The following is a 250,643-nucleotide window of genomic DNA, read 5'->3' as shown; positions in this document are numbered from 1 at the left end:
AGCAACTTTTTCCTTCTTTTCCACGGTCTGCCCCGTCGGTTGCGTGATCCCAAGAAGAATCACGGCAGCCCCAATCTCTGTCTCTTTTTTCCCCGTGGGAAGAAGTCCAAAAGCTGCTGTTGTCCTCCTCCCCCTCGGCAGCCCTATTTTCTTTTCTTTTTCTTCTATTCCAAACCGACTTCCCCTTTTCCATTCTTGGCCCAACATTAAGTCAAACCAATTGCTAACTATTGGGCCCACCAAAGTCCAAGGGCAACTATTATTTGTTTGGTTTCAGTGAACATCATCAATTCCGTCAATTGAGTTGTGAATCGATACTCTGAATTGCAACTCCACTTGATTGATTCCAAACGGCCGAATATCAAACATCGTTTAATATTTCAATTTCGCATATTCTTCTATCAAATCCTCCAAATACCTATAATACACAAATTAAGCATTAAGCTCCGAATAATAATATAAATGAGACTTAACAAAGATAAATTAGGGACGCTAATGTGAACATTTACGCTCCTATCACACCCCCCAACTTATACTTTGCTAGTCCCGAGCAAAGAAAACAAAATGCAACTAAAAAGAAATAAATTAACCGATAGTTCTTTTAAACCCCCAGGCAGCCCCGGTAGGACGAGTGAAGTCTCGTGAGGATTTTCAGCAGTGATCATCCACAAAACACCGCGGATCCCTTTACTTAGAACTCAAAAGGGAACTGCAATGCAACTCTTTGATACGCCAATGCCAAGAATATAGCATATGCGAAAATAGTTCTAGAGGCTATCAAAACAAAGAAATAAATCATGGCACCAAACCTTAGCGTGTGTGAGCAATGACCTTAACCACAAGTGAACCACAACCAAGTACTCTCTCCGGACCGAGTCTCGACTTCAATTCTCACCGTGTTATGCACTCAACAAATGAAATCACTCAAAACAAGGTGCATATTACTCTCAATATGTGCGGGCAGACGTTATGTAAATGAAAGCAAATACTTCCGCACACGATGACACGAAAAGAAAGCTTTTTATAGTGGACACACGATCTCATGAACGGAATGCCAAGTATTGAAAATTCTCTCTATCCACCAATTTACAGCCCATTGCCCCTAAAATCAAATAGGATTTTTATTCGGTTATATTGTTGGGTAAGGAAAATTGCTTCAAAGGGTAGGATAAATCATAAGCAAGTGTCTGAGAATAAGCTAAAACAATATAGGGCAAGTGTAACAATGTGCACCCTCTTATCATTCTTTTCAACTCCGTCACATCTCTCTTATTTTTAACCCTTCACACAATTCCCCAGTGAAATTCACACGTTTCTTTTTTCAAATGAATGCAAGGGTGTCTTCCCCTTTTTCATTCAAGTTCTATTTTTTTTTCTTTATTTCTATTTTCTCAATTTTTTTATTTTTAGCTATGGGGAAGAATACACCACATTTCAAGCACAACTCTCTCAAATACACTTCTTCCATTCTCTTCAAAAATTAATCTTCACATGATTAGCTCGCCATTCTCAAGACACAATTTGGTTGGTAAAGCTTAACAAGAAAAAAGCTCATGCAAGAGGCTCAATGTGGCTCGCAAAGATAAGTATTTAAGAAAAAGAAACGAACCGGCTCAATCAGCAAAGATGGCCTATTATCATCTCCTAGGGGCAATACAACCATATAACTTTCCATTCCCAAAAGAAGATATAATAGGCATGCATTAAGTCCCAATACTTGACGACAAAGATAATGAGATCGACAACGATTAAGCTTCTTTCTCTTTCTTTTTTTTTTACGACAAACGAAGAGTTTATGTGACACCACTCCAAAGAAAGATAAGGCACTAAAGCTCACATGGGCATAAGTCTCCACTAATCTAGCCATTGAAAGCACTCAAGTCACAACTCACAAACAGTCAAGGTCCAACAAACGTGCAGTGCAAAGATGCTAAGAATTTATGCCAGAATAAATTTCTATCGCCAAGTTAGCAAAAAGAACTAACATGCAATATCATATTCAAGTAATGCCCAACAATTCTCAACACTAGCAACCAACAAGTAAACATTGCAATCTTCAAGTCTCAAGTAGAAAGGATCCAACAAGTATTTTTAATTTTCAATTTTTTTTTTATTAACAAGATAAAGAACAAAGTGATTCCTCCCCCCAACTTGAACTATTCAACGTCCGCATTGAAAGCATAAAAAAAATAAAAATAAATAAAGATCGGACATAAACAAAAAAGAGAGGAGAGATATCACCTCGGAAAGGAGGGCTAAGCAGAGTAAATTAGAGAGTGAGGGAGACCCCCCAACTTGGATTGAACAACCTGCAAAGTGTTAGCCTCCAAAATAACAAGAAAAATAACTGAAAGAAATAAACAAGATAAGAAATAAAATGAAAGATAAAAAATCATCCACTTTCTTCACGCGAAAGACACGGGTACTACTTTTCTCCCTATTTCTCAAGCGAGAAACGGGTGGCTATACCAGACCATCAAAAAAAAAAAAAAAATATGCACATGTAGCCAAACGTGGGTTCCGAACATTTATCATGCCAACAAGAGCTAAAACAATGAACATAGTACTCCATTCTACACCTTTTATTAAGAATTGAACTCGGCCATGCCACAAGATAAGATATTTTGAGTAGCACATTTGCCGAATTCGTTTTAAACATTTAAATACCACCAAGTGTACAGCCCAAACTAGATCAATTTTCAAAGCATTGACAAAGTCCACAAGATATGGATGATAAACTAAATTAAATTCATCAACACCAAGAAAATCAATCAGTTCCACATTCAAAAACTCTTGCGAAAGTGGAGACTCAGTAGCAAGGATGACACAATCTAGAGCCAAGAGTACTTGATTATTCAGTGCAACTATTGGCAATGACTCCTCAAAAGGCATATAGCATTCACTAATGACAAAGGACTCTATTTCCTCTTTTTCTCTCGCATCAGAATTGATATCCTCATGAAGCGGTTCTATTTCCTCTTTTACCCTCACCTCAGAATTGGTATCCTCAGGAAGTGGCTCTTTTTCCTCTTTTTTCCTCCCATCAGAATTGGTATCCTTAGAATTTTTAGTCAACTCACAAAATTGGAGCTTTTGGGTTAATTCATCTAAGAAATCCCAAGCCTCTTCAGGGTTTTTATTCAAGAATTCATCAGTGGACCTAAAATCCACCTGGCATGGTTTAGGATTTAAACTACGGCAAAAGATAACCAGAAGACTGCCAAGCTCACAATTATAACTCGACCAAGAGAATACGACAAATTTAAATCGCTCCCAACATTGTGACAAAGACTCATCATCATGTTGAGAGAAATCTGATAGTTCTTGTAAAAGCATATGAGTCTCATATGAGGGATTGAAATGATTGAAAAATTGTATTACAATCTCACCCCATGTCAATCTTGGACTCAAAAAAATAAACCAACTTTGAGCACGACCACGCAAAGATTTTGGGAATACATGTAAAAGAGCCATTTCATCACTAGCAAAAACTTTCTCAAGGTTACCAATATGCGAAAAAGGATTTTCTGAGGCCAAACCATAAAATATAGGAAGTGATACTGAACAATCAAATTGTTTTGTATAACCTCCATAGCACTTTGCAAAATCGGCCATTTTCTTTTCAACAATTTAAAAAAAATAAAGAACTAAAAAGAAAACAAATAAAAAATAACTACCCGAATTCTTAACACACGTAACCGTCCCCGGCAACGGCGCCAAAAATGCTTGACGATTTCCTAGTCCTAAATTAATGGGTTGCCCCAAGCGCAGGGCTGAAACCGATGCAGCACAATATCCGGTAAGTCCGGAGTCGAATCCACAAAGACGGTGATGTGTGCTGACTAAAAACTCGGGTTGTTATAATTAAAACTGGCTCTTAGGTAGCCACCCCTTGTCGGTTGATGCTGAGATTAATAAAAACTAAGAAATTGAATGTACTTTTTAAATAATTAAAGGAGGTACGGTCGTGGGGTTCATATCACTCGCAGCCAGTTTGGATTAATTTGCTCCACTCAATGTTCTTAAAAACGTTCAATTTTACATTGAAAAAGATACCCTGCAAGATGCGAAACCTTAGGGTCGCCGTTTACCCATGTGCAGCGAAGAATGAGTTTTGGATCCCATTCCCCCGTTCACATAGGCTCCGACAATGCCCAGGTTCGTCCACGGGAAGTATTTTTCAATCTAAAATTGTTTTCTTTATTATTTGAAATTAAGAGCAGTGTCCGAACTGGTCACGGTGTGCTAATCACCCCGCGACCCTACCTAAACGACTACTCACTAATCATCATGCATAAAATAAAAGAAATCCTAATTTGAATCATGCTTCTATAATTCCAGAATGAAAATCAAGCAAAAGATAACAACCAAATAAATTCCAACGAATAATTTTAATTAAGAACAGAAATTAAAACTAATTATCGAAGTGCAAAATCTTGAATGAATCCTTGAGAACTTGAAGAAAAAGAACTCTAAAGTAAACTGCGTAAATTAAAAGTTGCTGTATTAATATCCGAACCAGTGAACTCGGTTTCCTTCGTTGTACGGTTGCTGCTTCGCGCAGTCCTCTGTCCGTTTTCGTCCGTAGGAAATCTCTCCTTTTTTCCAAAAGGTGCCGAAGTCTCGTCCGTTTCTATCAAACCTAATGAAAATAATAATAATAATCCTCCTCTGCGGCAGCCGTTCTTTTCCCTTTTATAAAGTAACACGTACTGTAGCTGACCTCCCTTGTAAAAGCCTTGGCCCACCATTTAACTATTTGGTCCAATTAATAGTAAAATAAATTCAAGCCCAATTCATTATTTTCAGTGAACATTAATTCCGCCAACTTAACTTGCGAACCATTATTCCAATTGCAGTCCAGACCTTTCACTTGATTGAATTCGAACGGCCCAACGTCGAACACCATTTAATATTTCAACTTTGCAATATTTTGTATCAAACTCTCCAAATACCTACAATACAAAAATCAATCATTAAAACTCTAAATAAAAAAATAAATAGACTTAGCAATGGTAAATTAGGGGGCGCTAATGTGAGCATTTACGCGCCTATCAGGGCCCTATAGAGTCTTTGCATTACCACACCTTGCGTTGCCGGACCCTCAATTCAAATTCACAACTCACATAAATGTATAAGCATTAGCAATCCGAATACAATAAGGCAACACTTTCCAAGGCCACATTCTTTCATTCGTCGTCATTCAATGCATTTTAAACTCACAAACATGTCCTTTTGTACATCATTAAACGCATTTGGTCACGTTATCTCTCAAAGTCTATCACGATGCCCTACGTCACGTACCAATCCCACAACGACTCCCGACACACCGCCCGCTAGGTTCTAAACGAGAATCTATGTAACGAATACCAAATGAACCTAGGATGATCCATCTAAACGAGGTACGAAGATACGAGTTACCCTATTCTCTTCCGGACCATTAGGCAAAACCCCATCTACCAACTATGAACCCTATGACATACTTTACGGCCAAAGATACTCAATAATGCCTCCATTGTATGTTTCTCTACTCACCAATCATTACGTCATGTTATATCGCTTAACAAGTCTATATCGATCATTAAGACATACCACCACATCTACTTCAATCAACCAAAAGCGTAAAATAATAAACGAGTATCCTAACCATTTAATTCTACACTTTTCTAAGCTACGACGACGGCCTAAAGTGATCGATTGGTCATTGAATCTTTCGAGGTACGAATAATCAAGTTTGGAAGTCATTTGAAGCTATTCAAAAAGTGTTTGAAGTGTCCAGGGGTTCAAACGGGCACGAGAAGGAACAAATGAATCAAATCTGTCTAGAACAAAAGAGGGGTATTGATACCCCTGACTGAGGTATCAATACCTGGCTAGGGTCTTGTCTAGAGAATAGTGGGATATCGATACCCCTTTTGAGGGTATCAATACCACAGACTTTTTCTGTAGATTTTCAGCTTTTCAACAACGAAATTTCAACAATAAACAACAAACCAAGCACGATCAAGGCACATAATCAACCCATAAACACATAGAGAGAGTAAGAAATCCCTACCTCAAGCTTACAAGGCTGAAACCCAAGATCCACTAGCGAGCCCTAGCTTTAAAACTTGAAATCCTCCATGAATACTCCTCTCTGAACTCTATCCAACAAATCACGAGCTTGAAATCACGTCTAGAAGGTGGAACGGAGGTTGATAACCATGGGTTTTGAGTTTTGGGGTGAAGTTTTGTGTGATGGAGCAAGAGAGAGAGAGAGAGCCGAAGCAGAAAAAGAGAGTCGGCTGGGGAGAGAGAGAAATGAGGGAGATTTTTGATGTCCTACAACACATACACTCCTTTTATACTAGCACCCAACTCATTTACACTTACACTCCCTCAAACAACAATCCTATCATTTAAGCCCCAAATCAAATAAACTCACAATTTTCCCATTATTCGGTATTCTAGCATTTATAAAACCATTAAACCATTTTTGGAAAATACGGGTCTCTCTACATTCACTATGCCCGCACCATATCCCAACCGGCTACGAAAGCCGGCCAAGCCAAATCTGAACAGCGATATCTTTGAAGTTCTCAAGAAAGTGACGATTAACCTTCCTTTGCTCGATGCTATTAAACAGATTCCATCGTACGCCAAATTTTTGGAGGAGTTGTGCACTCACAAACGGCAACTCCAAGTGCAGAAGAAGGTGTTCTTGACCGAACAAGTGAGCTCACTCTTCCAGTCAACCCTTCCGCCCAAGTATAATGATCCGGGGTGTCCTACAATATCCATCACTATTGGGGGTAAGGTTGTTGAGAAAGCTCTTCTTGATTTGGGCGCAAGCGTGAATCTCCTGCCATTCTCAGTGTATAAACAGCTCGGGTTGAGGGAAATAAAGCCGACTGGGGTGACTTTACAATTGGCGGATCAGAGTATCCGAGTTCCCAAAGGGATGGTCGAGGACGTGCTTGTTCAAGTTGACCAATTCGTGTACCCGGTTGACTTTGTGGTTCTTGATACGTGCTCGGTACCAGCGGCTCAATCATCCGTTCCGATCATTCTCGGCCGGCCGTTTTTAGCAACATCCGATGCCGTCATTCATTGCCGAGATGGCCAACTTAACTTGAGTTTTGGCAACATGAAGATGCAAGTCAACATGTTCCATATTGGGAGCCAAATGGGAGATGATGAGGACGTTTGTGGAGTTAGCATGATTGATTCGTTTGTCCAAGATCATGTCAATGAGTTTATTTGCAAGGATGAGTTAGAACTCGCACTTACTTCCGCCGAGGCCGATTTTCTTGATGCCCCTGAAGTTGCGTATTTGTGTTCTTTGCTAGATGATGAGGAAGTGTGTGCTATTAATCCGTGGGTTCCAAAATTTGAGGAGCTACCTCCTATTGAGAAGTGAGCCGTTCCGTCTAGTGTGGAACCCCTGACACTCGAACTTAAATCACTACCGGATACACTTAAGTATGCCTATCTTGGCGAAGGCCAAACATACCTGGTGGTGATTTCCTCCGCCCTCTCTGAACCCCAAGAGTTTCAATTGCTAGCTAAGCTACGAAAGTATCCCAAAGCCATTGGGTGGTCTATAGCCGATATTAAAGGCATTGATGCCTCCTTTTGCTCCCACCACATCTATCTTAAGGATGATGCCAAGCCATCTCGCCAACCTCAACGGCGATTGAACCCCATCATGAAGGATGTCGTGCGAGCAGAGGTGCTTAAATTGTTAGACGTTGGCATAATTTACCCGATAGCGGATTCAAAATGGGTTAACCCGATTCAAGTGGTACCTAAGAAATTCGGGGTGACGGTAGTGAGGAATGACAAGGATGAGCTCATCCCAACGCGCGTTCAAACTGGTTGGTGGGTGTCCATCTATTACCAGAAGTTAAATGCCAGCACCAGGAAGGATCACTTCCCTCTTCCGTTCATAGATCAAATCTTAGAAAGGGTGGTCGGCCACAAATTTTATTATTTTTTGGACGGGTACTCTGGGTATAATCAGATTGAGGTGGCTTTGGAAGATCAAGACAAGACTACTTTCACGTACCCATTCGGGACCTTTGCGTATCGTCGTATGCCGTTCGGGCTTTGCAACGCCCCCGATACTTTCTCAAGGTGTATTACGGGCCTTTTCAGCGACATGGTAAAGAAAATTATGAAAGTATTCATGGACGACTTCTCTGTCTTCGGTGATTCATTTGAGGCTTGTCTCACCAATTTGGAGCTCGTGTTAGCCCGGTGTGAGGAAAAGAATCTAGTGCTCAATTGGGAGAAGTGCCACTTTATGGTGACCGAAGGCATTGTACTTGGCCACATTGTTTCTTCGAAAGGCATCGAAGTGGATCGGGAAAAAATTGACTTGATTGGGAATCTTCTGACTCCTAAGTGTTTAAAGGATATCCGATCTTTCTTGGGGCATGCCAGTTTCTATCGGCGTTTTATCAAAGATTTCAGTGCTATCGCCCGGCCATTGTGTCATTTGCTTGCCAAGGATGTGCCGTTTGAGTGGACGCCAGCTTGCGAGGCCGCCTTTGCGAAGTTAAAGTCATGTCTCACTTCTCCACCTATATATTGTGCGATCTCCGGATTGGGAATTGCCCTTCGAGCTAATGTGTGACGCTAGTGATTACGCTGTTGGAGCTGTTTTGGGCCAACAGAAGGGGAAAGAGCCGTATGTCATCTACTATGCAAGTAAGATGCTCAATGAGGCTCAAATGAACTATTCGACTACGGAGAAGGAGTTGCTTGCCATAGTCTTTGCGTTGGACAAGTTTCGGTCTTATCTAGTGGGGGCTCCGATCACTGTGTACACCGATCATTCCGCTCTTAAGTACCTTTTTACGAAGCAGGATGCCAAGGCGAGATTGATTCGGTGGATTTTACTCCTACAAGAGTTTGACCTCACTATTAAGGACAAGAAGGGTGTAGAGAATGTGGTGGCCGATCACTTATCTCGGCTAGAATTCGAAGATCATACATCGCACATTTCTATCGGTGATTCTTTTCCCGATGAGCAGTTATTTGGAATCTCCACGACTCCATGGTATGCGGATATTGTGAACTACTTGGTTACTGGCCTAATGCCTGCCCATTGGAATTTGCAAGAGCAGCGTCGATTTTTAGCGGAGGTGAAACGGTTTTCCTATGACGACCCATATTTGTTTATATTGCGCCGACCAACTTGTTCGCCGTTGTGTGCCTGATTCTGAGCAACAGAGTGTTATTAAAATTTGCCATACAGAGGCCTGTGGCGGCCATTTCTCATTCAAGAAGACCGCCGCGAAGATTTTGCAAAGCGGGTTCTACTAGCCACAGTTGTATAAGGATACTTTTGTTTTCTGCCGGGCGTGTGCACGCTGTCAACTTTTGGGGTGTGTGACGCGACGGAATGAGATGCCACTTGCGCCTATCTTGATTATTGAAGTGTTTGATTGCTGGGGTATCGACTTCATAGGGCCGTTTCCTACATCTTTTGGGTACCTCTACATCTTGTTGGCCGTTGACTATGTCTCCAAGTGGGTGGAAGCCATCCCCACTTGTACCAATGACGCCCAAGTTGTAGTGGAGTTTTTTCAGGAGTACATTTTATCACGGTTTGGGATGCCAAAGGCTATCATCAGTGATCAAGGATCTCACTTTTGTAACCGGTCCATGGCGGCCCTCATGCGGAAGTATACCATCATTCACAAAGTTTCAACGACATATCATCCTCAAATGAATGGCCAAGCGGAGCTGGCAAATCGGGAGATTTAAGCATATCTTCGAGAAGATGGTTAATCCTAGCCGTAAAGATTGGTCAACTCGATTGATCGATGCTTTGTGGGCTTACCGTACTGCGTACAAGACTATTTTGGGGATGTCACCATATCGGCTGGTCTACGAGAAAGCGTGCCACTTGCCGGTAGAGCTTGAGCATAAAGCATATTGGGCCATTAAGAAGCTGAATTTCAATATGGTCAAAGCCGATGCCTGCCGCAAGCTCCAATTGACGGAACTCGAGGAGTTGAGGTACAATGCTTACGACCATTCTAGCGGTTACAAATCTAAACTCAAAGCCAGGCATGATAATAAAATTGTGATTAAAAACTTTGAGCCCGGTCAAAAAGTGTTATTGTATAATTCTCGGTTGCATTTGCATCCCGGTAAGCTGCGCTCACGTTGGGCCGGACCTTATGTTGTCAAAACTGTTTTCCCTCACGGGGCGATAGAAGTAGAAAGCATGAGTAACGGTTCCTCTTTCAAAGTTAATGGTCAATGGCTTAAGCCTTTCCTTGGCGGCGTTGAAGCTGGCGAGCCCGATGAGGTTTTGGCCGATCCCGTTTACACGGATGGCCCATCGGTTTAGTTTGTGTTTACTTTACTTTGCACGGGGAGCAAAAGCGTAACCACTGAATTTAACTGTTTGTCGGACCCGGCCCCCGGGTAGGGGATACCCACCATTGACTTGGGTATTTGTACCTCCGCACGCCGCTACTAAAAAAAGGATTGTGTGCCCAGCTCCGGTTAGTAAGGGCAATGTTCGTTTCTTGTACATATTTCCGTGTTTTGATTGTTTTGGGATTTTCAAATTACGAGATTTCACCAATGCATCATCGTATCGAGCTTTCATTAGTCCTTCTTTGTAGTAGTTTGCCGTTAAAGATCCATGCTCACCAGATATGTCCCTATCGGAGGCAACTTAGGTCTTTGGGTGAGATTTGATATTCTCGTGCTTTGGCGCTAGGCTTTGTCTTGTCTCACTTTGTTTCGATCATAGGGAACGCTGGGCTTAATTGCTTGGTGAGGTCAAGCGATGAATTTTACTTTGGTCGTGATGTAACAAAATTGACGGTCTAGTATAGCCACCTGTGTCTTGTCTACCCGGTGAGACTCGGGAAGAAAAGTATGACTCGTGAGATTGCATGAAGATCGGGTGGTGTTCTTTGATGTGTTCCTTTTTATGTATTTATATTTGATGGTGCCCGGATTCCATGAGCCGGGTGGTTCTAATGTCATTTGGCTCTTAGTAGGTAGTTTGAGCTTCAGTCTTTTGCAAGGTGAACATGCTACCACACCAGCCTCGGTGGATTGGATCTAACGTCAGAGTGATTGAGGCATTAAGGAGCCCTAAGCATGGGTGCGATTACGTGTCACGGTTGTTAGTCCAATAAAGTTCTGGCCATGATCCTGTGTGACTAGCTATGGTTCCGTTGGAAGAGCCGAAGGAGTCGACCTTGAAAGCCGTTCGGATGACGAAAGGAGCCGAGGACGCAAAAACCTCCAACTTGGTCGAGGTATAAGGGGGTTGACATTCCCCCGTAGGAACGATCTTTTATTCCTTTTTCCTTACTGTTGTTCTCCATGCTATGAGGGCATAGCATATTTCAAGTTGGGGGGAGGGACATAAATCGGATATTTATGTTTTATTTTTTTGTTTAAATTTTTTTCATATTTTTCATTTTTGGTAGATCAATCCTTCCGTTATTACAAAGTTAGTGGAATGGAGCAACTTAGCATTTGGTCATTAGTTCGTTAATTGGCAAGAGTTCGTGTAAATATTTTGGTGAACTTGTACTGTCCAACTCATATGCATGCTGAAAGGGTGAGAAATTAGGTGTTGAGTGTGTTGTGAGCAGGTTTGACCCATATCTCGTTGTTTTTCACATTATATTCTTAGTTAGGTATTAGTCTCATATCATGCCTAAACATGTTCGTTATCTACTTTAAATCGTTTCGGAATCTATGGCATATTTAAGAAATGATACAAGGCCATCTTTGTTTGATTAAAACCACAAGAGAGTCCCATTGTCCTTTAAAATAAAGCCTAGTCACTGTCTCGCTCTTATCTATAGGAAACTGGATGTTCGAATGGATGGTTGGAAGTTGGTTTTGAGCTTTACTGGGCTGACTCCAGGTTTTACAGGCTCCGGGTGTATTTTTAAAGTGGTTTCCGGCGTCGGCATTGGCTATCGGGTGGCAAAGCTGAACTTCTGGAGATAAGCTCCCCGTATCGATACGGCCATAAGCTGTATCGATACGCGTTTGTTTCGTGGGGAGTCAGGTTATCTCGTATCGATAGGATTAAGGACCGTATCGATACGCGTGGGTTAAAATTGAAATCTGCAGTTGATACAAGGCCGATCACTTCATCTTCCCAAGCCTCATTCTCTCTCTTAACCTCCATAACCATCCAAGTTCCTGAAACCCTAGCCCTAAACCTCCCATGTTCTCCCTCTAATCTTTACCAAAACTCCATAATCTTCCACCAAACCTCCAAGCTTTCAAGGAATTCCAAAGGATTTCAAGGTTTGCAAGTCGAATCCTACTAGTACAAAGGTAAATCCACTTCCTCTCTCTATATACGCAAAATCTCCCATTTTTCTTTCTCTATGATAGCTTCAACCCTTGATTACTCACCATATATTGCCATGCATTATCATTTTGAACCATTTTACCATGCACTTTAACCCCTAATTCTGAAATTACCCGTGAAACCTTTCTGAGATTTTTGAAATTTTGATTGGATTGGGGATTGAAATAGCACTGCCGTGTTACCATTATTGTACTGAATTTTAGAGGCTGAACTTGTGTTGTACAACTCGGAGTTTTGTGGATTTTGACGGGCTGCCTATTTTTGTTGGAACTTTTGCGTTCCTGGCTGCATTTTGGGTTGTTTTCTGTAGTGTTTTGTTTCAAGGTTTGGGGTGTTGTTTTGCTTGGTAGGTTTTTAGTGCAATGGTGAGAACAAAGACTGTGGCTGCTAAGGGTAAGGGCAAAGTTCTGGCTTCTTCTTCGCAACAAGCGGAGGAGATAGTGTAGGAAATGGAGGAGGAGGAGGAAATGATCGCGAATCTGCAAAAATGGGGCCGGGCGAAAAGAAGGACGGCGGCTGAGATGCGAGCAGCAACTCAAAAGAAATGGGAAAAGGGAATTCGCAACCGGGGGTTCAAGAATGAGTGACATGCGGACGTCGACAACCTTGGCATTGAGAATCCGTTTGTTTGTCGCATCCGTGACCAAGGTTTGTCTTACTACCTTGCCCATAATCCTAGTTATAACAAAGAGCTTGTCATAGAATTTTACAAAAACATCAAGATTCCGCCCGAGGAGGATGAGAAGAAGGATGATGCTAAGGTAACATCGAAGATTGGAAAGATTCCTATTGAGGTGACTTTAGGGTTTATTGCACGGGTTTTGAATTACCGCCAACCACCTGCAAATGACGTGAACTATCCGGATGAGGAGTATGTGGCAGACGAGGCCATTGTTCAGGAATTGTACAAAAATCCTAGGGAGGCGAGTCTCCCTCATGTGCCAGAAAAGTTCAAGGATGTTTATCGGCTTGTCAATCAACTAGTGTACCACAATTTCAATCCGAGGGGGACCGAGAACAAGCTGGATAGTTACGAGGGGGGGATGATTCACGCGTTCATGAATCCAAATGTGGTGTGTGATTGGGCGAAGGTTATTTTTCAGGAGATGATCGATTTCAAAGCCAAGGCCCTAACCAATTCTAGGTTGCCTTTCCCATGTTTGGTGACCATTATTTATTTGGCTCAGAAGGTCCCCGCTTCAAAGTTTCCGAAGCGTGAGAAGCTCAATCCGAGGGATATTAATAGTTCCATACTCACGCGGAGTATCTCTCAGTCCCGACCAGCTACTGCTGCTGTCCCACGTGGGGGCGTACTTGACTACTTTGCCACTAAAGGGTGCAAAGTCAGCTACTTGGAATAAATTGCTTTTTTGCCAAGGGGTGGCCACTATGGGATGCCTGAAGAAAATTAAGAAGGAGACCCGAGCCAATGCAAGGAGGCAGTGGAAGATAGATCACAAGTTAGATTGGGTCCTGAGTCAAGGTGTGGGGCAAACCAATGAGCAGTATGTACCACCGCCCGAGGAGCCTGATGAGGATAGCGATGATTTTGCTGGGGAAGAACCTGTGTTTGTGGATGATGAGTAGGGTTGGTGGAGTAGTTTGAAATCCCTCTACTTGGTCGGGGTGCTTGGTAGTTGACAGCCCACCTCTTATCTTTTATTTCGTTGTTTTTAGTCTAGTTTAGTTTAACTCTGACTTAATAGTTTAGCAAGTTTTTGTTGAGGCCGGCATGTGGCCTATGACTTGGTAGTTGGAGTTGGAGGCGGCCAAGGGTAGTTGAACTAAGCTAGTATATGGCCGCCACCCCATTTTGCTAACCGTTCTTTGATTAAACCAAGGTCGACATATGCTATGAAGCCCTTAGTAGATCTTTAATATGCCTTGATTCCATTTCAATTTATTGCTTGATAGTTAGCATATTTAGTTTGTGGCATGTTTTCTTTCGGCAATCAATTTTTCAATCGTTTAGTTGTAAGTTCTGGATAATGGTGCTCTCCACTTAAAAGGCACGGTATTTTTGTTCCCCGTGCCTAATTCGAGCACCTTTCTTGTGGGATATGGTTGCTCTGAATGGAATTGGTTAAGTTATAGCTTCGTATCCGTCTTTTGTCTTTTGACGCTCATTTTGGATACTTGTTTATAACTTGCTCATGTTTAGTTGATCGCTCAATCTCCAGTTGCGAGTTGTTTTGGAATAATTCAGTTGTTTTAACTCTTGCCAACTAGTTGCAGTTTGAGTAGGTGCTAAGTAGTTTTGTCGGAAGGATTGTCAGCTTTTCTTTCTTTCCTTTAGTTTTGATTTTGTTGCTAGGGGCTAGCAACGCTCAAGTTAGGGGGTATGATAAGCACCTAAGATTGCTTGATCGTGGTGCTTAAGTCCGTTAGTTAGAAGTGTTTTTAGTTATTATTTGTCGCTTTTATTCAATATTGCTCGTAAGGTAGTTTGTTAAGTGTTTCAGGAAAAACGCCCTTAAAAGGCGTATTTTGATTGCAAAGCCAACCCCTAAGTTAGTTCAAGTATCATCGCCTGGTGGAACTTGTGCCAAAGTGACCAAAGAACGAAGGCGAGAAGAGTCGGGCAAGCCAGTCGTCGTCGGGTGTCAAGTTCTGGAGGCGAGCTTTCCTTTCTGAAGATAAGCTCTGCGTATCGATACGGATTAAGGGACGTATCGATACGCATTGGTTAATTGGGAAGGCAGAGAGTTCCGTATCGATACGGCCATAAATCGTATCGATACGGGCGCGTTACGGGGAAATTGGTCTCTTCAGCTTAGCAATGTGGTATTGATACTTTGCATAATCTGTATCGATACGGGGAGCTCTCGGCCAGATATTTTGTTACTTTTTGAACTTTTCATTTATGGAATACTTGCCTTTAATAGTATGTTTCTTAGATATTTGATGAGAGAGAAGCTCATTGTGTATAAATAGGGGCTTCATCTCTCTCTCTCTTGGTAGCTAGCACATTATTAACTTTAGTTTTTTCTCCATTAATGTTTTTTTAAGCTTTTCAAGAGTAATTTCCATAGAACTCAAGTAAGTTTGTTCTCGTTAGTTAATTTCTCGTTAATAAAGTTGCTCGTACGACTTGGATCCTTTATAATATCAAGTTTGTTTTCATTTTTATCGGTTAAAAATCATGTCTCGTTTTTATGCTTTCTTTTATGCTTTAACTATGTGTGAGTAGTCGATAGGCCAAGTCTCGGGGTAATCTTTCCCGAGTACTTAGGTGGTTACTTGGTTCTCAAGTCCTCGAGCTTAAAATCATGATTTTCGGAATAGAGCTTAACTTGCATCTTTGGTCTAAACAAAGGGTGTTAACTCCTTGGTAAGATGTTTAGCCAAGCGGTCTTGGCAAAAAGCTTACCGAGGGCTCGTGGCCTCCTATGTGTTCGACAAATATTAAAAACAAGTTGGTTCGTCTCCATTTAATCACATCTTTCATTAAACGAAGTCATTAAAGTTAAATTCTCCAGGCGTGAGCACGCAGTCGTGACTCTCGCCTGAGTTATAATCGAAAACCGGTAACGGCTTAAGTCAAGCGTTAGATGATCCCTAGACTTGCCTCTTTTAGTTTATTAAGCATTTTCCTAGTCTGTTGCCTTGGCAATTTTCACCGTTTCAAAGCATCACCAAGTTAAATGTCTTGAACGCTGCATTCTGCCATTTAAAACCTACAATCCGATTAAGCTATCTTGCGAATTCCCCGTGGTACGATCCCGGTCTTACCAATTTATTATGCTACCGACGACCTAGCTCTACGTTTGGAGTTTTTCTAAACCTTATTTGAAGGCGAGGTTTGAAGGCTAAGCATGTCCCGATTTGCTTGTCCCCCTTTTGACTTACACATGTCTCAAATTGACTGTCCAATTTCAAAATCAATGGCTCGGATTATGTAAATTTTCAAATCAAAGGATTAGATTTGATTTTCTTAATAAGTTGAAAACCCGAGATTTAATAAACAAATCGAGACGGAGGGAGAAATGCCAAAACTGTTTTTGTTTGTGCCAAAACTATAATGCATTGTCTAGTCACATGATTAGATTCTATTGTCTAGGCATAGGTTCCCGTTAATTTTGTTGCTTTCAAGGTTCGCTTCCATGGTCGAGAATGAAAGCTAGGAAAACTCCGAAAGAAGGGAAAAAATCTCATTTTGTCATCCTCTCCAACTACAGTATAGAACACCATCATCACAATCTACGTCATTTTTCTACCCTACTCTTAAGCAAATCATGGTTTCTAATTTGACTAGTAGTCTACACTAGTCGCCAATTGACATATCTTTATTAGGGAAGGACACAATAATCTCTCTACGATTGCTATAGAAATTGTACAGTGGCGAATGCATGTCGAATAGCCTATAGCATTACTCTTTTTAATAATTCAGATTTGCTAACTTATCCTACCTATAAGATACTTATTGGAATTTAAACTATTACTTATAGAGATGGATAGCTCAGATCGTGCACTTCACTTTGCACTAGAGGATTCCGTTTCCTTTAAAAACTAAACATCATAGTAAACCAATCGAATTTGAGTTCACATGTTGTTATGTGTCTTGAGCTTCGCAAAATTGATGAGATACGCGTGAAAACACATGGAATTAGGATTCGGTCTCTCTGCAGACAACTGCAGAGAAAGGTGTACAGTTCAATCTGGACCGTTCGATCGTATTGATAATTAATGGTTGCGATCACTTGAATTGCACCTCTGCGGTCTAGGTTTGGACTGTAGACAAGTCAGATCCTGGAGTTAACAGATACTTGAAACTCCAATACTAAGGAATGCACCTCTGCAATCTAGGTTTGGACTGCAGACAAGTCACCTCTGCAGACAAGTCAACTCCAATACTAAGGATTTTATTTTTGGAAGCTTCGGGGCAGTCTCCCTAGGTCCACTGTAATTGCCTATAAATAGGTCTACCATTGCATATCACTTTGCAACAAAATAAACACATTCATGCAAATGTCCATTCATATGTTCTTTGCTCCCCATCCGACTTGTTCCAAACAAAAATCCTCAGCAATGGTTGAAGGATATTCACAACAACCTTCCGAAAGGCGATCCGTCCATTACCAGCCAACTGCTTGGAATTCTGATTTCGTCAAGTCTTTAGAAAATCGCAATAATACAGTGAGTAATTAGTAGTACAATATTTCTCCACAATTTGAGTTTCACAATATCGCAAGTGAGTGAAACTCACTGTTTTAAAATGGTCCACTCTTAGAGTTTTAACAAGTTCAAATTACGCTAAGGTCCATAGTTTAATTAAGTAGTACGTATATTTGGCTTTCATCAGTTTCAATCTTACCGATGTGAACCTTACCTTTTTTTTTTTTTTTTGGTGTTTCAATGTAGTCCTTTTGCCATCTTTTGATAAAGTTCCATGCAGAAAGAGTGACATTTTCAAAGTTCAAAAATGGTATCCCAAATTGGTCAGGAGATGACTCGAGATGGAAATACGAGTGTGATGTTACAAGTGATCATAGAGATTAATTTGAATGATTTAAAGTGAAATTTTATTAAAATATAGGGATCAAAAGTGTAATTCAACATTTACCAATTTGGATGATTATAAGATTCACTGTGTTTGGTTCACAATTTTGGAGTGAAATTTTTGAGTTAAAATGTAAATACATGTGATTGAATGCCTTATCTCAAAGATAAGTAGGTCCCCCTTGAATTTTTTAAACCAGTAGTCCAACATAATATACATTAGAAGAAAAAAAGTAATCCGATAGTTAAATTGTTGGACCAAGAGTTAATTATTATTGTATACTCTTTATGCACAGTTCCCAAACAGTCATTTCAAAGAGACCCACCTTCACTTTTTTCAAACTAGTTCCAATTCAAAAATAACTCTCGGAAATAAAAGTTCAAAAAGTAGAACCAAACACAGTTAATAGTTTTTGCTTGTAATATTTGTTATAGGATGAAATACAGAAGCAGAGGGCAGAGAAACTGAAGGAGGATGTAAGGGATATGATCGCGGATACATATGCAAATTCATTGACAATACTCGAACTGATAGATGATATTCAACGTTTGGGATTGAGTTACCAAACGTGATGGAAGATCAAAAGATTGGTGTTCATGCTATTGCGCTATGCTTTAGGCTCTGTAGACAACATGGCTATGAGGTCTCCCAAGGTACTATTTTTCTTGTTACCTGAACCAATGTCTTGATTTTTTTTTCCAAGTAAAGCAAGATATTTCAGACCAGCTTAATCACACCATGGATGGCTCCCACAGTTGTTCCACAAGCTGAAGTCGAACTTGAGATATTAAAACGGAGCAAACCTTAAGATCCAAGCCTTCATGACCACCACGCTTACGTACTCTTTGGGATTACTTGAAGCAATTAATGTTGTTTTGAATAACACTTTTCCGAAATAATTTTTGAAAGCAAAAACACTTATTGTTCCTACAAATAGATAACATTTTGTGTGATGTTGTCCAGATGTGTTTAAGAGATTCAAGGACGAAAATGGATACTTCATGGAATCCCTAAGCAAGGACATCAACGGATTGCTAAGTTTGTATGAAGCTTCTTACTTTTCATTTGATGGAGAAAAACTGATGGAAGAGGCCAAAGTATTCACAACCAAACATCTGAAGGAAAAGATAGCGAACGAAGACCTTGTGGAACAAATAAATCATGCACTGGAAATGCCTTTGCAGCATAGGATGCTGAGGCTTGAAGCAAGGTGGTATATTGAAGCTTATGGTAAAAGTAAAGATGTAAATTATTTGCTACTTGAAATGGCTAAGTTGGAGTTCAACATGGTGCAATCTATGCTTCAAGGAGAGCTCAAAGACATGTCAAGGTAAATTCAAGTGTAGCCAAATTTAGCATCAACCTGCTAAAAAAAAATTCAATATGTAGTTTAGATTCACTTCAGGTGTCCCTACCACACCAAATTTAAATTTGGACCGTCCATTGATTTTTCGTGCACCTTTCACATTTTTTAAAATTGCATGTAATTTAATTTTGAATTTCAAATCCACTTCTATTAGAATTTCAAATCTTAATTCAAACTAATGCCACATGTTATAAATAAAAAAATGTTTTCACAACTATCGCAATTAGATGGCCCCAATATAAACTTTTGACCAATCTAGCTTCATATAAATTGTCCCCTGATGCTTCATTCGGATCTTAAACTTTCTAAGAAGAAAAGGTAGGGAATTTTCCCCTTGTAATCCGAGTTTGTGTTTCTTTTCTTTTCTTTTTTTAAATATATATAGGTGGTGGGAAGTTATAGGCTTGGGAAAAAGGTTGAGTTTTACCAGGGATAGATTGATGGAATGCTACTTTTGGAATGTGGGCATGATTTTTGAGCCCAAATTCAGTGATTGTCGGAAGAGTTTAACGAAATTGGCAGCACTTGTAACCACCATTGATGATGTCTATGACGTCTATGGATCATTGGATGAGCTTGAACTATTCACTGCTGCTGTTCAAAGGTATGCAAAAGATATGCTTCTTTTTTTTTTTTTCCCTAGAGGCCAATTTCTATAAAAATGATATACTGTCTTTAATGGTCGTTGCATTCGCAAATTCACAAGCAAATTCACCATTGTTGTGGCTAATTTTGATTGAGGCTTCTATATATATGGAGATTATGTTTGTAAGGAAGAGGGGCATATGGTAGTCCTTTTGGGAGGTGAAAGGGAGCGATACATTGTTATATTACAGATGGGATATAGAGGTTGTGGATACATTATTAGAAAGTTATAGAAAAAGCAAAACTTGAGAATTTGATAAGAAAAATTGAAGGCGAGGTAGAGACGAAAATGGGACATCTAAAAATAGAATAAAGGTAGAACGTACATTTAGAGACGTAGGGAGTATAAGTAATATTTTTGAAATGTCCATAGAGGTTGTGGCTTCCAAAGGTCCATTCATATTTGATCGCCATGAATGTGAGTTTGTTTAATTTTCTCCTAATGACAATTCAAAGTTTTGGTAATTGTTATATTACAGATGGGATATAGAGGCTGTGGAAACCCTTCCCGACTACATGAAGTTGTGCTTTCTAGCTCTCTACAACACTACCAATGAAATGGCTTATGACATTCTTAAACGAAAAGGAGTTAACATCATCCCACACTTAAAAAGAGCGGTATGTATACACGGAGTATATAATCTTAAAAAAAACTAGTATGTGGATGAAAACTCTCACACCATCCTCATAGAGAGCAATCGGAATCCTCTGTGAGGATTCTCTCTGTGAGGATGGTGTGCCAAACCAAATCAAGCATTGTGTCCCGACCAATCTAAATTTAGTAATTGCAGATTCCATAGATTTGTTTATTTTGTTATATATCACAGTGGGCAGATTTATGCAAAACATTCTTGAAGGAAGCAAAGTGGTGTTCAAACGGAGAGATTCCAACATTTAAGGCATATCTTGACAATGCATTGGTTTCATCATCGGGGGTGCTTATATCAGTTCATGTCTACTTCTTATTGACTGAAACTATTACAAAAGAGGCTCTGGAGTGCTTAGAGAACAAGTACCATCCTCTTGTGGAGTGTTCATCTCTCATTTTCCGTTTTTCCAATGATCTGGCCACATTCAAGGTATGCAATTTACGTTAAGATTTCGCTATTGGCATTGTACAAAATAAAAAACGCTATGAATCCAAGATCTACCGTCATGATTTTTACTAGGTGCCACTGGAAGTTCTTACAATTTACAATCTATATCAGTACGTACTTCATCATAATAACATATTCCTTATTTGTTTTTATGTCATAGGCTGAGTTGGACAGAGGTGAATCTGCAAATTCAATTCTCTGTTACATGCACGAAACTGGAGTTTCTGAACACGAAGCTCGAAAGTACATAAGCAGTTTGATCGAGGAAGCGTGGAAGAAGATGAACAAAGAACAAGTAGCAGCTGATTCTCCATTTGAGAAACCGTTTATTGAAACGTCTTTTAACCTTGCTCGGATCGCCCAATGCACTTACCAAAACGGAGATGGGCATGGAGCTCCGGATAACAAAGCAAAGAACCGGGTTCTATCTGTGATAATTGAACCCATTACACTCGTGCAGAGACTTCAACACCGGTCAAATTTGTTAGCTACTGCTTCTTAAGCTAATTAAAAAGAGAATAAAAGGTTGGAAAATTTGTGAGCTAGTGTTTCTTGAGGTAAAGAGAAGAATAAAAGGTTGGAATTTGTCTTTTTTATGTGTTATACGATAATGTAACTTACCGGTACAAGATACTGATCCTACAAATTGCATGTTTTCCACTTTAATTAAAAACTCCATTCTCCTATAGGAACACCTCAAAATTACCATACAAGTTAGGGAGGGAGAACCATCTAATGAGAAAATGCAACAGGAACACCTCAAAAGTCATCCCGCATCTAATCGGGTCCAAATAGCCACCGAGACATTAAATTTTAAGAAGTCAAGGTGAAGGAGCAATATTGTGTAGAAGAATTGACGGAAAATAGTATATGGTGGTTAATTTGTGAGGTCTCAAGGGCTTTGAATTAAAGACTTTTAAATTTTGAGAATTTCTTAGTTTTGGATAGTTGAATATACTGTTAATAGTTTCCTTAAGACTTCTAAATTTCGAGAATTTCTTAATTTTGGATAGTTGAATATATTGTTAATAGTTTCTTTCAAGTATAAGAAGATATGGACTCTTTTTTTTTTGTAATTTTTTTTTCTCGGCAAAGGAAATTTTAATAAGCTCGAAAGGGTACATCAAGGAATAACAAGAGAGACGCAAAGTGTTTCTCAATAAAAGGAGAAGAACAAACAAAAACAAACATCCAGCAAAAAGTGGGATGAGAAACACCTCAAAAGTAAACTAAAATCTCAGCTTATGAATTCCATGCAAGTATTTCTTAAAATCCTCCACCGTATATAACTTGAGGTCATGCTTGGTCTTCATCACCCTAGTTTTGATTTGATATTCCACCACATCCCAAACTCGAGTAGGTGTATTATTGATTAGGTGTATTATTTTTTTATTTGTATTGAGTGTTTTTATGTTTGCATATGCTACCTAATCAATGTGAGGGAGATCAGGTGTTACAAAAAACCGTGCATTAAAAATTTGAATCTTAGCAAGGAGCAAACCCTAACTCCGGGACCAAAATCACTGGCCATTGGCCAACCTGGGGTTTCCTATCATTGGACCAAAACCACCGGCCAATCTCAGAACTTTCCAGAAGATAATGGAGCCAAAAGTTTTCATACTCATCACATGCCTCTATGTCAGATTCCAGGGTCTGGTCTCCTTCCACTAGTTTAGTCTAGTCATAGGTTCCCGTTAATTTTGTTGCTTTCAAGGTTTGCTTCCACGGCCGAGAATGAAAGCTAGGAAACCTCCGAAAGAAGCCAAAAAAAATTTCATTTTGTCATCCTCTCTAGACTACCATACAGAAGTAGACCCTCATCGCAATCTAGGTTACGTTTCTACCCTACTTTTTAGCAAATCATGCTTTCTAAAGGGCGCTGCTATTCGTAGCTCTCTATTAACTTCCATAGCCCGTTAAAAAGTTTCAATTATATTCGACAGTTAGTTACCGAAATTGAGATATATTTTCAGTATCAAATTACCGAAATATAATATTTTTTTCAACAGATGTTTACCGAAAATGCATGTTCGGCAATTGTTTACCGAAAGTTGAACATATTTTCGACATGTAGTTACCGAAATATAATCTTGTTTTCAACAGCAATTTACCGAAATGTTATTTATGATTTTCAACAACTATTTACCGAAATGTAGTGGGCTACGGGAGAAAATAAAGGGCTGCGAATAGCGGCGCCCTTTCTAAATTGGCAACTATCAAACTCCTATTGACTAGTACTCCCTCCGTCCCTTTTTAAGTGTCCTGCTTCGTAACTCCAACTTATTAAAAAGACATCATCATTACACCTTTCACATCAACTTTTTCCTCCACTTTCCCTACTTACCCATCATCATTACACTTTTACCCACTAACTTTTCAAAATAAAATCTACTTTTAGGGACAAAATAGACAATACACCAACTTTTACCTCCCTAACTTTACAAAATGGACACTTATTAAGGGACAGCCCAAAATGAAATACTGGACACAAAAAAAGGGACGGAGGGAGTAGTAATTTACACTGGTGGCCAATTGACAGAGACACAATAATGTCTCTATAATTGCTATAGAAATTGTACAATGGCCAATGCATGTCGAATACCATAAAAGAATTAAGCGAAGTACTCCTTTAACATCAATTGACTTTTGGGAAGATGTTGGAACTTAATCGGACAACTTGTAGTATTAGAGTTGAGAGGTCAATGAGTTGGAACCGCGGAAGAAATATCAGCCTGAGAGATTGTTGGAAGCACAATATCGTTCTCCATGATCACTATAAAAAAAGACCAATTGATTTTATGAGAGATCAATCATTGAACTAATTATGTCATGACTTCTATCTACTCCGGTAGAGGAATTAAAACTTTCTGATATTCTTGTGGTTCGGGAGTTTTCGAACGTTTTTCCTGAAGATCTACTCAGAACACCAATAGATCGAGAAATTGAATTCACAATTGAGGTGGCTCCAGGGACTCAACCTGTATCGAAGGCTCAATAGAACCCGAATATTACAATATATTTTTTTCTAATGTTATTTTTTTTTGCTCGGCTTTTTTCTAATGTTATTAAGAATGGGTTATCATCAATTTTTCAACTATTTATCAAGGGCCTGATAACTACTTTTTATTGTATAACATGATTATTTGACACTCGTTTAATTTATTAGGGGCATTTTTTTTTATAGACAATAAAAGTTTTAATAAGAAACTTGACAATTTAGTAGGGGCATTTCCCATTAAGTAATCTATACTAATCTTTCTTTCATGGACTTTCTGCATTATTCATATCTACGATGTTTCAAAGAAAATATTTCAGTGCAATAACTACGCCAAGTGTTATTCTTATACAAGGCTTTACTTCTTCGGGTCCTTTAACAGAAATATATCAATCTGCCATATTAGTATTTGCTTTCCAATTCGAGTGGTTAATAATGTGAGTAAACAAAAGTTTGCACCGAGATATTTATTGTTTCTGAGGCATTGTCCAATAATACATTGATGGAAATCTGAGATCCAGTCCAGTTTTAGCAGACCATTTTTTCCCACCAGCCAAACTAGATATATGCATGGGGCCGAGCCTAGATTCATTTCGGTAGCTCTTCGAACCAGTGCGAGTGCGTAGGGATTGTAACGAAGCGTAAATAGGTGGGTTTGGGCAAATGTTAGTTCGTTATCGATCGATTATTGAGAACTAGTCTCCAAGTTTTGAGGTGCAGCTAGAGGGTCAAGCATTCATTCCCATCTATTGGTCCAGAGCCAGTTGACCAAGCTCAAATAGCAGCACCCAACATGTCTTTAGCGGGGGAATGATAAGAAGATGAAACAGCAGTCGCGGTTGAATCAATACCCTAACATAAATAGGAGTTTTAATTTGTTGCCTGAGCAACAAGTAGCAAGCGCATGTTGCGGTTCACCCCTAATTAACCATACACATAGGCAGATGTAAAGACGACTAGAGAATTGGTACGGGATACCCCCTCATGATTCAAACTAGTATTCATTTCAATAGCTCTTCGAACCGAAGTTACAAAGATTAAAAGGAAAGTATCACAACCAACAACCTACCTCTCAACTATGTTGGCATCCATGGCGCAGACAGTCATATGCCACCCGCTATCTAAGAGGAAAATTGGCGAGACACCAACCGAAGAACATACATCATAAACAAGAAAACATCCAAATCCCCAAAACAGACTGGGAATGTCAAAACTTGCCTAAACATATGACCAATGACTTCCAAAATAAACACTGGGATTAACTTGTTGCTGATCATAAAAAAAAAAATACGACAATTACTTGTTCTAAGTAGGAAGGTTTTCATAGCCACATCGAAGCAAATCTAATTCTTAGCGGGAAACATTGAGATGAATTTCATTTCTAAATCCCAACAACTCTCTTGCGGTCACAAATCCGAGATTTTAATTGGGGAGATCATAGCAGACGAGACCCGATCCCAGGTTTCTCTCCTTCACCCGGTAGTTCTATGTTCCATATCCGATTAATAGTCCACCCAGCTGAGGCTTTCAGGCATTTCATCTTTCTTGATTTTTTAAATGGGAAGCTCTTTGATCTTTCCTTCGAGTTCAAGTTTTTATTATTTTATAGAAGAATGGTGACAAAAAGAAGAGCATCAGCTTCAAAAATGACTTTATGCATTTCACGATTGTCAATTTGTTTCCTCGGATATCTATTCCAACATTTCCAGAAAATTAATTATAAGAACCATAGAGACAAAATTTAATTATGACCCTTTAGAAAAATAAGATATTCGCATCGGTTCAACCAAGGTTAGTTGAGTTGGTTTGCTTGTGTGTCTTCCCAGTAGTGGCTAGTGTTTGAGTCCCACGGGGAGCAAGTTTGGCGTTTAGAACTATAGATAGTCTCTAAACTTCCGTTGACTAACATATTAACACCCCGCTGATATATAAACTATGGCACAAAAATAAATATTAAAAATTGAAGTACTTAATTGTTTTAGTCATATAGTATTATCCTTCAGTTTCTCGAAATTGGAACACTTACCCGAGGAGTAGTTTGTTTAACCACAATTAAGAGTCCGGGAAATTTTTGTTATATCATTTTGACTTTAAGCAAAAAGTCGATTTAGTCCTTCACCTTTCAATTTGAACAAATGAATACTTCTATTTTTGATTTCGTTCCAATTTCATCCCATACTTGGATGGCATTATTTTTTGGACGGAAAATTCCCTTTTTCTGGCACATGAGCTAATGGGAGGGGTATATTGGCCCATTCCCTCTTCCCTTCAAGGTTAAAAAAAAAAAAAAACAGTTGGAAAAATTGAAAACAGATCTGGAAGGAGAAGAGAGAGAGAGAGAGAGAGAGAGAGAGAGAGAGAGAGAGGAGGAGGAGGGTGATTGGCGACCAGCGCCATCTCCACCCCCGGCAACGTGATAGGCGCGCGGAATTCATGAATTTAAGCGCCTAAGTAAGAGAAATTAGCGCGTTAGACGTGCTATTAATTCTCATTTTCCATTTAATACGTGCACATGGTTGGATTTTGTGTTTGAGCTTGATTTGCAGGAAATTGAGATGTTTTGGCGCTAATGAGAAGTATTCGGAAAGACCATGATGGAGTTAGAGCGCTAGGAAGGCTTTGGAGACTAAGTGTTGAAGTAGAACTCGAGAGGAAGTGATCAGAATCTCCGTGAGCTCTACAGGGGAATGAGTTCAGCGCTCAGAAGTGGCATAGCGTGTTGCACAAAGTGATCAGAGAGTTGGCTAGCGCTACACCCTTTTTGGTGTAGCGCTACCTAAAGGTTAAGAGAGAACAACGGCCAAAGCTAGGTCAACGGAGTCAACGCCTCAAACAAGTTCGCGAGCGCTATACCATTTTTTGTATAGCGCTACCGAGGGTGTTTATTGGCTATGGAACGGTGGCGTTTTGGGTCGTTGCGGGTCCGATTCCGATTTGTTTTAGGATTTTAATTGCAATTAAGGGATTAATATAAAAGCCCTCTTAACACTAGTAGCTAGGGCATAATGGAGATACGTACGTTTTATTTTTCTTGGCTTCTTAACTTTTGGCTGCTGTTTTCAGGGATTATTTTCAGATTCAAGTTTGATTCAAGTTCTTTAAGGTTTTCCAGTATTTAATTGGTGTTCTTCTCTGGTAATCGTATCTGTTACTTTTCCGTAAGTCTGCGGAATCGTGTTTTTATTTCTATTTCGATTGTTCGAAGCATGTTTAGATCTAGGGTTTTAATTATTACTGCGTTTAATAGAATCATGAGTGAGTAGTTCTGTAGAGTGCGGCCATGGGGCAAAGGCGTCTCATAGCTAGTTTAATCAATGTTTTACCTCGGGGTCGAATTAATTTAATCTTTAAGCAGTTTTAGAAGACGAAAACTCTTCTAACAAACAAAACCCAGGCATCGCCGGAATTCGAATGCGCACGGATACTGGTGACAGGTGGTGCGCATTTGTTAGGGATCCTTTTTCCTATTCTAAAATCAACAAAGTGAATAATTGTGGCCCGAGTAAATATTGGTTAGGCTAGTTGCGGACGCTGAGTTCCCACGGCTGTACTCTCCTTTTTAAATCTTTATTTCATTAATTTAGTTGGGTAATTTAGTTAGTTAATCAACCTGTTTAAACTAGGGGTGGCTACCTAAGAGCCAGGATAAAATAGAATTCAACACTTTTGAGTCAACACCGTCCGTCTGTCTCTGTGGTTCGACTCCGGTACTTCCGGATATTGTGCTACACCGGTCGAGGGTCCTACGCTTGGGACGCGTCTTTATTTTAATACACCCGGTCGGTCAAGCATTTTTGGCGCCGTTGCCAGGGACGGCGACATGTGTTCTAGAGTGTGAGTTTTCGTAATTTTTGTCTTTTAGTTGAGTCACCATAGGTAGAGAGAGGAAGGTGTCCTTTAAACAGGACCCTCTTTATTATCGCGACCCGACACATCGTTTAGTTCGAAAAGAACTGGAGTCGAGTCAGCCTGTGTTGTCTAGTTCTTCATCTTCTAGTTTAGAGTCAGACTCAGCTGAGTACCAGTCAGAATCTATTCCCATTAGTGGTCTTCATATAGAGTTACCTTTTGAGTCGGTTAGTGTCAGCAATCCGCTTTTTCAGTCAGAGTTAGAGTCAGTTCCAGAGTCAGTTTCGGAGTCAGAATCAGAGTCAGTCGAGATGGGAGATAGGCAATTAGTCAATCCGCCGTCCTTGAGACAGCACATGCATCCCGAGAGGACTACTCCTCTCGGACCCATTGTATTCCCTCAAGAGACACAAGAGGCACGCAATGCCTTTACAGTCAAACCTGGTGTCCTTAATAGTCTCCCTAGTTTCCACGGGAGGGAGTGCGATGATCCGTACGAGCATGTGCGGACATTCGAGGGATTAGTGCGCAACCTTGCGTCTAATACCCAATATGAGAATGCGTGCCTCAAGCTGATTGAGGCGACGTTGAAAGATGGCGCGCTTCTGTGGTTCCGAATGCAAAAGTCTCAATCCTTCACCACATGGGCACAAGTGCGTGACGCGTTTTATAGGAAGTACTTTTCTGAGGCTAAGACTAAAACTTTTAGGCGTCAAATCCAAGGTTTTAGGCAGGAGAGGGATGAGTCATTTCTCAAGGCATGGGAGCGTTTCAAGGAATTGCTCCTAAGGCTGCCACACCATGGCTTTGAGAGAATTCAGTTAATCGGTTTCTTTCATCTGGGTCTAAACGCTGAGTCAGTCCAGCACATAGAATATTCTTGCAAAGGGGATGATTTCTTGTCCAAAACAGCAGATGAGGCTTGGAATTTCTTAGATGACCTAGCTGATAGGCAGAGGGCTTTAGAACCATCCGATTTTAAGCGATCCGGACCTTCTGGGTCCAGCGTTGTCCCGGTTACCATTCGTGACCAGCGACTTCAGGCTCAGGTTGAGAAAATGGCTCAGAGATTAGAGGAGCTAGAGGTGAGGCAGGTTCGTCCAGTTCATGAGGTATCAATTGAGGAAGTTTGCGTGTGGTATGAATGTAAAGGGCACACCGCGACGGTTTGTCCTGGGTTTATTGCCGCCAAGGGGGCGAGTCAGTTTAATCAAGAAGAAGTCAATGCAGTTAGGACTTGGGATCCTTATTCTACCACGTATAATGCGGGATGGAGGGATCACCCCAATTTAGGGTGGTCAGACTCCAGACCCGTAGGCGGAGGCCAAGCTCAATCCTTTACGCCACCTCCGCCGCAGCAGTTTCAACAGGCCCAATCGTCCAAGCCCCCTCAGGGGCAAGTCATCCCATTTCACTTCCAGCCACAAGCTGGTAGAGGGGTAGGACCATCCACTCGTGGTCCTCCCCCAGGTTATTCACAGATGACCGCGCGTGATCATAAGTTAGATGATACTGTCAATTCCATGATGCAGTCACAGATGACATTTCAGACGGAAACGAAACAGCAAATTGGGGCCCTTACAACCCAAATGTCACAACTCACTACGGTTATCGGTCATCTGCAGCAGGAAAAGGGTAGGTTTCCGGCCCAGGGTAGTACAGCGGGTGCCCATTATTTGGGAAATTCTTCAGGTCCTAATGTTCAAAACCCGAATCAGGAGGAGGCTAAGTCAGTCACCATTCTCAGGAGCGGGAAGGAGATTGATAAGTCCATCCCATTAAAGCAGAAACCAGCTCCACCCCCGGAGCCGGTTGATGCACCAAGAGCAACTCCTGATATTGTTGATGTCCCTAGGAAGGAGGTAAAGGATGATGAGGAGTCACCTGAGGTGGTAGTGCCTGCAACTGTGGCCCCCATGACTCCAACGCCACCCGTTGCTCCATACCCAAATCGCTTGGTGGCGAAACCTAAGGTCAATGTGAACTTTCAAATGCTTGAATTATTCAAGAAAGTTCAATTTCCTATCTCTTTGATGGAAGCCATTGACGCAATTCCCCAGTTTGCTAAGGTCTTGAAGGATCTGTGCACGTCAAAGAGGAGAACCAAGAGTCAGGATAAAGTGCTTCTGACGGAGCAAGTGAGCTCCATTCTCCAGGCTGAGATCCTTACTAAGTGCAAGGACCCTGGTTGTCCCACCATCCCTATAGCTATCGCGGGCCAAAAATTCGATAAGGCTTTGTTGGATTTAGGAGCAAGTGTCAACTTGCTCCCCTATTCGGTATACTTAAAGCTTGGCCTAGGCGATTTGAGAGCCACACCGGTCACGCTACAATTGGCCGACCGGAGTGTGAGAGTTCCAAAGGGGGTGGTGGAAGATGTTTTAATTCAAGTGGGCGAGTTTCTTTTTCCTGTCGACTTTATTGTCCTAGATACTTGCCCAATACCGGAGGTCTTTGAGAAGACTCCTATCATCCTTGGCCGTCCTTTTCTAGCCACTTCCAGTGCTGTCATGAATTGTAAAACTGGACAAGTCCAATTGTCGTTTGGGGACTTGAAAATGGAGGTGAAAGTGTTTAATGCAGAGAGCCGAGTCAAGATTGATGAGGTGAGTTTGATCGACACGCTGGTGCAGGAGCATGTCGATAATATTTTATATAAGGATCTTCTAGAGATAGCCAAGGAGGCGTCATTCTTAAATTCTCCAGAATTAGGGAGTTTGATGGAGGTATTGGTCGATCCTGGGTGAAGTAGGTGAACTGGTTGAGGCGTTGGTCAATCCTGTTTATTCGGATGACCCTATTGTGTAGCCGTTGTGGCTACGTTCCGACGGGTAGCTTTTGCGTACCACTCTCTTCATTGAGAAGTGGACCCGGCCCCTAGTAATAGGGGTACCCATCATTGACTTGGGTCTTATAGCTTTCGCACGCCGCTATTAAAATAAGGATCGTGTGCCCAGCTCCGGTTAGTAAGGGCAATTTTGTGTTGGTAACATTGGATTCTACTAATTAAGTTATGTTGTTTTTGGGCAATCTATTTATATTTGTCTTTTATTTCTTAGTTCTTTATTTCTTGTCTTTTGTTTAGTTATTTTTCTTCTCTCATATCAAAAAGAAAAAAAAATTGAAAAGCGAAAAAAAATTGCATCATGGTCTTGTATAGCCACCCGTTTCTTGCCCACCGGCGAGGGATGGGGAGAAAAGTATGACACGTTGATCGCGTGAAGATTTGGTGGAGTATTTCTCTTTTTATTTTTGTTTTCGGAGCTCGGATACCACGAACCGGGCGGAACTAATGTTTTTTTTTGCAGAGTACGGTGATTGGCCCGGAGGCTGGGTGACAGGAAATTCCTCGAACATCGGCCGAGGTCATGGTGGTTGGCTGCCACCCGTAGGTCTATTTCTTCTCCCTTGTGCTTTCTTTTGATGTGTCTCCATGCTCTGGGGACATAGCTTGTTTCTAGTTGGGGGGAGGGTGTACCTTGTACATGTTTTGTTGCGTTGCTAGGGTAATTTTAGGGTAAATTTTTATTTTTATTTTTTATTTTTTATTTTTTTCAGGGGATACATTTGTTATGCTTGATTGTATTGTTAGGCGAGCATGTTAGAATTAGCCGAATTATTGCGCCTGTTTTAATTCAAGTTCATGCATATATTTGGCGCCTTTGTGAACATGTTAGTGCTGTCGTTACGTTGAGTAAGTGTCCCCACGTAGTTAATAGTGCATCCTGATAAACATTCCCATATTCTTTATTTTCTTTTTCTCGCATTTGCGGAAAATAGTAGGCTTTTGTTTCACAATTGAGTAGCTAGATGTTTTGCATGCATTTGTGAGAGTTGGTAACGTGCATAGGGGATGAGACAAGGCATTTTTGCATGATTAGACCACATATGTATCCCTTTGTCCAATCTTAAACCAGTCCGAGTCAGTTCTTGAGTCTAACCTAGGAAACCGGTGTGTGGGTTGGACTATAGTTTGGGGGGTCTAGCATTGTGCATCATGGGTGTCTTATTGCATTGGATTTGGAGCATCGTTGTCATCGGAAGTGAAAGTGAAGAAATCTTGATGGGTGTCATGTTTTGTAACCAAACCCAACCTTCAGGCCATAAAGCTAAGTCGAAAAAAAAAAAAGAAAAGAAAATGTGGAGTTGAGGCAAGTTGGGAGAAATCAGCACCTACTGGCACATCAGAATAAGTGATTGTTTGATCATGTTATAGGGCAGTCCTCGACTCTGTATCAACCGCCTCAGTTTCCAGATTTAGAGGTCAGCGACAACTTTGCCGAGAGCAGTTTGGATTGATTTTGGATTTCCATGATGCATGAAGCTAGGGTGGTGGTGTCATTTTATGTGTTTATTTCATGTTTTTCAGTGTCGGTGGATTATATTTGTTTTTCTAGTATTTGGGTCCGTAAAAATTTAGTTACGGATGTTTAAATCTCTTGTTGGACTTTGTTTGGTTGGCACCAATGGAAGCATGTTGGTAGCTAAGGGTAAGGTGGCGGCTAGTCTGGGTAGATGACCTTGCGCTACTATAGGCCGCCGCCTAATTTGTAGTTTCCCTTTCGTTCGGAACCATGGTCATTATAAGCCTAATTAAGTCCTTAGTGGACCTTGTGCACGTTGTTAAACTCTCGTTCATGCATGTTTTATGTTAATGTTGCTAATTTTGTGGAATCGTGACTGTATATATATTGTGCTTTTATTCTTTGTCAGCGTTGTCTTTGATTGGCGCGTGGTGGCCTTTGTTTCGGTCCCACGTAGTTCGCCAAGCACTTTTTGCATGGAATGTTTGAGTGTTCTGGTGAGCGAGTGTAGCATCGTTGCCTTCGTGGGGGCATTTATCTCTGCATGTGTTTCGGCACTAATTTTGTTCATCTTTTTGCCAAGGCATGCATGCTTTTGAGTTGCAGGTGAGTGAGGAGGCGAAAATTTTTCGACCCGCCTATTTCTTGTACAGCATACATAACCTTTGTATTCTCATTCGTGTCTTGTTAGTCTTTGTTTTGTAATTTTTCTTTTCGTTCGTTACTAGGGACTAGCAACGTTCAAGTTGGGGGATGTGATAGGCGCGCGGAATTCATGAATTTAAGCGCCTAAGTAAGAGAAATTAGCGCGTTAGACGTGCTATTAATTCTCATTTTCCATTTAATACGTGCACATGGTTGGATTTTGTGTTTGAGCTTGATTTGCAGGAAATTGAGATGTTTTGGCGCTAATGAGAAGTATTCGGAAAGACCATGATGGAGTTAGAGCGCTAGGAAGGCTTTGGAGACTAAGTGTTGAAGTAGAACTCGAGAGGAAGTGATCAGAATCTCCGTGAGCTCTACAGGGGAATGAGTTCAGCGCTCAGAAGTGGCATAGCGTGTTGCACAAAGTGATCAGAGAGTTGGCTAGCGCTACACCCGTTTTGGTGTAGCGCTACCTAAAGGTTAAGAGAGAACAACGGCCAAAGCTAGGTCAACGGAGTCAACGCCTCAAACAAGTTCGCGAGCGCTATACCATTTTTTGTATAGCGCTACCGAGGGTGTTTATTGGCTATGGAACGGTGGCGTTTTGGGTCGTTGCGGGTCCGATTCCGATTTGTTTTAGGATTTTAATTGCAATTAAGGGATTAATATAAAAGCCCTCTTAACACTAGTAGCTAGGGCATAATGGAGATACGTACGTTTTATTTTTCTTGGCTTCTTAACTTTTGGCTGCTGTTTTCAGGGATTATTTTCAGATTCAAGTTTGATTCAAGTTCTTTAAGGTTTTCCAGTATTTAATTGGTGTTCTTCTCTGGTAATCGTATCTGTTACTTTTCCGTAAGTCTGCGGAATCGTGTTTTTATTTCTATTTCGATTGTTCGAAGCATGTTTAGATCTAGGGTTTTAATTATTACTGCGTTTAATAGAATCATGAGTGAGTAGTTCTGTAGAGTGCGGCCACGGGGCAAAGGCGTCTCATAGCTAGTTTAATCAATGTTTTACCTCGGGGTCGAATTAATTTAATCTGTAAGCAGTTTTAGAAGACGAAAACTCTTCTAACAAACAAAACCCAGGCATCGCCGGAATTCGAATGCGCACGGATACTGGTGACAGGTGGTGCGCATTTGTTAGGGATCCTTTTTCCTATTCTAAAATCAACAAAGTGAATAATTGTGGCCCGAGTAAATATTGGTTAGGCTAGTTGCGGACGCTGAGTTCCCACGGCTGTACTCTCCTTTTTAAATCTTTATTTCATTAATTTAGTTGGGTAATTTAGTTAGTTAATCAACCTGTTTAAACTAGGGGTGGCTACCTAAGAGCCAGGATAAAATAGAATTCAACACTTTTGAGTCAACACCGTCCGTCTGTCTCTGTGGTTCGACTCCGGTACTTCCGGATATTGTGCTACACCGGTCGAGGGTCCTACGCTTGGGACGCGTCTTTATTTTAATACACCCGGTCGGTCAAGCACAACGCCACCAACGGAAGGAAAGCTTCTACTCCGGTCGTCTCCTTCAATGCCAACGAGCTCTACTCCTACAGGGTTTGACCGATCCCATCATGCCCGACTTCTCCCTCCACCAAAGGCTGACTTGTCTCCCCTCCTCCAGAGTTCGAGCAGCATTCTACTGGTTCACTACCTCACAACAACCCTTCTACATCTCTGATTTATACCACCCAACTCCATCTTCTCCCTCAATTTCTTGGCCTATCAATTTGTCAACCCCTTGCAATTTGAATATTGACAATTGGGGGCAATACTTACAAAATTAGGGATTTGGGATTTGAGAGTTCTTCATCAATTTTTCTTGTCGTGCAATTAGAACCAATGTCTACATTTTTCTTTTTCAAAATCTAATTTCTTTTACACCATCTGACTCATCCACTTGAGTTTAGAATTGAGTTTGGTTACATTGGGTTATATACACAGTTTTTCTCTAGTCTTTGTGGTTAATTTATTAGAAATAGGATTAAAAAAAGTTACAAATCAAGTTTGCCTTGGTAGAACTGTTTGCTCGATTGGGTTGGTGGTGGACCATCAGAAGTGAGAGTGATTTCGTGTGTAGGTACAAATTTTTGGCCGCCAGCGATAAAGAGAGGGCAGTTACAGTAGTGGGCGCATATCATCCTTCAACGAATCTGATAGAAATAAAACAATGATTTCGAACAACTCTTCGTAGGAACAAACAATATTGGACAATGGAATTTGGTGGTGTGGAGCACAAATATTGGTTGGGTATTGGTGGTACTGCAAAATCGGTTGAAAGGATAGAGCTTCTGGCAGAAGAAGGGGGTGGCCGAATATGGATGGAGGAGAGGGACACCAGGGAGGAAGGTGTGGGTGAGGGGAGGAGAGAGACTTGGGTTTTGAGGGAGGAGTGGAATGATAAATTTACCCCTAAACAATGGTCACGTGATGGGCACATGATGACTTTCCATCTGAAAAACTACTGATATCTAGGTATGGGATGACATTAGAACGAAATCGAAAATGGAAGTATTTATTTGTCTAAATTGAAAGGTGAAGGACCAAATTGAATTTTCGTTTAAAGTCTAAGGGAAATAAAAGAAAATTTCCCTAAGAGTCTAAAGCACAGCACGCGATTCTACAATTGGTTTTGTACTTTTTTTTATTGGCAAAAGAAAATTGGTTTTGTACTTTTGATGACGTGGCGGCAGGATATTGGGCAGGAGAAGCCCACTTTTCCTCCTTCGGTAGAGAGAATTTATTTTCCTTTACACATTGATCTAAGCTAGTTCCAGAATATCTTCTTAAAAAATAAGTATTTATTTCACATTTTCAAACTAAAAATAATGTAAATGAAAAATAATTTTATATTTTTTTTGTATCGTTTAAAAGATCTGAATGAAATCGTTCAAACAATATCCATATTGCATATTTATAGATTTTAGTAATCCCATTATTTTTTAGCTTGAAATTATCATTTTAAAAAAATAAGTATTTAATTTATGTTCTGGAACACTTTTAGTTCAACAGAAAACATCTTCATTACCAAACACCTTCGGTATCACCCAAGCCAAAAGGGGACACGGTATCCTCACATCCGAGGGCTAAGAGGATGCCACGTAGGTAGATGTTGACCAGTTAATGACTAAGTTGTATAAATGTTAAACTCGGGGACTTATTTGTAAAGTTAAACAGTTGGGAACTATTTTGGGTATTATTTATGTTAAGCGAGATTCTTGTAATTAAATAATTATTTATTTATGTTGAAAATTGAGAGCGTGACATAGGACACCTGAATGGTTAAGGTTGTCCAGCAGAGGCTAGAATTTTTGTTCCCAAGAAATGAATTTGAATTGTTTGAACGAGTCATGTGGTTACCTTAGTTGCTTTGAAAAAATTCAAACGGTATGAATTTTACTACTTAACCATATATAGTACGAGAATTATAGAAATCGGTCAGATAGATTCTTTAAGAATAGTGAAATCAATATAAGTGATAAACCATGTAACATGGTAATTCAAAAGTTAGGGTATAAGTTCTTTACCCGTAACTTAGAATGTTGTTGTTCTTACCGTTGTTAAACAACATAATGTTTTAGAATAACAAGTAAGTTGTGCTGTGACACCAATAAAGAAATTGTAGAACAATCAAGGAAGATAGCATTAAGAATATCTCAAAGGCACATGAGATTTGCTATTTGCATGATTATTTGATTTGCATACAAGAATGTGTTTTGATTCGATTTCATTTTCACAAGCCGCGTAAGGTGATAATTTTCTTGAATGTATTAATTCCATGAATGATGAGTTTAATCAATGGATTGCCATAAGGATACAAGAAAGTATGTTGTAAGGGGGTCTTCAAAACTACACTTGACTTAGAGGACATACAATATAGAATGATACAAAGTCAAACTTGTGGCCAAGGGTTACACTCAGAAAGGAGGCGTAATTTTATGGAGCCTTTTTCTCTTGTATCCGAAAAGAACTCGTAGAAAATTATTGTGGTGTTTGAAAGGTAACTCTTTATGAGTTAGAGTTACATTTGGACATGAAAATAACCTTATGAATGATAGTTTAGATAATGGAGTCTATATGAATCTGAAGGTTTCTCAACTAAACTAAAATAATACTTTACTGCAAATTTAAGAAGTCAACTTATGAACATGAACAAGCTCCTGCCATTGATTCCTTATGTTCGCTTATACCATAGGTTTCTTTGGAATTAAGAAAAAATGCTATTAATTAGTGTACAAATCCAAAGATTAGTGGGACTTGATTTTTATTTTTGATACGTATGTTGACTGTGTTTTGCTTGTTACAGGTATCTTTATTGTTTGCACTTAAAAGTTTTTATCATGAACTTTTAAACTAAAGATTATATGCGCACATTGAGAAAGTCTAATGATCTTGAGTTTATTAGCTACTCGGATTCAGATTTTGTTTGAAGCTTTGGTAGTAGAAAGTTTACATTTGATCGATTAATTGTTCCTATTATGTGAAGGAGCAAACAAAAGTTTTAAAGTAGTTATCATTACTTCATCCGTTATGATAGTTGAATTTGGCATGCTTTGAGGCCATAGTTCATGAATAGCAGTTGGGAAACTTATCTTAGGATTTGGGGCTGTCGACACCATTACCAAGTCTCTAAGAGTTTGTGATTCCGCAACTATTTTATTTTCTAAGAAAAATTTCAGAAACAAAAGTGTCACTAAAGGCATAAGCACACAGCTTATGATTGCAGATCCACTTATGAAGGGGTTAACGCAAGGATATATGCTAATAGAAAGAATCTAGTGTAACCCATAACAATTGTAACTTATGGACTACAATATGATCACATGACAATATTGTTTGACACTTTGAGAGATATCAATTACATGTTTATGATAATTTCCTATAATGTATAGTGTAGTACATGTATGTGAATGATTAATGATTACAGGAATTGTTTTTGACAAAAACATTATCTTTAGGCCTTATGAAAATGCTTCTCACTTAAAGACTATGTTAAATAGTTTACTAGTGATTGTGGTACATGGAAGGGACTACGTCATCGCGATGTAGAACCGTCATGACTCGCACTAATGGATTGTTTAATAATAGTATTATGATTGTGACCAAATTAAGAAGGAATTGATATGGACTTATGACGCGCCTTATGTTTACCTTATTAAACTCTGCTTAAGTTATCATATGGGCCAAGTGGGAGAATGAAAGACTAAATTTTAATTTAGACATTGTGGTGACCCACCTATTTTATATGGAACATATTGATTATGATCGAGTTTAATAGGATTCTTCATATCTTTATTTTATTCTATTGGTCAAATAGAGAAGCTGTTTTCTAAATAGACTCTATTTTGATGGGAAGTGAGTATAATGTTCATTAAGGAAACCAGTCATCTCTCTGCCTATAAAAAAGTGTCTAGGGTTCCATCAAATTAACGTGATACTAAACAGCTAGAAAGAAAGGCAAGAGAGAGAAACCCGCTTTCCACATAGGGCTTAATGCTCTAGTAAAATTATGGTCATTACAGTTACTTACCGGATCGCTTATGTTCCGCATTATTGGATCCGGGTACGCCATCCGTGTTTATTTAGTTTCCGCTCAATGTTTGTATTGTGATAATCATAGTAGTTCTAGATCCTAGTATAACGTAAGGTGTTAATTATCTAACCCCATTAAAGCATAAATCTACAGCACGGTCCATCAACCTCTTAACTGTATCTGCTTTCTTTTGGAGGTCTTTTTGTTCTTGAAAATAGCATAAGTATCTAATTGTGATACCTCCATTCCATGCAGACAAAACAATATAATATTTTCATCACCCCCTTCACAGGCCTTCACTTTCAAAGCCCATTGACTAGTCATTAGTTTAGGTCCCATTAATTTGTTGCTTTCAAGGTTACAAAGTTCGATTAATTGTTGGAACTTGGAATTATCCCATAAGACGTTCTTCCATGTGTGTACGTATTATTTTGTGAAACACGTTTGTGCATTTTGTCCAACTACAGTGGAGTGGCAGGCTAGTGATCTTTACCATGTACTCTCATGCATTTGCTGAAGTTCAAACCTTTAGTTGCCTTTAAAATGGGACAAGGCACAACTAAAAGGGTTATACTTTGGCTATATGTGCCAAGTTTGGATGAATAGTGTGGGATAAAGTCTAACACTCTATCCTGCACATGTTGGCTTTGATGAACAAAGAGGTACAAATTTGATAAGATGAGGCAATTTGACTTGGAGTATGTTGTTTACTTACCCACTTAAATTGAGTACTAGAATGGAGTATGTTGTTTCACGGACGTTCATTTTTGTTGAAGTGTTTGGAGGGTTCCAACCAATGTTTTAAAACCTGAAAACCGAACTGAACCAAAAAACGGATTAGGTGGACAGATCACTGATTTAACCGCCGGTCACTGGGAGTTGAACTGTGAAGTCATAATTAGGTATATTATTATAATTATATTAATAATTATGTATACCGAAAGAGATGCTATACCCAGTAGTTATTTTATATTTCTCCACGCAAGTGATGAGTCCCACATCGACAAGAAGGAGGAAAAGTAAACCTTTAGTTGCCTTTAAAACGGGACAAGGCACAACTCAAAGGGTTATACTTAATTTGGCTATTTGTGCCAAGTTTGGATGAATAATGTGGGATAAAGTCTAACACTCTATTCTGTACATGTGGCTTTGATGAACAAAGAGGCACAAAATTGATAAGAAGAGGCAATTTGACTTGGAAGTACAAATTGATAAGATGAGCCAATTTGACTTGGGTAATGGAGGCTCAACCAATTTGATTTGGGTAACGGAGACTCAATCACATGATTGAAGGGTCCCAATCTAAAATCAATTAGATTGAAGGGTACCAATATAAAAAAATTTCTGGACCGTATGAATCAAACTTGTTGTGTTCAATTCAAGGTTTGTTTGAGAAGATGCTTTCAAGTTTACGAAAGTGCCAAACAGCGAATGTTTGGAACTATCATTCCACAAGGATGTACGTACTTGCATGTTTTTTATGTGGCATTTGCTTGTGGAAAAAAATGTGTACAGCAAAATTCTCGTACGTGGCCGATAATGAAAGCTTGGAAACCTTTGAAAGAAGCGAAAAATATCTCATTTTTCTACCCTACTTTAATTTTTAGCAAATCATGGTTTTATAATGGGGAGTGATTTTGCCGCTCAATTTTTTGTTATTGTCACTTCCCTTTGTGTCTTTATTAGATGATTTGATTTGTGTGTGAAGGTGAGTGACATTAACAAAAAGAGGAGTGACAAAATCAATTCCTTTTATAATTTGACAACTACTCCTATCAGATTGAGTAGTAATTTATACTAGTGCACAATTGACATGCTTTTATTACGGGACACAATAACGTCTCAATGATTGCAATAGAAATTGTAGAGTGCATGGTCCGCGCATGTCGAATACCATAAAAAAACTTTGTCTTTATGATTAGTTTTCACACCTACATCTCAAATAATATACTCCTATTATTGTTTTTTTTTTTTTTTTAATGTTGCGGGGTATTCTTTGGCTAACTTGTGCATACCTTAGACTAATCCTTATAGTCCATTCCACAGTCTTTTCATACGCTTACGTGCATGAATGAGGTGATTGAAAAAGTTGCTAGTAAAAAAAATCGAACATGAGATTAGAGAGGCCGGTATTGGACAGAGACTATATGGTATTGCCAGAAATTTGGTGTGGGGGAGGTTGGTATTGCCGGAAATTTGGACAGAGACTTAGTAATCAACGGTCTGGATTGCATGGTGTTGTGCGTTATCGTGATCGTCCATCTGTCTCGACAGTTCGGAGTATTGATAGCCGAGATGGACGATCCGGTTATGCACATGTACCATCCCCCAGTGCGTTCTTAGCTAGTTTGACAACCACTCATTCAGTATTTTATAAAACCAGTGTAGTACGCAATTAGCTGTCTAAAAGTATTTTTAATGCACTAATGCTTTGGTGACTATGTTTGTGGGGTCCACTTCGGGTTTCATACAAACGATTCAAGTTATTCATTAAATGTAAAATATTTTTTAAAGGTCCTCGCGAAAAATCAACTCAATCCGATACCTATACGTGCTCGATTCAATTATCTAACTTTTCCGAAAATCCGAATGAAAAATTAGATGATTAAATCGAGAACCTATAAGAATCGGATTAAGCTGATTTTTCGTGGGGGCATTTGAAAAAATATTTTACATTTAATGAAGGGCTCGGATTGCTTGTGTGAGACCCGTAGTGAGCCTCACAACAAATCTGTGCATTTTTCCTTTGTGTGTAGCTTTACTGCGCAATGATCAGTCATGAAATCAGTTTTGCACTGGGGGGGGGGGGGGGGGGCAGTCTAACCATTGTACTTTGCCTATAAATTAATAGGGTTAGCATTACATTTCTCACACGAAAACCTGTGCACTGCAACAAATTAAACTTGCTGATGCAAAAATGTCTCTCCATCAGTTTTTCGTGCCAATCCGATCGATTCCTTCAACACTTGGCCTTCCACCGCATCTCACGCGAAAACCTGTGCACTCCAGTACTCGTACAAGATTGTACTGCCTCCAATCCTCAAAAATGGCTGATCAAGATTCACAACAAACTTTACAAAGGCGATCTGCGAATTATCAGCCAACTGCTTGGAATTCTGATTTTATCAAGTCCTTGAAAAATCACAATGTCGTGAGTATTTCTATTTCTTTCCCAGCTGAAAACAAACCAAATTAATTAACTGTCCATGGTTGAATAGGTATTTCGCTTTCATCAATTTCAATTTCACTGAACTGAAAGTGTTGTTTTTGAGTTCGAAATTTCAGCAAGAGATGACTTTGAGATGGAGATCGGCAGTGGCTGCTCTAGGAGTTATTTATAGGATGTTCATTTAGGGAAAAAAAAATTTCGTAAGGAATATTCGCATCTCACAACCCATTGACCCACCTTTGTAAGGTCCTTTTCTCTCTCTCCACATATTTCGATGACAATACTCTTCTTTCTCTCTCTCTCTCTCTCTCTCTCTCTCTCCCCTCTTATCCTCCGATCAAACCAGGCATTTTGGTTCAGTTCATTCCCAATTTCTCGGAATTCAGTTCCCTTCTGAATCTTCTATGTTGAGCACTAGAGCACAGAACACTGTACATCATGCCTCTCCTTATGCTTAACTTCTTTTCTTCAGATTAAAAAAAAAACTGCACAGATGCTAAGAGTAAGCATTGACGGAAAAATGGATTAAAAACAAAAGTTTGTAGGAAAAGGAACTTCTGGAAGGAAAAATAGGTTATGGTGATGAAATCCCAAATGACTTGAATTCTCCCTGTTCACTTAAAAGTATTCTGAATCACAATGGACGTGCTTTGGTTAACAAAAAGGGCAGTTATAAGTTTTGGAGAGAGAGAGAGAGAGAGATTGGGTTGCTTTACTCTGTTTCTTTGACATTTGAAGGGAAATAGATGTGTAGTTGCGCCAATGGCTTGTGAGACCTGGATTATCTATTTTGCCCCTGGCTCTTGAGTTGGGATCGCATGTGACTATCACGTGAGCCACTTTTCTGTCCAATTGCTGAGTTATGTTATGTATTGGATCACATAGGTAACGAGTGGAAGTTGAGGGGATAAAATCGCCAAATTAATAGTTTAGGGACGAAATAGAAAAAGGTTGCATAGTTTAGGGGATAAAAGGAAAAAAAAAACCTCAATTAATATCTTAATATATCATATAAAGTGTCATAAACTCAAGGGCTCCAACTTATAATCCACCTGGACTTTGTCAAAATCTTTTTTTTTCCTTTTATTTACTCCCTCCGTCTCAAATTGCGGGTCCGTCCCAAGTCTGCTATGTATTTATTTATTTTTATATTTGTGTTGCACTAACTTGGGTCTTTATTAATTTTGTAGCTTTGTTATGCAAATTGCTTATCACATTTTTTTATTGTGTATTGTCTTTTAACAGACATACATACATACATGTATACATGTATGTATGTACACGGCTGTTCAAGTCAGGACGATTGGATTTTAGTTAAGGTCCGAACTTTTGCTCTAAGCTGTTGGAATGTGTTTTCAATGCTCCGGATCTGTGAAAGGTTTATGACCGATCATAAACCTTTTGCAGATCCGAACCATTAAAAATACAATCCAACAGCTGAGATTGTGACACGTGACACTAATGCATTTAATTTAGCATAATTAGCTCAGTTGACCATCCTTGTGCAACATGAGAGGAAATATAGTCGATCATTGTAAAGTACTTTTGTGACACATGAAAATGCTATCAGTAAAATGATTTTTAAGGTTGCTTTAGTGACAAGATGCTGACTTTGTCACTAGAGGTCCCCGTTTCCATTAAAATCCAACAAGTCATATTAAACCAACGAAAAATGATAATGCTAAAATTGTTCCTATTTGTGCCCAAACTGTAGTGCATTGTATAGTCGTAGGTTTCGTACCCAGGAGATATGGAGCCTAAAGATTTCGTACTCATCACATGATTAGATTCCATTGTCTAGGCATAGGTTCCCGTTAATTTTAATTGTTGCTTTCAAGGTTTGCTTCCATGGTCGAGAATGAAAGCTAGGAAAACTCCGAAAGAAGCGAAAAAAAACATGGTTCCATTGTCTACTCATCTCATTTTGTCATCCTCTCCAACTACAGTAAAGAACACCGTCATCACAATCTATTGTCATTTTTCTATCCTACTTTTAAGCAAACCATGGTTTCTAATTTGACTAGTAACCTACACTAGTAGCCAATTGACATACCTTTATTAGGGGAGGACACAATAATGTCTCTACGATTGCTATAGAAATTGTACAGTGGCCGATGCATGTCGAATACCCTATTTACTAATTAAGTGAAGTCGTTAACATTAATTGATTTTTTGGGAGATGCTGGAACTTGTAGTATTAGAGTTGGGAGGTCATGAGTTCGAATCGTAAGGGCAATATCAGCCTGAGAGATTATTGAAAGCACAATATCATTCGCCGTAACAGTTGTGAAAAAAGACCAATGGATTTTATGAGATATCATTGAACTAATTATCACAAAGGCCTGATAGCTACTTTTTCTTCTATAATAGGATTATTTGTCACTCATTGAATTTATAGGGGCACTTCCCATTCAGTAATCTATTCTCCATGAAACACTAATCTTCCTTTCATGGACTTTTTATCATAAAGGGTCATAATTAAATTTATCTATAGGGCTCTCATAATTAAATTTATGCTTTTTATTTGGGATTCTATAGAGTAGAAACTTAATTATAAGAGCTATAGAGACAAAATTTAATTATGACCCTTTAGAATAATACAATAAAAAATAACATTTCCGCTCCGGTTCAACCAATCATAGTTGAGTTGGTTTGCTCATATGTCTCCCCAGTGGTGGCCAGTGTTCAAGCCCCACGGGGAGCAAATTTGAAGTTCAGGACTACGGATAGCCTCTGAATCCCTGTTGACTAACATACTAACACACTATTGGTGTATAAACTATGGTGCAAAAAAAATGAATTAAAAATTAGAGCACACTTAAATTTTTAGTCATATAATATTATCCTTTAGTTTCTCGAAATTGGAACACTTACCCGATGAGTAGTTGGTTTAACCTCAGTTAAGAGTCCAAAGCACAGCATATGATTCTACAATTGGTTTTGTACTTTTGATGACGTGGCAGCAAGAAATTGGGCAGGAGAAGCCCACTTTTCCTCCTCTGGTGGAGAGAATTTATTTTCCTTTACACATTGGATCTAAGGGCTCGTTCAAAAACATCTTCTTAAAAAATAAATTCTTATTTTACATTTTCAAACTCAAAAATAATGTAAATGTAAAATAATTTTTTGATTTATTTGCATTGTTCAAAAGATCTCAATGAGATCTTTAATTCAAACAAGATTCATATTGCATATTTTTATATTTCAGTAAACTTATTATTTTTGAGCATGAAATTGCCTTCTTAAAAAATAAGTACTTCATTTGCATTCTGAAACACACTTATGTTCAACAGAAAATATCTTATTTGGTTGGTAGTTTAGTTTAGTTTAGTTTAGTTTTGGTAGTTGATGGAGAGAGAAATAAAGTAATAATTGGAGAGAGAGGTAATGATTGGAAAGAAATAGAGAGATAAATGAAATAATTAGAGACATAGGGTAATGATTGGAGAAAGATATAGAGTAATGATTGAAAATAAAATTAAAACTAAAACTAAACTAGCAACCGAACACAGTGTTCATAATTGTATGGCTCCTGAAAGAGATTCAAACAATATTACGAAGAGTGCCGAAAACTGTAATTTTGGACACCTCTTTATGCTGTAGGCGGGGCTAACTTCCCTAGGTTCTTAGCTAGCATGACAACCACTCATTCAATTTTTTATAATACGGAATTAGCTGTCTAAAAGTGTTTTTAAAGCATTAATTATGTTTAGGCCATTTATTTGAGTACTACATTTTGAATATTATGTGATTTGTCACCACAGTATTTGTAGAATGTGTCCTATTTGTGAGGTGCAGAAGCACATTTTACTAATGCAATAGTACGACACCTCACATGATACTTAAAATGTGATACTATATATGGTCACTACAGCATTACTCTTTTTAATAATTCAAATTTAACTTATCCTACCTATAGGATACTTATTGGTATTTAAACTATTACTTATAGAGATGGACGACTCAGATTATGCACTACACTCAACACTAGAGGTTCCCGTTTCCTTTAAAAACTAAAACATCATATTAAACCCATCGAATTTGAGTTCACATATTGTTATGTGTCTTGAGCTTCACAAAATTGATGAGATTCGAGTGAAAAGCGCATGGAATTAGGATTCGGTCTCTCTGCAGTCAACTGCAGAGAAGGGTGTACGGTTCAATCTGGACCATTCGATCGTATTGACAATTAATGGTTGCCAACACTTGGATTGCACATATGCAGCTTAGGTTTGAACTGCAGACAAGCTAGATCCTGGAGTTAACACCAAGTGATGTTCAATCTGGGAAGTTATTCTCATTGTTTTACAGATGCTTAATTGTACGGTTGGACAATAGTAAGGATTTTATTTTTGGAAGCTTCGGGGCAGTCTCCCTGGGTCCACTGTAATTGCCTATAAATAGGTCTACCATTGCATATCACTTTGCAACAAAATAAACACATTCATGCGAATGTCCATTCATATGTTCTTTGCTCCACATCCGACTTGTTCGAAACAAAAATCTGTACATTGCGCTTACCTTCATTCCTCAGCAATGGTTGAAGGATATTCACAACAACCTTCCGAAAGGCAATCCGCCCATTACCAGCCAACTGCTTGGAATTCTAATTTCGTCAAGTCTTTGGAAAATCGCAATAATACAGTGAGTAATTAATTTGAGTTTCACAATATCATAAGTGAGTGAAACTCACTGTTTTAAAATGGTCCACTCTTAGAGTTTTAAGAAGTTCAAATTACACTAAGGTCCATAGTTTAATTAAGTAGTACGTATATTTGGCTTTCATCAATCAGTTTCAATCTTACCCGTGTGAACCTTGCTTCTTCTTTTCTTTTCTTTTCTTTTTTTTTTGTTTCATTGTAGTCCTCTTGCCATCTTTTGATAAAGTTCCATGCAGAAAGAGTAACATTTTAAAAATTCGAAAATGTCCGCCCAAATTGGTCAGGAGATGACTTGAGATGGAGATACGATAGTGATGTTACAAGTGATCGTAGAGTTTAATTTGAATGATTTAAAGTGAAATTTTAATGAAATATACAAAAAGTGTAATTCAGCATTTACCAATTTTGGATGATTATAATAGTTTTTGCTTGTAATATTTGTTATAGGATGAAATACAGAAGCAGAGGGCAGAGACATTGAAGGAGGATGTAAGGGCTATGATTGGGGATACATATGCAAATTCATTGACAATACTCGAACTGATAGATGATATTCAACGCTTGGGATTGAGCTATCACTTTGACAAGGATATCAAGAGAGCACTTGATAAAATTATACTATCGGTGAATGGAAATAATGTGATGAAAGATCAAAAGATTGGTGTTCATGCTATTGCGCTCTGCTTTAGGCTCTGTAGGCAACATGGCTATGAGGTCTCCCAAGGTACTATTTTTCTTGTTACCTGAAGCAATGTCTTGATTTTTTTTCCTAGTAAAGCAAGATATTTTAGACCAGCTTAATCTTACCATGGATGACTCCCATAGTTGTTGCACATGTTGAAGTCGAACTTGAGATATTAAAACGAAGCAAACCGTAAGACCCAAGCCTTCATGACCACCACGATTACTCTTTGGGATTCACTTGAAGCAATTAATGTTGTTTTGAATGACACTTTTCCAAAATAATTTTTGAAAGCAAAAACACTTATTGTTCCTGCAAATAGATAACATTTTGTGCGATGTTGTCTAGATGTGTTTAAGAGATTCAAGGACGAAAATGGAAACTTCATGGAATCCCTAAGCAAGGACACCAAGGGATTGCTAAGTTTGTATGAAGCTTCTTACTTTTCATTTGATGGAGAACAACTCATGGAAGAGGCCAAAGTATTCACAGCCAAACATCTGAAGGGAAAGATAGCGAACAAAGACCTCGTGGAACAAATAAATAATGCACTGGAAATGCCTTTGCAACATAGGATGCTGAGGCTTGAGGCAAGGTGGTATATTGAAGCTTATGGTAAAAGGAAAGATGCAAATTATTTGCTGCTTGAAATGGCTAAGTTGGAGTTCAACATGGTGCAATCTATGCTTCAAGGAGAGCTCAAAGACATGTCAAGGTAAATTCAAGTGTAGCCTAATTTAGCATCAAACCTGCAAAAAAAAATAAAAAATCAATATGTAGTTTAGATTCACTTCTGGTGTCCCTACCATACCAAATTTATATTTGGACCGTCCATTGAATTTTTGTGCGCTTTTCACATTTTTTAAAATTGCATTAATTTAATTTTGAATTTCAAATCTACTTCTATTAGAATTTCAAATCTTAATTCAAACTAATGCCACATGTTATATATATATATATATATAAAAATGTTTTCCCAACTATCGCAAATAGCAAGCCCCAATATAAACTTTTGACCACTCTAGCTTTATATAAATTGTCCCCTGATGCTTCATTCGGATCTTAAACTTTCAAGAAGAAAAGGTATGGAATTTTCCTCTTGTAATCCGATATTTATGTTTCTTTTCTTTTCTTTTTTTAAATATATATAGGTGGTGGGAAGATATAGACTTGGGAAAAAGGTTGAGTTTTACGAGGGACAGACTGATGGAATGCTACTTTTGGAATGTGGGTTTGATTTTTGAGCCCAAATTCAGTGATTGCCGGAAGAGTTTAACGAAATTGACGGTTTTCATAACCACCATTGATGATGTCTATGACGTTTATGGATCATTGGATGAGCTTGAACTATTCACAGCAGCTGTTCACAGGTTTGCGAAAAATATGCTTTAATTTCTATGAAAATGATATACTGTCTTTAATGGCCGTTGCACTTGCAAATTCGCAAGCGAAAGACCCACAGTTGTGGCTTATAACTGACAAAATAGTGTCAACTAATTTTAAAATAGTTTCTCCGTAATGCCATTTCAAAGTTTTTGTAATTGTTATATTACAGATGGGATATAGAGGCTGTGGAAACCCTTCCCGACTACATGAAGTTGTGCTTCCTAGCTCTCTACAACACCACCAATGAAATGGCTTATGACAGTCTTAAACGAAAAGGAGTTAACATCATCCCACACTTAAAAAGAGCGGTATGTATACATGGAGTATATTCTTAAAAAATACTAGTATCTGGATTGAAAACCCTCACACCATCCTCACAGAGAGTGATCGGGATTCTCTATGTGGATTATCTCTGTAAGGATGGTGTCCCAAACCAAATCGAGCCTTGTGTCCCGACCAATTAAAGTTAATAATTGTAGATTCCATATATAGATTTTTTATTTATTTTGAAATATATCACATCACAGTGGGCAGATATATGCAAAGCATTCTTGATGGAAGCAAAGTGGTGTTCAAACAAATCAGAGACTCCAACATTTAAGGCATATCTTGACAATGCGTTGATTTCGGTATCGGGGGTGCTTATGTTAGTCCATGTCTACTTCTTATTGACTGAAACTATTACAAAAGAGGCTCTGGAGTGCTTAGAGAAGAAGTACCATCCTCTTGTGGAGTGTTCATCTCTCATTTTTCGTTTTTCCAATGATTTGGCCACATCCAAGGTATGCAATTTATGTTAAGATTTCGGTATTCGCGTTGTACAAAATTAAACCTCTACGAATCCAAGGTCTACCATCATGATTTTTACTAGATGCCACTGGAAATTCTTAAAAAGGGAAAATTTCAAAATGACACCTGAACTTTGCATCAAATGTTACAGATATACCTGAATTTAAGTTTATTTTAATTAAATATCTGTACTAACAAAATTCTCAAATTTAGATCCCTACCGTTATACTCTATCCAAAAAATTACTGACGCGGCATCTCTTACCCGTTTAAGTGGCCCCATTGTACATTTTTCCAATAGGGAACTATGCACCTAAGCTAAACCCCTCACTTTACCTCACGTTTTGGAGGGAAAATGACCTTAACCTAATTGATTTCCCTCCATTTCTCTCTCTAGAAGTCTGGCTATTGTTCCACCATCTCTCTCACTTTAACCCTAGACCTGAAGCCCTTCCTCTTCCCTTATTTAACAGATGATGAAGAGAGCTAAGAGCCATTTGGCTTTAAAAGGCAAATAGTGACTTATTTTTTTGTCTATTCAAAAAAATTCGCATTTGTTAGTTTTGCGTCAAACATTTGTGACTTATTGATTCCTCTCGGCGAAAGGAATCGGAGAAGTAAAATTTTTGATCGAAACTCGTAATTTTTTTTAAAAAGACAAAAATAAGTAAAATATGTTGAGTTTCGATCAAACTTTTTTACTTTTTCGATTCTTCTCGTCTAAACGAATCAATAAGTCATATAAATTTCACGCAAAATAAACAAATGCAAAAAAATTGAATAAAGACGAAAAAATAAGTTACATAATGTTTCAATCCAAACCCACCCTGAGAGTTCTACCATGAAGACCCAGAGAAAACCCTAACTTTTTATTGTTTTTGCTCGAGACCACAAGGAAAAGATGAAGTAATGGGGAAGTGATGGGTTTCTCTTGGGTGCATCGTCCCCTGGCCTATTGGAAACATGTGCAATGGGGCAACATAGACGGGTTGGAGATGCCATGTCAGCAATTTTGGAGATGTCATGTCAGCAGTTTTTGGGATGGAGTAGTTGAAGTATAACCGCAGGGGTCTAAATTTGGGGATTTTGTTAGTACAGGTGTTTAATTGAAATAAACTTAAGTTCAGGTGTCTTTGTGACATTTAGTGCAAAGTTCAGGTGCCATTTTGAAATTTTTCTTAAAATTTACAAGCAATATCAGTATGCTCATACTTCATCATAATAACACATTCCTTATTTGTTTTTATGTCATAGGCTGAGTTGGAGAGAGGTGAATCTGCAAACTCAATCCTCTGTTACATGCACGAAATCGGAGTTTCTGAACAAGAAGCCCGAAAGCACATAAGCAGTTTGATCGAGGAAACGTGGAAGAAGATGAACAAAGAACGAGTAGCAGCTGATTCTCCATTTGAGAAACCGTTTATTGAAACGGCTTTTAACCTTGCTCGGATCGCCCAATGCACTTACCAATACGGAGATGGGCATGGAGCTCCGGATAACAAAGCAAAGAACCGGGTTTTATCAGTGATAATTGAACCCATTACACTTGTGCAGAGACTTCAACACCGGTCAAATTTGTTAGATACTGTTTCTTAAGCTAATTAAAGAAGAGAATAAAAGGTTGGAAAATTTGTTAGCTAGTGTTTCTTGAGGTAAAGAGAAGAATAAAAGGTTGGAATTTGTCTCTTTTATGTGTTATATGATGATGTAACTTACCAGTACAAGATACTGATCCTACAAATTGCATATTTTCCACTTTAAAAACTCCATTCTCCATTCATTACATAGGAACACCTCAAAATCACCATACAAGTTAGAGAGGGAGAACCATCTATTGAGAAAATGCAACAGGAACACCTCAAAACTCATCCCGCATTCAATCGGGTTCTAATAGTCACCGAGACATTAAATTTTCAGAAGTCAAAGGGGAAGGAGAGAGATTGTGTATAAGAATTCACAGGGAATAGTATATGGTGGTTAATTTGTGAGGTCTCCAGGCTTTGTATTGAGTGAGGGAGGTGTTACAAAAATCATGCATTAAAAATTCGAATCTTAGGAAGGAGCAAACCCTAACTCCCAGAGTCCCAGACAAAAACCACGGGCGAACCTGTGGTTTCCTATCATTGGATTTTGGTGGTTTAACAACGAAGGAGAGCTCATATGATCAGAACTTTCCAGAAGATAATGGAGCCAAAAGATTTCATACTCATCACATGCTTTTATGTCAGATTCCATTGTCTGGTCTCCTTCCACTAGTTTAGTCTAGTCATAGGTTCCCGTTAATTTTGTTGCTTTCAAGGTTTGCTTCCACGGCCGAGAATGAAAGCTAGGAAACCTCCGAAAGAAGCGAAAAAAATCTCATTTTGTCATCCTCTCTAGACTACCATACAGAAGTGAATGATGCTATGATGTCCCCGGTCATTTTAGGTACACCGTAATTTTTGATATAATTTTACCATTATGAGCATAATTAAAACTCATTACAAACATAACAGAACCCAAACAAGGCATAATCAAGGAATATCAAAAAAACCAACCAAAGCGTAACTAAACTCAACCAAGTCATAACAATACGTTATGCCTTGCTATAGTTTTGGTTATGCCTTGCTATGGTTCTGTTATGCTTGTAATGAATTTTGGTTATACTCATAATGATTTTGTTATGCCAAAAGTTACGGTGTCCCCAAAATGACCAGGTACACCGAAGTCATGCCCATATATATATATATATATATATATATATATATATATATATAGGTCCTCGAGAGAAATCAGCAAAAAAAATGACCGGGAAGGGCTTCATCAGAGCAGTTTTCATTGAACAGTTCAAAAAAACCTGCTCGGATGACGCCCTTCCTGGTCATTTTTTTTGCTGATTTCTTGCGGGGCCCCTTAAAATTACGTTCTGCACATATTGAACGGTTCGGATTTTCAAAATTTGATCGGGAAATGAAAGTCCATCATTTTAACAAAATGAGGGATCCCTCACTTGAAAATTCCTCTATATATATATATATATATATATATGTCACAGACAGAGTTGGAGAGATGTGAATCTGCAAACTCAATCATGTATTGCATGCACGAAACTGGACTTTCGGAACAAGAAGCCCGAAAGCACATAAGGAAATTGATTGACGAGGCATGGGAGAAGATGAACAAAGAACGCGTAGCAGTTGATTCTCCATTTGAAAAACCATTTATTGTAACAACTATTAACTTGCTCGAATGTCCAAATGCACTTACCAGGATGTTTATGGGCATGGAGCTCCGGATAATCAAGCAAAGAATCGGGTCTTATCGGTGATAATTGAACCCATTACTGTAACGACCTGCGCCAGCTAACCTGCTAACCATTCACCTAACTACGTGGCTCAAAAGATTAACCTCAAATTATATAGTAGCTGGTCGGCCTTACATTATATACCAGTCACTGCTTCCTCAAGTAGCCGATGTGGGATCTAACAATCTCCCCCACTTGGACCGCAACGTCCCCGTTGCGCCCCAAGCTCCATCACTTCCACCCACCAAGCGATGTAGAACAAGTCCCCGCTTAAGCACGACAAGCAAATGAAGCTTGTCTCATGTGGGACCCACCTAAGCACCTCAAGCTGCTCACTTGTCGGGCCCACCCAAACACGTCTTCTTGCGGGACCTGCCCTACTCTTCCGGTTGGTGCAAGCTCTGATACCACCTATAACGACCCGCACTAGCTAACCTGCTAACCATTTACCTAATCACGTGGCTCAAAAAATTAACCTCACACTACAACAAATTACACCATTCCCGACTAACGTTTTAGTCGCCAAATGTCCACTTTTTAGTTGCCAAAAGGTTTTCCCGACTAAATAATTTAGTCGGCAAACTAGTCGGAGAATGACAGTCGGCAAATGTAATTGCCGACTAAATTTGGTTTAGTCGGCTAATGTATGGTTTTAGCGACTAAAAAACTTGGTCGGGGTTTCTATTTTAGTCGGCAAAAGTTAACTTTTTGCCGACTAAATATTTAGTCGGCAATAATAATTATTGTGGCGTGAAATGTCATTACGAAAAAATCAGGGGACCAAAGTGGAAGAATTACATTTTCGTTTCTGAATTGTATTTGGCTTTCCCACCCATTTTCATTTGATGGAATATGGCGCTTCTAGGTCTCGAACCTGAGACGTCCACCTTCATCACACGCGCGACTGACCACTCTACCACTGCTGTACTTGGTTTACTTTTCAGTAATAAAAACATTTATACTATTTGGTTTCGTCTGTTTTGCCTTTATTTTTTCTTTGATAAGCTTTTAAATTTACTTTTTTTTTTATCTTTTCTTTAAATTTACTTTCTTAAAAAAAAAAAAAAAAACTCATTACTGCAGTTCATAATCTTTTTTAGAACTTACACACACTAAAAGAGAATTATTTCAATCACACATTCACAGACAGAACCTATTTCTTCAATGCACAAATTAGAACATTATCACCCAAACCCCACTTTGAGGTCTTTTTTTCCCCGGTTAAAACCATCTTATCTTTTGTTTTTATTAAATATGGTTTAAACGATAATTCTTACCGAGATTATAGTTGATTGTTTTTTATTAGACAATTGATTGCATGAAAATACTATTTATTCTAATGAGTTCATGTCTCAATAAAGGGTTTTTTTTTTCTTTCTATAAAGGGGTTTTCTAAACCTAATCGAGCCGCAAATTTATGAGAATGAATTATTCACCGAGTGTAGCAAAATGAATAGTCTCGATCGTAATATTTTTCTCGTGGTCGTGTGGCTTCTGTAACAATGAGTGCAACATAAGACTTAGTTGACTATCATCAAGTAAATAAAAAAAAGCATAGATTGTAAACATAACTGCCGAGTAATTTTTTGTAATACTCGATCTGAACCGTTAGGATTTCACGTATTACCAATTATAACATGGTCACCAAAATCAAAGACCATTCGATATCAGCGACCACATAATCAAAAACATATTTAATGTGTTCGGAGACGTTTAAGTGTTATAGTGCATTAACCAAGCCCCGCTTGAGGCCTTATTTGGCAATCCAAATCATCTATCTTTTACGTAATACAAATTAGATCATTTGTATCAAGAATGAAGTTAATCATTCGTACCAAGAATGAAGTTAACTCTATTTGGATAGACATTTGATCAAACAATAAAATTCTTTTTAATTAACAATTTGTGTGCCGATAAACAGCTTTCCTTAACCCAATCGAGCAAAAAATTTACCGAACTCTTATGATTAAGAAGGAAAAAAAATTGAACAGTTTCGATCGAGAAGGTTTCATCATGTGATCGATGTCGGAACAAATATTGATTTTCTTGAAATTTTGTTTAAAAGAGAGGAAAAATTGATATTCCCCAACCAAATGTAATTTTAGTCGGCAAATATTACTATTCCCTACTAAATTATTTAAATTAATTAGTTGGAAAATGTTTTTCATTTATTAATTTTTATAATTTGCAAAAAAATAGATATTCGCCGACTAAATGTAATTTTAGTAGGCAAATATTAATATTCACTACTAAATTATTTAGTCGGGAAATTTTTTTCGTTCTTTAATTTTTTAGATTTAGGAAAAAATTGATATTCGCCGACTAAATATAATGTTAGTCGGCAAATATTAATATTCCCTACTAAATGGTTTAGTCGGGAAATTGTTTTCATTTATTGGGTTTTAAATTCGGGGAGAAAATTGATATTCGCCGACTAAATTTATTTATGAGTCGGCAAACATTATTATTTCCCGACTAAATAATTTTAGTCGGCAATTGTTCAATAATTGGCGACTAAATTTAGTTTAGTCGGGAATTTTAGTCGGCAATTGTGTAATTTCTTGTAGTGTCAAGTTATACAGTAGCTGACCGGCCTTACATTATATACCATTCACTACTTCCTCAAGTAGCCGATGTGGGATCTAACAATTACACCTTGTTAGCCAATGGTTCTCAAGTTACTACTAGAAAAGAGAACATAAATTAAAGTTGGAAGTTTGCACCACCGTCGTGTGTGGCCCAAAGATAATTTATTGTAATAATCTAAATTATTCATTTTGTTTTATAAAATCAACGGCCTGGATTCTATCAATAATTTTTAATTTATTCGCCTAACCATTCCAATAATTGAAAAAGAAAATAAGAAAAAGTTGTAACACATGGAGTTTTCCTTTCTGTGACGCGGCTTTTATTTATTATTGGTATGTGGATCGTGTAGATTGTACTCGAATTAAATCAATATAATCTACTTTTGTTTAGTTCCTCAAAAAAATAGAAGAAAAAAAAAGAAGGGATCCTATCGGATTGGGAAAAAATTATAAAAAAAAAGGAACACAATTCTCAAAGCAAAAGTACTACTCCCTCCGTTTCTTTTTAAATGTCCCGCTTCGTAACTCCAACTTATTAAGAAAATATCATAATTACACCTTTCATATCAACTTTTACCTTCAATTTTCGTATTTATCCTCTATGGAGACATCATCATTACACTTTTATTTACTAACTTTTCAAAATAAAATCTGCTTTTAGGGGTAAAATGAAAAATGTACTAACTTTTCCTCACTAATTTTACAAAATGGACACTTATTAAGGGATAGCCCAAAATGGAATACTGGATTTTAAAAAGCGTACGGAGGAAGTGATATATGAGTAATAGAGTGCACGATTAGATAGGGAAGTGTACAACTACTCCATCCGTCCCATTTTATTTGGCCTTTTTTGATGTTTGTATCAGTTTTCAATCGGCTTATGTATTTTAATATGAATCACCAAAAATATAAAATATGAATTTTGTTTCATAGTTCTTGATTAGGTCTATAATACAAAGTTTTTGAAAATTATGAAAAATATTAATATAAACTGCAACATATAAGAGTTTAAAGAACGACATGAATAACGAAAAAGACCGAACAAAATGGGACGGAGAGAGTAATTTTCTTAATTGGCTCCTCTTTATAACAAGGTCATTCACTCGACGCTCGTGCCAAAATGAATTTGCTATAGTCATCCTTTAATTTTCTGCAAAGCACATAAATTGAAAATAATAATACTGTTATACCGATTTATTGTCAATCGTTACTATGATCTCAAATTCAGACAATTGAATTAAACCCTTCTCATTTTGTCATGCAGAGCACTTGCTGGAATGATTGAAAATAAAATAAGACTTTTTGTCATTTTTTTACAACAAAAGATGTCAAGTGGACTTGAATTTTGCCTAAAAGTCTACTAATTAAGTACTACTCCCTCCGTCCCTTTTTTATAGTCCTGTATTCCATTTTGGGTTGTCCCTTAATAAGTGTCCATTTTGTAAAGTTAGTGAGTAAAAGTTGGTGTATTGTCTATTTTATCCCTAAAAATAGATTTCTTTTTGAAAAGTAAGTGAGTAAAAGTGTAATGATGATGGGTAAGTAGGGAAAGTGGAGGAAAAAGTTGATGTGAAAGGTATAATGATGATGTTTTTTAAATAAGTTGAAATTACGAAGTAGGACACTTAAAAAGAGACGGAGGGAGTACCATTTACCACCTAGTTTTTCATCCCTGCATTTTCAATAATTTACTCCAATTATATTCTTTTTTGGTGGTGTAATTATGAAGATATTGAGCCAACAGACTCCATATTTGCTTGACGATTTCCTAGTCCTAAATTAATGAGTTGCCCCAAGCGTAGGGCGGAGACCGTCGTAGCACAATATTCGGTAAGTCTGGAGTCGAATCCACAGAGACGGTGATGTGTGCTGATTAGAAATTTGGGTTGTTAGAATTTAAACGGGCTCTTAGGTAGCCACCCCTTGTCGGTTGTTTGAGATTAACTAAAACCTAAAATTGATTGGTATTTTTCAAATAATAAAAAGAAAGGCACGGTCGTAGGGTTCATAACACTCGCAACTAGTCTGGATTAACCTGTTCCATTCGGTTTTCTTTCAAACGTTCAACTTTGGATTGAAAAAGATACCCCACAAGATGCGAGACCCTATGGTCGCTGTTCACTCATGCGCAGCGGAGAATGAGTTTTGGATCCCCATTCCCCCCTTCACATGGGCTCCGACAATGCCCGGGTTCGTCTGCGGGAAGTATTTTTCCAATCTAAAATTATCTTTTTCATTGTTTGAAAATAAGAGCAGTGTCCGGACCAGCCACGGTGTGCTAATCATCCCGCGACACTACCCATACGACTATTCACTAATCATTGCGCAAGAAACGAAAGAAACCCTAAATTGAAACATGCTTTCGAATACGAAATAAACAAAAGAAATAAATTAATGAACAAGTATCAACGAATAACTTTAATGAAAAACAAAAATTAATACGAATTATTGCAGTGCAAATAATTAAACAAAACTTCAAATAACATGAATGAAATAAAACTCAAAAGAAAACTGTACGATATTGGAACTTAAGAAGTCGGCTCGGCAGCTCCCGTTCCTTCTGCGTGCAAATCAGATTCCCTTTTTTCCTTTTTTTCCACGCCCAGGGAGCCGTCCCAAAAGCTGCCGAAAATAATGTTCCGAAGGAGTCCCCCGATGCGCGCAGCTCCCCTCCTTTTTATATCCTTCTGTAGCCATTTAAAAAATTACTAACCTTCGTGGGCCGTGGCTTAGGCCTAATTCCTTTCTCTTTTTATAATAGTGGCCCAGCCTTGTACCACTTGAAAAGCCCTTTTTCTTATTTTTCTTTTTCAGCCGTACTCCATATTAAGTCTGGCCCACCATTAAGTGATCTCATCTAATAAACATTAGGCCCAACCAATGCAATTGCAATTCATTTTCCCCAGTGATGCCCGTGGACTAACTCTTGACTCCATATAACCTTCCAATGGTCCGCTTCGAACACCATTTAATATTCTTAACTTTGTGCTTGTTTTATCAAATCTTTCAGATACCTACAATACAAGAATAAAAGCATAAAACTTCAAATAATAATATAAATGAGACTAAACAAAGATAAATTAGGGGGAACTAATGTGAACATTTACGCGCCTATCAATATTCATCACACCCGTCACTTTCAAAGACCATAGTTGACTAGTCTCCTTCCGTTAGTTTAGGTCCCATTAGTTTGGTGCTTTCAAGGTTACGTATTATTTTGTAAAACACGTTCGTGCAACGAATTTTCCATGAAAAAAAAGAAGAAGCGAAAAGAAAAATCTCATTCCATCATCTTCTCCAACTACAATGAAGTGACTAACCAGTAATCTATACCATGTACTCTCATGCATTTGACTGAAGTTCAAATCTTAGAAAGTATGTAATTAAATATATGATGATTTACGCAAAAAAAAATTGAACTATATGATATTCCGGTCTTTCTATACCTTGTGATTTGAACATTTTTTTTTAAATTTTTGGTTATGTGGAACTTAACCACTTATTTCCGCCAGTTTTAGTTAGACGCTCTTGGATTCCTACTATTATGGCACTTAAATTGAGTACCAGAATGGAGTTATGTACTTTCACGGAGTTCTCATTTTTTTTCTCGGCAAAAGGAATTTATTAATCTTTGAAAAAGAGATACAAAGATTAAATGGACCAAGGACAGCCACTCGTCATCCGAGACCCAGAGGAAAAAACCAAGAAGGCATGACGCCAACTAAAAGCAAATTAAGACCTATAAAAAAAACCATGCACCCAACCCGAACCTCCTAAACCAGCACCTCAAAACCAAAAAGCCTAAAACGAAAAAATGCAACCTCCAACACAAAAAACCCAACACAAACCGAAACACGAAACAAAGAACGCTGCTAAGAACCTCGAAAGCAAAATGCCGAACCCGAACCCCAACAAATTAATGGGACCTCACGGAGTTCATTTTTGTTGAAGTGTTTGGAGGGTTCCAAGATTTTTGGCATCCAATCTAGCTATCTGTTGAAGTTAATTTGGAGTATAAAACTCTACATGACGCAATTCTCAAAGCATAAGTACTAAATAAGATAGAATAGAGTGAAGGATTATATGGGGGAGAGTAAAACTATTTTTCTTTGTTTAGCTCCTCTTTATAACAAGTTCATCCGTTCAACGCTCGTGCCAAAATGATTTGCTATAGCCATCCTTCGACTTTCTACAAAGCACAAAGATTTAAAAAAGTAATGCTGTTGCAACGATTTGTTGTCATTTAAATTCAGATAATTGAGTTAAACCTTTCTCATTATTTCATGCAGAGCACTTGGCTTAAATGATATAGGACATTCGATAATGCCAAAGTTGATGCTAAATTTGAAATAAAATATGCCTTTTCGTCATTTTTTTACAACAAAAGATTTCAACAATTTTGCCCAAAAGTCTACTAAGTAGTACCATTTACCACCTAGTTTTTCATCCCTGCATTTCCAAAAATTTACTCCAATTATATATTTTTTGGTGGTGTAGTTATGAAGATATTGAGCAAACAGACTCCATATTCATCCTTGTCCTGAGTGGGGGGTGTGGGTGTCTTTTTTCGTGGGTGTGTGGGGGTGTATTCTTGTGGTTTTGCTACTATTTCGTTGGGTCCTTTTGGAGGTGGCGCCCCTGTTGGGCGTTGATCGGATTGATTTCTTGTCAGTCCTTGAAGCTTGAATAGCTTGCTCTTTTATTATTGTTTTTCTTTATTTGTATAATATCCTTTTTTGCCGTTAAAAAAAAAAAAAAAACTGACTCCATATTCATCACACCCTTCACAGGCCTTCACTTTCAACGCCCATTGACTAGTCTCCTTCCATTAGTTTAGGTCCCATTAATTTGTTTTTTCTTTTTTCTTTTTTTGACAAGGGTCCCATTAATTTGTTTCTTTCAAGGTTACGTATTATATTTTGAAACAGTGCAACGAATTTTCCATGGAAAAAAAAAAGCAAAAAGAAAAATCTCATTTCGTCACCTTCTCAAACTACAGTAAAGTGGCTAAGGTTACGTATTATTTTGTGAAACACGTTCGTGCAACGAATTTTTCATGGAAAAAAAAAGGCAAAAAAAAAAGAAGCGAAAAGAAAAATCTCATTCCGTCATCTTCTCCAACTACAATGAAGTGGCTGGCCAATGATCTATACCATGTAATCTCATGCATTTGACTGAAGTTCAAATCTTAGAGAGTACGTAATTAACTATATGATATTCCGATCTTTCTATACCTTGTGGTTTGAACTTTTTTGATTATTTTTGGTTATGTGGAACTTACCCACTTATTTCCGCCAGTTTTAGTTGTTTGACGCTCTTGGATTCCTACTATTATGGCACTTAAATTGAGTACCAAAATGGAGTTATGTACTTGCACGGAGTTCATTTTTGTTGAAGTGTGTGGAGGGTTCCAAGATTTTTGGCATCCAATCTAGCTATCTATTGAAGTTAATTTTGGGGTATAAAACTCTACATGACACAATTCTCAAAGCAAAAGTACTAATAAGATAGAATAGAGTGAAGGAAAAAATGCAGGGCCGGCTCATAAGTTTTAGAGGCCGGAAACGAACCTCTTGAATGAAGCCTTCCTATATCTTCCCTCCCCTTCAACTCCTCAAGCGTTTGTGTTTCTTTCTTCTTCTTTTTTGATCGGTTGCGCTGCTTTTCTTTTAGGAGTTCTTTTTTTCTAATTCCCTCTAACTATAAAAAATTTGATATTCCAACATAGATGACAGCGTAAGAGATAGGGCCTGATTGAGTACTTTGCAATCACCAAACTGAAAATATCTTCCAGGCTCCAGCCGTTTCTATTTTTTTTTTAACGCCTTAGTGTTACTAATGAGTAATTCCATCATTTGGACCTATTTTGTGACTCCTAAATTTCAATTGGGCCTATTTTGTGTAAAGGATGCTAGTTCAATTGGGCCTTCATAAAATTTTGAGGGCCCTCGTTTTTAACTTTTTTGGGGGGCCGGAAGCGCGGACTTCCCCAGCCTTGGCCATAAGCCGGCCCTGATTAAATGGGGGAGAGTAAAACTATTTTTCTTTGTTTAGCTCCTCTTTATAACAAGTTCATCCGCTCCACGCTCATGCCAAAATGAATTTGCTATAGCCATCCTTTGACTTTCTGCAAAGCAGAAAGATTTAAAATAGTTATGATGTTGCAACGATTTTTTGTCATTTTTACGATCTCAAATTTAGATAATTGAGTTAAACCTTTCTCATTTTTTCATGCAGAGCACTTGGCTTGAATGATATAGGACATTCGATAATGCCAAAGTTGATGCTAAATTTGAAATAAAATATGCCTTTTTGTCATTTTTTTACAACAAAAGATATCAACAATTTTGCCTAAAAGTCTACTAAGTAGTACCATTTACCACCTAGTTTTTCATCCCTGCATTTCCAAAAGTGTACTCCAATTATATTTTTTTTCATGGTGTAATTATGAAGATATTGAACCAACAGACTCCATATTCATCACACCCTTCACAGGCCTTCACTTTCAACGCCCATTGACTAGTCTCCTTCCATTAATTTGGGTCCCATTGATTTGTTGCTTTCAAGGTTACGTATTATTTAGACTCCGTATTCATCACACCCTTCACAGGCCTTCACTTTCAAAGCCCATTGACTAGTCTCCTTCCATTAGTTTAGGTCCCATTGATTTGTTGCTTTCAAGGTCACGTATTATTTTGTGAAACACGTTCGTGCAACGAATTTATCATGAAAAAAAATAAAAAATTCATTCCGTCATCTTCTCCAACTATAGTGGAGTGGCAGGCTAGTGATATATACCATGTACTGTCATGCATTTGACTGAAATTCAAAGCTTAGAGAGTACGTAACTATATGATCGATATTCCGGTCTTTCTATACCTTGTTGTTTGAACTTCTATGATTACTTTTGGACCACTATGTTAGTTGAATGTGCCTTATTTGTCATGTACAGGAGCATATTCTACAAATGCAATAGTGACACTTCTTCATATGGTACTCAAAATGTGATACTCAAACATGATTACTATAGCATTATTCTTTTTAATGGTTCGGGTTTTCTAACTTATCCTGTCTATAGGATACATTTCAGAATTTAAACAACTACTTACAGAGATGGACGGCTCAGATTGTCACTAGAGGTCTCCGTTTCCGTTAAAATTCAAAACATCATATTAAACCAATGAAAAATGATACTTCCTCCGTCCCGATTTGTTTGTCCTTTTTTTGACTTACACGTCTCAAATTGAATGTCCATGGTCGAGAATGAAAGCTAGGAAAACTCCGAAAGAAGCGAAAAAAAACATGGTTCCATTGTCTACTCATCTCATTTTGTTATCCTCTCCAACTATAGTAAAGAACACCGTCATCACAATCTACTGTCATTTTTCTATCCTACTTTTAAGCAAATCATGGTTTCTAAGTTGACTAGTAATCTACACTAGTAGCCAATTGACATACCTTTATTAGGGGAGGACACAATAATGTCTATACGATTGCTATAGAAATTGTATAGTGGCCGATGCATGTGGAATACCCTATTTACTAATTAAGTGAAGTCGTTAACATTAATTGATTTTTTTGGGAGATGCTGGAACTTGTAGTATTAGAGTTGGGAGGTCATGAGTTCGAACAGTAAGGACAATATCAATTTGAGAGATTATTGAAAGCACAATATCAATATTCTCCGTAACCGTTGTGAAAAAAGACCAATTGATTTTATGAGATATCATTGAACTAATTATCACAAAGGCCTGATAGCTACTTTTTCTTGTGTAACAGGATTCTTTGTCACTCATTGAATTTATAGGGGCATTTCCCATTCAATAATCTATTCTCCATGAAACACTAATCTTCCTTTCATGGACTTTTATTATAAAGGGTCATAGTTAAATTTTATCTTTAGGGCTCTCATAATTAAGTTTATGCTCTTTATTTGAGACCCTATAGAGTAGAAACTTAATTATAAGAGCTATAGAGACAAAATTTAATTATGACCCTTTAGAATAATATAATCAAAAAAATAAGATTTCCACTCCGGTTTAACCAATCATAGTTGAGTTGGTTTGCTCGTGTGTCTCCTTAATGGTGGCTAGTGTTCGAGCCCCACGGGGAGCAAGTTTGGGGTTCAGGACTATAGATAGCCTCTGAACCCCCGTTAATTTTTTGTCATATAGTATTATCTTTTAGTTTCTCGAAATTGGAACACTTACCCGAGGAGTAGTTGGTTTAACCCCAGTTAAGAGTCCAAAGCACAGCACGTGATTCTTCAATTGGTTTTGTACTTTTGATGACGTGGCGGCAGGAAATTGGGCAGGAGAAGCCCACTTTTCCTCCTCTATTGGAGAGAATTTATTTTCCTTTACACATTGATCTAAGGGCTAGTTCCAGAACATCTTTTTAAAAAATAGTAAGTATTTCTTTTCCATTTTCAAATCCAAAAATAATGTAAATGAAAATTAATTTTTTGATTTTTTTGCATCGATCAAAAGATCTCAATGAGATCTTTAATTCAAACAAGATTCATATAACATATTTTTAGATTTCAGTAAACTCATTATTTGTTAGCTTGAAATTGTCTTCTTAAAAAATAAATACTTAATTTGCGTTCTGAAACACACTTATGTTCAACAGAAAACATCTTCATAATTGTATAATGGCGGGAAAAGTCTTCAATACACACCCCTTTAAGGTGTGTACCATATGCACCTGTTATGTAGTTCATATTGTGCCACCTCATTAAAAATTACTTGTAGGACCAGTCATTCATAACATTTTATTTCGTATCATAACTTTTTAGTGTGTTTCAATGAGGGTGCATATGATACACACCCAAATAAAAAGTGTGTATTGTAGCACTTCCCTCCTGAAAGAGATTGATACAATATTACCAAGAGTACTGAAAATTGTTCTTTTGGACGTCGTTCGGCTAAATAAGCCACTTGGCTTTTTTTTTTTGTCCTTATTCAAATTTTTTTCGCATTTGTTAGTTTTTTGTCAATTTTTTGGGGATTATTGCTTCTTCATGACAAGAGGAATCTAAAAAGTAAAAAATTACGATCGAAATCCAATTTTTTTAATAAAGACGAATAAATTGGCTTATTGGCTTATTTTTGTCTTTATTCAAAAAAATTAGGTTTTGATCGTAATTTTTTACTTTTTAGATTCCTTTTGTCATGATGAAACAATAATTCCCAAAAAACAGACAAAAAACTAACAAATGCGAAAAAAATTTAAATAAGAACAAAAAAATAAGCCACTTGACTTATTTAGCCGAACGGCCTAGGTTCTTAGCTAGGTTGACAACCACTCATTCAATTTTTGATAAACCCGTGTATTACGGAATAAGCTGTCTAAAGGTGTTTTTAAAGCATTAATTATGTTTAGGTCACCATATCTGAGTACTACATTTTGAATATTATGTGATTTGTCACCACTGTATTCGTAGAATATGCTTTATTTGTAGGGTGTAGAAGCACATTCTACTAATGCAACAGTACGACACCTCACATGATACTCAAAATATGATACCTAGATATGGTCACTATAACATTACTCTTTTTAATAATTCAGATTTGCTAACTTATCCAACCTATAGGATACTTATTGGTATTTAAACTATTACTTATAGAGATGAACGGCTCAGATCATGCACTACACTCAGCACTAGAAGTTCCCATTTCCTTTAAAAACTAAAACATCATATTAAACCAATCGAATTTGAGTTCACATATTGTCATGTGTCTTGAGCTTCACAAAATTGATGAGATACGCGTGAGAAACACATGTAATTAGGATTCGGTCTCTCTGCAGTCAACTGCAGAGAAGGATGTACAGTTCAATCTGGACCGTTCGATCGTATTGACAATTAATGATTGCCATCACTCGGACTGCACATATGCAGTCTAGGTTTGGACGGCAGACAAGCCAGATCCTAGAGTTAACACGAAGTGATGTTCAATCTGGGAAGTTATTCTCATTGTTTTACATATGCTTAATTGTGCGGTTGGACACTACTAAGGATTTTATTTTTGGAAGCTTCAGGGCAGTCTCCCTAGGTCCACTGTAATTGCCTATAAATAGGTCTACCATTGCATATCACTTTGCAACAAAATAAACACATTCATGTGAATGTCCATTCATATGTTCTTTGCTCCACATCCGACTTGTTCGAAACAAAAATCTGTACATTGCGCTTACCTTCAATCCTCAGCAATGGTTGAAGGATATTCACAACAACCTTCCGAAAGGCGATCCGCCCATTACCAGCCAACTGCTTGGAATTCTGATTTCGTCAAGTCTTTGAAAAATCACAATAATACGGTGAGTAATTAATTACAATATTTCACCACGAGTTGAGCTTCACAATATCGTAAGTGAGTGAAACTCACTGTTTTAAAATGGTCCACTCTTAAGAAGTTCAAATTACGCTAAGGTCCATAGTTTAATTAAGTAGTATATTTGGCTTTCATCTGTTTCAATCATACCCATGTGAACCTTGCTTTTTTTTTTGTTTTTGATTCAATGTAGTCCTTTTGCCATCTTTTGATAAAGTTCCATGCAGAAAGAGTAACATTTTCAAAATTTGAAAATGTCCTCTCAAATTGGTCAGGAGATGACTTGAGATGGGGATGCGAGTGTGATGTTACAAGTGATCATAGAGTTTAATTTGAATGATTTAAAGTGAAATTTTATTGAAAAATAGGGACCAAAAGTGTAATTGAGCATTTACCAATTTTGGATGATTATAATAGTTTTTGCTTGTAATATTTGTTATAGGATGAAATACAGAAGCAGAGGGCCGAGAAACTGAAGGAGGATATAAGGGCTATGATTGGGGATACATATGCAAATTCATTGACAGTACTCGAACTGATAGATGATATTCAACGCTTGGGATTGAGCTATCACTTTGACAAGGATATCAAGAGAGCACTTGATAAAATTATACCATCGGTGAAAAGAAATAATGTGATGGAAGATCAAAAGATTGGTGTTCATGCTATTGCGCTCTGCTTTAGGCTCTGTAGACAACATGGCTATGAGGTCTCCCAAGGTACTATTTTTATTGTTACCTGAAGCAATGTCTTGATTTTTTTTCCCAATAAAGCAAAATACTCCATGGATGACTCCCAGCTTAATCACACCATGGATGACTCCCACAGTTGTTCCACATGCTAAAGTCGAACTTGAGATATTAAAACGCAGCAAACCTTAAGACCTTGTGGAACAAATAAATGTTGTTTTGAATAACACTTTTCTACAATAATTTTTGAAAGCAAAAACACTTACTGTTCCTGCAAATAGATAACATTTTGTGCGATGTTGTCCAGATGTGTTTAAGAGATTCAAGGACGAAAATGGAAACTTCATGGAATCTCTAAGCAAGGACACCAAGGGATTGCTAAGTTTGTATGAAGCTTCTTACTTTTCATTTGATGGAGAAAAACTTATGGAAGAGGCCAAAGTATTCACAACCAAACATCTGAAGGGAAAGATAGCGAATGAAGACCTTGTGGAACAAATAAATCATGCACTGGAAATGCCTTTGCAGCATAGGATGCTGAGGCTTGAGGCAAGGTGGTATATTGAAGCTTATAGTAAAAGTAAAGATGTAAATTATTTGCTACTTGAAATGGCTAAGTTGGAGTTCAACATGGTGCAATCTATCCTTCAAGGAGAGCTCAAAGACATGTCAAGGTAAATTCAAGTGTAGCCAAATTTAGCATCAAACCTGCAAAAAAAAAAATTCAATATGTAGTTTAGATTCACTTCAGGTGTCCCTACCACACCAAATTTAAATTTGCGTCCATTGATTTTTTGTGTGATTTTCACATTTTTTAAAATTGCATTTAATTTAATTTTGAATTTCAAATCCACTTATATGAGAATTTAAAATCTTAATTCAAACTAATGCCACATGTTATAAATAGATAAAAAAATGTTTTCACAACTATCGCATAAATTGCATTTAATTTAATTTTTTAAAAATGTTTTGACCAATCTAGAGCTTCACATAAATTGTCCCCTGATGCTCCATTTGGATCTTAAACTTTGAAGAAGAATAGGTAGGGAATTTTCCTCTTGTAATCCGATATTTATGTTTCTTTTCTTTTCTTTTTTTAAATATGTATAGGTGGTGGGAAAATATAGGCTTGGGAAAAAGGTTGAGTTTTACCAGGGACAGACTGATGGAATGCTACTTTTGGAATGTGGGCATGATTTTTGAGCCCAAATTCAGTGATTGCCGGAAGAGTTTAACAAAATTGGCAGCACTTGTAACCACCATTGATGATGTCTATGACGTTTACGGATCATTGGATGAGCTTGAACTATTCACAGCAGCTGTTCACAGGTTTGCGAAAAATATGCTTTAATTTCTATGAAAATGATATACTGTCTTTAATGGCCGTTGCACTTGCAAATTCGCAAGCGAAAGACCCACAGTTGTGGCTTTTAACTGACAAAATACTAGTGTCAAATAATTTTAAAATGTCCATAGAGGTTTGTGGCTTCCATTGGTCCATTAATATTTGTGAGTTTGTTTAATTTCCTCGTAATGACATTTCAAAGTTTTGGTAATTAATTGTTATATTACAGATGGGATATAGAGGCTGTGGAAACCCTCCCCGACTACATGAAGTTGTGCTTCCTAGCTCTCTACAACACTACCAATGAAATGGCTTACGACATTCTTAAACGAAAAGGAGTTAACATCATCCCACACTTAAAAAAAGCGGTATGTATACACGGAGTATATTCTTAAAAAATATTAGTATATGGATGAAAACCTTCACACCATCCTCACAGAGAGCGATCGGGATCCTCTATGAGGAATTTCTCTGTGAGAATGATGTGCCAAATGAAATCGAGCATTGTGTCCCGACCAATCTATATTTAATAATTGCAGATTCCATAGATTTGTTATTTAATTTGAAATATATATCACAGTGGGCAGATATATGCAAAACATTCTTGAAGGAAGCAAAGTGGTGTTCGAACAGGGAGACTCCAACATTTAAGGCATATCTTGACAATGCATTGGTTTCGGTATCGGGGGTGCTTATATCAGTCCATGTCTACTTTTTGTTAACTGAAACTATTACAAAAGAGGCTGTGGAGTGCTTAGAGAAGAAGTACCATCCTCTTGTGGAGTGTTCATCTCTCATTTTCCGTTTTTCCAACGATTTGGCCACATCCAAGGTATGCAATTTATGTTAAGATTTCACTATTGGCGTTGTACAAAATAAAAACCTCTACGAATCCAAGATCTACCATCATGATTTTTACTAGGTGCCACTGGATTTTCTTACAATTTACAATATCAGTACGTACTTCATCATAATAACATATTCCTTATTTGTTTTTATGTCATAGGCTGAGTTGGAGAGAGGTGAATCTGCAAACTCAATCCTCTGTTACATGTACGAAACTGGAGTTTCTGAACAAGAAGCCCGGAAGCACATAAGAAGTTTGATCGAGGAAGCGTGGAAGAAGATGAACAAAGAACGAGTAGCAGCTGATTCTCCATTTGAGAAACCGTTTATTGAAACGGCTTATAACCTTGCTCGGATCGCCCGATGCACTTACCAAAACGGAGATGGGCATGGAGCTCCGGATAACAAAGCAAAGAACCGGGTTTTATCTGTGATAATTGAACCCATTACACCTGTGCAGAGACTTCAACACCGGTCAAATTTGTTAGCTACTGTTTCTTAAGCTAATTAAAGAAGAGAATAAAAGGTTGGAAAATTTGTTAGCTAGTGTTTCTTGAGGTAAAGAGAAGAATAAAAAGTTGGAATTTGTCTCTTTTTATGTGTTATTGTTATACGATAATGTAACTTACCAGTACAAGATACTGATCCTACAAATTGCATATTTTCCACTTTAAAAACTCCATTCTCCTATAGGAACACCTCAAAATTACCATACAAGTTAGAGAGGGAGAACCATCAAATGAGAAAATGCAACAGGAACACCTCCAAACTCATCCCGCATCCAATCGGGTCCAAATAGTCACCAAGACATTAAATTTTAAGAAGTCAAGGGGAAGGAGCAAGATTGTGTAGAAGAATTTACGGAGAATAGTATATGGAGGTTAATTTGTCAGGTCTCATGGGCTTTGAATTAAAGACTTTAAAATTTTGAGAATTTTTTAGTTTTGGATAGTTGAATATATTGTTAATAGTTTCCTTTCAAGTATATGAAGATATGGACTTTTTTTGTATTTTTTTTTTTATGGGCAAACAAAATTTTACTAAGCTCGAAAGGTACATCGAGGAATAACAAGAAAGACGCAAAATGTTTCTCAATAAAAGGAGAAGAACAAACAAAAACATCCAGCAAAAGGCGGGATGAGAAACACTTCAAAAGTAAACTAAAATCTCAGCTTATGAATTACATCCAAGTATTCCTTAAAATCCTCCACGGTAATTAACTTGAGATCATGCTTGGTCTTCATCCACATAGGCATCCTAGTTTTGATTAGATCCACCAAATCCCAAACTCGAGTAGGTGTATTATTGATTAGGTGTATTATTTTTTTATTTGTATTGAGTGTTTTGCAAATGCTACCTAATCAACGTGAGGGAGGTGTTACAAAAAATCGTGCATTAAAAATTCGAATCTTAGAAAGGAACAAACCTCCCTGACCAAAACCACCGGCCAACCTGGAGTTTCCTATCATTGAATTTTGGTGGTGTAACAACGAAGGAGAGCTCATATGATCAGAACTTTCCAGAAGATAATGGAGCCAAAAGATTTCGTACTCATCACGTGCTTCTATTTCAGATTCCACTAGTTTAGTCTAGTCATAGATTCCCGTTAATTTTGTTGCTTTCAAGGTTTGCTTCCATGGCCGAGAATGAAAGCTAGGAAACCTCCGAAAGAAGCGAAAAAAAATCTCATTTTGTCATCCTCTCTAGACTACCAAACAGAAGTACGCCCTCATCGCAATCTAGGTTACGTTTCTACCCTACTTTTTAGCAAATCATGCTTTCTAAATTGAGAACTATCAAACTCCTATTGACTAGTAGTAATTTACACCGGTGACCAATTGACAGAGACACAATAATCTCTCTGTGATTTCTATAGAAATTGTAGGCCGATGCATGTCGAATACCATAAAAGATTAAGTGAAGTTGTACTACTTTAACATCAATTGATTTTTGGGAGATGTTGGAATTTAATCGGACAACTTGTAGTATTAGAGTTGAGAGGTCAATGAATTGGAACTGGTGGAGGCAATATCAGCCTGAGAGATTATTGGAAGTACAATATCGCTCTCCATGACCGCTGTAAAAAAAAGACCAATTGATTTTATGAGAAATCGGTAATTGAACTAATTATGTCACGACTTCTATCTACTCCGGCAGAGGAATTAAACACTACAAGAAAAATTACATTGGGTGATGAATAAAAATCGTCGCAAATTGTATGTTTTTCGTCACAAATAATATAGGTGACGAAAAAAAATTTGTCGACTAAAAGTTGTCGAGGATTCCTACTTGGTGACGAAATCTATTTTTCATCACCTATACTGCCTTTTGGTGACGAAAAATTTCGTCACGGAAAAATGACTTGGTGACGAAAATTTTCTTCGTCACCTATTGTGCTTTTTTTATGACAAAAAATTTTGTCACAAATTATTCCCTTTGGCTCGTCAAAGGTGACCCATCGGTGACGAAATTTTTCGTCGCGAAAGACGTTCTTATATGTGAAAAAAATCTCACTTTCTTGCTCCTGCGGGGTTTCGAACCCAAGTCTCCTAAGTTTTGCACGCAAGCTTTAACCAATTACACCACACAAACTTTTCAACATATGTTTGAAATATTTAATATATAACACATACATTGAACATTAAAATATATTTTGAACTGCATTTTGAACTATTAAACATTAAAATTAGCAATTTTAATAAACATGAAAGTCGTAACTCTTTATATTATTGTTCAAACCCAATTTAAATTATCTCAATCGGAGTTCTGAGCAAAGAGTTATGCCCGAAATATATTTGGTGACAAAGCGTAATTCATAAATTTCGTCACCAAAGGATAAATTTTTCGTCACTGAAAACGTAAAAAGAAGACGAAAATATTTTTCGTTGCCGAATTGGTTCATTTGGCGACAAAATATTTTTTCCGTCACCGAATAGTTATCTTTGGCGACAAAAAATAATTTCGTCTCCTTTTTTACTCTTTTGGCGACGAAAATTTTATTTCGTCGCCAAATAGGAGCCTTTGGTGACAAAAATATCTTTTTCGTCGCTAAATAGTTATAATTGGTGACAAAATAATTTCGTCAAGGAAGTTATCAAAACAGTGACGAATTTATTTTTTGTCGCCAAATATACTCATTTAGCGACGAAATTAAATTTTGTTGCCACTTTTTCGTCACTAAACATACTTTTTCTTGTAGTGAAAACTTTATGATATTCTTGTGGTTTGGGAGTTTTCGAACGCCTTCCTGAAGATCTACCTAGAACACCAATAGAACGAGAAATTGAATTCACAATTGAGGTGGCCCTTGGGACTCAACCTGCATCGAAGGCTCAATAGAACCCGAATATTACAATTTTTTTTCCTAATGTTATTAAGAATGGGTTATCATCAATTTTTCAACTAATTATCAAGGGCCTGATAACTACTTTTTATCGTATAACATAATTATTTGTCACTCGTTTAATTTATCAGGGCCATTTTTTTTTATAGACAATAAAAGTTTTAATAAGAAACTTGACAATTTAATAGGGGCATTTCCCATTGAGTAATCTATACTAATATTTCTTTCATGGACTTTGTCCATTATTCATATCTACGATATTTCAAAGAAAATATTTTAGTGCAATAACTACGTTAAGTGTTATTCTTATACAAAGCTTTACTTCTTCGGGTCCTTTAACAGAAATATATCAATCCGCCATATTATTATTTGCTTTCCAATTTGAGTGGTTAATAATGTCAGTAAACAAAAGTTTGCACCGATATATTTATTGTTTCTGAGGCATTGCCCAATAACGCATTGATGGACATCTGAGATCCAGTCTAGTTTTTGTTATGGGGCCCAATGTTAGGATGAAGCCCAAGTCCATGTTATGTATTACCCTAAGTATTTAAAGGGAAAGTGAAATGAAAAAAACGAGTAGCACCAGCTAACAAGCCTAACTAGAACTCGTCCTCCCAGCAGAGGTGTGGTTTTCACCCAGCATCAGTAGCAGGGGTACAGGTTGAATCCATTTCAATGTAGATGTGACTCTACCTTGGCTTGATAAGCCTAGTGATCTCGGTATAAATAGTGGACGAAGGGCTTGCCTACCTATCGACCGCCTAACCGACTGTATTGTTGTGAAATCACTATTAATTTATTTGCATCGAAAAAGCCCTTTGATATAAGAGGGAAAGATTGTGCCGCCCCTTTTTTCTTTTCGAGAGCCCTGCATCTCTCTTCTCCTGTTTTCCTTTGTTTTTGCCGAGAACAGTGACTGCCTTTGAGCAGTACATTACCTCCATATTTTCTCTTGGTTCTTCCACTAAAACTCAAGAATAGTTTAGGGAAAAGCCAACATACACACAGGCAGATGTAAAGACGACTAGAGAGGGTACGGGATACCCCCTCATGATTCAAACTAGTATTCGTTTCAGTAGTACTTCGAACCGAAGTTACGAAGATTAAAAGGAAACGGGAAAGGAGGCATCACAACCAACGATCTACTTCCCAACTATGTTGGCACTCAAGCCGAAGACAATCATATGCCACCCGCTACCTTAGAAAAAGTTGGCGAGACACCAACCGAAAAACATACATCATAAACAAGAAAACATCCAAATCCCCAAAACAGACTGGGAATGTCAAAACTTGCCTAAACATATGACCAATGACTTCCAAAATAAACACTGGGATTAACTTGTTGCTGATCATAAAAAAAAAAAACACGACAATTACTTGTTCTAAGTAGGAAGGTTTTCATAGCCACATCGAAGCAAATCTAATTCTTAGCGGGAAACATTGAGATGAATTTCATTTCTAAATCCCAGCAACAACTCTCTTTCGGTCACAAATCCGAGATTTTGATTGGGGAGATCATAGCAGACGAGACCCGATCCCAGATTTCTCTCCTTCACATGGTAGTTCTATGTTCCACCCAGCTAAGGCTTTCTGGCATTTCATCTTTCTTGATTTTCTAAATGGGAACCTCTCTGATCTATCCTTCGAGTTCAAGTTTTTATTTTATACAAGAATGGTGACAAAAAGAAGAGCATCAGCTCCAAAATGATTTTATGCATTTCACGATTGTCAATTTGTTTGATTACTCGGATATCTATTCCAACATTTCCAGAGGATTACATCAATTAAGGTTTGTTTGAAAGATGCAGTGTACGTCAAAGATTATCTCTTTAGATTCGTTAAATGGTCTGCAGACTTTTGATACATATCAATATTTTTGGTCTTCCGTTACTGATACTCTTTGATAAACTTTTGGACAGTGCTTAAGCATCAACAAAATCGATCATCGCAGATTCAGGGCCTATTGCATAAGTACTAATCAAATAAGAGCATTATGCAGGAAAAAGAGTATATTTTCGGATCTCTCTCCTTTAGAGATCTTCCAGACAAGATCTACGTATTACAAATGTTGATTTTTTTTGGTCCATTCGATGTAAATGCATCATGTAATTCTGATATCAAGTTGATCTGATTTTTTACAGGATTTCATAAAAATATATTTTAAAAATATGGATAGTTCAAATTATCTTTGAGGGACCCGAGATGGGCCCCACAAAATCCACGTGTACATCGAATGTTCGATCCATATGTACTCATAGCTTTACTCTTTGGTTTAATTGTGTTGTTAGGAAAATATATATTTTCTCAAATTCTCACATTTCTGTTTTATGTTGTTTTACATATCTCCAAAAAGCCGACTCAAAAAGTCTAGTTCTACCTGAAAATAAATTATCAAATTAAAATGTTCTTCACGTATTGTTGTAAAATTCACCTTCGATGGATTTTTATAAATCGAGTGTTTCTTTATGACATTGTATAGTTGCACATGCTCGATATTTGTCAAATTATAAGTGTCCTTTGCCAAAAAATTTTAAGATCGGGACAACTTTATATTATCCGGGTTTCTTTATCATTTATTCTTTTTACGCATGTTGTAGGATATGAATGTTCTTACTTTTTTTTATAGGCTTTTGTCTCCTACTAGCTAGGCCAAATACCTCTTAGTTCGAGGCGAACAAGCCTCTTTTGGAATGGATCAAAGTCAATTCCAAAGCCAAATATCCTTTCCCTTTGGACAAGAACCAGTCTTGGTGGAGCACAGTTTTTGTGGTATCTCTTTGGCAAATTTGAAAAAACCGGAACCTAAAATGTTTCCAAAACTCAGTTTCCTCCACATCTACGAGCACCAAGACTGTTTTGAATTATGTTAAGGATATTACGTTTGCTTGTCAGTCTCAAACTAGCAATGCGCCTCATTCAAAGCATTTAATTTTTTGGAGTTTTCCTTCTACAGGTAGTGTCAAGCTAAACACAGATGGTTGCTTCTACGAGTCCAACAACAAGGCGGGGATTGGAGGGACTTTTAGAGACCACAAGGGCAGCTGGATCTTTGGTTACTTTGGGAAAACCAATTGTTCTTCCAGTTTGGAGGTGGAAATATGGGCAATATACAAAGGCCTTTCCACCATGCTAGAGAAAGGGTAACTGAATGTCATTATTGAGTCGGACTCAAGTGTACCTGTGAAACTATGTAACTGATAGGCGCTTAAATGTTCACAATAGCGCCTCCTAATTTATCTTTGTTAAGTCCATTTATATTGTTATTTGAAGATTAGTAATGAGATTTTTGTTTTGTAGGTGTTTGAAAGCTTAAATTGTGAAAACCTATTAATTAATGAACTTGACCAGAATTGAGAGGATTGAATCATGAATTGGGCCTTGGAATTTACTGCTACTGTCCATCAATGTCCATGTGCTCTTAGACTTGAAATTAGTTTACAAAATACACATGTGTTGGTGGGTTCAATAGGAAAAAGGCACACTATGTATTAGTCTTGCCATGGTAGGCCAGAATAGAAAGAAAAGGCTTTTTCCAAATTTTACATGGCAAGGGTTTTAAACTATTATAAAAGGGGAAGAAAAAGGGGGCTGCTGAGAGGACTGTTTCCAACGGACGAAATAGATTCTGACGGACACCGAGACTTTTGTTCATATAGTTTTCCTTCTGAGTTTTGTTCCTTTCAAGTTATTTGAAATTTTGTTTAATTACTCGTACTGATGTAATTCGTTTTAATTTATGTTCTTAATTAAAGTTGTTCGTTGAGATTTTTGCAAAGGTCCACTATAGCACTTTCCAAACCCTTTAAGTCCACTTCTAAATTCTAAAAACCCTTAAGTCCATTAATCTATTAGTAATGATATAATAACCCCGCTTAGTCTAATATACCACTGCTTTCAAAAAAACAGTTTGCCCCGTTTTTCCTCCATTTCAAAAAGATTCATTTTTATCCCATTACAAAACCCATCCCCGCTCCCCCTCTCTCCCCCCCCCCCCTTTTCAAAACGAACCAGACTCTTCTGGAGAAACCCTAGGCGATTTGCTCCTCCACCTCACTAGATCGTCGTCGCCCTTCTTCGTCATTGGCGGCCCTTCTTCGTGGTCAGGCTTCTTCGTCGTCATCAGCCCTTCTTCGTCGTTGGCCTTCTTCGTCGTCGGCGTCAGTCGCGTTCGTTCACCAACGATACCAACGGTCTCACCCATCGCCATCACTTCCAGTCGCCGTCATCATCGCCACCCAACTTTCGTCACCATCGCATCCCGTCCTGCCTTCCTGATCTCACCTCGGCTTCGTTCCCACCGCCCTTTTCCACCGTCGACTTCGTTCTCACCGTTTCAACACAAACAAGTAAGTCAAGTTTAGTTTAGGGTTGAACATATAAGGTTATTTGTTACTGTTTGTGCAGATCTGGTTTGGTTAGGATATTCGATTAATTTGTGTGTTTAACTGACATATATGGTTATATATCCAAATTTTGTTCTCTACATGTTATAGAAGTCAGTCAATGAGGCCGCTGCGCGGACCAATTCAATATAGGTAATGAACAATGGAGTAGCGCTTTGATCGTTTAAGTGACACATATGGTTATATGTGAGTTTCTGTACTTTGTAAATTCAAAAATAGAGAACATATAAAGTTTAGTATTTGGGTTGTTTAACATATGTGATTATCTATCTATAGAATGACTAGAGTCGTTTGAAGTGAAGTTAGGTGCTTTATTAATGATTTCCTATTTCAAAAATGGTAGTCTAATTGCACTGAAACTGATTTTTTGCTGGCTTTGGAATGGTTTTTTGTACTTTTTAAGCTACTGTTGAGTAACATATATGGTTATATGTTCAGGTCTGTGCTCATACATAATACATATATATATATATATATATATATATATATATATATATATATGAGTTCAAATGTAAACATATAACATTGTAATGTTACATGTTATCGCGTAATATTATATGACGTTATATATTCTCATTTTGGTTGTTAATTTATATCATTTGTTTTGGTCGTCATTTTATTCTATGAATATATATGGTTATATATCCAATTATGTACCCGATATCATGTTATCATATGGTTACATGTGGACTGCTTTAATATGATTATATATATTTAGATCTATTAGACCGCTGCGCGGACCAATTCAATAAGATAAATATAGTAGTTTTATTAGTTTTCATGTATAAATGTATTAGTTTTATTTGTACATATAATCATATTTTAAGAAATATGGTCTGTTCTCTGTATATAAGACACATATGAGTATATATCCAATTATGTACCATGTATTATGCCATCATTCCTAATATATATGATTATATGTGATTTTTTCTGTTATAATGTATGATGAGACATATAACATTTAGATTTTCGTTTGACAGCCGATATCATGAAACATATATGGTAATATACGAATTCTTGAATCATTCTTTTAACATATAAAGCTATATGTTTCCATTTGTTTAACTTTTTTCTTAAATGTGCAGAAATGACGAATTCAAACGAAATAGGAGTATGGTTTCATGAAGTTCCTAATCCAATTTATTGCAAATTGGAGTATCACCACAATGACACAGTGATAATGGAGTTTAGAATGAACTCCAACCTCAGAAGAACCCTTCACATCAAATCTTTCTACCAAAGATACCTGATTGTGTTGAAGGGGCACATTAGGATTGTTGAGCCTGACAAGACAGCTAAGAACATTAGATTTAGAATTTTAATTTGGTTAAAGTGTTTTGGTGTAATTTCTTTATCGTGTTTTCATATTGCTAATCGGAAAACTCTAAATCTATTTTGTAGATCAATCAATCAAATTTATAACTATGTAGTTGAACAATAGCAGAATCTGAATCTATTTTTTATTTATTTTGAACACAGATGTTTTGATTGGCGGATGTAATCGTTTCAATGATTGTTACTAATTGTTAAAACTTGAACATGTATATGCATGAACATATAACCATATATGTTACCATAATCATATATAACCATAGACAATCTTATATGAATTGGTCCGCGCAGCGGCCTAACAGATCTGAACATATAATGTTAAAACTTGAACATGTATATGCATGAATATATAACCATATATGTTACCATAACCATATATAATCATAGACAATTTTATATGAATTGGTCCGCGCAGCGGCCTAATAGATCTGAACATATAATGTTAAAATTTGAACATGTATATGCATGATCATATAACCATATATGTTATTATAACCATAGACAACCTTATATGAATTGGTCCGCGCAGCGGCCTAACAGATTTGAACATATAATGTTATTTGTGCAGCGGCAGAGCAGGTGAGATCTAGAATGTAGAGAGAGAGAGAGAGAGAGAGAGAGAGAACGCGCTGTCAAAATGAAAAAAAAGCAGGCAAGGACATTTTTGTCTTGTATTAATTCCTTTTTGGCTTGACAAGGGCTCAGTTTGGCAACACAAAAAATGAAAAAGAATAAAAATATATTTTTTAGTCTAAACCAAACAAGACCCTTGTTTGAGTGGACCTAGTGGGTTACAAACTTGAGAGCTGGACTTGGTGGGTTACAAATATGCTATAGTGGACCTTAGACCAATTTTTTAATTCAATTAATTGTTATCACTTGTTTATTTTCTTTCTCCAGTATCATAAGCATGTTTCAAATTAGAGTTTCTTGTGTTTATTGTTCAATGATTAGTGAGTAGTCGTTTAGGTAAGGTCGCAGAATGATTAACACGCTGTGACCAATTCGAACACTGCTCATATTTTCAAACAATAAAGGAAAAGCAATTTTAGGTTAATAAAGAACATTCATTAGACGAATCCGGGCATTGTCGGAGCCCATGTGAACGGGAGAACGGGGGTCCAAAACTCATTCTTCGCTGCGCATGGGTGAACAGCGATCATAAGGATTCACATCTTTCGGGGTATCTTTCTGTCACTAAAATCGAATATTTTAGGAACACTGAATGGAGCAGGCTAATCCAGACTGGTTGCGAGTGCTATGAACCCTACGACCGTACTTTCTTTTTAATTATTTGAACAGAACAATTTCATTAGTTTAGTTAATCTTAGCATCAAATACAAGGGGTGACTACCTAAGAGCTCGTTTAAATTCTAATCACCCGAGTTTTTAGTCAGCACACATCATCGTCTCTGTGAATTTGACTCCGATCTTACCGGATATTGTGCTACGTCGGTCTCCGCCCTACGCTTGGGGCAATCTATTAATTTAGGACTAAGAAATCGTCAAGCAGTAACGAAGGCGCTCCTTTGGATGATGCACATCGCTATATAGTTGAGGAAGCAAGGAAACTTGCGGATAGGACTAATGCTACCATTTCTCATATTTTCCGAAAAGCTAACCAGGTTGCGGATTGCCTTACTCTTCTAGGGTCACAACAAGAAGATGAAGAATTGGGAGGGAGGGGGGCTGCTGTCCCCTTAGGGGCAGCAGGGGCTGCTGTCCCCGAATTCGGGGTCCACTCCGGTCTCGATCCGATGATCGGAAACGTTCACTTTGTAGAGATCGTCGAGTATAACAACTATGCAAAAAATCAGCTTAATTGGATATCATTAAGTACTTGATCGGAACCTTTTTATTTTAAAAAGAATGGATCCGAAACACTGGATTAAATCCACTGTAACCCATGGACTAAGAGTTTTATGGGCTCCGATCAGGTACTTAATGATATCCAATTAAGCTGATTTTTTGCATAGTTGTTCTACTCAACGAGCTCTACAAAGTGAACGATTCAGATTATCGGAGCGAGACCGGGGTGGGCCCCAAAATTGGGGCAGCAGCACGCTACTGTCCCCTCGGGGACAGCAGCCCCCAAGCGTCCGAAGAATTATTTGTCACTAAGGCTATTCCGTTTGCGGCGAGGGAATTTGTCCTTGCGGATACTATGGGGGTTGGCCATCTTAGAACCTAGTTAATTGGTTCTTGTTTAACCTATTTAGAATGGTTTGTAATAAAAAATGCCTCTTAATTAGTTTGGTGGAATTGCAATCCGATTTTAAGCTTTCAGCTTTTTTATGTTATTTAACAGAAAGGTACTGAAATATTTTAAATTTCAGTATTTTTAAATTTCTAAATAAATCTGTCAACGTATAGCTTGAAGCACTTTCCATTTTTCTTGTCTTTAAATCTGTTTAGCCACAATGAACCATAGATGCAGGAGAGCTAAAGCCTAATTAGCAAACAATAATACAAGAAGAAAATAGGGGATTGATTTTCATACTCCTCAAATTGTTAATCGCACTCGATGGTACTCTCCACATTATTAATTTTTGAAGAGCACAGTTAACAATTTTGAAAGTGCAAAAATCACTCGGCTGTAATTAATACTATATCTCATTACTCTGCCGTACGTCGCTCACTTTCTTTGATTCCCCCTCTCTATTGACTAGTATCTAGCCCTACCTCATAATGTCAGCGTTAAAGTTCCATTTTTGGCAAACACTTGCATTACCAATAAAAACAGCGGCGGAGTGTGGGTTTTTGTTTTTTTATTTTTTTTTTTGTAAAAAAATATCTTAGAAGTTTATGTATCATATTGCATGCAATAAGGAAAACATATTGAGGGCACCACCGCCAAATGGTGTCCCAATGCTGAATGCTCAATCTTCTCCAAAACATATTCACGTGAGATTCCAGACTAAATGTATGATTCTCGCATAAATATATGATGGAGAAGGATGTTGGAGCACCACCTGATCGACAATGTCTCCAAATCACTAAATAGTTAGTTACTCACAAGCAAAGCCTCCATTAACTGAACTTTTCGCCTCTAAACCACCACGGTTTTATGGAATTATATTTATGGATTACTATTTTATCACAAAATGCAAATTAAGCGGAGCTCTTTTTTATCTTCTTCCTTTCTTTTTTTTTTTCTTCTTCTTCAATCTATCAATAAGACCTCTCTCTTTTGCATTGAAGCTGATTCGTTCAGACCTAAATTTATCTACAAGATAATATTATTATAAATGTTTTTCTTCGTAGCTATTTTAAGACTATCAGATAGTTAAACACTTTTCAAATACGAATCTGTCTCGAAGAAATAGTGCAAAAAAAATGTTGAGTTTGTAAAAAAGAAATAGATAATTTTTTGTTGACCACAACAAAGTCACGTGTATAGATTGTGCCCCATTGCTGCAAATTTCTGGCTACGCCATTGAATAACGTACACAACATGTAATATCAACTCTTTTGGGACTACTATTAAATTCAACCATAAATGGTTTTTATGATGTTTTGGGACTTTTTTTTTCCATTTGTTTTAATCTTATCTACTCTATCCTAGGGACTTGGGAAGGGGGATGGGTGCTTACGGGAATCGAACCTACCCATGTGCATGGGACGCTGGGGGGCTGTTGTCCCCGAATTCGGGGTTCACTCCAGTCTCGCTTCGATGATCGGAAACGTTCACTTCGTAGAGCTCGTTGAGTAGAACAACTATGCGAAAAATCAGCTTAATTGGATATCATTAAGTGCCTGATCGGAACTTTTTTATCTTGAAAAGAATGGATCCGAAACACTAGATCAAATCCACTGTAACCCATGGACCGAGAGTTATATGGGTTCCAATTAGACACTTAATGATATCCAATTAAGCTGATTTTTTGCATAATTGTTCTACTCGACGAGCTCTACAAAATGAACGCTTCCGATCATCGGAGCGAGACCGGAGTGGGCTCGAATTCGAGGACAGCAGCGCGCTGCTGCCCCTAAGGCGACAGCAGCCCCCCAGCGTCCATGTGCATGGAAGAAGTATAAGAAAGGCACCAACTGCACTCCACTCCACTTGCGATTTTTTGGGACTTTCTTAAGGAAAAAAATGCACAAACCCTTGCATTGAGTCGGTAACCGTACACTGCAAACAGACCACACTTACTTTGTGATTTTTGAAAATGATTTTTGCTGCCCACTCTCTCAAAAATACACTTCAAAAGTCGTCTATCAGTTCTCCAACAATAGAAAAACTGAAAGAATAATTTGGAATGCACTTATAAAAAAGTACTGAAGTGAAAAAACCGTTAATAATATTCGGTCTGCGGGCTTTCGATACATATATCAATTTTTTTGGTCTTCCGTTATTGATACTCTTTGATAAACTTTTGGACATTGCTTAAGCATCAACAAAATCGATCATCGCAGATTCTGGGCCTATTGCATAACTAATCAAATAAGAGCATTATGCAGGAAAAAGAGTATATTTTCTGATCTCTCTCCTTTATAGATCTTCCAGACAAGATCTACGTATTACAAACGTTGATTGTTTTTGGTCCATTCGATGTATATCCATCATGTAATTCCGATATCAGATTCGTCTGATTTTTTACAAGGTTTTATAAAAAATATTTTAAAAATAATGGACGGCTCAAATTATCTTTGAGGAACCCGATATGGACCCCACAAAATCCATATGTACATCGTATGTGCATTCCATATGTACTCGTAGCTTTACTCTTTGGTTTAATTGTGTTGTAAGGAAAATATATATTTTCTCAAATTATCACATTTCTGTTTTATGTTGTTTTACATATCTCCAAAAAGCCGACTCAAAAAATCTAGTTCTACCTGAAAATAAATTATCAAATTAAAATGTTCTTCACGTATTATTGTCAAATTCAGCTTCGATAGATTTATAAGTCGAGTGTTTCTTTATAACATTGTATAGTTGCCCATGCTCGATATTTGTCAAATTATAAGCGTGCTTTGCCAAAAAAATTTAAGATCGGAACAACTTTATAGTATCCGGATTTCTTTGTCATTTATCCTGTTTACGAGCATTGTAGGATATGAATGTTCTTACTTTTTTTTATTTTTTGCTGGCAAACGAAACATATATATTAACTCGAAAGGGTACATCGAGGGGGCTCGAACGACGAATTCTAAACAAACTTACACATTCAAGCAGCAAAAATAGAAAATAAAACCACGCCCCTTACAATGACTTCCAACAGAAAATTGGAAGAAAAACAAACACCTCATACACCATTGCTAACACTCTTTACAGCTTCAACATTTTAATTCCATCCAAAAAAACCTTAAATTCCTCAACCCTATACACCTTAATGTTGAACTTTGCCTTTATCCACATAACAACTCTAGCTTTAATCTGCTCACCCACAACCCCCGCTCCCGATGTGGCGTTGTTGAAAACATAATCATTTCTCGCCAACCACAAACACCACAACGTCGCAAAGAGAGTAACTTCCCACAAATTTTTCTCCAAATTTCTAAATCTACTTTCTACCCACCACCCGAAATGAGCTTCCAGAGATGCGGGACACACCCAACTCAAATGCCACTAGTCTAGAATTTGTGACCAAACACACCACTACTCTGTGCCCTTTTTGTTCGCTGCATTTGGAATGTTCTTACTTTTTTGGTAGGCTTTTGTCTCCTACTAGCTAGGCCAAATGCCTCTTACTTTATATTATCCGGCGTTTTTATGTTATTTAACGGAAAAAGTACTGAAATATTTTTCATTCTTCGTATTTTTAAATTTCTAAATAAATAAATCTGTCAACGTATAGCCTGAAGCACTTTCTGTTTTTCTTGTCTTTAAATCTGTTTAGCCACAATGAACCATAGATGCAGGAGAGCTAAAGCTAGCCTAATTGGCTAACAATAATACAAGAAGTAAATAGGGAATTGATTTTTATACTTCCCAAATTGTTAACCACACTCGAAAGTACTCTCCAAAATTTTCACTTTTTGGGAGCGTGGTTAACAATTTGGAGAGTGCAAAAATCAATCACCGATAATGCTATATCTCATTACTCTGCCGTACGTCGCTCACTTCTTTGATTCCCCCTCTCTATTGAGTAGTATCTAGCGCTACCTCATAATGTCAGCGTTAAAGTTCCATTTTTGGCAAGCACTTGCATTACCAATTAATAAAAACAACGGCGGCGGAGGGCATGGTTTTTTTTTTTTTTTTTTGTTTTAAAAAAAATTTCTTAGAAGATTTAATGTATCATGCATATTGCATGCAATAAGAAAAAAATATTGAGGGCACCGCCAAATGATGTCCCAATGCTGAATGCTCGATCTTCTCCAAAACATATTCACGCGAGATTTAAGACTAAATGTATGATTCTCGCATAAATATGTGATGGAGAAGGATGTTGGAGCACCACTTGATCGACAATTGCTGCTGATATGAAGATAATCCATTTTGGTGCAATGGCTGTATTCTGTATTCTGGGGACCCTTCATCTGCTGACGAGCCAGTTTTGTTATCTCCAACTGGTTGGGTTAAAAGAAAAGTACTTGAGCTGCTGTTTTGGGCTGAGCTTAATGGGAAGTTTTCAACTTCTATTTAACACTTTCCTGATGTGTTTCTACTTCTGACATAACTTGTTGCTGCTGTTGATCTGCTCTTGTGTTAGTAGAAGCCTAATGCTACCACCATTTTGATTAGGATAATCCATTTTGATGCAAGGGCTGCAAACTGAGGATCTATTCATCTGCTGATTCCGCCAATTTGATTATCTCGAATTGGTTGGGTTGAAAGGAATCTTGCTTTGACATTTTGATCTGATCTTATTGGGAAGTTTTTCAACTTCTACTTATTGCTTTGTAAGCTTCACCGGGTACTCTTCTTGTAATCTAGTTGGGTTGATTTCATATCAATCCTCGGGTTTGAATAGCATATGATTGTTGTGGGGTAGGGTGCCAACTTCATTGGGATGTTACTCTCACATTGTGATGCTATCTTTTCTTGTCCTGTTTATCGATGTACTTCATTTCATTTTAATGAAATATATATTTTTCGCCGTCAAAAAAAAAAAGTCACCAAATCACAAAATAGTTAATTACTCACAAGCAAAGCCTCCATTAATTGAACTTTTCGCCTCTAAACCACCATGTTTTTATGGAATTATATTTATGGATTACTTTTTTATCACAAAATGCAAATCAAGCGGGGCTCTTTTTCATCTTCTTACTTCTTCTTTTTTTCTTCTTCTTCTTCAATCTATCAATAAGACCTCTCTCTTTTGTGTTGAAGGTGATTCATTTAGACCTAAATTTATCTTAAAGATAATATAATTATAAATTTTTTTCATCGTAGCTATTTTAAGACTATCCGATAGTTAAACACTTTTCAAATACGAATCTGTCTCGAAGAAATAGTGCAAAAAAAAATGTCGAGTTCGTAAAAACGAAACAGATAATTTTCTGTTGACCACAACAAATTCAAGTGTATAGATTGTGCCCCATTGCTGCGAATTTCTAGCTACGCCATTGAATAATGGTAACATGTACTTTCAACTCTTTTGGGACTACTATTAAATTCAACCATAAATGGTTTTTATGATTTTTTGGGACTTTTTTTTTTCCATTTGTTTTAACCTAATATACTCTATCCTAAAGACTTGGGAAGGGGGATGGGTGCTTACGGAAATCGAACCTACCCATGTGCATTAAAGGAGTATAAGAAATGCACCAACTGCACTCTACTCCACTTGCGATTTTTTGGGACTTTCTTAAGAAAAAAAATGCACAAACCCTAGTGCAAGCACTTGCATTGAGTCGGTAACCGTACACTGCAAACAGACCACACTTACTTTGTGATTTTTGAAAATGATTTTTCAGTCCACTCTCTCAAAAATACACTTCAAAAGTCATCTATCAGTGCTCCAACAGTAGAAAAACTGAAAGAACAATTTAGAATGCACTTATAAAAAAGTACTGAAGTGCAAAAACCGTTCCCTACTTCTAGTAGGAGTATTTTGTTTTTTTTTTTGTGGTAATTTAGGAGTATTTTGTTTAACCAATAAGGATAGTTTTTTTTTTTTGGTCATTCGTTAAACTTAATCTATTCTATTCTAGAGGACTTGGGAGGAAAATATAAGTGCTTATGGAAATCGAACCATATCAATGTACATGGAAGTATAAGAAAGACACCAACTGCACTCCACTCCACTTGTACAATATAATGATAGTTCAATGGTCATGATTCGTATACACTTCTAAGCCAGGGTCATGGACCAATCTTTTAGGGGGTGATAATTTGCACCGAAAAACCGAACTGATCGACTGAACCGATCAATTTTAGTAGATTCGGTCTGTTTAAATATGAGTTCGGTACGGTTCGATTTTCATATTTTAAAGTTTTTTCGGTTCAGTTCGGTTCAGTTTGTACAAAATTATCACCAAAATGCACCGAACTGAACTGAACATAATTACGTGGGTATTTTTAGCCCTTTAATCTTAGCCGTTCATCTAGTCATATATACCTAACCCTAATATTTTCCTCTCCAATCTCCATGCCACATCTCAGTTCTTCCATTCTCGTTCTGATATCTCCTCCAAGCAGCCATGGAAGTTGGAATCTCCATACCTATCTCTCTCTCTCTCTCTCTCCCCGCTCCCCCTTCCTCTTTCTTCGTCCCTCTCCCAATTTTCTCTCTCTCATCGAATCTCTCTCAGTCACCTCCTCTCTCTCGTCGTCTCCCTCTCTTTCTCCCCATTTCTTTTCCTCAATAACCAGATCGACAATCAAACTCGTTTGAAGGCCTCACATGCAGTAAATGAAGCTCGTCTGCTACATAGATTAGGGAATTCTGAAATTTCTCTATAGAATATTTTCCCTTTATAATTTTTGTTGATAAAACCAAACCGAACGGTTTTGCATAAGTTTTGATCAGTGTCGGTTTGGGATAAGAGGAAACCAATAGTTTCAGTTCAGTGAAAAATATGGAAAAAAATCGCCCGAATCGAACCGAACCGATATCATCCCTTGAGTCTTTGTAAAAGAATATTCGGTTGTCTTTCATTATTACAAGATTTCTTTCATGACCTGTACCACATCCAAGATTATTGACCTTGCCACGATGTTGTCAATTTTGTACCATACCAGATATAAAATGATACACATAAGTAGGTATTTCGTATCACTCTAAATACCGGCATGTACCGGTTGATACCGGGCGTACCGGTCTATACCAAACGATACTAGACTTGTACCGGAATCTCGACCGAGACAAAGAAAATTGTGTATTTTTTCTTTAGCATAAAAAATGTTTGAATTTTAAGATAATTCAACAAAATTTGGAGTCTATAATATGTTAATCATCTTAATTTGTTATTAGAACTATTTTTAACATATATCAAAGTGCTATAATTTAATTTATACCTCTACTTTTAGTTTTTTGAGGGTATTTTTGTACATACATTAAAACTATAATTACTCCATCCATCCCATATTCTTGGTCCTGTTTCACTTTTTTGTGTCACTCAAATAATTGTCTATATCTCACAAACAGACAGAATCTATATTGTCCCCAATCATTGAGGGTACGGGCGGGGGAGGATTGGAGACAAACTTAACCTTTGATAATATGCACAAAGTAGTTGCTCTCATAAGACTACTGAAATAGTGGCCCCCCTATACTTGTTTTGCTGCGGAACCATGCCCACTAATCAAAGCCAAATAGCATCAAAGAGGGCAGGCTTAGAGACCGAATTTAATTTATGTGCACATTACCATACAAAACATTGTCTATATTTCATAATCTATAATTTTTTAACAATTTTGAAAACTTTGTTTAGTAAAATTATTTTGGATCTATCAAACAAAATTCATATTGGATATTAAAAATATTATAAATTAAAAGATATAGCCAATTTTTTTAGAGCTCACAAATAGTAAACAGGACCAAAAATATGGGACGGAGGAAGTATAAAATATATGTTACGGTCAATTCAAAATGGTACCGAGATATACACTAATACCAATATGTACCGTTTTAATAGAAAAAACGGTACACTTGCCGGTACCAAATCGATACCTTTTGTGATTGTTGGACTTCATTGTCCGATATACAAAAAGCCTCGCGTCTCACAAGGTTTACTGGAAAACTTATCGATCGGAATTTTTGAAATCAATGGTCGAGATTCACTTGATTGTTTGCGTTGCACGTACCCAAGTAAAATCTTGATCATCAATTACAAAATCCCGTTCAAAAAAAAAAATTACAAAATCAGTTTAGCATTAATTGGGGGCATGCAGCAAGGGATCGTACTCTGCCTATAAATTAATAGGGTCAGCATTGCATATCACTCGATCTGCAACAAATTAAACTTATTTTGGTGCAAAAATGTCACTCCATCTGTTCTTCGTGCCAATCCGATCGATTCCTTCATCAAAACTTGGCCTTCCGCCGCAACTCACACTAAAATCCATATGCTGCGCTCGTACAAGATTGTACTGCCTCCAATCCTCAGAAATGGTTGATCAAGATTCACAGCAGACTTCCAAGAGACGATCTGCGAATTATCAGCCAACTGCTTGGGATTCTGATTTCATCAAGTCCTTGAAAAATCACGATGTCGTGAGTATTACGAAACACGAGGTTTAAATTTAGAAAAATCAAACTTCAAATTTTATCCTTGACACGAACTCGGTTTGGATTAACGTGTCGGCTTAACGGCGAGGTTGGGCTCCGGTTGTTTGTAAGCGGTAGCTACCAATGTAGTTAGGGTTTTGTGCGATGGTTTGGGTGGGCTGATCCAGGCTTGGGTTGGGTCTTGGTTGTTTGGGCTATATTTGATTAATTTGGGTTTGGGTTGAGCTTAATATTTTTTCTTTTATGGACCCTCATAGACCTTTAGGTATTTTGGGCTTTGCCCTTGTGGTGTATTTTCCAACTATTTGTTAGATCCCTTTCTCTTTTTCCCGTTTTTAATAAATTTCATTTTTGCCGATAAAAAAAAAATTGGAAGAAACCAAACAACAAATTGAATAAAGCAGCGTGTCAAGCAATAATGTCCAAGGGCTCTGAGAAACATCATTTATTATAGTTTGTCATATGCTACTTTGATTTTTATCTAAAGTCGACAAATGTTCTCATCATAGTCTATCTTTCCAATTTTTTTAGTATGCACGTTCGCCACCACTAAGGTAAAATTATAGCTTCGTCTTTGTGTCCATAGTTGAGTAGGTATTTCGCTTTCGTCATTTTCAATTTTACCCTTGTGAACCTTTGCTCTGTCTGTTTCTATTTCAACAATATAGTACTCCTAGTATTTTTGTCATAGTCTGATATAGAAAGAATTAATAACAATTCGAACAGTCGAAATTGTGCTCCCAAAAATTTGTCAACCGAACTGCAAGCGTTGTTGTTGCATTTGACATTCCAACAAGAGATGACTTTGAGATGGAGATGGGCAATGGCGGCTCTAAGATTTATTTATAGGGCGTTCATTCAGGAAAAAAAAAAAAACTTATTAGTTCTTAAGGAGTATTCTCTTCATCTTTTTTAGCAATCAATCACTTCTGCACATGAGAATAGGAAAGAGCAAACGAAAAGAGAAGCTTGGGACATTTTGGCTAAGACAGAGCCCTAGAAAGGAGAAATTTTTCGGTGCCGGGTGGGAATATCCCACGTGGTACCCACTCGGCACATCCGGACCGTCCAATACATTTTTGGATGGCTCGGATTGAAATCCTCTCTCTCTCCTCTCACCCCAACTCTTTCTCTCTCTAAATCCGAGCCATTCAAAAATGCAATGGACAGCTCGGATGTGCTAAGCGGAGACCACGTGGTACCCACCCGGCACTGAAAAATTTCCCACTAGGAGAAATAGAGAGAACGCATGGCTAGGAAGAGAAAAGAGGTGTATGTGGTGCTTGAATGTACATAGGGTGTCCAAAGGTTCAGAGTTAGATTTACAGCTCAATGCCCATTACATGTGTACTAAAAAATCTTGAAAGGTTAGGGTGTTCAACTGAACACTGTTAGATGTATGTAGCACTGTCCTTAGAGATAGGAATGTGGTGTTAAATACAAATTACCAAGTTTAAAGTGAAAATTTCTTGAAATGTAGGTACCAATATACTGCCCATATCCCATAAAATTTGTCCGGTCCACAAAACGGGGGTAAAAAAATAATGCATTTCTTCTAAAAAAAAATCCATACTTTTTTAATAAACTAAAAGAACTCAGTGATATATAATAAATTGTTCAAATTTTTTTGAAACTTTCTCGCAAAAAATTATACTTTTTTTAAGTCCTCCTTGCGAACGGGACAAACTTTACAAGACATAGGGAGTAGTAATTTGCCATCTATAAGTTTTGCTCTCTCTCTATTTTTTTTGGATCAGCCCCATGTAAAAATTTTGCTGATTATAACGGTTTTTACTTGTAATATTTGTTGTAGGATGAAATACAAAGGCACAGGGCAAAGAAACTGAAGGGGGAGATAAAGGCTATGATTGGGGATACAGATGTAAATTCATTGATAATACTTGAGCTAATAGATGATATCCAACGGTTGGGACTGAGCCATCACTTTGAAAAGGATATCAAGAGAGCACTAGATAGAATATTTCTATCTGTAATTGGAAATGGAACTAATCTGAGGGCAGATCAGCAGATTGGTGTTCATGCCACTGCTCTCTGCTTTAGGCTCTGTAGACAACATGGTTATGAGGCCTCTCAAGGTTCTCTTTTATCCTTCTCATTTATTATTTTAAAGATGAAGGGGTGATTCACGTTGGGGGTGACTGGCAACCAGCGCATAAAAAATTCAATTAGGTCTTTATGATATGATTTTGATTATGAAGGCTAACACATACCACGATGCCTGTGACAATTGAGTTTAACGGACAAAATAGTTTCATATAGCCAACCCCAATTGATTGAAACTTAAAACTCGATCTGGTTGAATTTTATTTTTAAAATACAAAAATTGTCTTCATTTTCATTGACAGTACACAGTTTTGAGAGTTTCGGAAAATCGTCTTTATGTTCTTCTTTTTTTCTAAAAAATCACGTAATATTTTTAAAATCGTCTCAAGCATGTGTCAGAAAACTATTGGCGTAATTCTTTTATTCTTTGTGAAATGAGAGCACAAATTAGGTTCTTTCCATATTCCGGCTTTGAGGTTTACTTTTTAGAGACACGAAACTTCACTCCAATTAACACTTTTCATAAACCAAATCTAATAAAGTCTTGGAAAAAATTTCCAATTTTTTTTTACAACTTATCGTTTGAAAAACACTCTGATCTCATAATCATTTGATTGAAAAATGAGTAGCATACAAGAAGGATATTTTGAAAAAAGATTCAAAATATTATGAGGAACGAGTAGCATACAAGAACTCCTTTGAAATAGATATATTAGTCGACCTTATGATAGGGCACAGTGGTAATAAAAGATAGCTCATTTTCATTATTTTGTTGCGCAAAATAACATAAAAGATTGTTAAAAAGCCAAAAATACTACCCTTCCCCTTCACAAGGAGATAGAAAGCAAGGACAAAACTAAATAGAAACAAGATAGAAGAAGATATGGGTAATGTAAATACTCCAGATAGGATTTGCCGATCAAAAATAATAAAAAATAGATAGGATTTGTGAGATGTTGTGCAGATGTGTTTCAGAGATTCAAGGACAAAAATGGAAACTTCATGGAATCCCTATGCAAGGACACCAAGGGATTGCTCAGTTTGTATGAAGCTTCTTATCTTTCTTTTGAGGGAGAAAACCTTATGGAAGAGGCCAAAGAATTCACAAACAAACATCTGAAGGGCATAAAGAGAAAGATAGTGGACAAAGACCTTGTGGAACAAATAGATCATGCACTAGAAATGCCTTTGCATCACAGGGTGTTGAGGCTTGAGGCTAGGTGGTATGTAGAGGCTTATGGTAAAAGAAAGGATGCAAATCATTTGCTGCTTGAAATGGCTAAGTTGGATTTGAACATGGTGCAGTCATTACTCCAAGGAGAGCTCAAAGACATGTCAAGGTAATTATTAAATGAGTCCCCCTCAAATGCAGTCACGCTCGAATATCACGTTATATTTTAGATTTCAAAAACGAAAGTTTAAGGAAATCGAATATTAAGTGAGAAGGTTCCAGTATTAATTAAGTGACATTAATCGAGTATTAATCGATCATTAGATCGACATCCAATCACAAGTACTGCATGTTGTCAAGTAATTAGCCTCCATTATTATCTTATTTTTCAGGTGGTGGGAAGATATAGGCTTAGTGAAAAAGTTGAGTTTTACAAGGGATAGACTGATGGAATGCTTCTTTTGGAGCGTGGGAATTGTTTTCGAACCTCAATTAAGTGATTGCCGAAAGAGTGCAACGAAATTGGCATCACTTATAAACACTATTGATGATGTCTACGACGTCTACGGAAACTTGGATGAACTACAACTCTTCACAGTGGCTGTCGACAGGTTTGTGAAAAAACCTTGCGACATTTGGCTATGTGGTTCATTTTATGTTTCTTAATTTGTTTTGAAAGTCCAATGCTTCATCAAATTAATGTTGTCTTACATGGTCCTTGCATTGCAAATTTGCAAGCAAAAGACCAATAGTTGTGGCTTTGATGTTTTGATAATTGTAATTGTTATTTTGTAGATGGGATATAAAGGCTGTGGAAACCCTTCCGGACTACATGAAGTTGTGCTTCCTAGCTCTCTACAACACTACAAATGAAATGGCTTATGACATTCTTAAACAAAAAGGAGTGAACATCATTCCATACTTAAAAAGAGCGGTATGTATAATGTACGGCGTTTGTTTTTTTTAAATTCAAAATTGTAGAAGAAAAATAGGAAAATGTGAAGTTTCAATTCCGGCAGTAAGTCTCATACTTGTCACTATGTCGGTTACCTCATTCACTGGACTTTGGTAATTTTAATTCATCGTACAAACTAGAGGCCCTATAATATATATTCCCTCCGTCCCCATTTAACAGTCTTTTTTTGAGAGTTCGTGCTATTTTTTAATTTCTTATATATATCTCGTAATGTAAAATACATGTTCTATCTCTGTACCACAGTGGGTAGATTTATGTAAAGCATTCTTGGTGGAAGCAAAGTGGTGTTTTAACAACGAGACTCCAAAATTTAAGACATACCTGGAGAATGCACTGGTTTCGATATCAGGGATGCTTATATCAATTCTTGCCTACTTTTTATTAACCGAAACTATTACAAAAGAGGCTTTGGAGTGCTTATTAGATCAGGAGTCATACCATCCTCTCATGGAATGTCTATCCCTCATTTTTCGACTTTCCAATGATTTGGGCACATCCAAGGTATGCTAGCTATTTACACTCCATTAATTCCTACATCGTTCTGCTACAGTTTATTTCTCAAAAATATTGAAATCGGAAAGGCTGAATGCCTAACTATATTACAACACGGCAAAATTCGACCAATGAAGTATGTACATCGATGCAAAATAATGCTCCCATGCAAAAGGAAGAGCAAGTCCTCCACGCCGAACAATGCCCTCGTGAGCACAACATGCAATATATAGTTTGGTACTGTTTTCCTCCTCCTCCTCTTCTCTCTGTTTTTTTTTTTTTTTTTTTAAATTTTTTTTTGTTACAAAGCGTAAAATATTTGTTTGATGAAGTTCTAAAAACACTTCTGTAGGAAAAACTTCTGAAAATAGCCAAGGTACAACTTTTAAGAAGAGAGAAATGTTACTATACACACCCTTTATTTGGATGTGTATTATATGCACCCCTAAAATATTATGATTCATAAAGAAAATGCTACAAATTATATTGCTAAAAAGTTACGATTTTAATATAAAAGTTACAAATCCTAAATGTTACGAATTGTATGACTAAAAAGTTGCCATTTTTTAGTACAAAAGTTACGAGATGCACTAAAATGTTATAAATCACAATGAACATGTCACGAAGCATATTGCTGAAAGGTTATGAGTTCTGGAACAAAAATTACGAAACACACTAAAATGTTATGAATGAACTATACAATAGATGCATATTGTACACACTTTTAAGGAGTGTATATTGTAGACTTTGCTACCAATTAAATCATTGCTTCCCACTGTGCCTTGCATTTCAGAGTGTCCCGCCGATCGTATGGTAGCACCGGTCAGTTGTCCTAAGCGCAAGGCTTATGTAATCGGTTGCACAATAACTCGATAAGTTCGACATCAATCCACAGGGAATAGTTTTTCAGGATGAATTTCCCTTTTTTATTTGGGCTAAATGTGTTTTAGCTTTAGGTAGCAAACCTTTCGGTGTTGGATTTTGGTGATTTTCAACAATGACTTTCTGACTCAACTAAAACTACGAATTTGTTTGTATTCTATAACTTGGGTAGCTCCCGTATTCTCACGAATTAGTCCGTTGAGTCACACAAGAAATCATATGTTCAAAAGGAAAATATTATGTTTGCCAAGGTGATTGTCGGCACATGATTAAAGACTTAACAATTTTGAGTTTTAGAATTAATTGAAAGTTACGAACCCAGATATCAAGTGTGAGAATCATTGGACTACTTAGGTCATAGAGATATTCACGATAAGTAGAGCCTACAATGACTACCCCTCGAATGACGAATGACTCGTCAAGGAAAGGCTATTCACCCACTACAACACGAAAGGCCTATTGCGAGGAAATATGGCGAGGAAAATAGATTTCGTCGCTAAAAGTACACAATCTGCGAGGAAATTCAATTTCGTCGCCAAAAAGTTACATTTAGCGAGGAAATTAAATTTCCTCGCCAAATGTAACCCTTTTGCGAGGAAATCTGTTTTCCTTGCTAAATGTAACCTTTTGGCGAGAAAATATTTTGTCACCTTTTTTAGGACTCATTAAATTTTTTATATGTAAGTCATTATTAATTATGTTCATGTATCTTTAATATCACGATGGTAAGGGATAATCAACTACATAGTTCAATATCATTAGCAAATTTATTAAAATAAAAAAGTGAAATGGAAAAAAATAGTTTCCTCGCCAATCGCATTGAATTGATGAAATAAAAAATATGTTTCTCACGAATTATATGAATTCACTTTTCCCCAACTGAAATTAATTGTTAACAACGTCAGTATGCTCAAATTGTACTAAAATTTATTGTTTGAATACAAACATTTTTAAGGACATGCTAAAAAAAAGTTCATCCCATAGTTATTGTCAACCAATCAGTGCAAATGATCAGTTGATCAAGAAAAGAGGTCCTCTCACAAGCGACACACTATTGCTCGCTCTTCAACTAAATCCAAGTACAAGGCTATTGCGAATGTGGCCGCCAAATTAACTTGGGTTTAGTCACTCTTCTTCGAACTTGGTCTTTATATCTCTGCCACTCCATTACTGTGGTGTGATAATATTGGTGCAACATATCTTACAGCCAATGCCGTCTTCCATGCCCGCACAAAGCATGTTGAAATTGATTATCATTTTGTGCGTGACAAAGTCGCTCGGGGTGATTTAACTATTCAATATATTAGCACCAAGGATCAAATTGCCGATATTTTACAGAAGGACTTGCGTCTTCCCGCATTCGGACACTGCGTTTCAATCTGAAGGTCATGCCTCGACCATCAGCTTGCGGGGGGATGTCAACCAATCAGTGCAAATCAGTTGATCAAGAAAACAAGTCCTGATAATGTTAACCAATATTTCAGTGGTTATATTTTATCATTTGCAATATCTTTTGTAAAGCTTATCACTTGTAACCGTATTTGTATATAAATACCCAAAAAATAGAACACTCTTGGTAACAGAGTGCATTCATTAATTCTATCGTATTGTTCTTTTGACTGTTATAAACCCAAAAAAAGAACTGGACATAGGGATTATAAGTTTGTGGATGAATGATATGCTTTTCAGAAAAAGAATGCATGGGATGTATAGATTGCTTTTCATAGAGATATAACTGATTATTAATTCATACAAAAAAAATTAATGAAAAACTAATCAAAAGATAAAGTACTTAATAATTGCGAAATGTATTTTCAAAATATCACTAATCTATTTTCAAAATAAGTAAGGTTAACCCCATTTAAAAAGAAACATAACAAATTATTACTATTGTAATATTGTAGTTGAGTTAAAATTGTTATGGACGCATATACACAGTAAGAACAGATTAACCCACCAAAAAAAATATCGTATTTGCAGAAATTTAAAGTGCTAGCTCAAACTAATTTAGGCACTACAAAAGGTTACTAAACTTAGAGAGAATTAAAACGAAGTTAAAATAAACAAATTTAGAAAGGTATAAAGATTTATTAAAGATATATAACAAAATATTAAATTATAAAAAAATTCAATAAAAGTGAATAATGTTAATGATTTAAAAAATAAGTTTAAAGAAACACTACGAAGAGACTAAAATTAGAGAGAAATGTTTAAAAAAACAAATTTAGAGAGGTGAAAGGATGTACAAAAGGTTTATATATAAAAAAGGCAAAGGTTTGAACTGGAAAGGAAGTTGGTGTGATGGATGGAGTGAATGCCTCCATACGGGAGGCCACGGTTCGAATTCGCGCAGAAGCAAACGAGCAGGAGAACCATCTTTTTTTAGTTTCAAGAGTTTTAGCGAGGAAAAATTTCCTCGCCTAAACTATATAATTGGCGAGGAAAAAATTAGTTTAGCGAGGAAAAATTTCCTCGCCTATTTTGTAAACATTGCATTAGTCTACTGAGGAAAAGCTATAGCGAGGAAAAAATTCCTCGCTAATTGTGTCAGAATAAGCGAGGAAATTTTTTTCCTCGCAAATTCTTTTTGCGACAAGCCTTTTGCGAGGAAAACGGGCGACGAAAAATTTCCTCGCAAATACATTTTGCGAGGAAATCAGCTGTTTGGCGAGGAAACTAAATCCTCGCTACAAGCCTTTCGTGTTGTAGTGACCATAGGCCGAGCCTATATCATCAATTATTCAAGAACAAATTTAATTCGTATGAAATAAATTAAAAGCAATAAGAAGATTGTGTGTTTTAAAAAAAAAAATTTGTTTCTCAAAATACACAAAAAAAAAAAGAAAGAAAAGAAATAGAGACAGAGAATGGAAACAATGAAAGCGAAAACAATATAGTTATCGATTTTAGTAATCCATAAGTTTGACACCCTCGTTTTTTTTTTTTTTTTTTTGTGCCACAGGCTGAGTTGGAGAGAGGTGAATCCACGAACTCAATCCTGTGTTTCATGCACGAAACCGGGCTTTCAGAAAAAGAAGCCCGAAAACACATAAGGAAATTGATTGACGAGACATGGAAGAAGATGAACAAAGAACGAGTGGCAGTTGATTCTCCATTTGAGAAACCATTTATTGAAACAGCTATTAACCTTGCTCGAATGTCCCAATGCAGTTACCAGAACGGAGATGGGCTTGGAGCTCCGGATAATAAAGCAAAGAACTGGGTCTTATCGGTGATAGTTGAACCCATTACTACGTCTTGTTAGCCAATGGTTCTCACTTCTCAAATTAAAAATTAAAGAGCACAGATATTAAAGTTGGAAGTTTGCTTCTTAATTTGGAGACTTCTATACAACAAATGTGTTTTCTTCACTTGATAAATTAATGAAGTTTTCACTTTGGACAAGATTAGTTTGAGGTGCGCGCAAGCTGACTCGAAAAATCATGCATTATCAAAAAAAAAAAGATTAAGGAAGAGATAGGTTGATTTTTATTATACTATTAAAATACGGAGTAAATAGAAGAGCAACGCTGCGAAACACAAAAATTGTTTTATCATTGCACGTGTATCATCGGGGAAGTATGAACAAATATATCATTTGAGGCACATTATTTTCGAAAACAGTAAAGAAATAGGTACCGACGGTCGGGGAAGGAAATCGTACCGACCGTCTGCGTCGGGCCGTCTTCGGCCACCGAAAAACCGATCCGAGCCGTCCAAAAAATCTATAGAAAAAAAAACCGAGGGGCCCAACGCGGGAATCAACGGTATCACGAAAAAAGGGATGCTCGAATCAAGCACCCTATACACGAAAAAAGGGGTGCTCAGATCACGCACCCTACACACCTCGGATGCCGTTGATTCCCGCGTTGGGCCCCTCGGTTTTTTTTTACGTGTGTATATACATGAAAAATGGGTGCTTGGATCAAGCACCCTACATACCTCGGATGTCATTGATTCCTGCGTTAGGCCCCTCGGTTTTTTTTTTTAGAATTGTTGGACGGCTCAAATCGGCCGTCCCGTGGCCGGAGACGGCCCGGCCGAGCCGGTCGGTACGATTTCCCTCCCCGGCCGGTAGGTACGATTTCCCTCCCCGGCCGGTCGGTACTCATAGCAGTACTCTTTCGAAAAGGGTACTTTGAAATGGTGAGCCAATCATAATTTTTGTAATATGTCAAAAATTAATAGAGTAAATTTCTCTTGCCAAAACGAAAAAAAAAATTAGGAAGTTATATGAAATTAAGAAACGAATAATATATGGCAGGTTTTCAAATAACATAATTGCGGATCTGGATCCTCTACAAGGATTCTTCCATGTGAGGATCGTGTGAGGATTTTCATGGGATGCAGACCGTCCATCTCGACAATCAATAGTCTACATGTGTTTATATGTTTGACTGGTAAAATTTTATTATTACGGGTCAAAAATACAAATACAAATATAAATACATCCGAACCATTGACTGTCGAGATGAATGGTCTGAATGAAAACCCTCGTACAATCCTCAGATCTCATAGTAGTAGATAAGATTTGTTAGTACAACTGTACAAGCTCTTCACTGTGTCAACATGGAATTACTGTATTGTTCTTGAAATTGGAGGGTTACGCGTATAGAGTAGGGCAAATCCTTGGCTTTATATTTTGCTGCAAGGATGGTGAGAAAATGAGCCCAAAGGGATCGCCAATCTCGAAAACGCCCACCTTATCTTGGGCTATTTCAGGTTCAGTTTCGGCCATGCCAATATATATGGGCTCAATCTTCCAAACGTAACACAATTTCGACACAGTTAAGGTTCTCGACAAGTTCTACAAAATGAATTATTTAGAATGTTGATATGAACCCTACATGGACCCACAAAACTAACAACTGTGTATTTTTTTTTTAAACAGCAAAAATAAATTTCATTAACTCACAACACGAAGAACAGAGATAATAAGGGTTTGGGTACACTGGCCTGACCACCCAATGTGTATTTAACTCATAACAACTGTGTATTTAGGTGGGGTTTCACTAAATAAAAAGTGAACTTTGGCCTTATTTAAAAAAAATCACGTTTGTTAATTTTGCTCCATCTTTTGTAGATTATTAATTTGTCTTGATAAGAGAAATGAAAAAATCCAATTATGTTTACTTCTACCCAAATATTTTAAAAAATATTCACTTTTATGAATTATTAATTCGTCTTGATGAGAAATTTTTTTCAAAAAGTCCTAAAAGTTAAAGGAACTCAACCAAAAGATCCGATAAACCTCTCTGTGGTCTCGGAATTCTAGGATGTTGGATTTTTTTTCGCTCTTCCCTATAAAGTAAATATACTCGCATTGGTTGAAAAAAGAACGAGAAAGGCAAGAGGATGTTCTTCGTAACTCCATTATCAATTTCGGTCGATGATAATAGATGTATAAGAGAAAATATAGTTGTTTATAGAGTCAATCGCGACGGGTTGGATATTAATAAAACTAAATTTCGTTAAAATTTGGACCATCCACAGCACTTTTAGACGGTCACGATCGGTTTCAAGGAGTTGGTCAAGTAGTCTTGACCTGAGATTTAGGTGTTTTCTTCATCCTAAGGTCTAAGGTTCGATTCTCATTGTCAACAAAATTTGGGGCCATCTCATCCCCACGCGTTAAATGGTCTGCGGACTACGTATTAATTTTTTTGGTCTTCCGTTACTGATATATACTCTTTGATAAACTTTTGGACAGTGCTTAAGCATCAACAACATTGATCATCGCAGATTCAGGGCCTATTGCATAAGTACTAATCAAATAAGAGCATTATGCAAGAAAAAGAGTATATTTTATGATCTCTCTCCTTTAGAGATCTTCCATACAAGATCTACGTATTACAAACGTTGATTTTTTTTGGTCCATTCGATGTACATGCCACATGTAATTTTGATATCAGGTTGATCTGATTTTTTACAAGGTTTCATAAAAAAAATATTTTAAAAATAATGGACAGTTCAAATTATCTTTGAGGAACTCGAGGTGGGCCCCACAAAATCCATATGTACATCGTATGTACATTCCATATGTACTCATAGCTTTACTCTTTGGTTTAATGGTGTTGTTAGGAAAATATATATTTTCTCAAATTCTCATATTTCTATTTTTTGTTGTTTTACATATCTCCCAAAAGCTGACTCAAAAAGTCTAGTTCTACCTGAAAATAAATTATCAAATTAAAATGTTCTTCACTTATTATTGTCAAATTCAGCTTCGATGGATTTATAAGTCGAGTGTTTCTTTAAAACATTGTATATATAGTTGCACATGCTCGATATTTGTCAAATTATAAGCGTCCTTTGCCGAAATTTTTTAAGATCAGGACAATTTTATATTATCCGGATTTCATTGTCATTTATCCAGTTTACGCGCGTTAAGTTGTAGGATATGAATGTTATTACTTTTTTGGTAGGCTTTTGTCTCCTACTAGCTAGGCCAAATGCCTCTTAGTTCGAGGCGAACAAGCCTCTTTTGGAATGGATCAAAGTCAATTCCAAAGCCAAATATCCTTTTCCTGTGGACAAGAACCAGTCTTGGTGGGGCACAGTTTTTGTGGTATCACTTTGGCAAATTTGAAAAAACCAGAACCTAAAATGTTTCCAAAACTCGATTTCCTCCACATATATGAGCACCAAGACTGTTTTGAATTATGTTAAAGATGTCACGTTTGCTTGTCAGTCTCAAATTAGCAATGCGCCTCATTCAAAGGATTTAATTTTTTGGAGTTTTCCCTCTACAGGTGGTGTCAAGCTAAACACAGATGGTTGCTTCTATGAATCCAACAACAAGGTGGGGATTGGAGGGACTTTTAGAGACCACAAGGGCAGCTGGATGTTTGGTTACTTTGGGAAAGCCAATTGTTCTTCCAGTTTGGAGGTGGAAATATGGGCAATATACAAAGGCCTTTCCATCATGCTAGAGAAAGGATTGCTAAATGTCATTATTGAGTCGGACTCAAATGTTGTGAAACTAGGTAACGAAGGCGCCCCTTTGGACGATGCGCATCGCTATATGGTTGAGGAAGCAAGGAAACCTGTGGGCAGGACTAATGCTACCATTTCTCATATTTTCCGACAAGCTAACCAGGTTGCAGATTGCCTTGCTCATCTAGGGTCACAACAAGAAGATGAAGATTTGTTTGTCAATAAGGCTATTCCGTTTGCAGCGAGGGAATTTGTCCTTGTGGATGCCATGGGAGTTGGCTATCTTATAACCTAGTTGGTTCTTGTTTATCCTATTTAGAATGGTTTGTAATAAAAAAAAAAATGCCTCTTAATTAGTTTGGCAGAATTGCAATCTGATTTTGTGCTTCCGGCATTTTTATGTTACTAGTAAATAGCACGTGCGTTGCACGTGGCGTTCTTCCCATTAAACGGTTTTCTACTTTGGAAAAACCCTAATTTAGTGCCTACAGGGTTTTTGAATTAGATCAACAGAAGCAAGTGGTGATTGTGGTTTCATCCAATGTTATAGACAAGAAGAGCGTTGACGAAAGGTACATTGTCTACTTGAATGATTCCCAAACCAGCACATCAAAACCATATTAGTAGCGGAAGAACATTTTGATACAAGAGTATTCAAGTTCATGTTGAATGCAACAAAACCCATGAATGTCCCAATTGCAATCAGCAAGTTAACAGAAGTAATCATCCAGGCATAAAGCAACTTCAAAATCCAATGAAAAAAAAAGCCTTTCTTCCTTTAATTGCTTAGATTTATAGGCACCTAAAGATGTCAACAAGAACTTCATGGTGAGCACCATGAATGCCAAAGCTTCTCTCCTACAAAAAATATATCAAGAACCACAGAACCAAATGAGTACACAACATTGACCTCCCATTTTTACATGCACCCTGATTTAGGTTACTCAAAGCATTTTTTTCCTGCAAAAAGAGTAAAGGAACAAAGGAACCTCCATTTTCTTATCTCGAATCTGTGGGGTCAAACTGGTATGCCTTCAATTCTAACCACATTGCATTGTTTTACTCCACATTGCATTTGAATAGTCTTCAAAACATAGTGCAAAGCAAATTGAAGCAATTGTTCATCATGCAAAACAAAGGGAAAAAATGAAACATAACATATCCAGAGAATTGAGTGTCATTCCATTACCCTACATATCTCAATGTCTAGGTTCATTGTGCTGCTAATAATACTTTTAAGTAATTGGATCTTGCACCGATACCAAAGCAAAAAATCAAAATGAATAATCATGTAAGAGAAACATGTTAAACCGATGAGAATTATTCATCAATGGATGGAGGTGAGGAACCAAAAAAATGAACACTGCTATTGACTGCTATTAATTGCGAAAAATATCATTACTGCTGCAGTTCCTCACATGCACACTGTTGTGTATTACATTGCATTTTCCTTTTATTAAGCAACACAAATGAATATGCAAAGTAGTATAAAAGAGTACAGGAGAAAGAAAAAGGCATGAAATGAACAACCATATTTAGAGTTTTCAACTCAAGTAATAGTTAGCTCAAAATCTTACGGGAAAAGAGAAGTACTAATAAGCCATTGCAAAGAAAACTGAATCATGCATAGCCCTATTTGAATAATATATACGTACCTCTTCCAACAAACAAAAGCCCGATCAATGAGGCTTTGCCAGTAAACCAATATAGCTTCAAAGAAATAAATTAGGACCCAATCAGAACTAACTATAAGAAGATACTCAAAGTAGAACCAATAAGCCACTGTACTTGTTTATATCAGCTAACTATCTTTCACCAATTTGATTCCTCTACAGTGACCAAAAGTTCTGAACCACATAATTAGAGATACTTCCAAAAATCCTACCCGAGAATCAAGAAAATAAAATACGAAACTTGCAACGATAAAATATTCTTTGATTTTGAAATTTCATTGGTTTGATCCAAGGAAATAGCCTAGATTGATAACTTACATAGTAGTTTCAAGTACATATTGATGCACCCTCATACCGTGAGCCACAAAATAAGCTGTTGACCAGATAATTGAATTATGCATAATCCTATCGGAACAAAACATGTGCCTCCTCTGACCAAGAAAAGTCTAATGATGCTTTTCCAGTAAACCCAATGAAGCTTCAAAAAATTAAACTATGACTGCATCAGAATTAAGTATGGATAGAAATAGAAATCTGAAGTAGAACAAATACGTAAATGTGCTTGTTTAGATCATATAACAATATTTCTCGAGTCTGATTTCTTCGAAGCGACAAACAATTCTGCACCACACATTGATCGATCCTACAGAATCTTACCCGACAATTAAAACAAATACATGGCGAAACTTGTGCGGCTGCAACATTCTTCAATTTTGAACATTGCAGGTATTTCTCCAAAGAAATTGGCCTAGATTGATAACTTCCATAATAGTTTGAAATTGGTAATGGTCCCTAATGCCGTAGACCAGAAGGCCATTACATTACCATGCCTGTGTAAAATAGAAATCAAGCATCAATACACTAAGAGATACCACACATTGGATATTGGTAAACTTGACAAAAGTTTTTGGTTCCCCATCCATTGATTAGGAAGAAATAGGAGCAGAATCCATTAACATCCTACTCAACAGTTTCAACTTATGGCCTTACCACAAAGATATCCATACTTTACGGTAACTTGTGGTCTAATCCTCATATAGGCAATACATCGAACATCTAACTTGTAGTAGTACGTCCATGAATCATAGAAGTGCCTCTGTAGAAGAAGATTCCTCGATCATTTCGATAAATTGATACTTTACTATCATCTGATATAGTTCGTATCCTACCTGATATTTTGGGGTCAAAATTGCCGAGAATACACAAATGGGAAAACGCAAAAGAGAGCCAATGAGTGTTGGTTATTGGTGATGCCAAGAGAGATGTCAGTCAGGGGCACACTTCCACACCCTCACCGGAATAAGATTGATTGTCGAAGGCTGGTGTTACGGTACATCTTCGGCGGATGTTTTGTGAAGGAAAATTTGACGACAACGTTCCATGGTCTCATGTTCTGGGCAGTTAGAGAGAGGGAGTGAAGTTACCAGGAGAATAGAAGTAGAAGAAGAAATAATGTGTATCGCGTGGAAGCTGAAGCTGCAGCATGAAGAGATTCTGGGTGGTGGGCAAAGACGGACATTGAGATTCTGGTTGTCGGAGGGATCTTCAATTGAATTGAGTCTAGAGGCGTTGCCGTGAGAGACGTGGGCACCGCTTCAATTTAATTTAAAGGTCTGGCAGATGAGAGTTGCCGTTGGTTTGTTTTTGGAAAAGTGCGTCATTAGGAAACAACACAAAGTAAAAATGGTGCAGAGAGCTTTCAAGTGGCGTTAATTTTCATTTGGGGTGGTCAGTTATTTCAAGTTTTTTGAAGGGGCATTTTTGAAAGGCAAAAAGTAGAAAACACCTTCGTGCTTTTAAAAGTAGTAGTATAGTATAGATGACAACAATTAGAGTCAATATTGTTCAAATCTCATTTCTAGAATCATACATTTTGTTAACATCTCATTGCAGAATGCATGCGAGAACCACAAACAGAACAACAAACCTTTTTTGTTGATGTATTGTTAACGCTCATACATCATTAGGGTAGACATATATTCCAAGAACTATGTTAAAAAACAGTGCGCTTGGTAATTTATTGCTTAGACATTTCGTGAACATCTGGTGAACAAACTATGGACAGCGAAAATTCACCGATTAACTCAGCAATAAACCAATGGTAAACTTTAAATAAGAGGGAGAGCAAATAACATGAATAAGATATATTGTTGCGAATCTACTCAAAATTAAACCACAGGTAAATTAAGAGACAACAATACCGACAATCTGTGTGCTGTGTTACGAGAAGTTGGAATTTGTTGGTCAACCAGCCGGTCGTGCCACGCACTTGACAATGAGGTGACTTGTTGCCGGAAAATGCAGAGGAGGGGTGGGAGATGGAATAGTTGCTAAGTGGAATGCCCTTGGTCTAAACGGATTATTCAATTCAACTCTGAGTCCCATCGAGAGGAACACGATGCTCACGGGAGAAGAGGTTTTGCTATCGAAAAAGATGCGTTCCAGAAGGGCAACGGAATGTGGCAGTTGCAACTAAAACTGCAGTTGCTATTAGTTTTTTTTGTTTGTCTGTTTTTTTGGGGTTGCGGCGGTTGCCGAATAGTTAAGGTTTTACTTTGGCAAAAGACACGTGCTCTTCTTGGGACAAGGAGATGCATCTGTTCCGGAAAGAGGCGGTCCTTTGGTGTCCCTTCGCTTGTGTGGGAAATTGAGAGATGGGTGGCTTTAGATACATTTGTGATTTGTTAGACATAGCAGGGGCATTTTTGGAAACAAAAGTGTGGGAAACGCATGGGTTGCTTCCGACAATTTTAAAGTGTTCTGCACTTTTAAAATGGGAGTAGATGAACAAGGGTATTATTGGAAATAAAAAAAGTAGAAAACACCTTCGTACTTTTAAAAGAAGTAGTATAGATTTAACGGAAAGAGTACTGAAATATTTTTCATTGTTCGTATTTTTAAATTTCTAAAAATCTGTCAACGTATAGCCTGAAGCACTTTCCATTTTTCTTGTCTTTAAATCTGTTTAGCCACAATGAACCATAGATGCTGGAGAGCTAAAGCCTAATTAGCTAACAATAATACACGAAGTAAATAGGGGGATATATTTTCATAGTCTCCAAATTGTTAACCACATTCGAAGGTACTTCCCAAATTATTAATTTTTGGAGAGCGCGATTAACAATTTGGAGAGTGCGAAAATCACTCGCCAATAATTAATACTATGTCTCATTACTCTGCCATACGTCGCTCACTTCTTTGATTCCCCCTCTCTATTGAGTAGTATCTAGACCTACCTCATAATGTCAGCATTAAAGTTCCATTTTTGGCAAGCACTTGCATTACCAATAAAAACAGCGGCGGAGTGTGTGGGTTTTTTTTTTTTTTTTTTGTAAAAAAACTATCTTAGAAGTTTTAATGTATCATATTGCATGCAATAAGAAAAAAATATTGAGGGCACGACCGCCAAATAGTGTCCCAATACTGAATGCTCTCCTCCAAAACATATTCACGTGAGATTCAAGACTAAGTGTATGATTCTCGCATAAATATGTGATGGAGAAGGATGTTGAAGCACCACTTGACGACGTCACCAAATTACTAAATAGTTAATTACTCACAAGCAAAGCCTCCATTAACTGAACTTTTCGCCTCTAAACCACCACATTTTTATGGAATTATATTTATGGATTACTATTTTATCACAAAATGCATATCAAGAGGGGCTCTTTTTTATCTTTTTCCTTCTTTTCTTTTCTTCTTCAATCTATCAATAAGACCTCTCTCTTTTGCATTGAAGCTGATTCGTTCAGACCTAAATTAATCTGCAAGATAATATAATTATAAATGTTTTTCATCTTAGCAATTTTAAGATTATCCAATAGTTAAACACTTTTCAAATACGAATTTGTCTCAAAGAAATAGTGCAAAAGAAAATGTCAAGTTCGTAAAAAAGAAATAGATAATTTTCTGTTGACCACAACAGAGTCAAGCATATAGATTGTGCCCCCATTGCTGTGAATTTCTGGCTACGCCATTGACTAACGTACACAGCCTGTACTATCAACTCTTTTGGGACTATTATAAAATTCAACCATAAATGGTTTTTATGATTTTTTGGGACCTTTTTTTTTTTTCATTTGTTTAACCTAATCTACTATATCCTAGGGACTTGGGAAAAGAGATGGGTGCTTATGGGAATCGAACTTACCCATGTGCATGCGATGAGTATAAGTGAAGCACCAACTCCACTCCACTTCACTGGTGATTTTTTGGGACTTTCTTAAGAAAGAAAAAATGCACAAACCCTCCTCGGGGGGGGGGGGGGGGGGGGGATAGGAGTTTTTCTGATTTAAAAATTAATATAGATGAACGGGTTGATTATCTCGATTAATGCAAATCAAAAATCAAGTAGTGCAGTAGAATAAGAATTGAGATAGGATACGCACGATTTACGTGGAAAAACTTAAGGTCCTAAATAACCCTAAGCCAAAACCACGGCCTAACACCACTGATATATTCTATTAATCAAAAAGAAGTACAGATTGCGAAATAGTAAAAACCTTACCCAAGCCTTTACCTATTCTTGCCAATCTCCGATGCTCCCCGAGCTTCTTCAAGATCCAATAGATGCACCACGGACTTCACGCCCGATCTCTGGATTCAACCGGCTCCGAATCAATCTCCAAAAGATTCGGCCACAGCAGCAAACGGCACCAAAAAATCACAAGACGGAATGATGTACGATGTGTAACGTGATCTCGACAAACCCCAAAATCGTTCAAAGACTTGCAAGATGCTGAACGTAACAAAAACAAGGGTTGCTGCCAAAAACTACACTCAGCTCGGAAGAAAACGAACGTGGGCTTCAAGAACTTTTAATCCCCGTTTTCACCGATAAAACCAAAGAACTCGTGTAACCCTTTATTTCCTTTTTATAAGCAAAAACTCTCTTCTGTAAAGAGTGGTCATCCACTGCTTTTATACTAGAATATTTTCCCTTCAATGAAAATCTTTTACTGCTCATAAATGGAAAGAAACTTTGCTGACTTTAAAGAAAATTGATTTAGGAACATATATATATGGAAAACAAATTTTTCGGAGAGATAAACGTGCAGAATTAAAATTCCTAATCTTGGAAAAATTATGAATGATGTGTTGTGTAATGCCTTTACCTCTCACGCAATTGGAGCGATTTTGCAACGGTCAACTTGGTGCAGATAATATAATGGGAGGAGCATTGAGCGAGAAACTACCCCCTAATTAACCTATCCATTACAATCAAATAGAATTGATATAATAAAGACACCAATAGAGGTTTTGAACAACCCCGGAAAGTGCAAAAATATCTAACAGCTAGTTCATAAAAAATTTGGTTAGATCTTCGACATGATTTTTGATTATGAATTGGAGCCTATCACATACCACAATGCCTGCTATAGCTGAGTTTAATGAAGAAAACAGATTTATATAAACAATCCCAATTGATTGAAACTTAAAGTTCGATCTGGTTGAGTTTTAATTTTAAAATATGAATAAAGTCTTTATTTTAACCGTGGAGTACTTACACAAGTTTGAGAATTTCAGAAAATCGTCTTTATGTTTTTTTTCTCTAAAAAAGCACATATTATTTTCAAATCGTCTCAAGCACGTGTCAAAAAACTATTAGGGAATTAATTTTTTGTAAAATGAGAGCACAAATTAGGTTCTTTCCGGATTCCGTCTTTAAGGTTTACTTTTTTAGAGACGCAAAATTTCACCCCAGTCAATTAGCACTTTTCAAGAATTTAATCTGACTAAGTCGCTTTGAAAAAAATTCCAATTTTTTTAATTATAAATTATCTTTTAAAAAAACTCTAATCTCGTAATCATTTGATTGAAGAATGAGTAGCATACAAGAACTGCATTTTGAAATAGATTCATCAGTTGACTCCCTTGTGGAAGGGCGCAGTGGTAATAAAAGATTGTCCTTTTTTCACATTTTGTTGCGTAAAACAACATAAGAAGATTGTTAAAAAGAAAAAATACTACCGTTCCCCTTCACAAGGAGATAGAAAGCAAGGACAAAATTAAACAGAAACAATATATGGGTAATGTAAATACTCCAGATAGGATTTGCTGATAAAAATAATTATAAACAGATAGGATTTGTGTGATGTTGTGCAGATGTGTTTCAAAGATTCAAGGACAAAAGTGAAAACTTCATGGAATCCCTATGCAAGGACACCAAGGGATTGCTGAGTCTGTATGAAGCTTCTTATCTTTCTTTTGAGGGAGAAAACCTTATGGAAGAGGACAAAGTATTCACAAACGAACATCTGAAGGGCATAAAGGGAAAGATAGTGGACACCTAGTGGAACAAATAAATCATGCACTGGAAATGCCTTTGCACCATAGGATGTTTAAGAGTCCTACTATTTGCACCGACGGTTTTCGTAGGGAAACCATACCGACGGCCACCGGACGGCCGATCCGAGCCGTCCAAAAATTTTTAAAAAAAAAAAACGAGGGGGCTCACGCGTGAATCAACAGCATCCGAGGTGTGTAAGATGCTTAATCCGAGCACCCTTTTTTCGTGCATATATGTATATTTACAGAAACCGTCGGTGCAGATATGATTTCCGGATGTTTAAGCTTGAGGCTAGGTGGTATATAGAGGCTTATGGTAAAAGAAAGGATGCAAATCATTTGCTGCTTGAAATGGCTAAGTTGGATTTCAACATGGTGCAATCATTACTCCAACGAGAGCTCAAAGACATTTTAGACTTCAAGTACGAAAGTTTAAGGAAATCGAATATTAAGTGAGACAGGTTTCAGTATTAATTATGTGACATTAATCAAGTATTAATCGGTAAATTGCTAATTCCCCCCCACGACACAACCCCCGGCCCCACCTCCCTTTTCCCATTATACCCCCGCCTCTCTCTCTCTCTCTCTCTCTCTCTCTTTTCTTTCTTTCTTTTTTTACCGTTTGTTTCTTCTTCTTCTTTTTTCTTTTCTTTTCAGTTTCGGTTTTTTTTTTCGTTTTTTTTCAATTTCGTTTTTTTTTCATTTTATTTCCTTTTCTTTCTTTTCAGTTTGAATTTTTTTCTCTCTTTAATAATAGGTTCAAGTCTAATTCTAGGCTTTGTAAAGTAATTGAGAGAAAAAAAAGTGTTTCAATTGATCATGTTTATCCGACTGTTTTATTTTTATTTTTTTGTCCTTTATAGATTAAAAAATATATAGTTACCAAAATAAGTGTTTCAATTTTCAATCCGTTTGAACAGGTGCAAAGTTGTTATTTTTCTGATCATTTCATCCTAAATGGTCCTAATAAATTTTTAGTCCAAGGCCTTTCAATGGACACCCTAAGAGAGTTTTGAAACTAAATAATGAGTCTTAGGATATTTGTTGAAAGGCTTTAAACCAAAAAATTCATTATGACCATTTAAAATAAAATAATAAAAAAAACGATCATTGCTCTAATTTAACTGAATTGAAAATTAAAGCACTTAATTAATTCTTCAATTATATTTTTAAATATACAAAGGGTGTATTTATAGAAATTAAATAAATGAGGTATAAGTAAATAAAAAATTAAATTAAAAAGTAGGGGGACCCGGGGGCTCTGCTGCCCTCATTGGCACAGTAGCCCTTATGAAGCCCCTAAAACGTTTCCGTTTTAGTTATAAAAAAAATAGAAACCAGCCATTTGCAATCCTATGGAGTAGAGACGTGATTTGAAGCAACATACTACTGAATTAGTTAAGAGGATTTATGCTAAATAATGATTAACAAATTTATTAAATTGTACTATAGTTAAAAAAAAGTAATCCTAAATATAACATTTGTATTTTGGATTAGTATGTCGTTTGCAAAATACATTTCGTAATTAGTTCCCGAACACTAATTGTAATCTTAATGAATTTTTTGCTTTATGTCTTTTCAACGAGCACCCTAAGACTCATTATTTAGTTTTAGGACTCTCTTAGGGTTAGGGTGTTCATTGAAAGGCCTTGGAGCCAAAAATTTATTACGACCATTTAGGATGAAATGATCAGAAAAATAGCATCTTTGCACTGGTTCAAATGGATTGAAAATTGAAACATTTATTTTCGTAACTATATTTTTTAATCTATAAAGAACAAAAAAAGAAAAATAAAACAGTCATATAAACATGATCAATTAAAACACTTTTTTTTCTCAATTACTTTACAAAGCCTAGAATTAGACTCAATCTATTATTAAAGAGAAAAAAAATTCAAACTAGAAAGAAAGAAAATAAAAAAAAATGAAAAAAAAAATTAAACTGGAAAGAAAAGGAAAAAAAAAAGAAAGAAAGAAGAAACTGGAAAGAAGGAAGGAGAGAAAGAAAGAAAGGAAGAAAAGGAAGAGAGAGAGAGAGAGAGAGAGAGAGAGGGGGTGGGGTTAATTTCGGGAAAGGGAGGTGGGGCCGGGGGGGGGGGGGGGGGTGATGGGGAGGGAGGGAGTAGCAGCTCTCTATTAATCGATCATTAGTTCGACATCCAATCACAAGTGTTGTGAAGTAATCATCCTCCATTATTATCTTATTTTTCAGGTGGTGGGAGGATATAGGCTTGGTGAAAAAGTTGAGTTTTGTAAGGGACAAACTGATGGAATGCTTCTTTTGGAGTGTGGGAATGGTTTTTGAACCTAAATTCAGTGACTGCCGAAAGAGTTCAACGAAATTGATATCACTTATAAACACCATTGATGATATCTACGATGTCTATGGATACTTGGATGAACTACAACTCTTCACAGCGGCTGTTGTAAACTACAACTCATTTTATGTTTCTTTGTTTTGAAGTTTTGATAATTTGTAATTTTGTAGATGGGATATAAAGGCTGTGGAAACCCTTCTGGACTACATGAAGTTGTGCTTCCTAGCTCTCTACAACACTACCAATGAAATGGCTTATGACATTCTTAAACAAAAGCGGTATGTATACACTCACCCCAAAAAAAAAGAGCGGTCTATGTAATATACACGTAGTGTAAAATGCATGTTTTATATGTGATTTTGAAAATATTGTGTAATATAACTAATAGATTTCTATCAAACAATATCCATATTAATTATATATAAAATTTATTATGTACCGATTTGAAAATGTAACTCATATTTTATCTGGTTAGAAGAATAGAACGAGAATATTTCGATTCACTTTTTGTGTGCCTCTCCATGTGGCAAGTGGCTCGGGCCCATTATACGTAGGAGGTTATTACATATAATGGGTGCACTGAAATGAATCAGTGACAAATCTTATATATTGTTTTAAAGATAACACTTTTTTTTTCAATGGCAAAGCAAAAAAAATTTATTAATGAAAAAGGATTTCAAAACAAGCTATTGTTGGCAAAAAGCCAACAAAGACAATATCCAATGGGCCTAGCCTAAATCACCAAAAGAGTCTATATAGGTAAAGATATAACATAATGGCCCAAAAATAACTCGTAACCCAAATACAACAATAAAGTCCAAATCGAGACCCAACCCAAATCCTAAAAAGCAAGACCGGCCATAGACAACATAGGCCTTGACAAAAGCCCCAAGAACCAGCCCATAAACAACATAGGCCAGCTCGGACACAGCAGAGGCCAGCCCATAGAATACATAGGCTAGCCCAACAAACCCAAGCCCAAACACCTAAACCAAACCCTAAACCTCCCACAGGCAAAGCAATAAGGTTTAGCAATTGTAGTTTCTATAAATTTGCAATGGCTTATTTAATAATTAGCTCTATCTGCACCACAGTCGGTAGATTTATGTAAAGCATTCTTGGTGGAAGCAAAGTGGTGTTCTAACAAAGAGACTCCAAAATTTAAGGCATACCTAGAGAATGCACTGATTTCGGTATCAGGGATGCTTAGTTCAGGCCTACTTCTTGTTGACCGAAACTATTACTAAAGAGGCTCTGAAGTGCTTATTAGATCAGAAGGAGTTGTACCATCCTCTCATGGAATGTCCATCCCTCATTTTTCGACTTTCCAATGATTTGGCCACATCCAAGGTATGCTAGCTATTTACACTCCATTAATTCCTGCAACACAGCAAGCGAAATTCGACCACAAGGCTCAAATCATGGGTTTACACCATCTATAACCTAGGTAGCTCCCATATTCTGATCACGAATTAGTCAGTTCAGCCACACGGGAAATTATATGCTCAAAAGGAAAATATTTCAATGAAAAGACGTTTTTAATCTTAACGGCGTTTGGTACGTATCATTTTTGTTTCTCCAAAACACACACGCACAAAATTAGAGATAGAGGTGAATCACAAGTTTGACACGCTCAATTTTATTTTTATTTTTTATTTTTGTCATAGGCTATAAGTTGGAGAGAGGTGAATCCGCGAACTCAATCATGTGTTGCATGCACAAAACCGGGCTTTCAGAACAAGAAGCCCGAAAGCACATAAGAAAATTGATTGATGAGGCATGGGAGAAGATGAACAAAGAACGAATAGCAGTTGATTCTCCATTTGAAAAAACATTTATTGAAAGTTTGAAACAGCTATTAACATTGCTCGAATGTCCGAATGCACTTGCCAGAACAGAGATGGGCATGGAGCTCCGGATAATCAAGCAAAGAACCGCGTCTTATTGGTGATAATTGAACCCATTACGCATAATTGTTAGCCAATGGTTCTCAAGTTACTACTAAAAAAGAGAACAGAAATTAAAGTTGGAAGTTTGCACCACCGTCGTGTGTGGCCCCAAAGATAATTTATTGTAATTGTTGGCCGGGTTCGGAGTGCCCCATGAATTTGGTTACACAATGCCACTCCCTGCAGCCGCTCTAAAAACAAACTATGCGGGTGCAATATCGAATACCATAAAAGACTTAATTGAAACCCTTCCTACCACTAATTAGTTTTAGGAGAGATGGTGGAAAAGCGGTCCGACAGTAATAATCTAAATCATTCATTTTTGGTTTATAAAATCGACGGTCTGGATTCTGTAATTAGTTTTTAATTTATTTGCCTAATTAACCATTCCAATAATTGAAAAAGAAAATAAGAAAAGGTTGGGACAAGTTAAAAGCATCCTCATCAGCCTCAGCAAAATTTTAGACCAAATTTAACCTCAAATTCACTTCATCAAGGCTTTTATTTATCAAATGAAGAAAACATACTTCCGTAACGAAGTTAATCTCTTGCTTCAACGTCCGCATCACCAAATAACTTTTGACACCTATGACACATGAAGTTTAATTTCATGCTTGTAACACATGAAGTTTTTCCTTTTGTGATGCGGCTTTTATTTATGAGAATAAATTCTTTACACCGCCGGTGTAAACATTTGTTTCCTCCAAATCAATTGTATTGCGACACGTGTCAAAATATTGATCTCAATTAATAAAACGTGGCGACGTGACGCAATGCAATTGATTTGGAGAAAACAAATATTTACACCGACGGTGTAAAGAATTTATTCTCTTTATTTATTATTGTCATGTGGACCGTGTAGATTGTACTCAAATTATATCAATATAATCTACTTATGTTGAGTTCCTCAAAAAAAAAAAATATAGAAAAAAAATGTGATCCTATCAAATTGAAAAAAAATCTAAAATAAAGGAACGCTACCAAGATTTTTGGCAACCAATTTAGCTATCTATTGAAGTTAATTTTGGTGTACATGGCGCAATTCTCAAAGCAATTGTACTAATATATAATAGAGTGCACGATTAGATAGAGAAGTGCACAACTACTCCAACTTTCCCATTTTGATTGGTCTTTTTTGATCGTGTAAGCTTTCAATTACTTATATCTTTTAATATGAATCACCAAAAATATAAAATATGAATTTTGTTTCATAGTCTTGATTAGGTTTATAATACAAAATTTTTAAAATCATGAAAAATATTAATATAAATTGGGACATATAAGAGTTTAAAGAACGACACGAATAACGAAAAAGACAGAACAAAATGAGACGGAGAGAGTATTTTTCTTTATTTGGCTCCTCTTTATAACAAGTTCATCCGCTCGACGCTCGTGCCAAAATGAATTTGGTATAGTCATCCTTTAACTTTCTTCAAAGCACAAAGATTGAAAATAGTAATGCTGTTATACTGATTTATTGTCAATTGTTATTATGATCTCAAATTCAGACCATTGAATTAAACTCTTCTCATTTTGTCATGTAGAGCACTTGGCTTGAATGATATAGGATATTTGATAAAGCCAAAATTGATGCTAAATTTGAAATAAAATATGACTTTTTGTCATTTTTTGACAACAAAAGATATCAACAAGTGGACTTGAATTTTGCCTAAATGTCTACAAATTAAGTACCATTTACCACCTAGTTTTTCATCCCTGCATTTCCAATAATTTACTCCAATTATATTCTTTTTTGGTGGTGTAATTATGAAGATATTGAGCCAACAGACTCCATATTCATAGGGCCGGCTCATAAATTTTGGAGGCCGGAAGCAAACCTTTTGAATACTCCCCTATATTTTTTATATAAAAGTGTTCTACAAAGAGTCATAAAAAAAACCAATACAAAAGATTTACCATACCTCAAAATCCATAATTTGAAAATTATTTTTCTCGCACTTTTTGCTGCAAACGCACTGATTAAGTCTCCATAGTCAAGCTTCTTCACCAACTCCTTCTCGATAGACAACATAGTTAAACCATTTAATCTTTCTTGAGACATGGTTGACCGAAGATAATTTTTTATCAATTTCAACTTTGAAAAGCTTCTTTCCCCCGATGCAACTGTAACTGGTATAGTCAACAATATTCTGTACGCAATCCATGCATTTGGGAAACAACCATCCAATGTCTTCAAGTAATTCAACACATCAATTGGCCTTCTTTTATCTTTTGGCAAAACATTCTTCAAAACTTTTAATTCTGAAAATAAATCCCTCCCATCAATATCAGAAAACTCACCACTTTTCAAGCGACCCTCAAGATTGGCACAAGAGGACATCAACGCTTCATCCTCGACATAATTCAAACAGTTCAAATCAAACAAAAATCCAAAAGCTTTCTCATATACTTGAAATTGTTCAAATCTATTCTCGAAGTGAAGAAAGTGCTTGATCTACAATATATAGAAAGTAATTGACTCGAAAGGACTCCTCAGCTGAATGTGTCACCTCTTCACTAGCTATTACTCTCATCAAATTGCTTCTTTCTACAAATGAGGCGCTTCTCTTCAAATATCAGTTCAATTTTCATTTCAAATGCAATTTCTTTAGCTTCAATCATGGACTTTGCGAACCCTTCCTCTCTATAATTTTTCATAAAAGCAATAAGTCCATTCAACTGATCTATAGCAATATCTATACGCATGTCTTCCTTTTGAAAAATTTTGCTTACGGAATTAACCGCAAACACAACAAATTGTGCCAAATAACCATGCCAAGTAAGAACTCAAAATTTGCAATTCCATGTTCTGCTAAAGACTCAGCATCACTCTTTGATTTAGGAATTTGCTTAATGGCATCCATTAAAGGAATGTTCACATTGACCTTTTTGAACACGTCAAGTATATCGGCATCCTTAGATGGGGAAACCGGCTTTTTCAATCAGGAAGGATAAGGTGCCGGAACGGGAGAATCTTGTGGGCTTGGAGTGGTCTCAACTTCTTTTGAACCTTGCACGGGAGATTCCCCGTCTTCTTCCGGAGATGACTTGGGAGATTCCCCAAGCGTTGTAGAACTTGTTGATGTCGAAGCTGGTTCTAAGATAGGTGTAGCCGGCGGATTGACAACGAGATTGTCAACCGCCTTACCACTCCTTAGAGTGATAATTGCTTGAGCTTGCTCGGGCGGTGGTATGGAAGAACTACCAATGAGGAGTTGGCCTTGTGGGTTAGCTTGTGGCTGAGTAGGAAACTTGCCCCTTTCTTGCTGAAGAAGCCCGATAAATGTGGTTATCTTCCCCATTTGGTTCTTCAACTCTCCCATCATTTGGGTGTTATTCTCGTTGTAATTTGATTGAGCTTGCATGAAGGATTTATCTTCCAAAGATCGCCTTTGTGGGGGTTGAAACTGAGTAGATCCTTGAAAAGGTCCAGACGGTGCAAAACCTGGTGGTCCTTGGGAAAAACGAGGTTGCCCTTGGCCTTGAGCAGGCCGCCATGGTTGCATTTGAGAGCTGGGAGGGGCTTGAGAGGGTCCTCCTTCAATCTGATTGTTCCAACGGAATCCCGGATGTTGTCTCTGACCTTGGTTGAAGTTTTGGGGAAAAGATTCAAACCGTTGGTTGACCGCACTAACTTCTTCGATCGGAAGGTTGAGGTTGCTATAGTGATGCTTAAGAGTGGGAATAGATAAACAGTTGTCGGTTGAATGACCCGTTGTTTCACAAATCACACAAAGTTCCTCCATCGCTCTCACCGCTTTAACTTCCTTCAACCCTTTTAATTCTAACTTCTCCAACTTTTGCCCCAATTGTTCCATCCGTGTTTCAATAGCTTGGTGCTCATTGATAGAAAACTTCCCGGAACCTCCGGGGCCTTGGTTAGCCATAGCTCTGTCCCCGACATCCTCGAAACTCCAAGTTAAAGACTTCTTAGCCAACTCATCCAAGTAATCCCAGCCTTCGTCAGGAGATTTATTCATAAAACCCCCGGAGCACATAGTGTCGAGCAATTGCTTGCTTTGTTGTGAGCAGCCCATATGGAAATAGTGAATTAGCTGATACAAAGCAAAGTTGTGGTGGGGTACTACTGCAAGCAAATCCTTATAACGCTCCCAATATTGGTGGAAAGCTTCTCCGTCCCGTTGTTTAAAGGTTTGAATTTCTTGTGAAAAATGTCTTGAACTTCCTCCCATGTAGTCAAGGATTGAGGCTTCAATGAATGAAACCAAGTCTTTGCCTTGTCCTTCAAAGTGAACGGGAAAAGCCTCAATCTTGCTTGGTTGAGATGCGCATCCACAGTAACAAAAGATTGAAGGGCTTCTTCAAATTCCCGGATATGTTGGTACGGATCCTCGCGTTCCATACCATGGAAGAAAGGAATGCAACGGTGATAGTCTGATTTGAACACAAATGTGTTTGCAACAGTGGTGGGGCGTGGAAAAACAATTGGTGACCGTTGAGTGACTCTTTCCGGATTCAAATAGTCCTTAAGAGTCCTAACCGGAACAGCTTCCTCATCCGCCATTGATGTTCTTGGTGGGGAATAGGGTCGGGAGTACCTACTCGGTGGAGAATAAGCTCGAAGATTGCTTCGAACACGAAATGGAGAGCTAGATCGATGCAGCCGGTTTAAGCGAGGACTACGATATACCACAAGCATGAACCTTCGCTTTGACCGATTAAGGGCTATGGAACCGCTCTGCAATAAGAAAAACAGACTGGAGGGGCTATACCGCCGCCTCTCTCTCAAGACAATTCTGAGGGGCTATGCCGCCGCCTCAATATTCATGTACAAGACAAGAAAACAAAAGGCAATAGATACCAATACTAGCTTCGTTACACCTCAAGCTGATGTATGATCGGTTAGAGGTATCCACTAGAATTAGTATGCAATGCACAAAGGAAAATTAAATGGAATACTTACAATGGTTTGTCGAACCTCCTAATAAGCTATATAAGAAAAATCCCCGGCAACGGCGCCAAAATATGCTTCGTCCCAACCTAACTGTTGAAATAGGTTGGTTTACCCCGAGCATAGGGCTAGGTCATTGTCAGCATAATATCCGGAAGTCCGGTATCGTTCCCACAGAGATGGCCTTTATAGCTTGCTAGGATTTTTAGATGTAAGAGTTTGCAGCGTTTAGACGGCCAACTTTTGGTTTTGCTTTGAAAGGTGGAAAATGCTCTTATGAAAAAAAGACTAGAAATGAGTTTTAACTAGATTAAACAAGCGGCAAGGCGTAGAAGTTCATAATGCCCGTAACTTAGGCAAACTAACCATTCTCAACGAAAACACGGTTGAATCGCACGGCATAGGCTATCAACCGGAAGATTTTGCTATGAAACCATTAAAGACTAGAAATTAAGTATGGAGAACAAGCGAGCTCTTTTATTCTCTTGGCAAACTCGAGGCGAGACATAGCTCACGGAGCCATATGTGCAAGCATATGGTCACCGGAGGTTAACATCGACAAGTTTTGTTACTTAAAAAGTGAACCACGCTCATTTTCCATACCGAACCTCAAGTATTTAGTTGAGAAAGGTAAGATAAACATAAGTCACATGACGTTAATCACTCCGTGGCCAAGCCTAATCAACTACTCATGCATATTAAGAAGGCTAGAAAGCATGCTAAAATTGACAAACATTTTTTTAACTAATAGAACCGGACATAAACTTGATTTTATAAAGGATCCAACGCATACGAACAACTTCAATACACGAGAAATTAACGTAACGTAAATACCTTAATGGTTCTTGAGAATTTACAACTTGAAAGGCTAGAAGAAGACATTAATGGAGAAAACCTAAAAGTAATGACCTAGATGATAAAAGAGGGAGAGAGGTAGTCCTATTTATACACAAAGGACTTTCTCTCTCCTCAAAAGTCAGGAAAAACCCCAAAAAGTAACCCATAAAAAGAATTTTCCATAAGTGGAAAGTCTGAAAAAGTAAGAAAAATTCTGCACGGACAAAAGGTTATCGATAACATTGAGATTGTTATCGATAACATTACTTTAATAGGCACCCAAGGAAACAATGTTATCGATAACATTGATCAAAAGTTATCGCTCTCCTTGCTTCTGGACAAATTGTGGACCAAAATAGTGTAAAGGTATCGATTACTTGGAAAGAGTAATCGATAACTCAGGGTCAAAAGTGCTTGGTAGAACAGGAATGGGGCAATGTTATCGATAACTTCACTCTAGTGATCGATAACATTCTGCAGAAATGAAAATCTAGCTTGCTAAACTGGTTGAGCTTCATATAAGACTTTGTCTCAAGGTCCAAGGATTTGGCGGCACCACTTCTTTGGCCTCGAGTGGTTGGACACCAATGTACTACCCGAACATCCTTTGGCATGCAAAACTGCCTTAATCGCTCGTTTTACCTGAAAGGCTCAGCAAAACACCTTACGTGCAAAATTTGACTTTAGCGATCAAATGAGCATAGAAACATTGCAAATCGAAGGATTTGAGCACCCAAGATCTTACAATCTTGTGTGCGTATCAACCCACAACCCTTATTATCAACCCTCTGGGCTCTGGAAGGACCAGTGCACACCCAGGACAAACCAAGTAGTTCAAATGGCAGTTGATAGGTAGTTCTAAGCAATTTAAAGGCTGAAAAACTCTACAAATTGACAAAATACCCCATAAATAGTGAGGAGACAAAACAGTGGCCTAAGGCCAAGTTACCCATGCAAAAGGCCACTCACTGGTCAGAGGACAACCTGCGCACGTGGATAACCCACAGGTGCGCGTTGGTTTGAGCTCTCAAACTAGTGTTTGGTTTTACATGTTTTTGGATTCTGGAACAAGTCCAGAATGATTCCAGAAGTACTCTATAACAGCAGATACGTATATTGAACTAAAACTAACAGTTTTAACAAATGAAAGCAGTAAACTGGTTGTATCATGCTTACAGTGATCTATATACAATGAAAACATAAAACAGTAAGACACCAATCCCCACACAGATCCGCACGCACAGGCATGGAGTGGCGCGCGCGTATATGGGACCGACGCGCGCTAGTTCTTACCATAATGATTTTTTGAAACCTTGCCAGCTTTAGGCCCAGGGCATGGTATTGATTACCAGTCTTGACCCTGCAAGTTCCCCCCTCGAGGATCAGAACAGAATATAGTACAAAGGTGTTGTACCTTTGGTTTTTGAGTTTGAATGGTGTTTGAGCCTTGAGCTTTGAGGCTTGATTGAGGTGGAAGAACGAGCTATGTTCTTGAGAGAGTATAAGTGATAGAAGCAAGGAAACAAGGTAGTTTGTGTTGCTTGGAATTAGGGTTAGGGTTTTGTATCCTTTGGAACTTGATATATTGTAACCCTTTGAATATTTTTTTTGGAATCCTTTCAATGGAAGAACCATGGGGGGTATATATAGGAGGAGAGGTGGTAGATATAGTGGCAAAGAGACAGCCAGTCCATGAGGCTAGCTTTGGGTTACTTGGTGGCTAAGCTTCCCAACCCATAAAGGTGATGGGGACAGGCTTTGATCAGCGCGCGTGCATTGCACCCCGGCATGCGCGTGTCATACCAACACGCGTGTGGGTCAACAGTCAAGCGTTGACTGTTGACCACCACCTGCCTGTTTAACCTGCGCGCGTGGGTTTGGGTGAAGCGCGTGCATGTACCACCTACTCACGCATTAGTCAACGGTCAAGCTTTGACCATTGACCAACACCTGTCAAGTTGATCTACGAGCGCAAGCTCCAAATCAACGCGTTCCGGTAGGGCTTTTGGCTAAGGTTAGGGGTTCAAGGGATTTTTAAACACTCAAAACTCAAATACTTATCATTCCCGGGATGTTCTTGATCCGTTTCATCATTGGGGAATCAAATACCGTAAGAAAACTAATCTGGAAGCCTAGATTGAGGTGTCTACATTTGGTTATGTGGAACCTACGCACTTATTTCTGCCAGTTTTAGTTGTTAGACGTTCTTGGATTCCTACAATTATGCCACTTCAATTGAGTACCAAAATGGAGTTATGTACTTTCACGGAGTTCTTTTTTTTCGGCAAAAGGAATTTATTAATCTTTGAAAAAGAGATACAAATATTAAACGGACCAAGAGCACAACGACTAACGTCACTCAAGACCCAGAAGAAAAAATCAGAAAGGCAAGACGCTAACCAAAAGCAAAGACCCTATAAATAAATAAAAAAACCACCCAAGCCGAACCTCCTAAACCAGCACCTCAAAACCAAAAAGCCTAAGACGAAAAATGCAACCTCCAACATGGAAAACCCAACACAAACCGAAACAAAAACACTACTTGGAACCTCAAAAGCAAAACGTCCAACCCGAAACCGAACCCCAACAAATTAATGGGACCTCATGGAGTTCATTTTTGTTAAAGTGTTTGGAGGGTTCCAAGACTTTTGGCATCCAATCTAGCAATCTGTTGAAGTTAATTTTGGGGTATAAAACTCTACATGACGCAATTCTCAAAGCAAAAGTACTAAATAAGATAGAACAGAGTGAAGGATTAAATGGGGGAGAGTAAAACTATTTTTCTTCGTTTAGCTCCTCTTTATAACAAGTTCATCCGCTCCACACTCATGCCAAAATGAATTTGCTATAGCCATCCTTTGACTTTCTACAAAGCACAAAGATTTAAAAAAGTAATGTTGTTGCAACGATTTGTTGTCATTTTTACGATCTCAAATTCAGATAATTGAGTTAAACCTTTCTCAATTTTTCATGCAGAGCACTTGACTTGAATGATATAGGACATTCGATAATGCCAAAGTTGATGCTAAATTTGAAATAAAATATCCCTTTTTATCATTTTTTGACAACAAAAGATATCAACAATTTTGCCTCAAAGTCTACTAATTAAGTAGTATCATTTACCACCTAGTTTTTCATCCCTGCATTTCCAAAAATTTACTCCAATTATATTATTTTTTTGGTGGTGTAATTATGTCTTGAGCCAACAGACTCTATATTCATCACCAATCATTCTACCTCTACACCCATTTACACACCCTCACTCATAATAGAAGTGGAGCCCGCACACAGTACACACCCAGTGTGTGTGAATCCCACCTCTATTGTGAGTGGAGGTGTGTAAATGGGTGTGTATTTTGGTGTGTAGTTAGAATTTTTGATTCATCACACCCTTCACAGGCCTTCACTTTCAAAGCCCATTAACTAGTCTCCTTCCATTAGTGTAGGTCCCATTGATTTGTTGCTTTCAAGGTTACGTATTATTTTGTGAAACACGTTCGTGCAATGGATTTTCCATGAAAAAAAGAAAGCAAAAAAAAAAAAATTCATTCCGTCATCTTCTCCAACTACAGTGGAGTGGCAGGCTAGTGATCTATACCATGTGCTCTCATGCATTTGACTGAAATTCAAATCTTAGAGAGTATGTAACTATGATATTCCGGTCTTTCTATACCTTGTTGTTTGAACTTCTATGATTACTTTTGGTTATGTGGAACTTGCCCACTTAAATTGAGTATTAGAATGGAGTTATGTATGTTGTTTCACGGGTGTTTGGAGGGTTCCAACCAATGTTTTAAAATCTGAAAACCGGAGTGAACCGAAAAAATAGATCAGGTGGACGGATCACCGGTTTAACCGCTAGTCACCGGGAGTTGAACGGCGATGTCATAATTAGGTATATTATAATTATATTAATAATTATGTATACCGAAAGAGATGCTATCCCCAGTAGTTATTTTATATTTCTCCACTCAAATGATGAGTCCCACATCGACAAAAAGGAGGAAAAGTAAACCTTTAGTTCCCTTTAAAATGGGACAAGGCACGACTCAAGGGTTAGGTTATACTTTGGCTATATGTGCCACGTTTGGATAGACAATATGGGATAAAGTTTAACACCTTATCTTTCCATACATGTTGCTTGGATGAACACAGAGTTACAAATCGATAAGACGGGGGCAATTTGACGAGGAGACAATTTGACTTGGGTAACGGAAATTCAACCACATGATTGAAGGGTCTCAATAGAAGGTCCCAATCTAAATTCAATTAATTCAACCACATGATTGAAGGGTCCCAATCGAAGGGTCCCAATCTAAATTCAATTAACGATGGATGAAAAAAATCTAAATTCAGTTAATTCAACCACATGATTGAAGGGTCCCAATCGAAGGGTCCCAATCTAAATTCAATTAACTAGGGTCCCAATCTAAATTCAATTAACTATGGGTGAAAAAAATCTAAATTCAATTAATTCAACAACATGATTGAAGGGTCCCAATCGAAGGGTTCCAATCTAAATTCAATTAACTATGGGTGAAAAAAATCTCTGGACCGTATGAACCAAACCTTTTTTTTTGGGTAAGTAAATTTTATTTCACCAAAAACCGCGCAAGAAGCTACAAAATCTTACAGGGTATACCCCTGGCCCAACTATACACCAAAGCCAAAGAAAAACAAAAGCTCTCTACCTACAATTATTTATTCCAAAAATTTAAGAATCAAGAAGCCAATCCTCACACAATCCCCTATTTTGGGCATGGAACGTCACCGTACTCCAAGAACTGAGCTTGGCACGAACAGCATCAAAAATTTCATTAGCAACCTCAATAACATTCCTAGACCTATCCTGAAATATCCTAGCGTTACGTTCCCCCATAAGAAGTAAATAAAAGCAGCCAATGACAACTTGTAAATGGTGTTTCTAAACCCTTTACCTGCATAACTCTGCACAGCCCAAACAACTTCTTGAGATTAAGGCAAGACAGCCGTGTGAATACCATTACGGGGCAGAATTTGCTTCCACCATATGAACCAAACTTGTCGCTTTCAATTCAAGGTTTGTTCGGGAAGATGCTTTCAAGTTTACGAAAGTGTGAACCAACGAATGTTTGGGACTATCATACCACAAGGATGTACGTGGCCGATAATGAAAGCTTGGAAACCTTTGAAAGAAGCAAAAATATCTCATTTTTCTACCCTACTTTAATTTTTAGCAAATCATGGTTTATAATAGGGAGTGATTTTGTCACTCCCCTTTTTGTTAATGTCGATCACTTCTCTTTGTGTCTTTATGAAATGATTTGTTTTGTGACAGAAGGGGAGTGACATTAACAAAAAAGAGAATATATAGCAAAATCAATTCCCTTTATAATTTGACAACTACTATCATATTGACTAGTAATTTATACTAGTGGACAATTGACATGCTTTTATTAGGAGACACAATAATGTCTCTATGATTGCAATAGAAATTGTAGAGTGCATGGTCGACGCATTGTCAAATACCATAAAATAAAAAAAATAAAAACTTTATATGACTTTATGATTAGTTTTCACTCCTGCATCTCAAATAATATACTCCTATTATTGTTTTTTTTTTTTATAAATGTTATGGGGTATTCTTTAGCTACCTTGCGCACACCTTAGACTAATCCATATAGTCCCTCCCACAATTATTTCACACGCTTACGCGCGGGAATGAGGTGATTGAAAAAGTTGCTAGTAAGAAAAAATCGAACATGAGATTAGGGAGGCCGGTATTGGACAGAGACTCTATGGTATTGCCAAAAATTTGGTGCGGGGGAGGCCGGTATTGTCGGAAATTTGGACAGAGACTCAGTAATCAACGGTCTTGATTGTATGGTGTTGTGCGTAATCTTAATCGTTCATCTGTCTCGACAATCCAGAGCATTGATAGTTGAGATGGATGATCCGGATGTGCACATGCACCATCCCCCAGTCCGTTCTTAGCTAGCTTGATAACCACTCATTCAGTTTTTGATAAAACCAGTGTACAATTAGCTGTCTAAAAGTATTTTTAATGTACTAATGCTTTGGTGACTATGTCTGAGTACTACGTTTTGAAAACCATGTGATTTGTCACCACTATGTTAGTAGAATGTGCCCTATTTGTCATGTAAATGAGCACATTCTACCAATATAATAGTGACACCTCATATAGTACTCAAAATATGATACTCAGACATGATTACTATAGCATTACTCTTTTTAATGGTTCGGGTTTTCTAACTTATCCTACCTATAGGACACGTTTTAGAATTTAAACAACTACTTGCAGAGATGGACGGCTCGGATAGTCACTAGAGGTCCCCGTTTCCGTTAAAATCCAAAACATCATATTAAACCAACGAAAAATGATAATACTAAAACTGTTTCTGTTTATGCCAAACTATAGTGCATTGTCTAGCTATAGACTTTGTACCCAGAAGATATGCGGCCTAGAGATTTCGTACTCATCAATTGATTAGATTACATTGTCTAGTCATAGGTTCCCGTAAATTTTGTTGCTTTCAAGGTTTGCTTCCATGGTCGAGAAAATCTCATTTTGTCATCCTCTCCAACTACAGTAAAGAACACCGTCATCACAATCTACGTCATTTTTCTACCCTACTTTTAAGCAAATCATGGTTTCTAATTTGACTCAATAATGTCTCTACAATTGCTATAGAAATTGTACAGTGGCCGATGCATGTCGAATATCCTAAAAGACTAATTAAGTGAAGTCGTTAACATTAATTGATTTTGGGGAGATGATGGAACTTGTAGTATTAGAGTTGGGAGGTCATGAGTTCGAACAGCAAGAGCAATATCAGCCTGAGAGATTGTTGGAAGCACAATATCATTCTCCATGACCGCTGTGAAAAAAGACCAATTGATTTTATGAGATATCATTGAACTAATTATCAAGGCCTGATAGCTACTTTTTCTTGTACAACAAGATTATTTGAACTAATTATCAGTAATCTATTCTCTATGAAACACTAATCTTCCTTTCATGGACTTTTTATACAAAGGGTCATAATTAAATTTTATCTATAGAGCTCTCATAATTAAGTTTGTTCTCTTTATTTGGGACCACCCTATGGAGCAGAAACTTAATTATAAGAGCAATAGAGACAAAATTAAATTATGATCCTTTAAAATAATATAATCAGGATAATAAGATTTTCGCATCAGATCAACCAAGCTTAGTTGAGTTGGTTTGCTCGTGTCTCCCCAATGGTGGCCAATACTTGAGCCCCACGGGGAGCAAGTTTGGAGTTCAGGACTATAGATAGCCTCTGAACCCCTATTTGACTAACATACTAACACCCCACTAATATATAAACTATGTCACAAAAAAAATTGAATTAAAAATTAGAGCACTTAATTTTTTTAGTCATATAGTATTATCCTTCAGTTTCTCGAAATTGGAACACTTACTGATCAAGGAGTAGTTTGTTTAACCCCAGTTAAGATCCAAAGCACAGTACGTGATTCTACAATTGGTTTTCTACTTTTGATGACATGACGGCAGGAAATTGGGCAGGAGAAGCCCACTTTTCCTCCTTTGGTGGAGAGAATTTATTTTCCTTTACACATTGATCTAAGCTAGTTCCAAAACATCTTAAAAAATTAAGTTTTTATTTTATATTTTCAAATTAAAAATAATGTAAATAAAAAATAATTTTTTGATTTTTTTTATCGTTCAAAAGATCTTTCAAACAAGATCCATATTGTATATTTTTATATTTCAATAAACCTATTATTTTTTAGCTTGAAATTGTCTTCTTAAAAAATACTGTAAGTACTTAATTTGCATTCTGGACTACACTTGTTCAACATAAAACATCTTCATAATTGAATCAGAAAGACTACGGCCACCGAAGGAAAAAAGCGGTGGCCGGCCACCACACGCCGTGACGGTCCAATCTAGGGCCCCGCACGGATGATCCGATCCGTTCAATAATTTTTTTAAAAAAAACCGAGTGGGTCTCGCGAGAAACCAGCTCGATCCGATATGTGTAGGTGCTCGGATCAAGCTTCTCATCTTTGGAAAATCGGAAAAACGGCTCGATCCGATATGTGTAGGTGCTCGGATCAAGCTTCTCATCTTTGGAAAATCGGAAAAACGGTTTTTCCGATTTTCCAAAGATGAGAAGCTTGATCCGAGCACCTACACATATCGGATCGAGCTGATTTCACGCGTGACCCACTCGGTTTTTTAAAAAAAAATTATTGAACGGATCGGATCATCCGTGCGGGACCCGGAGTGGGGCCCAAAGGGCATGCGGTTGCCGGCCACCGCTTTTTTCCTTCGGTGGCCGTAGTCTTACTCTAATTGTATGGCTCCTAAAAGAGATTGACACAATATTACCAAGAGTACCGAAAACTTTTCTTTTGGATACTTCTTTCTGCGGTAGGTGGGGCTAACTTCCCTAGGTTCTTAGATAGCTTGACAGCCACTCATTCAATTTTGGGCAAATTTCACTGACCTCCCCTGAGGTTTCTGACACGAACAGAAACCTCCCCTGAGGTTTCTGAAATAACACTGTCCTCCCCTCCTTTACCTGAAAATACCAAGGGACCCCCCTCTCCGTTAATTGAACGTTAAAAACGGATAGAAAAGATTATTTCTCTCTCCACCCACTACTAAAATTAAACTAAACTCCCAACCAAACAAAACCGATGTCATTGTACTATATTTTTTACAATACCTATCCTACCCTCACCAAACTCTTTACCCCTCTTATTTATAAAATATAAAATACAAAAATCACTACACTTTGTACCCGTTTCACTTTGAGATTTTGTCCTTATTTAAAAGGTTTCGCATTTGCTAATTTTCTATCAAACTTTTTTGAATTATTCGTTCGTCTCGATAAGAGGAATTGAAAAAGTAAAAAATTAAGACTTTTACCAAATATTTTGAGAAATTCAATATTTTGGATAAAAGTAACAATTTTATATTCTTTTGATTCCTCTCGTTGAGACAAACCAATGATCCACAAAAATTAACACAAAACTAGTAAATACAAAAAAAATTCAAATATGGACAAAAATAAAAAAGCCTAAAAATCCCACAAACAGGTCCGCATGAAAAAAATTCGAATATGAACAAAAACTAAAAAGCCTAAAAATTTCACAAACAAATCCCGTAAAAACCAAAAAACAAACTATTGGCAATGGAGGGTACGGGCTTGTTAGTGGGATTTTTAGGCTTTTTGATTTTTACGGGGTTTGTTTGTAGGATTTTTAGGCTTTTTGATTTTTGTTCATATTTGAATTTTTTCGTATTTGCAAGTTTTGCGTTAAATTTTTGTGGATTATTGGCTTATCTCAACAAGAGGAATTAAACTAGTACAAAATTATTATTTTTACCCAAAATATTGAATTTCTCAAAATATTTGGAAAAAATCTTAATTTTTTACTTTTTCAATTCCTCTTATCAAGACGAACTAATAATTCACAAAAATTTGATAGAAGATTAACAAATGTGAATCTTTTTAAATAAGGACAAAATCTCAAAATGAAACGGGTACAAAGTGTAGTGATTTTTGTATTTTATATTTTATAAATAAGAGGGGTAAAGAGTTTGATGAGGGTAGTATAGGTATTGTAAAAAATATAGTACAATAACATCGGTTTTGTTTGGTTGGGAGTTTATTTTAGTTTTAGTAGTGGGTGGAGAGAGAAATAACCTTTTCCATCCGTTTTTAATGTCCAATTAACGGAGAGGGGGGTCCCTTGGTATTTTCAGGTAAAGAAGGGGAGGGCAGTGTTATTTCAGAAACCTCAGGGGAGGTTTCTGTTCGTGTCAGAAACCTCAGGGGAGGTCAGTGAAATTTGCCCTTCAATTTTTGATAAACCAGTGTAGTACAAAATTAGCTATCTAAAAGTGTTTTTAAAGCACTAATGCTCAGAGAATCCACGGTGGTATAATCAAAATCAAAAAGTTGTTAAGATTAGTAATATTTGCTTCAAAAAAAGTTCATATTGGAATAATTAAACTTAACAACATCTTAGCAACTCATCAAATTTTGGTCATTGGATAATCAAAACTAGCAATTTTTTGCCAATAACCAAATTTAGTTATCCCCATATTTTTTCAATTAACTACACCATCATACACAAAAACATTCTTTCTCCTCCATTTTCAACATGTTTCTAAGAAAAATACTTTTTATTTTTTCTGCAAAAAACAGTTTTTTTATTAAAACTGCTTTTGCAAAAAAAAAGTTTATTTCAAAATAGTTTTTTATTAAAAAAAAAATTTCAAAAACTGTTGTTTTGAATAAAAAAAGTTTTTTTTTAATTTTTCCCGAAAACTGTTTTTTTTTTAAATCAAAATTTTCAAAAAACTATTTTCTCTTTTTCTAATAACATATTTTTATTGGAGTAGTTAGAAAACTATTTTAAAAAAATTGTTTTCTGCGTCACAACTTTTATATTTTTATAAGTTGAAAAGGTGATATGGCAAATTTTTATTATTCAATTTTGATTGTACCATTGTGGATCTCTACATTGCTAACCTTAACAACCTTTTACATGGATAATCAAAAAATGATGTGACAACTTTTGACTATCCATTTTTTATTATTCCACTGTGGATGCTCTTAGGTGACCATATATATTTGAGTACTACATTTGAATATTATGTGATTTCTCACTAATGTATTTGTAGAATGTGCCCCATTTGTAAGGTGCAGAAACACGTTCCACTAATGCAACAGTGACACCTCACATGATACTCAAAATGTGATACTCAGATATGGTCACTATAGCATTACTCTTTTTAATAATTCAGATTTTCTAACTTATCCTAGCTATAGGATACTTATTGGAATTTAAACTATTACTTATAAAGATGGATGGCTCAGATCGTGTACTTCACTCTGCACTAAAGGATACCGTTTCCTTTAAAAACTAAAACATCATATTAAACCAATCGAATTTGAGTTCACATGTTGTTATGTGTCTTGAGCTTCGCAAAATTGATGAGATACGGGGGAAAACACATGGAATTAGGATTCGGCTTCTTTGCAGTCAACTGCAGAGAAGGGTGTACAGTTCAATCTGAACCGTTCAATCGTATTGACAATTATTGGTTGCAATCACTTGGACTGCACCTTTACAGTCTAGGTTTGGACCGCAGACAAGTCAGATCCTGGAATTAACACCGAGTGATGTTCAACCTGGGAAGTTATTCTCATTGTTTTACAGATACTCGCACGGTTTGACAATACTAAGGATTTTATTTTTGGAAGCTTCGGGGCAGTCTTCCTAGGTCCACTGTAATTGCCTATAAATAGTTCAACCATTGCATATCACTTTGCTTTGCAACAAAATAAACACATTCATGAAAATGTCCATTCATATGTTCTTTGGTCCACATCCGACTTGTTCGAAACAAAAATCTGTACATTGCGCTTACCTTCAATCCTCAGCAATGGTTGAAGGATATTCACAACAACCTTCCAAAAGGCAATCCGCCCATTACCAGCCAACTGCTTGGAATTCTGATTTTATCAAGTCTTTGAAAAATCACAATAATACAGTGAGTAATTAATTACAATATTTCTCCACGATTTGAGTTTCACAATATCATAAGTGAGTGAAACTCGCTATTTTAAAATTGTCCACTCTTAGAGTTTTAAGAAGTTCAAATTACGCTAAGGTCCATAGTTTATTAAGGTCCATAGTTTAATTAAGTAGTACGTATATTTGGCTTTCATCAGTTTCAATCTTACCCATGTGAACCTTGCTTTTTTTTGTTTTTGTTTCAATGTAGTCCATTTGCCATCTTTTGATAAAGTTCCATGCAGAAAGAGTAACATTTTCAAAATTCGAAAATGTCCTCCCAAATTGGTCAGGAGAAATTGAGATGGAGATACGTGTGTGATGTTACAACGGATCATAGAGTTTAATTTGAATGATTTAAAGTGAAATTTTATTGAAATATAAGAACCAAAAGTGTAATTCAGCATTTACCAATTTTGGATGATTATAATAGTTTTTGCTTGTAATATTTGTTTTAGGATGAAATACAGAAGCAGAGGGCAGAGAAACTGAAGGAGGATGTAAAGGCTATGATTTGGGATACATATTCAAATTCATTGACAATACTCGAACTGATAGATGATATTCAACGCTTGGGATTGAGCTATCACTTTGACAAGGATATCAAGAGAGCACTTGATAAAATTATACTACCGAGGAATGGAAATAATGTGATGGAAGATCAAAAGATTGGTATTCATGCTATTGCGCTCTGCTTTAGGCTCTGTAGACAACATGGTTATGAGGTCTCCCAAGGTATTATTTTTCTTGTTACCTGAACCAATGTCTTGATTTTTTTTCCCAATAAAACAAGATATTTCAGACCAGCTTAATCACACCATGGATGACTCCCATAGTTGTTCCACATGCTAAAGTCGAACTTGAAATATTAAAACGAAGCGAACCTTAAGACCCAAGCCTTCATGACCACCAAGCTTACTCTTTTGGATTCACTTGAAGCAATTAATGTTGTTTTGAATAACACCTATTGTTCCTGCAAATAGATAACATTTTGTGCGATGTTGTCCATGTTGGGACCGTGAGGGACACCATGAACACAATCCACGCAGTGATTTCAGAGAAAAACTCCCTTTGATTATATATTCACACAATATACAATAAAGATGAAAAAACTCTTCATGAACCACACGCCGGTTCCTCTCCGGGAGGCCACAGACCGGCCCCCCCACGCTCGCCTCACCCTCTCCCTCACATTATGTCACACACTAACCCTAATAGGGTTTACAACTATATATAAGGGACTCCAAGGGTAAATACGCTCAATACCCAACACTAAGGGTGTTACACAAAATAACCCCACCACTATGGGTGGACCCCAACAATCACCCCCTCCACCCAGAGTGGGCAATTGTTGCATCTGTCCAGCCTCTCTAGCAAAGCGCCTGTGTCACTCCAAGTCTAGCTGCCAGCACCCCCTCACCGAAGTACTCCTGCCTGACTGAATGTCTCCTTGCAAGACTAGATCTTCCGAGGCTAAACCTGCAGCGCTGTCCGGCTGCAATATCGACATCTCAGCCGATATTTAGCACCCCCTCAATAGAGTGCTCGCACCCCCTTGACCGAAGTGCCCACATCCTTACCAGGATGCAATCTGTGACTTCATCTCTCCTTCTCATGCGGCCGCATACCATAGAGAGAATTCAATCACAAAATCCACAAAGGAAGAGATCCCAGCGATGCATCGTCTGGTCTCCATCTCCATCCCTCTGTCCAGAGCTCCCGTGAACATCTCCCAAACAACCAGTTGCCCGCCGTCTGCAGACTATTCCACACACAATCTGATTCAGTAACCGACACTCCTGTACATCTTAGGTCATGACTCCTCATACTCCAGTGCCCTTCCTGTGTGTCTCCGCAACTATTGCTTCATCTGTTCACTGTCACAAAAAACTCATACTACTTGTCTAGTACCAAACATCAGCTCTATCTGTCTGTACTCTCCACAAGCATGTATCAGCTGCCCATCATCATCCTCATGCAGTCCGAATCACAACTGCATCTCCCGATGATAGGTCTTCATCACATCTGCCACTCCCAGTGCATCCAACCACTCTCAGTCATTTCTCTCGGGTCTTCTCCTGCCACTCGGTTCATCCTCGTTCCACTCCAGGCTTTTCCTTGCAACCTTTGATCTCCGATTTGTCGTCCCTAATAAGTGCCTGTGTCATTACCAGACGAGCTCTCCAGCACCCCCCAAACTGGGATGCAACACTCGAAAGAATGTATCCTTACTCACTAGGTCTCCCACGACTGATCACGACCTCCCATGGCCGTCCGGAACCAATCCCTATGTTGCACCAAGCCTCCTCACAACCCGAATTGTCTCTAAACTTCTGATTCCTGCTGACTGGACTGCCACGACATCATTGACTGGATGACGTGGACAGTTGATCGATGACGTGGCAGCCTCCAATGGACCCCCATTTGATGACGTGGCACTGCCACGTGTTCGCTGACATGGCGCTGCTGACTGGGCACTGAGTCAGCTTTGACCGCCCATGTGGCGTTGACCACACACGCCTGGCGTGTGCCAGCGTGTGCCAGCCAACTCCTGCCCGTGCAGCTCACGCGCTGCGTAGATCTGACTCGCGACCACGCGCCGCTGCTTCTGGCCGTGCGTGCGGCTTACTGCGGTGGACCCCGGCGACCACTCGACCGTCCCCGAGCTTGTCTCGACGAGACAAACACAGCCTCGTGCTCCAATCTTGCATCCGACCACTCCTTGTATGGGCCGCCCTTCAACCGCACCTCCGCCAACTCGCCGCCGCCTTCGACCGGCCATTGCCGCTATCTCCGAGCTCTTCCGGCGACGTGCTACCCCAATCCGTGATCGTCTCCTCAAGCTGAACACAACCCAATGCTCAAAACTTGTCTTTGATCATCCATGACCTCGGGCTTTTCAAAACAGCTTCTCTGCCCGTTGCCGACTCCGCCCACTGCGATCGAATGACCCGTGCGACCTCCTCGGGTGACAAAACATGAGGTTTGTGAGCAACTTTTTTTTAGAAATCGAACCCGTGGTTTTTTCGGTAACCCTCTTCTTCAACCCCGCTCTGATACCAATTGTTGGGACCGTGAGGGACACCATGAACACAATCCACGCAGTGATTTCAGAGAAAAACTCCCTTTGATTATATATTCACACAATATACAATAAAGATGAAAAAACTCTTCATGAACCACACGCCGGTTCCTCTCCGGGAGGCCACAGACCGGCCCCCCCACGCTCGCCTCACCCTCTCCCTCACATTATGTCACACACTAACCCTAATAGGGTTTACAACTATATATAAGGGACTCCAAGGGTAAATACGCTCAATACCCAACACTAAGGGTGTTACACAAAATAACCCCACCACTATGGGTGGACCCCAACAGTCCAGATGTGTTTAAGAGATTCAAGGACGAAAATGGAAACTTCATGGAATCCCTAAGCAAGGACACCAATGGATTGCTAAGTTTGTATGAAGCTTCTTACTTTTCATTTGATGGAGAAAAACTGATGGAAGAGGCCAAAGTATTCACAACCAAACATCTGAAGGGAAAGATAGCGAACGAAGACCTTATGGAACAAATAAATCATGCACTGGAAATGCCTTTGCAGCATAGGATGCTAAGGCTTGAGGCAAGGTGGTATATTGAAGCTTATGGTAAAAGTAACGATGTAAATTATTTGCTACTTGAAATGGCTAAGTTGGAGTTCAACATGGTGCAATCTATGCTTCAAGGAGAGCTCAAAGACATGTCAAGGTAAATTCAAGCGTAGCCAAATTTAGCATCAAACCTGCAAAAAAAATTCAACATGTAGTTTAGATTCACTTCAGGTGTCCCTACCACACCAAATTTAAATTTGGACCGTCCATTGACTTTTTGTAATTTTGAATTTCAAATCCACTTCTACGAGAATTTAAAATCTTAATTTAAACTAATGCCACATGTTATAAATAAATAATAAATATATTCACAACTATCGCAAATAGCTAGCCCCAATATAAACTTTTGACCAATCTAGAGCTTTATATAAATTGTCCACTGATGCTTCATTTGGATCTTAAACTTTCAACAAGAAAAGGTAGGGAATTTTCCTCTTTGTAATCCGATATTTATGTTTCTTTTCTTTTCTTTTTTTAAATATATATAGGTGGTGGGAAGATATAAGCTTGGGAAAAAGGTTGAGTTTTATGAGGGACAGATCGATGGAATGCTACTTTTGGAATGTGGGCATGATTTTTGAGCCCAAATTCAGTGATTGCCGAAAGAGTTTAACGAAATTGGCAGCACTTGTAACCACCATTGATGATGTCTATGACGTTTACGGATCATTGGATGAGCTTGAACTATTCACAGCAGCTGTTCACAGGTTTGCAAAAAATATGCTTTAATTTCTTTGAAAATAATATACTGTCTTTAATGGTCGTTGCACTTGCAAATTCGCCAGCGAAAGACACACAATTGTGGCTTATAACTGACAAAATACTAGTGTCAAATAATTTTAAAATGTCCATAGATATTTGCGAGTTAATTTTTCTAATTTCCTCGTAATGACATTTCAAAGATTTGGTAATTGTTACATTACAGATGGGATATAGAGGCTGTGGAAATCCTTCCCGACTACATGAAGTTGTGCTTCCTAGCTCTCTACAACACTACCAATGAAATGGCTTATGACATTCTTAAACGAAAAGGAGTTAACATCATCCCATACTTAAAAAGAGCGGTATGCATACACGGAGTATATTCTTAAAAAATACTAGTATTTGGATGAAAACCTTCACACCATCCTCACAAAGAGCGATCGGGATCCTCTATGAGGATTTTCTCTGTGAGGATGGTGTGCCAAACCAAATCGAGCATTGTGTCCCGACCAATCTATATTTAGTAATTGCAGATTCCATAGATTTGTTAATTACGTTGAAATATATATCACAGTGGGCAGATATATGCAAAACATTCTTGAGGGAAGCAAAATGGTGTTCAAACAGGGAGACTCCAACATTTAAGGCATATCTTGACAATGCATTGGTTTCGGTATCGGGGGTGCTTATATCAATCCATGTCTACTTCTTGTTGACTGAAACTATTACAAAAGAGGCTCTGGAGTGCCTAGAGAAGAAGTACCATCCTCTTGTGGAGTGTTCATCTCTCATTTTTCGTTTTTCCAATGATTTGGCCACATCCAAGGTATGCAATTTATGTAAAGATTTCACTATTAATTGGCGTTGTACAAAATAAAAACCTCTACCAATCCAAGATCTACCATCATGATTTTTACTAGGTGCCACTGGATTTTCTTACAATATACAATCAATATCAGTACGTACTTCATCATAACAACATATTTCTTATTTGCTTTTATGTCATAGGCTGAGTTGGAGAGAGGTGAATCTGCAAACTCAATCCTCTGTTACATGCACGAAACCGGAGTTTCTGAACAAGAAGCCCGAAAGCACATAAGTAGTTTGATCGAGGAAGCGTGGAAGAAGATGAACAAAGAACGAGTAGCAACTGATTCTCCATTTGAGAAACCGTTTATTGAAACGGCTTTTAACCCTGCTCGGATTGCCCAATGCACTTACCAAAACGGAGATGGGCATGGAGCTCCGGATAACAAAGCAAAAAACCGGGTTTTATCTGTGATAATTGAACCCATTACACTTGCATGTGCAAAGACTTCAAATATGTTAGCTAGTGTTTCTTGAGGTAAAGAGAAGAATAAAAGGTTGGATTTTGTCTCTTTTATGTGTTATATACGATAACGTAACTTACCAGTACAAGATACTGATCCTACAAATTGCATATTTTCCACTTTAAAAACTTCATTCTCCAATATTCCGGTGTGTAATGATATAGGAACACCTCAAAATCACCATACAAGGTCGAGAGGGAGAACCATCTAATGAGAAAATGCAACAGAAACACCACCTCAAAATTCATCCCTCATCCAATCGGACCCTAATAGTCACCAAGACATTAAATTTTGGGTAGTCTAGGGGAAGGAGCGAGATTGTGTATAAGAATTCACGGGGAATAGTATATGGTGATTAATTTGTGAGGTCTCGGGCTTTGAATTAAAGACTTTTAAATTTTGAGAATTTCTTAGTTTTGGATAGTACGCTGAATATATTGTTAATAGTTTCCTTTCAAGTATATGAAGATATGGACTTTTTTTTTTTTGTATTTTTTTTTCTCGGCGAACGAAATTTTATTAAGCTCAAAAGGGTACATCGAGGAATGAAAAGAGAGACGCAAAGTGTTTCTCAATAAAAGGAGAAGAACAAACAAAAATAAACATCCAGCATAAAGTGGGATTAGAAACACCTCAAAAGTAAACTAAAATCTCAACTTATGAATTCCATTCAAGTATTCCTTAAAATCCTCTACCATATATAACTTGAGGTCATGCATGGTCTTCATCCACATAGCCACCCTAATTTTGATTAGATCCACCACATCCCAAACTCGAGTAGTTGTATTATGGATTAGGTGTATTATTTTTTTATTTGTATTGAGTGTTTTTATGTTTGCAAATGCTACCTAATTGATGTAAAAGAGGTGTTACAAATAATCTTGCATTAAGAATTTTTTCGGATATGAGGAGGGAGTAAATCCTAACTCGCTGACCAATACGACCAGCCAACCTGGGGTTTCCAATCATTGGATTTGTTGGGGAAACAACGAAGGAGAGCTCATATGATCAGAACTTAATTTCCAGAAGATAATGGAGCCAAAAGATTTCGTACTCATCACATGCTTCTATGTCAGATTCCATTGTCTCTATGATTGCTATAGAAATTGTACGATGGCCAATTAATTGACAGAGACACAATAATGTCTCTATGATTGCTATAGAAATTGTACGATGGCCGATGCATGTCGAATACCATAAAAGAATTAAGTAAAGTACTTCTTTAATATCAATTGATTTTTGGGGAGATGTTGGAACTTAATCAGACAACTTGTAGTATTAGAGTTTTTTTTTTTTTTGCTCGGCAGACGAAACTTTTTATTAAAACTCGAAAGGGTACATCGAGGGAGAAGAAAAAGAAGGCATACAAAACTAGCCCATCCAACACTAAGTTGGACGGACTCTACCCCTCAACATGAATTACAACTTGAGCTTACGAATGCCATCAAGAAACACCTTGAACTCCTCCACTGAATAAATCTTGATCGCGAACTTGGTCTTCATCTACATTGCAACTCTAGTTTTAACCAAATCTCCCACCACCTCAAAACTCGTGGTAGCACTATTAAACACATAGTCATTCCGAACCAGCCATAGAGACCACAAAGTTGCATAAAAGGTTGCTTCCCACACATTTTTCTCCAGATTCCTAAACCCGGTATCAAACCACCACAAAGCCAGATCAAATATCGATTTCGGACACACCCATGACATATGCCACCAATCCATAATAAATGACCAGGTATTCTAAGAAAATTGGCAGTACAAAAACAAATGCTCCGGAGTTTCGACATGCAAGGAACATAGAGGGCAGGATACCGAATAGCCCTCTTGTAAGATATTCCTACTGGACAGCTGCAGGGGTTTGGTATTATCCTAGACCTAAAATAATGAGTTGCCCCAAGCGTAGAGTTGAGACCGATGTAGCACAATACCCGGTAAGACCGGAGTCGAATCCACTAAGGACGGTGAAGTGTGTGCTGTGAAAACTCGGGTTGTAGTATTAAAATTAGCTCTTAGGTAGTCACCCCTTGTTTTTTAGTTGATTGATTAGTTAGTACTAACAGATAACTTGCTCAAATAATTAAAAAGAGAGGCACGGTCGTAGGGAATCCGGCGCTTGCTACCCAATCAGAATCCACTCGCTTTTCAAAATTCTAAAAATGGTTAAATTTAGGGAAAATTGGAAACTCCGAAAGATGCGAATCTTAAAGTTGCCGGTCCCGTATACAGCAGCAAACAGGTTTTAGTCTCCCGTTCCTGCTCACATGAGCCCTAACATTGCCTCGAATTCGTCCAATGGGTGTAGTTTTCACTAACTAAATTATTTAATTAAATTAATGTGCGAAAATTTGCGAGATGAATCCTAATTGGGCCGCGACGCCTTTACCCAGCGACCAAATCTCAGAAAAACTACTCACTCATTATTAAAAATAAAAAGAAAGAAACCCTAGAATTAATCATATATTCGAATACGAAACAAATAGAAGAAATAGATAAAACAAATTCCAACGAACAACTTTAATGAAGGACGAAAATTAATACGAGTTACCGAAATGCGAGTACTTGAACAAAACTTGAAAACGTCAAAAGAAAAGAGCTCTGGAAGAAAAAGAACGTAAGAAAAAGCTACTATGTAATGTTCGAACCCTAAAAACGAAGTTCGGGGTGGTATTTATATTAATCCCCAAAGTCTAAAATTAAAAATAATCGAAATACAATTTTTCCCGTTAAAGCCTTTGGTAGCCCTACAAGGAATAGCTATAGGGCTACGGGTTTCTCTGTTCCCCAGCTAATGCACTCTGTAAGGCTACACTTCTGAGCTGTAACCCTACCGCCTACATTAGTGAGATTTTCATGCTTTGCGTGCAATTTTGGTACCCGATGCCTCCATCACGTCACCTGACGCCTGACGCCTCTGTCATGACTTCCCACGGCGACGTCCGACACAGCCTTAAGGCCTCGCAATCCAAACTTGGCGCAATAACCGCCTTATTTCCTGCGAAACTAATAAAAACACAAAAACAAGATAAAGCATGGCATTAAGTGAAAAATAGAATAAATCGGGCCTCTAAGAGCATCTCCAGCGTTCACCCTTTTTTTTTTCTCAAATTTGAGTTAAATTTTGGGTAGAAACCCATTTTGGGTAGGCACATCTCCAACTATCAAACCCAAATATATATGCATTTTATTCTTAATGGCATAATTGTAAATAAGGTAAAATAATCAAATCCAAAATGAGGAGACCTGGTACTCTTCTTTCTCCATCTCCGTCTCTCTCTCCCCTAGAATCAAACACACAAAAAATTTCACACAAAATCCAGAACCGGACACAACCACAAAAGACATCTCTAAAACTCGTTCATCATCATCATCGGAGGCCAAAAAAGAAGATGACAACTCTGGGAGACCCAAGAAGCTTTAGATGTCACAACGCCACCGCCACTTTCTCTCTCTCTCTCTCTCTAACTAGCCGTTGGAAAAATGGGTCAAGGCAAAAGTTGTCCTAGATTTGGGCAAAGAAATGGGTAAAACTCAAAATGGAGAAGGGTTTGGGTCAAAGATTGGAGAGAGATTTTTGTAGTTTTTGCATCATTTTTAAATTTGAGTCTTAAAATGGATTAAGGCTGGAGATGCTCTAATATGCCCTACTTAGACACTTATATCTACGATATCACGCGCCTATTACTCCTTTTGAAGGATGTCCCAAGCATCCTTTGCTTTAGTCTCATTGATAATCCTCGGAAAGATCGTATCGGCAAGTTCTTGTTGAATCATTGAGAGGGCTCTTGCATTCTTCCTTTTATGCACTTTCAATTGTTGCTTTTCAGCATCTGTCAACTCGCTCACATCTTCAGGGTCATCAAACCCTTCTTCAACATACTCCATCAAATCATTTGATTCAAGTAGGGTTTTATTTTTACACACCAAAAATCATAATTTTCATCGTTAAATATTGGGTACAGAGGTTGTTGAGCTCTGAAAACTTGATTACTCGAACTCGCCATCTTCTTTGGCACCGGGGTTTGTTTTTCCGTCCCAAATCTTCACGCCCAGTTGTTGTTGATGGGAACTAGCTCTGATACCACTCTGTTGGCTAAGATTAGCCTTAGCCTTTACTTGATTACGGAAGAAATTAGTAATTAAAGCAAGCAATTGAATGCCGAGATGGGTTTCGGGTGAACACGCACAAACTGGAAAACAGGGGGATCAGGGGAAGCTCTCTGATTTTTTTCATTCCACTTGGTTCTAGAAAAGTCTTTACATGCTATATATAGAGAGAGAGATACAAATTTGGACCTTACTTGGACCCACACAATTCACATATTAACCCAACTACAAACAACTTAAACATGGCCCAATTACATACTTACATTTTATGGCCCAAAACTAAACATTACATTTTTGGCCCAAAATACAAAATTACAAGAAGACATAATTATCCAGATTTCTTTGTCATTTATCCTATTTACGCACGTTGTAGGATATGAATGTTCTTACTTTTTTGGTAGGCTTTTGTCTCCAACTAGCTAGGCCAAATGCCTCTTAGTTTGGCGGAATTGCAATCTGATTTTGAGCTTTCGGCGTTTTTATGTTATTTAACAGAAAGAGTACTAAAATATTTTTTATTGTTTGTATTTTTAAATTTCTAAATAAATCTGTCAACGTATAGATGTAGGAGAGCTAAAGCCTAATTAGCTAACAATAATACAAGAAGTAAATAGGGGGTTGATTTTCATACTCTCTAAATTGTTAACCGCGGTCGAAGGTACTCTCCAAATTATTAGCTTTTGGGGAGCGCGATTAACAATTTAGAGAGTGCGAAAATCACTCGCCAGTAATTAATACTATATCTCATTACTCTGCCGTACGTCGCCCCCTTCTTTGATTCCCCCTCTCTATTGAGTAGTACCTAGCCCTACCTCATAATGTCAGCGTTAAAGTTCCAATTTTGGCAAGCACTTGCATTACCAATAAAAACAGCGGCGGGGTTTGTGGGTTTTTTTTTTTTATGTAAAAAAATTATCTTAGAAGTTTTAATGTATCATATTGCATGCAATAAGAAAAAAAATATTGAGGGCACCGCCAAATAGTGTCTCAATGCTAAATGCTCTTCTCCAAAACATATTCACTTGAAATTCAAGATTAAATGTAGGATTCTCACATAAATATGTGATGGAGAAGGATGTTGGAGCACCACCTGATAATGTCACCGAATCACTAAATAGTTAATTACTCACAAGCAAAGCCTCCATTAACTGAACTTTTCACCTCTAAACCACCACGTTTTTTACGGAATTATATTTATGGATTACTATTTTATCACAAAATGCAAATCAAGCGGGGCTCTTTTTCATCTTCTTCCTTATTTATTTATTTTTTTCTTCTTCAATCTATCAATAAGACCTCTCTCTTTTGTGTTGAAGCTGCTTTGTTTAGACCAAAATTTATCTGCAAGATAATATAATTATAAATGTTTTTCTTTGTAGCTATTTTAAGATTATCAGTTAGTTAAACACTTTTCAAATACGAATCTGTCTCGAAGAAATAGTGCAAAAGAAAATGTCTTCGTAAAAAAGAAATAGATAATTTTCTGTTGACCGCAACAAAGTCATGTGTATAGATTGTGCCTCCATTGCTTCAAATTTCTATGTCATTGAATAACGTACACAACCTGTACTATCAACTCTTTTGAGATTACTATTAAATTCAACCATAAATGGTTTTTATGATTTTTTGGGACTTTTTTTTTTCCATTTGTTTAATCTAATCTACTCTATCCTAGGAACTTGGGAAAGAGGATGGGTGCTTATGGGAATCGAACCTACCCATGTGCATGAGAGGAGTATAAGAGTGGCACCAACTACACTCCACTCGACTTGCGATTTTTTGGGACTTTCCTAAGAAAAAAAAATGCACAAACCCTTGTGCAAGCACTCGCATTGAGTCGGTAACCGTACACTGCAAACAAACCACACTTAGTTTGTGATTTTTTAAAATGTTTTTTGCAGTCTACTTTCTCAAAAATACACTTCAAAAGTCGTCTATCAGTGCTCCAACAAGAGAAAAACTGAAAGAATAATTTAGAATGCACTTATAAAAAAGTACTGAAGTGCAAAAACCGTTCCCCACATCTAGTAGGAGTAATTTTTATTTTTTTTTGGGGTAATTATAGGACTATTTTGTTTAACCAATAAGGATAGTTTTTTTCATTCGTTAAACCTAATCTACTCTATCTTAGGAGACTTGGGAGGAGAATAAGTACTTATGAAAATCGAACCCTATCCATATACATGAAAGTATAAGGGAGATCCCAATTGTACTCCACTACACTTGCACAATATAAAGATACTTCAATGGTAATGATTCGTACACACTTCTAAGGCCTCGTTTCAGAAACCTTCTTATAAAATAATTACTTATTTTAGAACTTCTCAAAAAAAAAAAAAAGACAAAAATGCTACTTGCACAACCGTTGTATTGGTTGTGTGGGTAATTCTGACTGTCCAGATGTATTTGGATGGTCTAGATTTTAAACAAAATTTTTCAAGAAAAAGTCTAACTTTTATGGAAAAGAGTTTAAGTGAATCCTAGCCATTTATTACAGTAATGGACGACTAGAGATTGGTTGTGTGTTGTGTTTTACACAACCGTTGTGTGTGTAGCACTTTTGAAAATAAGATGGGTTGTTCCACAAAGCCCAAATAAGCAGCTTATTTTACATTTTCAAACTCAAAAATAATGTAAATGAAAATTAATTTTTGGGAAAAAAATTGAAATGATCCCTATAGTTAAGTGTTTGTGTCAACTTGGTCCCTGTAGTTATAATTGGCTTGATTTACACTCTGTACTTTCCATTTTGTTTCAACTTGGTCCAATTACTAACTGCCGTTAGACCGTCGTTAGTCCTGTTAACAGCAAAATCAAATGGCCCCTTTTTTTGGGTTAAAACAGTAATTCTCTCATTCCCCTTTTGCCCTAATATTAGGGGTGTGCACGGTCGAGCGGTCAGGTTTGACCCCCGACTCGACATGGCGGGTAACAAATGTTCTAGGCCCACAAACCGAACCGAAAAGGGATAAGAACCGTCCGCGAGCTTGGTTCTTTACGTCGGGTCAGGTCTGACCAAAAACTGAATTAATCTTTATGAATTGGTCGGGTTGGGTAAGAAACGCACCAACCCGGACCCCGAACCAAAATCTGATTTTTAATAGAAAATGAACCTGTGCCTGTCTGAAGCACATGTTTGACCCCACCCGGGACCCTTCGGGTTGGGTCGGGTCGCGGGTGGACGGGTTTTTGCACAAGCCTACCTAATATACCTCTGAACCAAAACACAACTCATTCTTCCATTTTCCATTGATAAGGAGGCACCTGAAAAGAAATTTGGTTATAGTTTTCTGCAAAAAGTTGCCCTCTAATTCAGCATTTTCATGATCAGCCATGAGGCAACATAACCATTGGTATTGTCTACCTGTTCAACTTGTGGACAAATACTGAGATGCCTATTTTTCTACATAGTACTGAAAATGCATATAGAACCATGTCCAAAAGTCACAACATGACATAGATTCAAAAGTCACAACATGATAAAGAACTATGTCTAAAAGTCAAAATATTACATAAACTCAGGGGTTGTTCGGCTAAATAAGTCAAGTGGCTTATTTTTTTGTCCTTATTCAATTTTTTTCGCATTTGTTAATTTTTTTGTCAATTTTTTCGGGATTATTATTTCGTCATGACGAGAGGAACTTAAAAAGTAAAAAATTACCATTGAAATCTAATTTTTTTGAATAAATACAAAAAAATTGACTTGTTGGCTTAGTTTTGTCTTTATTGGCTTATTTTTGTCTTTATTTAAAAAGACTAACAGCGGACTAACGACAGTTAGCAATTAGACCAAATTGGAACAAAATGAAAAGTACAGAGTATAAATTGAGCCAATTACAACTAGAGGGGCCAAGTTGACACAAACATTTAACTACAGGGACCATTTCAGTTTTTCTTCCTTAATTTTTTAATTTTTTTGCACCGTATTAAAGATCTCAATGAGATTTCTCAAACAAGATCCATATTGATAGAAAAATTATTTGCGTAAGCACATAATTTTTAAGCTTGAAATTGTCTTCTTAAAAAATAAGTACTTGTTCACCCTTTTGTAGAACATGTCTTATTATTAGACAAAAAATAAGTTCTTAATCCCGTTCTAGAACGGGGCCTAAGCCAAGGTCATGGACCAATCTTCTTTTACAAAAAGAATATTCGGTTGTCTTTCATTATTATTAGATTTCTTTTATGACCTGTACCACATCCAAAAATTATTGACCTTGTCACAATATTGTCAATTTTATACCGTACCGGACATAAAACGATTGCAGGCCTAGATACCCAATTTAATTTATGTGCACATTACCATACAAAACATTATTTATATCTTACAATCTATAATTTTGTAACAATTTCGAAAACTTTGTTTAGTAAAATTATTTGAGATCTATGAAATAAGATTCATATTTGATATTAAAAATATTGTAAATTAAAAGATATAGCCAATTTTTTTAGAACTCCCAAATAGTAAACAGGACCAAAAATATGGAACGGAGTGAGTATAAAATATATATTATGGTCAATTCAGAACGGTACCGAGATATACACTGTACCGATACGTATCGTTTCAGTAGAAAAAATGGTACACTTGCCGGTACCAAATCGATACCTTTTGTGATTGTTGGACTTCATGGTCCGATATACAAAAACCATTGCGTCTCACAAGTTTTACCGGAAAACTTATCCATCGGAATTTTTGGAATCAACCGTCGAGATTCACTTGATTGTTTGCGTTGCCCGTACCCAAGTAAAATCTTGATCATCAATTACAAAATCCCGTCAAAAAAAATTTTACAAAATCAGTTTAGCATTAATTGGGGGCATGCAGCCTCCCTTGGACCATCGTACTTGGCCTATAAATTAATAGGATCAGCATTGCATATCACTCTGCAACAAATTAAACTTATTTTGGTGCAAAAATGTCACTCCATCTGCTCTTCGTGCCAATCCGATCGATTCCTTCATGAAAACTTGGCCTTCCACCGCAACTCACACGAAAATCCGTATGCTGCGCTCGTACGAGATTGTACTGCCTTCAATCCTTAGAAATGACTGATCAAGATTCACAGCAGACTTCCCAAAGGCGATTTACAAATTATCAGCCAACTGCTTGGGATTCTGATTTTATCAAGTCCTTGAAAAATCACAATGTCGTGAGTATTACGAAACACGAGGTTTAAATTAAGAAAAATCAAACTTCGAATTTTATCCTTGATAAGAACTCGGTTTGGATTAACGTGTCAGATCAACTAAAAAAATTGGAAGAAACCAAACAACAACATGAATAAAGCAGCGTGTCAAGCAATAATGTCCAAGGGCTGTGAGAAACATCATTTATTAGTTTGCTACTTTGATTTTTATCTAAAGTCGACAAATGTTCACATCATAGTCTATCTTTCCGATTTTTTTAGTATGCACATTCACCACCACTAAGGTAAAATTCTAGCTTTGTCCCTGTGTCCATAGTTGAGTAGGTATTTCGCTTTCATCATTTTCAATTTTACCCTTGTGAACCTTTGCTCTGTTTGTTTCTATTTCAACAATATTGTACTCCTAGTATTTTTGTCATAGTCTGACATAGAAAAAATTAATAACAACTCGAACAGTTGAAATTGTGCTCCCAAAAATTTGTCAACCGAACTGCAAGCGTTGTTGTTGCATTCGACATTCCAACAAGAGATGATTTTGAGATGGAGATGGGCAATGGCGGCTCTAAGATTTATTTATAGGGCGTTCATTCATGAAAAAAAAAAAAAAAAGCTTCCTAGTTCTTAAGGAGTATTCTCTTCATCTTTTTTAGCAATCAATCACTTCTGCACAAGAGAATAGGAAAGAGCAAACGAAAAGAGAAGCTTGGGACTTTTTGGCTAAGACAGCCCTAGAAAGTAGAAATTTTTCGGTACCGGATGGGTATATCTCACATCGTACTCACTCGGCACATTCGGACCGTCCAATACATTTTTGGATGGCTCGGATTGAAACCCTCTCTCTCTCCTCTCACCCTAACACTTTCTCTCTCTAAATCCAAGCCGTTCAAAAATGCAATAGACAGCTCGGATGTGCTGAGCGGGGACCACGTGGTATCCACCCGACACTGAAAAATTTCCCACTAGGAGAAATAGAAAGAACGCATAGCTAGGAAAAGAAAAGAAGTGTATGTGGCGCTTGAATGGACATAGGGCGTCCAAAGGTTCAGAGTTAGATTTACAGCTCAATGCCCGTTGCATGTGTACTGAAAAATGTTGAAAGGTTAGGGTGTTCAACTGAATACTGTTAGATGTATGTAGCATTGCCCTTAGAGATAGGAATGTGGTGTTAAATACAAATTACCAAGTTTAAAGTGAAAATTTCTTGAAATGTAGGTACCAATATACTGCCCCCCTCCCATAAAATTTGTCTAGTCCGCAAAATGGGGGGTAAAAAAATAATGCATTTCTTCTAAGAAAAAATTCATATTTTTTTAATAAACTAAAAGAACTCAGTGATATATAATAAATTGTTCAAATTTTTTTTGAAACTTTCTTGCAAAAAATGTGCTATTTTTAAGTCCTCATTTTGCGAACGAGACAGACTTTACGAGACATAGGGAGTAGTAATTTGCCATATATAAGTTTTGCTCTCTCTCTTCCTTTTTTTTGGATCAGCTCTATGTATAAATTTTGCTGATTATAATGGTTTTTACTTGTAATATTTGTTGTAGAATGAAATACAAAAGCACAGGGCAAAGAAACTGAAGGGGGAGATAAAGGCTATGATTGGGGATACAGATGTAAATTCATTGACAATACTTGAGCTAATAGATGATATCCAACGATTGGGACTGAGCCATCACTTTCAAAAGGATATCACGAGAGCACTAGATAGAATATTTATGTCTGTAAATAGAAATGGAACTAATTTGAGGGCAGATCAGCTGATTGGTGTTCATGCCACTGCTCTCTGCTTTAGGCTCTGTAGACAACATGGTTATGAGGCCTCTCAAGGTTCTCTTTTATCCTTCTCATTTATTATTTTAAAGAAGGAGTGATTCACGTTGGGGGTAACTAGCAACCACCGCATAAAAAATTCAGTTAGGTCTTTATGACATGATTTTGATTATAAAGGCTAACACATACCACGATGCCTGTGACATCTGAGTTTAACGGACAAAATAGATTCATATAGCCAATTCCAATTGATTGAAACCTAAAACTCGATCTGGTTGAATTTTATTTTTAAAATACAAAAATTGTCTTTATTTTCACTGACAGTACACAGTTTTGAGAGTTTCGGAAAATCGTCTTTATGTTCTTTTTTTTTTCTAAAAAAGCACATAATATTTTTAAAATCGTCTCAAGCATGTGTCAGAAAACTATTGGCGTAATTCTTTTATTCTTTGTGAAATGAGAGCACAAATTAGGTTCTTTCCATATTCCGTCTTTGAGGTTTACTTTTTAGAGACACGAAACTTCACCCCAGTTATCACTTTTCAAAAACCAAATCTAACAAAGTCTTTGAAAAAAATATCAATTTTTTTTTACAACTTATCGTTTGAAAAAAAACTCTGATCTCATAATCATTTGATTGAAAAATGAGTACCATACAAGAAGGATATTTTGAAAAAAGATTCAAAAAATTATGAGGAACGAGTAGCATACAAGAACTGCATTTTGAAATAGATATATTAGTCGATTCCCTTATGATAGAGCACAGTGGTAATAAAAGATAGTTCATTTTCACTATTTTGTTGCCCAAAATAACATAAAAGATTGTTAAAAAGCCAAAAATACTACCATTCCCCTTCACAAGGAGATAGAAAGCAAGGACAAAACTAAACAGAAACAAGGTAGAAGAAGATATGGGTAATGTAAATACTCCAGATAGGATTTGCCGATCAAAAATAATAATAAATAGATATGATTTGTGCGATGTTGTGCAGATGTGTTTCAAAGATTCAAGGACAAAAATGGAAACTTCATGGAATCCCTATGCAAGGACACCAAGGGATTGCTCAGTCTGTATGAAGCTTCTTATCTTTCTTTTGAGGGAGAAAACCTTATGGAAGAGGCCAAAGTATTCACAAACAAACATCTGAAGCGCATAAAGGGAAAGATAGTGGACAAAGACCTTGTGGAACAAATAGATCATGCACTAGAAATGCCTTTGCACCACAGAGTGCTGAGGCTTGAGGCTAGGTGGTATTAGAGGCTTATGGTAAAAGAAAGGATGTGTCTACACCCGTTTTTGGCACTCAGTCCTGGGCAAGCGTTGGAAAGCTATTTAATTATCTTTTAATTAAATTGGGCCAGAAAATATAGATGAATTGGGTTAAAATTAATGGGCCAAACCCATGTTGTCTGGGCCCAATTAATTTTAATTTGGTTCGGGCTCGAGTTTGGAGGTTTTGGGGCAATTTATAAAAGAATTCGGCTGGCCCAAATGTTGATATGGGCTAAATATGTTAGTAGGCCATTTAATTTAATTAAATGGCCCATTACCCAAGTGGCCCATGAAAAATGGAAAGAAAGAAAGAAGTTGTTGCCTGGTGAAAGCCATTTAACCGAGTCAAATGGCTGGGGTTTTTTTGCTACCCACAAAAGGAGGAGGAGAAATATACCCATTATCCCATTAATTGCCCATGATCAAATAAACACATGGGTAATTGTTATTTACCTCCAATAACTACCCAGGATCCCACTAAATATGTTAATGGGTAGTTACTTGGGACACGTGGCAACATCTGAGGCCTACGCGGGACACATGTCAGCTCGTGGCGAAGGCGGGAAACTCGGCCCAGATCTGGACCAGTGCACTATTTGCCCATGATCTTTTGTAACTTCCAATAACTACCCATTACCCCATGATCTCATGAAGTGGAAGTCGTAAAAGACACATGGCGCCATGAGAAGAGGACAACAAGCCCTTTACATGCAGAAAATCGAAAACCTTTGGCCTATAAATACTAGAAGACAAGAAGAAAAAAGGGTTTCCACACCAATCAAGCTCAACGCTTAAAATCAAAGCCTTCCCAGCGAAGTAGTTATCTCTATTTTCTCACCCTCACTCAATTACTTCACCAAGTAATTCGGATTTCTATCTCTCTTGTACCCAACCTTTATTATTACAAAACATAATAAAGTTATTCAATCTCTCTTCATCTCTTACTTTATTATTACGATATAGTAAAGTAATTCTACATTGTTACTTTCTTTCCTACACGGTTAGGAAATTATTAAGTCCTCGCACGAAGAGGCAAAACCACGAACCTTCACTGCAATCCAGCCCTTAGGTTTGTAGCACTATCGCCCTCTCAGATCTAGAAGACAGAACAGGGACGCTCAGCCCTTTACGTTAGACGCGACAAGTCTTGGCACGCCCGCTCAGTCTTTGAGCCATTTCGGAGCCGAACAGGATGCAAATCATTTAGTGCTTGAAATGGCTAAGTTTGATTTGAACATGGTGCAGTCATTACTCCAAGGAGAGCTCAAAGACATGTCAAGGTAATTATTAAATGAGAGTCCCCCTCAAATGCAGCCACGGTCGAATATCACGTTATATTTAAGATTTCAAAAACGAAAGTTTAAGGAAATCGAATATTAAGTGAGAAGGTTCCAGTATTAATTAAGTGACATTAATCGAGTATTAATCGATCATTAGATCGACATCCAATCACAAGTACTGCATGTTGTGAAGTAATCAGCCTCCATTATTATCTTATTTTTCAGGTGGTGGGAAGATATAGGCTTGGTGAAAAAGTTGAGTTTTACAAGGGATAGACCGATGGAATACTTCTTTTGGAGTGTGGGAATTGTTTTTGAGCCTAAATTAAGTGATTGCCGAAAGAGTGCAACGAAATTGGCATCACTTATAAACACTATTGATGATGTCTACGACGTCTACGGATACTTGGATGAACTACAACTCTTCACAGTGGCTGTCGACAGGTTTGTGAAAAAACCTTACGACATTTGGCTATGTGGTTCATTTTATGTTTCTTAATTTGTTTTGAAAGTCCAATGCTTCATCAAATTAATGTTGTCTTACATGGTCCTTGCATTTCAAATTCGCAAGCAAAAGACCAGTAGTTGTGGCTTTGATGTTTTGATAATTGTAATTGTTATTTTGTAGATGGGATATAAAGGCCGTGGAAACCCTTCCAAACTACATGAAGTTGTGCTTCCTAGCTCTCTACAACACTACAAATGAAATGGCTTATGACATTCTTAAACAAAAAGGAGTGAACATCATTCCATACTTAGCAAGAGCGGTATGTATGATGTACGCCGTTTTTTTTTTAAATTCAAAATTGTAGAAAAATAAGAAAATGTGAAGTTTCAATTCCAGCAGTAACTCTCATACTTGTCACTATGTCGGTTACCTCATTCACTGGACTTTGGTAATTTTAATTTATCGTACAAACTAGAGGCCCTATAATATATATTTCCTCCGTCCCCATTTAACAGTTTTTTTTTGGGAGTTCGTGTTATTTTTTAATTTCTTATATATATCTCGTAATGTAAAATACATGTTCTATCTCTGTACCAAAGGGGGTAGATTTATGTAAAGCATTCTTGGTGGAAGCAAAGTGGTGTTTTAATAAAGAGACTCCAACATTTAAGGCATACCTGGAGAACGCACTGGTTTCGATATCAGGGATATTGCTTATATCAGTTCATGCCTACTTCTTATTAACCGAAACTATTACAAAAGAGGCTTTGGAGTGCTTATTAGATCAGGAGTCGTACCATCCTCTCATGGAATGTCCATCTCTCATTTTTCGACTTTCCAATGATTTGGGCACATCCAAGGTATTTACACTCCATTAATTCCTACATTGTTCTGCTACAGTTTATTTCTCAAAAATGAAATCGGAAAGGCTGAATGCCTAACTATATTACAACACGGCAAAATTTGACCAATGAAGTACGTACATCGATGCAAAATAATGCTCCCATCCCATGCAAAAGGGAGAGCAAGTCCTCCACGCCGAACAATGCCTTCATGAGCACACAACAATATATAGTTTGGTACTGTTTTCTAGGGGTGTTCAAGAAAATCGCCCGAACCGTAAAACCGGTCCGATCCGGACCGAACCGTCATATTTGGCTTGGTTATGTGGTTCTGCGGTCAGGTTATGATTCCAAAAAAATAAGAACCGTTACTTTTGGTTCGGTTACTGGTTCTCAATTAAAGAACCGTGGTTAGAACCGGACCGGACCGTTTAAAACCAATATATATAATTATATAAAATAAATATATGTGTGTAATTTGGAAAATCTCTTTCTTGCTAAACTTACTTTATTTAGAGATGAAATCTCATTAGTTAGGAAAGTTTTTATTTTCTTTCTTCTTTTTCTATTCTAATAGATTACCTTCTTATTCTTTTAATTCTTTGCAACCTTATTTAACGGATTAGTCTTTATAATTTCAATCTCACGTCTCTTTTTCTCACACGCCGGTGATAGGTTTGGATGCTAATTGGATAGAATCGGAACCGGAACCGGAGCCGAACCAAAACCGGACCGGTTTTGCGGTTTGGTTCTAGTTCGGTTCCACTCATATATTGGTTAGGTTCTGGTTCTCAATTTCCTAGAACCGTTTGAAATGGTCCGGTTACTGGTTTTCTAGAGAACCGGACCAATCCGGACCGTGTACACCCCACTGTTTTCCTCCTCCTCCTCCTCCTCTCTCTGTTTGTTTAATTTTTTTTTTTTTTTTGATGTTCACAAAGCGCAAAATATTTGTTTGATAACAACAACAACAACAACATAACATAACCCATCAAGTCCCCAATCATTGGGGGTCTGGGCGGGGAATGATTGGAGACAGACCTAACTTTTAACAATATATGTACAAAGTGGCTGCTATCAGAATACCACTAAAATAATGCCCCCCCCCCCCCCCCCAAGAACCGAGGAGCCACAAGGACGTTTTGTTGTAAAACCATACTCCCAAATCAAAGCCAAATGGCATCAGAGTGGGCAGGCCTAGAGACCAAAATCAATTTATGTGCACATTACCATGCTTCCTTCATTGATAGTCCAGAACATCGGTATGCACAATAAAATATTTGTTTGATGAAGTTCTAAAAATACTTCTGTAGGAAAAACTTATGAAAACAGCCAAGGTACGTACCACTTTTAAGAAGAGGGAAAGGCCATAATACACACTCCCTATTTGGGTGTATATCATATGCATCCCCAAAACATTATGATTCATATAGAAAATGTTCCGAATTATATTGCTAAAAAGTTACGATTTTAATATAAAAGTTACAAATTCTAAATGTTACGAATTGTATTACTAAAAAGTTACCATTTTTTAGTACAAAAGTTACGAGATGCCCAAAAATGTTATGAATCATAATGAACATGTTACGAATCATATTGCTGAAAAGTTATGAGTTCTAGAACAAAAAGTACAAAACACACTAAAATGTTATGAATGAACTATACAATAAGTGCATATGGTACACACTTTTTAGGGGTGTATAGTACAAACTTTGCTACCAATTAAATCACTGCTTACCACTGTGCCTTGCATTTCTGAGTGTCCCGCTGATTGTATGGTAGCACCGGTCAGTTGTCCTAAGCGCAGGGCTTATGTAATCGGTTGCACAATAACTCAATAAGTTCAACATCAATCCACAGGGAATAATTTTTCAGGATGATTTTCCCTATTTTATTTGGGCTAGATGTGTTTTAGCTTTAGGTAGCAAACCTTTTGGTGTTGGATTTTGGTGATTTTCAACAATGACTTTCTGACTCAACTAAAACTACGAATTTGTTTGTATTCTATAACTTGGGTAGCTCCCGTATTCTCACGAATTAGTCCGTTGAGCCACACAGGAAATCATATGCTCAAAAGGAAAATATTTCAAGGAAAATATTATGTTTGCCAAGGTGATTGTCGGCACATGATCAAAGACTTAATTTTGAGTTTTAGAATTGAAAGTTACGAACCCAGATATCAGGTGTGAGAATCATTGGACTACTTAGGTCATAGAGTGATATTCACCATAAGTAAAGCCTATAACAACCACCCCTCCAATGACGAATGACTCGTCAAGGAAAGGCTATTCACCATCGGCCTATAACATCAATTATTCAAGAACAAATTTCGTATGAAATAAATTAAAAGCAATAAGAAGATTGTGTGTTTTAAAAAAAAAAAATTTGTTTCTCAAAATGCACACAAAAAAAAGAAGAAAAGAAATAGAGACAGAGAATGGAAACAATCAAAGCGAAAACAATCTAGTTATCGATTTTAGTAATCCATAAGTTTGACACCCTTGTTTTTTTTTTTTTTTTGTGCCATAGGCCGAGTTGGAGAGAGGTGAATCCGCGAACTCAATCCTGTGTTACATGCACGAAACCGGGCTTTCGGAGCAAAAAGCCCGAAAGCACATAAGGAAATTGATTGACGAGACATGGAAGAAGATGAACAAAGAACGAGTGGCAGTTGATTCTCCATTTGAGAAATCATTTATTGAAACAGCTATTAACCTTGCTCGAATGTCCCAATGCAGTTACCAGAACGGCGATGGGCTTGGAGCTCCGGATAATAAAACAAAGAACTGGGTCTTATCGGTGATAATTGAACCCATTACTACGTCTTGTTAGCCAATGGTTCTCACTTCTCAAGTTAAAAAAGAGCACAGATATTAAAGTTGGAAGTTTGCTTCTTAATTTGGAGACTTCTATACAACAAATGTGTTTTCTTCACTTGATAAATTAATGAGGTTTTCACTTTGGACAAGATTAGTCTGAGGTGTCCGCAAGCTGGTCCGAAACATCATCTATTATAAAAAATAAAAAAAAAAGATTAAGGAAAAGATATGTTGATTTTTCTTATACTATTAAAATACCGAAATAATTTAGAAGAGCAAAGCTACGAAACACAAAATTTTGTTTTATCATTGTACGTGTATCATCGGGGAAGTATGAACAAATATATCATTTGAGGCACATTATTTTCGAAAAGAGTACTTCGAAATAGTGAGCCAATCATAATTTTTGTAATATGTCAAAAATTAATAGAGTAAATTTCTCTTGCCAAGAAGGGGGAAAAAAAAAAAAAAAGGGCAGTGATATGAAAGTAAGAAACGAATAATATATGGCAGGTTTTCAAGTAACATAATTGCGGATCTTGATCCTCTATGAGGATTCTTCCATGTGAGGATCGTGTGAGGATTTTCATGGAATCCGGACCATTTATTTCGGCAATCAATATTCTGTATGTGTTTTTATTTTGGACTGGTAAAATTTTATTATTACCGGTCAAAAATACAAATACATCTGGCCCATTGATTGTCGAGATGAACGGTCTAGATGAAAACTCTCATACGATCCTCGTAGAGAGATCTCATAGTAGTAGATAAGATTTGTTAGTACAACTGTACAAGCTTTTCACTATGTCAACATGGAATTACTGTATTGTTCTTGAAATTGGAGGATTACGCATATAGAGTAGGGCAAATCCTTTTGCTGCAAGGATGGTGAGAAAATGAACCCAAAGGGATCGCCAATGTCGAAAACGCCCACCTTATCTTGGGCCATTTCAGGTTTTTCAGTTTCAGCCATGCCAATATATATGGGGTGGTGATCTTGCAGATGTAGATTGTTGAGGTTCTTCCCGGCCGGTCCTATGGGAGTAGACTTCTTCCTTTCAAGTTCTGGCGCACAAATAAAAAAGAATGCATAGCTGATTAGGTTCTGGCCATATATTTTTTCCAAGAATATCCTTTCATCTCTCTCTATCCTCTCTCTCCTCTTTTTTCCTCCCTTTTTTTGATTTTTCTTTTTTAATTTAAATTTATATATTCAAATTTTACATATTTAGCTCCTTAAAAACACTGATTTTGTAATTGTTAATTAGCAATGTTTTCAATCTTATAACCATGAAGCCTTAATTTTTAACTATTAATTAGCTGTGTTTTTAACTCCTAACTCTAATTTTAAACTGTTAATTAGCTGTGTTTTTATCCCATATCCCTAAATTTTAACTGTTAATTACCAGTGTTTTCAATCCTCAAACCCTAAATGTTGATTTTTTACTATTAAGTAGCAGTGTTAATTGTTAATACACATGCTCAATTTACAAAAAATCACATGCTCCATACACAAAACACAGATTTGAACAAAAATAAAAATAAAAATAAGGAGGGCGGCAATAGGAGGAGAGGATGGCGGCAATAGGAGGAGAGGATGGTGGTTGCGCAGTTGCAGCAACAGGAGGAGAGGATGGCGGCGGCGGCCGATGATGGAGATTCGGATCTGGACCGAGGCGAGGCCGGGGGCTCGACGCAGGTTACGAAGGAGGAGGAGATCATGGCAGAGGAGGAGGAGATCACGACTGCGGCAGCAGAAGGAAAGGATGGCGACGGCTCGGTTGCAGTGGGTTGCGGAGGAGATCGGGGTGGAGGATGGGGAGGAGATTGGGGCAACGGCGGAGGCAGGAAGAGAGGATGGCGGCGGCGCCGTCGTTGGTGCAGGCGAGAGGGAAGAGCTGCGACGACGGCTAAGGGGATCTTTGGGAAGGGGAGAGGAAAATAATTAGGTTTAGGTTTAAGTATTTATAGAGGTGGGGATTAGGGTAAATTTGTAAAATTACACACACAGGATCTGTAAGAAAACACACATATCGTGTATAGGACTTGGCTGACTATGAAAGTGAAAAATAGGACCGGCCTAGCATTTTCTCAAGATTAATTGTTACAGGGGATTGTTCGGAGTTTTTGTAGGTAGCAGCGGTGGTTGACCCTCAACCCCTGATTACCTCGCTTTTACTGTCATAGCCTGGTTCCTTTTGCCAGTCTCTACATTCGGAAGAGGCTGGCTCGGCTTAACGACGAGATTGGGCTCCGATGGTTTGTACGACGGTGGCTGCCGGTGTAGTTAGGGTTTGTGGGATGATTTGGGTGGGCTGGTCCATCTAGACTGGACTGATTTGGGTGTTTAGGTGTTTGGGTTTTATTGTTTTATTTGGAATTTGGGTCGAACTTTAGTATATTATATGTTGTGGATCCTGATAGACCATTGGGTGGTTTGGACTTTGCCTTTGTGGTGTCTTATGTAATAGTTTATTGAATTCCCTTCCCCTTTCCCCGTTTTTAATAAAATTTATCTTTTGCCGATCAAATATATATATATGGGCTCAATCTTCCAAATGTAACACAGCACGGTTAAGGTTCTCGACAAGTTCTACAAAATGAATTATTTAGAATGTTGATATGAACCCTACATGGACCCACAAAACTAACAATTTTGTGTATTTTTTTTTAAACAGCAAAAATAAATTCCATTAACAAATAACACGAAGTACAGAGATAATAGGGGCTTGGCTATACTGGTCTGACCACCCAAGGTGTATTTAACTCATAACAACTGTGTATTTAGGTGGGGTTCCACTAAATAAAAAGTGAATTTTGGGCTTATTTAAAAAAAATTCACGTTTGTAAATTTTGCGGCAAACTTTTATAGATTATTAATTCGTCTTGATAAGAAGAATTAAAAAACCCAATTATTTTTACTTCTACCCAAATATTTTAAAAAATATTTATTTTTTTAAATTATTAATTCGTCTTAATAAAAAAAAATTTCAAAAAATCCTAAAAGTTAAACGGAACTCAACCAAAAGATCCGATAAACCTCTCTGTGGTCTTGGAATTCTAGGATCTTGGATTTTTTTCGCTCTTCCCTATAAAGTATCAATATACTAGCATTGGTTGAAAAAAGAACGAGAAAGGCAAGAGGATGTTCTTCGTAACTCCATTATCAATTTCGGTCGATGATAATAGATGTATAAGAGAAAATATACGGAGCCAATCACGACAGGTCGGATATTAATGAAATTTTTTCAGAAAAGAGTTAAACTTCGTAAAATCTGGACCGTCCAGAACACTTTTGGACGATCGCGATCAGTTTCAATGGGTTGGTCAAGTAATCTTGACCTGAGACTTAAATATTTGCTTCATCCTAAGGTCTCAGGTTCGATTTTCATTGTCGACAACTTTTGAGGCCACCTCATCCCCACGCATAGGCGTGTGAAACAGTTGTGGAAGGGGCTATAAGAATTAGTCCGAAGTGCGCGCAAGCTGGCCCAAAACACTTTGAAAAAAGAAAGAAAAAAAACATGAACGTTAGATTTTGAAAGTAGGACGACAAGAGTGGCGTGTAAGCAAGATGCCTTTGTTGAACTTCGTCTCTTTCTGTCATTTAAGAAACGAACCTAAAAAATATTCCACTACTATGTACAGTATCAATTTTTATAAGAGTTCCCAAGGAAAATTATTATTTTTAATAGAAGCGCGGCATTTAGGTTAACAACCGACTTTGGAACAAACCCCATTTGGATTAGCATCTTCTTCCTTTTTTTCAGTAAATTTTTTACTCTACTAATTTTGTTGAATTCTGCCACACAATTAATAATGTAAACGGAAAACAGTTGACGCGGTAAGTCATCTGATGCACATCAAAGAACCATGAGATCGCATGTTTGAATCTCACGGAGACTAACAATATGACATCTTAATCGTTCGTACTTCATCCAATTTATGTGCTTGTCATATCCAGCCAACTTGCAACTTGCATTATTGATTGCCTCAACGTGAGAGACTAAGGGACTTAGACTCCGTTCCGGAAATCAAAATAAGTCTTTATTTTTTAAGAAGGCAATTTCAAGCTCAAAAATTATGTTCTTATTAAAATTTAAAAATATGCAATATGGATCTTGTTTGGAAGATCTTGATGAGATCTTTTATACGATGCAAAAAAATTTGAAAATTTATTTTTCATTTACTTTATTTTTGAATTTGAAAATGTGAAATAAGCTGTTTATTTTTTAAGAAGATTTCTGGAACCGGACCTTAACCTCATACATGCTTTCAGACAACACAGTACACACCACAAAAAGAAGAAACAGATAGTGGTTAAAAACACAAATAAAACAGTTCTACACACACCACACACACACAAAAAGAGAGATAGGAGTTTTAATTTGTTGCCTGAGCAACAAGTGGCAAGCGCATGTTGCGGTTCACCCCTAATTAACCATACACATAGGCAGATGTAACGACGACTAGAGAGGGTACGGGATATCCCTCATGATTCAAACTAGTATTCATTTCCATAGTTCTTCGAATAGATGTTACAAAGATTAAAAGGAAACGGAAAAGAAGACATCACAATCAACGACCTACATTCCAACCATGTTGGCACTTAAGATGAAAACAATCATATGCCACCATCCACCACCTAAGAAGAAACTTGGCGAGACACCAACCGAAAACATACATTATAAACAAGAAAACATCCAAATCCCCAAAACAAACTGGGAATGTCAAAACTTGCCTAAACATATGACCAATGACTTCCAAAATAAACACTGGGATTAACTTGTTGCTGATCATAAAAAAAAAAAACGACAATTACTTGTTCTAAGTACGTAGGAAGGTTTTCATAGCCACATTGAAGCAAATCTAATTCTTAGCGGGAAACATTGAGATGAATTTCATTTCTAAATCCCAACAACAACTCTCTTTCCGTCACAAATCTGAGATTTTGATTGGGGAGATCATAGCAGAAGAGACCCGATCCCAGGTTTCTCTCCTTCACCCGGTAGTTCTTGTTGAGATTTGGCTTCATTCTCATTTGTCAAAGATTAGCAGTCTTTCTTGACAATAGAAAGATCTGCACATTTACAGAAGATTTGGCGTGGGTTGCATTGAATGCAATTGGTTTGGAAATCCCAGGCATGGGAAGATCTTAGGCTGGGAAGATATCACGCATGGTTTGCAATTAATGCCATAAGCATGGCTTGTGAACAGGGCTCTATCATTTGCCTATAAATTGAGCCCTCTGCACTTGTATTTGGTGTGGGAAATCAGAAACGTATCTGATTTTGTATCTGTTTGTATCAGTTTGATAGAATGTGAGTAGAGTGTTCTGTAACTCCTCCTCCTAAATTTAATACGGTTGTCCCCATGAACGTACCCGATTTTGAAGAACCACGTAAATCTTTGTCTCTGTGTTTGTGTGTGTGTTTGTGTTCTGGTTTGGTCCTTAGTTTCCGCAACAATTGGTATCAGAGCATTTGGTTACCAAGAACACAAACACTCTCTGTTTCTGCTCTGTTTTTCTGTTTCTGTCCAGAAAATTACAGTAACGGAATTCCGATCAAAAAATCTGTTTGATCACTGAGTCTCGTGCGTCTCTCCAAGACGATTCCAACGCACCAAGGCCCGTCGCAAACTGAGCACCACAGAAGCTACACGCTCCGTTCGACGGAGGTGCATTTACCACGAGTTCTGTCCAAATAGAACCCAGTTCCGAAAAGTGATCGGAAATTTTTTTTGATCAAAGACCCAGATTCGGCTAGTTCAGACGATCAAAACCTCGCAAGAATCGTCGTCAACCGATTATGGGAGTGTCTTCACGCGCGGTGCAAAGGAGGCGCGTGTAACTCGCGTTAGATCTACGTGCACCAGTGAAACTCACCCATCAAACAGTAGTCAACGCCCAGTGAAAACGCCACGTGTCGATCAGCACGTCATCCCCCACGTGTCACCCTGTCATCGGCCACGTCATCATCCAGGACCCACCAGTGCTGAGTCATCAGCCACGTCATTTTTCCACGTGTCATTCCACGTCAGCTCCAGGTGGGCAACACGTGTTCGAAACCTCAGCAAAAGTGGTCCAGTCAGCCGTCCAGTCAGGAGAATATTCCTTGGTACAAAAGAATATTCCAAAAATTTGTTTTCCGTGATTTCGGAACCGTCCAAACTCCGTTTTGCGCCCGTGAGTAGTCGATTTTGACTATCTCGACGTTCCGAATCCATCCCCGTGCTCCATTTCTCGAGATTTCGCTCCGAAAAAATTGTTGGGAGTATTTTCAGCCCGTTTTGAGCCGTAAAACTCTCGTTTTTGACTTCGTTGGATGTCCAACATTGACGAGGAGAGCCCTAGTGTTGTTTCTTCAACACCTATGGACAAATCATCAGATAAGAACACTTCAGACGAGCCCTCGGTCAGTTCCTACATGAGGAGGAGCTCAGTTTCGAATGCCAAATTCAAAGTGGATAAGTTTGATGGCACAATTAACTTCGGCATGTGGCAATGCGAAGTTCTGGATATTCTAAATCAACAAGATTCGGAATTCACTTTGGAGGATCGTCCCGCGGATATGTCCGCCTCCGATTGGGACAAGCTTAATCGGCAAGCTTGTGGCACGATCCGTCTTTGTTTGTCCAAAGACATCAAGTATTCCGTCATGAGAGACAATTCTGCTAAGGAATTGTGGCACAAATTGGAGAGCAAGTACATGACGAAGAGCATAGAGAACAGAACAGACTCTACCTGAAGAAGAGATTGTATCGGTTTCAATATCATCAAGGTGCGTCAATGAACGAACATCTAAATAGTTTCAATAAAATTTTGGGCGATTTGCAAAATCTTGATGTTAAAATTGACGATGAGGATAAGGCACTTTTGTTGATAAATTCTTTGCCTGATACGTATGACCACTTGGTTACTACCTTACTGTATGGAAAAGATGAAATTCATTTTAATGATGTTTGCTCTACTTTGATTAATAACGAGGTACGGAAGAAGGATCAACAAGTTCATCAGGATCCCTCTTCATCAGCACTATCAGTAAGGGGAAGGACCGAATCAAGGAATAGGCAGTCCGGGAGGAGACGGTCCTGGTCAAGAGGCAAATCAGCTGAAATGAATCAGAAATCTAGTGACAGGAAGCAGATTGCAAAAGACGAGTGTGCGTATTGTCACGAAATGGGGCACTGGAAGAAGGATTGCCCTAAAATCAATGTACAACAACAACAACGAACGAACGTTGCCAGAGGAGAGGTTGACGACGTGGCATTAGCCTTGATTGTTTCATCAGACACGAATTCAGACGAATGGATTCTAGACTCGGGATGTACCTACTATATGTGTCCCCATTGGGATTGGTTCTCAAAATTTCAGGAGATTGACGGTGGCGTAGTTTTGATGGGCAACGACAATGCCTGCAAAACTCAAGGAATAGGTACAATTCGACTCAAGTTGCGCAACGGTACAACCAAGCTTTTGACAGATGTCCGGTATGTCCCGGATTTGAAGAAAAATTTGATTTCTCTTGGAACCTTGGATGCGAAAGGTTACAAGATTACTTTAGAAGGTGGAGCCCTGAAAGTAACCCATGGTGCATTAGTGGTCCTGAAAGGCACTCAGAGGGGAAACTTATACTTCCTCGACGGGAGCACAGTTACAGGAGGAGCAGCCATCTCCAGCAGCAGCTCAGACAACGCTACAGATGACATTTCCCGACTTTGGCACGTGCGCCTAGGTCATGCCGGGGAGAAAGCTTTACAAGGATTGGTGAAAAAAGGTCTCCTTAAGGGGGCCATGATAGGGAAGTTTAGATTCTGTGAGCACTATGTTCTGGGTAAGCAGACTAGGGTCAAATTTAGCACCGCAGTTCATCGTACGAAGGGTATTCTGGATTATATTAATTCAGATGTTTGGGGGCCCATAAAGACATCTACTTTTGGTGGCAAACGGTGATTTGTCACGTTTATTGATAATTTTTCACGGAGAGTATGGGTTTATCTCATGCGACGTAAAGACAAGGTCCTTGACACCTTCCTTCGTTGGAATCAAAGGGTGAAGACTCAGACTGTCAAAAAATCAAGGTACTTCGGTCAGACAACGGTGGTGAGCATACTTCAGATCCCTTTCTCAAAATCTATCAGGAGGAGGGGATAGGTCAACATTTCACCGCCGCGAAGACTCCACAGCAAAATGGAGTTGCAGAGAAGATGAACCTGCTTCGTTCGTCCAATATAATGGAATAATACCCCAAGCATAGGGCTTAATACATCATTTGAAGCATAATAATCCGGAAGACCGGGATCGTACCCACGGGAATAATTATAGGGCTTTGCTGGATTTGTAGAAGTAAGCATGGTTTTCGACTTTTAGACAACCAACTTTGTTTTACGTTTGCGGTGGAAAGTAAAAAGCTAAATTAAAAGCGAATTAACTAATAAAAAGGCAGGCTAGGTTTAGGAGGTCCTAACACCCACGACTCAAGTCCAATTACATTTCTCACCCAATTACGCGGTTTGAGAATACTCAACCCGGAAGATAGAATGGTTCGTCTACCAAGCAAGCTCTAGAATTCATTTAGCAAACACCTCGTGCGACAGAGCTCCAAGCATCATGTGTGGTAAGTAGGCGATGCTCTTACCTACACATGATCAATGAGGTTAACACCTCGGCAATTTGACAAAGAAACCCGAACTTCACATCGATTTCCGAACCAAAGATTAAAACTTTATGGTGAAAAACGCAATTTTACTTGAGCCATGAGATGCTAATCACCCCATGACCTAACCTTAGAAAACTACTCACACATATCTACGAAGATAAGAGCAAGCAAAAATCTACTAAGCATAATTGAAATAACAACACTAGAAGAAAATTAGATTAAACGATAGATCGGAGTAGCGGCTACAACTTTAATGAAAAGAACAATAGCAAAAACTAGTTAACTAAGGCAGAAAATTAAAGATTCAAAGCTGAAAATGAAGAACAAAGAAGAACAACACAAAATCTAGATCTAGATCTAAAATTATGCAATCCAAAGTTTTTTTACAATGTGACATCACGCTTTTTTATACTCCCAGGTACGCGTACGAAATAATCTTAAGAGATGCTCTGAAAATGCCCTCCGAAGCCCTAGGTATCGATAGCAAAGGCCTTAAGCTGCTGTCGCTAAGCCGTTCTGTACCGATAGAAGAATAGAAATGCTACCGATACCGAGATGCTTAACTACTGTCGCTGAAACCCTGCTAATGCCTTTGGTACCGATAGGAGAAAATACTTGGTATCGGTACCGAGCTGCTTATCTCCAGCATTTGGCTTTTCATCCTTGTCTTGGCCTTTCATGCCGTCGGGTCCTCTTCAGGTCTTTCCGACCTAATCTTTGAGACTTCATTATTCCGTTCTTGATCATCATTGCACCTTGAATAATTTTGACAAGCTTTGGGCATTACAATTTCTGGATTAAACAGTTTTCCTACAAAACAAACCAAAATACCTTTCGAGTAAAAGTAATTAAAAACAACTAAATTAACGAAGGAAACAATTAAAACTAGCCAACTAGCGCAACATTAATGACATTGTCGGGTGCTTATCACACCCCCCAACTTGAGGTTTGCTAGTCCATAGTAAACAAAATACGAAAAATTTGAAAACTACCAATCTTGCAATCCATTCCGCTATCATAACTTAGAACATGCTCATCATTATAACTAACAAGAGTTCAATCGATCCGGCTTTTTATTTCGTTCCTACAATCCACAATTTCAGCATCAAACTAAACAGGTCAAGCATCAAGCAAGTCTAAGAGCAAGCTAAAATAGTTGTGTCCTCGAACAAGGGGAGAATACGAGACACAAACCTGTGAATTCAGACTAAACCATATCCGCCAAAGAAGTGCTCAACAGGCAACAGCGAACAAGAGATACTATGCATCAAACAACGAAAGCACTTATTCAACAGAATTAACAACTAGCAAATGAAATTTGGATAACGAAAGGAAAGCATGCCATGCAACTAATTATGCAAATATCAAACAGTCAATCACAAGGAAATCCATGCACGCAAAGGATCAATTAAGGTCTTTTTAAGCTTGTAATGACCTTGGATACAAAAGGAAAGGGACTACAAAAAGTGTAGTGGCCATATGCTAGCATGGTTCATCTACCATTGCCACTACCGACCTTAAACTACCCAAGACATGCCACACGCCGGCCAAGCACCAAACAAAGATACGAAGAAGAAATAAAGAAAACTACTAGAAAAGTCATACTAAAACTACTACCACCGACTCCATCACACATAGTCGGCATCCTCATCTGGAATGTAAACTAGCCCATAAGTCAACCAATTCTCTTATCAAAGTATTCAACCCTCTTTCGAATCCACTTTTGCTTTTTCATAGCATTTCTTTAATCTCCTTTATTTGAGGAATAGGGTCATTTGAGGTGAGATTTATAACGAGAGAGATTGATGAGCCAATTTTTGGGGCTTTTTGGAGAGGGAGATGAAAATTTGGAACTTTTGCTTTTGTAGTAAGAGATAAGAGATAGAGAATCACGTATCAATTCTTTGCCTTTTCACATTCCAACCACTTCTATCACATTCACACCACCCCCAAATCTCCTTGAATCATTGAAAACCATTTTCACATAACCCTCCAAACATCCGGTCGCCTAGGTTAAAGCAAAGAACGGGAAAAGACAAGATGCAAAGTAGGGCGAGGTGACACATATGTGGTATGATCATGCAAAGAATGCCTTGTATCATTTCCTAAGTGTGCCTTGGATTCCAAAATGATTGAAAATCGACATTTAAACACAATTAGAAATGGACATGCGATTATTCACCTAACTACAAGCATTTTTATTGAAAGGTGGGGATACTGGCCAAAACTTGCTCAAAAACTTAACTCAACACCAAAACCGTTCAATTTTCAACTAAGCATGCAAATTGAGAAGTACAAAATTTCTTAGGATTGCTACGAACTCTTACCAACTAACAATTATTGAGCATGCAACAAGTCATGAAAAAGAACAAAAACCATGATAAAAAGAAGGATTGCAAGTAAAAACCTTTTTTTTTTTTTTTTAAATTTTCATTTTCTCATTTTTTTGGATTTTCAATTTTCAAGTGTTTTTGAAATTTTGAAATTTAAATTTTCATAAAAATGCAAACAAATAGCACATAAGCTAACCCCTCCCCCCAACTTAAAACGATGTTATGCCCTCATGGCATGAAGAACAAGAGCGAAAAGAGGAAGAGTGTGCGAATGTACCGTCTAAGGGGAATGTCAACCCCTAAATACCTCGACCAAGTTGGAGGATTTCATGTCAATGCCTTGCTCCAGCCAGATTAGATGCTTCCAGGGTTTACTCCTTCGGTTCTACCAACTCGGAACCAGAGCTAGTCACACTGGGCCATATCCACAGCTTTATCGAACTAACAATTGCGGCTCGTAGCCACACCCATGCTTAGGGCTCCTAAATGCCTCACTCACTCCGGCTTTAGACCCAAACTACCAAGGCTGGTGTGGTAGCACATAAACCCTGCAGAAGACTTAAGAGGACGACTTTCCACAAAATAAATGACATTAGAACCACCGGCCCGTGTTATCCGGTTTCAAACTAAACAAAACATAAAAGACAGAAAATAAAAAAAACACGAAGAAGCAAATAAAAACATGCAAAACAGAATGAAATGCACCACCCGATCTTCACGCGATCACACACACGAATCATACTTTTCTTCCCATTGTGTGGGGCTCCGTTTTGGATAGTTCGTCCTTTTTGAATGGTGGTTCGGGGTTAGCTCCTGTCTCCTTTGCTCAGTCCTGCAAAACGAAGCACGACTAAGAGACCACACCGGAGGTTCTCCGGGATGGCCCTCCGGTGCAAGAGTCAGTTTGCTTGCAAGGAAGAGTTAGAGATTGGGAGCTAGGGTTTGGTTTGAGCGTACCTCTTCCAAGAAGGCATAATGGGATATTTATAGGAAACCCTTCGCTTGGTCTCCAAGATTGCACCAACGCTTGACACGCGTCGGCTGATGTCACTGTTGCATCATGTTTAGGGTTTTGCAACCGTTTTTATGATGAGCTGGCACCTTCACGTGCCACCATCATTGTCCTCATAACCGTTCGGATGACATCACGACCATCATCATAGCCATGGTTGCTGTTCCGATGCGGATGAGCTGGATCGTCGGCCAAGCCATGCTCGGCACCGAGCATGTTGTGGGACCTTCGGCAACTATCCAAACGAACGTATCCTCCACCCCGAGCAGGTGTAGGGAATGGAACATTAAAGGAGGTGTAATCAGAGGAAACCTCGGCGACAGGGACCTTCGGCTACGATTGCTGATCCGAACGTCCAAAGAGAGATGTCTTGGAGTTGAAAGTAATACTAGATCACGCTCGGAATGGCCCGAGCCATTTTGCTCGGCCTGCTACAATAGCCCCTCAACCCATGCCGAAGCTCTTCACTCGGTATGGGTTGATTTAAGACTTGGCCGAGCTTGAACCTTCGGCAGATTAATCCGAGCCCCACATAAGATAACAGCTGTCGAGTATTCGAACGGGTGTGTCAGTTGAAAAGACGTTTTGGCAGACGAGGAGACGGCTAGCATGGGCAAGGGCTTCAGTTGCCACGTGTCACGTAGAGGTTGGCGAGGGGTTCGGCGGTGAAATGATGGGCGGAAAATTCGAAAAGCCCCTCCCCGTTTATAAATACCGGTGAAGGAGGAGAGAGAAAGTTGTTCTGCACTTTCTCTCTCTAGCGCTTCTCTCTCTTCATTTCCGTTCCAGAACTCAGCTTGAATCCAGATCCTCAACTTCAAGCCCCAAATCAACTGAAATCTTCAGGTATGTCATCGATTCTTATCGTTTTAGTCTTTCTCTCGCTTTTTATGCTTATTTTCTGGGTTTTTGGGATGACTTTGGGGGTTTTTTGTACTGTATGAATAGTAGATTTCTGGGGAGAACGATGATGTTCATCCCTGAACTCAACTTGTTCTTCCGAGCCCCGATAGGATGTCTGGGGCTCGCCGAACGATTTCTTTTGATGGGGGTAAATAACCGAACGTTCCCCAACTCTCTTGTTTGCCGAACATAGGGAGTCTTTATAGAAGTACCGAGCCCAGTATAGGTCAGCATATGACTCGTGAGCCGATAAGATGAACCGAACTTCCAAACGATTTCGTTTGCGGACGCATATTTCAATAGCTTAACTCCCCTTTGTTCTTTTCCTAGGTCTGGCTCACGAGGTCATCGACGTGTCTTCAGACTCGGGTTGCTCGGAAACCGAATCCGATCGTCAGTTCCTCAGCGAACTTATCGAGTGGCGTAGGCTAAGGAATAGCCGAGCGATTAATTCTGCTTCAACGAGGATGTCGGCGACCTCTCCTGTATCCGACGATTCTAATGCCGAGCGCGATTAAGAGTACGCCGCCGACGACTTCCTTACGGAGCCCGAGATAAGCTTCTCCCCAGAAACTCAATCCGAAACCGAGCCACAAGTGGGGCAAGAAGCCAAGTCAAGGCTTATGTCAGGAGCCGAAGCTTCGACATCGGTTTTAAGCGACGCCGACCTTTTTGACAAGGGCTTGCTATGTCCCTACGCTCATTATTTCAGCGGCAGCCCTGGAGAGTACGCAGCCTTTCGAACGAAATACAACATTCCCGAGGATGTTCTGATTCATAAAGTCAAGAGCACAGACATAAAAGACCATAGGGATCACCGTCCCGAACACATAACCGTGCCTTTAATGGCCATTTGTGAGGCCGGGCTTCGGTTCCCAATTCACCCCTTCCTTAGGGAAATTCTTTGGAAATTCAGTTTAGCCCCCCATCAACTCGCGCTCAACAGTTACCGAATCATTATGTCGGTAATTGCCTTGATCGAGAGTCAAGATTTGGACTTTACGCCGATGGACCTCTTTTACACATATACCATGTCTAGACACGGGAAATCTAGCCGTCGATATTTGTCGACGCGTCCCAAAAAGCAGCCTCTGATAGACGGTCTTTCGGACACCGACAAGTGGGCTGACTTTTACCTTGAAGTGCACGGAAGCTTTGAGTTCGGCGACGGTCTTCGTCGGTTCGCCGTTCCGAAAGTGGCAGATACAAGAGGTGATCAGACCGAACGTGCTCAAGTCATTTATTACGTTTTACTTTTGTCTTCTCTTCTGCTGAGGGTATTTCTTGAATTGCTGTGTTTTTTGCAGAGCTCGGCCCTATTTCCAAGGGACTTAACACCAACTCTCAGGAGAAGGAGACCGAGACGCTGCTTGCCCAGGTTTGCCGTCACGCTCCGACCCTTCTTGATTATCGACCCTCCTACAAAGGTGTATTGAGGAGGAAGGAGAAAGGGAAAGAGGTCACTCAGAGCAAGAAAAAGACATCCAGTGCTCCGGCTGCCGAGGTTGTACAAAAGAAGAAAGGAAACTCCCTTCCCGTCGGACTCCGAAAGAAGAGGCAACAGGGGGGAGTAAAATTGTCGAGGATTGGATTCACAGCAGATGAGTGGCTTACTCCGTTCGATTCTGCCAAACTTCTCCAACCCTCTTTTGAAGACATGTCAAGAAGGAATATTCCTAGGCCTGTGATCCCTACTAAGTCGGCAAATCTTGGCCGAAGCCGAAGCTCTTCTGAGCAGCAGGGTCAGAAGGAGAAAAGACAGAAAACGTCAGAGGATGTTGTTCTGCCGACCGTTTCTCAATCTGTGCCCCTTGACACAGTTCCAGCCCCTCTGTCAAAGGATCAGGTAAATCTTATTGAACCACATATCGACCTTACTGATCCAGCCACCGAGGCCGTCGTCCGTCGCCAGTTCAGCCCTTCGTACACGATGCCTGACGGCAGGGTTCTTCTTCAGAACGACTCAGTCAAAGAGGAGCCGAATCTTGCCATTACACTTCTGAGGGGGCTGGCCCTGCCGAGGGATTACGATCAGGTTCCTACCGACCTCCTTCCAGGTCTTGGTGAGATGTGTTCTCATCTTGTTCAGGTTTGTTCTCTTTTTTCTCTTCTCTATCTTTTTCCTATTTATTTCCTCTCTTTTTTCACTTTTCTCTTTTGATTAGGCTGGGCAAGCTGCGCTTAAGGCGTATGACAAAGCTTCCAAAGTCTCTGCCGAACGCGAGAGGTATAGGTCTGACCGAGATTCCTGGCGAACCAAGTTTAGGATCTCGGAGCAGCAAGTCAAGGACGAGGAGGTTGAGATGGAACGGTTGAAGAAGGAGCTTGCTGAGATGAGGGTCGCCGCCGAGACTGCTGAGGCCGAACTGAAAAAGCTAAAGAGGGAGGAGAAAGAGAAGCTTACGGCTGCCGACGCCCGTGGTTATGAGGCCGGGATTCAAAGAGCCGCCTTAGAGTATACCCAGATTGCTCACAAGATGGTAAACGACGAACTTGAAGCTCGGTTACCTGACTTCTTCAAGCTGGGATATGCTGCCGGTGCCGACGCCATGGCTGGTGTTATGGCGATTCAGCCTGAGTCGGGTTTTCTGAAGCAACTTCCCGAGCCGGCTGTGCCTGACCTTGACCTTCCATACACCGAGGAGGAGTGTCAGCCTCTTCCTCCTGAGGATGATGAAGAGATGACCGATGTGCCCGCCGTCGATCAACAGCAGAAGGTTGGTGAAGGTGAGAGCCATCCTGAGGCTCAAGACAAGGTCGTCGAAGATACCCTAGTTTAGGATTTTCCATAAGTGTTTTGTTTTTTCAATATTTTGAACTTTGCTTCTTTGGACTGGATGGCTCCGAACGTTTAGGATTTGCCATGCCAGATGTAATAGTTTTAAGGGGGTCGGCATCGAACGTTTTACCAAGCCGAGCCCTCTTGGTAGGAGATTCTGAATTTCAAGTTTGTGTTTAAATGACTTAGAAAAAATTCTCAACTTTGTTATTGCACTGAATATTTCTTCATGCCTTAGAAATATTTTCTGAGTTTGCTCGCCGAAGGTCAAGCAGCCTTGGCTTGTTTCCAGGTTTATTTACTTGTAACAGCCCCTGCGTTGGTATAAGGCTCGGCTTCAAATGCCAGTCTTGTGCCAACGTAATATGTTAAGTAAATGTCTTAAGTGGCAATTTGTTCAAGTCAAAGTATGAACATAGCCGAACCAATATGTTTAATCGAGTTGTGGCTGGAAATCAAATTGTCCGAGCCATAACATGTTTGCACTAAAGAAATCCGAACGTAGCTGTAATTATCAGAATACCGAGCTTATAGCGATTGATGTTTGAATCATTGTAATCAAATATAGAGAACACTTGATGCTTCAGAAGTAGGAGGGACTTTTCATTAAATAAAAGATTGCCAAAACAAGTACAGCACTTTGGTAAGAGAAAAGTAATAGACTTTGAGAGGTGGTGTGATAGATTGGGACCGACGAGAGAGTTCAAAGGTAGGCCTTTCTGAGGTTCAGAGCATTCCAGGGATTTTCAATTTCCCTTCCTTCTTTGTCTTCTAACTTGTACGAGCCGTTGCCGACCTCTTTAATCACCCTATAGGGTCCTTCCCAATTCGGTTTGAATTTTGTCTTTTGGTTGGCTCGGACAACCTTCCGCCAAACCCAGTCGTCGGCTCTGAACTTTTTGAGCCTTACGCTTCGATTGTAGCCCCGAGCGACTTCCTGCTGATAGTTGGCTAACTTGAGCTGAGCATCGTCTCGCTTTTCTTCGGCTAAGATAAGCTCGGTTGCCACTGCATCATTGTTGGATTCTAGATCAAAAGTTTCAGTGCGAAGGGTCGGGAACCTTGATTCCAGTGGGATGACAGCCTCCATGCCGAAGGCCATTGCAAAGGGAGTTTGGCCAGTGGAGCGTCTGGGAGTGGAGCGATAGGCCCAAAGGACCCTAGGCAGTTCCTCGGCCCATTTTCCTCGTTTTGAGTCAAGCCGACGTTTGATGCCAGCGCAAACAGTCTTGTTTGTGGCTTCGGCCTGGCCGTTGCCCTGTGGGTAGGATGGGGTTGAATTGAAGAATCTAATTCCGAACTCAGCACAGAGTCCAGTTAACTCTTTTCCGACGAATTGGGAGCCATTATCCGACACAATTGCATAAGGCACGCCGAACCTTGTGACGATGTTCCTCCAAACGAATCGCCGAACGTCTGTTTCAGTTGTTGTGACTAACGGCTCGGCTTCCACCCACTTTGAAAAGTAATCCGTTGCAGTGATCAAAAACTTGAATCCCCCAGGGGCAGTTGGAAGTTTGCCTACTATATCCAAGCCCCACTGAGCAAAGGGCCATGGACTAGTGATAGGTTTGAGAGATTGAGCGGGTTGCCTTGGTATGGGGGAGAAAAGTTGGCAAGGCTTGCACTTTTTGACCACTTCTTCACAATCCTTCTTCATTCCTTTCCAGAAGTATCCCTGACTGAGAGCTCTTTGACATAGGGAACGGCCGCCAGAGTGACAACCGCAGCTGCCGGAGTGGAGCTCGGTTAAAATAATTGGGACCTCGGTTGGGTGAACGACTCGGAGATATGGCCCGGTGAAGCTTTTTCTGTATAGTTGGCCGAGCTCAGAGATCCAGTAGTAGGCTGCTTTACTGCGTACACGGTGGGCCTCCTTTTTGTCAGAGGGTAGAGTATCATCTTTCAGGAACGAGATGATTTCATCCATCCAACTTGGGCTGAGGGAAATGTTGTATACTTCTTTCGATACTTCAAAGCTTGGCTGGTGAATCTCGCCGAGGCTGATGTGTCGGTATTCAGATGCTTTGCTTGCCGAGGCCAAACTTGCAAGAGCATCGGCATGGGCGTTGTTCTCTCTGTTGATCTGTTCGATTTGGAATCCTTTGAACCCTCGGATTAGCTCTAGAGCGGTAGCTTGATACTTAATCATTCTTGGGTCCCGAGCTTCATAATCACCTGTTACTTGATTGACGATCAGCTGAGAGTCGCAGAACACTTGTAGATCTTCAACTTGTAAACTTGCCGCGGCTCAGAGGCCAGCAAGCAGAGCTTCATATTCGGCTTCGTTGTTTGTGGCTTGGAAGTTGATTGTGATAGCACTTTCATGAAGGACGCCACAAGGGTTTACAAGAACAACCCCTGCACCCGAGCCGTTGCTGTTTGATGCCCCGTCAACGTGCAATTTCCAAACGTCTCCGCTAAATAAGTTCCAAACTTTTCGAGCCTCTTGTTGTTCTAGCATCCCATAATTAGGCTTGACTAATGTTTCCTCGTCTGGGCTTCCAGGGGTGAATTCAGCAATAAAGTCTGCCAATACTTGTGCCTTGATTGCAGTTCGAGGCTCAAAGTGGATATCAAAATTTGCTAATTCGACCGCCCATTGAGATACTCTGCTAGATAGATCAGCCTTCCTCAAGAGATTTTTAAGTGGAAATTCCGTGAGAACTATGATGGGGTGCTCTTGAAAATAAAGGAGCAATTTTCGAGCTGCTGTAACCAATGCTAGAAGAAGCTTCTCCAGTGGCAGATATCTAGTCTGTGCTGGGAGCAAGGTTCGGCTAGAAAAGTAGATAGGTTGGTCCTCAAGGCCTTCCCGTCGGACAAGTGCCGAACTCACGGCATGTGGAGAGACAGCTAAATAGAGATGGAGAGTTTCAAAAGCTACTGGTTTGACAAGAAGAGGAGCCGAACAAAGATAGGATTTCAGCTCGGTGAGGGCTGCATCACAATCCTCCGTCCACTTGAAACTTCGTCGGCTTTGCTTCTTAAGAGTTTGGAAGAAGACATGGCATTTATCCGACGAGCGGCTAATAAACCTGTTGAGAGCCGCTGCCATCCCAGTTAGCTTCTGAATTTCCCGAGGAGTGGATGGTGGTTTTAATTGCTGAATAGCTAAGATCTGGTTCGGATCTGCCTCGATACCGCGCCGAGTAACCAAGTAGCCGAGGAACTTCCCTGAGCTAACTCCGAAGGCGCACTTATCGGCGTTAAGCCGTAGCTTGTGCTTTTTCAAGATTGCAAAGACTTCGGCAAGATGAGAGAGGTGATTCTCGGCCTTGAGACTTTTTACCACCATATCGTCAATATAAGCCTCCATGATTTCTCCGATGAGAATTCCGAACAACAGGTATACCATTCTTTGGAATGTGGCACCAGCATTCTTAAGGCCGAACGGCATAACCAGGTAGCAGAAGAGGCCTCTGGGTGTGATGAATGCCGTCTTTTCCATATCGTCGGGATCCATGGCTATCTGGTGGTAGCCTCGGTAAGCATCCAAGAAACTCAACCGAGCATGACCCGCCGTTGCATCTACCAATTGATCAATCTTTGGAAGGGGTAGATGTAGGGGGATGAAAACAATTGATGCTTCGGATCAACAGGATTGCAACGGCTTATTCGTGCCTCTTCACCGGAACCCTAGCTCGTCGTCTGAACCCTAATCTGCAAAATAGACAGGGGGTGAGTGCACCTTTGCCTCTCGTGGCAAAGGCCCTCCGATGCCTTTGTTAGTATCACGTACTAGAAAACTCAACCCTAATTATCAGTAGGAAAGCAATAACAATGCAATGTATTGCGTACCTTTCACCTCTAGGTTTTCCTCATATTTATAGATTTATGGATGCTTGCTGTCCAAGCATCCTTATTGCCATAGGATTCCTAACTCGTATAGGAAACCCAGGATATCAAGGAGTCTCGTTTCCTTTATCAGTTTATGGAAAAGAGTCCTTTTAGGATTCTTTTCCTTTAAGAGCCGAACATCCCATACTCATGGGGTATCTTTCTCAGATCCTATATTCTTGGGATCTTTATCCCTTTATGGGACATGACTACTCTGGAATCTTCCAGAGTATTCCCTCTGCTCCTACTCTCGATTAGAGCTCCTTCTTTGTTCGGCTGTCTCATGGCCGAACAGTCTACCTGGACCAAGGACTTCACATGTAACTTGGTCCAAATGTAATTAGAATGTCTCTTATCTGCCGAACAGACAGTTTACACCAGTGACTTGTCGTGTCATTGGCCTTTATTCAGCCGAACAGATTGCATGGACCAAGGACTTCACATGTCATTGTTCCATATCGCTGTTTTTCATACTGCCCGGTAATAAGTCCAGTCGAATTTACCACGTGTTCCCAAACATCACGTGTTTGGTAACTAAATGTATCTGCTCGGGAATACCTCCCTACAGTAGACAGTCTTTAGGGCAAGCATCATTCAAGTTGGTGTAGTCCACGCAGACTCTCCATTTTCCATTCTTCTTCTTCACCACCACAGGGTTCGCGAGCCAAGTGGGGTATAGTACTTCTTTGATGGCGCCAGCCTCGAGGAGTTTGCCAACTTCCTCATTAACTGCGTCGGCGTGAATGCTGGCTGACCGCCGAGGTTTCTGAATTACAGGCTTTGCTGATTTTGAAACTTTGAGGGAGTGCTGGATGAGCTTTGGGTCAATGCCTGGCATCTCATACGGCGTCCATGCAAAAACTTCGATGTTGCTTTTGAGGAACTGCAAGGTTTCTTCACTCTCGGCTTGGGATAAACCAGCGCCGAGCATGAAATAACGTGATGCATCCTCGTTAAGTGGGAATTTGATAAGATCCTCAATTGATTTCTCTTCAGGAAGAGATCCGACGTCTTCGAGAACTGGTTTGTCTGGGACTTCAACCCAATGTACTCTTTTGGTGCTTGATGACTTTCCAATGACCGAGACGTAACACTGTCTGGCTTGTAACTGATCTCCAAATAGGTCTTCTTGTTTACCGTTAGCGCCGATGTACCTGACCAATTGATGGTAGGTTGAGGCGACGGCCTTGATTGAATGGAGCCAATTTCGTCCAAGGATTGCGTTGTATGGGCTCGGTGCATCTATAACGACGAATTCTTGATTAGAAGCAACCGAGCCCGTAACAACGGGGAGGGTAATCCTTCCGAGAGGCCAAACTGGAGTGCCACTGAAACCAATTAAAGGGACTTCTGCTGGTAATAGGCACGACTGTGGGATTTTGAGCTCGTTGAAGAGAGATAAATACATCACTTCTGCCGAGCTTCCTTGATCAATAAGCACCCTTTTGACCGAGTGAGTTGAGATTTAGAGTGTGACCACCAGAGCGTCGTAATGGGGGGTTTGGATGCGTTGAAGATCTTGCTCGGTGAAGGAGATTGACCAGGGGCGTTCGAGCATTTTGACTCTTTTTGGAGCACGATCGATGGAAAAAACTTGGGTAACATTCTCAGCTTTGACAAGCTCTTGACGAAGCTGTTTTGCTGCCTCCTTTGTTGTTGACCCATGAATAACGTTGATTACTCCGACTGGACACGGAATAAGGTTTTGTCCACCAACGTTCGGCTGTCTCCTCGGCGTCTTTGTCCAGTCGATATGATCATCGAGAAGTCCTTGTGCCGCTAGATTTTTCAAAAGTGCCTTATAGGGAGCGCAAGCCGTGGTGTAATGCCCAAGCTCATTATGGTATGAGCATCTCTTCCGATTGTTGTTATTGCCTTCTTCTGTGTTCAATTTGGGAGGGTTCGGCCAAACAAAGAATGGTTCCCTCTCTATCGTACGGAGGAGGAAATAAATTTGCTCTTTGAAAACTGTGGTTTCAGCTATATAGTCATGAGCTTTCGGCCCCTTTTTGTCTGCCACCTTGACTGTGTTGACCTGCTTCTTCGGCTGGACAGCAACCACAGGCTTCGGTGGTGCGATTTGGGGCGTGGGAACATAAAGGCTTTGAGGTACGATTGAGTTCTGTCCTCCTTGGAGTTCTCGCTCGGCGAGGAACTCTTCGTAGGAGCAGAACTGTTCTACCGTCCTCATTAGCTCGTTCATTCCATGTGGAGCCCTTATTGCCAGCTCATCCAGGATCTTGCTTCCTGTTTCCAACCCATTCTTGAAGTTCCTTGCCGCCCAGTATTGATCAACACCGGGTATCTCATTAAACAGTTGCCAGTAACGTTCGGCATACTTCCGAAGCGTCTCGCCGGGCCTCTTTCTCATCTGTGCCAAGGCATCTTCTTCCTTGGCTTGCTTGTTGCTAGTGATGAACCGATAGTTAAAAGCTCTTTCAAGATCTTTGAAACTATGGATCGATCCAGCCTCTAATTGGTTGAACCAAAGCAAGCCGAGGCGCCCAAGACTTGAGGGGAATGCTTTGCACATGATGGCATCGTCGTCGGTGACGCAAGAGATGGTGCTTCTGTGACTGATGAGATGGGTGTATGCCTCGGTCGTACTGGGATCGAACTTCTGGAACTTGGGTAGATGTAGACCTAACTTCGGCAACGTTGCTTGGATCTTGGCCGAGAAGGGTGATTCTGTCAGTTTTTTCAATTGGTACTCGTGGGTTGGCCGAGGGGGAAGACCTTCCCGAGCGTTTCGAGACTTCTTTGATGCTCGGAATTCTTGTTCCCTTTGTTTGCCTTCGTTCTCATCCTGCCGACGTTGAAATCCCCTCTCCCTCTTTTCTATGGAGACCTTTCTGTACTCTTCTTCTGGAAGATTTTCGGTATGGTAAACCCTTCGTTGGCTAGGGCGATCGTCTTGCCGAACGACAACACTTACACTCCTTTCACGGTTTAGCCTCCGAGCGCTTACTGAATTTGTTACTCGTCCTTCGTGGGCCTTTTCCCGAGGGATTTCATCATGTTCTATCCGATGGCTCTAGGGACCCTTCCCGTTTCTTCTTGCCGTTCGGCTTCTTTGCCGTTCGGATTTGTACGAAATGAGAGCCTGATCGTTGTCTTGGAATTCCACGGTATCGTAGCTTTGGGAGCCCTGGGAGTATTCGTCTCCAGCCGATGAACTTGAGAAAATAGTATGCGGGCTCCCCTCTCGTCATCCTTCTCTGCCTCTATGTCCCGCACCATTGCCGAGACGTTTATGAACTGGTGAGAGCTGCTGCCTAAGGCGAGCGCTATCCCCAGTTCGATGGTCTGTCAATGGTGGGTCCAGGCGGTCGTGGACTGAGATTCTTTTTGGCCGCGCATCAACACCCAAAGGAGGAGGGGGTGGCAGATTTCCTCTCCGGCGCCGACCCTGAGATCCGGAGTGGGACGCCGTTGGAAATTCTTTGGCCTTAATTTTTTCGATTTCCATTCGTAGGAGGGCTACATCAGCGTTGGTCTGTTCTTGTTGCTGTTCTAGCATTTGTACGTATGCTAGAGCATCTTCACTCAGGCCCACTGGACGTTGGATGGAAGAGCTTACGCCTGGAGGAGTAAATCCAGGAGGGTGAGATGGGGAGGCAGCGTTGATACCAGTTTCAGAGGTGATGTGCAAAGAGGAACTGAGGGGTTGAAAGAGAGGAGGTGGTGGTGGTGCTCCGCCCATTGTTCTTTGAAGGAGACTGGTGGAGATCTCGAGGGGTGAGGTTTTGAGGTACGAATGAGGCGGTCGAGGTGGAGGAGCCGCCGTGGATCTGAGAATCAAGTTCACGTCGGGTTCACCAAATTGTGGGGCTCCGTTTTGGATAGTTTGTCCTTTTTGAATGGTGGTTCGGGGTTAGCTCCTGTCTCCTTTGCTCAGTCCTGCAAAACGAAGCACGACTAAGAGACCACACCGGAGGTTCTCCGGGATGGCCCTCCGGTGCAAGAGTCAATTTGCTTGCAAGGAAGAGTTAGAGATTGGGAGCTAGGGTTTGGTTTGAGCGTACCTCTTCCAAGAAGGCATAATGGGATATTTATAGGAAACCCTTCGCTTGGTCTCCAAGATTGCACCAACGCTTGACACGCGTCGGCTGATGTCACTGTTGCATCACGTTTAGGGTTTTGCAACCGTTTTTATGATGAGCTGGCACCTTCACGTGCCACCATCATTGTCCTCATAACCGTTCGGATGACATCACGACCATCATCATAGCCATGGTTGTTGTTCCGATGCGGATGAGCTGGATCGTCGGCCAAGCCATGCTCGGCACCGAGCATGTTGTGGGACCTTCGGCAGCTATCCAAACGAACGTATCCTCCACCCCGAGCAGGTGTAGGGAATGGAACATTAAAGGAGGTGTAATCAGAGGAAACCTCGGCGACAGGGACCTTCGGCTACGATTGCTGATCCGAACGTCCAAAGAGAGATGTCTTGGAGTTGAAAGTAATACTAGATCACGCTCGGAATGGCCCGAGCCATTTTGCTCGGCCTGCTACACATTGCTTACCAGAGGGGTAAGCAATGCGTGGCTATACTAGACCGTTGAGACACAGAAAAGAGAGAGAAAAAGAGTGAAAGAGAGGGAGAAAATATGTTCATCTACATTATGGTTTCGAATAGTTATTATGCCGTTAAGAGCTAGAATAATAAACATAACACCCCATGCTACACTTTTTGTCAAGAATTGAACTCGACCATGCCATAAGATAAGATACTTTGAGTCAAGCAATTGCCGAATTTGTTTTAAAAACTTTAGTTCCTCCAAGTGCATAGCCCAAACAAAATCAATTTTCAAGTTGTTGATAAAATCAATAATATAAGGATGATAAATCACAAGAAAATCGTCAACACCAAGAAAATCAATTGGTTCTATGATTGGTATCTTCTCAAGAATAGGCTCATATGCATCGTGTTTTTCTAACAAATAGTGTAAGGAATCTACCTCAGTAGCCATTTCTTTAGCGTTGAGAAGATCAAGGCACGGAGAACTCGAATGGACAATTGTAGCTTCCATGGGCTTCAACTCTTCAAAGATTGGTTCATAAGCATCTTGTTTAGCCAACAAGGAATACAAGTAATCCACTTCGGCCTCCATTTCCCTAGCGGTGAGAGGTTTTTCCAACGGATCTTCATAGTAGACGCCCGACGTTTTAAGCATGTTCATCTCATGAGCTAGGAGTAATTCCTCTGGGGAAGAATCAAGATATGGGAGATCGAAAGAGACAACTTTAGCGGTGAGACGTTTTCCCCCTGGATCATCATATAGAGGGGCATCCACAAGAGAGGGAAGAACATTCTTCTCTACTGGGGGTCGTTCTTCAAACTCTTCGAACTTTGGAGTCCAAGAGGTCATGGCACAAGCTTCATCCTCCCCATTGAGCAATGAATACAAACAACTCACTTCAGAAGACTCGAGAAATTCGGCCTCTTCGGCTGTAAGAGCAACTTTTAAAGGATCACTATAGTGCAACTCATCCACGTATTCTTCTACAAGAGCATCAATAAGGCTTACTTCATTTATGTTCTCGTCATCGCCCATTTGGCTACCCACATTAAAAACATTGACCTCCATCTTCATGTTACCGAAGGTCATATTAAGAAGTCCATTCCGATAGTTGATAACTGCATCTACTGTGGCTAAAAAGGGTCTCCCAAGGATTACCGAAGTAGAAGCAGCAGAAGAGTCGGTCGGGTTGGTGTCGAGAATTATAAAATCCACCGGGTAAATGTACCAAGACATCTTCTACGACCCCTCTCAGTGTACGAACACTCCGATCAGCTAACTATAGGGTGACTCGAGTAGGCCTTATTTCCCCCAACCCAAGCTCTTGATATACAGAGTACGGAAGTAGATTAACACTGGCTCCAAGATCAAGCAGGGCTTGTTCGATACGCTTCCCTCCAATGGTGACCGCGATAGTAAGGCTCCCCGGGTCTTTATACTTCGGTGCAATACTTGTTTGAATGATAGAACTCACTTGTTCAGTAAGAAATATCTTATTCTGAACATTAAGCTTCCTCTTTCGAGTGCACAAATCTTTAAAAAACTTGGCATATGAGGGAATTTGTTTGACTGCATCCATGAGAGGAATGTTGATCTTCACTTGATTGAATAATTCATGCAACTCCGCATTCAGATTCGGTTTCGCCAAAGCCTTCAAACGATGAGGAAATGGTGCCGGTGTTGAAATAACTCGAGAATTCGATACATCTTCCTTCTCTTTACCCTTTTCCTTATCCTTATCTTTTAGAACCTCCTTACTCACTTCCTTGGGGGATTCCCTAAGTCTTGGTGTTGGACTTGAACATTCAATAGGAAAGGGCACAAAGGTAGGTTCTGGAAGCATCACCACTTGATTATCTACCGTCCTGCCACTTCGAAGAGAAATAATAGCCTTTGCTTGCTCGGGGAAAGTCATCGAAGAGCTAGCAAAGTGAAGACCCTGAGAAGTCGGATTGGAATTCGTTTGTGGATTGGGTTGAAGTTGAGTAGGAAACTTCCCCTTCTCTTGTTGTTACAAACCCACCGTAGTTGTCAACTTTTCCAACTGATTCCTGATATCACCCATCATTTGCGTTTGTTATTCATTGATGACCGTTTGACCTTGCAAAAACATATTCAGTTGATCCTCCAAAGAATGTTTCGGGGGTTGTTGCTGAAATTGACCTGAATTTGGAAAGGGTCCCGAAGGAGCAAATCCTGGTGGACCTTGAGCTTGAGGGAAACGGAAAGCATTCTGAGGTTGCTTCCAAGGCACTTGAGGAGCGGGCGGTGAAATTTGAGAAGAACTCCTGTCATTAGATTGATTCCAACGGAAGGCTAGATGTTGTCTTGTCCCCGGATTATAAGATTGAGAATAGGGGTCGAAACGTTGCACTGCATGTACCTCTTCCGGAGCAATCCCATTAATCACGTTCTTAAGAGCAGGAATGTTGGGGCATGCCTCGGTAGAATGGCCCACAATCTCACAAATAACACATACTTCCTCCAGTTGGCATACTGCTTTCACCTCTTGAGATTGAGCACTCTTCAATTCCAACTTATCAAGCTTCCGAGCAATTTCCTCCAATCGAGTTTCAAAAGCTGTATGCTCCGCAATAGAGAATTTCCCTGAACCAGTAGGGCCTTGATTGAACATCGCCCTATCTCCTGGATCTGCAAACTGCCAAGACTGAGTCCTCTCTGATAGTGACTCATAGTAATCCCAAGCATCCTCCAGTGTCTTCCCTATAAAGTCACCTCCACCCATAGTATCTAGAAGCTGTTTACTCTCTTGGGAACACCCTGTGTAGAAATATTGACTCTGAGATACAATGGAAGGTTGTGATGAGGAACTGACATAAGCAAGTCCTTGTATCGCTCCCAATACTTGTGGTAAGTTTCTCCATCCCTTGGCTTAAAACTTTGAATCTGATCGATAAGTAACTTCTTTCGGCTGGCTGGAAAGAATTTAGTGGTGTAAGCATCCTAGACATCTCCCCAATTACGCAAGGATCGAGGTTTCAGAGAGTTGAACCACTATTTCGCCTTATCCTTGAGAGTGAATGGAAACAACTTCAGGCGAGCTTGATCAAGTTGCCCCAAAACTGTAACGAAAGAGTGTAGGATATTCTCGAACTCCCGAATATGCAGATAAGGATCCTCTAATTCTCGCCCACGAAATTCTGGAATTATCCGAAGATACTAAGCTTTGAATTCAAACGCATTCCCAGCAATTAGAGTTGGAATAACGATAGGTGATACTTGAGGAGCCCGTTCTGGATTCAGATAATCACGCAGAGTACGGACTGGAGCTTCTTTGGCCATTGGGCCTTTGCGATTGCGATTTAATTTGCGAGGCGAAGAGTGGGCGGGATACACCCTGGCAATGCTACGGATTCTTGGCGGTGAAGAAGAGCGATGAAGCCAATTGGATATTGGGCTTCGATAAACAGGCATAAACTAACACAAATACTAACTAACTACCAACAAACTACCAGACTGGAGGGGCTATGCCGCCACCTCAACTCAACAAACAGAATATGCAAAGGGTTATGCCACCACCTCGACTAAGCAATGCAACCAAATTTAACTAACTAATTAAATTAACTATACTAAACTAAAAACAAACTCGATATTTAGCTTGGTTTCGTTACACCTCAAGTTTGGTATAACCAGGTTAGAGGTATCCACCAAACTAAATACGAATTACTAACACATAAACTACTACTACTACTAGACGAAAGCGGAATACTTACAGTGGTTTGTCAAACCTCCAAGAAAGCCATAATAAGAAATCCCCGGCAACGGCGCCAAAAATGCTTCGTTCATCCAATATAATGGAATAATACCCCAAGCGTAGGGCTTAATACGTCATTTGAAGCATAATAATCCGGAAGATCGGGATCGTACCCACGGGAATAATTATAGGGCTTTGCTGGATTTGTAGAAGTAAGCACGGTTTTCGACTTTTAGACAACCAACTTTGTTTTACGTTTGCGGTGGAAAGTAAAAAGCTAAATTAAAAGCGAATTAACTAATAAAAAGGCAGGCTAGGTTTAGGAGGTCTTAACACCCATGACTCAAGTCCAATTACATTTCTCACCCAATTACGCGGTTTGAGAATACTCAACCCGGAAGATAGGATGGTTCGTCTACCAAGCAAGCTCTAGAATTCATTTAGCAAACACCTCGTGCGACAGAGCTCCAAGCATCATGTGTGGTAAGTAGGCGATGCTCTAACCTACACATGATCAAGGAGGTTAACACCTCGGCAATTTGCCAAACAAACCTGAACTTCACATCGATCTTCGAACCAAAGATTAAAACTTTATGGTGAAAAACGCAATTTTACTTGAGCCATGAGGTGCTAATCACCCCATGACCTAACCTTAGAAAACTACTCACACATATCTACGAAGATAAGAGCAAGCAAAAATCTACTAAGCATAATTGAAATAATAACACTAGAAGAAAATTAGATTAAACGATAGATCGAAGTAGCGGCTACAACTTTAATGAAAAGAACAATAGCAAAAACTAGTTAACTAAGGCAGAAAATTAAAGATTCAAAGCTGAAAATGAAGAATAAAGAAAAACAACACAAAATCTAGATCTAGATCTGAAATTATGCAATCCAAAGTTTTTTTACAATGTGACATCACGCTCTTTTATACTCCCAAGTACGTGCACGAAATAATCTTAAGAGATGCTCTGAAAATGCCCTCCGAAGCTCTCGGTATCGATAGCAAAGGCCTTAAGCTGCTGTCGCTAAGCCGTTCGGTACCAATAGAAGAATAGAAATGCTACCGATACCGAGATGCTTAACTACTGTCGCTGAAACCCTGCTAATGCCTTTGGTACCGATAGGAGAAAATACTTGGTATCGGTACCGAGCTGCTTATCTCCAGCATTTGGCTTTTGGTCCTTGCCTTGGCCTTTCATGCCGTCGGGTCCTCTTCGGGTCTTTTCGGCCTAAGCTTTGGGACTTCATTATTCCGTTCTTGATCATCTTTGCACCTTGAATAATTTTGGCAAGCTTTGGACTTTACAATTCCTGGATTAAACAGTTTTCCTACAAAACGAACCAAAATACCTTACGAGTAAAAGTAATTAAAAGCAACTAAATTAACGAAGGAAACAATTAAAACTAGCCAACTAGCGCACCCTTAATGACATTGTCGGGTGCTTATCAGAAACATACTTTGGTGACTAAGGTGCGGTGTATGTTTTCCAATGCCGGTTTGAGCAAAGCATTTTGGGGAGAGGCAGTCGCCTATGCCTGTCAGTTGATCAACAGGCTACCATCAGAGGCACTTGGTGGACGGACTCCCATGGAGGTATATTTTGGTCAGTCTTCGACTGATTATGATCGGCTGCATGTATTTGGTTGTCCTGCTTATTTTCATGTCACAGAATCTAAGCTGGATCCTCGAGCCAAGAAGGCTATATTTGTTGGCTTTACTCCAGGTGTAAAGGCCTATAGACTTTGGTGCCCGGAGTCTAAGAAGATTATTACCAGCCGAGATGTTACTTTCGATGAGTCGGCCATGCTTCCAACCAACTCTCGAAAAGGTAACACCATTCTAGGGTGTTCAGATCAGGTGGAGCAGTCAGAGCAGGTGGAACAGGTGGAGCTGAAGGTTCCTGTAGTTCCAGTTCCTACCATTTCGCCACCACAGGAGCACCATAGTGACATTTCAGATTCGAGTTCCGAGTCTGATGATGTTTTAGTTCCCGAGGTTGTAGTGCCAACTCAGTCTATCGCTACTAGCCGTCCTAGGAGGGAGATTCAAAAACCTGCCCGATATGATGGTATGGTCGCATATGCCCTTCCAGTTATCACAAGTGTTCCAAATACGTACAAAGAAGCAGTTTCAGGATCAGACAGCTCTCAGTGGAAATAGGCCATGGACAAGGAGATGAGATCTCTTGATAAGAATCAGACTTGGGAGCTGGTACCGTTTCCTAAAAGGAAGAAAGCTATAGGATGCAATTAGGTCTATGCCAACAAGAAAGACAATTCAGTCAAGGGTGGTGTCAGACATAAGGCCAGATTGGTGGCAAAGGGTTATGCTCAGCGCGAAGGGATAGACTACAATGAGGTCTTCTCTCCGGTGGTGAAGCATGCATCAATCCGCATTCTATTATCTTTGGTTGCGCAGTACAACCTTGAGTTACAACAACTTGATGTCAAAACTGTATTTTTGCACGGCAACTTGGACGAGGAGATCTATATGTCACAACCAGATGGTTTCAAGGTCTACGAAAAGGAAAATTGGGCTTGCCATCTCCGCAAGTCACTATATAGGGATGGCAATTTGAACCGAACCGATGGGTACCCGAACTGATAACCGAAATTATCCCCGAACCATAACCGAAATTTTCCCCGTGGGTACGGGTATGGTTTGCACACAGGATAACCGAACGGGTTTCGGTTCGGTTATGGTTCAGCTGATACCCGAACCGATACCCGAACCGAACCGAACCCGAACTGAACCGAACTAGTAAATTACAAAATTACCCTTGCCTATATATATACACATTTATGAGTTACTGAGCTAGGGTTTTCAGTCCTATTTTCATTTCTCATACAGCAGCCAGAGAGGCTCTCTCTCTGGTCTCTCTCTCTCTCTCTCTCTCTCTCTCTCTCACACACACACACACACACACACATCAGTGAATATGAGAAGAATCAGAAGATCTTTCTCTGGTCTCTCTTTCTCTCACACCTCATCCCTCTCTGTCGTCTCCAATTACTAGAAGAATCAGTCCGATCGACCGATTTGAAGCTCGACAGTCCGATCATCTCTTGCCGTCTATCATCCTTAACCTTCTCACCGTCACTCATCATGCCGTCAGTCATCATCACTCCTCTCGCAGGCGATGGTGATCTCCTCAACCAACCTCTCCTCGACAAAAGCAAAACCCAAGATCTCACCCAGTTGCAGTGGTTCTTCCAATTGTTGTCTGCTTTTGTCTCTACTAATTAAGTATGTACAAGTTTTAGATTATGGGTTCCTTATATCAGTTGAGAATGACGGATTTGTGGCAAAAATCTTTTGGTTTGTTCTAGATCGTGGTAGTTTTATGTGTTGATTTGCTTCGGGGTTTTATTTCTATTGATTTTTATGGAGTCCAAATTTGATCGAACCCTAGATCTGTATTTCTCTTGTTGTCTGCAAGACTGCAACTGCTAGTGTTTTTATTTCGGTTCATTTCGGTTCGGTTCGGGGTGGGTACAACTTGGGTAAACAGATTTTTTCATCCAATTCGGTTACCCAATCGGTTCGGGGATTACCCGAACCCCGATTGGTTCGGTTATGGTTCCTTCTTCCTCTCCCCGTTCGGGTATCGGGGCGGATATGGGTAGGTATTTAGTTTCGGGGATCGGGTACGGAAATCCCCATATCCGCCCCGAATGCCATCCCTATGACACTATATGGCCTGAAGCAATCACCACGATAATGGTACAAGAGATTTGATCAGTTTATGGCTACGTAGAGGTATACTTGTAGCAGTTTTGACCATTGTGTTTACTTTCGTAAACTTCGTGATGGTTCCTTTAGCTATTTGCTTTTATATGTCGATGATATGTTAATTGCATCTAAGAGCAAGGTGGAGATTTCTCGGTTGAAGGCACAACTGAGTTCAGAATTTGAAATGAAAGACCTTGGAGAAGCAAGGAAGGTCATTGGAATGGAGATTCAGCGCAATAGGAAGCAGGACACAGTTTGCTTGTCGCAGACTCAGTATCTGAAGACTTTACTTCAATGGTTTGGCATAGATGGGAAAGCTAAACCCGTGAGTATACCGTTAGCCCTGCATTTTAAGCTCAGCGCTTCGATGTCACCTCGTACTGATGCGAAACGAAAGCAGATGGCCCAAGTTCTGTATGCCAACGCTGTGGGATCCTTGATGTATGCGATGGTATGTACCAGACCTGATATTTCACATGCTGTCAGTATGGTTAGCAGATATATGCATGATCCAGGAAAGGGTCACTGGCACGCCGTGACATGGATTCTCAGATACATTCAGGGCACAGTTAATGTTGGCCTAAAATTTGGGAGAGATCATAAATTTGGTGATCAGCTTGCAGTTGGTTATGTAGATTCAGATTACGCTGGTGATCTGGATAAGAGACGGTCAACTACTGGTTATGTTTTCACAATGGCAGGAGGACCAGTTAGTTGGCATTCGACTTTACAGTCCACAGTTGCACTATCTACTACGGAGGCTGAATATATGGCTGTGACTGAGGCCATAAAAGAAGCTATTTGGTTGCAGGGTTTGATTGGTGATTTGGGTGCCAAACAGGAGCACGTCAATGTCTACTGCGACAGTCAGAGTGCCATTCATTTGGCAAAGAATCAGGTGCATCATGCTAGGACAAAGCATATAGATGTCCGCTTTTACTTTGTTCGGGAGATTTTGGAAGAAGGGGACATATTGCTTGAGAAGATTGCCACTGCAGACAACCCAGTTGATATGTTGACGAAGGTTGTTACTAGGATCAAGTTCAATCATTGTTTGGACTTGATCAACATCTCTCCAATTCAGAGCGCCTAAGGGCGCATTAGGGGCAGCAGCGGACCTTGGAGAATTGTCGTCAAGGTGGAGATTGTTGAGATTTGGCTTCATTCTCATTTGTCAAAGATTAGCAGTCTTTCTTGACAATAGAAAGATCTGCACATTTACAAAAGATTTGGCGTGGGTTGCATTGAATGCAATTGGTTTGGAAATCCCATGCGTGGGAAGATCTTACAGGGATCTATCCTTTGCCTATAAATTGAGCCCTCTGCACTTGTATTTGGTGTGGGAAATCAAAAACGTATCTGATTTTGTATTTGTTTGTATCAGTTTGATAGAGTGTGATCAGTAGAGTGTTCTGTAACTCCTCCTCCTAAATATAATCCGGCTGCCCCCCGTGAACGTACCCGATTTTGAAGAACCACGTAAATCTTTGTCTCTGTGTTTGTGTGTGTGTTTGTGTTCTGGTTTGGTTCTTAGTTTCCGCAACAGTTCTATGTTCCATATCCAATAGTGCACCCAGCTGAGACTGTCTGGCATTTCATCTTTCTGGACTTTCTATATGGGAAGCTCTCTGATCTTAATTCCTTCGAGTTCAAGTTTTTATTATTTTATAGAAGAATGGTGACAAAAAGAAGAGCATTAGCACCAAAAATGATTTTATGCATTTCACGATTGTCAATTTGTTTACTCGGATATCTATTCCAACATTTCCAGAGGATTACATCAATTGATTCGTTTTGGAATTTTGGATTTGGATTTGTAGGTAATGAGTGTAGAGACAAATAGAGTAATAATTAAAAATATGGGTAATGATCAGACAGAGATAGAGAGAAAAATGAGAGTAATAATTGCAGAGAAATAGGATAATGATTAGAATCCAAAATCCAAAACTCTTAAACAAACGGGGTTAGATTTGTTTGAAAGATGCAGTGTACGTCAAAGATTATCTCTTTAGATTCGTTAAATGGTCTGCGGACTTTTGATACATATTAATTTTTTTGGTCTTCCGTTACTAATACTCTTTGATAAACTTTTGGACATTGCTTAAGCATCAACAAAATCGATCATCGCAGATTCCGGGCCTATTGCATAACTAATCAAATAAGAGCATTATGCAGGAAAGCGAATATATTTTCTGACCTCTCTCCTTTATAGATCTTCCAGACAAGATCTACGTATTACAAAGGTTGATTTTTTTGGTCCATTCGATGTACATGCATCATGTAATTTCGATATCGGGTTGATCTGAATTTTTACAGGATTTTATAAAAAAATATTTTAAAAATAATGAACAGTTCAAATTATCTTTGAGGGACCCGAGGTGGACCCCACAAAATTCATATGTACATCGTATGTACATTCTATATGTACTCATAGCTTTTACTCTTTGGTTTAATTGTGTTGTAAGGAAAATATATATTTTCTCAAATTCTCACATTTCTGTTTTATGTTGTTTTACATATCTAAAAAAAGCCGACTCAAAAAGTCTAGTTCTACCTGAAAAAAAAATTATCAAATTAAAATGTTCTTCACGTATTATTGTCAAATTCAGCTTCGATGGATTTATAAGTCGAGTGTTTCTTTATAGAGAAATTTATAGAAATGGTCCTCCTAGTTTCATTCGAGTCTCATTTTCATCCTCCAAGTATCAATTACAACTTTTTTGGACCTTTAAGTTTGGTTTTCGTACCAAGTTGATCCAATTGATAACGTTTGTCAGCCAAATTGGATGGAAAAAATTAGATTGAGAGAAGACGTCATCAATTGGACCAACTTGGTACGAACTGCAACGTGCAAATTGCCATCAATTAGATTTTTTCCGTCCAATTTGGCTGATAAAAGTTATCAATTGGACCAATTTGGTACAAAAACCAAACTTGAAGGTTAAAAGAGTTGTAATTGATACTTGGAGGACGAAAATAAGACTCGAATGAAACTAGGAGGACCATTTCTATAAATTTCCCTTCTTTATAACATTGTATAGTTGCACATGCTCGATATTTGTCAAACAATAAAGCTATAGGGACCGACGGTCTCCATACCGAAATCGCATCGACGGCTGCACCGGGCCATCTCCGGCCATCGGACAGCTGATCCGAGCAATCCAAAAATTCTATAAAAAAAAAGAGAGGAGGGGCTTACGCAAGAATCAACGGCATCCGATGAATGTAGGGTGCTTGATCCAAACACCCTATTTTGTGTGTGTGTGTGTATATATATATACACACACATATATATACATAGGCCCCCTCTTCTTCTTTTTTGTGTGTAGGCCCCACGTTTTTTTTTTTATAGAATTTTTGGACGCTCGGATCAGCCATTCGGTGGCCGGAGATGGCCGGTGCGGCGATCAGTGTGATTTCGGTATGGGGACCGTCGGTCCCTATAGCTTTACTGTTTGTCAAATTATAAGAGTCCTTTGCCGAAATTTTTTAAGATCGAAACAACTTTATATTATCCGGGTTTCTTTGTCATTTCTTGTTTACGTGAATTGTAGGATATGAATGTTCTTACTTTTTTGGCAGGCTTTTGTCTCTTACTAGCTAGGCGAAATGCCTCTTAGTTTGGCAGAATCGCAATCTGATTTTGAGCTTTCGGCATTTTTATGTTATTTAATGGAAAGAGTACTGAAATATTTTTCATTGTTCGTATTTTCAAATTTCTAAATATATCTGTCAATGTATAGCCTGAAGCACTTTCCATTTTTCTTGTCTTTAAATCTGTTTAGCCACAATGAGCCATAGATGCAGGAGAGCTAAAGCCTAATTAGCTAACAATAATACAATAAGTAAATAGGAGATTGATTTTCATACTCTCCAAATTGTTAACCGCGCTCGAAGGTACTATCCAAATTATTAACTTTTGGGGAGCACGGTTAACAATTTGAAGAGTGCGAAAATCACTTGCCAATAATTAATACTATAGCTCATTACTCTGCCGTACGTCGCTCACTTCTTTGATTCCCCCCTCTCTATTGAGTACTGAGTAGTATCTAGCCCTACCTCATAATGTCAGCGTTAAAGTTCCATTTTTGGCAAGCACTTGCATTACCAATAAAAACAGCCGCGGAGTGAGCGGGTTTTTTTTTTTTGTAAAAAAAATACCTTAGAAGTTTTAATGCATCATATTGCATGCAATAAGAAAAAAATATTGAGGGTACTGCCAAATGGCGTCCCAATGTTGAATGCTTGATCTTCTCCAAAACATATTCACGTGAAATTCAAGACTAAATGTATGATTCCCGCGTAAATATGTGATGGAAAAGAATATTGGAGCACCACTTAACAATGTCACCAAATCACTAAATAGTTAATTACTCACAAGCGAAGCCTCCATTAACTGAACTTTTCACCTCTAAACCACCATGTTTTTACGGAATTATATTTATACATGGATTACTATTTTATCACAAAATGCAAATCAAGCGAGGCTCTTTTTCATCTTCTTCCTTTTTTTTCTTTATCAATCTATCAATAAGACCTCTCTCTCTCTTTTCTGTTGAAGCTGATTCGTTTAGACCTAAATTTATTTGCAACATAATATAATTATAAATGTTTTTCTTCATCGCTATGTTAAGATTATCCGATAGTTAAACACTTTTCAAATACGAATCTGCCTCGAAGAAATAGTGCAAAAGAAAATGTCAAGTTTGTAAAAAAGAAATAGATAATTTTCTGTTGACCACAACAAAGTCACTTGTATAGATTGTGCCCCCATTGCTACGAATTTCTGGCTACGCCATTGAATAACCTACACAACTTGTACTATCAACGCTTTTGGGACTACTATTAAATTCAACCATAAATGGTTTTTATGATCTTTTGGGACTTTTTTTTTTCCATTTGTTTAACCTAATCTAGTCTATCCTAGGGACTTGGAAAGGAGATGGGTGCGTACTTACGGAAATCAAACCTACCCATGTGCATGGGAGGAGTATAAAAGAGGCACCAACTGCACTCTACTCCACTTGCGATTTTTTGGGACTTTCTTAAGAAAAAAAATGCACAAACCCTTGCGCAAGCACTCGCATTGAGTCAGTAACCGTACACTGCAAACAGACCACACTCATAGTTTGTGATTTTTGAAAATGATTTTTGCAGTCCACTTTCTCCAAAATACACTTCAAAAGTGGGACGCGGGGGCTCTGCTGCCCACCAGGGGCAGCAGCCCCTGCCCACACCTCACACACACCTCACACGGCACCGTTTTGGGAAGGAAGGAAAAAACAAAATCTTCCGTTTGCAATCCTATGAAGCAGAAATGTGATTATGAAAGTCATAGAGTTAAAATTTAATTATGTTTCTTTAGAATAATATGATCAGAATAATAAGATCTTCGCGTCAATTCAAACGGATTGAAAATTGGAGCACTTAAATTTTTAATCATATTTTTTAATATATAAACGTTCTAAAAAATTAAGTGTGCTAATTTTTAATTCGTTTGAACAAATACGAAGATCTAATTATTCTGATCATATTATTCTAAAAGATATATAATTAATTTTTTTCTATAGAGCTCTCATAATCACGTTTCTGATCTACAGGATCCTAAATAAAGAGCATATACTTAATTATGAGAGCCCTAGAGACAAAAATTAATTATGATACTTTAGAATAATATGATTAGAATAATAAGATCTTCGTACTTGTTCAAACGAATTAAAACTTGGCGTACTTAATTTTTTTAGACCGTTTATATATTAAAAAATATGATTAAAAAATTAAGTGCTCCAATTTTCAATTCGTTTGAATTGACACGAAGATCTTATTATTCTGATCATATTATTCTAAAGAGACGTAATTAAATTTTAACTCTAGAGCTCTCATAATCACGTTTCTGCTCTATAGGATTGCAAACGGAAAGTTTGATTTTTCTTTCCTTCCCAAAACGGTGCCGTGTGAGTGCCGTGTGAGGTGTGTGTGAGGTGTGGGCAGGGGCTGCTGCCCCTGGTGGGCAGCAGAGCCCCCGCGTCCTTCAAAAGTCGTCTATCAGTGGTCCAACAATAGAAAAACTGAAAGAATATTAGAATGCACTTATAAAAAAGTACTGAAGTGGAAAAACCGTTCCCTACTTCTAGTAGGAGTATTTTGTGTTTTTTTTTTTTTGGGTAATTATAGGAGTTTTTTGTTTAACCAATAAGGATACGTTTTTTTTTTTCATTCGTTAAACCTAATATACTCTATCCTAGAGGACTTGGGAGGAGAATAAGTGTTTATAGAAATCAAACCCTACCCATGTACAAGAAAGTATAAGGAAGACACAAACTGCACTGCACTCCACTTGCACAATATAAAGATAGTTCAATGGTCATGATTCATACACACTTCTAAGCCAAGGTCATGGACCAATATTCTTTGTAAAAGAATATTCGGTTGTCTTTTATTATTATAAGATTTCTTTCATGACCTGTACCACATCCAAGATTATTGGTCTTGTCACAATGTTGTCAATTTTGTATCATACCGGACATAAAACGATACACATAAGTAGGTGTTTTGTATCACTCCAAATATCGGCACGTACTGGTTGATACCGGGCGTACCGGCCTGTACCAAATGATACCAGGCTTGAACCGGAATCTTTGCTGAGACAAAGAAAATTGTGTACGTATTTTTTCTTTTACATAAAAAATGTTTGAATTTTAAGATAATTCAATAAAATTTGGAGTTAATCATCTTAATTTGTTATTAGAACTAATTTTAACATATATCAAAGTGCTATAATTTTTTTTATACCTCTACTTTTAGTTTTTTGGGGGTTTTTTTTTTTACATACATTAAAACTATAAGTACTCCATCCATCCCATATTCTTGGTCCTGTTTTACTTTTTTGTGTCACTCAAACAATTGTCTATATCTCACAGATAGACAAAACTCATGTTGTCCCCAATCATTGGGGTATGGGCGTTGAAGGATTGGAGACAAATCTAACCTTTGACAATATGCATAAAGTGTCTGCTCTCTTAATACTACTGAAACAGTGGCCCCCCCCTATACTAGTTTTGTTGCGGAACCATGCCCACTAATTAAAGCCAAATAGCATCAGAAAAGGTAGGCCTAGAGACCCAACTTAATTTATGTGCACATTACCATACAAAATATTGTCTATATCTCGCAATCTATAATTTTTAACAATTTCGAAAACTTTGTTTCGTAAAATTATTTGAAATCTATCAAACAAGATTCATATTTGATATTAGAAATATTATAAATTAAAAGATATATCCAATTTTTTTAGAGCTCCCAAATAGTAAAAAGGACCAAAAATATAGGAAGTAGGGAGTATAAAATATGTTACAGTCAATTCAAAAAGGTACCGAGATATACACTGATACCGGTACATACCGTTTCAGTAGGAAAAAAGGGTACACTTGCCAATACCAAATCGATACCTTTTGTGATTGTTGGACTTCATTGTCCGATATACAAAAAGCCTTGCGTCTCACAAGTTTTACCGGAAAACTTATCGATCGGAATCTTGATCATCAATTACAAAATCCCGTTCAAAAAAAATAAATTTACAAAATCAGTTTAGCATTAATTGGGGGCATGCTGCAAGGGATCGTACTTGGCCTATAAATTAATAGGGTCAGCATTGCATATCACTCTGCAACAAATTAAACTTACTTATTGGTGCAAAAATGTCACTCCATCTGTTCTTCGTGCCAATCCGATCGATTCCTTCATCAAAACTTGGCCTTCCACGGCAACTCACACGAAAATCCGTACGCTGCGATCATACAAGATTGTACTGCCTCCAATCCTCAGAAATGACTAATCAAGATTCACAGCAGACTTCTCAGAGGCGATCTGCGAATTATCAGCCAACTGCTTGGGATTCTGATTTCATCAAGTCCTTGAAAAATCATGATGTCGTGAGTATTACGAAACACGAGGTTTAAATTAAGAAAAATCAAACTTCGAATTTTATCCTTTATAAGAACTCGGTATGGATTAATGTGTCGGATCAACTAAAAAAATTGGAAGAAACCAAACAACAACTTGAATAAAGCAGCATGTCAAGCAATAATGTCCAAAGGCTGTGAGAAACATAATTTATTATAGTTCGTCATATGCTACTTTGATATTTATCTAAAGTCGACAAATATTGTTCACATCATAGTCCATCTTTCCAATTTTTTGAGTATGCACATTTGCCACCACTAAGGTAAAATTTTGGCTCCGTCCCTGTGTCCATAGTTGAGTAGGTATTTTGCTTTCCTCATTTTCAATTTTACCCTTGTGAACCTTTGCTCTGTTTGTTTCTATTTCAACAATATAGTACTCCTAGTATTTTTGTCATCTTTTGTCATAGTCTGATAGAGAAAGAATTAATAACAATTCGAACAGTCGAAATTGTTGCATTCGACATTCCAACAAGTGATGACTTTGAGATGGAGATGGGCAGTGGCGGCTCTAAGATTTATTTAGAGGGCGTTCATTCAGGAAAAAAAAGCTTCTTAGTTCTTAAGGGGTATTCTCTTCGTCTTTTTTGACAATCAATCACTTTTGCACAAGAGAATAGGAAAGAGCAAACGAAAAGAGAAGCTTGGGACTTTTTGGCTAAGACAAAGCCCTAGAAAGGAGAAATTTTTCGGTGCCGGTTGGGTATATCCCACGTGGTACCCACTCGGCACATCCGGACCGTCTAATACATTTTTGGATGGCTCGGATTGAAATCCACTCTCTCTCCTCTCACCCCAACACTTTCTCTCTCCAAATCCGAGCCGCCCAAAAATGCAATGGACAGCTCGGATGTGCTTAATTAGCGGGGACCACATGATACCCACCTGGCACTGAAAATTTTCCCACTAGGGGAAATAGAAAGAACGCATAGCTAGGAAAAGAAAAGAAGTGTATGTGGCGCTTGAATGTACATAGGGTGTCGAAAGGTTCAGAGTTAGACTTACAGCTCAACGCCCATTACATGTGTACCGAAAAATGTTGAAAGGTTAGGGTGTTCAACTGAACACTGTTAGATGTATGTAGCGCCGCCCCTACCCTAAAAATAGGAGTGTTGTGTTAAATACAAGTTACCAAGTTTAAAGCGAAAATTTCTTGAAATGTAGGTACCAACATACTGCTCCCATTTCATAAATTTGTCCGGTCTGCAAAATTGAGAATAAAAAAATAATGCATTTCTTCTGAGATAAAATCCATACTTTTTTATTAAACTAAAAGAACTCAATGATATCTAATAAATTGTTCAAATTTTTTTGAAACTTTGTTGCAAAAAATGTACTATTTTTAAGTCCTCGTTTTGCGAACGAGACAAACTCTATGAGACATAGGGAGTAGTAATTTGCGATATATATGTTTTGCTCTATTTTTTTTTGGATCAGCTCTATGTATAAATTTTGCTGATTGTAACGGTTTTTACTTGTAATATTTTTTGTAGGATGAAATACAAAAGCACAGGGCAGAGAAACTGAAGGGGGAGATAAAGGTTATGATTGGGGATACAGATGTAAATTCATTGACAATACTTGAGCTAATAGATGATATCCAACGGTTGGGACTGAGCCATCACTTTCAAAAGGATATCACGAGAGCACTAGATAGAATATTTCTATCTGTAAATGGAAATGGAACCAATCTGTGGGCAAATCAGGAGATTAGTGTTCATGCCACTGCTCTCTGCTTTAGGCTCTGTAGACAACATGGTTATGAGGCCTCTCAAGGTTCTCTTTTATCCTTCTCATTTATAATTTAAAAGATGGAGGAGTGATTCACGTTGGGTAACTGGCAGCTAGCGCATATTCAGTTAGGTCTTTATGACATGATTTTGATTATGAAGGCTAACACATACCACGATGCCTGTGACAGTTGAGTTTAACGGAAAAAAAGATTCATATAGCCAACCCCAATTGATTGAAACTTAAAACTCAATTTGGTTGAGTTTTATTTTTAAAATACAAAAATTGTCTTTATTTTCACTGACAATACACAGTTTGAGAATTTCGGAAAATCGTCTTTATGTTCTTTCTCTTTTTCTAAAAAAGCACATAATATTTTTAAAATCGTCTCAATCATGTGTCTGAAAAATATTGGCGTAATTCTTTTATTCTTTGTGAAATGAGAGCACAAATTAGGTTCTTTCCATATTCCGTCTTTGAGGTTTACTTTTTAGAGACACGAAACTTCACCCCAGTTAGCACTTTTCAAAAACCAAATCTAACAAAGTCTTTGAAAAAAATTCCAATTTGTTTTTACAACTTATCGTTTGAAAAAAACTCTGATCTTATAATCATTTGATTGAAAAACGAGTAGCATAGAAGAAGGATATTTTGAAAAAAGATTCAAAATATTATGAGGAATGAGTAGCATACAAGAACTGCATTTTGAAATAGATATATTAGTCGATTCCCTTATGATAGGGCACAGTGCTAATAAAAGATAGTTCATTTTCACTATTTTATTGCGCAAAACAACATAACAAGATTGTTATAAAGCCAAAAATACAACCGTTCCCCTTCACAAGGAGATAGAAAGCAAGGACAAAACTAAACAAAAACAAGATAGAAAAAGATATGGGTAATGTAAATACTCCAGATAGGATTTGCTGATCAAAAATAATTATAAACAAATAGGATTTGTGCGATGTTGTGCAGATGTGTTTCAAAGATTCAAGGACAAAAGTGGAAACTTCATGAAATCCCTATGCAAGGACACCAAGGGATTGCTCAGTCTGTATGAAGCTTCTTATCTTTCTTTTGAAAGAGAAAACCTTATGGAAGAGGCCAAAATATTCACAAACAAACATTTGAAGGGCATAAAGGGAAATATAGTGGACAAAGACCTTGTGGAACAAATAGATCATGCACTGGAAATGCCTTTGCACCACAGGATGTCTAGGCTTGAAGCTAGGTGGTATATAGAGGTTTATGGTAAAAGAAAGGATGCAAATCATTTGCTGCTTGAAATGGCTAAGTTGGATTTCAACATGGTGCAGTTATTACTCCAAGGAGAGCTCAAAGACATGTCAAGGTAAATGAGATCCCCCTCAAATGCAGCCATGCTCGACTACCACGTTACATTTTAGATTTCAAGTACGAAAGTTCAAGGAAATCGAATATTAAGTGAGACAGGTTTTAGTATTAATTATGTGACATTAATCAAGTGTTAATCGATCATTAGTTCGACATCCAATCACATGTGCTGTGAAGTAATCATCCTCCATTATTATCTTACTTTTCAGGTGGTGGGAGGATATAGGCTTGGTGAAAAATTTGAATTTTACAAGGGACAGACTGATGGAATGCTTCTTTTGGACTGTGGGAATGGTTTTTGAACCTAAATTCAGTGACTGCCGAAAGAGTTCAACAAAATTGACATCACTTATAAACACCATTGATGATATCTACGATGTCTACGGATACTTGGATGAACTACAACTCTTCACAGCAGCTGTCGACAGGTTTGTGAAAAAACTTTACCTTTGGCTATGTGGTTCATTTTATGTTTCTCTGTTTTGAAAACTCCAATGCTTAGTCAAATTAATGTTGTCTTACACATGGTCCTTGCATTGAAAATTTGCAAGCAAAAGACCAATAGTTGTGGCTTTGAAGTTTCGATAATTTGTTATTGGAAATTGATATTCGCGCTCCACTTTTTACTGATGGCGCTCCACTTTGTTCATGAAGTTACTAGTAACTTCACGTTAAAATTGGAGCGCCTGGTAAAAGGTGGAGCGCAAAAATCAGTTTCCTTTGTTATTTTGTAGATGGGATATAAAGGCTGTGGAAACCCTTCCCGACTACATGAAGTTGTGCTTCCTAGCTCTCTACAACACTACCAATGACATGGCTTATGCAATTCTTAAACAAAAAGGAGTGAACATCATTCCATACTTAACAAGAGCGGTATGTATAACGTACTGCATTTTTTTTAGGGCAAATTTTCGTAGTCATCCCTCTAGTTTTACGGTTGTCTCAATTTCGTCCCTCTAGTTTCAATTGTCTCAATTTCGTCCCTCTAGTTTCAATTGTCTCAATTTCGTCCCTCTAGTTTGTTTTACGTTTCAAATTAGTAAAATCATTAACACTGTTAATGAAACTAACGAAAAAAATATGATTAAAAAATTAATTGCTTCAATTTTCAATCCGGTTGAACCTGTGCGAAGATCTTATTTTTTTGATCATTTTATCCTAGATGGTCGTAATGAATTTTTGACTCCAAGGCCTTTCAACGATCACCTAAAGACTCCTTATTTAGTTTCAGGGCTCTCTTAGGGTTCTCATTGAAAGACTTAAAGCCAAAAATCCATTATGACCATTTAAAATAAAATGATTAGAAAAATAAGATCTTCGCACTGGTTCAACCGGAATGAAAATTGGAGCACTTAATTTTTTAATCATATTTTTTCCGTTAGTTTCATTTACGGTGTTAACGATTTTACCAATTTGAAACATAAAACAAACTAGAGGGACGAAATTGAGACAATTGTAAAACTAGAGGGACGACTATGAAAATTTGCCCTTTTTTTATTCAAAATTGTAGAAGAAAAATAGGAAAATGTGAAGTTTCAATTCCAGCAGTAAGTCTTATACTTTGTCACTACGTAGGTTACCTCATTCACTGGACTTTGGTACGTAATTTATCATACAAACCTAGAGGCCCTATAATAATGTATATTCTCTCCGTCCTTTTTGAGAGTTCGTGCTACTTTTCATTTACTTATATCCCATAATGTAAAATGTTTTATACGTGATTTTGAAAACATTGTCTAAATGAGCTCTATCAAATAAAACCCATATTGCATATAAAATTTATAACGGGTAAAATGAATCAGCGACAAATCTTATGTTTTAAAGATTAGCAATTGTAGTTTCTATACATTTGTAGTGGCTTATTTAACCACAGTGGGCAGATATATGCAAAGCATTCTTGGTGGAAGCAAAGTGGTGTTTTGAAAAAGAGACTCCAACGTTTAAGGCATACCTAGAGAATGCACTGGTTTCGGTATCGATGATGCTTGTATCAGTTCATGCCTACTTTTTGTTGACCGAAACTATTACAAAAGAGGCTCTGGATTGGTTGGAGAAGAAGGAGCCGTACCATCCTATCATGGAATGTGCATCCCTCATTTTACGACTTTCCAATGACTTGGGCACATCCAAGGTATGCTAGCTATTTACAGTACTCCCATTCGTACATTGTTCTGCTACAGTTTATTTCTCAAAATAAAATCGGAAAGTCTGAATGCCTAACTACATTACAACACGGCGAAATTCGACCAATGAAGTACGTACATCATCAATGCAAAATAATGCTCCCAAAAGGTAGAGCAAGTCCTCCACGCCGAACAATGCCCTCATAAGCACAAAAATAGTTTGAGAAATCACTGGTTAGTACCACTGTGCCTTGTATTTCTGAGTGTCCTGCCGACCGTTTGGTAGCACCGGTCAGTTGTCCTGAGCGCAGGGCTTTTGTAATCGGTTGCACAATAACTCGATAAGTCTGAGATTGATCCACAGGGAATGGTTTTTGCGGATGAATTGCTTTATCGGGCTAGATGCATGTGTTTTAGCTTTAACAAGTTTTAGAATCGAGAGTTAAAGGAACTCAGATCATAACTTTATATTCCCCGAGGAGGTTTTATCCCATGGAAATTATCATTAATTCATAACCTTTTTTTTTTTTTGCTCGGCAAAATGAAACTTTTATAAGAATCTCGAAAAAGGTTACATCGAGGGGCTCGAACACGGAGAACACACATGCTTGAGCAAAACAAGAATAAAAATGACCAAAAACAAAAAGCCCTCCAACAGAAAATTGAATGGCAAAGCACCTTACCACCCAAACCAACTTACAGTTTCAACACCCTAACTCCATCTAGAAAAATCCTAAAATCCTCCACCAAATACACCTTTATGTTGAATTTTGCCTTTACCCACATTGCAACTCTAGTTTTAATCAAATCAACCACTTCCCCAGAACTTGTTGTAGCATTATTGAAAACATACGAATTTCTAACCAGCCACAATGACCATAAAGTTGCGTAAAGAGTGGCTTCCCACAGGTGTTTCTCCAAATTTCTGAAACTACTATCATCCCACCAAATAAATAGATCTTCCACAGATACAGGGCATACCCACTTTACATGCCACCAATCCAGAATCCTCGACCAAACGTCCCAAGAAAAATGGCAATGCAAGAATAAATGATGAGGTGATTCCAAGTACAGCGAGCAAAATGGGCATAGCATAGATTGCCCCTCTGGTAGCAGATTTCGACCCAATAATACGGTTCTAGTAGCCACCTTGGATTGGATAGCCATCCAAGCGAAAATTTCCACCTTTGGGGGGCATTCATTCTTCCAAATGGCTTCCATCACCGGACTCCTAGTATGACCACCGTTCTCCCATTGATTATACACAGATTTTACCGAGAATCGATTATCCGATGACCATTTCCAAAGCACTGAATCTGGCCTAGCCAAATCTAGTATTACAAGTTGCAATCTCCATTTTAGATCCTCCACTTGAATGTTTTCCCAATCACGTAAACTTCTGGTAAATGTCAGATTCTAGCAACCTTCATTGGCTCCACCCCGCATCACATTAATCACGGCATCTTTTTGGGAAGAAATTAAGTATAGCCTCATAACTTTGACACCCTCATTTATTTTTTTTGTGCCACAGGCCGAGTTGGAGAGAGGTGAATCTGCGAACTCAATCCTGTGTTACATGCACGAAACCGGGCTTTCTGAACAAGAAGCCCTAAAGCACATAAGGAAATTGATTGACGAGGCATGGAAGAAAATGAACAAAGAACGAGTAGCAGTTGATTCTCCATTTGAAAAACCATTTATTGAAACAGCTATTAACTTTGCTCGAATGGCCCAATGCAGTTACCAGAACGGAGATTGGCTGGGAGCTCCGGATAATCAAGCAAAGAACCGGGTCTTATCGGTGATAATTGAACCCATTACTACGCCTTGTTAATTAGACGATGGTTCTCAAGTTAAAAAGAGCACAGCTATTAATAAAGTTGGAAGTTGCTTTCTTAATTTGGAGAGTTTTTAGATCTTCAATATACAACAAATGTGTTTTCTTCATTTAATAAATTAATGAAGTTTTTGTTGGGGAAAAAGTGCATAATCTTAGGGATATCTCACAGAAATTATCAAGAATGAGGGAGAAGGGAAAATCTTTGCACATACCTAGAGCGAAATTCTGCTTCTCCAATCTCGGAAGAACCTAGAGAGCTCTACCCAGGTGAAGGTTATTTTCCAGTCGACGGGAAAAAGAAAACGTAAGCCCCTTTTTTAAAGGGAGAGCTTACACAAAAATAACCTCACTGGAGACGGCTTCTCTACAACGAATACACCGTATGTTTCCCTTCCCATCATAGAAACAGTGGAATCAATGGTGGAGATTTAATCTCACCAAATATTATTGGGAAACCACTACCCAATAGGAAAAAACCATGTTGCCAAGTAGATCACATAATTTGTCTAGCATGACCCAATCTATTAAGTCTAATAATCACATTGCAATCCAATTTAGAAAATATAGTGCATAGGACCACATAAAATAAATAAATACTCTTCATTTTTTCCCAACAATCTCCCACTTGGTCCATGCACCTCATATTGTAAATACATAAAACTAGTACTTGGATTGCAACAGCGATTGAAAACTCGAGTGGCCACTCATTTTGCTTTAAAGACAATTATCAAACCAATAGATTGGTACTTCAAATACTCTTATCCATAGACTTCCTTGATATAAGATTATGAATGCTTAGACAAGTAATATATCAGCCTAAACAGTTCCATAATCACAATATCAATTCTTTCTAGGACTTGAGCAATTTTAATTCATGTGGTTTTTGCTTCATTTAGTGATGATGTGCAAACTGCATGTAGGGAGGTATTCCCGAGCAGATACATTTAGTTACCAAACACGTGATGTTTGGGAACACGAGGTAAATACGACTGGACTTATCGCCGGGCAGTTCGGTGAACAGCGATATGGACCAGTGATATGAGAAGTCATGGCTTCAAGCAGACTGTTCGGTTATGATACAGCCGAACAGTTGTAGTAAAAAACCTAGCACGTGATACGAGTGATCACGGGTTGAAAACAATGCAATCGATATCCGAATAAATGGTACGTAGGACCATAGTTTGAATATAGACAGGACAGTCATCATGCTAAACAAGTGTTCAGCAATATGGACCAGTGACATGAGAAGTCAATGGTCCAGGAAGGTTGTACGGGCTCAAGGACCAGTTACATGTGAGGTAACTGGTCCAAGCCGTCTGTTCGGCTATGAGACGGCCGAACAAAGATGGAACTCCAATCGAGAGTAGGAGCAGAGAGAATACTCTGGAAGATTCCAGAATAGTCATGTCTCATATAGGGATAAAGATCCCAAGAATATAGGATCTGAGAAAGATACCCAACGAGTATGGGATGTTCGGCTCTTAAAGGAAAAGAATCCAAAAAGGACTCTTTTCCATAAACTGATAAAGGAAACGAGACTCCTTGATATCCTGGGTTTCCTATACGAGTTAGGAATCCTATGGCAATAAGGATGCTTGGACAGCAAGCATCCATGAATCTATAAATATGAGGAAAACCTAGAGGTGAGAGGTACGCAATACGTTGCATTATTATTGCTTTCCTACTGATAATTAGGGTTTAACTGCTAGTACGTGATACTAACAAAGGCATCGGAGGGCCTTTGCCACGAGAGGCAAAGGTGCACTCACCCCCTGTCTATTTTGCAGATTAGGGTTCAGACGTCGAGCTAGGGTTCCGGTGAAGAGGCACGAATAAGCCGTTGCAATCCAGTTGATCCGAAGCGTCAATTGTTTTCATCCCCCTACAATTGGCGCCGTCTGTGGGAAACGAAAGAATTCCCTTTTGAAATACGACCATGGTGGAAGTAACTCCAGCAACGCCGCATGAACCAAAAGATGTGTTAGATGAGGGAAGGGACAAATCACCACCTGGGGCTCCGAGAAAGCCCCAGGGTGGGCACAGAAGGAACACGAGTAAGGACCGCCCCCTTACCGTGCATCATAACTCCAAAAATAGAGGAGATGGAGAGACGGTTTCGAGATCCACGAGAAGGAGTAAATCCCATCAAAGGGATGAATCGATCGCGCACTCCAGGAGTGTGCACCATAGTGACGACGTTCTTGATAGGAAGAGGCAAGAAGTCGAGGAGTATGCTCGTCTGATTAAAAAACGAGAGCATGAGATCAGAGAATTGGAAAGAATTAGGGATCATCCGGAGGATTCTGGCCTGTCTCGAAGAAATTCTAGAGGCAATAGGTATGCTGTGGTACCATACAGAAAAGCTCCTTCACGAGGAAGAAGGAGCAGAAGCGGGAGCAGAAGTCCTGTTAGAGGGCGTCATGAAGTTTCTCCACGAAAAAGGGGAAGAAAAAGTAGAAGCCGAACACCGGAGAGAAGGACTTCTTCACGAAAAAGGAAGAGCAGAGACCGGAGTTCTACCCCCGAGGAAGAGGACACGAGAAAGCATCATCGAGACAGGTACGAGAGACCTGATGCTGATTGGGCCGAAGCTTCAGCCCACAATTTGAAGGAAAAAGAGGATGGGACAATGACTGCACGAGAAGCAGCACGCAAGGCCCTGAGTAATATTGCGGCCTCCCCATTTACAAGGAGGCTACAAGAAGCGAGATTGCCGAGCAGAGTGAAGCACGGGGCGTTCGTACTTTACGAGACAAATACGGATCCCGTGGCTCACATACAGCATTATCAACAGGCCATGTTTATGCATGAGGGGGATGATTCCATCTTGTGCAAGATGTTTCCCTCTAGTCTTGGCAAAGTGGCTTTGTCCTGGTTTCATAAACTGGCCCCACGATCCATACGAGGATGGAGGCAGTTGGCAGAGGAATTCACTGCTCGGTTCTTGACAAGCAGAAAAGCCCCGAAGACTTTTGAAAGTCTTTCCACCATGAAGCAGGAGGAGAACGAACAGATCAGGGATTATGCAAAGAAGTACTGGGAGACTTTTAACGAGATTGAAAGTTGTAGTGAGGAGTACGCAATTGCAACATTCAAAACTGGTTTACCTGTTCGGGGAGAGCTGCGCCGTTCATTGAATAAACATCCGGTAGCCACCCTGGCTAAATTGATGGAACGGATAGAACAACATGCCAGAATGGAGGATGATATACTCCGTGAGGACGGCAGAATAATTGCTGAACAGCCAAAGACACCTGCCAAAAAGGTGGATAAGCCTGAACCCAAGTCTTACAAAGACAGAAGGGAGTACGGACAGGCTAAGAAAGAGCCATACAAAGACAAGCAAGCTCCTGACCCCAAGTCCTTCTTCTCTATCACTACGGTTTGGAAGGAGCCAATATACAGGATTCTTTATCGAATAAAGAATCAGCCATATTTTAAATGGCCCCCAAGTCTAGGTGGAGATAAAGATGCAAAACGTGCTACGAATCAGCACTGCAGTTATCACAAGGATTGGGGCCATATGACCGAGGATTGTGAGGTATACAAGAGGCACCTTGATGATTTGGTCTCTCGAGGCTATCTCAAGGAGTTTATCCAGGAGGACCCTAAAGAGAAAGGGAAGGTCATGGAACTGGGTTACGAGCAACACCCTAAAGGCGTGATCCATATGATACATGGGTTGGCTGCACCTTATACGAGGAGTGAGGTGAGGCTGTTGCAAAGACAGGTCAAGCATGATCAGCACGTGATGCGGTTGGGAAACAAGAGAGGGCGAGAGACTAATGCATGCAACGAGAGCATGGCATTCAGTGACGATGACTTGGCGGAGGTCCAAATACCCCACAATGATGCATTGGTCGTAACCCTACGAGTTGGGGAATACGACATCGAAAGAATTCTAGTGGACTCGGGGAGCTGTACAGAGGTGTTGTACTATGATGCATTCAAGAAGCTGGGCCTGGCCCAATCGGACTTGGAACAATCAACAACACCTCTAATTGGGTTCGGTGCAGGAGCAGTTTGGCCCCTGGGAAGGGTGACTCTACCTGTTCGGGCTGGATCAGTAGTGTTAAGAACAGACTTTTTGGTAGTCGATGTCCCATCTTCCTATAACGCGATTATAGGGAGGACGTGGTTGCACAAAATGAGAGCAGTCTCCTCGACTTATCACCAGATGGTGAAATTTCCAGGATCAAATGGGATTGAAGTCCTTAAAGGAAACTAGAAGGTGGCACAGCAATGCTTGATTTCCATCATCAAAACAGCCCCGAAGGTCCACCATGTTCACACACTAGAAGTACCAGATCAACCAATCATCGAGGATGTTGAGAGAAGCCCGGCTGAAAAAGTGGTTGAGTGCCTGGAGAAGATTCAGATCAACGAGATTGATCCTGAAAGATATTTTTTGATTGGGAAATCATTATCAGCAAACGAAAAGGCTGAGTCAATAAGATTTCTAAAGGAATATATTGATGTTTTTGCATGGGTGCCAGAGGAAATGCCAGGGGTGGATGCAGACGTGATCTGTCATCATTTAAACATTGACCCTCAACACAAGCCGATCATTCAGAAAAAACGAAGGGCTGCCGCGCAGCATGTAGATGCAGTGATTGAAGAGGTCGATCGTTTATTAGAGGCCAAGGCAATACGTGAAGTCTATTACCCAGAGTGGTTATCCAACACTGTTGTGGTAAAGAAGAAGAACGGAAAGTGGCGTGTCTGCGTGGACTTCACAGACTTGAACAAAGCATGTCCTAAGGACAGTTTTCCTTTGCCTAGGATTGACCAATTGGTTGATGCAACATCTGGCTACGAGCGAATGAGTTTTCTCGATGCATATCGAGGATATCATCAGATTGCTATGTTCGAACCTGATCAAGAGAAGACTTCGTTCATCACACCACGAGGGTTATACTGTTACAGTGTCATGCCGTTTGGGCTGAGGAATGCTGGGGCTACATACCAAAGACTTGCAACCATTATGTTCAAGAAGCTCATCGGGAAGACTTTGGAAGTTTACATAGATGATATGGTGGTAAAGAGTCGAGAAAAGGGAGGGCATATTTCTGATCTAAAGGAAGTGTTCGAAATCCTGAGGAAGTATAAATTAAAGCTCAACGCCTCGAAGTGTGCGTTTGGAGTTGGCTCAGGAAAATTCCTGGGTCATTTGGTAACTTTGAGAGGGATAGAGGCAAATCCCGATCAGATTGATGCCTTACAAAGATTACAGAGTCCCAAAACTACCAAGGAAGTCCAAAGGCTGACTGGGATGGCAGCAGCACTTAACAGATTCATCAGCAGGTCAAGCGACAAATGCAGACCCTTTTTTCAGTTATTGAAAAAAAGGGAGGGATTTGAATGGGGAGCAGAATGTGAACAAGCTTTCCAGGACCTGAAGAAGTACCTGGCCGAGCCCCCACTGTTGTCAACTCCACAGCCTGGTGAGTCTTTAATTCTGTACTTAGCTGTTTCCGAGCATGCAGTAAGTGCAGTCTTGTTGAAGGACTTGGGGATCGAACAAATCCCCATCTATTATGTTAGCAAGACGTTGTTGAATGCAGAGACGAGATATCTGCCTTTAGAAAAACTTGTCCTGGCAATTAGGACAGCAACCAGGAAATTGCCACACTACTTCCAAAGCCATAAGGTTGTGGTTTATACTGAGTATCCATTAAAATCACTGCTTCGAAAGGCAGATTTCTCGGGACGGATCTCGACATGGTCCGTAGAGTTAAGTCAGTATGATCTCGAGTATCAGCCACGTACAGCAATTAAAGGCCAGGTATTGGCTGATTTTGTGGCAGAGTTTTCCCCCACTGTTGCTCCTTTGCCTCCTACGAGAAAGGAACAGGCAGCTAAGACATCATCCTTGAAGGATCAACCCGTAGCCGAACAGGATCCCAAAGAATGGAAGTTATTCGTTGATGGATCAGCGTGCAATACTGGTTCTGGAATTGGAGTTGTCCTCTTTCCTCCTCAAGGAGTTCTCATTGAACTCTCTGTTCGGCTTGGATTCAGTGCATCGAATAATGTGGCTGAATATGAAGCACTCTTGGCTGGGTTAAGAAGTGCGAAGACCCTTAAAGCAGAACGGGTCAGGGTGTATTGTGATTCCCAGCTTGTTGTGAATCAACTGTCCGGAGAGTACGAGACTCGGAATGAAAAGATGGTAGCCTACGTGCAGGCAGCAAAAGACTTGCTTGATACCTTCGAGAGGGTATATATTGAGCAAATAAGTTCTGGACAGAATGCTCATGCAGACTCTTTAGCTTGGTTGGCTGCAGCAGTACCAACAGAGTTTAAAAGAAGGGTGGCAGTAGAATACCTCAATGAGCCGAGCATTGGGAGGAGTGTAGACTTGGTCTTGGACGTGAACCAAGGACCAAGTTGGATTGACCCAATAATGGAGTTCTTACGAGACGAGATACTCCCTTCTGATAAAAAGGAGGCCCACAAGATAAGAGTCAAATCTGCTAGGTTTTGGCTGTCCCCAGAGGGTAAGTTGTATAGGAAATCCTTTACGGGTCCCTATTTGCTATGCGTACATCCTGAGATGGTACAGAAGTTCCTTCATGAAATCCACGAGGGAACATGTGGGAGCCATGCTGGAGGCAGATCTATTGCCCACCGAGCAATTACTCAAGGCTACTGGTGGCCACACATGCAAGAAGATGCAAAGGTGTATGTAAAGATTTGTGAGAAATGTCAAAAGTTCTCACCAATGATTCGAACACCCGCCGAAGATCTGGTGCCATTAACAAGTCCCTGGCCTTTTGCTCAATGGGGGATGGATATCGTGGGTCCATTGCACAAAGCAACTGGGAATCGAAAATTCCTGCTTGTTGCAACTGACTATTTTACAAAGTGGATTGAGGCAGAACCACTGGCCAAAATCACTGAGCCTATGATAGAAGGGTTCGTGTGGAAAAGCATCATCACTCGTTTTGGGGTTCCTTATTCATTGATTACAGACAATGGATCCCAATTTCAGAAGAAATTCAAGACTTTTTGTGCCCAATATGGAATAAGAAATTTTTATTCCACCCCAGCCTACCCTCAGAGTAATGGGCAAGCAGAGGCATCCAATAAAACTATCCTAGATGGGATAAAGAAGAGGTTGGACAAAGCAAAGGGAAAATGGCCTGATGAGTTACCGTTAGTTTTGTGGGCTCACCGAACAACGCCTAGGAGGTCTACGGGAGAGACCCCCTATTCGTTGGCATTTGGAACAGAGGCTGTTATACCTCTGGAAGTGGGTCTGCCGACCAACAGGACAGCTTTGGTTGAGAGTGGAGGCAATGACAGGGCCCTTCAAATCGAGCTTGACCTTGCCGAGGAGAGGAGAGAAAAAGCCTTGGTACATCTTGCTTCTTACCAAGAACAGCTGATGAAAAGCTACAACAAGCATGTTCACCCTCGAGAATTTGGTGTTGGGGACCTTGTGCTACGAAAAGTGCTCGGCAACACCAAGGTGGCTAACGAAGGCAAGCTGGGGGCCAACTGGGAGGGCCCATATAGAGTAACTGAGATTATAGGCATAGGAGCCTATCGATTGGCAGATTTGGATGGTAATCCAATTCCAAGGCCTTGGAATGTTCATAATTTACGAAAGTTCTTTGTTTAGAAGTATTAAATCCTGTTTTGGATTTACACTACGTGATTGTGTGGGAATTACGAATATAATTCCTTTGTTCTAGTTTTGATTATTTTTTAAAACAAGGGTACGAGTAACGCCCTCTTGCGTTTTACAGATTATGAATAAAATCACTTCTTTCGAATAACTGTTGTGGTATTTAAATACGAACTACGAGTTTGGTTCTCCTTATTCGTATTGGGGAGCAGGGTATACCTTTTGAGTATGTGAAACTTAAAAGTTTTATAAATTTTTAAGTACGTGGCACTTAACAAATACAAGTACGAAACACTTGTATAGAATCCCAAGTATGTGAAACCTGGGTATACATTTGAATGCAAGTATGAACACACTTGTATGTATTTTCTTAAAGTACGTGATACTTAGCAAGTATGAAAATACTTGTGTGTTTTCTTTTAACAAATACAAGTACGAAATACTTGTATGGACGTTCAAAGTACGAGATACTTATATGGTGTTTTAAGTACGTGATACTTAAGAACCTATGTTGGCTTGACTTAAATGTAAGCCACATTTAGTTCAGTACGTGAAACTGAGACACAAGTATACTTGTAAAATTTTCAAGTATGAAACACTTGTAAGATTTTCAAAACATTAAGTACGTGAAACTTAAACACAAGTACGAAATACTTGTGTGATGTTCTAAATACGTGATACTTAGGCGATTTTGTGTGAGTACGTGATACTTAACAAGTATGAATACACTTGTAAAGTACTAAACTTAAAACAGTACGAGACACTGGGAAACAAATGTTTTTAAGTACGTGAAACTTAAACTCAATACAAAATAAGCATGTTTGTAGGATTTGCTTAAAGTACGAATACTTATGCACATAAACGATGCTTAAACAGTACGAAATACTTAGATTGAAATTGCATACGAACAGATGCAGCAAACATGGAAGCCGAGCAAAAAAAAGTTATGCCACGAAGGGCCAAATACCTGTTTTAAAATAAAGTATTGATAGTACTGCTACCACGCAGGGTAAAGAAGGCTATGGTCATGCAAGACCAGCCGGATGATTTATCTTAATCTAGGTTCTGAACCTCAGGAGGGACGGCAGCCTCAGCAACAGCAGCAGCAGTTTGTACCTCTGGGATAACTATCTCAGTGGTCATTTCCTGAACAGATGGTTGCACGTCATTTTGTGATTCAACTTGTATATCTTCATCAACATCTGCAAAATTGTCAATCTGTTGATCAACATCATCTGCTTGAGCTGCAACTTGGCGACTTGGTAGATCATTCTCAACCCATAGGGGAGAGTCCTCAGCAACTCCTGCCTTTGTAAGGCATGCCTCCCAGCAGGCAACCCAGATTTGATCTTGAATATCAGGCATCTGCTCGACGTAACTTGATGTTGTGGCGTCGAAACCCTTCTGATAACCATCTTCAAAGGATGCCTTTTTGGTGCTGTCCATCTCGGCCAAAACATGATGAAGGCTCTCCTCTGTGGTCTCAAGCTTGCCCTTTGTTTCAGACAAATCAGCTTTAGCTTTATCTCTCTCCCTCTCTAATCTCGTAACTGTTCGGATTAGCCTGGTGTTGTCATTTAAAAGCCTGATCCTCTCGGCTTCAGCTTCCTGGAATTTTTGGCCCAGTACGACCATTTTTTGGATAAACTAAAGCAAATAACAAAACGTAAGTAACTTTTCTCTTAAATATTACAACATTGGAGCTTTTAAAAAGAGAAGTTTATGTTACCTTGATTCCACTGACGAGACCAGTGGACACAAGCCGATCAGGGGGAGACGAAGACTCTTTCTGTAAGTCAACAGGGAGTAACAATCCTTGGGCCAGAGCAAGTGCTGTTTCCGACGAACTAGCACTGTCCCCGACGTGAACGGGACGGTCTCCTCTAGTGAATAGAGGAGTCCATGTTTGAGGAAGTACTTGGGTAGTTGGTGAAACGGGGTGATGTGTTTCGGTATCTGCTTGAGACGCAGTACCAGTTGGGTCTTCTGATCTAGGCCGTTTGTCTCTGTGAGCATCACTGGCCTCTATGGTAGTCTCCACTTCACGAGATGAAGTGGAGCGGTTCAAACCTCCTCTGTTGCGACGGGGTGCAGGGGGGGCGTTCCCTGTGGAAGCTACCCGACCAGATCCCCGTCCCCGAGAAGAGACGGTGAGGAGGGAGCTGAGGTTTAAAGGCTGACGTGTCATGGTGCTTGAGTTAGGAGAAAATTGAGAATAACCTGAAGAGGATGATTGACTGGTGTCAAGATTCAATACTGGCTGTTCGGGTTGAAGAGGAATGACCTGTCTGGATCTTCGAACTCTAACTCGAGGTAATGGAACACCTTCGGAAATAGGGATTTCACCCAATTGACCAGCTACAGTTACTCCTGCGTTAGCTCTTGTGCTCCTAGGCTGAGGAGCAGTCGATGTAAAGGCAGCGCTGGTGCTAGGATGAGCGAGCCTCCTGTCGATGACACCTCTGTATGCAGGATCGTATCCCAGAAGTACGTCAGCGTCACGACCCCGACCAGCTGTTCGGGTACCAGGCACGCCTTTATATTTCAGAACTTTGTTAATGTCCTCTGTTCGGATGTTGCTTGGTGTACGTCTGGGACGATGATTAACGTTTTCAGCTGCAAAATTCGAATTGAAACCCTAGAAATGACCCACCAAATCTGAGAATGAGATCTCAGATAGAAACCTAAGAAGTAGAAGGGGAATGAGAGCAAGAATCTTACGAGAATATTGTGACGATTCCCTAGAGTGCAATCGAGTTTGCAAGCGGCGGCAATGGCGGAAAGCTTTAAAGAGAAAAACTGAAAGTTTGAATGTTTTGGATGAAAAACCAAAGAGAGCCCTTTCAGGGGTTTAAGGGTAAGAGACGGAGACGAAACGTCTCCTCTCACACCGTTACAGGAAAAAGTAACGGAAAGCAGAAACCGTTCTGACGCCGTTTCATAGAACGTCAGTTCGAAGTTAATGCTAGGCATACGAAAACGTGCCACGTGGAGTCGTTTATCCCGAAATGGTATAATGACATAGGCGCCAAAAGGCATCAATGAAGTATTGAAATTATGACTGCACGGGATCAAAAGAGTTTGGTCTTGATAGAATTCTGATTCTAAGCGTCATATATTACCCCCGAACAGTGGTAAATACATGAAGCTGGGGAGCAATTGTAGGGAGGTATTCCCGAGCAGATACATTTAGTTACCAAACACGTGATGTTTGGGAACACGAGGTAAATACGACTGGACTTATCGCCGGGCAGTTCGGTGAACAGCGATATGGACCAGTGATATGAGAAGTCATGGCTTCAAGCAGACTGTTCGGTTATGATACAGCCGAACAGTTGTAGTAAAAAACCTAGCACGTGATACGAGTGATCACGGGTTGAAAACAATGCAATCGATATCCGAATAAATGGTACGTAGGACCATAGTTTGAATATAGACAGGACAGTCATCATGCTAAACAAGTGTTCAGCAATATGGACCAGTGACATGAGAAGTCAATGGTCCAGGAAGGTTGTACGGGCTCAAGGACCAGTTACATGTGAGGTAACTGGTCCAAGCCGTCTGTTCGGCTATGAGACGGCCGAACAAAGATGGAACTCCAATCGAGAGTAGGAGCAGAGAGAATACTCTGGAAGATTCCAGAATAGTCATGTCTCATATAGGGATAAAGATCCCAAGAATATAGGATCTGAGAAAGATACCCAACGAGTATGGGATGTTCGGCTCTTAAAGGAAAAGAATCCTAAAAGGACTCTTTTCCATAAACTGATAAAGGAAACGAGACTCCTTGATATCCTGGGTTTCCTATACGAGTTAGGAATCCTATGGCAATAAGGATGCTTGGACAGCAAGCATCCATGAATCTATAAATATGAGGAAAACCTAGAGGTGAGAGGTACGCAATACGTTGCATTATTATTGCTTTCCTACTGATAATTAGGGTTTAACTGCTAGTACGTGATACTAACAAAGGCATCGGAGGGCCTTTGCCACGAGAGGCAAAGGTGCACTCACCCCCTGTCTATTTTGCAGATTAGGGTTCAGACGTCGAGCTAGGGTTCCGGTGAAGAGGCACGAATAAGCCGTTGCAATCCAGTTGATCCGAAGCGTCAATTGTTTTCATCCCCCTACACTGCATGTGATCTAAAGCACATCTCACTTGGAGCCCATCCCAAATCTAGCCCAAGCTATCCTCATGGAGTCTAAAAAGGACTCCCAGGCATTCTTCAATAATAGTAATTGGATTACCGATGTATGTCCAACCCACATCTAGTCCAAAACAACTTCATGGAGTATCAAAACTCCTTCAGACAAATTCAGCAAGTGCACAAGCTATATAAATCATGAGAAAAGTAAAATGCAAAGCATTATAACTTCATTGACATATGTTACCAAAGTCACATATCACAAGATAATGACTCACGAACACCCATCCTAATCACATGTTCTTTAACGACTTTAGGTGGAAGACTCTTAGTGAAAGGATCTGCAATCAAATTTCCAGTATCTATATGGAGAACTTCAATGACACCTTCACTAACTTTCTCATACACAAAAAAGTATTTGATGTCTATGTGTTTGTTGTGCTTGGTCAATTTCTCATTCTTCACAAACTTATTAACAGCCTCATTGTCACAAAATAACATCAAAGGCTTATTGATAGAATCAATAACCCTCAAATCTGTTACAAAGTTCTTCAACCAAATAGCATGTTTAGTGGCCTCATAGCAACTAACCAGCTCTGCATTCATGGTGGAATCTGCCGTGATGGATTGTTTAGAGCTTCTCCACGAGATAGCTCCCTGGGCCAACAAAAAGATGTAACCAAAAGTGAATTTACGGCTAGTTTGACAATCTGCATAATCAGCATCAGAATACCCAACCACCTCCAAGCTATCAAATTTCTTGTATACTAACATGAACTCCTTAGTTCTTTGAAGATACCTCAAAACCTTTTTCAAAGCCTTCCAATGTGCAATGCCCGAATTTTGTTGAAACCTTCCAAGCATTCCAACTACATAACTGATGTCTGGACGAATACATGTCATGGCATACATTAAACTTCCAACAGCAGATGCATTCCGCTTTGCATCTACTTGACTCTTCTCAATGGCATTTTTAGGACATTGATCTTCAGAAAAAATATCACCTTTAGCAATTGGAACTTCACCAGGAGCACAAAATTCCATGCCAAAAGTCTTAAGCGCCTTCTCAATATATGCCTTTTGAGATAGTCCAAGCGTCCCAGCATTGCAATCTCTATGAATTTTAATGCCAAGAACATATTCCGCATTACCCATATCCTTCATATCAAAATGCTTCAGCAAGAAATTCTTGGTATCATGGATCAAGTGAATGTTATTACCGGCTAATAAGATGTCATCAACATACAAGACAAGAATGATGAATCGACTCCCACTGACCTTGAGGTATATGCATTTGTCAACCACATTTTCCTTGAACCCGTGACTAGTGATAACTCGGTCAAACTTCAAGTACCACTGTCGAGATGCTTGTTTTAACCCGTAAATGGATTTCTTCAATTTACAAACAAGTTGCTCCACCCCATCAGCAACAAAACCTTCAGGTTGAACCATGTATATTTCTTCCTCAAGATCTCCATTAAGGAATGCCTTCTTGACATCCATTTGATGCAACTCTAGATCATAGTGTGCAACATTAATGGCAAGAATAACTCTCAATGAGTCTTTCGATGAAACAGGAGAAAATGTCTCGGAAAAGTCAACTCCAGGTTTCTGTTTGAAGCCTTTGGCTACCAACCGAGCTTTATATCTGTCAACTTTCCCTTGTGCATCCCTTTTGGCCCTAAAGATCCATTTGCATTCAATGGCCTTACAATTTGTAGGCAAATCTGCAAGAACCCACACTCTATTAGTGTCCATAGAGCGCATTTCATCTCGCATTGCTTCGATCCATTTTGTTGACTCCTTACTCTCCATAGCCTCATGAAATGAAGTCGGATCATCTTCCTCAATAACATCCATCTCACTAACATAAACCTCGTAGTCATTAGGAATAGCAGATCTACGATGTCTAGAAGATCTCCTAAGTTGTGCGGGATCGGGAGTAGGTTGACCTAAAGGTGTTGCAGGGGAATCACTTGATTGTCATTGGGAAATCAGGCACAACATCAGGAAAAGAAGAAACTAACACATGAGGTTGTTCTTCGAAAGCACGAAGACTACGATGTTCAAGACTCCCACTGGAAACATCATTTTCGACAAACTTTGCATGAGTCTCAATAATCTCCATGGGTCTCAAAGGACAATAAAATATGTACCCCTTAGATCTTTCTAGGTACCCAATGAAAAAACAAGTAACAGTGTGAGGGTCAAGTTTCTTAATATCAGGGTTATACAATTTGGCTTCTGTAGAGACTCGGAAAATCTTTAATTATTGAAATGTTGATTAAATGATTAGTTGGGAATTGAGGTTTATTTGGTGGCTAATTATATTGGGGATTGAAGTGAATGAATTGAAGTTTGAAGGAGTGTTGATGTGATAAAAGGATATGAGTATAAATAGGAGATGTGTGTGTAGGGGATAATTGTATCTCCCCTTTTCTCTCTCTCTCTCTCTCTTTCTCTCTCTCTCTCATCCAGTCTCTCTCCCTCTCTCTCTCTCTCTCTCTCACACAAAACCTCACTCAATCTCACAAAACCCTCAAAGATTAATCTCTCTCCGGCCTTTCATTCGCGTTCTTGAGCTCAAAAATCCTTGGGTCAAGCTTGAATTGAAGATTTGAAGTTCAAAGAGGCAAGGACTTGCTCAAATCTTGTAGATCTTGGTGTTCGTCACGATGTATGGACTTCTTTACCTCTTTATGTGTTTATATGTTGGTTTGGTATAAAAATTGGGCTTTGATTGTCTCCCTTTGCTCATTTTAAAAGCTGTCGAAATCTGTAGAAAATCGCCCAAAACCGCGTAGGGATCGATCCCTCCTCTCTCTGGAAATTTTGCTTGTCTTCTGGGTTTCAGCACAACTTCAAACGGCCATAACTTCTTCATCCGATATCCGTTTCATGTAAATTTTATATCGATTCGAAGGTCTTGAAGTTAGCTTTTCACTGCCACCAAAATCACCTAAAGACTCTAAGTACAAAGAAAGTTATGACCGTTAGAGTGGGGGTGAGTCAGTCACCCAACATCCATTGGCTACTCCTATGATTCTTGTTTTGTCATTATGACTTCCTATGATCAGTGGATGATAATCTTGACCCATTGACCTTCCATTAGTGAGGAACGAATACGGAATTGCTTAGTTGAAATTTCGTTTAAATACTTCCTATTGATTGTTGGCACTTGTGAATGTTTATGCATATTTGTGATTACATTGGCATATTGTATGAAGTCTCATCTATGAATGTGAACACGGGGGAGTTTTAACTTGCATATTGTGTGAGAAAGTAGTTGTTTGAGTTGAAAGTTGGTTTAGGGAGTCTCGTAACGCAAGGGGTGATAATACGGAGACTTAGATGAGTGTCGTAACGCAACGGGTAGTAATACGGTGACTCGAGTCGTTAGGGATCACTGTGACGCAAGGGGTGGTAACACGGTAATCCTCGTAGTCCTATATGGTAACGCAAGGGGTGGAAATACTGATGGTGGGAATTTGGGATAGCGAGTCGTGTTGAGTTGGTAGAGTGCATGAGTCTTGTGAATTGTGTGACTTTTGTGATAATGGCATGCCCTTTAGCGATCGTAATGAATGTCGATACACCTAAGAGTTCATTGTTACTCCTGATTGAACTACATCTCATTGTCATCTCATTTTGCAATTGGCTTCATATTTATACATAGAATTGGTAAAAAAAATTCTACAGGGCTAGTGTAACTCAACCTAATCTTTCTTTTCAGGACAAAACGCTAGACAATAGCTCGCATGCTTTGTGTGCTTGAAAGTGAAAGACTTTTGGAAGCTATCAACATTAGTTACTTAATCATCTTTTGCAAGACTTTTTGGAAGCTATCAACATTAGTTACTTAATCATCTTTTGTAATTGACTCTCTTTTGATAAAGATAACCTTAATTACTCTTGAATTATCTTTTGACTAAGGTTTGTAATATTCTAAACATGTTCGTACTTGTATCTAAACTAATTTGGGCTGAAGTGCCAAAGTTGTAATTCTCTAAACTTGGGAACTGAATTTGTAAATAGAGCAGGTGGGAAACTTTTTTGGGTATTATATATATGATATGCGAAGATCTTTTATTGAAATGGTTTATTTATCTATGTTAAAAATCAAGGGTGTGACAGCTTCTACAAAGCATCCCCAAACGTGCAAATGGTTAAGACTTGGCTTACGCCCAGTCCACAGCTTATGAGGTATTTCAGGAGCTGCTTTACAAGGCACTCTATTAATAATGTAGACAGCTGTTTTAAGGGCTTCTCCCCCAAAAACTTTCCGGTAAAGAGGAGTGACTCATCATACTTCGAATAGCATCCAAGTAAGTGCAATTTCTCCTTTCTGCAACCCCATTCTACTCAAGAGAACCTGCAGGAAGAGTGTACTACGGTACAATACCCTGCTCTTTAAGGTATGTAACAAAAGCCCATGATTTATACCCTCATAATCCATTCTCCCATAGTACTCACCACCTTGGTCAGACCTTACAACCTTAATTTTCCAATCAAGTTGCTTTTCAACCAAAGTCTGAAAAGTCTAAAGGACCCAGTGTTTTAAATGGCGAAAGGCACACCGAGGCACAACGGTTCCCTGAGGCTTTAGCGCAAGGCGCGGCGCACGCTTTATTAACGTGAAGCGCAAAAAAAAAAAATTCTTCGCAATGAGGAATATTTTATTAGAACAAGTTTACAAACAAACACTTGTAAAACTTTCAAATGTCATAAAACATAACATGTTAATAGTTAAACGAAAGTACTAAACACTAAATATAACATATCATTCATGAAAAGCTAACATAATAATATTTAGCTTTAGTGACATAACATAAGGATTAAAGGCAATTAAATCTAGAGGCATACAGAGACGTGGAAGGGACAAAAATTTCGATTTTGATTTTCTACAGCCTAACTAATCTGAAATTTTGATTTTCTGTTATGGAAAGAACAGGAAAAAAAAAAAAGGAAGAAGAGACGTGGGAGAAGAAGAAGAGAAAAAAAAAAACAAAAACGTGAGAGGAAGAAAAAGAAGAAAAAAAACAGAGACGTGATGAGAAGAAGAAGAAGAAAAAGAAGAAGAAGAAGAAGAAGAAAAACAGAGATGTAAGAAGAAGATGAAGTACAGAGACATGAGAAGAAGAAGGAGGAGGAGGAGCTTACTTGGAGCTGCTATCTCTCGATCAGACAGGAGGAGAAGAAAAGGAGCAAAAGCTGCTATCGTTGAAGCTGCTCTGCTGGGTATGATCGATTAGGGTTGAAATCGACTTAAAAGAAAGAATTATTCAGTGCATCGCGAACATGTTATGTATGAGTGAGAGTCGTAAGATCTGATTTTTGGCTCACAGACAAAAGGCGCGCGCCTCAGCACTTTGCGCCATGGCGCGCACCTCAGCGCCTTTCGCGTGCCTTAGGGTTCCGCACTATAGCCCACATCTTCAAAGTGCATGCCTTGCGCTTTGCGCTATAGCACGCGCTTTTTAAAACACTAAAAGGACCAATGATTCCATTCTCGACTAAGGATTTTAGTCTCTTTTTGGACACATGCCCCAATCGTCTATGCCACAACACTGAGGAATTTTCATTAGCAAGAGCACGTTTTGATCCAACAGACACAGAGTCAGCCGAAAAACATAAAGCAGACAAATGGGAATATTGCAGCAGCAACTGATATAAACCATCGACCAAACGTCCATGTCCAACGCACTCATTACCACGATATATGCAAACATGCCCATCATCAAAAGAGACACGATATCCAGTAGTATCAAGTTTTGAAAGAGAAACCAAATTCAAGCTGGAACATAGAAAACATCACGAAGTTCCAGACAAAAGCCGGTGTCCAACACTATTGGCTAGTCCCAACAGCCTCGACATGAACCGCATTAGCGTTGCCCAAAACTAAGCGATCTTCATCCCTGGATTTTCGTTGGCTGAGAAGGCCATGTAATGAACAAGAGATATGAACAGATGCACCCGAATCAATCCACCAAGTATTTTCCGGAACATTTACCAAGTTGGACTCAAAAATCATCATGCCCAGTTTTCTTGCAAAACTAGCACTCAATGTCACCAAGACGTTTGCTTTTATAAGAAAACTGTCACCCTGGAGGAACAGGCATTATGCTCATTTAAAATCACCTTTGGGCAGAGAATAAAGTAGCATATTACCCCCAAAGATCGCATATCGCATGCGCATAGACCTAGTTAATTGTATTTGAAAAATTACTAAACACTCCCACTACCTTTAGGCAAGAGGGGTATCTAGTTCTAAATCAAATAGTCACAACTATTCTATCCACTCGCATGCATTAGACACTTGGATCACCTTTAGGCAGAACTAAGCACCTAACGCAAACAAGTGCACAACATGACCTTAATAAAATTACAAAATAATGAACTCCAGGAGTTAGTCACCTTTGGGCAGACAAAACTAGCATTCTTTTTCTTTTTTTTTTATCAAACGGTCACATAACGATCTCCCTAAAATCTAAGGAAAGATCCAAATTGCAGTGTACAGAACCCAAGATCGATCATAGAAAGTATATAAATCCACGAAGTGCAAAAACTTTCCCTTGAACCAAATTAACTACACAAATATGCAACCAATATTCAGGGGAAACAAGTAAGAAACCCACTAAAGGAAAAACGTGTCAGCTTCGCCACCGATTCACGCAGAGGAGGACAGAAAATTCAACAAGCTAACATTATATAACCCACGAGTATGCAGATTGCGTGAATCGAACAGATTTCAAGGATCGATAATCAACTGATCTCGTTTCATATTCTGTAAGAAAACCCTAAGTACTGCACTGATACCAAATGTTGGGGAAAAACTGCATAATCTTTGGGATATCTCACAGAAATTATCAAGAATGAGGGAGAAGGGAAAATCTTTGCACATAACTGGAGCGAAATTCAGCTTCTCCAATCTTGGAAGAACCTAGAGAGCTCTACCGTTCTCTACCCCAGGTGAAGGTTATTTTCCAGCCGATGGGAAAAAGAAAACGTAAGCCCCTTTTGGGAGAGCTTACACAAAAATAACATCATCGGGACGGCTTCTCTACAAGGGATACACCATATGCTTCCCTTCCTTCCCATCATAGAAACAATGGAATCAATAATGGGGATTTAATCTCACAAAATATTACTATTGAAAAACCACTACCCAATAGGAAAAAACCATGCAGCCAAGTAGACCACATAATTTGACTAGCATGACCCAATCTATTAAGTCCAATAATCACATTGCAATCCAATTTAGAAAATACAGTGCATAGGACCACATAAAATAAATAAATACTCTTTATTTTTGCCCAACAGTGAATTCTGAATTCCGAGTGACTCACCAGCAAGGGCGATGATTGTTTGTGGCCGAACAATCAGATGAGAGGCTTTGACGTGAGAGAGAGAGAGAAAGATGGGGCAGTGACTACTAGTTTTTGTTTGGGAAAAAAACTGAAATAGTCTCTATAGTTAAGTATTTATGTCAATTTGGTCCTTGTAGTTGTAATTAGCTCGATTTACACTCTGTACTTTTCATTTTGTTTCAATTTGGTCAAATTACTAACTTCCGTTAGTCCGCCGTTAGTCCTTTAAACAACAAAATCATATGGCCCCCTTTTTTGGGGTTAAAATAGACTAGTTCGGCTAAATAAGCCAACTGGCTTTTTTTTATCCTTATTGAAATTTTTTTCGTATTTGTTAGTTTTTCGTCAATTTTTTTGGGGTTATTGCATCGTCATGACGAGAGAAATCTAAAAAGTAAAAAAATATGATCGAAATCCAATTTTTTTTTAATAGAGACCAAAAAATTGGCTTATTGACTTATTTTTGTTTTTATTCAAAAAAATTAGGTTTCATTCGTAATTTTTTACTTTTTAGACTCCTCTCGTTATGACGATGCAATAATTTCCAAAAAAATGACGAAAAACTAATAAATACAAAAAAAATTTGAATAAAGACAAAAAAAATAAACCAGTTGGCTTATTTAGCTGAATAAGGTTACTCATTCCCCTTTTGCCCTAATATACCTCTGAACCAAAACACAGCTCATTTTTTCATTCTCCATTCATAAGGAGGCACTTGGAAAGAAATTTGGTTATAATTTTCTACAAAAAGTTGCCATCGAATTCAGCATTTTCATGATCAGCCATGAGGCATCATAACCACTGATATTGTCTACATGTTCAACTTGTGGATAAATACTGAGATGCCTTTTTTTTTTTTGCATAGTACTGAAAATGCACATAGAACCATGTCCAAAAGTCACAACATGATAAATAACCATGTCCAAAAGTCAAAATATTATATAAACTCAGTTCCAAATTTACCATGTCATAACCTAATACATAGGAATAACAAACCACTCAACTAGGTTACAATAAACCTAACTTAACAGCCCAAGTGGTTATAAAAAATAGAGCCCTGTCATTCCATTCATTTTCCTACACTTGGCCCATGTACAGATGTACTGATTCCTGACTAGGAATGTTGAAAAATAAACCTAAGCCAATTTTTTCGTCTTTATTAAAAAAAATTGAATTTCGATAATAATTTTTTACTTTTTAGATTCTTCTCATCATGATGATGCAATAACCCCCAAAAAAATTGACGAAAAACTAACAAATACGAAAAAAAAATTGAATAAGGACAAAAAATAAGGAAGTTGGCTTATTTAGTTGAACGGGTCTGTTTTAACCCCAAAAAAGGGGGGCCATATGATTTTGCAATTTAAAGGACTAACGGCGGACTAACGGAAGTTAGTAATTGGACCGAATTGAAACAAAATGGAAAGTACAGAGTGTAAATCGAGCCAATTATAACTACAGGGACCAAATTGACACGAACACTTAACTACAAGGACTATTACAGTTTTTTTCCCTTTTTGTTTTTTGATTTTTTTTATCAACAAAACAGAAGTTGATTGGTAGGGGAAAAAAATAAACTGATGGCGTTTTTGTAATATATTTGTAAGAGTGTGAGTGCTTTCTTAAGAGAGTTGGAAAGCACATATGAGCCATTGGATCAAATGAATCCTAGCCATTGCAACAACTTGTCCCCACACCATTCTATTTTATAATAGAGATGAAGTTTTCACTTTGGCCAATGTCGAAAACGCCTACCTTATCTTGGGCTATTTCAGGTTTTTCGGTTTCAGCCATATATGTCAATATGGGCTCAATCATTCAAACGTAACATGATTTCGGCACGATTAAGGTTCTCGACAAATTCTGCAAAATTAATGGTTTAGAATACTGATATGAATCCTAAATGGACCCACAAAACACCAACTGTGTTGTGCAAGGGACTGATGAGAAGTCACCTCCTTTCTAATAACCGAGGGTCCGAGGCTCCCTTATGCACGTCTTGAATAATTCTATGGTTTTGAATTAAGTGGAGTTCCACTAAGCAAAAAGTAAAATTTGTACTTATTCAAATTTTTTTCGCGTTTGTTAGTTTTATGCTAATTTTTTGTGGATTATGTTAGGGGTGCAAACAACCTTCAGCAGTGGTTTAGCCCGGGGGTGTGGGGGCGGAGCCGACTTATTTTACACTGCAGTTTGTATATAATTAGGTTAACGTGTTTTTAGAGAAAAACAGAGAGAGGCGAGAGAAAACATAGGTCTCAGAGAGATTGTGAGAGAACTTGTACTCTTGATTCAATTTCATAGTGGACTAGTGTGGCTCCCATGATTTTTCCTCGCGTTGAGGTTTTCCATGTATATCAGGTGTTCTTTCTTTTCTTGTTCGTTACGCACTATTTCCGTTTGCTTGCGATTTTTGTGATCCTAGTTTTCAAGATCCGTAGGGCGTTGTGAGTTGAATAAGGAGTTCAATTCTTAACAACTGGTACCAGAGCCGCAGGTTGCGGTAGGGTTTTGTTCAACAGGTTAGGGTTTAATCTTGTTCGGGCAGCCTAGGGTTTCAGTGGGAGTTATGGGTTTTGAAGAAGGCAGTCAAAAGATAGCAAAGTTCGATGGGTCAGACTTCGTGTACTGGAAGACGCAGATCGATAGAGGACTATCTGTATCAAAAGGATCTTTACTGTCCATTGCAGGGTAAAGCGAAGGGAAAGAGGACTAAAGAAAAAGATGCGGATTGGGATGTTCTTGATAGAAAGGCATTAGGAGTTATTCGTCTTTCCCTTTCTAAGGCAGTCACCCACAACATATTGAAGGAGAAAATGACAGAAGATCTTATGGAAGCGCTATCTAAGATGTACGAGCAACCGTCTGCTGCGAATAAGGTACATCTTATGAAAAAACTTTTCAACCTATCTATGGCGGAAAGGGTTTCCTTTATGTCATACCTCAGTGAGTTCAATACGATTGTTGATCAACTTACGTCTGTCGATATCGAGTTTAATGATGAGGTTCAAGCGTTGTTGATTCTGTTTCAGTTGCCAGAGACCTGGCAGGGTACGGTTACTGCAGTAAGTAATTCAACTAGGAAAGAAAAGTTGAAACTAAGTGAGGTTGTTAGTTTGATTTTGACCGAGGAGGTCAGAAGAAATTCGATTGATTGTTCAGGTTCAGGCACTTCGGGTTCAGCCTTAAGTTTTCAATAGCAGAGGGCCAGAAGCCAAAGTAAGGGTGGTCAGAATCAGAACAGAAACAGGTCGAAGTCGAAGGGCAGCAAGGAAAATCAGGGTAAACCTCAGGCTTTCCAAGTTCGGCCCATTAAAGGTGAATGTTGGAATTGTGGTCAGACAAGTTATATGTCACAAACTTGCAAAGCACCGAAGAAGAATAAGGATGAGCAGGAGGCTCATGTTATGCACGATGCATTTATTCTTGCTCTGAACAACGACACCGATTCATGGGTTATTGATTCGGGAGCCTCATTCCATGCCACTGCTAACAGGGTGGTTTTGCAGAACTATGTAGCAGGGGATTTTGGGAAAGTATACTTGGGTGACGATCAGCCGTGTACTATTGTGGGAAGAAATGATGTTCAGATTACTATGCGAGAGTTCAAATGGTGTCTGAAAGATGTCAGGCACGTTCCGAATTTGAAGAGGAATCTTATTTCGGTTGGGCAGCTTGCAGCAGTGGGTTATACATCGACATTCACAGGAGACATGTGAAAAGTCTCCAGCGGTACCATGGTGGTGGCTAAAGGGAAGAAAGTTGCTTCACTTTACTTGACTTCACATAGTAGTGACACACTTGCAGTTGCAGACAGCAAGAAAGGTTCAGATCTGTGGCACAATAGACTTAGACATATGAGTGAGAAGGGAATGAAGTTTTTGCAGGCTAATGGGAAGCTACCAGGGTTAGAGTCTGTGGATATTGACATCTATGAGGATTGCATCTTCAGCAAATAGAAACGGGTTAGCTAGCTTTCAAAAAGGCATCAGGCCTCCTAGGGCTCAGAAACTAGAACTTGTCCATACAGATGTTTGGGGTCCAGCTATTGTGCGTTCTCTTGGCGGTTCTTACTACTACGTTACTTTTGTCGACGATCACTCGAGGAAGGTATGGGTATTCTTCATGAAGCAGAAGTCAGAGGCCTTTGAGGTCTTCAAGAAGTGGAAAGCCATGGTTGAGAATGAAACAGATTTGAAAGTGAAGCGGTTGAGGTCTGATAATGGCGGAGAGTATGAGTTGGGTGTGTTCAAGAAAGCCTACGCTCTTTACGGGATTTGTTTAGAGAGGACACCCCCAGGGACTCCGCAGCATAATGGCATCGCAGAAAGGATGAACAGGACTTTGACTGAGCGTGCGAGGAGCATGCAGATACACGCAGGTTTGCCTAAGGAGTTTTGGGCAGATGCAGTAAGCACAGTAGCATATTTGATCAATCATGGGCCATCAATTCCGTTGAACTTTAGGATACCGGAAGAGGTTTAAAGTGGCAAATAGGTAACTCTTTCACATTTATGGGGTTTTTGGTTGCGTGTCTTATGTGCATATTAGCGATAAGGAAAGGGATAAGCTTGATCCTAAATCGCAGAAGTGTACATTCATTGGGTATGGCGATGATGAATTTGGTTATCGGTTTTTTGATTATAAAAACAGGAAGATAATCAGAAGTAGGGACATTGTATTTAATAAAAGGGTAATGTACAAAGATAGGGACAGCAAACAGAGCAATAGGAGTGGCACTATAGATGGGGACACTTCAAAGTATTTTAGGTTAGAGGATCTTTCAGATAACAGAGGGGTTGAGTCAAGTTCTAGTAGGACAAATGGGGCAGTTTCAGATGAGGCAATTCCAGAGACGGAGTCTAGCTCACCAGTCAAAGGTTTGAGGAGGTCAACCAGGGTACCCAAACCTAATCCCAAGTGCCTTTCGTCGTTAGATTACTTGCTTTTGACAAACAGTGGAGAACCAGAGTGCTATGATGAGGCTTTGCAGGTTAGTGAGTCAGCCAAGTGGGAGCATGCGATGCAGGATGAGATGGATTCTCTTTACTCCAACGAAACTTGGGATTTGGCTACTCTTCCTGCAGGAAAGAAGGCTTTGCACAATAAATGGATTTTTTGGATTAAGCAAGAAAGTAATGCTAAGAAGAGGTATAAGGCTAGATTGATAGTAAAGGGCTTTCAACAGAAGCAGGGGATCGATTATACAGAGATATTTTCCCTAGTTGTGAAGCACATCACTATCAGAGTGGTGTTGAATTTAGTTGCTGCTAAAAATCTTTGCCTTGAGCAGTTAGATGTGAAAACTGCATTTCTTCATAGTGGCTTAAATGAATAAATCTACATGAAGCAACCTGTTGGCGTCATTGAGAAAGGAAAAGAAGAGATGGTGTGTAGACTCAAGAATAGTCTATATGGTTTAAAATAGGCTCCAAGACAGTGGTACAGAAAGTTTCATGGTTTTATGTCGCGCAATGGCTACAAGAGGTGCAATGCAGATCACTGTTGTTACTTCAAGAGATTTGAATCCAGTTACATTGTTTTATTACTTTATGTCGACGATATGCTTGTAGCAAAATCCTGTGTTAGGGAGATAAACAATTTGAAGCAACAGTTGGCAACAGAGTTTTCTATGAAGGATCTGGGTGCAGCAAAGCAGATACTTGGGATGAGAATCAGCAGGGATAGGGCTCAAAGGATCTTGCGATTGAGTCAGGCTGAGTATATTGAACGTGTTCTGGAGAGGTTCAATATGTAGAGTGCTAAGGCAGTTAGCACGCCCTTGGGAAGTCACTTCAAACTTTCTCAGGGTCAATCACCCAAGACAGATGCAGAGAAGGAGTACATGCCCAAGGTTCCTTATGCCTCGGTCATTGGTAGTCTGATGTATGCGATGGTGTGCACGAGACCAGATATTGCCCATGCAATGAGAGTTGTAAGCAGGTTTGCTAGCAATCCAGGGAAACAACATTGGGAAGTAGTCAAGTGGATCTTGCGTTACTTGAGAGGTACCACTGATTTGTCACTTTGTTTTTGGAGAGGGAAGTTGACAATACAAGAATATGTGGATGCAGACTTTGCCGGTGATCAGGATACGCAACAAAGCACCATGGGGTATGTTTATACTATTGGTTCAACAACGGTGAATTGGGTTTCACGTCTGCAGAAAATAGTGACATTATCCACAACAGAAGCTGAGTATGTGGCCGTGACTGAGGCTGCAAAGGAGATGATTTGGTTGAAGAGTTTTTTGGAGGAGTTGGGTTTGAAGCAAGAGAACTGCATTCTTTTCAGTGACAGCCAGAGTGCTATACACCTTGCTAAAAATCCAGTGTTCCACACTAAGACGAAGCACATCTATTTGAGGTACCATTTCATTCGTTCGCTTTTAGAGGATGGGGATTTGTTACTAGAAAAGATTTTGGAAAACAAAAATCCAGCAGATATGTTGACCAAGCCTGTTATTGTTGAGAAACTAAAGATATGTTCAACTTCAGTTGACCTACATGTTTGAAAAAAGATATTGGGGCTGGAGCCACACCAAGAGAGGTCAGATGACTACGTCTACGTTGATTAAGATTATTTGGGTTTGCAGTTGTTTGTTTGCAGATGCTTCGATTATCTTCAAGTGAGAGATTGTTAGGGGTACAGACAACCTTCAGCAGTGGTTTAGCCCGGGGGTGTGGGGTAATTTCTACATAGGACCCGACCTATTTTACACTGCAGTTTGTATGTAATTAGGTTAACGTGTTTTTAGAGAAAAATAGAGAGAGGCGAGAGAAAATGCAGGTCTCAGAGAGATTGCGAGAAGACTTGTACTCTTGATTCGATTTCATAGTGGACTGGTGTGGCTCCCGTGATTTTTCCTCGCGTTGAGGTTTTCCACGTATATCTTGTGTTCTTTCTTTTCTTGTTCGTTAAGCACTATTTATGTTTGTCTGCGATTTCTGTGATCCTAGTTTCCAAGATCCGTAGAGCATTGTGAGTTGAACAAGGAGTTCAATTCTTAACAAATTATTGATTCGTCTCAACAAAAAGAATCAAAAAATCCTAATAATTTTATTTTTACCGAAATGTTTGGGGAAGCACTTTTTTTTCCTTCAAAGTGAATATTTCCAAAAATATTCACAAAAATTTGGCACAAAGTGCACAAACGCGAATTTTTAATTGAATAAGAACAAAATTTTCCAAAAGTTCTAGACGTTAAGCGGAACTCAACCTTAAAGATCCGATTAACTTCTTGGTGGACTGGAATTCTAAGATCTTGAATTCTGTTCGCTCTTTCCTATAAATATACCTCGCGTTGGTTGATATAAGAACGAGAAAGGCAAGAGGATGTTCTTCGTAACTCCATTATAAATTTCGGTCGATGATAATAATTGTATAAGAGAAAACATAGTCGTATACGGAGCAATAGCGACCGTCCAAAACACTTTTTAGACGGTTCGGATATTAATAAAAAATTCCCATAAAAGAGTTAAACTTTTTGCCGGAGAAGTTTCAATACCATCCGAACCGTCTAGAACACTTTTAGACGATCGTGATTGATTGTTGCCATAAAGAACATGTTCACGGATATAAGTTTCTCTCATTGTATAACATACGAACCGTTAGATTTTGCAAATAGGACGACAAGAGTGGCGTGTACGTGGGATGCCTTTCTTGAACTTCGTCTCTTTCGTCATTTAAAAAAAAAAACTAAAAGTACACGAAGACTCCATCAACTATTATTTTTTTTCGCAGAGACCCTTTAACATTTAAAATCTCTCTTACACACCCCCTCAACTATAACTGTCAACCAATCAGCACCCTTCTGTCAAAAAGGCCGTTCAGATGAAGGGTCAATGTGGACAAATTCTATAGATGAAGGAGTCAGTGTAGGCATTTTTTTTGAGGTAGAATCGTTATTCTTCCTTATTTCGTTAACAGAGTTAGCTAATTATTCATTTCATATAGTTGATGAGGTCTGTATGGACGGTTTTAAACGTTATGGGGTCTCCATGAAAAAAATGCATAGTTGAAGGGGTCTCCGTGTACTTTCACCTTAAAAAAACAAACCTAAAAAATACTCTCATGTCTGGATTTAATAGTTCTTTTTGAGAGTTCGTATCATTTTTCAATCAATTATATCTTGTAATTTATAATATTTTATGTAAATTTGAATGCATTGTTTTATAGAACTAATTGAGATCCATCAAACAAGATTCATATTGAATATAAAATTCATTACCAATTCAAAAATATAGTAACTCATTTTTTATCCGGTTAGAATTGAACGAGAGACTATTAAATCTGGACAGAGAAAGTACTGTACAGTATAAATTTTTATAGGATTTCCCAAGGAAAATAATTATTAATAATAGACGCACATCATTTCGGTTAACAACCGACTTTGGAACAAACCCCATTTGGATTACCATCTTCCTTTTTTTTGGGTAAATTGAGTAGTAATTTTTTACTCTACAAGTATTATTTTTTGTGTGAATTCTGCCACACAATTAATGTCAACGGAAAACAGTTGACACGGTATGTCAACTGACGCTCGAACCGGCAGTCGTTGTGGAATCGGGTAATTTTTCACTGTTCTGTTTTCATGTTCCCTAACATTGCTCGTAGAGTAATTTGGTATCCTCTCCATTTTGGTATCGTCCTTTGATTGAAGTTTGAACAATATATAATTCCAGTCTTTAAATTAGAATGAATCCTCGTTAGGAGAAATAAGTTTACGCTCCCGGAGCATTGCTGCACAAGGACCTCTCTAGTCCCTCCTAGATTTATTTGTGGACTTACTCGACAATCAGGATTATTCGTTTTGTAGATCTCATAGAGAACATCAGTCTTGTTAAAAATCATCCTAATTATCTATTTCATGAGAAATAAATATCATGAAAAATAGATTTCAGTCCAGTATTGCGGTGTATTGGAAATCCATTTTCCTCGAGATAAATGTGTTACAACAAAACATCAAAGAACCCCAAGGGGTTGGCAAAGTGGGCATAAGAGAAAGCAATAAGTGCTTGACCACGAGGTCGCATGTTTGAATCCCACAGAGGCCAATAATACGAGATCTTAATCATATCCAGCCAACTTGCATTATTGATTGCTTCAACATGAGACTATGAGAGTGACATGGAAAGGGACTTCACCTCGTAGATGCTTTCAGACAACACACAGTATACAACACAAAAAGAAGAAGGAAAATTCTAAAATCAGCTCAAGTATGTGAATGTGTATTAAAGGGTGTAAAAAGTACACAGAAATATGTGTTTTCCTTGTCTTCTAGTGTACTTATCGTCAGCCCAGTGGGCTGACAATAGCAAGACCAAAAGAAGAAACAGATAGTAGTTAAAAAACACAAAATCGTTCTACACACCACAGATACAAAAAATTAAAAATTAAAATTGAGAATTGATTTTGCCACTCCCCTTTTCTCTAATGTCACTTCTCTTCTCTCACAAAATAAATCATCTAATAAAGACACAAAGGTGAGTGGCATTAACAAAAAGGGAAGTGACAAAATCACTCCCAAAGAATAGACCATTAAAGAACAAACAGCCTTTTTCCTCTTTATGATTATATATACAGCTATCCAACGTTTCAATTCCTGTAGAATAGATAAGGCTCTCAACAATCAACATATCCTTTATTAATGTTACTGATGAGAAAGAGGAACTGCTACAAACTCACGGAAAAACTCATTTCTCATGCAATGTGCAAAAACATGTAGGCTGCGGTCGGATATTGGATTTGCTTCGGCTAGAGGAGTAGACATCGATCCCGTGAAATCTGTGTTCACAGTATTTTGCGAAGAGAAACGAAAAGACACAAGATTTCTCTTCACTACTAAACCCCGAGGGGTGCCATCCAACGAGACAAGTTAGTTTCTCTCGGAGGGATAAAATGCGATTAAACCCCGAGGGGTACCATCCAACGAGACAAGTTAGTTTGTCATGAAAGGATAAAATGCGATTGAACTCCGAGGGGTACCATCCAACGAGACAAGATAGTTTGTCACGAAGGGATAAAATGCGATTAAACCCCGAGGGGTGCCATCCAACGAGACAAGTTAGTTTGTCTCGAAGGGATAAAATGCGATTAAATCTCGAGGGATGTTATCCAACGAGACAAGTTAGTTTCTCACGAAGGGATAAAATGCGATTAAACCGCGAGGGGGGTGCTATCCACCAAAACAAATCAATTTATCTCAAAAGGGATAAAACCAAATCTATGGCGAAAAGTGATTGAAATATGTCCCTCAGGACAATGCCAAATGTATGGCGGAAATGGATTGAAAGATGTCCCGTAGGACAATGCCAAATTTATGACGAAAGATGATTGAAAGATGCCAAAATTATGGCAGAAGATGATTGAAAGATGTCCCCTTAGGACAGTGCCAAATCTATGGCGAAAGTTGATTGAAAAGAAGCCAAATCTACGGCGGAAGTTGAAAGATGTCCCTTAGGACGATGCCAAATCTATGGCAGCAGTTGATTGAAAAGAAGCCAAATCTATGGTGGAAGTTGAAAGATGTCCCTTAGGACGATGCCAAATCTATGGCAGTAGTTGATTGAAAAGAAGCCAAATCTATGGTGGAAGTTGAAAGATGTCCCTTAGGACGATGCCAAATCTATGGCAGTAGTTGATTGAAAAGAAGCCAAATCTATGGTGGAAGTTGAAAGATGTCCCTTAGGACAATGCCAAATCTATAGCGGAAAATGATTGAAAGATGCCCCTTAGGACGGTGCCAAATCTATGGCAGCAGATGATTGAAAAATGTCCCCTTAGAACGGTGCCAAATCTATGACAGCATGTCAAGCAATTGTGCTGACAAATATGACGGATGAAGGCGACCATAAGAGGGTGAGACCCACGTTTCGACATTTGACGACAACAATGGTTTTTTTTTTTTTTTTTGGAAAAACAGAGGACATGTCCGAGTACCCTTTCTACAGTACTATTTTTGGCCAACGAGCTGGTATTTTCAGGACCTTGGGATTTGGGTTGGAGTTTGTCTTTGGATGGAAATTGGGTTTGAGTTGGAGCCAAGGCTTGAGGTGGAGTTGGTTTGAGTTTGACTTCGGTCAGGGCTTGAGTTTTGAGCATTCATACTCCAATCTTGAAGTTGGGCGCTTGCTTGCTATGACTAATGACATCAGGCTGATGTGCCTAGTGAGTGACAGACCTCTGTTCTTATTCTTTTTCTTGATTCCACTGATAGTTTCGGCAACCAGTTTTATCATGAGCACAAGCGCTGGTTCTTCCTTGTATTGGAGTTTATCTCACGAGTTGGGGCCTTAAGATCAATATGAGTTAGCTAGACGGATGACCTTGTGTGAATTTGGACAAAGCCCAGATGACTCAAAAGACAAGAAAGACCCTTTATCAAAGGAGTGACTCTCAATGATGACCTTGACTGGACGAGGAGTTTGATTACTTGAGGGTTTGAAAAACGACAAACATGCCTCACAATTGATATTTGAAATTGTCATGATAAAATCAAGTTTTGATGATTTTCCCATTCGGGGTTTTGAAATTGTTTTTTTCTCCATCAAGTGATGCCCACTCGGAATTTTCTTTGATCTTGTTTTATTAAAACATGAGAATTTTTACCACAAACCATGCCCCAAATTGCTGATGACAACCCAAGGATTTCGAAAATGCCCTAGCATTGATTTTGCGAGATTCACAAAATGCCTTGTCATTCCTTCTTTTTTTCTCCTAGTGCCTAAGATTCTTGTTATCAAGTTGTGTTTTTCAATATGAAAGGACTTTATGCGGGTTGTAACGCGGCCAAGGTTTGGCTTAGCAAAGAAAGGATAATAGGCTCAAAGATTTTCATTTTCTTTGGGTTTCGAGAGCTAACAGCCATCTTGAATATTTTCGTGCCCTTTTTTCTTTTGATGGGTGCCTTCTTTTACTTGATTTGTTTCACGCTTTGCTTTGCCGATGTGTTTGGCACTTCATTGATTCTAAGCTTTCTCTGATTTTTGTAACGCCCCGAATTTTGGGTACAATGAGGCATTTATTACATAATAAAGAGAGTCTGGCTCATTATTACATCATAAATACATCATAAGTAAAGGGTACATTTATTCAACAAGGAAGGAAACTAGGGTTCCTAATACTACTCTGCTTGCTCTTCCATCCTAGCAAGCTCCTCTGCTCCAAAAGCTTCCACGGTGAACTGTTCGCCTTGAACATCTATAAGGTCTGACACATTATACCAGCGTCGCCACCGATATAATATGTCAGGGTCACCAAAAGGTAACACCTTGAGCTACAAAAGCTCAGAAGAACAATCACATACCCGCTAACCCATAACTTACAAACAACAGGTTATACAATCATCGATTTTCACATGATACATGTATACACAGCTAACAACGACACATCCATATTCATTAATCAACTATCGTTGGTGTCCAAGATTTTCTGAGTTTCTCCTACGCGACTCATCGTAGACCGCGTCAACATTTTCACATACCAATCCATCTTTCAAAATCATTTGCTTAACACACCCAACCTCAGTTCCGCTGTTCCAGGTTTCCGAGTATCCTCACAATGGTTCCGCCGCACCGGGTTCCCATTGGCACACAATTGCATTGGCTCCGTACCGCGGATAACCAAGCCACACACCCAACCTCGGTTCCGCCGCGCCGGTCTCCCGAGTATCCTCACAATGGTTCCACCGCGCCGGGTTCCCATTGGCACACACACAACTCACATTATGCAACCAAAACCGGTCATAATGTAGTTTCAAAATATTTCCTTCCTTAGAATACATTTCCTTTCATTGACCACACCCTAGGTGCCATATTTCTACTTTCTCGATTTTCGTGTCTTGTTTTCATACAAAGACTCCACGATAGGACAAAAGCAAGCATGAAACATTCAAACAAGATCATCCAATTCTATAATATACCACAAGTAACACAATCGATTCATGTATACAAACTCATACTCCTTGAAATATTAAAATACGAATACTTCGATTCACATGGTAACGTTTTAACTTTCGAAAACCGTTCTTTCTTAGAAATTCGAAACAACAACGTTATACTTGAGTAAGTAAGTAAATAGGAAGTAAGTAAGAATTTTCTTACCGTTCTTCTAGGCGGTAGTAACGGCTTACGGACAGTAATCGGCGGTCGGACGGAGTAACTTCCTACGGTATGCCTTCGGGAGCTTCCAAAGAGAATGGTTTCTCTCGAAACTTCTTCTTGACTAACACTACTCTACTTTATGGATCGAAGGGTGGTCGGGTGGCGGTTTAGTGGCGGCTTTGGATGAGTTTCTCGAAGAACACAAGAAAAACTCAAGAACAAGGAAGAACTAAGCAAGAACAAAGAAAGAACAAGATTTTTCTGGAGAGAGAAGTTGCTAGGTGAAGGTGTGAGTTGAATGAGAAACATGGGGTGCTATTTATAGCAAAAATCCTGGGCACTCCCTCCCCTCTCATGGCCGGCCCTCTCTTTCTCCAAATCCTCCATGGATTTGCTCCATTAAGTTGTCAAATCAAACCTTTCAATCAAGTCATAGCCTTCTCTCCAATCTTAGGCCAAATCTTAGGTGTAAGGCTATGAAATCAAATAAGATCTTTAGCCTTTCTAGGTGAATCTAGGTAATTATAACCTAGCTAGGCAAGGCTAAGGTGTACTTTGGAAGCTAGGAACGGACTAGAATGGGTTGGCATTAGGCAAAATAGACTTAAGCCTAATTAGGTAGCTTGTACAACTACACAGCACATCACACATCACTCTCTCTCTCTCTCCCTCTCCAACCGGCCCCCTCTCTCTCTCTCTCTCTCTCTCTCTCACGGCCTCTCTCTCTCTCTAGCTACTAAAACTTATGCACACTTATATATATATATATATATATATATATATATATATATATATATGTATACATATGTACTTATGGTACTATATATTAGCTAATAAATCCTAAGGACAAAGATTAATCAATAGGAACATGTCTAGTTTAAAGAATAATATAAAGTACTAAAGAATCTTAGGGTACAAGTCAAATCTTCAAGTCTTTCAAGTATAATCAATCAAAGGAATGACTAATGGCATTAACCAAAGGATAAAAAAAGTATAAGTACTTTTCATCTTTAAAATAAGATTTTGAAAAGACTACATGTACTTTTAGTCAAATATTATAATGAAAAGCTTATTGTCCAATGGGCAAAAATTACCCTAACATTATGGACCAATGGATAAAGAATAAAGTAAGTTTGATGAAAAAGTTTGAAGTGACAAGGTTGGCTTCTAGGAAACAAGGTACAAGATTCCTTTATTATGACTAGTCAAATCAAATTTATTGGAAGATTCCCTAGTCACATAGGTACTTTATTGGTCAAAAGACTCTATTACCCAAGGGTCACTAACTTCCCTAACAATTATTACCCAATGGGTAAAGAATCCAAGGAACTAGGTAGTTGGTTTCTAACTAATCGGTTTAGAATCTAGTTCTATGTGCTCGGTAAACTACTTAGCCAATGGTTAAAATTTAGGAACGAAAATCTAATTATCAGGAAATATCGGAAATATAGAAGGTATATAAAAATAAAAAAATTCAAATTCAAATATTTAACGAAATTTTTATTGACCAAAATTCAGGGGCGTTACAATCTATCCCCCTTAAAACAATTTCGTCCCCGAAATTGGCGCGCGCTAGGTTTCGAATAGGTGAGGAGTAAGGTTAAAGAACGAATGAAACACCTAGGATGGTTTGGCACTACACAGCCACTGCTTAGAGGCTTTGGCAGGTACTAGAAGTATAGCGTTTCAGGCATCCCTCATGATCCTCTGCATGATTGTTTGATCGAATCACCTTCTTTTACAAGACGGAGGTTGAGTTGGTTCAGCCGTCGAACAACTCGCCATGTAGTACGCTCTTGATGAAGTTTCCATCCAACACCAAATGCAAAACTTCTACCAAATCATTATGCGGACTAGTATCCCACAAGCATTCCTAGTACATCCTTGTTGAACCCTCATGCTTCTCGATATTAAACCTATTTCCAAAAATAGGAAATAATGGGTCCATAATCGTAAGGCATGAGTATTCCATCCTCATTCCGGGAATAAACGGATTTCAGCAGGAAATCCTTGCGGTACTCTATGAACTCGGATATTATGAACAAAGGCAGTACGTGAAAGAACCTTATGCAGTCACGGAAAGATAAACCTTCCTAACTTCTCACAGTCGAAGCGTGCCTTCTTTCTTCTTCTCGAACAATGCCGGTGCTTCCCATGGTGACGTACTCGGCCTAGTAAATCCTTTGTACATCAGCTCCTTCGATTGGGTCTTGAGCTCCTTGAGTTTAGCAGGGCCATTTGGTATGGCGCCATAGAGATTGGTGCCGTCCCCGGTTGAAGTTCTATAGAGAAGGTGGTAAGCCAGGAAGTTCCTTAAGGAGAACATCGGCGTATTTACACACGACGCGTGGTAATCCCACTTTCATTCTATCGGCTTCTCCTTACTGGAAACTAGCGGCCATCCAAGTAGTGGATTCTGCCACCTTGATCTTTTCGTCGCCGAACTCGCTGTCTGTCTATCCCCCTTAAAAGGAATCGAGTCCCATTAGGGTACATGCGGTTACCATCTTTAAGATCGCAGGTTAGGCGCAAGTCACCTACTTGAGTTCGCACTCTCTACACACTAGACTAACAGCTATACTCCCCCCCCCAATGGCGATGTTATCTCAAAACACGCACTTAAGGGTTCTGTTTCTAGTGCTAGAGCAATCACGCAGGCAGTAAATACCACGGAATGCGATGCTAAAGCTTGTACGCAGGTACTATAATAGCGTACCTTGGGTTACAGAGGAATCCTGCTCTCATTCCTCAGTCCGCAACGCAAAGATACGCCCTCCGGTGCTTTGCTGGATTCCCATGGGCTGTTTTCCCTTGTTCTGCCCATTCTGCTGCTGCGATGGGCCTCCAGGGTTTTGCTTCACAAAATCAGCCTGTCCGGGTTGTTGAGCTTTCTGATTTCCAAAGCTTCCATTCCCTCCTCTTTGAAGTTGGGGGCAGTCGCACTTATAGTGACCCATAGCCTGGCAGTTGAAACACTAAACTGTCGCTATGTCTCGACCACCTCTCTTTGGTTTGCCACTTTCGTGGATAGCAGTCCTCCAAGGTTGGGTGCTTAGAGACGGGTTAGAGAATTTGGTGGGGTAGGGTCCACGATTGTCGTTGGGTGGTTGGGTTCGGATTGGTCTACCAGTGCCGTCAGTAGCTTTCCTCGATCGGGTTTTGAAGTCCCATTCCTCGCTCTCTAGCCGGAGTGCACACTTCACCACTTCAGCATAGGTGGCGAAGGCTTGAGCTACCACAGCCTTTCGAGCAGTCGTCAGCCCCTACTCGAACCTTCTGGCTTTCTTGTCTTCGGTTGGTATGGAGGTTAGGGCGTAGCGGGATAGTTCTTTGAATTTGGCCGCGTACTGGGTGACAGTCAGCATTCCTTGCTTCAAATTCAGGAACTCCTGTTCTTTGGCCAAGCGAAGAGGCGTGGGGAAGTACTTGTCGAGAAACAGAGTCTCAAACTCGGTAAAGGTCATGGTGGCAATGTCATGAGTCGCCTCCATCAGGTTCCACCAGTAGCGGGCTTCTCCCTTCAGCTGGTAAGTGGCTAAGGCCACACGATCTCCATTCTGGGTAATTCCGAGGGTTTTGTGGATCATCTTGACCTCATTTAGCCACGTCTCAGCTACGACGGGGTTGGTGTCTCCGTGAAAGGTCGGAGGTCGACGTTTGCAAAACTCATTCATTGCTTGAGTTCGGGTCATAGGTCCGTCGTCATGGTTTTGGTTTTGGCGGTTAGCGTTCAGGGCAGCGACGAACGCTTGCATGATTTGGGCTAGGTCGGGGTTCGCGTTAGAGGGTCCTCCATTATCGTGTCCTAGTCCATTGCGTCGGTTTGCCATCTACGAGTAGAAATCGATTCGGGAAGGTTTTAGTCTACTAAAACATATTTTCTTTTTGCAAATGGTATTTCTTTCAAAAGTCTAAAGTAGTTTATCGAATAGTATGCACCAGTACTCTTAATATAAACAAAATTTTCATAGATAAGCAGAAAGATACAACCATAGGCATAGAGTTCTACTATAATGGCAAGTAGGGACACAAGGATAAGCATGTACATGAATAGTGACTAAGCACTAAATGTATCATACAAGGACAAGTAGTAACGAAATAATGCTTTTATTAATAACATAGGAATAGTACAGCTTAGGAGATTCTTAAACAAACAGAAGTGATCCTAGTTTCTGACATCCTACATCCCGAAGAATTACAACGGTTACAAGATTTATTCCAGGTGCGCCTATGTAGTATCCTTGGCCTTCACAGATCCTTTGGGGTCTCGTCCTCCTCGAGACTCCCTTCATCCGCAAGGTTTTCTTCCTCAGTCACCTCATTGGCGTCCTTATTACCATCGACTTCTTCCTACTTAACTCCAACCTCAAAGTTCTCCATCGGGGGTAAAGCACCAAAGAACTCATAGAAGGCATACAGGATTGGGAACATTTCAGGAAACCAAGGGTCCTCCTCCACGGGAATAGGGGTATTCTGCTGCACTCTTTGGAAATCTCTCCTTTCTACAAGTACAGCGGCCACAAAGTCGGGATCTTCCAATTTCTGGGCTGTCAGGGTTTCTATGGTATTTCTGGGTTGATAGGCTTCGGCTAGAAAATCGACTAGATGTTTCATCTACAAGAAAAAGTTTCAACTTCTATAAGGAATATCCAACGACAGGGTAATCACTTAAGAAGATTTGAATCTATGTTCCACTTTCGATTCTTGATTTAAGTCATCATCCAATTGTTCGGGAATTCCCCGCTCGGCGATACTGCCAATTTCCGCGCCTTGCTTCAATCCGAGGATTGTTTTGACAGAATTCCACCCAATTTCGGACGGTAAACTTAAACTCAATTCACGTTGGTGCAACGGTCAAACTATCTCGTGGTTCTACCCATTCTACCCATGGCCGAGGTTTTGAACCTAAAGCTCTGATACCAAGTTGTAACGCCCCGAATTTTGGGTACGTTAATGAGGCATTTATTACATAATAAAGAGAGTCTGGCTCATTATTACATCATAAATACATCATAGGTAAAGGGTACATTTATTCAACAAGGAAGGAAACTAGGGTTCCTAATACTACTCTGCTTGCTCTTCTATCCTAGCAAGCTCCTCTGCTCCAAAAGCTTCCACGGTGAACTGTTCGCCTTGAACATCTACAAGGTCTGACACATTATACCAGCGTCGCCACCGATATAATATGTCAGGGTCACCAAAAGGTAACACTGTGAGCTACAAAAGCTCAGAAGAACAATCCCATACCCGCTAACCCATAACTTACAAACAACAGGTTATACAATCATCGATTTCCACATGATACATGTATACACAGCTAACAACGACACATCCATATTCATTAATCAACTATCGTTGGTGTCCAAGATTTTCTGAGTTTCTCCTACGCGACTCATCGTAGACCGTGTCAACATTTTTACATACCAATCCATCTTTCAAAATCATTTGCTTAACACACCCAACCTCGGTTCCGCCGTTCCAGGTTCCCGAGTATCCTCACAATGGTTCCGCCGCACCGGGTTTCCATTGGCACACAATTGCATTGGCTCCGTACCGCGGATAACCAAGCCACACACCCAACCTCGGTTCCGCCGCGCCGGTCTCCCGAGTATCCTCACAATGGTTCCGCCGCGCCGGGTTCCCATTGGCACACACACAACTCACATTATGCAACCAAAACCGGTCATAATGTAGTTTCAAAATATTTCCTTCCTCGGAATACATTTCCTTTCATTGACCACACCCTAGGTGCCATATTTCTACTTTCTCGATTTTCGTGTCTCATTTTCATACAGAGACTCCGCGGTAGGATGCTTCGCCTTCAAACCTCGCCTTCAAATATAAGGTTGAATACCCCAAGCGTAGGGCTAGGTCGTTGGTAGCATAATATCCGGAAGTCCGGGATCGTACCCACAGAGAATTCGAATGTAGCTTAATCGGATTGTAGGTTTTATATGGTGGATTGTGGCGTTTAAGACGGCCAACTTGGTTTTGCTTTGAAACGATGAAAATTGCCAAGGCAAAAGACTAGGATAACGCTTAATGAACTAAAAGGAGGCAAGTCTATGGATCGTCTAACCCTTGACTAAGGATGTTACCGGTTCTCAATATAACTCAGGCGAGAGCCACGACCGCGTGCTCACGCCCGGAGAATTTAGCTTTAATGACTACGTTTATCAAAAGATGTGATTAACCGGAATTGAATCAACCTATTTTTGCTAATGTATCTAACACGTAGGGGGCCACGAGCCCTCAATATGTCGCTTGCCAAGACCGCTTGACTAAACTTCATACCAAGGAGTTAACACGCCTCGCTTAGACCAAAAAGGCTAGGTTAATGAAATTCCGAAAACCAAGATTTTAAGCCCGAAGGTTTCAGAACCAAATAACCACCTAAGTCCTCGGGAAAGATTACCCCGAGACTTGGCCTATCAACTACTCACACATAGCTAAAGCATGAAAGAAAGCATAAAAACGAGACATGACTTTTAACCGATGAAAACGAAAACAAACTTGATATTATAAAAGATCTAGTCCGTAGGAACAACTTTAATAAACGAGAAATTAACAAACGAGAATTACTTACTTGAGTTCTTAAGAGATTACACTAGAAAAGCTTGAAAGACATTAATGGAAGAAAACTTAAAGCTAATTATTAACTAGATCACAAAGGGGAGAGAGGAGACCCCTATTTATACACAATGGGTTTCTCTCTCCTCAAATATCTAAAAACATACTATAAAAGGCAAGTATTCCATAAATGGAAAGCCCAAAAAGCAACAAATATCTGGCCGGAAGCTCTCCGTATCGATACAGAATAAGCAAAGTATCGATACCACATCGTTAAGCTGAAAAGGCCAATCTCCCGTAACAATCCCGTATCGATACAGATTATGGCCGTATCGATACGGGAAGCTCTGCTTGGAAAGGTAACAAACGCGTATCGATACGGTCCAAAATCCGTATCGATACGGGGAGCTTATCTCTGGTCTTCAGGCCAGCCTCCAAAACTTGACACCCGACGACCGTTGGCTTGCCCGATGCTCCTCGCCTTCGTTATTTGGTCACTTTGGCACCAGTTCCACCGGGCGATGATTCTTGAATTAACTTGGGGGTTGACTTTGCACTCAAAATACGCCTTTTAAGGGCGTTTTGCCTGAAACACTTAACAAACTACCTTACGAGCAATATCGTTATAAAAGCTAGATAAATGCAAGTTAAAGCAACATAAAACGGGACTAGTCGCACCAAATATCTACAATATTGGGTGCGCATCATAGGACAAAAGCAAGCATGAAACATTCTAACAAGATCATCCAATTCTATAATATACCACAAGTAACACAATCGATTCATGTATACAAACTCATACTCCTTGAAATATCAAAATACGAATACTTCGATTCACATGGTAACGTTTAACTTTCGAAAACCGTTCTTTCTTAGAAATTCAAAACAACAACGTTATACTTGAGTAAGTAAGTAAATAGGAAGTAAGTAAGGATTTTCTTACCGTTCTTCTAGGTGGTAGTAACGGCTTACGGATGGTAATCTGCGGTCGGACGGAGTAACTTCCTACGGTATGCCTTCGGGAGCTTCCAAAGAGAATGGTTTCTCTCGAAACTTCTTCTTGACTAACACTACTCTACTTTATGGATCGAAGGGTGGTCGGGTGGCTGTTTAGTGGCGGCTTTGGATGAGTTTCTTGAAGAACACAAGAAAAACTCAAGAACAAGGAAGAACTAAGCAAGAACAAAGAAAGAACAAGATTTTTCTAGAGAGAGAAGTTGCTAGGTGAAGGTGTGAGTTGAATGAAAAACATGGGGTGCTATTTATAGCCAAAATCTTGGGCTCTCCCTCCCCTCTCATGGACGGCCCTCTCTCTCTCCAAATCCTCCATGGATTTGCTCCATTAAGTTGTCAAATCAAACCTTTCAATCAAGTCATAGCCTTCTCTCCAATCTTAGGCCAAATCTTTGGTGTAAGGCTATGAAATCAAATAAGATCTTTAGCCTTTCTAGGTGAATCTAGGTAATTATAACCTAGCTAGGCAAGGCTAGGGTGTACTTTGGAAGCTAGGAACAGACTAGAATGAGTTGGCATTAGGCAAAATAGACTTAGGCCTAATTAGGTAGCTTGTACAACTACACAACACATCACTCTCTCTCTCTCTCTCCCTCTCCAACCGGCCCTCTCTCTCTCTCTCTCTCACGGCCTCTCTCTCTCTCTCTAGCTACTAAAACTTATGCACACTTATATATATATATATATATATGTATGTATATGTATATATATGTATGTATATGTATATATATGTATATATATATATATGTATACATATGTATATTTGTATACATATGTACTTATGGTACTATATATAAGCTAATAAATCCTAAGGACAAAAATTAATCAATAGGCACATGTCTAGTTTAAAGAATAATATAAAGTACTAAAGAATCTTAGGGTACAAGTCAAATCTTCAAGTCTTTCAAGTATAAATCAATCAAAGGAATGACTAATGGCATTAACCAAAGGATAAAAGAAGTATAAGTACTTTTTATCTTTAAAATAAGATTTTGAAAAGACTACATGTACTTTTAGTCAAATATTATAATGAAAAGCTTATTGTCCAATGGATAAAAATTACCCTAACATTATGAACCAATGGATAAAGAATAAAGTAAGTTTGATGAAAAAGTTTGAAGTGACAAGGTTGGCTTCTAGGAAACAAGGTACAAGATTCCTTTATTATGACTAGTCAAATCAAATTTATTGAAAGATTCCCTAGTCACATAGGTACTTTATTGGTCAAAAGACTTTATTACCCAAGGGTCACTAACTTCCCTAACAATTATTACCCAATGGGTAAAGGATCCAAGGAACTAGGTAGTTGGTTTCTAACTAATCGGTTTAGAATCTAGTTCTATGTGCTCGGGAAACTACTTAGCCAATGGTTAAAATTTAGGGACGAAAATTTAATACGAAATATCGGAAATATAGAAGGAATATAAAAATAAAAAAAATAAAATTCAAATATTTAACGAAATTTTTATTGACCAAAATTCAGGAGCGTTACAATTTTCTTCAATGTTTTGCATCTCATTGTGCCTATGTCTTTGGCACTTTCACGCTTCGAATTCTAATGAGCCGATTGCTTAGCCTCCGAACCTCGCCTTCAAATAAGGTTGAGAAAACCCCAAGCGTAGGGATAGATCGTCCTTAGCATAATAAACTAGTAAGACCGGGATCGTACCACAGGGAATTTGAAGATAGCTTAATCGGATTGTAGGTTTTATATGGTGAATTTCGGCGTTTAAGATGGCCAACTTGGTTTTGCTTTAAACGATGGAAATGATAATGAAAAAGACTAGAAATGTACCTTATGAACTAAAAGAGGCAAGTCTAGGGATCATCTTTCCCTTGACTAAGGCTGTTACTGGTTCTCACTTATAACTCAAGCGAGAGTCACGACCGCGCACTCACATTCGGAGGATTTAACTTTAACAACTACGTTTATCGAAAGATGTGATTAAACGGAGGCGAACCAACTTGTTTTTAAAATTTATCGAACACAAAGGAGGCCACGAGCCTCGGTGAGCTGCTTGCTAAGACCGCTTGACTAAGCAACCTACCAAGGAGTTAACACCCCTTTGTTTAGACAAAAAAAAATGCAAGTTTAGCTCTAACCCGAAAATCATGCTTTTAAGCCCGAGGACTTGAGAACCAAGTAACCACCTAAGTCCTCGGGAGATATTACCCCGAGACTTAGCCTATCGACTACTCGCACATAGCGAAAGCATAAAAGAAAGCATAAAAATGAGACATAACTTTTAACCGATAAAAGCGAAAATAAACTTGATATTATAAAGGATCTAAACCGTACAAACAACTTTAATTAACGAGAAATCAACAAACGAGAATTACTTACTAGTGTTCTAAGGAAATTACACTTGAAAAGCTTCAAGAGCTTTAATGGAGGAAACACTAAAGTTAATAATGTGCTAGCTACAAGAAAGAGAGAGAAACATGCCTATTTATATACAAGGCTTCCTCTCTCTTCAAAATATCTGAAAATATCCAAAAAGGCAACTATTCCACAAATGGAAAGTCCAAAAAGTAACAAAATATCTGGCCGAAAGCTCCCCATATCGATACAAATTATACAAAGTATCGATTCCACACCGTTATCCTGAATTGGCCAATTCCTACGTAACACGCCCGTATCGATACGGTTTAAGGCCGTATCGATACAGAATAACCTGCCTTCCATTTGACCAGTGCATATCGATACGGATTATTAGCGTATCGATACGCAGAGCTTATCTTCAAAATTGAAAACCAGCCTCCCAAACTTCAAACCCAACGACCACTGGCTAGCCCGATGCTTCTCGCCTTCGTACTTTGGTCACTTTGGCATAAATTCACCGGGCGAGGATACTTGAACTAACTCGGGGGTTGGCTTTGCGAACAAAATACACCTTTTAAGGGCGTTTTGCCTGAAACACTTAACAAACTACCTTACAAGCAATACTAAATAAAAACGACAAATTATAACTAAAAACGCTACTAACTAACGGACTTAAGCACCACGATCAAGCAATCTTAGGTGCTTATCACCGATGATAAAAGAAAAAAATGTCTTTCTTCATTTTGAATTGCACAACTTGATAATTGGATCCTAGATGCAAGTTAAGAGATTTATATGCTCTAACTTTTGCCTAGATCACATTTTGAGGTTTTGATCTAGCGAGCTTTTTCTTGGGCTAGGGTGTTGCTTCTCGACGGTGTCAGGAAGTCGTCCCATGAAATTCTCCTTCTTGCAAAGGCGAAGGTTCAATTGACAACCATCTCATGTTTCGATTTCTCAATTGATGGTGAAAAACAATTTCAAATTAAGGGATTATCACAAAACACAAGTTTATTATCAGAATTTCGATAAAAGAGGCTTGACGTTGATTTCAAAAGATGGGATCGACCCACGAAGGATTGACTTGCAAGATTGTGACCAAATTTTGGAATCGAATCGAATGAACATAACCGGGCCTCAGGATGAGGCTGCCTATGTATCCTTCTTGCAAAGAAATCAAGTCATAACGTAGTTCGGGCTTACAAAACTGACTCTCTTTTTGGTTTTTCTTCTTTGACTTGAATTTGAAAGCATACAGACACAAAAGCATGAAAGACTCGAGGTATAAACTGACTCGAAATTCAAAGACAAAGACTCGACTTGAAACTCAGAAATTTTCCCAACTCATGAGAGATTCCATTCATGGATTGACTTCATTGCAATTATGGTCCTTTGTTGCCACTGCCCTTTCAAAAGTCCCATCTTGGCCTTTTGTCTGTTCTGGTCCTTTCTCACTATCTCGGGTATCATTCGGATTTTGATCCACCCTCAGATTCTGTTTTGGCTTCGAGCTTATTATTGAAGTATCGAGCTTATCATGAGTTGAAACAATGGGTTCTGGCAGCCAATTGTCAATAATGCACTGGTGGTGATGGATTTTTATGCCTTTCAAGATCCCGTTGATGGTTTAGTTGCTCAGAAGTAGTCCAAACGAGCCATGTCTCATCGATTCACTAGTCGGTCCAGCCTTGAACTCCTTAAAGATCAGAGGATAGTTTTCCCCAAGCAATTGCCACCCATCAGGTGTTGACTCCCATACCCGGTCTATGTTCTCAATGATGCAAATCCAGACTTCCTCAAGTTTATTGATGGGGGGTTTCGGTTTGGTTGCAGGTATGATGTATTGGCTAGGGTCGCATGAGGTTGGGTTGGGATTAATGAGGTTGACACGAAGGTTTTGCGGGTGCTTTGGGAGAGGGTTTATAATAGTGTTTGGGTTTGAAAGTTGAGGTGGGATGGTTCCATTATCGATGAGATCTTGGATTTTGTGGCGGAAACGGAAGCAGTTATTGGTGGAATGGCTAGTATATTGGTGGAAAGCACAGTAGGCATATGGGTTGTGGGACGCTGAGAGCTTTTGAGGTGCAGGAGTTGGAGGGAGCGGCTTGATGAGGCCAGCTTCGAGGAGCTTCTCATAAATCGAGGATAAAGGTACAGGGGAAAAGATCCATGGTTGGATTTTGCAATTGGGTTGAGGGTTCATGGTGGTGCCGGTGATAAGCACCCAATAATGCATATTCTTGGTGCTTAAGTCCTCTAGTATATTGTGTTTGTACATATATGTTGTCGTTTTTGTGCGATATTGCACGTAAGGTGTATTTTTAGTGTTTTTAGGTAATTCATATAAATAAGGCGCGTTTGAACGCCAAGGAATGCTCCGGGTGCAGCTAAGTACTCAAGGCCACGTGCCACCCCGTTGTGGTGCATGAAAAGATTGTTTGGAGGTTGCTTGGGTCGCCCAAGGGTCAAGGGAATTGAAGAAAAAATGAGGATTTTACCAAAGCAATTCACCTTCCGACCAACTGAGGGTAGAATCATCATAACTTTTGATGTACAAACTACTTTTGATCCAAACCACTTGGGTTAGAAAGTAGACTCGACAAACTTTCCAACGGTCTAAAGAACACCCAAATTCGAGTTTGGGAGTGTCCAGAGTGAGCCCGTGAAGTTACCCAAAAAATCTGTCAAGCGAGTACCGGTACTAGGTGTCCAGAGATCATTTTTTCAGCACGTTGAAGCCTGGTACTGGTACTGGGAGTTGCCCAATACCGGTACTGTCTGGAAAAATCTGCAGATTTTTGTTACCTTTTTCAACCTTCCATTTATGGAAAGTTTCCACTTATGAAATATTTTTGGGACTTTTTGGTCCTTTGTAACTTAACTTTAGATCCCTATAAATAGGCTTGTATGCCTTTTATAGAAGGATGGCCATTTCTAGTCTTTTTTAGGCATAAGTTTTTTTCTTTTGCTTTCTAGGAAATCTCCATTGTTGCTCTCAAGCTTTCTTAGCTATTTCCTTCAAGTACTCAAGTAAGTTTAATTAGTTTGTTATTTTGTCAAGTATTAATGTTATAGCTACTTGTTGGATCTTCATATATATCAAGTTTGTTTTCATTTTTATCGGTTAAATCTAATGTCTCAATTTCCTTGCAAGCTTCATCTTTCTAGTATGGTTAAGTAGTCTTTTAGGCTTGGCCATGGGGTGATTAACACCTCGTGACTTATGTTTATCTTGCCTTTCTCAACTCATGGCTTGAGTTTGGCTTGTAAAATGAGAAGGGTTCGCCTTTTATGTAGCAAAACTTACCGATGTTAATCTCTGGTGATCATGTGCTTGCTCACATGGTTCCAAAGCGATGTCTCGGTTTGTGTTTGCCAAAAGAACAAAAGAACTCACTTGTTTTCCATACTACACTTCTAGTCTTTATCGGTTCCATAGCTAAATCTTCCAGTTGATAGCCCATGCCGCGCAATTCAATCGAGTTTTTGTTGAGAATGGTTAGATGACTTAAGTTACGGGCATTAGTTACTCTAACGCCTTGCCGCTTGTTTAATCTAGTTAAAACTCATTTTCTAGTCTTTTCATAAGAGTATTTTCCACCTTTCAAAGTAAAATCATAAGTTGGTCGTCTAAACGCCGAAAAACATTACATCTACAATCCGAATTAGCTATAAAGATTATCTCTGTGGGTACGATCCCGGACTTTCCGGTATTTATGTTGACAACGACCTAGCCCTACGCTCGGGGTAATTCAACCTTTTTCAACAGTTAGGTTGTGGCAAAGCAGCCGAGTCGGCCTTTGACGAAAGCTTTGCTTGCTTCGCAACTGTATAGCGTTATGCTATCAATGGAATGCATTCTTTTGCTTTTAGGGTTGATCTCATCGATGTGCGTGTCTTCCCTTTCGGCACTAGTTTCAAACAGGGATCCAATATCCTCTTTTGAGTGAGTCTTAGTGTCATAAAATTCAACCAAGTCTTTGAACATGTCCGAGAGCTTCACTTTTAAGCATGGCTTGATTCTGACCATAGGATAGTGGTAGATTTGTGGAGGTTCTTCGATCTTTGCATCATCAGCATTCAGTCCCAGATCTGGATTTGGGACTATGGAGGTGAAAAGGTTAACCAGCCTTTACAATAGAGTCATCTGCTTGTCCATTTTCTGACTCATTTCCTCTATAGTCTTTTTCAGCTCAACCAACTCTGTTTGCCCTGCCATTTAAAGTGGTATGACTTTGTGTAGGTTGGGTGGCCCAGTACTGATAGTAAAGCAAAAAGCGAACTCAGAATGTGCTCCTACTGTGTTTGTTTGGAAAAGAATGTGTATGAATAAAAGAATTGTTGTTCATGTATCATCATCGTCGACTAGAGGAATCGGACTTTTAAGAAGCCTATGCGCCGACATGGCACAGATAGTTCCAATAACCACAGTTAGGTCGCGTCAGGTAGGTTAAATTCCATTCGTTAGGAATCAGAGTCAATCTCCTTATGAAAGACCATCCGAGACAGAGCAATAAGACTACTGGAAGATGCACTTAAGCCTAGATTGAACTAGAGGGAGCCGTTCGGGCACGGCGAACACTGGAGTTATCCCAAACTCCACAAATTTATGGTCTCATAGACCCTGACTCAAGAAATGACAACCTGTAAAGGACTACCTTAGTCCTCAGAGATTCTTTTGAATCTGTATCTTTGTTTAGAACGACAAGACTTGGAAGATATCAAGACAAATTAAGTCCTTAATATTTTTCACCTGGAGTTTTTGTTTTGGTTTTTTTTAAAACCGTTCGACGTAAATGACATGATACCGTAACCGGGGCAACATAGGTGGCGTGGCGCCATTAGCCTAAGCGGTGTAAGTGTCTTCAAATTATAACCTAGATGGTGTGGGTATCACAACATTGTAACCTAATTGTTTCGTTAATCTCCATTGAATCCTTGATTGAAAAATATATTGAAGGCTTAATGAATTTTGATATCCCCGAAACCTCATCATTCTAAGGACTAATTAATTTTAACAACGTGTCTTTAAAAAGCATGACTCTTCATCAGTCCAGGCAATCCTAGACAAGCCACGCTAGCGAGTCTAAGAGTTCTTTACGTGACACGAAAGCAAATGGATAGCATAAGATATAAGGTGCAATGTGCAAGTGGGACATGGTCACGGTCTTTCGAAGGTTGCCTCATTCCTCAGAATTTCTTTTAGGGTGTATCCTTTGTTTAGAACGACAAATTCCAAGAGATGTCAAAATGAACTAAGTATTCAACTAGTCCTCATTCAAAATTTCAATTTTGAACTCGGAATAGCTTAGAATGGACAACATGATACCATAACTAGAGTGGCGTCAGTGGCATGGTGCCATTAGCCAAAATGGTGCAAGTGACGTGACATCACAACATCGTTTCCATGTTATTCCTTATTCTCCATTGAATTTTTGATTAGGTGTTAGTCAATGACTTATTATGTTTTATTTCCCAAAATCTCATTGTTCTAAGGACTCATATAGTTTAGACAACGTACATTGGGGTGCACGACTCTGCATCGAGTCTCGGCAACCTTCTATACACCGAGCAAGCAAGCCTAAAGAGCACATGACTTGAAATTGAACAGACAGCATGATGGCATGACATGATGAGATGCATTGTGAGATGTAGAAAGAATTAACATGTAGGCAGGATATAGCACATAATCCTACCCTGCGGGTTCCTATCCTAATTTGGAAGGTTCTATTGCTTTCTACACACGTATGAAGGCCGATTTTGGTTTAAAAGGGGTTCCCCGGACTAGAGTCAAGGTGTGCCTCCCACTGTTGAGCGTACACCCAACAGCGGTACAAATAGCAAGGATGACTCATCACGGTCGAGGGTTGCTGAGCATTCCAGGATTCCTTGTCACTGGCAAGCCGGGCAGGATTGCCAGAACACAACAGCGAGGTTGAACAGAATATATATACAAAAGATAGACAATGAAACAAAATATTTTGAAAATCTCACAAACATTTTTCAAGCTTGACTCTCTTGATTTAATTAATACTTAGAGAAAAATACACAAGTAACCAATCAGAAAGTCTCAAGTCGGAACGGCCGAATAGAAATCTTGTTAGAATCACCATTTCCTTCCTTCAACGAGCATAAAGGGTCATTGTTTTTGACAGACTTTGCAAAGATTGTTCACAAGTGTATATAAACTCTAAGTATTGATTAAATTGTCCCCAGCGGAGTCGCCACTGTGGGCTACCACAACCCCAGGTGGATCAGGGCGACCCGAAAAATAAAGTTTTGAATTTGAAATATTGAAGAGTCGCCACCCGGATTTAAGGTTCGCCATCCGAGAAACCGTTTTGATTGAAAACGATTGTTTGAAATTGAAAACCAGATATTGTTTTGGGTTCGGAAGCCATGTTACGAAATAAGAAGGGTTTTATGGCACCTCTCTTGCCCGACATGAGGTCGGTCTCTACTCAAAATTTGTGGGATTTTGTTAAAAACATTTTGTTTCATAAAAAGCAGATATCACGAATTTATAGGCATAACAAGTAAAAGCGTATACTTGTGCAAGTGTATAGGATGCAACGATGACATGATGCATAGTAAATAAGTGCAGAAAATTAAAAAAAAATGCCATTGAAAGCACTCCTGAGCACTCAAGAGTGGTCCCGAGCGCTCAGGACCATCTTTCCCCTGCAAAACAGAACTTAGCGCTTTTTGGCAGTAGACAGAATATACAAACACATGCTAGATGGATTAGAATAACATTTAGGCAGGTTTGCTCAGCATCAAACTCAAACAAACAAGAACAGGTCTTGTATACCCAACTGTTGCTTCCTTGCAAATAGAAAATAAACCTAAGTGGGCTCTGGATGGACCATTGCACACCCAATATCTACTAAAACATCTTAAATAAAACAAATAATGGAAAAAGGTGATTTTTTGGGGTATCTCAGCACTCTTGAGCGCTCAGGAATGGTCCCGAGCACTCAAGAATGAGCCCAAAAAAAAAAAAAATTTGTGTTCCTCTTGCTCTTTTTGTTAAACTAAGATCAAAAGAACTTACAACAAGTATAAGAAACTGGGACAAGCCCTTGATCTCTCTCAGAAGTGGAATAACTTGGAAAAACCAAGTTTATACGTTTTCTTGGCTTGAACTTGACTTCTTGGATGGATTTGACGGTTGAAAATGGGTTGATATAATATGAAAATGAAGTCTTAGATTTGCTTAAGACTCCTGGATTTTTGTTGGGATTTTTCTAGATTTTTTTTGAAAATTGTTTTGAAAATGAAAGTTTGAAAATGTTTTGAGAGTGGATTTGAAGGCTAAGGTTGACAGCAAAATAGGGGAGAGTAAGGAGAATTTTTGTGGCCCCCTTGTGAGATAGAACATGGGGTATATATAGGGGAGGGGAGAAAATGTTTGAAATTTGAAAATTAAAAGAAAATAAAATGAAAAATAGTTTTGGGGGGAGGATGGGATGATTGTTCTTCCTATTGGCTAGGCAGGCCTCTGGTACATGCAAGTTTGAACTGCAGGTTTGAATAGACTGAAAAATCTAAAAAAGCCATGGTCAGAGGTCAAGCTCATCATCTATTGGCCTGTCAGAGCTCCCGAGCGCTCAGGACCATCATTTTTGAGCGCTCGGGAGTGCTTCCAGTGGTCTTTTTAAAGTCCTGAGCGCTCAAGAGTGGTTCTGAGCGCTCAAGAGTGGTTGCCCAACTTTAGAGGGGCGCCACAAGCACTTCCGAACTTGATTTTGTGTGTTTTTTGAAGTGTTGGAATGCTGGTTGAGTCCTCTTTCTAAACCAATTGGTTTCATTCAAAAATATTTTATACGCTGAAATGTGTAACCGTTTTACCCTCAGGGTGTCAAAAAAAAAGGGGGGTTTTAGTTTTGAAAAAGACCAAGAAACATCATTCAAACTTTAGCTAAGTCCTGTTTTGATTTTGTTTCAGTATCGAGGAGCCTCAAGGCTACAAATTAAGGATAATTAATAGGTTCAAATTATGGTGTTTACACAATCATATGCCACCCACTTTCTAAGAGGAAAATTGGCGAGACACCAACTGAAAAACATACATCATAAACAAGAAAACATCCAAATCCCCAAAACAGACTGGGAATGTCAAAACTTGCCTAAACATATGACCAATGACTTCCAAAATAAACACTGGGATTAACTTGTTGCTGATCATAAAAAATAAAAAAAAACGACAATTACTTGTTCTAAGTAGGAAGGTTTTCATAGCCACATCGAAGCAAATCTAATTCTTAGCGGGAAACATTGAGATGAATTTCATTTCTAAATCCCAACAACAACTCTCTTTCGGTCACAAATCCGAGATTTTTGATTGGGGAGATCATAGCAGACGAGACCCGATCCCAGGTTTCTCTCCTTCACCCGGTAGTTCTATGTTCCATATCCAATAGTCCACCCAGCTGATGCTTTCTGGCATTTCATCTTTCTTGATTTTCTAAATGGGAACCTCTCTGATCTATCCTTCGAGTTCAAGTTTTTATTAATTTATATAGAAGAATGGTGACAAAAAGAAGAGCATCAGCTCCAAAAATGATTTTATGCATTTCACGATTGTCAATTTGTTTAATTACTCGGATATCTATTCCAACATTTCCAGTGGATAACATCAATTAAGGTTTGTTTAAAAGATGCAGTGTACGTCAAATATTCTCTCTTTAGATTCGTTAAATGGTCTGCGGACTTTTGATACATATCAATTTTTTTGGTCTTCC

General features: G+C 38.8%; 5 protein-coding genes, 1 long non-coding RNA gene and 4 other non-coding genes across 15 annotated transcripts; 5 read left to right on the top strand and 5 right to left on the bottom strand.

Moving 5' to 3' along the window:
- The first annotated feature begins 9,769 nt into the window (after positions 1 to 9,769).
- LOC131323630 (uncharacterized) lies at positions 9,770 to 10,345 on the top strand. Its single transcript, XM_058355480.1, has one exon. The coding sequence runs from the start codon at positions 9,770 to 9,772 to the stop codon at positions 10,343 to 10,345; it is 576 nt and encodes a 191-aa protein (XP_058211463.1).
- Positions 10,346 to 18,417: 8,072 nt separating this feature from the next.
- On the top strand, positions 18,418 to 21,633 carry LOC131323090 (tricyclene synthase EBOS, chloroplastic-like). Its single transcript, XM_058354716.1, has 6 exons — positions 18,418 to 18,505; positions 18,816 to 19,182; positions 19,604 to 19,822; positions 20,343 to 20,481; positions 20,691 to 20,942; positions 21,121 to 21,633. The coding sequence occupies exons 1-6, from the start codon at positions 18,424 to 18,426 to the stop codon at positions 21,460 to 21,462; spliced, it is 1,401 nt and encodes a 466-aa protein (XP_058210699.1). The 5' UTR covers positions 18,418 to 18,423; the 3' UTR covers positions 21,463 to 21,633.
- Positions 21,634 to 28,503: 6,870 nt separating this feature from the next.
- LOC131325019 (small nucleolar RNA R71) lies at positions 28,504 to 28,612 on the bottom strand. Its single transcript, XR_009199586.1, has one exon. It is a non-coding gene; the product is annotated as a small nucleolar RNA R71 (small nucleolar RNA).
- Positions 28,613 to 41,125: 12,513 nt separating this feature from the next.
- On the top strand, positions 41,126 to 68,653 carry LOC131323086 (tricyclene synthase EBOS, chloroplastic-like). 5 transcript variants are annotated; one of them, XM_058354709.1, is made up of 7 exons: positions 41,126 to 41,441; positions 65,624 to 65,900; positions 66,178 to 66,544; positions 66,981 to 67,199; positions 67,445 to 67,583; positions 67,796 to 68,047; positions 68,222 to 68,653. In XM_058354709.1, exons 1-7 carry the CDS (start codon positions 41,208 to 41,210, stop codon positions 68,561 to 68,563), a joined length of 1,830 nt encoding a protein of 609 aa, XP_058210692.1. In that variant the 5' UTR covers positions 41,126 to 41,207; the 3' UTR covers positions 68,564 to 68,653. The 5 variants fall into 5 exon arrangements, with proteins under 5 accessions (XP_058210692.1, XP_058210695.1, XP_058210691.1 ...); XM_058354708.1 differs by lacking the exons at positions 65,624 to 65,900; positions 66,178 to 66,544; positions 66,981 to 67,199; ... (1 more) ...; positions 67,796 to 68,047; positions 68,222 to 68,653 and adding exons at positions 46,568 to 46,844; positions 47,151 to 47,517; positions 47,954 to 48,172; ... (1 more) ...; positions 48,716 to 48,970; positions 50,231 to 50,740 and having other exon boundaries at positions 41,141 to 41,441; XM_058354710.1 differs by lacking the exons at positions 41,126 to 41,441; positions 65,624 to 65,900; positions 66,178 to 66,544; ... (2 more) ...; positions 67,796 to 68,047; positions 68,222 to 68,653 and adding exons at positions 45,266 to 46,103; positions 46,568 to 46,844; positions 47,151 to 47,517; ... (2 more) ...; positions 48,716 to 48,970; positions 50,231 to 50,740.
- Positions 68,222 to 136,773, bottom strand: LOC131323093 (uncharacterized). The gene is made up of 2 exons (XR_009199078.1): positions 135,771 to 136,773; positions 68,222 to 68,823 (listed from the first exon to the last, which is right to left on the bottom strand). It is a non-coding gene; the product is annotated as an uncharacterized LOC131323093 (long non-coding RNA).
- On the bottom strand, positions 86,817 to 86,922 carry LOC131324968 (small nucleolar RNA snoR100). Its single transcript, XR_009199546.1, has one exon. It is a non-coding gene; the product is annotated as a small nucleolar RNA snoR100 (small nucleolar RNA).
- On the top strand, positions 87,626 to 135,670 carry LOC131323087 (tricyclene synthase EBOS, chloroplastic-like). Of its 2 annotated transcripts, none has more exons than XM_058354713.1 (7): positions 87,626 to 87,755; positions 130,310 to 130,586; positions 133,235 to 133,601; positions 133,993 to 134,211; positions 134,430 to 134,568; positions 134,781 to 135,032; positions 135,215 to 135,670. In XM_058354713.1, the coding sequence occupies exons 1-7, from the start codon at positions 87,651 to 87,653 to the stop codon at positions 135,548 to 135,550; spliced, it is 1,695 nt and encodes a 564-aa protein (XP_058210696.1). In that variant the 5' UTR covers positions 87,626 to 87,650; the 3' UTR covers positions 135,551 to 135,670. The 2 variants fall into 2 exon arrangements, with proteins under 2 accessions (XP_058210696.1, XP_058210697.1); XM_058354714.1 differs by lacking the exon at positions 87,626 to 87,755 and adding an exon at positions 129,598 to 129,828.
- Positions 136,774 to 144,661: 7,888 nt separating the features above from the next.
- LOC131323628 (tricyclene synthase EBOS, chloroplastic-like) lies at positions 144,662 to 199,753 on the top strand. Its single transcript, XM_058355479.1, has 7 exons — positions 144,662 to 144,797; positions 194,191 to 194,473; positions 195,404 to 195,779; positions 195,991 to 196,209; positions 196,516 to 196,654; positions 197,655 to 197,912; positions 199,436 to 199,753. Exons 1-7 carry the CDS (start codon positions 144,693 to 144,695, stop codon positions 199,736 to 199,738), a joined length of 1,683 nt encoding a protein of 560 aa, XP_058211462.1. The 5' UTR covers positions 144,662 to 144,692; the 3' UTR covers positions 199,739 to 199,753.
- Positions 151,552 to 151,659, bottom strand: LOC131324923 (small nucleolar RNA snoR100). The gene has a single exon (XR_009199508.1). It is a non-coding gene; the product is annotated as a small nucleolar RNA snoR100 (small nucleolar RNA).
- Positions 191,791 to 191,896, bottom strand: LOC131324977 (small nucleolar RNA snoR100). The gene has a single exon (XR_009199553.1). It is a non-coding gene; the product is annotated as a small nucleolar RNA snoR100 (small nucleolar RNA).
- Positions 199,754 to 250,643: the final 50,890 nt, after the last annotated feature.

This window comes from Rhododendron vialii, chromosome 4a (assembly GCF_030253575.1).
Source record: "Rhododendron vialii isolate Sample 1 chromosome 4a, ASM3025357v1".
In the NCBI taxonomy this organism is placed as follows: domain Eukaryota; kingdom Viridiplantae; phylum Streptophyta; class Magnoliopsida; order Ericales; family Ericaceae; genus Rhododendron; species Rhododendron vialii.
Note: the sequence above shows the minus strand (reverse complement) of the source record. Positions and strands in the feature narration are given on the sequence as shown.

Bases quoted from the DNA above. Each gene is read 5' to 3' on its own strand.
- LOC131323628 (XM_058355479.1), top strand. From the start codon at position 144,693: ATGACTGATCAAGATTCACAGCAGACTTCCCAAAGGCGATTTACAAAT. The intron at 144,798-194,190 runs GTGAGTATTACG...TATTTTTTGTAG, and splicing joins CCTTGAAAAATCACAATGTC to GATGAAATACAAAAGCACAG. The intron at 196,210-196,515 runs GTTTGTGAAAAA...GTTATTTTGTAG, and splicing joins TTCACAGCAGCTGTCGACAG to ATGGGATATAAAGGCTGTGG.
- LOC131323630 (XM_058355480.1), top strand. From the start codon at position 9,770: ATGGTTAATCCTAGCCGTAAAGATTGGTCAACTCGATTGATCGATGCT.
- LOC131323087 (XM_058354714.1), top strand. From the start codon at position 129,631: ATGAAAATGTCCATTCATATGTTCTTTGGTCCACATCCGACTTGTTCG. The intron at 133,602-133,992 runs GTAAATTCAAGC...AAATATATATAG, and splicing joins GAGCTCAAAGACATGTCAAG to GTGGTGGGAAGATATAAGCT. The intron at 135,033-135,214 runs GTATGCAATTTA...TTTATGTCATAG, and splicing joins ATGATTTGGCCACATCCAAG to GCTGAGTTGGAGAGAGGTGA.
- LOC131323090 (XM_058354716.1), top strand. From the start codon at position 18,424: ATGGAAGATCAAAAGATTGGTGTTCATGCTATTGCGCTATGCTTTAGG. The intron at 19,183-19,603 runs GTAAATTCAAGT...AAATATATATAG, and splicing joins GAGCTCAAAGACATGTCAAG to GTGGTGGGAAGTTATAGGCT. The intron at 20,943-21,120 runs GTATGCAATTTA...TTTATGTCATAG, and splicing joins ATGATCTGGCCACATTCAAG to GCTGAGTTGGACAGAGGTGA.
- LOC131323086 (XM_058354708.1), top strand. From the start codon at position 41,208: ATGTCTCTCCATCAGTTTTTCGTGCCAATCCGATCGATTCCTTCAACA. The intron at 46,845-47,150 runs GTACTATTTTTC...GATGTTGTCTAG, and splicing joins TGGCTATGAGGTCTCCCAAG to ATGTGTTTAAGAGATTCAAG. The intron at 48,971-50,230 runs GTATGCAATTTA...TTTATGTCATAG, and splicing joins ATGATTTGGCCACATCCAAG to GCTGAGTTGGAGAGAGGTGA.